The sequence below is a fragment of the Passer montanus genome, unplaced genomic scaffold (assembly GCF_014805655.1).
Source record: "Passer montanus isolate IOZ18808 unplaced genomic scaffold, ASM1480565v1 scaffold173, whole genome shotgun sequence".
Classification (NCBI taxonomy): Eukaryota; Metazoa; Chordata; class Aves; order Passeriformes; family Passeridae; genus Passer; species Passer montanus.
In genome coordinates, this window is record NW_024364604.1 from 209,632 (window position 1) to 496,426 (window position 286,795).

At 45.7% G+C, this 286,795-nt stretch overlaps 2 protein-coding genes across 10 annotated transcripts; one reads left to right on the plus strand and one right to left on the minus strand.

Annotated features, from left to right (window-relative positions):
- The first annotated feature begins 60,767 nt into the window (after positions 1-60,767).
- MKLN1 (muskelin 1) lies at positions 60,768-163,468 on the plus strand. 5 transcript variants are annotated; one of them, XM_039704373.1, is made up of 18 exons: positions 60,768-60,892; positions 74,899-74,968; positions 82,582-82,724; positions 84,131-84,219; positions 90,089-90,198; positions 93,971-94,163; positions 101,314-101,391; positions 102,544-102,609; positions 110,553-110,665; positions 126,597-126,809; positions 128,658-128,879; positions 130,430-130,559; positions 138,540-138,687; positions 139,677-139,791; positions 141,403-141,542; positions 143,776-143,878; positions 152,503-152,557; positions 154,449-163,468. In XM_039704373.1, exons 1-18 carry the CDS (start codon positions 60,798-60,800, stop codon positions 154,568-154,570), a joined length of 2,205 nt encoding a protein of 734 aa, XP_039560307.1. In that variant the 5' UTR covers positions 60,768-60,797; the 3' UTR covers positions 154,571-163,468. The 5 variants fall into 5 exon arrangements, with proteins under 5 accessions (XP_039560307.1, XP_039560308.1, XP_039560309.1 ...); XM_039704374.1 differs by lacking the exon at positions 74,899-74,968 and having other exon boundaries at positions 60,797-60,892; XM_039704375.1 differs by lacking the exons at positions 60,768-60,892; positions 74,899-74,968 and adding an exon at positions 80,371-80,386.
- Positions 163,469-164,371: 903 nt separating this feature from the next.
- On the minus strand, positions 164,372-209,193 carry PODXL (podocalyxin like). Of its 5 annotated transcripts, XM_039704378.1 has the most exons (10): positions 209,178-209,193; positions 204,537-204,629; positions 179,513-180,340; positions 177,277-177,434; positions 176,727-176,792; positions 171,522-171,678; positions 170,678-170,733; positions 170,433-170,597; positions 169,075-169,131; positions 164,372-167,897 (listed from the first exon to the last, which is right to left on the minus strand). In XM_039704378.1, exons 2-10 carry the CDS (start codon positions 204,607-204,609, stop codon positions 167,703-167,705), a joined length of 1,755 nt encoding a protein of 584 aa, XP_039560312.1. In that variant the 5' UTR covers positions 204,610-204,629; positions 209,178-209,193; the 3' UTR covers positions 164,372-167,702. The 5 variants fall into 5 exon arrangements, with proteins under 5 accessions (XP_039560312.1, XP_039560314.1, XP_039560315.1 ...); XM_039704380.1 differs by lacking the exon at positions 209,178-209,193 and having other exon boundaries at positions 164,372-167,894; positions 204,537-204,624; XM_039704381.1 differs by lacking the exons at positions 204,537-204,629; positions 209,178-209,193 and adding an exon at positions 183,380-183,413.
- Positions 209,194-286,795: the final 77,602 nt, after the last annotated feature.

Below are 286,795 nucleotides of genomic sequence, written 5' to 3' on the forward strand. Positions count from 1 at the left end.
AATAATAGAGGAATTTAAGGGGTATCACTGTAAGCAACGGGAAAGTTAATACCTGGGAATGGCTGTACATTGTTTGTGGGAATGATTTAGCTTTTGTGTCTGTCCCAAAACAAACCATGGCAGAGGAGCAGGTCGGGCTGTTCCTAGAGCCAGCACAGCTGTCAGTCTGGTGCCGTGTTGCTCTTGGCACTAAAGCTAAAGGCCAAGATCCCCCACCTGCACCTTTTCCAGACGTGGATGCGTTTCCTCTGCAATGCCGGCATCAGGTGAAGAGCAGCCTCAACCACAGGCTTTAGGCTACTGCATCTGACAGCCCCACTCTCCCATCTTCCTTTCTGGCATAGCCTGGCTGCAGCTGAGGCTCAGAATTGGTTTATGTTTGAGAAGATCCGAGCCTGGGGTGTCTCCTCATGGGTGGTGCTGGGTCTCTACCTTGGCTGGAGCCCTCCCAGCTGCCTAACAGAGATGGGAGAGCTCCAGCCCTGTATCCCTGCCTCAGGGAATGCTGGTCAGGTTAGGACCAGGATCAGGTCCATTCCCACCTGAGAGCAAAGGATTAATTTATGTGTCCTTTCTCCACCAGCTGATCTCGCTGGGAGCAGCCACCGGAGTGGGGACACCGCGACGCTGCACGTACCAAACGCGCTCATCTCCATTGCAATTAGTTTGATGCAACAAACAGCTCCAGCATGACAAACTCCAGGCTAAAAAAAGCCAGGACTTCATCTGCATAAACTGGATGCACCAAGTATGTATTGTGTGTCACCTCCCTTATGTCCCACATTTGTTCCTGCAGCAAATGGCATATGCTCCAGCAATACCACGTGGTCCAACCGGACTCCTGGAAATACAGCAGGGATCTGATGCTGGTAGTCTTTGAAATTAAGACATTAGTTGTCATCATGCTTATGGACCTCTTACGGAAGGAAGGTTTTTGCATTTAAATTAAGATTCATTATCCTCTGATGAATAATCTATAAAATTGGAGCCAGCCTCCGCATCGATGACCAAGTTGTTATTTTTGGTTTAGCTCTTAGACACCAGCTGAGACCAGGGGCCTCGTTCTCCTGGCCACTGTGTAGTCACACCCAAGGAGATAACTTCTGCCTCGAAGAGCTTACAAAGCAGAACAACAAAAGAGTGAGCAATATAACACTCAGGCAGAGCAAACACGGTGACCTTTTGCAAATGTCAAGTTAATACCATGATCTGGAAGTGGAAGGGGCTTATCAGAGGGTGGGTGGGTCAATGAGGATGGGACACACTTCAGGGGGGTGGGAATGAGATGAAGGAAAAGACACAGCAGAAGCTGTGTAGTGTGAGATGCAGAGGAAGCACATGCAGAGCATTCTGTGGTCAATTGGCACATCCAGGGTAAAAACAGGGGGGAAGAGTCTGATGAGCCTGGCCACAGCTCACAGAATAACCAGCTCCCCAAAGTCTCACATCCTGGAGAGGGGAGGTGGAGAGGGCAGGGGTGGACAGAGCAGTTCCTCCTACGCGCCAGTTCCGCACAGGCAGCTGGAGGTGTGATAACCCTGTTTTGGGGCTGTTTCTCTCCGTGGCTCAGCCTCCTGCAGCTGTATTTGCTGCAGCTGAGCCTCGGGGCTGGAGTGAGACATGGTTCAGCTCTAAGCTGCTCTAAGTCCAGGGCAGCACATAATTGAATATTAACAGGAACAGCTCTAGGAGCTGCTGGGGCTCAGGAAGTCACAATTCCTTCTCCGCTGCTCCTTCGCCTTCGTGGGAGGTGATTGCTGGAGGCCTTAATGGATGTGAGATATGTTTCCCTCACATTAGCCCCAGTTAGCAAACTGAGGCTTTAACCACATCCTACCCTCTCTGATCATTTCCTCATCCACCTCTTCAGCAGCATGAGAAGTACAGTAGCTGAGCCACCCCAGCGACCGAGCAGAGAGGTGCAGAGACTGTAGGAACATTGATTTCACGCCTCGTCTGCCCAGTGAAGGAAAGGGTCCCACCTTTAAGGAGCATCGAATTTGCCAAGTATACATTATTGAATTCTTGGTCTCTGTATCATCCTCCTGGAAACAGGAATTATTTAGTTGCTGGATAGGGATCAGCATACAATCATGGCCTTGAGCATCACACAAGATCCATGAAGTGATATTTAAGTTGAAAACCTTTGGTACCATGCCTTTGTTAAATATTCAATATAAAATACAGCAGCAAATTCATAGGCACGAGGGTCTCTCCATACTGCCTGACCAGCTGAACTGACTAGTTGCCCTCTCTAAAAATATGGATGGATATCTTTCCCTCCTCAAATTCATGCTGCACATCTATACTGAGAAGTTCAGTCCAGTCATGCTACTTTTATGGAGGAAGTAAGTGCTTTGCAAGAAGAAAGATGCCCACAGAAACCCATCCCTGCCATCTGATCATTCAGAACTTGGTGCTAGTCTAAGAAGGAAGAAGGCAACATGTTCAGAGTTCCAGAAAATTCCCTAAGACCCTGAGGGCTATGCTGCACGTCAGTCAAAATCTAAAGTCCCTCCTCTTGTCTTTCTAGTCTCTTTTCTTTTTTTCCCCCCTCTCTTTTTTCTCACTTTAAAATTCACAATATCCTTGATGTATTATTTTCCTTCAGGTCTACCAGCACTTGTTCATTACATAATTGCTTTCTTAAAAAAAATGTTCCTATATCTCCTTTTTTTTTTTCATTAGTTGAAGTACAATGGACTCTACCATGAGACTGCTCCTGGTTTTGTTTGATTTCTCTTTCCCTTTATCACTACCCAGAGACATCCAGCAGATTGTTTCATAATCTTCTTAGAGTTCAGAGAAAGTATATTTCTTCCAGATAGGAATATAGCCTGCGAACGTCCTCCTCCTTTTTCCTCACCACCTGCTCCTCTTGAACAACACTTCTGGCAAACTTTATCCATGTATTATTCCCTTTATTCACAAATTTGATGTTCCTTTTTAGGGAAAAGTGAGGAGCACACTGTTTCCCTGACATGCAATGTGTGTTTTTGCACGGCTGCTTTGCCTTCCAGCACGCTCCCGAATTTTTGGAGCCCTCGGGAGCGAGGACCTCAACACCACATTCATCCCTGGCAGCCACACGCTGTCTGTGGGAGGTCTGCAGAAAAGGAGGCTCTTCATTCTGCTTGTGGTGCATTAGGGAAGAGAATTGGTGGAGCTCTGCAGTGCACAGGAGGAAGGATTGCTTTTGTTATTGGTCAGGGAAGCTCTGTGCTGCCTTTGGTATCGCTGGCTTCCTGCTGACGTTGGATAATTAATTAACACCAACGGAGTGTTTGAAGCTCTGCTAAAGTGCAAACACAGGATTTGCGTCGATATTTCACATTCTGGCCAGGCATGGGGAAGATGGAAGCACTGTTATGCCTTGAGGAGACAGTCATGGAACAGGGGAGATGGAGAAAGATCACGAATTCTCCTCGGTGCCTTGAGCAGCATCCAAACATCCCTGAGAGAAGCTACTCAACATCCAGGGAGGAATTCTTACAAACCGATTTAGAAATTTTAATTCATATAAATTTGCTTTGAATTAGAAAGCTTTTGGGTTTAATTTGTGGGGTTTTCTTCTTTCCCAGAAATCCAGTAATAACAATCTTTGCCAATTTATTTCTGTGGGACCCAGAACAACTGTCAATAACCTTTTTATAAGTGTCTGCTGCCTTAGAAGGCAGTTTTCATGTTCTCACACGTTTTCTTCCCTTCTCGAAAAAGCAAAGAAGATCCTCCAATTTTTTTGAACCACGTATAATTCTCACTGCTTTCTCCAGCCCCTGTATAATTTGTCTATGACATTTTTCTACCTTCTCCTAGCACAGCATCCAAACCCACACCTGGTATTTCCTTGTTAGAGTGGAATCATTGCTTCTGATGTTTTGCTCTTGTTCATATGCCCCAGAATAAGATTTGCCTTATTTTGCAACAGCTGTGTCCTCTCCAGTGCCTCTTTCACAGCTCTTTTTTCCATTGAATGCCTGCTTGACCAGAGTTTTGCCACTTTGCATTAACAAATTTCGTTGCTTTTTACTTTACTGAACAAAATCTGGTTGATTTTATACTGTTACTCTGATTTCCCAGCCACATTTTGGAACACATCCTCTGGAGTATTTATATAATCTTTATTTTGTCATCCAAATAACTAATGAAAATATTAGAATCAGGTCCAGGAGCAAACCCTGAGGGAGCCCTTTTGGAAAACCTTCTAAATCCAAAGGAAAGGAATTAGTGATTCTTGTGTGAATACATTTATTTTCTGTTAAGTATGTCTTAAGATGATTTGACAGAGATCATAGTTCCTGGTCAGCTTATGGAAATGTCATGTGAAATGGTGTTAAAAACCCTGCTTCTTTCAAAATACGTGATATATGCTCCATCTTCCTTATTCTACAACACAATTGTTGGGTTCAAAGATGGAATCTGGATGGTTTTAGCATCACTCCTCTATGACAAATCCAGTCTGACTGACTGTATGTTTTTCTTTTGTCAGTCAAATGCTCACAAAGAGATCGTTGCACAGTTTATTGTATTACAGTTTTTGCATTACACGCTGAACTGGCTGCTGTGTAATCCCCCAAGTCCTGCTTCCCCTTCTTTAAAGGCAGGCACTGTGTTTGCCCTTCTCCCCTCCTCTGGGATCTCCTCCCTTCTCTCCTGGATAATTGCTAATGAGTCAGATTGCTCTGGCCAGTGCCTGAAGTGCTCTAGGGAGAACTTCATCCAGTCCTGCTGACTTGAATTTGCCTAACTTCTCTGAATGATTTTAGTGGTGTTTATTTGCTCGTTTGGATTGTCCTACTCTCTGCAGTAAAAGTGGTCCTGATAAATACCAGCTCATAGTCTTTTTTTAAAATATTTTATTTCTCTCCATAGCTAAAGCATAAAAACTAATGAATGCTCCAGTCTTTTCTCTATTGTTATTTCTGTTCTCTCATTTTCCATTAATTCAGTTATGTATAATTTCCATTGCCTTCCTGCTATTTCAATACCTTTGCAGAGCACCCTTTTATCACCCTCTATATCCCTTCCTAATTGAAACTCATTTTGCCCCTGGTCTTTCTCATTTTAGTCCTCCACAGTCACACTATTCTTTTACAGACAAAATTTTCCTGGTCTTGTTTCCCACCTTTGTACAGCTTGATGTTCATCCTCCCTTTTCTGCTTCCCTCACTCCTTCCTTTCCTTGGAGGAAGATGTTCCATCATTTTCTTATCTCTCTCAACTTAATTAATCCCCACCTTCCTGTCCTCAGCAATCTCCTCCCTGTTTGTCAGTCCAGTCCCAGAGAGCTCCAATGTCCCACAGGAACTTTGCTCCATCCTTTGCACTTCTGTTGCCTCCAAACACAGTTTCACACCCTCCTGCTGGGCTTGCAAGGCAGTTTTTGTACAGAACTTTGCAGAGCACCCTTGGCTCGTTTGCCACATAGGACACCATTATTCATTTCTCTCCATTATTGCAGATCTAATTAATAATGAGTTTGTCTCTTAGACCCATGCTCACCTCTGCAATATGCCAGTCTTTGCCCTGTCTTTTTTCTCCATCCAGAAGGACTGGAAAAAGACATTTCCCATCCCCTCATCTCTTTCCCTCTTCTTCCCAGGGCATGCATTTAGAGCTAGGAGGCTTCATTAAAACCCTTTTTAGGGTGGTGGATGAGGATGATACTCCTGCAAGCCCTACAGACATCACCTGCCTGCTGAAGCTCCCCTCTCCAGCTCGGTGTGAGACCAAGCTGGCTTTTAGGAAAGGCAATTAAGGGGTCTGAGTGTACCATTCATTGAAGCATCCCTTTACCCTTTCAGATTTTATAGTGTCCAACACAGAGATGGCTTTTTTTTCCCCCACCAAAAATTGTGCTGCTATCTTTTAATAAATCAGACAACAAACCCAGGCCTATATGAGATGTATTAAATTAAATCCCCAGCTCTCTGGGTCACTCTTCTTCATAAAATGATTATATCTCTCAACAAGGAAGAACACAAACCTGCAAGGTCACAGAGACCTGCAGTTCCACGTAGATCCACCTGCCCCTTCTTTCTCATTAACTGCACACAGCTGACTCTTGCTCAAGGCTTTCCTTAGGCTCTCCAGGCTCATGGGCACTCTCCACCGAGCAGGTCCAAGGGCTGAGGCAGCATTTAGGCTGGGTGAATATATCTTCCCCCTTCTATTTTGGCTGAGAGCACTAAACAAACAGCTCTCAGAGGGGTACTGGTGAAGCTGGGCATTTCTCCACACTGGAGGCAGCCCCGGGCTCACAGAGAGCACTTGGTGGGACCCAGAAGAGTAGAGGTTATTGAGATAAAAAGGCTTATTGCTGTCATTACCTGTCTATGAGAGATTATTGAAAAGACAACACCAGATTTTGTTTGAAGTTGCACAGTGATAGGACGAGAGAAAATCAACCTAAGTGGCAGAAAATTATGTTAAAACTAGATATTAGGAGGGGGGAAAAAATGCAACTAAAGTAGTTAACAACTAGAACAGGAGTCCAGAGAGCTTTTAGGATCTCAATCCTCCCCTTTCCCAGGGAAAGGCTCTGGGAAATCTGATGGAAGGGTGTGAGAGAGGAGCCTGGAGATGCCTGAAGGTCTTTCCCTCCCCAAATCTCTGTGATGCTGAAATCCTGTATGGGTGGGTCTGGGGCAGTCCTATTGCTGTCCTGCTCATTCCAGCTGATTGCCAACAAAATTACTGTCCCAGTGTGTTGGTTCTGTTTTGCATAAATTTGTAAGGATAGTCTGTGCAGTATCCAAAGACTGTATAATAGGAAAATCCCAGGTAATTACAAATTCATTGGTTTAAACCTGATCCCAAACAGCATCAAAGAAAATCTGATATAGGCTGTGATTAGTAATGAATTAAAGGATGCTAACCTGATTGATATGCCTGAGCAGTTTTATGGAAAGTCTGTCATGTCAAACAAATGAATGTTTTTTTAATGAGAATGTAAGTTTGGTTAATAAAGATAAGCCTGTTATAAATTACTTAGATTTCTGCAAGTTATTGAACAGTTCCTGAACACAGTCCCAATTAAAGGAAAATGGTACAAAACCTAATCTGGGATACTAAATGGATTAAAAACTATTTCAGCAAGAGATCTTATAATGCAATTTGAAATTCAATTAGACTAGAGATATTGAAGTCTTCCATTTATTTATTTTGGACCCTGGGTTGTTCAGAGTCTTTGGGATTGACCCAGAGGAAATTATAATAATCATCACTGATAAACTTGAAGATGACGTGGAAGTTCCAGACTCACGGCTGGAGAAAGCCAAGGAAATAAGGTGAATTTAAATACAACAGAGTGCAGTGTCACTGTTGTTAAATGTGTGGATTGTGTTGGCAAGAAGACAACAGCCCAGAGTGTGGGAACAACGAAACAGCCCAAATAATCCACTAAATGGGAGCATGCTGAGAAAATTTTGCAGTACCCCAACTCAACTAACAGCAACCAAAGTTTTTTTTTCTTCCAAACAAAAGACTCCAGGATGTTCTTGAAGATGAAGAAGAGATTGATTTGCCACCCAGGATAGCATTCAAAGAGCTGTTGCCAGGAGGTCCATTCACCACCATGCAGGGATTTATATCAAGGCAGGGGGAGGATATTGCTGCCACCCACCTCCTTTGCACCTTGCAGGCTCTTGGGACACCATGACCCTGGTCCAGGGTGCCAGCCAGCAGCTCCAGAAGGGAGCAAACCTCCACAGCATGCTCCAGATTTCTCCTCATCCTCCCCCTTCCTCACTCACCAGCACTGGGCACCAACTGGTTTGTTGGTACAAGAGAGGCTGCAGCCTCCTTCAGCTGTCACATCCTGAACCCCTGCCAGGTTTGTGTTGCAAGAACTGATGCCAGTGTTTTTAACCCAGAGTGTATTTGGCCCCTAGTGTTCTCCATGACATAGAATAAACATTAGGGAGGAGATTCAGGCTTCAATGAGAAATGCTTTCCCATGATACGTTTTCATTTTGGCATGCACATTGCTTATGATGAAAGGATCCTAAAATAATTGTATTAGATGAACCGTCTGTTCTTCTTGCTTTGAGGCCAGTACAGCATGACATTTCAGAGATAAAATGTTGTGGAACAGCCTCTGACTTGCAGCCCAATGGAACTTTTCCGAAGCCATCCTTCTCTCTCTTTTTATTTGCTTGAGGTTTATAACCTGAAAACGTCAAGCTTGCATCACACTGTTGCCAAAAGATCGTCCTGTGCATTAGCTAAATCTTAAATTATCACCAAATTAAATTTTTTTCTTCAGAAGTCTGATTCACAAGCAGTCAGCTCCCCTGTGGAAAAAACTCCACCCTTCCAATTCAAAGGAATTCCAGGATTCACAAGAAGTACTAGGTTTCCAAGAGGAGACTATCTGTCCTCAGAAGAACTTATTTCTGCCTGCAAGTTCAAGTGAGTCTACGGGACCTTAAATCAAAGGAGCCCAGTGCCAGGTCAGTTGCTGAGTAACTGATCCTGATCGTCACATTTTGACCAGCTGGATGAATGACAGCAACAATTTCTTGGGATTGCGTCTGGACTCTTCTGCATTTTCTTTCCTGCAATTAACTCATGACTGCAGCCTTAACGAGGGGAAATTATTTTGAGTTGCAGATAGGCGGGTTTGTGCCACGTCCTTTGCACAAAGGTATGTAATGATAAAACCTCTGACTCATTATGTGCATTGCTGAGATTATTGCAATTACAGGAAAGTGAGGGGAGCCCCTTGCCAAATGCTTTGAGAGCCACAGGTGAAAAGCACTAGATGAAAGCCACATCATTCATGCTGGGACAGATCCTGCCTGGCTCCTTTGGGAAGTGCTCTGCACCTGGAAAACCTGGAAACCAAAGGGAGAAAGGTTCAGCAGGTGCTTGCTGCCCTTTTATAGAATAGTTTGGATTGGAAGGAACCATAAAGATCACCCAGTTCCAACCCCCTGCCATGGGCAGGGACGCTTTCCACTATGCCAGGTTGCTCCAAGCCCTGTCCAGCCTGACCTTGAACATTTCCAGGGATGGGGCAGCCCCAACCTGTTACAAACTCTACTTTGTGGAGAGAGGTGGGATCCCATCATGCTGTTCTTGCTGGATGGACATGGTGCTCCTTGAAGTAATTCAAGGCTGTCTCTCTACCCTCACCAGGCCACTCAACAGCAGCCCTGGGGGACACAAGCTGTTCCCAACACGTGCTGTGGCCTTTGATGCACCTGAGAGAAGTCTCCCCTGCATGTCTGCAGCTCTTTGGCTGTAGACAGTGACCACACAGGGCACAAGCTGAGCCTTCACCAGCACAAATATTTCTGTCACATTCACTTGGGATAGTTGCTTCATAGCTGAGATTTTTGAAAATTACTGAGGACAGTGATAAATGGAGGATGCTGGAAGGCCCAGCCTAAAACATGACAACTCCTGGCTCTAGGAGCTTGGGACTGACACTCCTGCCTGCACCTTAGAGAGAAAATGGGACAAGCCGAGCAAGGCATTTTTGTTGGATCATTTATTTATTGTTCTGTGCAAAGCACAGGGTGTAACTATCACCAGTCATTTTTGGCTATTGAGCTAGCACCAGACATCACTATGTTACTATTAGAGCAAAACATATTAGCTCATCATGAATTTACTTTTAGCCACGGTGACTGCACGGCTTTCCTGTTTTTGCGCAATGCTGCAGGACGTGAGACAGATCCCACAGTCACAAATTCCTCCTGGGTGGAGACTTGCTTGTTGCAAACAGCCCCGTGGGTGTGGGGGCATCGCAGGAGCTTGTCTGTGGGACTGCTTGGAGCTTGGTCTGATCCAACAGTGACATCTACACCAGGATCAGGGCACAGGGACAAGCGTTGCCCACGTTGTTAATTTTTTTGTGTGGTCCCTGGTCTAGTTTTGGCCAAGGCTCTCCCAGATCAAGAGTCTGAGCTCTTCTGCTGGGCAGTTGGAGTATGAGGTCCCTGTTCTGGAGGGTGAAAGAGCTTATCCTGGTGGTCAGATAAGTCCACTGCCAGGTGGACTCAGGGCCAGAGAAGACAGCCAGTATTGCTGATATTCCTCTGCTCTTTCATAGCAGAGTACACCATGACCCAGATGTGCTCCAGGCCTTTGGTTTGTCACAGACTTTTAATGCAATTAACACATGTATTTCCTAATGGCTTTAATACTTCCTAGCTCATTTTCCCCAGAATATGTGGAAGTGCATGAAATAATCCTAAAAAGCCCTTGCTCTTCAGTTCATCCTATTTTACCAGCATCTCTTTCTGCCCTCATATGACTTCTCCAGATAAACACTTCAGAGAGAGGTGCTAGGAAATACTCAATAATTGGGGTTGTCCCAAAGCAGAGCACTTGGCAGCACAGCCAGCACATACAAACCATGGCTGGGACATTGCCCTGGGCACTTGCCTGCTCGTTCTTGGGGATTGTTGATGCAGTTTGCATGAGAACATCCAAAAATGTCCTCTAAGGACCAGGAACAGGCACTACAGGTGTATATTCTGAACTGGTCTTTATATCTCTCAATCTGCTGTAGGGGATGAGGCTTGGCCTGGGATGTTCTAAAAGGGACAATAGCAGTGCCCATACTGAGAAAACAGCTCTGTGGTTCCTGGGCCTTCTTTGTGTGTCCAGAGCAGGGTGACAGAGCTGGGGAAGGGTCTGGAGCCCCGGGAGCAGCGGAGGGAGCTGGGAAGGGGCTCAGCCTGGAGAAGAGGAGGCTCAGGGGGGACCTTGTGGCTTTGCACAGGTCCCTGACAGGAGGGGACAGCTGGGGGGGTCGGGCTGTGCTCCCAGGGAACATGGACAGAACAAGGAAATAGCATCAAGTTGTACCATGGGAAATTTAGGTTGAATATTAGGAAAAATTTGTTCATGAACAGGGTGGTCAATCATTGGAACAATCTGCTCAGTGAAGTGGTGAAGTCACCATCCCTGAAGGGATTTAGAAGAGGTATGGATGTGGCAGCTGGGGACATGGATTACTGATGGGTTTGGCAGGGCTGGGTTACTGCTTGGACTGGATGACCTCAAAGGTGTTTTCCAACCTCAATGATTCTGTGATTCTATGCCCATGTCCTGAGTCTGTATCCAAGAAAGACCAATGTGCACCAGCCTCTCCTGTGTGCCAAGGACATCCAAGCCCCCAGGAGAGCACCAGGTCCATGCCACAAACCCTGGAGCAAGAGGACCAGGGCAGCACAGGGAGCCCCCTGAGGCAGCACCCATGGGACCCTACCCATGCTCTCCCACCTGGCTCTCCCTGGGATGGCTCCTTGCTCTTTAAGCCACCAATCACAGAATCCCAGAAGGGTTTTCAGTGGGAAGGGACATTCCAGACCATCCAGTTCCACCCCCTGCCATGGGCAGGGACACTTCCACTGTCCCAGGTTGCTCCAAACCCCATCCAGCCTGGCCTTGGACCCTTCTGTGGGGAAGGAGCTACTCAACCCTGCAGGTCTTTCCTGACCCATCCTGGAAGTGATGGCGCTGTGCAGCCTCACTGGGGATATTACACACACTTATCTTCTGTTGACACTTCAGTTTTTGTTAATTTTGGGTAAACAGGCTCCCTCCAGCAGAATAAGCTGTCTTTTGCATTATGCTGACTTTCTGCTGCTATAATATAAAAAGCACATGGGCTTCTGCTGACGCAGTTATTTCAGCAAAATGTTTAAGTATGAGTTTAGCCTAATTCTTTGACAATATTCCCAGATTTATTACATGCAATGAGCAAGCACAGAACAAGTATTTCACTGACAACCTCTGAATTGGAAACAGACACAGAGAAATCATTTCTCTTCTCTGCAACATCCTAATTGCCCCTTTTACTCTCTGATGGTCTGAAAGATTGCCAGTTTCCTTCCAGGTTTCCTTGCTCTGTCTCATGCATTAAAAAAATCTGATTTTTTTCCTAATGCCCTTCCTTGTTTGCAGTTTGATTCTCCCTTAGTCTTTTCAGTATCTAGATGGTACCAGACTTTCCAAGGTTTAAAGCTCACAATTTCAATATATTTTAAGTGATTTTAACATCACATTTCTTTCCATATGTATCTGTGGATATTTAATGTGATTTTTGTGCCATGCTACTGATTTTTTAGTACTATCAAGTTGTACATTTTAATAAATACTAAAATAGCTGAAAGACAGTCCACTTGCAGGATGAAAATCAACTGCAATTTTAATGTTACGTAATATAGCTTTATGGGGAAAAAATCTCGTAGAACTGGGTAAGGAAAGAAAGCAGTGGGAGTCAATAGAAATGTAACTCAGTTTTATAGAAGTTATTTTAAAATCTGCAGAGTTAAACAGAGAATAATTTAATTTTTACAGAGTTTTTAATAACCTCTAAAATTCTATTGCACTGATTTAATATCAGCTAAGAGCTCGACAGAAACGTGTAATTTCCTGCTAAATTCTATAGGATCTTAACATAGGTTTGTAACCTAAAAATAATGTTATGCCCAAGAGAGCATCGTCTCTAGCAGGAGACTGCCTCCCCCCAGCTGAATCTCTCTAAGATGTTTTAGCTCCAGAACCCTTTGCTTGCATTTTTTTTTTCTGATATTTCATCTCTACACTGTTGGGAGGAAAAGAAGAAAGAGGTTGCCTATTTCTTGTCTGCTTAATAAACTCAACATCTTCCCCTGTTTGCCCAAATCTCTGCTTTTGGAAGCTCCATATCATGTCATAAATGCTAAACTTGTTTGAACAAACAGGGATTTATTTACGGTGCTGAAAGAACTTTTTGTGCTCCCTGCCTCATTTGCAACATTATTCCCGATTGATTTCTGCCGTACCTATTATTGACTTGCCAGCAATATTCCAGAGTAAGGTTGGGTCTATGTCAGAAAAATTTGTTGCCTCACACTGAGCCTTTTTCAGCATCGTTTACTCAATATTGTTCCTCTACCCAGCTGCTGCTCCAATAAACCAAAACAGCTCGCTGTTGTCTGAAATGAAGAATAATTGGAAACACCATGCCTGCTTCTTTCAGCACAAGTAACAATTCGGCCATTTAGGGCTCCTCTAACTCTCCTGAGCACCAAACAACTCAAACCTTGGCTTCCTGCTAGCCAGGAGTGTTTAAACTCACAAACTCCTGGCAGTGTTTGCCTCCGCGCTGCGCGAGGACGGAGCGGTCGGGGTAAAGCCACACAAGGGATCTGAATCACCACATGAAAAAGCTGATGGGCAGAGCTGCAGCAACTTACCTGAGCTGCAGCAACTTACCTGAGCACTTCCCAGCCCAGGGCTCCCCTGGCATGTGGAAAGTAAGGAAGCCTTGAAGATGTTCTCCAGGAAAAAGCTGCAGTAGGTCTGCTGGCGAGCTCTTTGGGGTTCCCTTTGGTTCCTTGGGTTCATACAGATCCCTTGTGATTCTCCTGGGCTCGCAGTCTGAGAATGCAGAAAACCACCCATGTTTCAGCTGGGATGCTGAAGCTCTCAGAGGATTGGATGTGGGACCTTGGAGGACACACAGGATACCAGAGGTGAGGCTGGGACAGATCCCACCAGGGCTGGATGGCAGCTCCAGGTACTCGAGTCCATCCCCCAGAGGGAAAACTCCAGGACCTCACTGGGTGATTACACTGAGCTATAGGCAGTCCTCTGCCTGAGACAGCAGAGGGGATGTAGAGCCAGCACAAAGCACACCAGTGTTGTCTCCTTCCCAGCAGCTGGCTCTGACTCATCCTTGGCTTCCCATCCTACCCATGACTTGTATCTGCAGGGTGATGCACCTGTGATGTCACCTTCTTCCTGGCTTTGACCCCCCCATGACACATCCAGTGGCAAAAGTGTCTCCCACACTTCTGCCTCTTTGAACTTCCAGCCCTCTCCCGTTGTCTTGGGATCACAGGGTTGCTGTATCAGGAGCTCTTTTGCTTAGGAAAACAAATTTCAGTTTTTAAACAAAAATATCTCCTGGCTTTTCAGGAAGACGTGGGCATGACACACTGAGGAGGAACTGGCTCACCCTTGCTCATCCAATGGAGAAGACGTAGGACACCCCACCATCCTTTGATCTTTTCAGTCAAAGGTTGGACTTGATGGTCTTGGAGGTCTTGTCCAACCTTATGATTCCATGATTTTGTGTCTTGAAGGGATTTTCAACCACCACAAGTTTCACAGGGGAACCAAACCATCTGGGAATGATTCTTTCCTACAGAGTCCATCTCAGCCCTTTGGCAATGAAGATCTGTGAATCTTTCCCAGAGGAAACCACCCCCAGCACAGTCTGAGCCCTGGTTTTGTTGCTTTTTTTGAAGGATATAAACCCGAAGTCCAGGATGAACATAGAACGATAGTGACTGGCATGATGAAAGTCTCTAAAAAAAAATACATGTAGCTTGTACTTTACTTTTGGACCAGAAAATGTAGAGCAGGAGAACCTGTGAGTTGTTCAGAGGATGGATGGATGGATGGATCCTTATGTGAAAATGGCATAATGTTGGTCCAGCCCAGGCATCCCACTTGGCTGGATTTCACCTGTGCCTCAGGCAGCAGAGAGAAAACACCAGGAAAAGAAAACCCACATCTGATCCCATTATTCATATTAATTGGCCACAGTTTAAAGCCTCTAATGACAAAGGATGGGGAGAGGGAGCAGAACTCCATCAACAAACCTCAGATCTGGAGGCACAGCATGGCCTGGGAACATGAATCTGCTCCTACCCTTCAGCACAGGCAGAAATTCAGGCAATAAAGAGAATAATGAGGTCATTTTGACCCTTCAAAAAGGTAATTCCCTCCCACCATGTCAGAATGGGTGAGTTAAATTTCCCAACACCCCTATGAGTAAAATGGGCTCCTGTGTCCTTTGTATTGGTAACAGAAGAAAAAAAAAAAAAAGAAAAAAAAAAAGCTGGACATGGACACACAGCCCAGTAGAGCCAGCAGGAATTCTCAGGGGAGATGTCCTGGCTCTACTGAAATGGATGGAAATCCTGCCACCAGATTTTCTGGGATTTCAGCCCAGGACTTTTGGATACTTTCTGCACACTCCTCTTGCTGTCTCTGTATGATATAGTGAAGCTGCAAGAAGCATTAGATTGCATCATTGCTTGGGCATCCCATGAAAAAAGCCTTGGCAACGCATTTTTTTGGGCTACTGGAGTAATTTTTGCCAACTCATGTGGCAAATCTCTGACTCTGTTTTAAAACAAGTATAAATGGCTGGCACAAAGGCATCCTATGTTATATCACATTTATTTATTAGTCCCTGGAAGTCCACAGTGGTATGAGGAGAGCAGCAGGGCCCATCTGGAAAATGTGTTGCAGTCCATAAAACACTGCTTTTTGAGTGTGAAAGGTTAGGCTGAATTATTCAGTGATCTTTTCATTATTTGGAGGGGTTAATTATGGGATTAAAGTGGTGCCCCATCCTCCACAGTGCTGGGTGTCTGCAGTGAGACAACACACAACCTGTCTGAATGGGGCAGGGGGAAAATCCCCTCACCTTCACTGTGGAGGATGAGGAGAAATTCCACCTGGCTGGCCAAGTATCCAAAGGATGCCTGAAGAAATCTCAGAACGGTTTGGGCTGAAAGGGACCTTAAAGCTCATCCAGTTTCAACCCCCTGCCATGGGCAGGGTCACGTTCCACTGTCCCAGGGTTCTCCAAGCCCTGTCCCACCTGGCCTTGGACACTCCCAGGGATCCAGGGGCAGCCACAGCTTCTCTGGGCACCCTGTGCCAGGGCCTCCCTCCCTTCACAGGGAACAATTTTTAAGAAAATGAGCAGGTTCAGCCAAGAAGAAGATTGGGAAGAACAAGAACTTCTGTGGTCCACGGCCAGGACATTTCTTTCCCACCTCATATGTAGGATGCAGCTGGGGATCATTGTATTGCTCAGGTTATGGAATTGAGTTTTATAAACAGGGAAACTGAGGCACGTGCAGGAAAATGAGTGCACAGATTTGCTATCACCAAACAGGTTGGACATAGAATGGGGTGTGTTTCCTCCACATGGCCAGGGTCGTGTTCATCCTCTGCTCCATAAGGTCCCACTCACACAGGCAAGGAGCATCACTGCTAGCTCACACACAGCATTTCCTGGAGCACCTCCCTTTTCCTTGCAAGTCTCCTTCCCAAGCTGTGAGGAGGACAAATCCCACTTTGTAAGATGCACCTGGTGAAGACACCATCTTCTAGCTGTCTTGCTCTCCACGTGGTGGGGGACTCCTGGTGGAGAAGGTGTTTTTGAGGCAGATCCCTGTGTAGAACAGGTCCCTCCCCAGCCTGTGCTCAGGCCGTGGGTGGCACGGCTCATCCCTGCTGAGCTGAGCAGTCACGGGGAATGGCCTGGCTGGCAACGACACCCCTGGGGTGTCACCACCCCTGCCACAGGCTGCAGACCCCAAAATTCACTGCTGCTGTAGTCACTGTCCTCCATCCCAACCGCAGCAGCACAAAACGCTGCCAAGCAGCTGCCGGTGCTGAAGCGTCTGCAGGAAAAGCATTCAGGGAAATACTGTGGCTGAAGTCATCCGAGCTGGTGCAAGGAAAACGTCCAGACCCTGAAATCACCACTGGGCACACGAGCAGCGGGTCAGGGAGGCAGAGGGAGTCATGCACACACGGCACATCCCGCCTGAGTCAGGGCCGTGTCACCGCCGTGTGACCGGCAGCGGGGACGTGATCAAACCCCAGGGGCTGGAGCAAATCCCAGCAGTGAGTGGTGCACAGTTGGCTCGGAGGAGGCACTGCTGGCTCTGCAGGGCTCCTCTGTTGTGGTGCTCCAGTCTTAGTTGTTCTCTCGCACTGGGTGATTGGGAATTTGCACAGAGTAGTTTCGTATTGCACTGTATCGCTCATGTGGTTTGTTATCCCTTTCCCCCATCTCATGGCCTTTCCCTCACCCACCCCAGTACCCCCTGGTGGTCTCCCCTGGGTTACCCCTCCTCTCACACTCGTCACTGGCATCCATTGGCTGTGGATCTCTCCCTCTGTCCCCATCCTGGGGTATAAAAGTCCCCTGCCACCAGGGAACGCCCTCTTTCTCCCATGGTTTTCTCCACCTAGTGTGTCTCTTGGAGTAAAGGAGAACGTTTCCCACGTGGAGAAGAGCACTTCTCAATCTTTTACCTTCATCTATGAAATATCATGTGGGCAAGGGCCCATAGCTAGCCGGAGTGGACCCCAACAGCCCGGCAGAAATCTCAATATTTCACTCCTCCTTCTGATGCAGAGCTCCCCTTCGAGGGGAGATGGGCTTGACGAGTGCCCTGGCCTGGGAAAAAGTGGGGAGCTCAAATCAGAGTCATGAGTGGTGTGAGATCGTCTGGTTGGGCCTTTCTGAGGTGATGAGCTGATGCATTTCCCCCAGCGTGGGGGTCCCTGCACATGCCCATGTGCTCCAGAAAAGCATCACGCAGGGAAGGAGCCACCACTCACTTCACCACTCATTCAGTGGTAGATCAAGTTTCCTGCTGTGGTTTTGAAGCTCTTCTCTTCTTTGAGCTTGTCTGGCTTCCCCTTGGAGTCATTGGGTCTTGCTGTGATAAGATTGTTGTTTGATGTTTAAAGAGTCCATGAGAGCCTACTCCCTCACATCCTGTGGAAGGGCAAACTTCTGCCCTGCTTATTAGTAGTTAAAAGCCAGAATTTCCTGACCAATCCCTCCAAACTTTGCCTCCAGTCCCCAAGGCATTGATCAGGGAATCATGAGAGCTGGAAAAGCCCTCTAAGACCATCAAATACAACCATTAACCCAGCACTGCCAAATTCCCCACTAAACCCCATCCCCAGCTCATGTATTCACATGCCTTTTGAACACTTCCAGGGATGGAGACTCCAGCACTTCCCTGGGAAGCCTGTGCCAGTGCTTGACAATATTTTCAGTAAAGAAATTTTCCCTAATATCCAATCTAAACATCCTCTGGTGCAACTTGATGTTGTTTCCTCTCATCCTATTGCTGGTTCCCAGAGAGCAGAGCCTGATCCCCCTGGCTGTCCCCTCCTGTCAGGGACTTGTGCAGAGCCACAGGGTCCCCCCTGAGCCTCCTTTTCTCCAGGCTGAGCCCCTTTCCCAGCTCCCTCAGCCCCTCCTGGTGCTCCAGACTCTTCCCCAGCTCCGTTCCTTATTCTGGGTGTGATATTTTTCTCCTGATCCTTTTACATCCTCTCACAACCACGAGCAGGGCAGAGCTTCCCACCATGCACAGAAAGGAGGATGTGCTTCTTACAGAGGGTTTACATCAACCATTTCAACCAGTCTCACACTGGGAGACCCTATTGAGTTCTTTCTCTCCTGAATGATTCCATCTTTCAGAGTATAATCCTTCAGCAGACAGGGATGACCAGCCATCCTTCTCCCTGGGTGGAGAATTTGCCATTAGCAAGTATTTAAATGAGCAGGGTTTGCTTGGGGAGCCTGAGTCAATCTATTAATCCCACCACGTGTGGTCAGAGAGAGGCACATCAGCAGCAGTGACTGTGTTTAGCACCAGACTCCTCATCCCTGTGACACCTCACCTTCCAAATTTCATTTGGTGCTAATTCCCAGCCAAAGCTGGAATTTGAGGTCTGCCAGGCAGACGCTTTTTAATCCATTTTGCAAATAATAATTTGTGCTCGTTTTCAGTGCCAGTTTTTTAATGGAAATATATCCCAAACGAGGGAGTATGGGGTGCAAGGACAAAGGTCTGGGCATTTTGTACTGTCATCATTGCCTCTATCAAACAAACCTGTAATTTCACTCAAGAATGCTACGCCAAACTCAATTAAAAATGTTGGTTTTCTATCAAAACCAACTTGATTGATGCTGATTATATTCTTGTCATTTCATACCATATGGACTGAATTGTATGTCCACTGTTTTTCATGGGGCTGTTGTCATGTCTATAATTACTTGTGCTGTCCTGCTTGCCTTGTCAACAATCAGCACTGGATGGGGCTTGGAGCAACCTGGTGCAGGGGAAGGTGTCCCTGCCCATGGCAGAGGGGTTGGAATAAATGATCTTTAAGGTCCCTTTCCAGCCCAAACCATTCTAGGATCTCATGATTCTATGATTATCCTTCTCCTGGCCTTCAGGAGCTCCTCCATGTGCCAGAAATATTAACACAAGCAATCCAGAGGCCTATGGAGGCAGCTCCTGAGGACCACTTGATGCAAATTTCCTCAATGGCTAATCTAAAAATATTTGTCTGTAGTAGATATCCAATATCCTCCTTGGTTCTACCAACAGATGAGGCTCATCTCACCTAATTTTAGCTGCCAAAACGTCAGGTGTTCGGTGTGAGCCAAGTCTGGCCTCCCCCTCTCTAGTCAATGGAGGGAAGCAGTTTTAGAAAGCAGCTCATCCCACCCATCCCTGGAGTGACTGAATCACTCTCCAGGAGAGGTGTCTCTCTCCATCAGCTGCTTAGAAAGGCAAAAAGCAGGCGGCTGCATCAGGCACTGAGGCTTGGTAGCCCTCTTCCCTTTTGGCAGTGATTTAACATCTCCTAATCCTCCTTGTGCCCCTCAGCCCAACCATTCCTGTGTTGCCTCTTGCAGTTACAGTTCCCCTAATTAATTGGTGCATGACACTTTCTGTCCAGTGTCCATATCCCCTTCTTCCCCTGATTTTTGGTGATTGTATTCTGCTTTTTATTTCTTCTTGCTGTTTTCATCTTGCTATTCACCCAAGATGAGCACCACGCTGAACACTTGAGTTTTTTGCCCATCCTAAAAAATTCTCTTCCTCTCAACCTTGCCTTTTCCACTCAAGGGGTTCTATCTCAATGTTTTATCCCGTTTCTCTCCACAGCTTTGGGAAACCTACTGTGCCACCAGCTGCTGTGTCTCTCTTTGGGTCTGTTCTCTCTTAGTTCATACCAAATGCTGTTGCAGGTGATGTTCACGAGGCTGTGAACAGCCACCAGCTTCCAGCCCTGTGATAAATATAATTTTATCTGTCATAATGAGGCTTGAACCAGTTAGCTCACATTTGGTACAAGACCATTTGTGTCAGAAATGATCTCCTTTAATTTTGAGAAGGTTTGGTGATGTTTTTTCCTGCTGGCTGCAGGAAACTTGTCTTACACCTGACTCATGCTGACGTTCCTCTTAACAACAGTTGCATTTTCTGTAATGTGTTATGAAGATGAACTCGTAAAAAAGTTCATTTGACTTTGTTCTTCAACTGTGTGACCCATGTTGATTCTCAGATGCTATAAATGCTGCTCTTGAGCTTGACTACAATCAGCCTGACTTGATTTTAAAACTGAGAGGATGGAGAAGTTATATGAGCCAATAAGACCAAGCTTCTAATCATGTTTTACCAATAAATCAGAAAGAAACATTGAGACAAGCCCCTTTTTCTCTCAATTTCTCTGTCACCGTAAGGGAAACAACATCAACTCTGCTTTGTAAAGGGTCCTGAATTTCTTGGATGGGAGAGGTTGCAGAAGTTCAGGCAGTTACTACTGCAGACTCATGCTCGTAAAAGGTGTTCTGGGTTTGGAGAACATTCAGATCTAGCTTCCCTCTTAAATAAAGAGGCTCACATGATTACCTCTGTAATGAGCTGGGACCTACAAAAAACACGCTCTAAGTACCAGAGTTCAGAAGAAGCATTAGTGCAAAAGAGCTCCTTTAAATGCCCCGGAGCCAGATTTACAAAGACAGATAAGACACGGCCTGTGAAAAATCAGACACCGAGTTCAAATCTCAATTCTCCTAGGACTCATATGTATTCATTTCTCCTCCCTGCCTCCCTTTCCTCCTTCTCTGCTGCTTTTGCCAAAGGAGATGAGCTGGTTGCTGTTAATGGCATCATCCCGAGCGCTTCTCACGTTGCAGCGCTGAGACTTGTTAAGGAAAATCCCCGTGTAATGGCATTACTTGGCACTTTTGTACAGGACCTGCAGCTGGGAGCTCGACACCATCCACGAGCACAAACTGATTAAAGCCCACCGTGCATCACCCCCTTTGCCAAACACCACGCCAGGGCTTGCTGGGCTTTGCTGGTCCCGTGGTGGAGCGGGAGAAGAAAGCAGGGGCTGGTTCTGCTGCCTTTCTGACTCCCTCCATCCACACCCTGGCTGGGGGTGGCCAGTGAAGCTTTTTTTGCAGCCTGTGCTGGTGGGGCACAGCTGCCAAATGGGGGGTTTTTATGATCCCTTCTTGATCTGGCATATTCCCCCCTACTCCCAGTTCAGTGCTCTGAGAGGAAAAAGAAGTGATGATCCTTTGGTAGAGAGAAGTTTTCTGCCTGTGCATCCCAGTGGTGGGAATTCAACTGTGCAACAGGTTAAGGGCTGGACAGCTCCAGTCAAGGAAAGGCGACCAGAATCCCCTGGTCCCACCTCTGCACACCAGGTCTGCCAGCGTGAGGGAGAAGCATCTCCCAAAATCCTGACCCTGAGGTGCTTCTCAGCCACCGAGGTCCTTCCCTTCCACCAAGCAGCAGAGGAAATGCTCATGCCTCGTGCAGGAAATGGTGCAGCTGAGCAAATCCTCCCTGTCCCTCCCTTAAATTATTTAATGTCCTACAGGAGCAGAGGATGACCCCTGCTAAGCAGACTGTCAGGAGAGCAGCAGCCTTTGATGCAGTAATTGGAAATTTCCATTCTTTGCTTGCAGCCCTGAAAAACAGAAGAGTCTAATATACTGGGAAATCTCCATGCTGAGCTAGGAAATTTCCATGATGGAAATTTTTAATGTATTCTCTGGCTTTAAACTACACAGGTTGATGAGGCTTGGGGTGTTTGTTTTGTGTTTTGTATTGTATTTGGGCGTTGTGGTTTGGTTTGTTTCTCTTTCTTTCTTTGCTTTGCAATTTGCTTGAAAGAATCAATGAGTGGCTGTGGGAAGGGCTGGAAAAATCAGCCTGACCAGAGGAAAAGTGATGCATTTGCAGGGGAAACACGTGCAGGACTGGCAAGGCACCTGTAACACTCCTGGCCGAGTCAGAGATAATGGGAACCTGTATTTTAACGAGACAGTCACTGCCAGAGGACAGAGATGACTCCGCAAGAAGCTCTGCAGCACAGCTTGGGAAGGTTTTGATGCTCTTTCCACAAAAAAAGCCCAGCAGCCCAGAGGGTGAATATGTCTTTCCCTTAAATACTTTGCAGACTGCACACAGAAAAAGCAGGTAAATAGTGGAGAAACAGCTCTTAGGGGGAACCTGTGTGAGCCCTCGGTCTAAATACCTGGCAGTTCTTGCTGGTGCTTTGAACAGAGAGATCTCAGGGACAGAATACAAGGGAGGGAATTGTCAGCTGTGCTGTAAAAATGATGATGAGGAGCTCGTAGGAGCTCGGGTGGGAGGACAGCAGAGGAAACACATTGGAAGCAGAGCTGCTGCCTTTCCTGACTGTAGCACTGGGACTCTGCACGGGCTCCCTGTTGGCTTCTGCAAATCCCTCCCAGGCTGAGGGCTGAGCCCAGCTCCCTGTTCCCTGTCCTGTCCCATGTGGGTGGTGAGGTAGCTCCTGTTGATGTCCAGCAGAAAAATGCAAAGTGGCCCTGACGTTTCAAAATAAGAACATGAAAACAAAATCCTACCAAGCCCCAAGATCCCTCAGCAAGTGAAGCCCCCTCCATCCAGTGGGCCAAACCAGTAGAAGTGGTTGGTTTTATTACTCACTGGACTATTTAATAAGCAGAAATTAGGGATTCAAGGAGGTGGAGACATTGCAGCTTCATTTTGTCGGGCAGGTCCTTGTGAGCAGCACGGGTGGGGAGGAAGGGAGGGAGCCAGCCCCTCACCAGGGGCTCTGGGTTTAGTCCAGAGGAGCCTTGTGGGGCCAGTGCAGACACAAAAACCTGCACAAAGCCAGCCTAATCCAAAGACAATGGGAGTTCTTGGCTGGTTTCTTTCTAATGCCCCCAAAGATGTTTACTCCCTTCAGCCCCGTGCACTCAAGGTGTTCCTGCCAGTTCCCAGTGTGCAGGATCTCAAAGGAAACACTGAACTGGGATGAATGGCTGGGTGAGCAGTCAGTTCTTCACATCCAAGCACACAAAACCAAAAAGCAAACTCGTGGCACAGCAGGGAACTCTGTGCCTCTCTTCACCTCTTCCAGCTGGAACAGATCATTGCACCAAAATATCAAAGGCTTTATTTCACAGTGCTCCTGCAGGGCCCTTTGAGTACAGAATCACAGAATCACTGAGGTTGGAAAAGACCTCTAAGACCATCAAGTCCATCCATTAACCCAGCACTACCAAGGCCAACACTAAACCACTCCTCCAAGTGCCATATCTACATATAGTTTAAATTCCCTTGGGGATTGGGATTCTACCACTGCCCTGAGCAGGCTTTTCCAGTGCTTCACAGCCCTTTTGGTGGAGAATTTCTTCCTAAATTTTTCCTAGTCTGGGAGAAGATGTGTTCAGGTGTCAGTGAATGAGAAGAGGTGGAAAAGGTCCTTCTGAGCACAAATCCTGTTGCCATTGGGTTGAGTAATCAGAGTATCCTGAAGTTCTTTGCTTGTCCATCACTCAAGCCCTAAATACCAAGACACTAAAACAAGTTATCTCTAATTGGGCAGGAGCTGAACTGTTGAGTGCCTGCCTGGGATGTGTTGACTACAGATGACAAAACAACAACTAAATCCTGCTCTGAGTTTGCAGTAAATGCAGAGAAGTACAAACCCTTAGGGTACAATCCATCTCCTCGTAAATGAGACACCACACTCCACCATAAGCAGAATTACTGAGCTCAGAGTCTGGCTCCACAACACAGGTGGGTGTATCCAAGCCTCACAGACTACAAAAGTGGGTGACTTTGGCTAGACAGATGGCTTTGTCATTGAGATCTCATATTCATTTATGTGTCCTTCAATCTGAGTCCATCTGCTGTCTCCTGTGCCAAACACAGGAGGTGGAAGCCATCACTGGGGTGAGGTGAGTCCTTTGCTCTGGCTTTGTACTCCTTGCACAGCCCATCCTGGTCCATACATACAGCCCCCGGAAGAATCTGAACCATGTGCTGCTTCCCTCTGAGTTTAGTTGTTCACCTGGGGAAAAAAAACCATAAAAACTCTGGACTTTCACTGTCCTTTGCTAATGATGGTATATTTTTATTTTCAAGGATTTCTTTATTATTTCCTCTTCACCGCTGCTGCTAAAGAGTCACTTGAGTCATTTCCTCCATGCTGGAGCTGAGCCAAGCTCAGGATCAGGTCTCCACAATCAGGACCATGTCTCTAAGTGGGAGATGAGCCAAAGCCCAGGACCTGGTGTCCTGAGCCTGGCACACAGCTGGGCCACTGCTCTGGGATGGGGGCACTCGGGGTGTCATTTCAGGCTGCTGCTTGCTGGGTTTTTCAACACTTTGCAAACTCAGCTTGACCTTAGAGCTCAATTTACCGCTGGCTGCCTGAACCCAAGCCAGGTTTGCCACCAAACAGGGTCACACCTGAACTTTTTGGGCTCAGGGAGTCATTCAGCCCAAGCAGGGAACACACCCCCAGGCTGGCTAATTGCTGCTTCTCGCTCCCTGCAGATGGAGAGGGCAGGAGGAGGGCTGATTGCTGCTGTCCGTGATGGCATAGCAAGCAGTCTGACTTTTGGACCTCTCCTCAGGGGCTTTACTCCTGAAAATGATTTATTAGGATGGTCTGTTTGATTTAATACGATATGGATGTGCTTTATGGGTCACAGAACTGAAATCTGACAAAGAATCTTCAGCAAATGCTGCCAACAGTATTTTGCCTCTCAGAACTTTCAGCAAATTCTGCCAGTAGTGTTTTGCCTCTACTCCCTTCCATATTCCAGAAGATTTACTAGATTTGTGTTTTGAGTGGGTGGGGTCTTTTAGCTCAATAACAGTTTTGCCAGTCTAGGTGAACTTTTCCCAGCTTACAGAAACTGTACATCAAATTTACAACTAAATATTCACAGCTGAGAGATTTACATCGAGGCTGAAGCTGTTGGAATAATCAGCCAGGAGCAGCCATGCTTTCTGGCCAGAATGATCCCATCCAAATGGAATCAGCTCCAGAGCGGCGCCGGTGCCTGGTCCATGCAGGGGCACACGGCTGAACCCAGCAACTGAAGCACCAAACACCTCCAGGAGCTGTGATTCCTCCATGGATAATTCATGAGCACAATAAGGAGCCACATTTGTGGCTCTGCTCTGGTTCTCTTAGCGCTTCTCCCAGATGCTGGAACATTATCCACATTATACATTCAACAGGATTTGTTCCAGCCGTTTCCCAAGGAGAATTTTTACTGTTCCCTGTTAGCTTGGGTTCCCAAGGAAGCAAGGCTGATGAGTTTGAGCACTGTTTATTTGGAGCCACACTTCCATACCTGCCTCTCCAGCACCTCTCAGAGCTGCTGCTGAACTTGGTGGGCATCTTCACATGAATTTAATAAAGGGAGAAGTGGAAATTGCCCAGAGAAGCTGTGGCTGCCCCATCCCTGGAAGTGTCCACGGCCAGGCTGGATGGAGCTCTGATCACCATGCCCTGGTGGGAGGTGTCCCTGTCCATGGCACTGTGGATGATCTTTATGGTCCCTTCTAACCCAAACCATTCTGTGATTCTATGAGCATTTTTGGAAGTTTAATGGAAGCAAGCAAAGAGGACCAGCAAGGAAAAGAAGGATTACAGGCTGACTGCAACTCCCCTGTGAACCCAGAGAGAAATGAACTCTTGCAAGACCTTTGCCTGCAAGCAAGTTGAGCCTCAACCTATGAGGCACAATGGAATTCACACTCAAGAGGCATCCCTATCATGAACCTTATCTGTTGCTACCATACCTACCTTAGGGAGTTTTAAAATTTATTTAAAGTTTTTGTTTTAAAGGAATAAGTACCTTGTGGTGCAGCATTAGAAAAAAAACACAGTGAGAGGCACCATTAGCAGGTGGAGCAGAGCAGAAAGCTCTGCCTCCCATTGTGATGCTGTGAGGGGCTGAGCAACCCAGAAAGAAAATATTAAACAGAAACGGGCTGTGATATTGGCTGACAGCCTCAGCACAGGCCCAGGGGTTTGGAAATCCAGGATCAAATCCTGTCTGCTATAACAACTCCTTTTATTGCCCACACGGACTTGGGGGTTTGGCTACCTTAGTTAAAAGGAGTGGGGATGATGGAAGCTGTCTCACAGGATCGTTCCTGTCCAGCAATATGAAATCACTTGATGTGCTCAGAGGTTGAAAGCACCCCGCAGTGCCAAATAAAAGGCACCAGCCATCACTCCTGTAGGCATTCTACGCTTCTCCCTACCTCTGACAGCTGCCACGCTACGGCAGAGATTGTTCTGCTCAGCCCCAGCTTCAGAATCCAAATTTAGAACGTGTCCTATGACAGGAATCATTTACATGACAAAATCTGCCTTTCTCCAGATTCCTCTAATTAAGTCCTGCCTCCCTCGCAGCTCTCACGCTGGTGGAGCGTTGCAGGGAAGGCGCCGTGGGAAAAGCAGCGTGTCTGTCTGCAGGATGCTCTCCTGAGCCCACCAGGGCGTAGCTGCTGCTGCACATCCATCTGTGGGATGCTCTCCTGAGCCCGGCAGGGTCTAGTTCAGTGCTGAGTGTCTCAGGGTCAGTCCACACAGCCAGAAAAAGGGGTGAGGGCTCCTCATCCTCCTGCGCCGGCTGCAATCCCACCATGAGCTGCAGATGTGGCAGGAGAAGACTTCCCTTGGAACAATTTTTAGGGCAGTTTTGGATGTTTCTGTAAAGCCTGCTGTGTTTGCCTGATTAAGAAGGGATGTTGGCAAATTTTTGGCATCACCTGGGTCTCCACTGAGTACCTGTGGTGGAAAGATCCACCGTGGTCAACAGCAGTTTCTGTCCTCCAAAGGATGTGCTGAGCTGCTAACGTGCCTGGCAGCTTGGAATCAAAGCTACATGGCCACACAAATAGGAGGACTTTAGGAAATCCCACATATCCTTCAACATATTCTAGGGAAAAAAAAGGTCCTTTCTTACTCATCCTGGGGTCACTGAGGATGTCTGAGCTACTTGCAGCAGAGTAGAGTTTCAAAGACTTCCTCCTTGAATAACTGCTGCCTTCCCTACTGGGATGAGATGATCTCACACATACCTGGCAGAGGAGCTTCTTCCTCCCATGGGACGGATGTGCGTGGATCCTTCATGGCACTCGCCACCTCTGCAGCACCCAGGAGGGTCAAACCTCCCTTCAGATCTGCTGAGATCCCTCAGCTGAGGCACCCAGTGCCCTCCCAAAGCTAGCTGGGCATTTCTCAGTGTCAGCATGACACTGCTGAGTTCGTGGCACAGATCAGAGGGTTCAAGGTGCCACCCAGGCTCGGGGCACGGGGACAGGGTGGCCACAGTCAGTGAAACACAAAGGAAGGAAGGGCGGCACTGGGCTCCAAGTGCTGCAGCTCATCTGGCTCCCAAAAGCCTCCCTGGGATGGGTCAGTGTTTGTTCTCCACTGGTGGCACTCGGCCATCCCTGCGAGGTCTGGGCGGGATTTGGTTGATATTTCTCCAGACAAGGGCACGTAAGCAGCTGGAGCAAGAGCAGCAGGAAGCTCCAGGAGCCACAAGGGCATTTGCCAGTGATGCCAATGGAGAAGCTCTCCCCATGGAGCAGCTCTTGCTCCTGCCTCCACATGCCAGGATGGATCATTTCAGAGGAGTCACAGGCCATGCCCTCAAACCCAGCACCAGCTCCAGCAGTGATGCTCTCATGCTCCTCATGAGGACAGTGTGCTCCTCCCTGCCACCCAGCCAGGTGATGGCCTGAGTCCTTTGCCCACCCTTTCATCCCTCCCTCCCTCCATCAAATTCCTGCTGAGACCCATGCAGTGCTGCCATGGGAGAGAACACACAGGATGTGCTGGACACCAGCAGCACCTGGGACTCAGCCATTACTGGGAAAAACCCTTGAATCTCCTTTCCATGAACCTGCAAACCCCCAGCAGCACCTTCTGATGCTGCCAGCAGGTCCTCCCTGCCTTTCCTCCACAGTTCAGCACTTGGGGCAGGTGCCTGAGCCTCCATGGATGCAAAATTCCTGCCACAGGCAACCTGTTATCCCAAAGAGGAGCACGTCAATTCCACACCCTGACCCTGTGTGCAGGAGAAGGGATCATTTCATTCAGTTATTCCGGCCAGATTCCACCAAAGCAACCACAATTCAGGGTCTGTTTCTGTGTACAATGCCAGCCACATAATGCTCCTAATCTTGGTGATTGTAGTTTATTAAGGACATTAGAAACTGGGAAAATGGATTTCAGAGGAATAAAAAAAAAAATTAAAAAAAATCCCAAATTCCAAATCAGGGAGGAAATTCCCTCAGAGGATCATGGCTGAAAACAAACATGTTTTTGTGCTTCCAGAAAATCAGCAAGACTAACAGTGCCATTGTTTGTGTAAGGGGGATTTCCACATTTCAGGGAACAGCTTGGAAGCCAGCACAGCAGCTGCTCTCAGGAGAGCAGGAATTGTGAACCAGCACCAGGAAAAACCACAGCAGGTTAAAAATCATGGCATTTTTTAAAATGACCATCCAGATTTAGGCTGTATTTTAGTTTTTCTTTCCTTTCTGTGCCTGCTTTCCAAACCTTTAGGGGGCATATTTTCCTGCTTCCCTCATAGCATGAGAAGCACAAATACATCAGACTATTTTTGCCCCTCATAAAAGCTCCTTGTCACAGAACCATGTGACTCTGGCCACCCTTGCGTCACTGATGGCATGAAATATCACAAGATTTATAATAAAATTACATGAGTCAGCAACGCTGAAACCTACCATGAGAAACAAGAATGCCATCCAGAGGGGGAAAAAGTGGATTTCTAAAATCCACCCTGGGCTGCGCATGAGGATAACCCACACTTGGTACCTAGGATTCCTTTCCAGAGGAAGAACCCCGTGGAGATCCCCTCTGTATCACCCTGGAAGGGCCAGGAGGCAGCACCAGGATGATTCCTTTTGCACAGGTGGGACCAAAAAGGGACAGAGCATGGTGGGAAATGAGAGAGCCATGACAAGAGCAGGAAGGGAATGACGGGAGGTGAGGGAGAGAGCCTGAGGGAGCCAGAAATCTTTGTCTTGTCTTGATGGCCCTGATGATGACAAAGACACTGAAGGGCTGGAGCGTGTCCAGAGAAGGGAACAGAGCTGGGGAAGGGGCTGGAGCACCAGGAGGAGATGAGGGAGCTGGGAAGGGGCTCAGCCTGGAGAAAAGGAGGCTCAGGGGGGACCTTGTGGCTCTGCACAAGTCCCTGGCAGGAGGGGACAGCCAGGGGGGGGTCTTTGCTTCCAGGGAACAGGGACAGGAGGAGAGGGAACAGCCTCAAATTACACCAGGAGAGATGTAGGTTGGATATTATTAAAAATGTCTTCACTGAAACAGCTGTCCCACACTGGAGCAGGGATGTGGTGGAATCACCATTTCTGGAAGTGTTCAAAAGACTGTTTGCACTTGAGGACAAGGTTTAGTGGTAAACACAGCAGTGCTGGGTTCATGATTGGGTTTCATTATCCAAGAGGTCTTTTCCAGCCTGGATGATTGCATGATTTGATGATCCTCAGGACGTTTTCCAGCCCAAATGACACTTTGATTCCATGGGGATGGATGCTATCACCACAAACACTGCAGGGAGATATCCCAGGCTCAGCTGATTGCCCTGATAGCGTTTGGAGATTACCATATCCCTTGGCTGGGCTGCCTGCCAGGAAAACATGACTGAGAAGGCGATAAGAAGGGTGCTTTACGGGGAAGGCGATGGCGTCATGCTGACAGGGGTGTTACCTCATCCCCTCTGAGTAAGCACCGTGTGACCACCCTGAAACTGGAGCAGGGGAGGTGACACAGGGGCCCTGCAGAGCGAGGGCAGGGTCACCCTATTCCTGTCACCACGGATGGACCTGTGACAAATATCTGGTGGGACGGGGCAGGCGCTTGGGATGTGCTTCTGGAGCATTTGTTCTGCCTTGGTGCCCACTGGGAGTAATGGGAGTGGTTGCTCCTGTGGGTAAAGGAGTGTGGCTCTTCTTGGGTCTGCCCTACAAGGGGATGAAACGTCCTTTTGGGGCGTGGGAAAGAAGAAGGCACTGCTCAATTTCAATACTTTTTGTCACAGATGAAAATCTCAGCAGAAAAGGCTCCAGTCATGTCTGTGGTGAGACACCCTCACCAAGCAAAGATGAGCAAATGAAAGTTGGGAAGACCCTGGCTTAAAAATATCCCTGCAACCTGCAATGATCCCCCTTGTGTGGGTGAGTCCTGATGGCCCTTAATTGAGCTATTTTTTGCACTGAGCTGCTGCTTCATTTAGTGCTCAGGATGTGCTGTGCTCAGTTAATGAGCAGCTAATCAGTGTTGTTCTTTGGCTGCTCCAGGCTGAACCCCGCAGAGCTGATGGACCTGGCAGCCCTGGTGGAACAGGGATACTCCTGCTCTTTCTCCAGGTATCTGGTGGGCTTTGAGTGCACTGGGATTTCAGTGGCTGTCATTGAAGACTCATCTGAACACTGGCCAATGGCTGTTTTTGAAGATGATGGAATCCAGAGAACAATCAATCCCACTCCACAGCTGAAATCCACAAATATTTTCTTAAAAGGGAGAAACATCCTGCTCTTCCCTACTCCTGGTCTTAGAAATGGCTGCCTGGCTTTGGCTGAAGGCTGAGCATTAGTACAAAAACATTCAGCACAGAAAACTTCTGCCCAAATGCTCCAGAGTTCACAGTGTTAAAAGCAAGGTAATACATCTTCTAGTGGGAAGCTCTGGGTGATTTACTAACTCATCCTGGAGTGCTACCTAGAAGTTAAAAATCATATGTCTCCATCACTCAGTGGAATTAACTGCTCCAGAGAGCAGCTTAGCTCAGCTGAGTGCCGGGCAGGAAGGGGAACACTTTGAAAGATCCAATTTCCAGATTAGACTCAGCCATGTTTCGCTTGCTGTTCCCCAAAAAATCTTTTAAACAAACAAGCCATCAAAGATACCAGAAAATCATGGCACTTTTAGTTTCCTTTGGGTATCTGAAGAGTTCAGGAGACAAAAATAATTATGGAACTAACAACAAATTATAATCTCAGCCTGATGAGATGAAGGACAATGAGGAAATACTGAATATAGAAATATCCATGATAAGCACAGAAACAAACACCTTGTGTCTTTCCACACCTCTTGCAATCCCACCAATGCAGGGTCTCTGTTTGGAGGGAGAAACTTTCATAAATATATTAATTAAGGAAAAACAAAACTAAACAAAATGGACACCTGATGTGTTACAGATTGCCTGAATAAAGCCATTTTAGAGGGTACCAGAGCTCTAAAACATGATAATAAAACCCATCATCTTTGTGTACTTCCCAGCATGTTGGATGTGGCTCCTGAGAGTCCTGCAAGGTCCACAATCCCTGTCCTCCCCATGTGATGTGGAAATGCAGGACCAACATCACTGCGACAGAGAGGATGCCTTGGCCAAACTGAGAGCTGGCAGCAGAACATCTGCCAGCAAAGCCATTCTCTGGGTGACTCCCCACTGCCCAGGGTCCCACAGTGCCAGAGGCACAAAACAAAGCCCTGAAGGATATTCAAGATCTATAAGAAGTATTTGGAGCAAAATACTGAGAATGAGACCTTGAGATTTGGCTTGCACAGAGCTCTCTGGTGAGCCAGGGCAGGACTGCTCATGGATTCCTGATTTATACTCCATATCCACAGATTTTGAGCTGACCATTGTCATAATAAATGAGAGAAGGTACTTCCCCAGGGAATGAAAAGCTTTTGTAGGGATTAACTTTGTACTATCCTGTGAACTCAACAGGCATGTGGTACCCCTTAAATGGATGCCAGGCTTTGATACGTTAAAAGACCTGGACATGTTTGTAGGACAAACAGAACCATTTATATGAAAGGTCAGGTTTCATGGGAGGGCTGTGGAGTGTCTCACTGAAGCACCTTTATAACTTAAGAAACAAAGATCATAACATTTCAAATGCCAATCACAGCAGCAGGGGCTGATTTGCTTCATTTTGAGGTTGGCATCAAAAGTGACAGATCAGCCTCCAGGTGCAGCTGTGTCTCTTTAGTGGGCGATTGAAGGGAGTCAAGGCTGATGAGAGCAGCAGAAGGCTCCTGTTTGCCCCCAAAGTCAGGGAAGATGAGTGCTGTTCCTTTCCCTGGAGTCTGGCACAGTGCTGCTGGGACAAGGAAGGACAATCCTTCCTCACTGGGCAAAGGAAAAGGTCCAACCTTGGGCTGCAGCCGATGGCGCCCAACCGTGTCACCGCCGGCTCCCGCGCCAGGCTTGGTCCCCGCTGTCCCTGCCAAACCCAGCCACTGCTGACTTGCAAAGACTGCCCAGAACCATCCTGTTTTGTTGCCAGTCACTCATGTCTAGACACTGAACCTTGTCCTGGACTAGCTGCAAAGACAGGGCAGGAGCAAAGTCCTCCCCTGCTCAGTGTGACTCCATCACTTTGGGGTCTCACCAAGGAATCTTCTTCATGTGTCCGTAAAGGAAGAGACCATGAGGGACAAGGGGCAGTGACTCCACAGTGGAGCAGGAGCCTGGAAAACTGGGATCCCCCTCTGCTGTGCCATTGGCTGGAGAGGAGCTGATACATCACTCTGGAGTTGTTACCAATGACGGAGTCACCTTTGGCCACCCTTGGGTCCCGTTGGTTCATCAGCTCAACACCCAGAACTTGTGCCTGGACACTTTGAGGCAAAAGCTGATGAATTTGGTATCTGCTTCTCCTGGATGAAGACCAAAGCTCAAAGCCTGGCAGTGGATCAAGTCACGCAGAACATCCAAGTGAAGAGCTGCTCTGCTGATGGAAGGAGGAAGGATGTCTTTATCTCTGGGCAGGTGTTTGCTGGAGGTGCTGGAGAACAATGCCCCTGATGGCTGTGCTGAGGGGGGAATGGGCTCACACCAGCTGTAAACTGGCATCAAATCCAGCAGTTGTAGGCCTGCTATACATCACTAAGAGGGAGATGCTTCCCAAGTGACTCCAGGAGATCCAGGTATTTCATGTAAGTTGTCAGCAGTATTTTTCTGCAGTACTGGAGTGTGGTTGGTTCATTGTGTGGAGTGGAGCACATTTCAGGATTTTGGAATATGGCAGGGTTGTGTAGGTGTTGGAGAGAGGATTCACACTCTAGCCCATGTGGTATCTGTGGGTGAACTCACACTGCAGACAGCACCTGAAAATCCTCCACTGAAATCTGGCCAGGACAGATGAAGCTTAGTCAAGAATGGTGCTCTACACACTGGTCCAGCATCTCTCTCAAGCTGGCCACAGTCAGTATCCTAAGGGATGTGCTATGCTTTTGGCATTTCTTGGGAAAGGATGATGTATCCCACCCAGTGGTGAAGCCATCCCACCCTGCAAGCTGTGGTTAAGGCTTGTGGTCTCTCTTTGCCTCAGTTTTCCATGTACAAAACAGGTCTGGGTATTTTCCTATCCCTGCAGAGCTGCATGAGGATGAGTATATTAAAAACTTGGCTGTTGTTCAGGTTCTGGAGCACTGGGAGTGACTTAGATGGATGGTTTAAAGCCAATTAAAGCAAAATCTTTCCTCTGACCATAGAGAGAAGGAAGATATGTCAGGTCACCCAGCCCTCATCCCTGCCAGTGTAGAGTTGTTCTATTTATTTTCTGATCTTCAGCCTTGTCCAAGAGTACATGCTGGAGGCAACTTACTGTATTTCCACCAGGAGAAAATTCAGCATTTAACCTAAACACTCCCTCTGTTAATTTCACTCCTGTATTCCCATTTATCCCCTTGGCAATCCATCGTAAAGCTTGTTTCCAAGCTAATAACAGGAGTCACAGCAGCAAGGAGATAATGTCACGTTAAAGGGATGAGTCTGTTTGGCCTGGGAGCATCATCTGGGTGAATTAAATACTCCCAGGTGCCTGAGATGATGCAGAATGGATTCCCTGCATCAGGTCCCCTCCTTGTTCACGTCTCTCTGGCACAAATGTAGGGTTTTCATCCATCATCAGAAAGGCCAGCCTCCTCCAGATCGTGCTTGAAGGTGGAAAAAAGTGGGATAAACGCATGCAAAAGGTAAATGTTTGTTGAAACACTCACTGCCCTGAAGCCCATGGCAAAAACACAGTGCTGACTTCTCAAAGTCCAGCCCTCACCTCATCCCTTGGGCATAAATCGCTCTCAACCCCGATCTGTTTATTTTCATTTGCCTCCTTGTCTCATTTTTACTCTGGCTGTACAGACACAAACCCATTTGTATTTCACGTCCTTACAAGTGGTGTTTTATTCAAAGCTTTCAGAAGGTGTTTTTTGTCTGTGATGTTCCCAGGGGGGCAGCTGGGATGACTCTGTTCCAGCACCATGAGCTGCTGAGGGCTTGGCTGCATCACTTTTGTGCAGAAGATCCTGCACTTCCACTTTAATTACGGGCATTTCAGACCAATGGTTGAAAACAAATAGGGTATTTTGTTAGGTTTTCACTCTTATAAAATTAATAAGCTCCTCAGCACCACCCTGGGAAAGGATTAGCTCCAGATGCACAAGAAAACATGCACAGGCAAAACTTTTTGTTGCAAGGAAACTTCTCTCCAAGCCCCCTGTGCACGTTCATGGAATCCCTGAATTCCAGAATGGTTTGGGTTGGAAGAGACTTTAAAGACCCTCAAGTTCCAATCCACTGCCATGAGCAGGGACAGCTTCCACTATCCCAGGTTGCTCCAAACCCCATCCAGCCTGGCCTTGGACACTTCCAGGGATCCAGGGGCAGCCACAGCTTCTCTGAGCAATTACTCAGTTACTACTTTATTTAAGCCCTGGGTAGGAATGTGACCAAAATAACCAAATCATTGCAGTCTCCAGCTGTTGGAGGTCTTTGATCACAGCACAGGGGCACAGGAGCAGAGGTGGGGGCAGGATTTGAGCCTGTGGGATATGGCTGCTCCATGCTGTAGGCTGGATTCCACTGTGTACCACTGATGAAGTTGAGGAGGTGAATGTGCTCTGAGGATTCTTGGTGTGAGAAGCCTTATTCTGTCCACACAGATACCTTTTAACCACGTTTTTATTTGTAAATATCAATCAGTCATGGGATTGTTTTATTTTAATCGAAATCTTTTCATGCCCTCTTTGTGCAGCCTGAGGAATGCCAACACTCTGATTACCAGAAGGCATTATTTTGAGTCACTCTCCATCAGTAGGGCTTTTGAGAGAAATCCATGGCAGCCTTCAACCACTAGAGTGGAAATAATTTTTAAAAACAATTTGACTTGTCACCATTTTCTTTGAACTCCCCGATGACTCCATCCATTTGTCTCTATCCAACCCACCCAATTCCTCACAGCTTGCGAGGTGCTTCCATCAGCTCTGGTGACAGCAGCAGGTCCAGCTCCTGGCAGTGACAGCACCTGGGGCTGCAGGAGAACCTCTTTGGGTTGGCTTCTCTAACACTGCCAATGCAGGTGATGCATTTGGGGCAGCCCAGCTCAGACATTCATTCCCAGGTGGCACATTTAGCTCTGAAATCAAAGAGGGTGGTTGAACACTGGTACAGACTGCCCAGAGAGGTGACTCCACCTCTGGAAATACTCAAGGCCAGGCTGGGTGAGGCTCTGAACTTTGATCTAATTGAAGATGCTCCTGTTCATTCAACCTGACCTTGGATGCTTCCAGGGATTCCACAACCTCTCCGGGCAACCTGTGCCAATATTTCACCATTCTCATTGTAAAAAAATTCTTCCTAATGACTTATCTGAATCAACCCTCCTCCAGTTTAAAACCATCAGTCCTCATGCCAGGAATTTTTATGTGTATCCTACTGTTTCTAGCCTGTCCCACAGGTTTTGGTAGGCACAGGGACAATGGCCTGGCAAAGCAGAGCCAGCTTGAGTGTGCAAAACTAGTTTGTGATTAATTAAGGCTTGCAAAGCATGTTAAGGACCATAAAAATAAATCAACCAAAAATGCAGTCAATTTAATATTTGCATGACATCCTTTCCCATTTCTCTTTTTCTCACTTTCTCAGGAGGAGGGGAATGTTTTTTCAGTGTAGCAGTTCAGGTGGCAACTCAGCTGGCCCGGGATGAACCCGGTTGGGAAGGAAATAAAAGCCCATCCGAAAATCTCTAGGAAAGTCCCTCAGCACTACACCTGCCCCATGCCACATGTACCCCTTCTGTGCTGTCTATAAGCTGCAGCTTTTTGGTTTCTGGACTGTAAAAGACCATGGGGAGAGAGGAACTTTTCCTCTGTTTTGCTCAGCATTGACACAGGGGTGCTCTAACAGGATTTTGGGTACCCCCAGACCAGCACCTTCAAGGAGCAGGAAGGTGATGGTTTTCCTGTCCTCATTTTCGGGATGGTTTGGAGCAGGACCCACACTTACCACAGTATTTCTCCTCTTTGGGCACAGTGGTAACAACGAGAGCATTGGAAGTAGGCTGATGCTTCCCAGTGATTAATTAGTGTTTTTTGAGGTCTGACCATCCCCTGTCCCTTCTCATCAGCACTGGGTGGTGAAGGAAGGGCTGCTGTGTTTCATTTGCAAACAACTTGGGCCCCCAAACAGCTGTGCTTCACCCCAGAGAGGGGCTGGAAGGGCTGCTGGAGGGAGCTGCCATGTGCCTGAATATCCACGGCCACCATCCCAGCTTCCCTGCACTCATCCTGGGCCAAATCTGGGGCAAACGCGAGGTCACAACCGAGCCACAGCCGCTGCTTTGCCCCTCTGCCCCTGTCAGCACTTTGTGCTTTTAGCTGCGCCCCATCCTCTGCCTTCTGCATCCCCACCAGCGCCGCTCCTTGCAGCGAGGGCTTTTATTTTCCAGCCTAACCTTTGTCTCGTTGAGCCAGTGACTCATCTCACTCATTAGCTGAACTTTGAATATCTCTTTATCCGCTGGATCCCTTTCAAGCTCGTTCCCTGGCAGCGGAAGCGCCTGCTCGCCTTCGCTCCGCTCTGGATTGCAGGGGAGCCGCCTGCCTCGCTCTTGCAGCGGCATCTGCCTCCCCGGCAAGGCAGGAGAACAAACCCAGGCTGGAGCAGGGATGCACTCCAGCCCTTCCCACGTCCTGGGGGTTAATGGCAAGGACACAGCCCTCAGCGTTTAGGAAGCCAGCCCGGTTTTTGGCTGGCACCCCCCGTTCCTCCCCCCGCGGTGTTGCTGCTGCAGTTTGTGTTTGCAGAGCGCCAGGGATGCTCTGCAGCCGCTCCCGAGGCCGGCTGTGCCCAGCGCCAGAGCCAGCAGAGCCGACCGGAGCTGCACTCCTTGTGATCCCCCCCAGAAGGTCCAAACCCTTCCTCAGTGCCCCATCTTGCTCCGTGCACAGTCAGAGCAAAGGTGGCCACGGGGCAAGCAGAGGAAATTTCGGCTCTTGCGACTGAGCGATCTCTTGGGAAGAGCAGGGGAGGGGATGGGTCAGGTGGGATAGGGCGTGGATGACTCAAAGGGCTTTAGAGCAGGTTGGAGAGATGTAGGTGACCTCAAATCACTGCTCCCGACGTGCTCCCGCTGCTTCAGACTTGAGGAGCCTCTCACCTGATTAAACAGGAGTGCTTGATCAAAGGGAGAAACCCCTTCCCTGCTGCACCCTGGAAAGTGAACAGGAGGTGACTTTCCCTCGTGGAGAAGACCAGCAGCCTCCTCTGCGTGCCTGCTACCTTTCACCCGCCTCATTTTCCCACTGAAAATTCAATTTCTTTTTTTTAAATTTCTTTTTCTTTTCTTTTTTTTTTTTCCTGGTTAGCAGCTCTAATCGCCTTCCCAAATTGCCGGGCACATGACCCAGAGCATCTCCGTCGGCATCTCCTCTCTCCCGCTCCTGTTTACGTGCTGCTCCCTGGTAATTTGTGTCTCTCCGAGCCGGGGAGCTGGAGAGCCCTTCCCCGCGAGGAGCTGATGATTCACAGAAAAGGGAATCAATAAAGGATGACTAAGGCAGCCCTACATCAGGATAGTGATTAGAGGCTGCCTCCGCAGCTTGGTCCAGAGTGGCAATTTGCAGATTGTCTTTACAATTTTTGTCTTGCGGGGTCTCCATCAGGCTCCCAGCAGCACTTTTTATTTATTCACTTATTTTTGACTCTGGTGTTTCACAAGGATTTGCTGCTTTGAGCTTTCTGGGGGTGAGAAATTGTGCCAACCTACGAATTTCTCAGTGAGAACAGTAAACTCAGGCTGCCCTAAACCAGCCCAAACAGAGAGATGGGTGCTATTAATCACTGCTCTGGGGCCTCTTGGGGATTGCTTGCCCACGAAAGCACTTTGGGACAGAAGAGTTCTTGAGAGCTTTTGATTTATGACCTCTCCACCCAATGCGGAGAACACACAGATAAGTGCACACTGGACAGGAAACTAATTATGTGCTATCAGCTGCTCAACATCCACGAGAAGGTAAAATAATGCTCAGCCATGAGACAGAGGGTATTTTACACCTTTGCAGCCCAGCTCCCAAGAGTACACACAGGTACTCCAGGGCCTGGAGGTCAGCTCTTGTTCCATGGTATTCCTCCAATTCACTGTGTGCTGAAGCCTTCTAGAAGTAGCACAGGGCTGCTTCTCATGGATGGTGTCCCTGCCCGTGGCAGAGGGGGTGGGAGTAGGTGATCTTTAAGGTGCTTTCAAACTCAAACCATTCTGTGGATGCAGGGATATGACAGCCCTCACTCTTAAATTACCCAGGAACATTTCCCCAGCAGCCGTGCTGTCCAAGCAGGGCCTGGGGAGGGTTTTTAGTTGCAAGGTTATTCTGTGCTGGATCAGTTCCCCAGCTGAGCTCATTGAGCCCCATGGCAGGGAGGAGAGGGATTTGGGGGCTGTGGGGCTGTTAAATAGAGAATGGCAGCCTTGGTGACAGGTAATGTGAGGATGCTGAGGAGAACAGGGAAAAGTCTTCTTGTGAGGAGCCCTTCTTGGAGGGCTGCTTAGAAGACCCTCCAAAAGGCAAACTCCTGGAAAGGGGGATGGAGAGATGGCACGCATTGCCTGATGGCATTTCATTGGCATCCAGCCTCCAGAAATGATACAGGGAGCAGAGACCCTCGGTTGGAGCAGTCTTCAAAGCCTGCTGAGGTGATGACAGGGAAGAGGAAGGCCAGGAAGGAAGAGGAATTTCCCCACGCCCATGCCAGGAGGATGCAGCACATAATTCCTGGCACAGGGATGGCAGTTTCCACAGCAGTCCCCAAGGCTCAGCCTGACCTCCCTCAGCACAGGGAGTTAAACCACTTCTCTGACCTTCCTGCTCAAAATTCCCATTAACTTTGAGGTGCTCAATGGGAGAAAGTGCTCTGGGATGGATAAGTATCCGTCCTGGGACACGCCTCCTCTTAGACACTGGATTTAAGTTCTGGCTCATCCCATCCCCAGTCCAGCATGGTCCCATCTATCCAAAAGAGCTGCTTCAACATCCCAAAAGTGCATATTTCTCCTCACAGACCTTCAAAAGTGCTCAAACTTCTCCATCAGCTCATCCTCATACTCATCGCTGCCAGCATCGTTTTGATTGCCTCCATCCAAGTGCTTGGGGCTGCCTCCAGGGGGCAAGCCAGGATGCCCAAATTGGCTATGGGGAATCTGTGGAGGTGACTTTGGTCTGTCCTGGAGCAATGAGGTGTCCACCAGGCAGAACCTGGGTCTCCCTGCTCTGCTCAGCCCACTGGAGCCCCTGGCTCTTTGGGATGCCCTGGGTGAAAGCATCTCTCTCCCTGGGCAGCTCCCTCTGGGTGAATGAGGGAGCAAAGGAGGTACCAACAGTGCTGAAGAACACGGCTGATGGAGATCTGCTTACTCCATGGCCTCAATCCCCCCACTCCCTCCTGTCCTCATTCTAGTTTCTATGTTCCAAGAAAAAGGAAAATAAAAGCCAAATCCCAGAGAGGTGTCACAGGTGTGGGAGCACAGCCATGCCCAGTGTTCCACTTCCCGAGTGGGGAAACACTTTGGGTTTGACCCCCTGGTCCTGGCTCTGCATTCTGCTGGGGATTTTGATGCCATGGATCCCACCAGGAATGGTGGTGCCATGGATTAGGGTCTCACTGGGGACAGTGAGAGTTCCACAGTGGAGGGGACAGTGATGCCAGAACTGAGGGTCCTGCTGGGGACCCCCAGACCTGCTTGGGTGCAGGTCCTTCTCTCCGCCTGCCGGCCAGGCTCCTGCTCCTGGTCAGTTCCCAAAAGCCAGTCAGATGACAGGGTTATTTACTAAGGCTGGCAGGAAGGAAAAGCCATAAATTCCCCAGATATAAGGGCTGAGTCAGAGAACGAGGTGCCTGCGGCCAATTCCAGCATGACCCAGGAGAGCAGCGTGGAGGGAGGGGACAGGCTCAGCTGTGCTTTGTGCTGTCCCTGCTGAGCCAGGAGGTCCCTTGGAGGCTGGGAGGGACAAGGAGGTACCAGACAGCAGGCCCCACCAGCTTCTGGTCATCCTGGAGCTGCTTTCCCTAGGAAGGCCACACTGCTTCCCTTGCTTGGAAGCAGAATTTTTCTTTGGTCCCCTGCCCTGCTCAAGGATCACGGCTTGGTTGGAGGGCCTTGCTGACAGCCTGCCCTCCCACCCTAGGGATTGCTGCTTCTCTGGCAGGAAAGCCAAAAGTTCAGCCTTTGGGGATGAAGATCATGTATTATCTTTTGCAACCCCACCCCCCAGCTGTTTTTTTAAAAGAAAATAATTCCTAAAATTAGCCCTGACATGCTGCAAATGTCAAATCCACAAATTTCATTAAGAAAAAAAAAAGAAGGGAAGAAACCCCACACCATAAGGAGACATTTGGATCCATTCACATGCATTTCTTTTTCCTCTGTTTGTTTGGTTGTTTGGGAGCAAATTATCCAGCGGCTTCAAACAGTCTCAAACCAAACTGGATAAATATTGTCTCTCCAGAAAGTTTTACCCCACGCCGCCTGCTCCTGCCTTGTTCAGGGTACAGCCTCCACAGCTGACCCAACCAGACCCCAGCCCTGGTAATTTTGCTCATGGTCCCCTCATCAGTCACTGTATCCATTATTTCTGCTCTCTTCAAGCTTCTTCCTCCTCCACCTCAAGGGCACTCAAGAATTCCAGTGGGTGATGATAGAGTTGGAAACCCCTACTTCCTGTCCAAAGCTTTTTTAAAGCTCTGGAATTGCAAAATGCACCTCGTGAGGATCAGATCCCACCACTCCTGCAGACCTGAGGGTGTCAATGTTTTGTGTCCCTCCCTTCTTCAGGCCTTCTGCTCCTTTGTGCTGCTGGTGTCTGCACAGTGCTGCAGCCCCAAGGACAACTGGTCATGCTCTGTCACAGGCAGACACAGCCAGGAGAGAGAATGAGGTTTTGGGACTGTAGAAAATGTAGGTGAAACCCACTTCTTCTGCAATCCTCACCTCTTTCCTCTCTCCCTCCCCAGCAGGTCCTGAGAAGATTGACAGATGAAGGAGCCCCCTTCCCACAGTGACTCCTGGTTCCCTTACTGAGGGTAACACTTTCTCGGATTCCCTTCCACCACTGAGCTTGTTCTGTGAGAAAAGACAAAAAGCTATGAAATCCTCCCCAGAAACATCCTGTGTCCTTCTAGCCTGCTTAGAGAGCACACAGATGCTCCCAGGTCCCTGTCCCTGCTGCTCCCTGTCTCCTGACGGCCCAGAGAGCTCAGCTCAGTGCTCCAGGGACCTGGATCAGGCCACTCCAGCAACTCATGGCTGTTGCTCAAGCCCTCACGGATGGAAAGGTCTTGAGCAACAGCCGTGAATCACCCAAATAGTGCAAAGAGGAGGCGGCCAGAGGAACATGAGGCCAGCACGGACCTTGAGGCAGCTGGGGGGACCAGTTAAAGCCACGCTGTGTTGGAGCACTGGAGGAGAAGTAGGGTGGGACACACGTTTGAAGGCACAGTGCTCATCATCATCATCCTTTCCAGCAGCGTTCATTCCAGGTGGGGAAAGGAGAATGAACATGGAGAAGGTGTCTGCGTGTGCTGGGCTGCTTTGTTTGCTCCAGAAATGTCTCTCTAAATATCAACCCAGGGCTGGGTCTGCAGCAAGACCTGGGAAATATGCCCATAAGTAAATTGGGAGGGTTAAAAAGAGACACTGAGTGGGCTAAGTGGTGAGTAATGGAGATGTCACTCAGCGAGAGGAGATGTTTCAGCGTGCTCAACACCGCTTGATATTGGATGGAAATTTCCAGGTGTTCGCAAGAAAACCAGAGACAACTCCTTATTATTTACCAAACTGCTTCAAATTGACCATCCTCTGTGTATCTCATTTTATGCATTGCCCTTCCAGATCATTAGCAAAGATGTTAATGAAGCTTGACCTTTAGCCCTGACTGTTGTTCTGCCCTGGTAACTGGGCCTTGCTCCATGTAGCCCACTCCTGTTTAGGATTACTGACTGCATCCCAATGTGTTTTCAGTTTGTACAAACCACATTTCAGACCAAGGCTTTTTTCCCCTAATTTTTGTATTTCCTAAGACAAAGAAGCAAAATACATTAGTCAAAATAAAAACACATGTTCATAAAAGGCTGCACTGCTTTCATCCTTTGGCCATGCCGTTCTCTAACGGCATTTCTCTTTGCACCAAAAAAAAGTTGGAAAAGAAGAAAACTGGCAGTTTTCTGTGCCCGTCATCCCTTGAGTCTGACTGTTGTCTCATGGTAATTTTATTCAGCATCTGGCTTCTGCAAATTTTCTCTCCATTGACACTATTGTGTGGACAGAACCAAGCTCTAAATATTTCATCATGATTTTTTAGAGAATATTTGTTCTGCTACTTTTATAGGCTGGTGATTGCCAGAATTATATTCTCCCCTTCTTTGTTTTAAATCACCACCTCATTTCCCTTCTTCTGCCTCTCAGGATCACATTGGCCAAGGATTTTAAAGTGCAACACCCAAGGATCAATATGTTCATTAAAGAAACCTGTTGTTAGCAACTGAGAATGAATACTGAATGTCTGCAACCCACACAGATTGGTTTCTTAAATATAAAGTGTCTCAAGAATGCCTTTTTCCTCTTTCTCCCTGCATTTGGAGAAGAGGGTTTTAAGGATCATTCAGAATATTGGCCCTTGGGGCTTCTCAATAGTGTCTTTTTCTTCCTCACTTACCTTCCCACTTCCTTTTTGGGTGTAAATCCCCTCTTAATCCTTCAGTGAAGACCAACCTGTTTTGCTGCCTGTCTGACTGTCCTCCTCCCAGCAATTCTTAGCTGTCTCAAAAGGCTTCCACGTGGTTGCCTCCCTATATTTTCCATCCACGGGCAGATGTCCACCCTGCAGAGGGCTGTGCCAGCTGGAAATGCCACTGTGCCCCGGCTAATTGTCACCATCCCCAGCAGCACAGGACAGTCTGCGTCACAGTGTCTGTGGAAGTATCATTCTGACCCCAAATCTGCTCCAATGAGCGATGCTGCTCTGTGTTGAAAGGGCTGGAGCAGCTGGGGGATGGGGAGGAGAGGCTGGAGGAGGAGCATGTCCAGTGACACAGCTGGATCCGGGAGTGCACATCTGTCCAGGGCTCCCCATCCCTGAGGAGCCTCTTGAGACTCAGCCTTGAACAACGTTTATGTTTGACAAACTCTTGGACTTCAGCCCTAAGTAGAACCTTCCTTGGGATTTTCCAGCCTTCTCCCTCACCTCTGGTTTTTACTGTCCCTTCAAGCAGAGACTTAAAACCCCCCCCAAATCCCTGTTTTTATTTTCTTTCTTTATGCAATCCTCACTGTGCCCCAGCTGAACTCCTTCCACAAGCTGCATGTCCAAGGTTTCCCATCCATTTCCAGTCTGGAAGAAGCAGGGTTAGGAAGGTTTTCCAAAGTGTAGCTCATCACATGAGTGCATGCTTTGGATCCTTGCATTGGATCCTTACTTTGGGGTGAGCAGCTGAGTTGGAGAGAAGCAGGGACTGGGTGGAGGATTGGCTGGAAAAATGTAAAAGCAAAGTGCAGCCTCGAAGCAGCAAGACAGAGCAACCTGTCTTGCTGCAAAAACCTTTGCTTTTACAAAAATGTAAAAGCAAAGTGCAGCCTGGAAGCAGACAGACAGTTTTTGGGAGGTTGGGATGGTCCTTCAGACTTACAATAGGAGCCAGTGAGCCACAGGTTCTTTTTCAAAGCATCCAAGGGAGATTCAAAGCAACTCAAGCTCAGGGCAGGCAGCTGTAACCAGCTGTGACAGCTCTGGTTTCTCCTGCACTTGTCGTGCTTCCTCCAGGCTCTGCCCCATCATGCCAGGAATTGGTCCTTGCTGGCAGCTTCCTCACCTTGGGCTGCCAGGAGCATGGGGCCCTGAGGAGAGACACTGGCAAGGGTTGCTCCCAAAATAGCAGTGAGGCTCCTGGCTTTGGGTAAAACATCCCTGTGCTGGCCTTGGTGGGGGGACAGGTTTTGTGCCGGTGTTTCTACACTCACCACCCAGGGCTTCTGTGGAAGGGGAAGGGATGAGAGTTCCAAATGCAGAAGCATTTTGAGGGATGCCCATCTCTGCCTGAAATACCACCCTTGCTACACAGAAAGCACAAAAAATGGGAAAAAAATATCCCACTCGAATCACTATGATGATTAAACTGAGATTTCAGTATCAGATTTCAGCCCTGGGGAATAATTGCTAAATCACACGGACTCGGTGGTCATCGCCTCACTGGGCAAACAGGAGCAGTGATGTCAGCCTGCAAACTGCATTTCCCTGCAGACTGGCTCTCTCCAGGTTGTTCTCCTTCCCCAGAGCCTGGCTGTTGATGGATTTCTCTGAAAGTGACTCAGTACCTGGATGTGATTCTGGCTGTGTGCTCCCAGTAGTTCCTAGCCCACGGTGTCCACGAGTTAACAGAAAGCCCTTGAAGGTCTCAGTAATTTATCTGCTTATGGTGAGGCTGGAGGAGACCGAGCAGTGAGGGAAGGTCTCAGGTTTATGGGATCCTCGGGCTGGCAGGGTCCAGCCTGGAGGTTCACTCACCAGAATCCACCCCCACAAGGAAACACCAGAAATTGCCCAGTTGTTCTCTACAGCATTTTTCTCTTGAACAGAGGAGTCATTTCCCCATGGGAATACCCCAGACACCCCCAAATACCTCATTCCTTCTCCTTACACACTCAGCCATGGCAGGGATGCTCTAGTATCTTTCAAATCACAGGGACTTGTCTTTTCTCTCCCAACTCCATGACAGTGGTTGCTCTTTACAGGGCATTTTCCCTACATTAACTCCATGCCAAGGAGTGCTGTTTGTAGAAGAACACTGAAGCAGAAACAAAGAAAATGTATTTTTGAGAGCTAGACGTCTCAGGAGCTGCAGTGCCTCTTGAACTTCTCCCTTACCAGTTTGTCAGGGCTGAAATCACTGGGAAACAGGGAATTTTGGGCAGAATTTAAGATGAAGGAGGGTACATTTAGAATACAAACTCAGAAGAAATTTTTTACTATGAGGCTGGTGAGGCCCTGGCACAACTGCCTGGAGAAGGTGTGGATGCCCCATCTCTGGAAGTGTTCAAGGCCAGCTTGGACAGAGCTTGGAGAAACGTGGGATAGTGGAAGGTGTCCCTGACCTCCCTGACCATAGCAGGGTTATGGAACAAGATGATCTTTAAAGTCCCTATGATTCTAGGAGAGCTTTCCCCAAAAGAGTATTAAATCCTCATCCTACCTCCACAGTGCTTCCTGCTGCCCTGTGCAAGCTGGAGTCTCTTTGTGAGTCAGAAATGCTGACACCTTGTCACTGAGCAGCGTGAGGGTGCAGGAAGGAGAATATTGCTTAGCAGCATCAAATCCAACCCCACTCCTATTATTGCTGGATTTCTGAACCTGCTTCTCCTTTGCCCACTTTGTCAACTTATTCACGGTTGCTGTTTATGCTGGAATTATTTAGCAGCAAAAGCTTTTCTAGTGGTATTTTGACATCCACCTCTTCTCCAAGAGGTTTGCATCTGAGATGCAGATGTGCCGGCTCCAACTGGCTGCCTGCTGCCCTGGAATTGTTGGAGGAGGTTCAGATGGAGTAGCGTTGATCTGTAGAGCCCTAGGGCCCAGTGTACCCCACCTGTATTACCCAGGCTGGAACAAAACAATTATTTCTACTGAAATCAGCAGTAAAGTTTTCATCCACTCTCACTACGCTGAATCAAGACCCTTGGATGGCGCTGAGCCGAAACATGATTAATGGTTTTCCAAGTGCAAGCCAAAGGTGGGTGGAAAATACATCTTGGAAACCAGCTTGGTAGCACTTTGATGCCTTCTGAAGTCTTACCAGGATGTGAAAATGTACCTGGCATTTTGCAGCTGTAAATATGGGCTTCACAGCCACATACGGCACTTCCAGCTGCACAGATGCTACTTATTTTTGTGTTCTCCTGGAACAAAACCTTGCTTTATTTTTCTCACTTCCAAAACAAACTTCCTTTTGTGCACTCCCACAGAGAATCGCCACCAGGAAGAAAAGCTGTGCAGAGTTCTCTATCCAGCAGATTGCCTCTCTGTTCCCTCCGCCCCGAGAACCTGAAAGCAGAGCTGGGCTACTGTTTACAGAAATCTGAAGCGAATTCAAAGATGTCTTGTTTCTAAATCCATCCATTTCTGATTGAAAGAAGCTGAGCTAGTCACATTCGAGGAGCTCATTAAAATGTAAACAGCGTTGCTTTTAATTGCCAGCGCTAAAAATTGTCATTATTTATTTTAAATGTCGAGGTGCATAAGAATATGTGTTTAATTGCAAAAAGAAGGAGGAGGTGAATTTCAAATGCACTTTGGAGATGCTGCAGCTTGAGCTCTGGCTGGGTGTTTCCATGAGGAATTGCAGTCAGCCGTTTCACCCTGCAATTCCTTCCATGCAGACACACTTTTTGTACAATTTTTTTTTCTCTTTTAATACATCTGTTTGTTTGGCCTTTCTGCTTCAAAACTCTATTTCCCACCTTCTGCAAATTCTCAGTTCTGAAGAAAACTGGAAATCAGTCCAATGTTTCTAGATCAGTCATTATTGGATGTTTTTCTGTTCACACTGGTAAATGGTTTGAATGTGTGTAATTAGTTAAAGATATGAAGTGCCAACTGAGTGCTAAGAAATGTTATATAAGTGCAATGTATGGCAGACATAGTGTGCCATGAAAGCCATGGAACTATTCTGCACTGAACCAGCACCTTTCCCCCAGGCTGGCAGAGCTCCTTGCTTTGCTGCCGGAGGTTGTCAGCACCAGCACAAATTAGCAAATTGTTTTAATACACATTTACAGCTGACAAAACTGAGGCACAGAACAATGAAGTGCCTTTTCCCCTGGGGACTCAGCAGCAAAGCTGGGCATCCCAAATTCCACTGCTAGTTCCAGTTAGGGGTCACACTCCATAACCTCTGGCTGCATGGACACTGCCACACAGTGTTGGCAGAACCCTGGGGTCACAGCCCAGGGATTGGCTGGGAGCAGAGGAGAAGGATGTTTTGCATGGGATCTGGAGATGCTGCAGCCCACCAGAGTTTGGGGAAAGGTCCACAGAGTTGGTGCACAGTCACAAGGACTGGTTTTAGGTGTGCTGACACGAAAAGTTTTTGTGCTCAGAAAGGCTCCCATCCTAGTGAAGGATGGAGACACCATCTCTTGCCTTTCCACAGTCAAGCTCTTCTGAAAAAGATCAATTTCCTTGGAAAGTGGCAGGGTTCTGCTTCCCACAGTGCATTTTTGTAAGGCTTGCTATACTGAGAAGGGAGAGGAAGAGCAGCTTCATCTCCTCCTCCCCAGCTCATGTAATTTCCCATCTCCTGCCCATCCCATGGATACCTGCTGCACTCACTGACTCAAGGACTTTCCCTGTGACACCCAAGCAGCCGTGTAGTGAGTATGGACAGCTGGGACATAGCTGAGCCACAGCAGGCTACTGCTCTGTGCCTAAAGTCACCAGCCAGGAGCTGGGACATGCCACATCCACAGGATGCAAACCCAGACAGATTGTTTCTGGAGGGCCTTGGACAGGATATGCATCATCCTTGCTGCCTGGCACCTCAGCTCTGTCCTCCTTCAGCAGCATCACTTTGTTCCCCCCACTTCCTCCTTCTTGCAGACTCTCCCTCCCTCTCCAAACTGTTTTTCTTCAATTGCTTTTATAACTGTGCTCTCTTTGGATTTGCAATGTCCTCTGGAAAATCTGATTTCACACCATATTTGTATGTTTAACAAAAATAATTCCAAACACCAAAAACAAGCCGTGCCCTGACTGGCGTTACGTAGTGTTTGTGATAATTGGATTCTCAGAAAGCCAAGCACTTTCTGGGTTTTAATGAGATTCAGACTTTAATTACTGCGGCCCTTTCCCAGGCATGCAGTGGAAGCAGGGAGGAAAATGACCATAATCAGGACTTGGGCATGTTGCAAGAGACAGCCTTGATGGATCGTGTTTTGGTTCCTTAATGAGGGACCATTCTTGCCACACAGTTGGAAAGCCACTTTCTCTTGCAGTGTGGCCTATATTTACACCCCGTAGGATTTTGGCCACAAACCACTGCTGCAGCCTCTCTGAAGACACTTCCCGGATGGAAAACCAGAAGAGATGGTTTCTGGTCCTGCAGGAGAAGAGAGGGAGACAAGGACATGGTGGTGACTGGGACATGGTTTTGCTGGGTTCTGCATGAGTAAGGACATGGACTTGTTGGAGCAAGTCCAGAGGAGGGACACTAAGCTGATTAGAGGGATGAAGGCCTTCTCCCATGAGGAAAGGCTGAGAGGGTTGGGATTGTTCAGCCTGGAAAAGAGAAGGCTTTGGGATCACCTAATTGTGTCCTTCCAATACCTGAAGGAGCCAACGAGAAAGATGGAGAGAGACGGTTTACAACAACCTGGAGTGACAGGAGAAGAGGGAGTGGATTCAAATTCAGGGAGTGGGTGTAAATTCGACATGAGGAATACATTCTTCCCTGTGAGGGTGGGGAGGCTCCAGCCAAGGTTGCCCAGAGAAGCTGTGGCCACCCAGTCCCTGGAAGTGTTCAAGGCCAGGTTGGATGGAGTTGTGAGCAACTATCCTGGGATAGTGGAAGATGCCCCTGTCCACAACAGCATGGTTGGAACTATATGATCTTTAAGGTCCCTTCCAACCCAGGCCATTCTGTGATTCTATGATTAATTCTATAATTTTTGTTGATGATGATGATGATGATGATGATAGCACAGGGTGATCCTTGGGAAGAGTCCAGGATTCCTGCAGGACCAGCACCAGCCTCCTGCAAGCCCCTAGCACAGCTCTTCGCCTCCTGCACAGTGCAGATCCCAGGCAACTCCTGCCCGTAAGGCTGGGATGAGTCACTCGCTGGCTTTCTCGCTTCCCGCCTCCATCCTGCAGGATGCGGTGTTTTGTCGAGTCTTATCTGCTCTGAGCTTGGAGGAAGCAGATGAATGCAGTGGTTTCATGTCTGCAGAGCGCCAGCCTCAGCAGAGGGGTGGGGTCCTTAACAGAAACACGCAAACTTTATCTGGGAGGAATCAAGATTCCGTGTGGCCATCCAAGAGGACCTTTAGTTCAGCCTGCATGACGATGTTCAGATCCAAGCCAAGAGAAATTAATTAAAAAAAAAAATAAAAAGGCTTTGTTAGACACTACATCAAACTCTTCAGTGATGAGTTGATTTATTGCCCTACGGTGCTCCCAATCTACTCATTTTACAAAATGATAAGAAATCTCTCAATTTCTGTGTTCTTGATAGCCCTACTCCTCAACTTTTGTTATCCCATCATCCTTTCGCCGGTCAGAGATTGATGTCACTCCCTGCCTTCCCCCTTGCTGCATTCAGGACTGAAGTCAGAATTGCCAGGTAAAAATTTCCAAGATTGCTCTTCTTTCCGTTTCCTTTTCCAAGTTCCCAGCTATCTGCCTGGTTTTCCATCACTTCTAAAAGGTCACTCTCTCAGCAGTCTGGAGTACACATTGTCCATGCTTACCACACACCAGCATATTCTTGGAATTACCTTCTTTTTAACCACTCACTGCTTCCTCATTCAGCCACACACGCTGGATGCCCACGCAGCTGTGACTGCTGCTCGCTGGCAGCAGAGGAAGCCGAGGTCTAAGCGGGCAGCAGCAGTGGGTGGCTAGAATGACTCTTGACATGAGGTGCTTCAGCACCCACCATGGGCAGGTTTGGCACCTCCATTCTGCCCAGTGCTGGGATCTTCATCATTTCAAGGGACGGGGAAGCACTGAAGGACACATGGAGGAGCTGCATAGGAGCACGGTGGGGCTGGTGCTGTGAGGGGAAAGCCTTGCACAGGGCTCAGAGCATGCCTGGGAATGTGGTTTTTGTGGCCATCCCCTCCAGCACTGCTCAGGCAATTTGACAGAGCAGGCACACATCTGCCAGTCCTTGTCCTCCAGAGGCAGAACCATGTATCTGCTAATTCTTGAGCCTCAACATCCCCTAACTGCTCTGTAGGATCAACCCCCAGGGAGGAGCACGGTGGGGATGGTGCTGTGAGGGGAAAGGTTTGCACAAGGCTCAGAGCATGCCTGTGTCTCTGTACTTGTGTCTCTGGTACTTCTTGAACCTCAATGCCCCCTAACTGCTCTGTAGGATCAACCCCCAGCTCCAAATTGTCTTGCTGCTCATCCCCACACCTTCCCCTTTCTCCAGAAAACCTGTTTGCTTTGCCCTTTTCCATTTCCAGACCTGTTATTTTTACTCTCGGAGCTGTGTATTCCCGGGGGAGCCATGTCTGCTGCTGCTGCTGTCCTGCTGGAAGAGGCAGGGCTGTTCTGCCTCTGAGCTGTGTATTCCCAGGGGAGCCATGTCTGCTGCTGCTGTCCTGCTGGAAGAGGCAGGGCTGTTCTGCCTCCCCAGGGCTCATTTTTAGGGCTCTGTAGATCTCATGGGTGGCAGGTGCTCCCCAGAGAACCAGGACAAACAGCGAGCTGGGAATCACAAATCTGTAGCTTGGGAGTATATGTAGGTACATGCTCCATGAGGTTACAACACACTCTTGAGCTTCCTTCAGTTTTGAATGCAGCCAAATTTCTTATCCTTGCCAAAGGTGACTGGATTCAAGGCCAAGGGCAGATCTAAGGGTCTCAGGGAAGATAAAGAGGGTGAACTGGAGGGTTCCCATGGGATCAGGGCCTCACCTTGCAGAAGGACACAGCCAGACTTAGGCCCCATTGAGACAAATCCCAGGAACAAGGTGTCTGCACAAAGGCTCTTAACCTGGGGCTTATGCAGAGCACACTCCTTCACCCCCTGCAGTGACCAAGGAGCTTGAATTTCCACACCTGAGTCTGGGCAAACAGGAATACACCAGCAGGAAGGACCTGTGCTGGAAGAGAAGTCTCTTGCTAAGTGCCAATACTGTAGAAGGGAAAGCTGCCTTTTGGTGTCCCTCCTGTTACACCAGAACCAGGAGAAACTGGGATTTGCCTGGCTTGCAGCATGCAGCACCACTTCAGGACACAACTCAAATGTTCTTCTGTGTCCCAGTCTAAACCAGCAAGGGAAAACCTGTGCTGGATGGGGTTAGGAGGGAGCTTGTTTTATTCCAGTACATGTTGGGGCTGATACTCCCTGGACTGCGCTTTTCCAGATGCTCATGTTGAAGGATGTGGTGATTTGGGTCATATTCCTGTCTCTCTTCTCTGGCTTTGTGTTGTGTATTCTTCTCTTCTGGCATTTTTGTAGAGGGAGTCCTTCTTCTCAGTAATGTGGGGAGGCCCCTGAGCCCCACAGTCAATCCATGGATCTGGAGACAGGTCAGGAAAGTAGCAGGGATGACTCTCCCACATCCCACAAACCTCTGAGCTCTACCTGCTAAGCCCACACTGATGATGCCTGTAAGCACGAGTCCATCCCAAGCCTCCAGCAGTCACAGGAGGCCTCCCTCCTTTTTCCAGGAAGCAGACTGAAAACCCATATAACCACAGGGACCAGCAGAGCATGGAGGGCTCAGGCGTCAGTCCACGCCTGTCTGTGGCTCCTGGGAAATTGCTTCTGATGAGGCAGGAGAAGCTGAGCCTGGAAAAAACGAGCCTCCTGCTGGCTATGTGGCTCTCCTCTCTTCTGAAAAAAGTGGAAGCACTGTCCTGCAATGGACTGAGAACTTCTGGATCTGTTGATAAAAACAGCCCTGGACCATGTGTCACCCCAGCCCCTCCCAAAACGCCTTTTGGTGGGGGTGGGGTTGGGCCCTGGACAGAACAGAGGAGTCTGGGTGGGTGGATTTGCTGCTGGGGCAACAGTAAAATGCAGCTTGAGATCCCTGAATGACCTGTACTGAGTGAAAATGCTTATTCCTCCATAGAATATTATTTCTATCTTAAATGGAAGAAAAATTCATCTCTCTTCATGGGAGCAGTGTGTTCCCCTTATTTCCCATTTGTGCCCGAGTGCTAAAGAGGGTCTTAAGTGGAGCATCTATGGCCATGGAGGGTGACCTCGGTGAACAGGCATGTCCTTCCCCAAGCCCTGCCCTTCCCAGAACTCCTGCCAGTATTTCCACCTATAAAACTAGGAACAGACACAACAGGAAGCAATGCTCTGGAATAAACAGCTTTTCAGAGACTGGAGACTGGGCACAACCTCTTCTCAGGAAGTGCTGGGATGGGTTGGTGGGTTTGGCATGTGGATGTTTCATGTGCGTGGCCATATAATTGCATTTCATCAGGCCTGGGAAGTGAAAGGATGCTTTCCTTTTCCAGAGGTCAGGCATTACTGCTCCTTATGGATCTCTGCGCGAAAGATCAGAGAACACAGGGGGTGGAGAGGATCAGTTCCAGGTTATCCGTGGTTTTTCCTCTCCCTGTTCCTGGCTGTGGAGAGTCCAAGTGAGAAGTCTGTACAGGATGCAGAGCAGTTGGCAGAAGCTGCTGAGATGGTCTGCAGCTGGCTAAGCCACTCCAGGGAAAAAGGATGGGAGCTGGCATCATCTCCGTGTGGCCTGTGGCACTCCACAGGAAACAGGGAGAGCCCAACAGCCTCACTGGAAAAGTAATCTTCTGCACAGATCAAAGCATGGGACTGTCCTCAAGAGGAGAAAATAACTAAAGAGAGTGAGAAACTTTGGGCTGTTTAGAAGAGAGGCAGAGGGAGAATGTGCCTCTCTAGATCAGCCTGGCAAAAGTCAGGCTTGCAGAGGTGGGACAGAACATCCTAGGAGAGCACCAGGAGAGCACAAAATTTTATAATTTTCATATGAAATCAGAACAGGTTAAAAACCTTTATTTGCAAATCCAGAGCATAATTAGCAGTGAGTCAGGAAAAGTGTTGTTCCAGCTACTGTAAAAAAACAAGCTGGCACTGAAGGGTTGCTGGTCATTTGAAAGCACCAAGAGCTACAGCCCAAGATTCCTCCTTCTTTAATTGCACCACTCTTGGCCACTCGCTCTAAATTAAGCAGACACAAGCACAAGAGAACTAACGCACTGCTCTGAAAGGCAAACTATTAACCAAAGTGTCTCTCAGATGTTTAACTTCAAGGAGGTGCGATTGAAATCGCATCAGTTATGATCAGTGGACATGAGGAGGGCTTGAAGTTCATCCATAACGTAATTTGCAGAGTAATAAAAATTAAAGATGTGAAATCTCTGCCGGGCTGAGTCTGCTTCAATCCCCAGGGTGAGTTAGATGGGTCTTTGTACCATAATTCCCAATGTGTTTTCTGTGTGCAATAAGTGCAGTGCAAGAAAAGTTTCTCTGATGCACTTTTGTTACTCAGAGGATGTTGCTGTTGAATATTTACACCACGCTTACAAATGTAAGGATTTTCTGTGCAGTCTCAGGCATATTTCCTGCTTTTGGCTTCATTAGCAGTTTTCTCTTTCCAAAATTCAACCAGTTTTTCTGACTGTTCTTCTGGACCACAAACAGCTCTCTGCTGTCCCCTCGCATCCTCTTCCTATAAACACTTTGCCCAAGTTCCCTGCCCTCAGCAAACCACTCAACAGGAACAATGGACTTAGGGGAGATCGTGACATTCCCAGCTGAAAAACAAGATTGAGTCCTTCACTTTCCCACTGTGCTGCTGACAGAACACTACTTAGCACTCCTACCCTATGACACATTACCCAAACATTAGTTAATTATCCTGCCTGAGTCCTTAGAAAGTAAGCAATTAAGTACTTAGCTTCCTTCTCCTTGTGAAGAAAACCAGGCACAAAAAGAGGTTAATAAGGGACAGACCAATCCTGTCCTATATAGTGGAGAACATCCCAGAGAATGGTTTGGGTTGGAAGAGCTCCTGAAGATCATCTCATTCCAACTCCCCTGCCATGGGCAGGGGCACCTTCCACTGGGCTGCTCCAAGACCCTTCCAGCCTCTTCTTGAACATTTATAGGGATGGGGCAGCCACAGCTTCTCTGAGCAACCTGTGCCAGGGCCTCCCCACCCTCAAAAGGAAGATTTTATTCCTAATATCCCATGTAACCCTGCCCTCTGGCAGTGGGAGCCATTCTCCCTTGTCCTGTCACCCCACTCTTCTGTGCCAAGTCCTTCTCCAGCTCTCCTGGAGCCCCTTTTTGCACTGGAAGGAGATCTGATGTCTTCCCAGAGCCTTGTCCTCTTCAGATGAACACTGCCAGCTCTCCCAGTCTAGCTCCAGAGCAGAGTTGTTCCAGCCCTTGGAGCATCTTTATGGACTCCTCTGGACCTGCTCCAACAGCTCCATGTTCTTTTGTTGGGGGCTCCAGACATGAACAGAGTACCTTAGGTGGGGTGTGACCTTCCAGTCAATTCCAATTGAATTCCTCCAGTTTAGAGGAGGAATGCAGAGCATGGGACTTGTCTTATCCATCTCAGCCATCTGCAATAAAGATGAGCCTTTCTAGAATGTGCTTAAACAGACCAGCACCTCAGGAGAGTGATTCGGCTTCACGCAAGATGTGTCTGACTATGGTGGGCTGAATCATCCTCTGGGAAGAGCACCCAAGGAGTCCACCTTCTCTGTAGCCCCCAGGGGAAGGTGTGGATGTCCCAAGCAGACAATGTGATTTGTCTCCAAACCACAGACTGCAGTGTTGCCAGGCCCACTGCTCAAGAGTTCCTGGATCCTGGGAATTGTTTTGCTGCTGTCATTTGAGCCGACTTTGGTGAGCATTGTGGAGCACCACAGAAAGAGGACTGCAAGATCACTACTATCAATTTGATGACCAGTGCTCCATGAATTTGGGATATTTTTCGAGGGAGAAAATGCTGCAATACACTATTTCTAATGCAGAGAGAAAACATTTAGCAAAAAGAGGAGCTTTATAGCAACAGAAGGAGCTCAAGTCTAGTAACAAGAGCTCAAGCCATTGTGACTAAGTACGCCATAAAATGTGTAATTAGGCACTATAGCAACTATTGAATTCCAAGGCACATTTTGCATCTGAAACACAGGACAGAGCTCTCTTTGGGTGATTCAGAGGAATCATCACAACACCCCAGCGCTCTGCAGTGTACAATGAGCAGCGAGTGCTTGCCGTGGAAGAGCATCCCTGTGGGAGCAGTCCTGCCTGGGATGAACACACCTGCCTGGGGGAGAAGAGATGAGTAAATATTTTTAGCCTGAGGCACAGCTGGGAGTGTCTAGTCTGCTTCCTACGAGTGCTGAAATGTGGAGTGGAGCTGAGCGTGGTGGCGCGTCACACAGGTGGGCACAGAGGGAGTGGCAGGGGGGTGACATCAGAAAACTGCATTTTCCAAAAAAAGAAGGACATGGTATTGTTTGAGCGAAGACCAGAGGAGGGCCATAAAGTTGGCAAGACAACAGGAACATCTCCCTCAGCAGGACAGGCTGAGGAAGTTGGGGCTGTTCAGCCTGGAGAAGAGAAGGTTGTGTGGAGATCTCAAAGCAATCTTTCAGTATCTGAACGGGGCCTACAGGGAAGTCAGAGAGGGATTCTTCATCAGGAACTGCAGTGATAGGACAAGCAGTAATGGGTACAAAGTGAAAGAGGGGAAATTAGGGCTGGGTACTAGGAAAAAATTATTTACTGTGAGGGTGGTGAGGCACTGGAGCACCAGTGGGAGGATGTGGATGACCCAACCCTGGCAGTGTCCAGGCCAGGCTGGATAAGGCCTTGAGCAATGTGATCTAGTGGAAGGTATCCCTGTTCATGGCGGGTGAGGTTGGGACTAGATGATTTTAAGGTTCCTTCCAACCCAAACCACTCTGTGATTTTACCAAAGCATGGCGAGTGTGAGTGTGATTTGTGCCACCATTCCCATTTCACTGGCTTTCCCTGCCCTCGGGTGCCCTATTCAGTTCAGACAGGGCTGATTTACCAGGGTACCAAGGAGATCTTCTTTCCCCAGTGTGGCTCAGAGCCACTTGCATCCCTTAAAAGGCATCTTCTGACTCAAATACACTTTCCTCCATTGTCTGGGGCATGTTGTTTTGCAGCTGGAGACTAGTGAATGAAGCTGAGTTACTGACCTTGATTCAAAAAAAATGTGCACTTGTGCTTTGCAAAACAAGCCTTTTAAAGCTGGCTTTTATGCAGAGAATTATGCCAATGTGTGCATGGAGGCGCTGGCATTTCGGGCCCTTTTCAATCTTCTGGATTGTCAGTGAGGTCTTTCACTGATTTAAGCCTTCAACCAAAGGACGGATGCTGCAAGAGGCAGTGAAGAGGACTCAAGCAGGTATTGGAGTGTTTAGCCCAGGAGCAGATGCTTGGATCAGGGCCTAGATCAGGAGACGTATTTTATTATGCTGAAGGAGGTATTGTTTTACTGCATTGTAAGGAGGCACAGATGATCCCTCTCTCTAAGGGGAGAAATAAAACATCATCTGGTTTTAAGGCTTGTTCTCATCCCTTTTCGGCGTGGATGTGCATGGCAGCCCCACAGGAAATGGGTCTCAACAAGCTTTGCCACGTTTTTCCATCATGTCATCAAAATGAAAGATGAAGATGAGTGAGGCCAGTTTGAGGAGTTTTTGGAATTCCCTCTGGTCCTGTTCCAGCCTTGCCCACTGGTTAGAAACATTTTTCTTTGAGGGTGCTATGGGAGGCAGCAGGGGTTTGCCTTGGGAGGAAGCTCTTAGCCTGGGTCTGGTGCAGGCAGGAGGTTTTACTCCCTTTGCACCATGTCTGAGTTAAACGAGGCCCTGGCCTTGCAGGAGGAGCTCGGTTAGGTGAGCACCGCCAAAATCTGGTAGGACAATACCCCGCCGGGCCAGCGCTCCGCTTCCGCTCCCTAAACAATAGGAGTTTACACAACTGCAGCCCACTTGAGGTTTCTGCCTTGCTTCATGGCTGAGCAACGAGACCCCAAATGTTACAGCTCTGCCTAATGTCCTTGGCTCTGTCCTGCTTTGGAAGGAAACATGCAGCGGCCTGTGCTGCCAATGCTATTTCCTCTCTTGCTTGTCTTTAAAGGTCTCTTTTTCCAACAGCTGATCGGCTCCGCAGCTCCGGGGAGGACGTGAGATCCGGCTGGCCCACGAGCTGGCTGGTATGGCTGCGTGCCATGTTGTTGTTTGTATTGCTTTCATTTTTCTGGCGTTACTTGGCTCTTCCACGAAACTTGTTTTCATCCTGAACTATGTGCTCATTACATATCCAAACGCCCACGCGAGGTTTTGCATGAGGAAACTCGAAACACACGCGCAGTAGAGAAGCAAGTTTCTGATGGGGGGGGATGAGATATTTGTCTCGAGGCTGACAAACAATTGTAAAATCCCCAAGTTTCCTGCAGTTGGGGTTCCAGCTCGTTGATGGCAAGCATGTGAACGCTGTGTGTGCATCCTCCTGGCAAAGAGACATGGGGAACATCTCTTGTGGTCACCTTGGCCTTTCCCAGCAGCTCCAGCTACTGTCCAAGGCACACGTCCAGGGACCTCCGAGCTCTCTGGCAGGCTGGTCCCTGAACGCCAAAGGGACCTTCTGCTGCTAGGAAAGCTCTCGCTTCCCCTCGGCGGCCCCATCCTCAGAGAGCAGCCAGCCACAGGCAGCACAGATCCACCCAGGCAGCTCTGGGCTGGGAGGCACCAAAACGTGCCGGAGGGTTTCAGTGAGGTCCCAAGTGAGGGGGGCAGAAGCAGGAAAACTCTGCACAGGGTTTGCTTCATAAGGAGAAAGAAGCTTGTGAAGGGCCTGGAGCACAAGTCTGATGAGGAGCAGCTGGGGGGAGCTGGAGGGAATCAGCCTGGAGAAAAGGGGACTCAGGGGGGAACTTCTCACTCTCCACAGCTCCCTGACAGGAGGGTGCAGCGAGGTGAGGGTTGGTGTCTGCTCCCAGCAATGGGATGAGAGGAAACGTCCTCAAGTTGTCCCAGGGGAGCTTTAGACTGGACATTACGGAAAATTTCTTCACTGAAAGTTTTGTCAAGCACTGAAACAGGCTGTTCTGGGTAGTGGTGGAATCACCATCCCTATAAGTGTTCAAAAATCATGGAGATGTGGCACTCGGGGACTTAGTTTAGTGGTGGGTTTGGCACTGCTGGGTTAATGGTTGGACTTAATTTTAAAAGTCTTTTCCAACCTTAATGATTCTGTGATTCTATGTGAAAGTGCCCTCTTTCCAGTACTTCCCTGGAGCAATGGGTCTCAGTCACTGCTGGAGGTAGGATGAGGCACGTTGGTGCCATTGGGCTCCCCACATTCCTCAGATCCAGCGCTACATCAGCAGAGCAAGCACAGCACAGGCCTGGACCTGCACAGTGGGGTTCAGATATTCGTGTTTTCTGAGTTTTCTCCCCCTCTTCTCTGGCCCTGTCACCAGCTGGGCTCCAGCAGCTGCCCTGGTTGGGATACAGAGAGCTCATCTGGAGGCTGCAGGCTGTCCAAATCTGCAGCACAACACAGCCCTGCACACCACGCTCCTCCCCACAGTGCTCTGTCCACTCAGAGTGTGCAAAAATCCTCTTCTCCAGCAGCCACGGGTAACTGCACAGGACTGGGCAGGCTGTGCTGGAGGGACCAGAGGGCTCGGTTTGCAGCTTTGGATTGCTCTGCTTCCTCACAGCCTTCCCTGCTGCCTGTGCTGCAGATGAATAAAGATTTTCCAGGGCTGTCAGTACTGTGTATTTCACCAGCATTCCCTTCACTTTAAGTCCAAAATGTGCTAAAAATACGCTGGCTTGGCATCCAGGTCTTGATTCAAGTGGTAACAGGATATTGGGCAGAGAAATCCTGGGGTGGTTTCACTGTGCAGCAGCGAGCTGTTGGCTCTTCCTCCTTTTCCTCCTCCTCCTGGCTGCTGCAGGGCTCTTACCCCCACTCTCAATCCCCTAAATTTCACATTCAGAGGTTTCACATGGCATTGCTCCTCTTGGGGTGGCTGTTAGCAAGGCTCCAAACACTGAGGTGGCATCTCGTCCTCAGGGTTGGAGAATATTATCAGCAAAGTATTTGTTTTATTACTCCCGTGGCAATTTTGGGAGGGGGATGCCTGCAGGCTGGAGCTGGGATAAAGTGAAGTCTGAAATGCCACAAATTTCAAACGGCCTCGTTAGTGAAGCAGCAGAAGGAGATGTGGATGTTTGTGCCTCACCCGTGGGTTTTGTTGTGTTGTTGCTGAGCCGTGTGGCTTTGATACCAGTGAAAACACAGTGAACTCCCTCTGGGAAGGGGTCTTGAGATGAAGTGCTTTCTGCTCCCCCTCACTTCTGAAACACCCAGTTGATGTTCAGCCTTCAAGGCTGCTGAGAGAGTTTTTCATCCGCAGGCAGATTTTGCTGCCACATTCTCACTCGCTTTCCTAAAATAAAGGGGAAAAAAAATAAAAGAATCCTTGTGCTAATTTAATCTAGCCAGGCATCCTGCTGTCCTGCCTCATAATATCTCTCCAATCTGTCATTTCCAACAGACAGTGGTTTATTGGTTTGGCTTTTTTTTTTCCTCCCCCTGGTCTTGAAATATCTCCCCTTTTTCTCAGGTAGCCCAGAGCTCCCCTTGGGTGTCCCAAGTTTCCCCCTTGCTTTGGTGGGAGCTCTGGGTGAAAACATCTCCCTCCTCCAAGAAAAACCCTACAACAACCTCAGACAGAGAAAAGTTTGTTAAAGAATGCCCAGCTTACGTGCTGGTCCTGTCGGTGCTGCATTCATGGTGGGACTCAATGGTCTTAAAGGTCTTTTCCAACCTCAACAAATTTATAATTCCAGGAGCCGGTGCAGGATCAAACCTCACTGGGTTTCTCTTGATCCCTTTCCCAATCACCCACATGCAAGGGGCCAGGGAAGGAGCATTTCCCTCAGTAATTAACAGAGAATGGTAATTCTCCTCAGCCCCCTGAGCCCGTCAGGGCATCCCTCTGGAACTCCATGGGGCACACCCTGAGCCCCTCATCCGCACAGTGCATGCCCCAACCTTCTCAGCTCACCTCAAACCCTTGAGGCATCCCTTGAGCGCCTCAGGGCATCCCCTAAGACCCTCTCAGCCCCTCAGGCCATCTCAGATCCATGGGGCATTCTGTGTCCCTCAGAGCATCCCATCAGACCCTCTGAGCCCCTCAGATCCATGGGGCACTCTCTATGTCCCTCAGAGCATCCCCTCAGACTCTCTGAGCCCCTCAGCTCCTTGGGACATCCTCTGAATCCCTCAGGACATCCCCTCAGACCCACAGCCTCTATGAACCCCTCAAGCCACCTCAGCTACCCTCAGACTCTCTGAGCCCCTCAGGCCACCTCAGCTCCTTGGGACATCCTCTGAGTCCCTCAGAGCATCCCCTCAGACCCACAGCCTCTATGAACCCCTCAAGCCACCTCAGCTCCAAGGGGCACCCTCTGAGTCCCTCAGAGCATCCCCTCAGACCCACAGCCCCTCTGAGCCCCTCAGCTCCTCGGGACAGCCTCTGAGTCCCTCAGGGCATCCCCTCAGCCCCTCTGAGCCCCAAGGGGCACCCCCTGAACGCCTCACGGCCGCTCAGCCCCGAGGGGCAGCGTCTGAACCCCTCAGCCCCACAGAGCAGCCCCACAGCCCCCTCACACCGTCCCCACCCCCGCCGGCGCGGCCCCTTTAAGAGCGCGGCCCCTTTAAGAGCTTGGCCCCGCCCCCCGCGGTCGCTGCCGGGGCCGCTGCTGACAACAAGATGGCGGCGGCGGCGGGTCCGGCGGGCGCTGAGAGTCGCGTGTTGGGCTACAGCCTGCACCGCTGGAGCAGCTTCTCCTCCACCTACCTGCCCGAGTGAGTGCCGAGCCCGGCACCGCGCCTGGAACGCGCTCCGGGCTCGGGTCTGGGGGTGGCCGGGCGGCTGGGCCTGTGTGCGGCCTGCGCCGAGGCCCGCGCGGGGAGGCCGCGGCGGGGGGAGCGGGAGCGGGGCTGTGTGTGAGCGGCGTTCTGTGTGGGAGAGGGCTCTGTGCGGCTGATTTTGGGAGGGCCGTGTCTGAGCAGGGCCTCTACAGGAGAGTTTGGGGTGGCTGGGTATGCCAGGGTTCTCCGCAGCAGGGTTTGGGGGCTGCGTTTGACGGAGATCTGTGCTGCGGGACTTGGGGGTGTTAATGGGGCTGGAGGTGCTCAGCGGGGCTGGGGGTTCAGGGACGGGGTAGCATCGCTTGGCGCTGTGTTTGGGGAAGTGGTTCATGAAGGGATTTGGGAGGAGTTGCCTGGGGCAGAGGATCTGGGCTTGCAGGTTTGGAGTGGTGAGTTAAACGGGGAGAGTCCGGTTTGGTGATAGCTTTATCACGAGATATGGGCAAAAGAAAGTTGCATCTAAAGAGGAGAAGCTGACTCCACATTTGGGGGGAAGAACAGGTACCGGTGTGGGAGAGGCTGATCAGGTGCTGGGTGAAATGAGGAGAGGGGTCAGTGCCCCTCCTGCCCTGCCCTGCCTCTGTCAGGTGCTTGTGGGCTCTGTGTTTTTTGGCAGCTGGGCGTCCTGTCCTGCCCCTGACCTGTGGAATGCTGGGCTGTGTCCCCTGCTGTGTGTGTCCTTAGGGGAAAGGGGTCACCTGCTGCCCTCATCGCCTGCCTCTGGGAGTTTGGGGGTTGGCAGGAGCTGTTACAGCCATCGGTTTGTGCTGCTGTGCCAGGTGGTCCCATCCTCTGCTGGCCATATGGCATCCAGCTGCAGCCTGGGGAATGCCTCTGGTCGCTGACAGCCAAGTTTGGAGTGGCCACAGCCCGGTTTGGGTGTGATGTTTTTGGTACAACTTTTGGATAAGCCATCCTTGGTGCTGGAATTTGGGAGGGCTGCTGGGGCCACAGCACAACGAGCTCGTGGTGGAATGTCGAGGCTCATCCCAGCATCGATTGTGCTGCATTTGCTGACCTTTGATTGATGTATCCTCAACTCACCCGCTCTCAACAAGTGACAGAGTTGCCTTAGTTGTTAATTATTAATATCCTCAATTATCTCCACTTTGCAAATGAAGTAAACCTCTAAAACCGGGTTTTTAACTGAACTCTGAATTGTTTTGTTTTTCTGTATATTTTCTGTGTTAGATGTGAAAAAGAACTGGTTTCTTTGCTAATTGGTAATCTTTGGTGCTAATGAAGCCATCCCTTTACCTTCTCTGTTAAAACAGCTCGTCCTTAGGGTGCCTCTTTCAGGTCTCTGATGTCCTTGTAGTTATTTCTACTGGCATTTCTGGCTTTTAAAATCTTGTTAAAGTCTTGGTCCCTGAGGAGAGGGTGACAGTCCATTATTGATCTCAGTGATGCCATATAAACACAGAGTATTGTCTTTGTCCTTGATACTCCTTTCCAAGGCTCCCGTTAGTCCCTTTTGCTACTGACTCGTGTCAGGAATTAAGTTTCACGTGGCTCTGCAGTGCTGCCCAAAGTCCTTAATGCCTTCCCTGATACAAATTCCCATTCCTGTAGCTGGGATAGTATTTTACAAACGTGTGACCTTGCATTTGGCTGGTTTTAAGATGTTTAAAAGTGCTTGTCATCAGTGAAAACAACTTTATCTGCTTTTAAGCGCTGTAATCCCAGCAATGGGCTTGTTCTCCGGTGTGCTGACCTTGGTCTGAGGGATTCTGGTCTTGTTATGGAAGTTTTGGTTTTTGCTTGTTAACTTTTCATTCCCATGATGTGGGAGAGAGCTGGAATACAGTCTGATTTGGAAGAGAGAGGCTTTGACCTGTGATTTAAGATCACCCTCTCAAAAAGAGAAAGTTTAATAAGAAATGCATGGGAGGGTGGGATTTTGGGGATGGGCTGAAGATGGAAATCTTGAAAATTGCTGGGACAAGACCATAACACCCTGTGGGATCAACATGCACATAGAGCTAAAGGTTCTCTTAGTATTTAATATTTAGAACAAAATCATGCTTGTCTGGAAGAACTTGATCTTGGAGGATGTTTTCCAACCTGCATGATTCTATGACGTTGGGAGTTCTGGTTATGCTGTAGTTTAAATAAATTTGCTGGCATAGCTAGAAAGAAACCACTTTAAGGAGAAAAGGGGCTCTGCCCTCATGTATGTAGGGGTGAATACACAACTTATTAAATATTATTGATTGTTGTTGGGAGTTGTGGTATTGCAGGCAAAGTGCTTGGGGAGGAGCAGCAGAGGAGTTAAGCATGATTTAAACACATGCCTTAAGTTGTATGGTTTTAAATGTAAAGCAAAGTTCTGGAATGTAAAACTTTCATCACTGCTGATGAGGGAAGAAATTACAAGTCTAGTGACATCTCACCTGCTTATGTGATGCTCAGCTGACATTGAAGCTTTTCAGAACACTGAAATCATCTGATAACCTCTCTTTTAATTAAACAACCTAAACAAAGCAAAACAAAAAGTGTTTTTCAAAGGCCTTTCTGGTCATGCTCTAGTTGAGGATCTGTAGTCTGTTAAAAAACACTCATTTTCTTTCAGTGACAGAGAAGCTTCCTCTGCTGAATGCCAGTGTCTTTCCTCGTGCATTTGGTGGTGGTACTGGAGGATTAGTTAATGCTGCATCCAGTTTCTGGCAGTTTCACCAGGGCTGCAGCTACCTGCATGTTTGCAAGGACTCTTCCAGACATTAATGAAAATAAATAGTTCTCCTGTTTTGCAAATTACTGGAGTTGTCTATTGGTTTGTACCAGCAAGAAGACTTACTTGGATATTTATTTTAGAAACTGGGTGGAAATCAAAAAATTGGTAGGGTAATAGTGGCTGGCTCAGCCTGTGTTGTAGGGGATGTTGTGCCTTTGGGAAGAGAATTGATCCAAGAGGAAATTTGGTGCTGAAACCTCTGGTGTTTCCAGAGGTGCTCTGCCTGTGCAGAGGCACTGGTGCATTCAGAGGCTTCAGGTTATCCAACAAGGAAAACGATCAGCCCATTGCCTGGGACTGCTGTGTCAGATCCATTCCTTGCCTCTCCAAGGTTCCTCCCTGGAGGAATGGAGCCTCAGGGGAAGCTGCTCCCTGATGCCTCACACGGGGCTGGCCGGGGATTGCTCCAGCAGTGACAGTGGCTTCTCTCCAGTGACACAAACCAGTGCTGGTGTCTTTAGACATGCACAGAGACAGGGAGATGGACTCAGTCCTCTTCCTTCTCTGCCCTCCTGCAGGAAGAGAGTTACAGAAGGTAATGCAGGCCTTGCTGCAATTCTTTTTTTTTTTTTTTTTTTTTTTTTTTTTGGTAAGGAATAGAACCAAAAGCTCTTGCTCTACACTGAGAAAAGCACTTCATATCCTGACTTTTATAGTGGCTTGTTTTTGTACCTGCTCCAGCTTGAACTTCCTCCTGAGGTGAATGAGAGGTGCTGTACTCTGTGTGATGGCAGCTTTGTACCCTTTTTTATTGCCAGATTGCTGCATCCTGGGGCTGTGGGTTCTAGTGGCTGCATCAGCCTCATGACTGATGGCATTCTGTGTTTGGTAGTGCACTCAGGTCCTTCTGTCACTGTTTTATATGGCTGAAATCCCACTTCAGAGACCAACAAGAGCTTTTTGCTGTGTTCCTCTATTCACATACTTTAGTGAGGAACATTCATCCTGTTTCTGTTGCTCAAATTTTCAGTTCTTCAAGAGTTTCTGTATGGAATCTCTGTAGAGGAAGATCAGTATATTTCCTGTGTTTGACTCCAGGATTTTTAATTAGTGTTTTGTTTATATCTTGTGCTGAGGTTGTTATTAAGAATATAAATTAAGATTGGTTTCTTAGCTGATAATTAAATACCATTAACAACCTCTTAGTTGGTGTCACTTTTTCACTGCAACTCACTTTTATCTATTTAATGGTCAACTTCAGTTGTTCAGAGAATTCCAGTCTTTTCCAGTTTGGTGCCTTGAGTGGTGTCATATGCTGAAGGCTGAATAACTCTGTTGTCCCCTTCCTAGGAAGGATCTAATTGATTTGTTCAGATATACTCAATTTTATTTTTTCATCACTTTTCAGTATTTCCATCAAACTAGGGGAAGAAAACTTAGTGAAAGATACTTTGTAAGTAAAATATGAGTGACTCATAGGCTTTTAAAGTGAGAATGCAAATCTTATGTTTTCTTTCTAGTCATGAGGATGTAACAGCAAGTTCCTGGCCAGACTAAAACGTACTGGTGTAGTGTTCAGCACTGAAATGTAGTGCTGTAGACTAAAATGTACATTCTGAAAGAAGTGTACTCTAATGTTTTCAAATCTTGCAAAACTTTATCAAGAAGGTGAAGAGAACACATGCAGCAGACTTTTTGGGGTAAAGTCCATAAGGATTAAAAAACAACAGACCTAAACAAACAAACAAAAAGCCCCAAGGGAAAAATAACCTGAATTCCAGCTCCTGTGCTTGCTAGATTTTTGTAACAGGAAAAAACATATGTTTGTGGCCAGTGAAATGTGGTTCTCAGTTTCTCCTCCAACCACATGAAAGTGATGACTCAGATCTGTACCATAGAGGTTCATAAATCTCCTTGTAGATGCATCCAGCTCTTGAAGAATCTCCTGTTCAAGCTGAGAGTATTCATGACTAATGAAAAGATTTATTTTTAATATTGTGTTCCCTGAGCCCAAGCTCTGTTCCCTTTACAAGGCGAGGATGCCTTCTGCTGAGGTCTAAGCACTTTAAAGCCATCTAAACCAGGTCCAAATGGTGGAAGAGTTGTGGAACTGTGACTTTGGAGGTTTTTTCACTAATAATAACCATTAATGTACTTTTTTTCAGCTTAAGTTGTCAGCATTCATAGCTTTACTTCAGTATTTTGATGTAGCCAGTTCGCTTTCCTTGTAGTTGCTTTGCCTTTAGATAGGGGAAGGTGAGCAGGCACAGGGGCTGGCTCTGTAACTGCTGATGACTTTCAATATTGATCAACACTTCCAATATTTCTTAAAATGAGCAGGGGATGCAAACCCTGGCTAACCAGTGAGCTGCCCCACTCCTTTCATCTCAGCTGAGCCCTGTGTGCAGAAATGCTCTCAGTTCTGCTTTTCGTCCTTTTCAGTGGCCAGTGGAAAATATTTTTTCCCCTCTGCTTGTTTGTGTGGACTTTCTGGATGTTTCTACACGACCTCATGTTCTGACAGGCATTTTTCCTCTCATCTACATCACTTCTGTAGCCTAGGTTTCTTCTGTGAGTGCTGAAATTCAGTACTTTAGAGAGCAAAATATTTCTGTAGAAAATAATAAAGTTGCCTACAGATTGAATACATAACTATAAAATACTTCTTTGGTGTCTGATAAAGTTAATTAGTGAGAAAGAAAAATGTCAGAGGTGGAAGGAGTGAAAAAAACCCACAAAATTATGAAGTTATGAGGGATTTTGAGTTATGATATCTCTTGTTGCCCAGGTAAATGCACAAGTGCTGTAGTATCAGGAGAAACCTTTTCAGGCTCCAGTTAAAATATAGACATTATTTGAGAGATTAGACAGGTTTATTCACTGGCAGAAGGAGGAAGGTGAAATGCTAATTGCTCAGGTTCCCTGGTGTGCCCAACCTGGCAGAACCTGCAGTGCTCTGATGTTCAGCCTATTCTGGGATGGCATTTTACAGAATATTAAGAATGTAAAATTTTCATGGGAGGTGTTAACATCATCAGATTCTGGGTAATTTGCTGTATATGTGGCTGTATAGCTTGTGAGTTTAATAAAAGTTTTCCAACCTTTAATTACTAATTACTGGTTTAAAGACTAACTAGTTATTAAAACAGAGTTTTCCTTGGGATAAATGTTATTGCTCAGGCATCATGTACAGTCTGCTTGATCTTTTTTTTTTTTTTTCATGGCAAAGAATATGGTTTTTAATTCTGTATGTTCATTATGTTTTTATCAGATTGCTGGTAGAATGGTCAGGTTTATCACCCCCACTGATTTTGTGATCTGACCCTGATTTTTTTTCTGAGATTAAGCTGTGTGGGTAGCATGGATTCCATCACTTACATAGATGGTGACTTTTGTTCCAAAGCAAGCCAGTGTTTGACTTTATTGCATGTTAATATAAACTTGTAAACCCAGATGTAATTTTGCTTTTTTTGCCTGTTGAATTTTGTGGGAAGAGTGAGCTTTAAGTTCACTGGGTTTGAATTCCATAATACACCAGTTACTGGAAGGGGAAGAGGAACCCTGAAGGTGTAGAATGATTTGTTGCTTTAGGTAGTTGCTATTTCAGTCATTACTTCCAACTCACTGTGCATAATCCTTGAGAAATTATTTCCTGAATCAATTTAAATCAAGAAGCACAACCATCTATTTAAGTTGAGGACAGCAGTCTGCACGTCTGAATTTGAACTGCAGGAGCAGACTGCACTTGCTCTTCCTTTGCTGGCACCTTCTGCTGTTCCTGGAAAAGGACAGGATCTTCATCATGGAGAAAAAGTGCTCTGGTCAGTTTGAATTTGGTGGTGTTTTCCTTGGTCTTCCCTGCCTTTCCTCCTGAGACTGGCTGTGTGCATAATGTCATGCTCAGGCTCTGGGAAGGTGCCTGAAAAAACATTGAAACTCTCTTTAGGACATGACCTGTGTTTTTCTGGAATCCTTTTCTGTTGGTACATGGTTTAAACAGCATTTGGCTGGTATGGTAATTATATTTAAACAGCAATTTCCCAGCCTGTTCTGCACTTTAAAGTTTTATTAGTAAAGAGATGCTCTTAACACAGAGTGTTAAATTGGAGGTAAAAATTTGGGTTAGGTAAATTGACCCATGAATAAGGAATTGATGAATGGCTTCCCACTCCACTCTGATGTGACAGTGCACTATTGCTAAGTTTCAATTTTGTCTTCTAAAAATCCTCGTTTCTGCTACAGGATTTGGAAACTGCCAAATATGAAAGTAATTTTGGCCTGGGAACTTCTGTATCCTTTAGCATGAATTATGTATATTGATCCAAAATAAGGAATTATTCCCTAGTGCAATCCAGGGTTAAATGTTTGACCTGTACTGCATTTCTCCACATAACCAACACTTAACAGGCTGATACTTCCTTATCTTCCCAGATCACTATTTTGTCTTCTGCATTCCCTGAGTTGTACTGTCAGTGAGAAAAGCTTAATTTTGAAAGGAAAGCTGTGAAAGTTTTCCCACCTGGAACCAGGATGCATTTTCCATAGAGTTTTGGTGGAAAAATTTCCAAACCTGACATCACTTTGGGCATGAGGGCGCTTCAGTCTGTTTTGTTGAACATAGTCTGCTTTAAATTCTTTTACAGGCATCAGTTTTTTGGGTGAACTTTTACTGGGTGTGAGGTTACAGTGCTGATGAGTATTAAAGATGTGTTTATGGCTTACATTAGCAATGTATATCTTTATATATCATCACTCAGTCTGGTTTTGTGGCTTCCCCTGAGTGGAATTATTACAGATATTGTGGAATATAAGAGCATCCTCGCACTGTTGTGAAATCGTGGAAGGCCTTGATCTGCTTCCTGGCCTTTGCTAAGATTTTCCATATGTGCATTAGTTAAGCAGAAATACTCTACTGGGGTTGTGATGCTTCCAAAATATAGCACAGGGAATTTACATAGATGTGTGCTAGACATGCTTTCCTCTAATCTACTTTAGAAGGGTCTGTCCTGTCCCAAAAAAATGCTTTTGGAAATGAGAAGTGAGCAGTGCTGAAGTGGGCTGCTGCAGCAGAACTGTGGAAGATTTGGAAAGTCCAAGTTTGTGTGCTGATTGCTGGCTGTAGAAATCCCTATGTTCACACATGATCCAAACAATTTTCAAGCTGGACAGGAGATTTTCTCAAAATGAAAACTTGCTGTCCAGTGGTTGTGGGTGGTGATGTTTTAAACTCTGGAGGATTTTACTTCAGTATTTTATCTATTGGCTACAAATTCAGTCAACTGAAGAGTGTAATCTCTTCATCTTTATCCTTGAGTCTTGGAGGGTAGAATTCATGCTATTCTTGGTCTTTTTATTAAACCAGGGATTTATTTCTACTCAGGGAGTCTTCTGGTATCTTACCTAAGCTTGGTTAAAAGGCAGGAATTCAGATATCCTTGTGTGCTCAAATGTCCTTATTGAGGATAATGATATGTACAAGTGGACATGTATAATACATGTACAGGTAATAATATGTACCAGTGAACACAGGGTATGAAATGAGTAAAAGAAACTGCATCAGATGATTTTATAATCACTGAGGTCACTAATATCACTGGCTTCTTACTCTTTTTCTTATAAAAAACCAGACATTAATCAAACTACATAGAAAAGATCTGTTTTAGTGATCTAACAATTCTTAAATTTAAACCCAAAGGTAGTGCAGAGAGGGAATGAACCTTGGTAATTTTTCAAGCGTAGAAGATTCTCAGCATCACTTAGCAGTGAAATTGCATCTAAACTATAATCCCTGAATGTTGGGACAATTAGGCTGGTAATCATCTGTGATGCGTGAAGTTACTGTGGGTACCAGCTTAAGTAAATAAGCCTGACTTTATTTTTTCTCCTGTTTGTTTTTCCTCTGTGCTAATACTGATATTCCCAGCCTGGAGCTGGGAGCTCTTGCCACCAAGGATTTGAATCTCTCGGTGATACAGTCAAAAGTTTAATCCGTGATTTAGGGTTGTTGAGTGTCACTGGAATAGAAGTTATTTATCGGGCTCTGATAACTTGGAAATGACCTAGGGGATGGTTAGATGGGATATCAGGAAGGGAATCTTTACCAAAAGGGTTGTCCAGCCCTGGCTCAGCTGCCCAGAGCTGTGGTGGAGTCACTGTTCCTGGAGGGATTTTAAAGACACGAGGATGTGGCACCTGGGACGTGGTTTAGTGGTGGCCTTGGCAGTGCTGGTTTAATGGTTGTGCTTGGTGATCTTAGGGCTTTCCCAACCCCAAGTGATTCTGTAACATCCTGCACTACACTGCTGCAGTTTTAGTCACTCTTGTTACTATTTAATTCCTTTCATGTCTCCAGGAAGAACTGATGAATCAAAAAAGTCTTGTTTTAAAGTCTTAACTAGATGGGGGGAGTGATAAAAAATACTTCCTATCTTGCTTTACTGGAAATGTCTGTGACAGAGTCATTTAGCATTTAAGAAGAAGTTAGGTTGGTCTGACAGTGATGATAGGCACCTTAAAAAACAAAGGCAAACTTTTCATTGAAAAAATTGAGAACATGATTTTAACTGGGCTGTTTCTGGGCCAGAGCTAAGTAATGCCAGATTTGTTGACCAGTATAGTCAGCTGTGATCTGATGAATATATTTCTGTAAGATTTCTAAATTCTTCAGTTTATTTTTGCAATGCTGTATTAACTAAGCTATTTTATTTTTATAGGAATAGGTTTATAATATACTGGATGACAGTGTGAGCACTTGAAGCAGAATTGAGCAGAAAGTTGGCCAATATCGTGACATTGTAATATTGAAAACTGTGCTCCTGTGCATGTTCTATTCAAACATAGTTTTGCTATGCAAGAGGTTAAGAAGTTCTGTATTGTAAAAAAGCAACCCCAAAACGCCCCATTTTTTCCTCAATGGATCTGCATAATAACTTCCCATTTTTACTGTTTTTCAATCAAGGAATTTCTATGTCTTTACATCCTTCTGCCCCTCTGAGCAGAGAACTTTTCCAGTGAGAAGGAGAGAAACTGTAGCAGAACCTAAAAAGTGTTTTTGGACTTGTTTTATGGGGGCAGCTGTAGGTTCATGCAGATTTTCAAACATTGCAGCCAGGTAGTTTGAAACCAGCATGGCTTGTAGTGAGTTATGGGAGTTGCAGGATTAAAAAAACCCACTACATTTCTTTGTGTATTTCTTTCCAGATCCATTGGGTTGTTAGGTGGTAAGTAGGTTTTTTTTCCCCCTGTTTTTCTTGGTTAAGGCTGTGTGTACATTCCAGTGTCTAGGCTGGGCAGGATTATCTCCATGGATGCTGTCTGCTGGCTGCTGTGAGGGTTCTGCATGTTTGGAATAGTTTGGTCCACCACGTCTTACAGTGGAAATTCTAGTCCGTGTATTCCAGTTGCTGTATTCTTCCCAATCTCTTTTGGGATGGTTGTAGGAAAAACTGAAAGAATCATCACGTGGACAAACCTGGAGCAAGTATTTAGTCCATTTCTAGGCAGTCTGTGTTTTCCTAGCACTCCAAGTGCCTTTTTGCAGTGTAATGGCATGGTAGCTCTGTGGTTTAGAAGAGAGTCTGAATTCCAAGTCCTCTTAGTAAAGCCTGTGCCCTTTCCTGCACAGCTGCTCTCTGAAGAGCCATATGAATGTGCCAAGCAAAGAGAGTGTTTGGGATTTGTTTATTCTTAAAGACTTGTTCCTAAACTCATGGATTTCCCTAATAGCAGCTCCATGAAAATATTTAGGTTAGATGCAAATTATAGCAGCCTTAAACCTAATTTGCAGCATATTCTGCAAAGTCATCTTATTTCTCCCTTTCCCACTGGAGCAAAGGAAAGCTCTCCCTTAGTGGCTGTCGTGCCTGAACCCACAGAGCTCTTTGCACAGAGAAGTTCCCAGGCATGGGGACGTCTCTGTCATTCCAGCAGAGATCAGCCAACAGTTGGCACAAAGGATATGACAGTTTCTGGGTCGGTAAAAGGAAAAATTATCTCCTTCCAGCAGTTGTGAGACCAGTGTCTGCCTGGGTAATGAAAAGAAACTTGCTCCGTGCTCTGCCAAGAGCTTTCTGCATGGAACCATCCACTCTTTAGTGATGGGAATGCTCACAGTGAGGCTTAGCTGCTGGGAGCTGTGCAGGCAGCCAGGTTAGGAAATAAGGCACACCAGGGCTGCCTCTGCAATTGCTTGTGATGTTAATAAAATGGCCCTTCCTGCTTTGCTTTTCATAGCAGAGGTGCTAAAATTCTAAAAGCAGGGTTCGAAAGTTCTAAAAGAGGGTGTAAAGTTCTCAGCATCCAGAGTTCCAACATCACGTAATCTCATTTTTTAGTAGATTCTTTCCAGTGGGAATGGGGGATTGGGAGTTCACTCCAGTGAGAATCCCTTGTCCCAATCCAGCTGCTCATCTTTTAGTCCCAGTTTGTGCTGGTGCTGGTAGGAGCTGAGCTGGAGAACTGATCTGCCAAAATAAGTTATTTATGCAAATCTTTATTATAGCTGCTGGTGTAGGGAGGGGGAGGATCCTTTGCGAGTGGGTGGGGTGGTCCTTTTGGCAGTGTTGTAGATTCGTGCTAGACTTGATCTTGTACCCACAGCTGATGAGAAGTTATCTCAAACCACGTTTAATTGGTTGCTTTTTTTCACAGGAAAAGCTTGCGTAAAACCATTGGTACTTGTGGTAGCTCGAGGGCTTACAAATACCTTTTTTAATGTCTTGTGAAAATTACATGGAAAGTCGTTGTGTTAATGGAATTTTCACTTCTAAAGTTTCTCAGATTTTAATCTAGGTGTCATATCTGCAAAGCCTCCCTCCGGGTACTGTGTAGGAGTTTTGTGATGTCCAGAAAAAGGGCTTTACATGGAAAAAGGCATCTGCTGTTAGGACATGCATTTGTTTGTTTCTTATTGCCTCACGGCTGCTGCAGTGCTTGAATTCCTCCAAGTCCATAAATTTTCCTAAGCTGTTATGGTATGGTTTTGTACACATGGACTTCTGTCTTCAACGTTTGTTTAATCTTAATTAATTAATAACCCACATATTTTAAACATTTCTAACTCCATTGATGCCGCTATCTTTATCTTTCACATTTCTTTTTAGCCTTTATTTTGTGTGAGCTGCCTGTCCCTTTTCTCTCTGTGGAAGGTTTTTATCTCGTCTAGCTGAGTGATTGAGATCTTCCTTGGTTGTGGCAAAACTGATCTTTGACCTGGAGAAGCAAACAAATCTGCTTCTAAAAATATGATATTTGGGATCTGTCCCAGGTACAAAATGCCTCTTTCCAGCTGGGCATTATCTGACCATGCAGCAGTGCCAATTCCTGCGAGTGTTGCTCAGTGTATGAAGAGTTTATTGTCTAATGTTTAAACAAATGTAATGGAATCATAAATAAAATTTATTCCGTAGGGTAACTTGTCTTCTTGTGTTCCAGGATTAGGATAAAGTTCCATAAAGGAGAAAAGCCATACGGCATTATCTGGTTTTATCTGCCTTTGTATCCCTAAAGTATTTAATATAAGATACATATCTTTAAATTCAGCATTTTTTTTCTCTCCAGATTCTAAGACCTGTCAAGAATTTATTAAATACCATGTCTTGCCTGTGGCATGGTACAGGAGACTGCAGGTGATTCTTCTCAAAAGAAGTGTCTTGTGGTTTCTAATGGGGACTTAGCTTTCAGACTAACAGCTTTTATTAGAAATTTGTGTCTCAGTTCCCAAATTCTTCCCTTTGCTTAGATCAGTTTGTTTTGTCCCAGTTGTTATTAAAGCCAGGGCCAGGTTCTCTCTTGTAATTGAGCCTCTTTGCAGTGCAGATGATGTTGTTAGCTGGATGTTGAATTATGTAGAGCCATGTTTTTATGTTTGATGGGGTTGGAGCAGAGGGCAGTGCTGTTCCATTGCATTTTCCCAAGTGGGGATGGCTGAATAAAGCAGCCACAGACCTGGGTTGGCGCTGTGTTAATAAATGCTGTGCTATGATGGGAATCAGCTAAAGGGAGGGAGAACTTCAGTTTTATTCCTGCACTGTGTGAAAATCCAGAGGTGTTCTCCAAGCCTGTGGATAGACACAGCCACTTGGCCAGCTCTCAAAAGTGTTCAGATTTAAGAGGCCACCCTGGTGTGGCTCCTGGCTGTCCCTTGTCCCATCATGGGACTGCCTGGATACCGTTGCTACTGCAGTGATTTTGGGCTGCCCAGTGTGGAAAGAGCCAGCTGATTTCTGTCTGGTAATGCTCAACCTCTGCCTTAACCTCTTTCCCTTTGGAGCTTTCATTGGAGTGCTTTTTCCTCCAGCCCTTTGTAGTAATCCAGATGCTCATGTTCTTTTCCTCCTACACAGCAGATGGAGATGGCAGAAGCCTTTTGATGACTGTTTCCTTCTTTTTACATAAGTTTTATGAGCTGACGAGTTCATTTGTTGGAAGTGGTGGAGCTCACAAGCCCTGTCCAGCAGGTGGTGTATTGTCACCTTGCCAATAATTATATATATTTTAGGGATTTTTAGGTTTGTTTTTTTTTTAGTTTAATCTGGGATGTGAGCTTTATTGCATGGTTATAGAAGAGAAAGCAGATGTGTCATGTCACTGTCATGATGAATCTCTTTTCATTTTAGCCAAAAAATAACTATTTTGAATTTATTAAATACCTAAGTATTGTACTGTTTCAAAGTGAAGAAAGCAAGTAAATTTTGCTGGTTGAAGCGTTGAACTTCTACTTTTTTGTATGTTGTTCTGGGCTTGTAGCTCGTGAAAAATACTTGTTAAAATTTGGCATGGCTCTGGTGGTCATCTTTCTGTGCTCCAGGAAAGCTTAAGTGGGTTAGCAGCCCTTTCTCTCCCTTCCAGTATTGCCTATCTACTAAAGGAGGGTTTTTGGCTCACTAACCCTCCAACTGCTCAGCATTTTGACCTTACTGAAAAGTTCTTACCCTACTGAGGTGTATAAGCCCATTTTTTTCCACTTCATTACAGACTTAAGCCTATGTAAATTCATCTGTTTTACATTTATGTCACAATTTATTTTTTTTTTTATTTCGCAACTTAGAGCTCTGTTTCACAACCACAAAGCTGGAAGGCGTATTTTGATGGGTCCTGTAAAATAGCAATTTAGAAAATCTTTAATAAAAAAGGAGGAGAACCTGAGTCTGTACCTAATGATTTAGGTAGTTGCATGAGAATGCTACTGGTCTGAATGTACAACAATTTATTGGAGATGAAAATATGCAGCTGTTACTTAAATTACTTTTGGCTTCTTGTTTCTTAGGAATATCTTGGTGGATAGACCAAATGATCAGTCCTCAAGATGGTCTTCAGAAAGCAATTATCCTCCCCAGGTAAGCTCCTGAATCTGTGCTGCTCTATGTAATGTAGGCTGGGTTTTTATTTTAAATGTGGGCTGCTGCTATTGACATCAACATATTTATAGGCTTCCTTCTCTGAGTAAAATGCAGGTTGTTGGTACATGAGATATTTACATTTCCAGCAATTTGTGATCCTTCTAGAAGTGCTTCATTGCGGGGGAAGTTTCAGGTTTCCTCCTTGGCAGTCATGGTCGTGCTGGAAATAATCAAACCTTATGGTGAGATTAAGCTGCTAATGAGGCGTGCAGGTCCCCCTTTGTCAGCACTACTGGAGGCTGTTGTAGGTTCTTGGCCTTGAATCCCAGATCTGAGGAGCTGGTATTTGTTTCTCCTTATAGCACGTTCAGAAATGTGGCCTCTGGTTAGAGACACAAATGTCACCTCTTCTGCTGCTTAAGCACCTTATTAAAATAAGATTTGTATTGATTTTAGCATCTAATTTGCTTTCTCGCTATTATTAAGGTTGTTAGATTATCCAGAATATTCTTTTCCACTTTTTTTTTCTCCAGTGAAGTTATCCTTCTCTCTGTGTTAGAGCTGTACCTTATTACTCTGGCATGTGTGATCAGCTTCTGTGTCTCTTATGCTGCTTGTTTTCAATTCTTTGTTTAAAGCACTGATACACAGCAGAGTGACTTGCACTGTGTCCCTCTCATGCAAAGTTCTGCTTATCTATTTATTTAATCCAAGTATTCCTCATGAGTGAAATCTCACAGGATCTTTCTCCAGGTAAATCTTGCTGCTTTGTCTTGGAGTTGTGTTAAAGGTCCAGAGTCTGCAGTTGTGGCTCCCTAGAGCAGCAGGTCATCTGCTGCCACTGAAGAGCTTTCACCTGGATTTTCTGATCAATCCTCTTGTGTCATTGTGTCTGTAAAATTAGGTTTTTGGGACTTTTAGAGGAGAAGGAAAGGTATCCTTTGTATTCCTTAAATCTAATTGTGAAGACTGATATTGATCCTCTTGATGCCTCTGTGCATCTACTGCTCTTTGAATTTGATTATTTTACTTATTTATATTTTGATAAACAATGTAGGATTTTAATCCATAGCCTGAAGCAGTTTAGTCTATCTAGGAACAATGGATTGCAGGGTAATGAGTATTGAGCATGGATTGTATCCCAGCCTGTGCCATCCTTTACCTTCTTTTATGCAGGAAGCACATGTTTTTCTTGGGGTGCTTTTGTTCCCAAGGCAAAGTTGGTTCATGGTGTGTCTTTGGACTGGGTTTTTCATCTGAGATGTGTTCTTATTTGTCGCTTAAATTCACTCTTGCAGTTTCTGAGCCATCCTGAATATTCAGTCCTTTTAAAAATCTGATTCTGGAATGGAAACACACCTCCTGGAAGTGGATGCTTTAGAATATTCCCAGTTTATACTTAAGGCTGACAAGGAGTGATGCAGGTTATACTCAGACATGTAGATGAAGCAGGGATTAATTAGAGTGGCAGACTTCTGTACAAACCACATGAGCTTGTTAAAGAGATGTCTTCCAAAAATTTCATGTGTGCGAGTCGTGACCTGAATGGAGATACTATTGCAGAATGACTTGACTCCAAACGTGGGGAGTTGGGCACTGCTCTGCATGCTAAGCAAGGCATTTAGCCCAAACTTCTTGGTAGGAGAGAGATGAATTAACACTGGCATTGTCTACCTCTGTGTCACATACCAAGACATATATTAGGTATCCAGAATTAAGGCCTGGCTTGCAAAAAAAAAAAAAAAAAGTCCTCATGTGGCAACTGAGATTGGCAAGACAGTATTGGAGTTTTATTCTCTTACTTAAAGACAAAACTAACAGAAAATGTAGCTGCCTGGCTGGAAAAGACCATGTTGCTGTATCCTGTTGCTTGAATCTTTGTATCTAATAATAAGAATATAAAGTACTGTGTAGTTGCTCATGTGTTCAGCAAATCCAATCCTGAGCACTGAGTAAGAGAGATGATGTATTTGCAGCGCCTTTATGCTATATAAAGTACTATATACTGCAGCTAATTCTCATGTTTCTAATCTGAGTGTTTAATTATTCATGTTAAGCATTTTTTATGATTTAATTTCTCTGTTGAAAAATCAGCTGGAAAGAGGAAGTGGGGAAAATCTGCAGAAGAGTCCTGTGTGCAAAGAGTGAAGTTTTTGTTACTTCTGTGCATACAGAAGCAGTTCCCATTTGTGTTGTCTCATATTTGACAGATGAAAGAACTCCAGATTTGGTTGCATTTTGATTGAAATAGTTCTTGCACCTTGTCCATTGAAAGACTGCCAAATTAAATGCAGGAAAAACATTTATATAGGTGTTCTGCTTCCTTGTTCTTTTCCCAGTGGCTGAAGTTGTTACAGCAGAATCTTAGCTTGGAAAACTTGAGTTGAAACAGTGGATGACTGAATTATAAGTGTGGTGAGGAGAGAATTTGGGAAAAAATCAAGTTGAATAGTTCATATTCCAAATAAATGTTGATTTATGCAAATGACTTTTAATCTCTGGAGTAAACATCATGGATCCTATTGGAAATAAAGCTGGAAAGCATTTCATAGGTGCTGTGTTGGCAGCTCTCCATTTAAAAACTGGTCACTCGTGCAGTGACGCACTTGCTTGAGCGTGTGGGTGGCCGTTATGGTCTGGACAGGAAGCAAACTAAAACTCAGGGAAATAAAGCTCTCCTTGTTCCAGCTTTATTAGCTGAAACCAGGGCTTAGGCACAGCACAAGAACTGATGTCCAGCGTGCTCAATGTGAGATATTTTAATAAGCTCTGCAGCTCTGATCGCTCATGTTTGTCTTCTCAGTGCCTCACCTTAATGCCAGGCTTTAGCAATTCCCTGCTGAGGTGATGATGCTGTGCTGGCTTAAGGGTAAAAATATGAGTGAGTCCCTAAACATTGGTTTATTCCCTTCCCTCGTTGACTGAAACAAAACCTTTCCAGGCACCTTTTCTTTCAGAGCACGAATCAGAGGAACATAGGCAAAACCATCAAGATGTGTTCAGAAACTCAATGAAAATGCAATAAATGTGCTAAAGTCCATAGCAAACCTTTTTAAAAGGAGAAAGAAAATGAAAGTGGAAGTGTAGGCACTTGAAGTGCTGCCACGTGACTATATTTAGTAAAGGGTTTGCCTGGCTTCATGGGTATGGTAGAGTTAAATAATTCCCGTGGCCACGAAAGCCACCAGTTGGTTATGAATGAGTGCCAGTGAAAGGAAATACATCTGACAGCTGTTTTTCTGTTTATTAAAGTAGATATCTTTCTTGAGTCTTGAAATAGATGACCCAGAAATTGTATATTTAATAACAAACCTGTTATGTAGTAACCTATTCAGGCAGGAGAGGGCTGATGGTTCTATTTTTATTGCTGTTCTCGGCTTACATTGGAAGTGTGAAGCAATGAGGCTGGTGATGCTGAAGACCATGGCCCTGTCAGAAAGGCTCATTCTGATGATTCCAGTGATGGTCTAATGTGGAAGACTGTGCAGAGCACTTAATTCCCATGAGTGGCTTGATTAATAACATGTAGAACAAGAGCATAGATTTTTATTTAGCCACCAACTTAATTGCAAGAGCAGTCAAGATGTTTGTGTTGTGGACAAGGGGATCCCTTGTTATTTTGTTATTGTGTGGGTTTTATTTTTACATGCAATGCAAGTTTCACTGTTCCCCTAATCAAAACATACGCTTGAACAGAACTGGTTGAAGAGAAAGAAATTGGTAAAAGATTGTGTGACTCCAATTGTACAGGCAACTTGTGTAGTGCAGTCTGGAATCTATTTCAGCATATTTGGTCACAGAATCAATTAGGTTGGAGTAGACCTCTGTGATTGGAGTCCAACCCTTTACCAATCATCACCTGTTAAATGCCACATCCACTTCTTTCTTAGACACCTTCAGGAATGGTGACTGTCACCTGCTCCCTGTACAGGTAATTCCAGTCTTGTGGAATTGTGGATTTTGAACAGTTGAAGATCATATGCATAAAGTTAGTGGCATTGTCCAGACAATTGGTTTCAGTTTTGCATCTGAAGACCAGTTTTCCTCTGATTTCCATGCTGCTGTGTAGATTGTATCAGGAATTAATTTAAAGTACATTAATAAAATTTACACTCTGTTGTGTGATGCAGCAGCCTGCATATGGTTGTCATTAAATAGTAGCACAGACCAGAGCTTTGAAAAAGTTTGGAATTTGCTGCAGCTCCAAGTGTGACAAGGCTGGACTTGCTTTTTTTGGGGGTGCACTGTAAGCAGCTGTTGGGATGCTGAAGTGCCATGTGTGACTTACTCTGCTCTTTGTGCATGTTTGCTTACAGATGTGTTGGATAATCAGAAGACAGTTTTCCTCCTTTAGTGCTTTATAGCATTTTTTTTGTTAGTGTTGTGATCTGACGCCTAACAACTGGGCTGAGGTTTCTGCTCAGTCATGCCAGTTAGTATTTGTGTGCCATGTTCTAATGGACAAACACTTCAGTTATAATTTGGATTTTTGGAATACTGCATGAATACGTGGACATTAAATGTACTGATGTTACTCACAGCAATAAAATGGAAAAAGTGTCAAATATCTTGATGTATTTGCCTGAAATCTCATAGACTTGTTCTCTTTCCAGGTTGAATAAATCACTTGATCCTACAGACACTTCTGTCACATCTTTTAGAGCTACAGAGAATAGTCTGTCACAGCTAAAATCCTGGTAGCAGTCCAAAAATATCCATGCAGCCAGCTGTTAGCAGCTCTTGAGGCAGTGTGTTTTTTCAGGATCAGTGAGGTTCATAGCTGGTACCCACACAGTGGCAGTGGTGTGTATTTGTATAGAAACCCAAAAAGTACATCTCTGTGTTTTTACATATATCATGGAATTACAGAATAGTTTGTGTTAGAAGGGTCCTTAAACAACTCATTCCAAGCCCCCCGCCATGGGCAGGGATACCTTCCACTAGACCAGGTTGCTCCAAGTCCTGTCCAATCTGGCCTTGGACCTTCCTGGGATGGGGAATTCACAGGGTCTCATCACCCTGACAGTAAAGAATTTATTCCTAATAGCTAATCTAAATATATCTTTTAGTTTCAAAGTCTTTCAGTTTGATGTGTGTGTATATACATTATAAACAAGAAAAACACATATCTAGGTACAGGATTTTATAGCAGATCTGTCCTTTGTTTCCGTGTCAATCAGCAGATAATTCACAAAAAAAGGTGGAGTTTAGCTTTTGTGCTTCTATTTTCTATAAGTCTGCATGACTCAGCAGGTGGTGGGATGTGTGGACGTGGGAAGGAGGGCGGCAGAGTTCCCTCCCTATCTGTAGGGTTAAGAAATCACTGCTGGCCATGTGGAGTAATTGCTGTGCCTTGTTCCCTTCCAGGCATAAAGGATTTAACTGCAGTCCTGGTTTTCTCTCCTTTAATTTAGGGTAAGAATTGAATAATGCAGGATGACGTTTGTGCCAAGTTTTTGCAAATCTTGTGTGGTGCTTGAGAAAGTATGTGTTCATGGCCCAGGCATTAGGTGTGGGATTCCAGCAGGATTAAGAATTGCAATTGCTGGTAGTGCTGGCTTCGCTTTTCCAGCTTTGGGAGAAATCTGCAGCGAAGATATGATGGTGTAGGAGGAGTTCTTAGACATTGTGTACTGTCTGTTCTGTATGGGAATTTTGGCAGCGGGCTGTGCCATGTATCAAGTGCTGCCTTGCTCATTAAAGGACCGTCCTTTTGCTCATCCTTTCCTTTCTTCTCTTTAGAAAATCAGTTTTCTCTATAGAATTTTAGTGGGGTTTTTTCCTTGAAGTTTGGGAAGTACTTTGAGACAACAGCATGGCTTCCATAAACGGCAGATTCTGACATTTAGATGGATGGTGTTCTTCACAAAAGTGTTTAAAAGTTTTTGGAAGAGCGCTGAAGTGTTCTTCTGTTGTACCCTCACAGTTGCTGCTACTGGTTTATTTTCTTAATTTTGAAAAAACTTGAGATGCTGGAAGCATCTTTGACATTAAGTCTGCTATTAGTACCTATCCAGTCTGCATCCTTATCTGTAACTGCTCTATGTACAAGTATTTCTGTGAATCTAAGCTTTTTGTAAGTGTAGTAGGAACCAGCCATTGAGGTCAAACCTTTGTCCTGGTGCTCTCCAGAGCAATATCAGTACTGCTCCTAGATTGAGAATTATTTGCTTTATAGTGCTGAGAGGAAAAAAAAAAAGACTGAGAACTAAATGTTTGAGCAAGTTTTTTCTGCTGCTCTCTGAAAAGTTACCTTTGTAGGGTAAGATTGCCCTGCTGATGGAGTCTAGGATAGTAGATACTCTCCGACTGAGAGAAAAAGAAAAAAAAAAGATTGAGAACTAAATGGATGAGCAAGTTTTTTCTGCTGCTCTCTCAAAAGTTACCTTTGTAGGGTAAGATTGCCCTGCTGATGGTGTCTAGGATAGTAGATACTCTCCTAAGATATTTAGCATAGGAGATACTACTCAGGATCTGCAGAAAGCAGCCACACTGATGCAAACATCTCTGCTTGATGCTGATGAAAGACCAAAAGTCAGGCATCAAGCCTGGCTTGGCAGTGCTGCTGCTTGGAGGACAGGGCCACCAGCAGAGCCTGCGGTGGGAGGTGTCCTACAACGTGCTGATCTGCTTGAGCTGGAGTCCTGATGACAGGGCTTTGTAACAAAATCCAGCACGATGAGTAATTGTCATTCTGTGCTTTGCCTCTGTGGTGCACTGCTTATTTCTGAGAAATCAGGGAAAAGAGTGAAATACATTGTTTTCAGATACAAAACTTCATGTATTCTTCAAGGTGAAAAAAACCAAGGTGTCTCCAGATTCTCCCAAGAGCTGTTTGGTAGGGGAAGGTACTTGGTGGTGTCTGATGAATGGTGCAAGTGCTTCCCTGCTCCTGCTTTTCCCTGGGAACAGATCTCTTCCTCCAGCAGTGCTGGTGAAGCTGGTAGTTGTGGCCTGAGTATAAATAATCTGACTACTCATACACAGATTGTGTCCACCCAGTGTGAGAGGAAAGCAAATGTTCACAAGGGAGAACATTTTCATCATTTTCCATGTAAAGCTCCTTTTCTGTAATTAAGTGGCTCAGTTTTATTTGGGATGGTTAATAAGCAGTTGGTTCCTGTGTTTGCCACACACCAAACTTTGTGTTCAGTGGTTGAACAGCATCAGCCCAGAGAGGAAAAGTAATTTGATGTTCTCTTAGCATGTGGAACATACTGTATTTATCTAATTGTGTATTCAGTTTAGGTTTCATTTCAAGCTGTAGTGGGCGTTTGAATCTTCACTCTCTGTAGTTTGATCCTATTTGCCAGATTTCAGGAAGTCTTGAGTCCAACTTAAAGAAATGTATGTGAGCTCTGAATAGAATTGCTTGGCATAAGTAGTTCAACCAAATTTTTTTCCTAGGTAAACTGATTTTAAAATAGTATTTTTAAAAAACCTTTCCTTCATTCCAGGACCAATGAAAAAGTACCATAATGGGGAGGTTTCAGCTTCACTTTCATTCTCTGGCTTTGTAAACTGAGTATTTGGAGGCTGTAATGTTTTTCCCTTAGTGTGTTTTGCAGCCTTGGCTTTAATATTCAAACTCACTGTTTTCTCTTCCACAGTATTTGATTCTGAAGCTTGAAAGACCTGCCATAGTCCAGAGCATCACATTTGGCAAATATGAAAAAACACATGTCTGCAATTTAAAGAAGTTTAAAGTCTTTGGTGGGATGAATGAGGAGAATATGACAGACCTCTTATCCAGGTAAGACGTGATTCCATCAGCTCTGGGAATCATAAAGGCTGGACCAAAATTTACTTCCCCCTTGGTTCCCCAGCAGACACGTGGCCAGCAGTGGGGCAGAGCTGTGGCTGTGACCCTGCCATTGGCTGCCCTTGTGTTTGTGATCAGGTCAGAGAGCAGCAATCCCAACGCTCGCTCCAGGAGCCTTCCTTATCCTGCTCTAACCACAGAGGGTGTGTGGAGAGCGAGCTCTTGGGGATTTGGAAGAGCTGAGTGCTGGGTGCAGCGTTGCTGGATTGCAGTTCCTTCCTTCCATGTGCTTGAGGCGTGGAAGAAACGATTCCCCAGGTGTAGGGGACTTTGAAGTAACTTTTAAAAGCCCAAGTAACCTCCCCATGCCAAAACCCTTATTGAAGCCTTAAGATCTGAACTAGTCAGCTGATCTGCCTTTTCCAGATGGGTAAATAAATCAATCAGGCAAATGGAAACCTGCATTTTCCTTTGTTTAGCTGGATTTCATAGAGTTGTACTCATAGGGACTAAAAAAAGAGCCTTTTGGCTGTTCAGGTTATCCAGAACTTCTGAGTAGTTGCTAATGTAAATTTGTGAGAGCCTTTTAAGGAGTGTGCTGTTTGAGAAAGGGAAATGAGAGTTAAAATCCAGGAGTACAAGAAAAAAGAGTAGTAAGAACTGGTGTATTTTGGGGGGCCTACAGAAGAGAAGTCCGTCTCCAGGGGTACATCATCTGTAGTCAAGCAGAGTAGCCGCAGACAAACATGGGAAATTCTATGTTGCAGGTATCATTCAAGACCATATAGAATCTATTCACAGCCCTTCCCACACTTTTGCCCTCTTTAGATAGATCTGTCTTGAAATTTGCCTTTATTGCTGTTACAACTGTGGGGGGAAAAGTCTTTTAATATCACAGTAATTATTGGCATTTAATGTTGTTTCACTTCTGCTGAAGTTTAATGAAAATCCTCATTTTGGGACCTGCACTTGTATTTTCAGTAGAAATGAAAGTAAGATTTCTGATAAATTATACTAAATATTTGATATTTTTAGAAAGCAATGCCCATAAATGAATCACAAAGCACTTTGTCAGGGTGATAATTTTGAGATCTGATCCATCTCCCTCTTGAGAATGGAAGAGTGCAGTTCAGCACATCAGGAGCTGAAGTCTCAGGGTTCCAGGTGCAGAGGAGCAGCACTCATCCAAAGCCAATTCCCTCCCAAAATCCCAGTGCTGCCTCCTAGGGAGGCACAGGTAGGTGGAGAGCAGCCCAGGCCTCGGTCCAGCACGTGTACTGATGATTCAGAGTGGTGTGAAACAAGCTGCGTGTTTCAGGCGTGACCTAGATTGCATTTATTAGCTAGTCCTTAAATATAAGGTAAGATTTAGTAACCTTATTTATTTTTTCCCACAGTGGCTTAAAGAATGATTATAACAAAGAAACATTCACCTTGAAGCATAAAATTGATGAACAGATGTTCCCCTGTCGATTCATTAAGATAGGTAAATGCATTTTTTCAGCATTCTGAGTAGAAAATAATCTCTTCTGATACTTGTGCCTGTCTTGGCACTTGTGACTTCATTGTACTCAGGCACAGTATCCACAATAGCTGTTCCATTTCATCATCTTTTAGGCTGGTTAGATTGGAACACAGTGAAGTCCTGTTAATAAGAAATAGTAGCTTCATAATTTAGATCCTGGGGAGTGAAAGCAAAATAGAGCAATTTTCAGAAATACAGCTGTTGACTCAACTAATTGCGGGAGAAGCTGCTTACTGTCCTCCTATGAATTGCTGTATAGAGCTTTAAATAAATAACTAAGCTAAAAAGCAGTAAAAGTTTCCATATTGACAGCCCTCAAGTCTGCAAAAGCTTGAAAAGTTTCGTTCTCAAACATGGTTGCAACACGTAAAGCAACAGCAGAAGCCTCCCTTGTTCTCTCCCTGCTGCTCTTATCACAGTGTCTCACTCACCTCTGGCTAAGGATGACACCCAGGGGCAGGGAAGGGGTTGTGCCCCTGGTGTCTGCTTTGGCTGGGGCAGGGTTGAGGGGGTGCTCCCCAAGGCCAGGTACTGGCACGTGTGGTGGGAGCAGGTAAGGATATCTCTTCCTTGCTTTCTGCAGGCCCGAGAGAACAAGAGCCTTACAGTTGTTGGATTTAATCCAAGGATTTGGAGCCTTTCAGCTTGCTCAGTAAATTTATCTTTCCCTTCCTACCTACTGAGATAGTACAAGAATGACTGGGATTAAACTAGCTGTTTAAGGTTAAAAATAGAGCAAGGAGGTAGTTGCTGAAAAATGAGATGAGATCCTGTTGGCTAATTTACATGAATTTAGGAGTGTTTTGATGTGTTGGGTAATTCCTTTGCCAAGACTCTGATGATAGTGGCTGTGCAGGGGCTCCCCTCTGAGCCCTTTGCCCAGTGTGTTCTTTCTGAATCTCCTCATGTTTGTCAGGAACTGAAAGCTTCAGGCTGGGAATCCAGTAATCATTTGTGGGGTTTCCTGTTCTTAGAGAAGCAGAGGATTTGGTTGTTCACTGGGCTGGTTTCTGGCTGCTACTTTTGGAAGCAACTGTAGGGCTTGGCTTTAGGAAACCTCAAGAGTAGCAGAGGAATCAAGTTAAAGGTTGACTACATCAAGGAAGTTAAATGAATTTTTAAAAGCTTTATTTTTTATTTTTATTCAGAAGCTTCCAACATTAAGTTTTTGGAAAATGTTATTTTTCAGTGGCTAAAAACTAGCAAGTAGTTCCTGGAGGGCTAAAGGGGCCAATGGAAAGATTTCTGGCTGCTTCTTTGGATGTGTAAATTGTATTCCAGGAAAGTGTGTTTTGATGAAATGAAGTGTAGCCGTGAGTTGAAACTTGTTATGAAAGTGAAATGCTGATTAGTTCCCATTACCAGGACGTTTTCCTCTGAAATTACATCAGTACTTTGTTTTCTTGGGATGGGATCTTCATGTAACACTTTTCTCAAGGGCATGTAGTGATAGGGCAAGAGGAAACACCCTTATCTGAAGGAGGGTAGATTTAGATTAGATATTATGAGGAAATTCCTGATTGTGAGGATGGAGAGGCCCTGGCACAGGGTGCCCAGAGGAGCTGTGGCTGTTCCTGGATCCCTGGAAGTGTCCAAGGCCAGGTTGAACAGGGCTTGGAGCAACCTGGGATAGTAGAAGGTGTCCTTGCCCACGTCAGGGGGATGAAGTTGGATGCTCTTTCAGTTGCCTTGCAACCCAAACCATTCCATGAATAAACATTATTATCTGCATTAATATTAGGTTTGCATTGAGCTGCCACTTCCACTGGTTACGGTTTGAGATGAGATTTCCTTTATCGTAGCTTTTCATTTCCTGAAGCTGTCTGTCATGAAAAAATTCCTATGCTAAGACAGAACTGGAAATGGTCTTTTCACCTAAAGCCATGAAAGCCTCTGGTTGATGGCTGGTGTCATTTTGTTGATGAAGTTGTGAGAGCATTTTTTGCTGCGAAACAACTGCAAAACACTGTTACGAAATTCTGTTATTTTTCGGATTCACAGCTTGAAAATGTTTTGAGTTTGTTAAAATTTCCAAGATGCTAGCCAAAGTAACTCAAAATTTCAAGCACCATGCTGTGTTCCTTGTAACAGTGCCAGGAAACAAGGCCAAAATCTGCCCTTTTGGACTCTCGGGGACTGACACGGCGAAATCCCGCTATCAGTGAGGTTTGGGGGTTCACAGCACTTGCATCAGGAATGGGCTTTAGGGTTCCACAGGTCAGCACAGGGACCTACAACAGCACTGTCAGCAGCACAGCAGTGGGGTGTATATGGGGGCATGGGGCAGGAGAAGCCATGGGCAGATCCAGGAGAGGGGAAAGTTCCTGCTCCAGCCTCCATTGCTCACATAGCAGAGGAATTTTCAGGCTCATAAAACGCAGAAAGAATAACCTCTCTCCTTTGGTCAAGAAAAGCCTTACACTTCTGTTAGTGTAATTACTTCAACTGCAGTTCCTGAGCACTGAAATGCTCAGTTGTGCAGGCTTTTTAACTTACTTGACAGGTAATTTTTACATTTCATGTAGTACCTCATTAAAGAACTGGAGAGAGAGAAGAAGGTATTTATCAGGACAAAATATCGAAGAATAATCTTTTTCATGTCTGTGAGCTTTGTTTCTGGCTCTGTTCTCATGATTCCTCCAAGCAGAGATTTTTCTGTGCTGTGTCCTTGAAAGCAGAAGGTGTAAAGACTGTTTGCCATGAAAGAACTTGAAAAATGCCAGGTGTAATTCTCATTGCAGTTTGTTGCTAGTATGGGATTTGGTAACTAGACTTCAAGATTTTTAGGCTTTGATAGAACAAAAATGAGGGATACTTTTTTAATGGATATTTTCTTAATTTTGCAAGTGTACCTGTTTGTGTGTCTGCCTGTAGATGAGGGACACAGAAATTAGCTTGAGAGAGGTATTTAAAATTATGTGTTTAATGCCTTTGCTATTAGCTTCTCTTCTATAGAGTTGCAGTCCTTGTCTAGGCATAGCTATTATTGAGAAGTATTCCCTAAAATTATCCATGTGTGGATTAAGAAGTGTTTAAGTGATTCAAATACCTTCTGTTTCTCAGAAGAATATTGATTTTTTTTTTCTTAATTATTTTTCCTCTGCTGAGCTCCTCTCACTGTGGAGTGACAATTCAACTGTTCTGAACAGTTGCACCTTTCAGGATAGATTGCTGTTGTGCCTGCAGGAAAAACATAGGGAGGTGTTTTTTTGATAAAAAGTGGAGGAATTATATATCTTTAGGCCTTCAGCATCTTTGATTGTAGTACATTTCCATCTCAAAGGTGTGCAGAAAAAAATGCTTCTGTGCTGCACTTAGTGCCTCCTCTTTCCAGGTATAAGTCAGATTGTGGGTGCTCTAAAAGGAGATTTTTCTGAAGATCTGAGCACTCCTATGGAGGCCTCAAAAAGAGAGGGCAGAAGAAAGGGTGAGAGGTGTCTCCTGGGAGTCAGGAAAGAAGTTCAAAAATGTGGAGATGATCCAGCAGAACACTTCAACTTGCCTAACTGGAACAGAAATTAGATTTCAGTCTCAAACTTCAGCTTTGTTTCTTTTCTTGTTCCTGTGGAGTCAGGTTCAGTTTTCTCTGCCTGTACAGTTCTGGGAAAGTGTTTTCCTTCCCTTCTCTGTACACCTTAATGTGCTTTCCTTAGAAAAGATGATTGCACCATGAAAATCTTGCTGTTAAAAATCACCATTTCTGGTGTTTTGTTTTTTCCTTTTGGTAAAAAAGGCTGTTGGAAGCTCTGAGTTAACTGTGGGGAGGACAAATGTCAGTAATTTGATAGCTTTGCTTTTTCTTGTGGTGGGAGCTGCCCCAGATTCTTGTGTACATCCCAATAACTTCTTAGGGGTTGTAGTTAGCATCAAAGAGAGGAGAGTTAATTGTTATTTTGTTTCCTGAACTCATAGAAGTTTTGAGAGTTGCTGAAAAGAAATAGAGGTGGATAGAGAAGTTTGGAAGTAGCCCTCAGGTTTACCATCAGGAAATGTACGGTCTTGGCCCATTTCAGGTGGTCTGTGGTTTAGTTGAACGTTTCAGTTCAGTGAGCTGTTGGATAGACTTTGATGTTTATAGCTGACCAAATACCAAATTTAACCTCAAGTTTGGTCTGGTCTGTGTGTTCAGGTCTGAGGACAGACCAAAGCTGCTACCCTTAGATGTGGTATTTTGCCAGACTGCTGCAGTAATGGGTAGGATATCCGGGACCCAACTTGAATTCAGCAGCAGTCATGTTTTATGGTGTTAAGTTACTGTATTGGCAGCACTCAGCTTGTGCAGGGGATGAAGGTCAGCAAGAGGGAAATTTCCTGGGCAGAGAATGTGAAATGTGGATGGGAGACAGGTGACTCTTGGTTTTTCTGACCACCTCACTTCTCTCTTGTCTCCACAAACATATACCTACAAGGAACTGCTCTGAAAGCATCATGCTGTGTGCTTAATAATCCAGTTAAAAAAAACTGTTTGAAAAGATGCTTTGAGAGCTGTAAAATAGAAAGTGCCTTCTTAGGGATATTAAAATAATTTAAGAGTCATATACAAAGTCTCTTTGGATCTTGACTGTTCCCAGAAGTTACTGTGCATCTTTAGCAATAGGTTTGTAAATACACCCTCTAAAACTTAGAAAATCATGTGTTTGAACATGTGCCTTTTGCCCAAACACATTGCAGATAATCGTTTTAGATCATGTGTTTGAATGTTTTAAATCATGTGTTTGAACATGTGCCTTTTGCCCAAACACATTGCAGATAATCATAGATGTGGCTTGTTTGAGTTATATATACTTTATAACCTGTAAGAGCTCAAGAGCAGCTTTATGATGAGTTTGGGGTTTTTATTTCCTCAAGGAGTAGGTCAGAAAAACATGAGTTCAGCAGGTTAACCTCAGTGGTATTTCATGGTGCCTGTTTCAACAGGCAATTTCTTAGTAGCAAAAATAATGGAAGGGAGGAGGTGGTGGACTCCTTGCTGTTGCTGGTAACTGCTCATTCAACTTCAATACTGTCTTTTCCTGTTTATCAGTTACAGTCAAATAAAAAGGAAACAAAAGTATTTGAAATGAAACCACTCAATTTCACTGCAGTTTTAATGAGTCAGAGTTCACACACAAGTTTTCTGGGGCTTGGAGTTGCTTCAAAAAGCAGAACCAGGTCTTAACCTGCAGAGTAACCACAAAATCAGTGCAAGGCCACAGATATTAACCCAGAGTGGTAGAGAAGCCATAGGTGAGAGGCTGTACTGTGTTTCATGGGTCTTTTAGTATTTCAAGTCCATTTGTTCCAATAGTCAGATAAAATAGTATCAGCAAAAAACCTGCACAGATTAAATAAAGCTTTTAAAAAATAGAGTTTTTAAGTTAGAAACTGACAGTTATCCCTCCCTCGCTCCTCCACAACTTGCAGATGTTACTAATTTTGTAAAATTTAAAATACCCAAGCTTCTTGTCTTCACCATTAGGGAAAATAATTGTTGCTGACAAATGGGGAAATAAATGTACTATGAGGAGCAAATACTGTCGCTAGTATGCTCGTGATTCCCATCCTTGTCAAAGCTTGTTGCCTCTTGGAGCTGTTTTTAATGATAGTGTTTTTGCTCTTCTGCTTAAAGCAAGCTTCTGCTTTGTAATGATCTGCTGTGTTAATGTTGCTCAGCACAGGTTGCTTTAAATGACAGTTTTGAACATGATGTATTTGGTAATTTTCCTAAGCTAAGTTAAATGAGCTAGAACTTAAGTCAGAAACACTGAATTTTGTGTAAACTTTAATTCTGTTGCAGTAGTGATTGTTTGATGTTTATGCATAGTTTTTCTCCTTTTCCTTTCTTCTCCAGTTCCACTCTTATCGTGGGGACCTAGCTTCAATTTTAGTATCTGGTATGTTGAACTAAATGGCATTGATGATCCAGATGTGGTCCAGCCGTGCCTCAACTGGTACAGCAAGGTAGGCCTGCATTTTAGATGCCTGTTTGTTTGAAGATTCCTAGTTTCAGAATCTTGTGAAACTTCTCTTACTGGAGTGATGTGACCTTTTCATTCCTTGAACATCAGCTATTAAAACAGCAAACATGCATAGTTGGAACCACGTGGCTGACTTTGACCCTAAGGGAAACTCTGAATTTTATCTGTTTGTTCTCTTTGAAAAACCAACAAAACAACCCCAAGAAACCCCATAACCACCAGCAGCACCCAAAAAACCTGACAGGTAGACATCACAAGAAGGGAACACTGAGCCAAAGGGGACAATATTAGTAAGGTATTAGTATTTGTACTGGAAGGGAAATTAATCTTAACAAAACCAGATTCCGTTTCTCCCTCTTCTTTCCTTTTTATTCTTTTAACTCCAGTCCATGGAGTCCAGAACCTTTTGAGTTACAGATGCATCTTTTGTTACAGGGTATAAAAATGACATTTTTTTAAACAGAATCCTTGTTGGTATCTTGCACTTTAGGTATTTCCCTCTTACTGTCTTTTTGCTGAATATCCTGGAACCAAGTGGGGCTGGTGCCACTGGACTGTGAGATGAGATGATTTATGTCACTTGTCATTTCATAAACAGAAAGTTCAAGGGGTTCCAAACTTTATAAGTTGTATTTAATTGAGTATTAAAGATGCCTCTCCTGTGGGAGGGAAGTGCACACTGACAACCAGAACACATTTTATTGGTACATTTTGTGCTTTGGATCCTCTGGAACAATTAATGAAACTCATATTGTGTTGCAGAGAAGACATCCTTCCCAGCAGAGTAGGACTGAGTAGTGGAGCAGTGTATCTCTGCTTCCAGAAGGAAGAACTTAGCAGGGGATAGAGATTGTGTGTGATCAGTTCATGGTGCTGCCAGAGTGGTGAAGAAGATGTGTGTGACTGTGGTGTCTGGCTCGTGCCCATTTACACCAACATCATGAGCTGCTTTGTGGAGGATTTAAATAACCAGCACAGTGGAAGTTGTCTGGAGCTGCTTTATGGTCCAAGTGGTGTTGTGGTCATGAGTCAGCTGATGATGGATGTCCAGTTCTGAAAAGTCCAGTTGACAGAAGCTGCTGGTGGTTTTCCTTTTGCTGGCTCTGCACGTGGTGGTGTGTCTGGCAGTTTGGACCACTTGCTGCCAGCAGGAAGCTCTGATTTTTATTTTCTTTTTTGGTCAGGAGTCATGCAGTGATGATGTCTGCATCTGTTTTGTTCCATCTTATCCCATGGAATCGGCGCTTTTCCTGGTCAGCATTGTGTGTAGGGACAGCTTCTTCAAGGGGTGCCAGCATTGTTCTCCTAAAGCTTGGAGCCCCAAAAGAAGCAGTGTAGAGACTGAGTCATGGTGGTGTGAGCTCTGCTAGGATCCACTGCCAAGTTTTTGGTGATGAGTGCATGTGTCAGTGATGTTCTCCTCTCTCACAGAGAGGCCACTGTTGCTGGATCCACGGAGAGGGATGTGCTGTCCCATATTTAGGGAAAGGCAGAAAGGTTGACCTGTTTCTTCCAGTTCTTTGAGAGGGTGGGAATATTTTCACGTGTGTTTTTGGAAATCTCAGAGTCTTTGAAGTGTAATAATTCTACACTGCCTGCGACATCAGATGAAAGGAAGGTTCTATACCATGTTGCCCTTCCTTTTTGTTTTGTGCCAACAAAACCTCCCTCTCCTGTGGGGAGTGGAGCTGGGGATAATGGATAAGGACTGAAACATTCCTCAGGGCTTTCTCCTTGCTGTCCAGCTCAGCCTACTGCCTCCAAACAGCCTTACCTCTTTTTCCTGAGGAGGGTAAAAAGCACCTAAGAAGGGATACCTTATCACTGGATACCACTTCTGATAATGAGCACATAAGTATTTTTAATTCTATGAATGTATTTGACAGGGTTGATGTCTTAGTCTCATGCTCTTGTTACGTTTTTAACCATAGGAATTATTTACAGCTTCAGATCAAAGCTATTATTTGGGTTGTCTCTTTAAACCTGGATGACAGCATTTAAAAAGGAGCCTTTTATATACTTTTTATACACATTTTTTGCTTAAAGCAGGTTTTTACATTTAACTTCTGAAGTACTACTATGGTGTCACTTGAATATAAACTTCTATATTGCATCAAGTGGCCAGACTCCATCCAGGTAATTCCTGGCTATCTAAGCCAGGTCTATCAGTCATGAGAGGCTCAGTGAAAGGGAGGAGGTACCCTCTGTCTCAAGTCTGCATTTTGTCTGATTTCTAAACTGGAGGATCTAAAAATGCAGAAGCTGGTAATTACTGGTGTGCAGCTCTACTTTTGCTTGCTATCCCTTTGAACAAAAAATTCTAATTTGGTTTTGGCCTTGACTCATGCAAGTGAGTATTTGCTTAGAGAGTGTCTTAGGCATCTCTTGGAAAGAAAAAAAAGGAGTTGTTTTTTGCCAGTTGTGCTGTAAAACTGTTTTAGCTTTAATAATTCTTTGCTGCAGACTTGCATTCTTATCGGTACATGTCCTTGGCCTTTATGTGGGCTGGGAACTGGTTTTCTAAAAATGCATAGTTCTGGCTATTTGCAGCTGTGAAATACTGATGGATTAAGAACTAAAAATACAGCACATGGCCGTGTTTCTTTTTAGCCGCTTGAGTTTGAGATTCTTGCTATCGAGCCATTCTTTCGAGAGCATTAAATTTTGTCGAATGTCAGTGTTAGTTCCAGGTTTTCAGAAAGATTCTGTTCATTTAAATACTATAAACTTCACTTTTAGCAGTAGTGTCCATTTAGGAGTAACATCTTTTGTCTGTAATTTAATCAGTCTATAAGCATCTATAGATGCTTAAAGTTACATTTGCTTTTTACCACAGTAGTTGTGTGTTAAAGATGGAAATGGAGATTTTTTTTTCTTTAATGCCTTAGAATTTAGGATTGAAAAGTCTATTTAAAATAAGTGTTTCTTCTACTTATCAACCTAAAAATCTGTGTTTCTTACACATCTTGTTAGCAGCTTTGAAAATTGTAGCTCTTACTCAGAGTTTACTACGCCCTTGTGTGTCTGTGCCAGGATGTTTGGCCCAGCGTGGGTTTTCTTTCACCTTTCTCACCCCTTCCCACAGCTGAGTGGGAGATGGGCAGCTGTGGCTCCATCCGTGGTGTGAAAGCAGAGGTTCTGCTTCAAGATGCAGGAGAATATTTAGAAGTTAGAACTTTGGTGTGCACAGAAATCCTTGGTGCTGCTGATCCCAAACCCTCATGAACGTGCAGGATTTGGGGTCAGCCTTCTGCCTTTCCGTGGCAGGAGTGTTGGTCATTGCAAGTATTCCCATTCTCACAGCTTTTTTTTTTTTCCCCTTCTGCTTCTAGAAAAGCTGTGACCTACTTACTCTTCTAAATTATTTTGTTATGTAAGAGTCATACAATCAAATTATGTAACGCTGATAGCGAAGGCTTTTTCCTGCTCTGTGCTTCGTGTAGGCCTCGAACAGCAGGGCCAAGCAGATGGGGGGGAAATAATGGTCACCCCAGAGATCTGGGACACCATGCACTCTCTTTCTTGTATGCTTATTAAATTGGATGATACCAAATTCTATAATTTCTATACTGTTGGAAAGTAAATGCCTGCACAGCTTGTAATGTCTCTCACACAGCCTTCCTCCATGAGCTCGCGAGCGGTTTGTGCAGCGTGGATAACAGATCCTGTCTCTGGGCAGGTTCACAGATAGCTGCCAGCAGTGCTGGTCAGAGGAAAAATCTCCATGTCTCAGAGGTTTTCTTGTGTTCCAGTAGTACCGTGAACAGGAAGCCATTCGCCTTTGCCTAAAGCATTTTCGGCAGCACAACTACACCGAGGCTTTCGAGTCGCTGCAGAAGAAAACCAAGATTGCTCTGGAGCACCCCATGCTGACAGACCTGCACGACAAACTGGTGTTGAAGGGGGACTTCGATGCTTGTGAAGAACTGATAGAAAAAGCTGTGAATGGTAAGAGAATCAGAGGAAGTGATTCATTAGTTTGAAAAAAAGTGCATTGAAATATTACCTTCTTTTGAATGTTAGTGTGCTTAGTAGTAGACTTGGCAGGTCCGTGTGTTGTTTCATTTCTAGTGTGCTGTCAGCTTTTGGACTTGTGAGTGTGTGTGTGATGAAGGATAAAAATTCATGAAATCTGTTATCACTGCTACTTTTGGAGTCACTTTCCCCAGAGATGACAAGGCAGTGCACTTGAGTGGGTAAAGAGAAGTTCTTCATGTAAGTGTTGGCAAGCCGAGGGTGGGCTTAAACTGTCAGGAAAGTCACTGGAATGGTGAGCAGGGAAGCAGAAGACTGGAGTTCTCAGTGGTGATCTGGATCCTGGTTGGAGCTCACCACTGAGTTGGTGTTCAGGCAGAAGTTTTCAGCTGTGTTTGGATGAGGATGCTCTCTTTGCTTATGGGGAAGATAATCCTTGGACAATTGTGTGGAAGTCAGTGACTGGAGGCAGAGCTTGTTTTCCTTTGCAGAGTGGGACCTTGGCAGGGCAGTCAGTTTCATTGGAACTGCTATTAATTTTTTACTTGAAAGCTTTCTACTTAAAAACACAGTGTATAAACAGCTCTCAACTCCTAAAAGGAGGGAGATGTACTTTCTGTTGATTGAATGGGATACAGAAAGAGTGAGGCTGTTGCACTGAAGTGACTCTCAAGACCTGTGCAGCAGTTTTGGATTGCAGTCTGTTAAAACAGAGGTGCTCTTGGCTGTGGGTGTAGAGCTTTTTGACTTTGTGCAGTCACTCATCATGGGAGACTTGTACTGGTGTAAGAGGAAAACTTTGTGTCTGATGCCAGTAGAGTTAGGGACTTAATGAACCAATTTCATGGATAGCTGGCGCCAGAGATGTTATTCTTTAATTCTGGGCTAATCAGTCATTTTGTAATGCTTTGGAAAGATGCCGGTGTACCTGCTTGACTCCCATCAGTGTGGTTTGTACCACAAACAAGCTGGAAGTGGTTCTCAGAATGTGATAGAAATGATAACTTGGAAATCAAGGGTTGTCTTCCATGAAAACCCACCATCTTTTTGTGACTAAGATGTTCAACTGAGCACAGTTTTAAGGAGCTTATTGCAACAGGTCTTCTGAAACTGCAGTAAGTAGTTTTCTATGGCTTTTGCTCAAGGTTTGTCTTCAGACAGAGCAGTGGAGACCTGCCCTGTGCTGAGCTCCCTGAACAACTACAAGTGTTGAGACTGAAAATTGCCATGTTCATCCTCACCCTCCCAAGACAGTGGAGTGTTGGCTGGGCTGGGAGTGTGAAGAGCTTCCTGCAATGCAGGGGCATTTTGCATCTGGCAGCTTCCTCCTGAATTATAAGGGCAAGGGAGGATTGCAGGCTGGAAAAGCAGCAGGGAGCTGTTTCTGTCTGTGTCTCAAAGACACGAGTGCCTGGAGGGAGGTGATGAGCCCACCATGATGCTGCAGCAGCCAGAGGAGTGCTGTGTGCTGATGGTGATGATTTTATCATTGCCTCGCTCTGCTGCCTTGGCCATAGCTTAATCTCAGTGCCTGGAGGCTGTCCTCTTTCCACTTCATTGGAGGCTGGAGTGGAAATGATTTCTTGAATGGAATTTCTAAGACTCAAAGTCTTAGAATGTGCTGAAAAAGTACTCTCAAAAATGGAAGTTTTTCTTGGGCGCTAATGAAGTGAATGTTTGTAGCCTCATTTTTTTTGAGCTCTTATATCTTAATTTCTTTTACTACTTAATGTTTGCTGAGAGTGGAGCTGCTGTCAGCAGTGCTCTGCTTTTCCAGGTGTGGAAATACTGGCAAAGGACTGGTGTGGAAGGAAACTGTAGGTCTTGAATTGTTCTGTCTGACAGACACTTGTTTCTTGTCAGATTTGATGTGGATAATCCTCCTTCCCTGGTTTTTGTAATCACATCCCTTTTTGGAGGCTGAGGAGCTCGGCATCACTTAGGTGAGCTGAAGGAATATGCTGCAGCTTGTTTTATCAGCCTTTTTTTGTTCCAGCAAGTATTAAAAGCAAGTCTTGGTAGTAACAGACGGTGGATAATTTAGCAGGAGAGTCTTCAAGAGCATCATTAGGTTTTGTCACTGCTTCTGAGGGACAGAAAAATATGCATGGGGATGTTTATTTTGCTTCATTTTAATCCAGCACCTGGCTAGCTGAAGTTAAATGTCAGTGTGCGCATCTCCCATCGCTCTGTTGGTCATCCTTAATGATTTTGCTTGTCTTGGAATACATTAACCTTCCTTCCCCCATCCTCCTGCCATTCTTTATGCTGTCTTCAGCTTTAAATGTACCCATTTAAAGCTCTATCGCCTCCCAGCACTCTTTGGAGAGAAGTGCTATCTATCCCGAGACACCGAGGCTGCATCCCATATTTGCTTTAAGCTGACACGACTGCGGGTTTTCACTAACTGGGTCAATCCTGCCCTTGCTCAGGACACTGTGTCCCTGGCACTGGTGCTCGTGCTGCCACATGGCCAACCCAGACAGGGAGCTGATCAGGCTGGGGTGGGGGAGAGGGCAGGACAAACCTCTTCTGCCACAAAACCACCCAAAACTGCACCTGGAACAATTTGTCTGAAGTTGTGGCAGTCAAGATGCTGAATATTAATGGTGCTTAACAGCTGGATTCTTCTTGGTAGGATGGGAATAGAGGTTTTCAGCCTTCAGCATGTTCCCCTACAGTATTTCTACTCCTGCTCCCTGTGATCTTCCACAGTTACAGTCCTTACTCTGTTCTGCATCTGTCAAGCTCCCCAGCATTTTCTGAGCAGCCTGCTCTGCTGAAAGGTGTCCCTGTCCACGGCATGGGGGTTAAAACTAAATTATTACTGAGGTCCCTTCCAACTCAGGCCATTCTGTGATGATTTTTTTTATCATTTTACTTTCCTAGCAGCTCTGTTGTGAAGTCTCAGTTGCTTGCTGCTTAGTCTCTAAGGTGTGGGTGTTCTTACCACTGAACTCCTGTCTGATGTGTTGTTTTTCCAAATAAAAGAGGATTAACTTTAGTCCTGTGTCTGTGTAGTGTAGCTGAAGTGTAGAGTTAATTGAGACATACAGATCCTTAAATTATCCCTGAAATCGTTCAAAGAGCAACTGTTCTATTGCAGACTGGGCATGAATATGTGAACTCCTGACCGCTTGCTGATCTGGGAGTTCATTGCCTTAAAGGCACAAACAGAAGTGCAGTGAAGTTGACAGAGATACTGCACACTCAGTTCAGCCTAAAATGTCTTCTGGAGAGGCTGATATTTGCAGTGGTGGGTATTGACAAAGTGCAACGCTCTGCATCTCTCGCGGGCTATTTCCATAGGCTTAGTCATGTAGAAAAAGAGTAGGTGGTCAAGAATTAGTGCTGGCAGAACTAACTCTTGTTCTTTTGCATTGCTAATGATGAACGCTGTCTTCCACCTCACATCACCAGATGATTTCTTTTGAGAGCTCTGTGGCAGGCAGCCACACTTTTCCCACTGATTCTTTTGACTTGTGCGTTACACTTAGAAAATGGGCAAATGGAAACTCTGGCAGCTGCCTGACTTCGTCTCAAAAAGAAAAGGTTCCCTAAATCTCAGCTGGTTCACAGACTCGGTTCAAATGCTTCACATTTGGATCCATTCCTGTAGCTTTCGGGCCTATATTATTGAAGGAAAAATATCTGCTTAATATTCCTACAGAGAGTATGTGGAGTGCAAATTGCTTGGTTGAACTGCTTGCAGCTCCCGTAGACATGGAGAGCTGCTTGGAATGGGTGGAAGAGCTGCTTGTTTCCCATTAGTATTCCAGGGACTGAGGTGTTCCTTCTGGCACCGCTCCTGTCAGAATGTGACATGTGTTTATCTGGTGACAAGTCCGTCCTGTGCGACAAACAAGAAGTTGTGATGCACAGCCTGCAGGCTCCAGTGTCTCCCAGAACTCATGATTCACAGGAACAGGAGGCACAGGAACAATTGTATCCCCCTGGAAACTCTAGACACACACGTATTCCTGAATTTTACCGTTTAATATTGTTTGGATTTAGTTCTGAGAAAACTGTTCTGTGTACTGGGATATATGGAGGGCAGAGGCTGGCTAGGGATCCAAAGCCTCTGGGAAGTAAATGGTTGGGGCTTGTGTAGAAGAAAGATAACTTACATGGATTTGAGAGCAAGCCTTGTTTCATTTTTATGAAGAACAAAGTGCAAGAAACTATTACAGCTCTGAGGCTGGAAAAAAATTATGTTTCCTTGTTTCTCCCAAGTCTCGAGGAAATTGTCAAGTAGTGGCTGAATTTTTATCTGGTAGAACCTTTCTCTCCTTCAGCTTTTCTTTAGAAGGTAGTTCGTGACTCAGAAAGCCTCAAACTATTTTAAGTATTTTGGCTGCTTTTCTTTGGTTTGATAAAAATCTAAAACCTCAACCTCAGCTCCCAGAAATTATGGTCTAATTGTCACTCGGAAGATTTTTGAGCCATTGGCAGTGAAAGGAACAGATTTCAGCAACCCTACCTGGAGACATGTGTTGTCTAAAAACCCCCAAACTTTGTACAACTCGCTCCTGATTGGCTTCTGCAAGTTAAATATTTTTGTCCACAACGTTTGTCGTAATCGTTTTGGGTGACCTGCAGTTGGTGGCAAAATAAAGACTTGGGTTATCAGGGAGGCAGAATTTACCAAGCTTTAATCACGGTGAACTTCGTGTTGTTACATCCAAAATGCGTCATGGCTTACTGCAAAGAGCTTGAAAATAGTACAAAGTCGTTTTTTTGGCTGTAATTTTAGTAAACATGGACATTGAAGTGAGAGGTCTCTGGAGCAAAAGAAAACACTTCATTTAAAAACTTCCACTCAGCTTTTTTTTTTTTTTTTTGACAAGAGTCTTGAAATTTATTTTAAACTCCTGTTTCATTGGGAACAGCTGACAGACCTGAGCAGGCCTAGATGTGAGGCTCAGCTCCTCACAGGAGCTTTGGAGACCTTTTGGTCAGCAGTGCTCTCCTGACAAGGAACAGAAGGAGTGCGCTGGCGTAGGTCTGGCGTCGGGTACAGAATCCACCTAGAAATCCTCCTTTTTTTTCCCTGGTGGTGTCAGACAGGTGGTGATTCAGCTTCCAAAACAAGCTGCTGCTGGTTTGCAATGTAAGTAGAGTGAATGTGGAACTGATTCCAGCAGAAGGAAACATTTCTGGGAAGCAAGCTGGAGTATTTCCAAACCGATGTCCCATGGAAGACAAGAAGCATTATTAAAAGAGGCCGAAGGCACAGTAGGGGAGAAGTGTCATATCTTGACAAGTGCAGCCTGTGGGTGTAGAGCATGGGAGAGAGGTTAAATCACCCTTTCAGATCCTATGTGGTGTAATTCATCCTTTTGAGCTATTTATGTCCAATTATCTATTGGCTGCCATAGGGATAAATACAGTTTTGGTTTCTGTCTTGCAGACCCAAGGCTGTATAACGATAACCAAAAAGCTGCATTTCTGTCTGGGTTTGTGGCTGAGTCACTGTGGGATTTCTTACAGCACATGCATTTGTTCTATTAGGCCTGGCTTTTCTGAATCACAATTTATGAGATCTCAAGCTTCAAGCCTCTAGTGTGTTGTCCCAGCTTCATAAATGCTGAAGAAGTGGGAGTTAAGAACCCTGCTATTAAACCCAAAATAAACCACTTTTCCTTCTACATACGTTGAGCAAACTTCTGGCTTTCCTCGATTACCTAATGTGGGGGAAAGAGTGCTGCTGGTTTCGGTGCTGAGGTGAAAGTAAAATCTGCCCTGTTTTCAGAGTATGTATTTGGAAAAACTTGCACAGCTGAGTTTATGGACATTTTATATTTTCAGACCAAACTCATCACTTTTCAGGAGCTCTTGAGTGCCCTTGTTTTCCTGTTAGATGGTCTCTAAATAGAGCTTTCATCTTCTCCCAGGAAATACTTGCTGGCTTGGGTTTTAATTAAAACCTGGATTTCAGTCACGACAAACTACAGGATGCCAGAAAACACTTGGAAATTTTCTCTGAGCCTTGTGTCATGCTTAACAAAGATTTTTTACCTTTTTCTAAATAAATAGTGATGCATTCATAAGGATCATTCTTTTTTGCCTATATACCTACAAAGGGCCTTTGTATAAATAAGCAGAGGCGTTCATCATTTATTGAATTCCTATTGTTTTTTTTTTTTTCAGGTAGTGCATTAATAGAGCAGAAACATTTGTCAGGAGGAGCTTGTGTGTTGAGATGGTGGGTGATGGGTGGGATGTAGCCAGGCAAACAGTGCTCAGGTGCTCTCATGGTTTGTTGTGCTGCAGAAGGTTAGGTAGGTGTTTCAGAGGAGACATTTGACGAACAAAAGCACCAAGTTCCCCACGTGCCAAGCCCTTCCCAGACTGGAGAGCAGTCCCAGGGAGTGTGGGTGTTACAAGTCTCCTTTACAGAAAATTGGTGTTTATGTGATGGACTGCTAACATCTGAACAGGATTAGGAGCTGGCCTCTGGATTGAGAAGAGGTGGAGTGCACAAGGGCAGTGTGGATAAAGTGCTGGAGCTGTGCTGCTCACAGAAATGCTGCACTTGGCACATCTGGCCCAGGATCTAACGCCTCCTCTGTTGCTCTTCTTGCTTAACTCTCTGAAGAGAATGTAAACTCTTGTTTTGTTTTTCATCCAGCGCTCGGTTGTCCCGTATCACAGCATTTAAACAATCTGCTCTGCTTCCCTCCTCAGATGAAGCTCCAGAGATGCTGTCTGACCTAGTTTTAACTTAACGTGCACTAAAATGGTTGAATTTTATATGCACTGGCAACTTTCCTTTTGCTTAAATAAGGGGGAGGGATTCTATTCTTAATTAAATACACCACACTGGAGATTTATAGACACTTGGCACGACCTGGCAGGCAAACTGGATAATTCCTGATTGATCTAGTAGCAAGTATTCTTTTTATTTTAGTGCTTGCACATTTAGTTCATTAACAAACTAACAAAAGTTTAACAAACTAACAAAAGTTTAACAAACTAACTGACACATAATAGAGAACTCACTGAAAATGGAGGCTTTGGAGTGGCATACTGGATTGAGTTAGGGTGAAGTTACCCACATTAATAGTGATTCTGCTAAAATGGGAGGATAAATGTTTTATCCAGCAAAATTTTTGTTTTGCAGATGGCTTGTTCAATCAGTATATCAGTCAGCAAGAGTACAAACCTCGCTGGGGGCAGATTATCCCCAAAAGCACCAAAGGTAAGAGCATTTCTTAAGATAGAACTCATGTACTGCCAGTTCTGTCTTGTTCCTTTGAGAATATGGAGCAAGAGAATGATGCAAGAAAGTCTCCTCTAGGAGAGTTCTAGGGAATGGTTTCTTCTCTGAAAAAGTTGCATTTGTCTGCAAATTCAGTGAAATTCAGCCTGCTCTCTGGTTGAGTAAGGAACACTGTAGGAATACTCGTTGTGACTTTAAGGATAGATCATCAGTTTAGTAACAAATCCCAGAATATTGGTTAAACATGAGAACAGCTATCTGTGTTACTGGATTTAGCACATGGAATTGATGTAACTTCAACTTAAACTGAGGAATTGGCAAATAAATACATTATCTCAACAGGGAGTATTTTAAATGAGGTGGATCTTTTGAAGTCCTGATCTGTTACAGAGATCCAAATCCAAACTGCAGAATCTTTTCCATTCCTGTCTGCCTTGAGAGGAGACTTGTAGCAGCATCCTTAACTGCAGAGTGCAAAAATCACTGTCACAGAGCAAATGTAGGATCCAAGGTGACAATTGCTAAGTGTGGAGCACTGTCCCCAAGCCCCTTGGGAAGGGTTATCTGTGTCACCTGTCCTGAAAGCTTAAGATACTAAAGTGGTTGGAAAGCTGCTTTAATTGGACAGTTGGAATTCCTTTATGTGTGAGAATAGCTGGTGCAAAGCTGGCTGTGTTCTGTGGTTTGCATCACCTCCTGCTCCCATCCCAGGGGTTCATTTCCCTGTCATTTGGGTATCTGTTCTCACAGCTCAGCCCTCAGGCAGCTCTCAGGTGTGGAGAGATGGAAGGGGAGCTAAAGGGTGGCTGTGTCATCCCTTCTGGAGAGCTCCAAGGACAGCTCAGAGCTCTTTTCTGTGCACCGAGTGTGTCAGGAGCATTGGAGCTCCTTTGCAAGGCACTGGGAGTTGCAGTATTCACTTCTGCTCTCTGTACTGTCAGTCACCAGATAGTTCAGTATAAAACTCTGTACAGTTTCATAATACACAAAAAAATTACCTGGAAAAAGTGACATGTGAGTGTTTAAGGAAGGGTGCGTTACTCAGTTCCTCTGCTTCCATGTTGAGGCTGTATCTTTTGTTGGTTTAAAAATCTTAAAATGGAAAATTCTCCCTTCCCTCTTTTTCTGCAGGTGACGGGGAAGACAGTCGGCCAGGAATGAGAGGGGGCCATCAGATGGTGATAGATGTGCAGACAGGTGAGTAGTTGTTACATTTCTTAACTAAATTTTTTTATCAGTTATTTTCCATATTAATGTGCAGAGGTGTTTTTCTTCGAGCACTGTGTTAGTTTCAGCTTTTCAGGAAGAAAAATAGCACTTTCTAATAGTTGGCTATAATGTTCTGCTTCCTCTCTGGGTCTATATTCCAGCTGAATTTCTCCTTCTTCCCTAATAGTTCTGTGTTATGCCTTAGCCATTGTCTTGTCTTAACTAAGAAACCAAGAGCAATTGGTTATAATTTTTTGTTCCTCCTGCCATCTTAGAGCAGGAGTTCAAACAAGAGAAGAGAAATTATGAAAAATAATTTCCCTTATCTGCTACAGGCTGTGCTCAAGCAATAGATCTGATGTGTTGAAACATTCCTTGTATTTTGGTTGGAGTGGCTTCTAATTCCCAGAGCATGCAAGAAACTCCTGTTAAATATAATTCTTTAGACATCTTTTGCAAAAATGTTTCCTGTAGCAGTTTAAGGAATAGCCCAGCCTCTGTTTCAGAGAACATACAGAGAAAAGAAAGTGGGGTGGTGTATCAGGAACAGTTCCAGTGATTGTTGTTCTGCATAATTTTCTATATCTTTGTCTGTTACTTAATCAGATTTCTGTGCTACGTCAGTCCTTACTAAAATAAGGAAAGCATCTGCCCGAGTCTTTGCTGTGTGAGTGAAAGGATTGTTCTTGGGAAGGGAGAAAAAATCAGGGCGTGGGTATTGGACAGCAATATAGGGTGGCAGTGAAGGAGCTGGCAAAAAAATGCCCATGACCATATCTGTTGTGGTCACAGGACGGGGACAGAGCATGTGACAGGATAGGACCTTCCAGAGTAATCTGCTAAGTCATGGTGAACAAGCAAAAATCCAGCAGTAGCTGCAGCCTCTGGCTTTTGCTCAGAGTAGTTACTGCACTGGAGGAAGCACTCGAGTTATTTGGTGTAGGAGAGTAAACTTCTTTCATTTGGTGGGAGAGGTTTGAGATTGATTGGAAGAAAACACTGCTGGAGGATTTGCTGGTGTTTGTCTATGCAGAGGCTGGGGACGCTCCCTAGTGGCCTCAGGAATTAGTAGTGAGTGTTTCACAAGAGTGTGGAAGAAACATGATCCTTGTCAACTTGGAAATGATAGTCCTGCACACCTCCTGAAAATAAAATATCCATGGTAGTGTCAGCCTTCCTTTGCATTGCTCTTGATTTTCTCAAGTCCCAGTAAATTTGTCAGTTCTGCCTTTGACTTCAGTTTCACTCTGCTTTAACAAGGCAGTGAAACTCATCCATATATTTTTAAATACTTCTTGATATATATTTTATGTATTATATATACTTTGGATATATGTGTCTATTTAATATATTATATTATTTATGGAAATATATGTATAGTGTATTATATACATTATATTATAAATGTATATATGTATATTATACGTTATAATATAAATGTATCAAATACATACAATTTTTAAATTTTATTTTAATTGTTTTACTTGCACAAAAGTGCTGGACAGTACCCAGAGGTGGGAGTCCTGGATCTCCCCCCTCATGGTGGTCCTTTCTTGCTGTAGCTCTATTTACAGGGAGTGGGGATACCTTCCCAAAGTTTCCCTGTGAGCCGTTTGGGAACTTGCTCTCAGTTTTGCATCCAGGTCCACTGAGGCTTGTAAAAGCTGAAATGTTTTTGAGATGATCAGTTTTGCCATTTAATTTAGCTCGTGACAGGCCAGGGGAAGTTCTTGGGGCTGTTTCACATTGCTGATTGCTGGAGTTTTCCTTTTGAATATAGGTGGAGTTTAATGAGCTGGTGGGAATGTAGCCAGTTATGTCAGGATGTGTTTTACAGACTGGAGCTGGAAAGCTCCCTGGCTAACCTTGGACAGATCCAGTGCTAATGGAAAAGCGAGCACTGGTGTACTCTTCCCTTCAAAGACATCCTCCCTCCTTACTCACACATTTGCTGAGTGGGTTTTTTTCAGAAGACTTTGGCAACTGAAGAAAAATCATCTCACTTTGCACTCCTTGTTAGAGGAGTTAGGTCCTTCTCAAAAATCAGTATTTTCTTCAACTTGAATCTTTTGGAAGTGAAGTGAAACAGCAAAATCATACTTACAAGGAGATTCTGAAGTTTTCTATCATGTAGAATTAAGTATTGGAAGCAAATTTTCATTTCTGATGTCCACACCTGCTGTAGCTATAAATGAACTATAAATGGTTCTGTATTTTGATTAACCTCAAAGGGATTTTAACCACTTGTTGTTGACTAGAAAAATAATTCTAATTTAGTAGTACTGAGCCTGCTGGATGCAGGTGCTGGTGTTAAGATAGAGGATATGGGGTGATGAGTAGCTGAACTGGATCTTAAGTTTCTGCTAGTGCATGGAGTCACTGAGACTTTATCAGGTTTAGGTAGAACATGAATTAACTTGGTCTGAACTACCTTTTAGTATGGTGTATCTTTCACTTAGAGTAGGCTGCAAGTAACTGAAGGAGAATTTAGCATCTCTGCTGGCAGTCAGTAACTTGTGCTGGAGCTCATTTCCATCTGGTACTTCTGTTCTTAATACCTGCCACAGCTGACTGAGTAAGTGCAGTGTTCCTGATGCTTTAGAAATCTCTTAAAGCAGTGTGGAATGGAACTGTAGGCATTGTGGGATGCAGAACTGAGAATGCAACTTGATGTCCTCCTATATAAAAAAAATGAAATTAAAAATGGGTAATTAGTGATTCCCACAATATCCTCCATCATTTTAATCACATTAACACTGAGACTGGAATGACTCTGGATGGGAGTACATGTGCAGAAACATAAACTAAGAGAAATTCATAGTTATAGCTGGAAGCACTGTTAGGTACTTTAAAGCTTTAGGCTGCAAATGAAAACAGAAAGCTCCTGTTGTTCCTGCTTTTCCCTGCAAGGTGCATTTTTCATGCAGCTCTCTGTATGGGAGGCTGGAGAGTTCTCTCTGCTTTTCTATGAGGTGGGGGAAGTATTTGAGTAGTTGCAACCCAGGTACATAGATTAAAACAAAATTGTCCTCCAAACAACCCCAAAAGCACACAAGAACACAGTGTTGTGTGCTGCATGTCAGGCATGAGAAGCTGTTTGTGTAGGCCCTGGGGAAATACTGGTGCAGAAACACTCAGGCTCGTGTGCAGAGCTGTGTTCCCAGGGAATTGAACCCTAATGCAGTTTTGGATGAGGGTGTCAGCATCTGGCACTGATTCCTTATTAACAGCTCTTTGAGTCTGCCCTCCCTGGCCTCCTTATGGGTCAGATATGCCACATGTGTCAAAATCCCAGTGCTCATTCTGGAAGAAGGAATGGGTAAGTGAATTTCCAAAAGCAAGTTTTAAGGAGTAATGTTGGTACTTAGGAACAGCATGTGTGTTGTTTTGGAGATGTGGTTTATAATTCCATAGGCAAGGTGGAATTGATCTCTTCTGCTCTTACAGGGCAGACAGTGAATGACAGTGCAGTCCATAAAGCCATGTAATTGTTTTGGTAACAATAGAAATAGGGACCATGTAGAAATCATTCTATTAAACAAAAAGATATTTAGTGTTATATCAGGCTTTCTTAAATGTTAAAGTTTTCTCATGAGCCTGCTTTAGAAATAACAGCAAAGCAACCAGGATGATTTTTCTTCTGTCTCCATTTGTCTTCTCTTTGGCAAGTGAAACAATTTTTTGAGGGAAAATGTTAGTGAAATGGTCTTTATTGATGTGGTACCTCTGTTCTCTCGCTGAAGTGCAACTGCTGTGTAATTTTGGTTGTACATCATTTTGCTTTTCCTTTCGTCCGAAGGAATTCTGTTTGCTTCCTTCCATTAGATAAATGAGGACAAATCTGTAGGTTGGGAACAGAGGGAGATTCAGAGCACTGGGCCCAGCGTGCCCATTGTATACGTGGGCAGCACAGCAGAAATGACAAGGCTCGTTCAAAAGCAGCATGGAAAGATGAAAAAGATGAAGAGAGAGCAGCAGACATGAAGGATGCTGTTTTGCCTGAGGAAAACACTGCTATCCGTAAGATATTTAAAGACAAGACTTGTGTACAGGATGAAGGGATCTCAGAAACAAAACACAGATGGCTTCTAAGCTCTGAAACACAAACAGCTGCTGAATCCTGGAGGTTACTCAACTTCATGGGGCTTTCACATTTGAGACTGTATGCCTAGCCTTAAAAAAACCCCTTGTATTCAGCCAACTTGTATCCAGCTGAACTGTGGCTCAGAAACCAAGGAGTGTGGTACTGCAAGAAGATTTAAGGCTGGTTTTATATTTGTGCTCTTAAATGCTCCTCACAAAGTGGGCAGCGCTGCTGGCACGTAACTAAAGGTGTGGGTGCTACTTGGGGAAGTGACATCCTTTTGTGGAAGGCTTTTGAGAGTTCTTACACCTTGTTTGGTTTGTTATTTCTGAGAGGAATCCTTCATAGCTGTAATGCTCCAGCAAGTCTGTGCTGGCAGCTGACTGGGAGAGCAGTGGCTGATGAAATGGGGAGCTGGGCCATGAGTCCAGGTGACCCTGAGGGGCTGCAGGAGAGCACTGTGGGGTTCTGATCCTGCCCCTGGGATGTGACAGCTGTGCAGGAGGACAGGCTGGGACTGACTGCATGGAAGGATTTGCAAGGCACTGGAAGCGGAATGTGCGTCAGCAGCGTGTCCTTGTGGCATTGAAGGCTTGCCTCTCCTGCTGGGCTGTACCAGCACAAGCTCAGCCAGCAGGGAGAGGGGAGGGTGATGCTCCTCTTCTGGATACTCAGGGACACATCTGGAGTGCTGTGCCTGGTTTGGGCTTTCTGGGGCAATAAGGATCGTGTCAAACTGAACTGACCAAGGTGGTCGGGGCTGGAGCGTGTGATGTGTGAGGAGATGCTCAGGGAGCCAGTTTTGTTCATCTGGTAGAAAAAGGGTTCATGGGAGGATCCCAGAGCTGTCTTCAGACAGAGCATGGAGATGGCCGGGCTCATTCTTGGGGGAGCAGAGGGGTAGGATAAAGGACAGGAAGAGAAAATCCTGTTAGATATTAGAGGGAAAAAATTGTAATGAAGTTAATTAGCCATTGCAGCAGGGATCCCATCTGAAATGTCCATCCTTGGACAAAGTATAACTGAATAATTCCCTGGGCAACATGGTCTCTGCTGAAGTTAGTCCTCCTGTGAGGGTTTTGGGGGATGACTGATGAACCTTGCAGAAGTGCTGTGGATCCACAATTCTCTTCTATTCCGCGGAGAACTGTTCTAGCAGAGACATGGAAATACTACTTAACCAAAGAATGTAGTTAAATATGTCACCAGGACTGGAATGTACTCATTGAAGAAGATCTCTTGTAGCAGAATACCACCAAGGATTTCACCACATGGAGAAAATGGAGATAAAAGGAGTTAGAGAAATGTCCCTGAGAATGTGTGTGAACCTGGACTGAAAACCACCCCAGGAATTTTCATATTGAATGGGTTGGAGAAGGCTGCTTTGCTGCTTTTCTGAGAAATAGAAATTAAGGAGAGATTGACAGGAAATATGTAGATTGTTGGGAATGTATGTCCTCTAATTTGAGGACTTCTCTGGCACCTTTTAATCATTTAGAGAGTAAGGGAAGAAAAGAACTCAGACATTACAGAAAAATTTTTGACTGAGCAAGCAGTTTAGAAATACTCAAAGAACATATTTAATTCAAAGTGTTGAATTTGTATTCAGAAAAAAATGTAGAGGAAATAAGCTGAGGATGCTGGAGGAGAAATTTGACTTCCTAAACGTAGCTGGTAAAAGCTTTGGGTAAATATAATTGCTTTCATGTTTTTTTCTTGTTGCCTTGCAGCTAGGTTTGAAAATTCTCCTGCTCTGCTCCTAAAGCTGAATAGAGACTTGCTTTAATAAAGCAGCATCAATTTGCTGTGTTCCATATTGCTTGGATGCAGAGAGAGGATCCTTTCCTCCTTGAGTTCCCCAGTGCTACCAGAGTTAAATTGGTGTGAGACTGCTGGGCTCCCCTTGAGCTGCTCCACTGCTGCTGCCTGGGGTTTGTGGCCTCTGTCCTCTTCTCTGAATATTGCCCTTTGATATCTGTCCTGGTTGGGTCTCTGCATGCAGGGTGAAACTAACCCCTCCCATAAAATCTGAATTAACAGCTAGAATACAAGCAGTGATACTGGTTGGGAAATAGAGTGAAGTTTCACTTTAAAAAATCCTTTAAATTCCCCAAAAAACTCAAACCCAACCAAACCAAAACAATCAAACCCAACCCCAACCAAACAAGAACAATCCCACAAACCACCAAACAACTATTTTTTTTTGCTTTGTACCATGGGAAAACAATTACAAATTTTAGGAGAACTATAAAAAATTATTTACTTGACATTACCAGCAACAGATGCATTTGTGCATTAAGAAATACTCCTTTTAAAACATGGAACCTTCCTCTAAAATATGTATATACTTCTGCAACAAGGCAGTGAACAAAAAATTGTTTTCATTGGGTCTAGATAGTGATGGAGCCTTTCTTTTATGTGAGCTACAGTTTTACTTCATGATGAAAAATGGGTCTGGCACAGAGTTCATGTCCAGTTGTGTTCAGGGTGTTGCTCTGGGGATGTTCAGCACCAGCTGGGTGCTCTTCTCTCAGTGCTCACATTGAATTCTGTTAGCCTGGGTTAGGTAACTTCCAAAATCTGAGTTTTCATCAGAGTCATTCAGGTTTGCTATTAAATTTCATGTGAGCCAACAAAGCCTTTCCAGGCAGGCCTGACATTTTGGCAAGGCCCCAGTAGGATTTTTAGCTGGTGCCAAATCTTTTATTTTTCTCGGCTATCAATGAAGCTGTTGTGGTAATGTGGGTTTTGTGAGCTGTGAGAATTTATGTGCACAAAGGGACCTGCTCTTTGCAGCGAACACTGGGAGCCCTGAGTCCAGGAGGAAGGGTAATTAAAGTTAATGAACCAGGGTAACCTTTCCATGGTGATGACCACTATCCTGATGGTAGGTAAGGGTCAGGGACTAGTCCCATTTTATAATCGCACTCTAACTCCGCACTTTAATTGGTGTTGGATTAAAAATTGGCCATTACCTCCATAATAGAAGTGGTTTGTGGATTTTAAAGGAGTTTTTCAAAGCTCTGCAAGTCTTGAGGAGCTTGTTCTTCTTGGGCTTGGCTTTGTGTTCTGTTTTAATGCAGTCTAAAAATGAAGTATTTTTAGAATTTGAGACCAGATAGTGCTGTTTCCATAATGGGAGCAGTTTGGTTATCTCTCCATGGCAGAACAGAAACTCCTTTCTTAAATGCTTCCCCTTTTCAAAGGCTTCATCTGGCTTTATCAGTGAGTCTGGGAAGCCTTAGAACTTGCTGTACACAGAGCAGTTGTGGGTTTGAGGTGACAGCCCTGAAACACTGACTTAAATTTGTGACTTGTACTCATTGGCTTTTGTGGCATTGGGTAAGTTACTTTATGCAAGACATTTCCCTTGAAGAGGATTTTGTACTTGATTTTTCTATGTAAGGGATGGACTAAACAGAAAAACTTTGCTGTTCCTATCTCTGAAATCTTGTTGATGTATAAATCCTGCACCAAACAGGGCACAGGCTGAGATGTCATTGATAGACTACATGCACAGGATCCAAAATGTTAAATATTGTTCATTTGTCTGTCTGGAATTTTAATCAGAAGGCTGTGGGTTTGATTGCCTCTTATGTAAATGTGGAAATAGAAAATGACTCTGAGAATTGGCTGTCTATCAATCCTAAAATCTTCCATTACTAAACCAAACCACATTTTTTTCTTGATGACTAGTTCCATTCAAAGAGCAGTGGTGTTTTAAGTAAAAAAAAAGAGTTTAAATTTATGTTCGGATAGTTTGTCTTTGTCACAGATGTTTTGTAGGCATTAGCCTGTTTAAACACATTCTCATTTTAAAATAAAATTAACTTTTTTTTTTTAATAGAAACTGTTTATTTGTTTGGTGGCTGGGATGGAACTCAGGATCTGGCTGACTTCTGGGCATATAGTGTGAAGGAAAACCAGTGGACTTGTATATCCAGGGATACCGAGAAAGAGGTAAGTTCTGCAAACATCCATATTTTTAAAAATACATCAATGGTTGCCCTCAAAAATGCCCCTCTTAAAGTACTTGTGTTGAAGTGCAGTATAAGGGTGAGAGCCACAGAGTTCAGACCTTCAAGTTCTGAAGACTTTTGAAATGCTTACGTGGGGAAAATATGAGCTGGAGGTGGCTTTGAAGTGCTAAGATTCCTGGAGGGGAAAGGTTTATTTCTCAAAAGCAGAAATGATTGGCCAAAAAATCAGCTCAGCAAGTAGAGCATGAGTTAAATAATTTTGTGTGGCTGAACAATCAGACTTATCGCAGAATCACAGAATGTTTTGGGTTGGAAGGGACCTTAAAGATCATCCAGTTCCAGCCCTGCTGCCATGGGCAGGGACACCTCCCACTGGAAGGTTCCAAGAACTTGCTAATGAACATTTCAGACCTGATCCTGGTGTTTGAGCTTCAGAAACCAATTGTTTATTTTTTTAGCTTCTGTCAAAAATGAATAGAAATGGACAACTACCAGATGGAAATCTGGAGGACAGGGGTTACTGCCAAAGGCTACACAACCCCGAGAGCTTTCGTGGAATTCATTTGAACCATTTTCCTTGGCCTGTTTTGCTCAGTATTTGACGTATGAAACCTGAAATGAATGTAGCTTGGGTTATAGGACCAGACAAAAAAAGTCCAAGACTTTGACTTCTGTAATTCATTTCAGTGTACACTGAAATCTTCAAATTTTGTGTGGTTATTGTATTTTGTGTTCATTACTTCTTTGTCAAAGGAAAATTCATGCTGCCTCTTCTTGGAGGTATGAAAAGTTTGAGATCCCACCACTTTTTGACAAATTCAGGAGTTGATTTCCTCGGCTATTTGAAAACATAAAAACATCTTGTTTCTCATTTGTATTTCTCAGTTTCTTGTCACAGCTAATTTTGTGAGCTTCCTTACCAGATTAAATAACATTTAATATTTTCCTTTTTTTTTCCATAGCAAAGGTTTTTTAGCGGTTGTGATCAAGTAGGACAAATAGCCTGAGCTGAAAAAAAAATAATAAAATCTCACAGGCATTTCCTGTAGCCCTCGAATCTCTGTGTCATGTACTTACTGATTGGAACATCCTTTACAAAATGAGCAATAACAAAACTGAACGTGATACTCTGGTTTCTGTCAGAGCTGTGGAGAGGTAAAATTCTTGTATTTATGTACTGTTTAGTCAAAAAGGGGTTGCTGTGTTTTCTTCCTGCATAAACCAGTTGGGTCAGTCTGGTGTTTATGGGATGCATTTCCTTCTTGCTGGGGTCGTGCCACATCCAGTTGAGTTTCTCTAAAGCTTGGGAGGACTGGCTGGGATGGGAGAAAGGTTGAATGCACAAAAGGAGAGCTGTGGAGGAGACACAGTAGAAGGGTTGTGAGTTGATGTGATTGAATGATTATAAAGGGATTTTGGAAGGTAGAATGTTAGCAGAGTGTTATGGAAGTTCAGGAAATTCAGATGAAAGATGGGAATGGTCTAGCGAGGAGAAGAAGAAAGAGGAGTTTTTAAAAAGTGAGACTTGCTGAATGTGTGAGGAGTTTTGAAGAAGAGATGTACTTAATAGAGAGAAGTATGGAGAAACGTGGCTTTGGAAAGGGAGTTCTGGAAGAACTCTCCATGACAAACTTGTGAGATGGGGTCCCTGTGAGCCCTGTGGAGTTCAACAAGGCCACGTGCAAGGTCCATTGCATGGACTGGGGCAATTCCAAGAACAGATAAAGGCCAAGCAGAGAATGGATCCAAAGCAGCCCCGAGGAGGAGGAGGAGGAGAAGGACGTGGGGTATTGGTGGATGAGAAGCTCAGAGGCCAAGCAGAGAATGGATCCAAAGCAGTCCCGAGGAGGAGGAGGAGGAGGAGGAGGAGGAGGAGAAGGACGTGGGGTATTGGTGGATGAGAAGCTCAACAGTTCTCAATGATGTGGACTTGAGCTCTTCTGCTCTGGAGCCAGGCTGGCAGAGCTGGGGGTGCTCACCTGGAGAAGAGAACGTTCCAGGGAGAGCTCAGAGCCTCTTACTGGGCCTTAAAGGATTTCAGGAGAGCTGGAGAGGGGCTTGGGACAAAAGCATGGTGTACCAGGACAAGGGGGAATTGCTTCCCAGTGCCAGAGGGCAGGGTTAGATGGGATATTGGGAAGGAATTCCTGGCTGGGAGGGTGGTGAGGCCCTAGCACAGGATACCCAGAGAAGCTGTGGCTGTCCCTGGATCCCTGGAAGTGTCCAAGGCCAGGTTGGATGGGGCTTGGAGCAACCTGGGATAGTGGAAGGTGTCCCTACTCACAGCAGGGGGTGGCACTGGATGGGCTTCAAAGTCCCTTCCCACCCAAAGCATTCTGTGATTCTGTGACACATTCAGCAGTGTTCAGGAGGCCCCCTGAACTGTAGTTCAGGGGTTTTCAGAAGGTACAGTGAGCTGGCAGCTGCTGTATTTGGAAACCAGCAATGGCTTTTGGTTTGTTTTTTTTTTTTTTTCCCAAAGAGATCTGGATGAAACCTGATTTAGAAATGAAAAGGTCAATCTCAAATGTTGAGAAGTATATTCAAAAACAAAGACTCCAGATGTTTCTCTAATAGGGACATAACTGCTCACAAACAATTTGCAAAAAGGAAATGTCTGTTGACATGGAATTTTAAAAAATATTCAGAGTAGATTCCAGTGGAGCTTAATCTTGTTTTGTTGTATTATGCTAGTTCTGCTTCTGGCTTTTTTATTCTAATTAATCAGTGACAGTGGTTAAATTAGCCACTCAGTAATTACACTTGGATAAGAGTGAAATATGGTGGAAGTTGCATCCTGTCCAGTGTTATTGTAGGGATAATGCAGAGTAATGTTTTTGGGATAAGGATACTGGGAGCTTCTGTTGCAGTGCATTACAAAAATGTTGTGTGGCCTTTTAAAAAAATGTTTTTGCTGCTGTTTTTCAGTGTTTTCCAGTGAGGTGTCTCTTTGTCACCCAAAACTGCATTTGGCTTTTTTAACAATTAGATACCAAAGCTGATTTTTCATAGCTCTTTTCCACAGACTCGTTGAATAGTTCAGTTGGAGAAGCCCTCTCAGATCAATTCCAACTGGTTCTCCCAGCACTTCCAAGGCCACTACTAAACCATGTCCCCAAGTCTCACATCCACATGGCCTTTGAATGCCTCCAGGGATGGGTGCTCCACCACTGCCTTGGGCAGGCGGTTCCAGGGATTGAAAACTCTTTCAGTGAAGAAAATTTTCCAAATATCCAAGCTCAACCTCCCCTGGTATAACTTGAGGCCATTTCCTCTCCTCCTGTCCCTGTTCCCTGGAGCAGAACTTGAGCCCCCCCCTGGCTGTCCCCTCCGGTCAGGGACTTGTGCAGAGCCACAAAGTCCCCCCTGAGCCCCCTTTGCTCCAGGCTCAGCCCCTTCCCAGCTCCCTCAGCTGCTCCTGAGGCTGCAGACCCTTCCCCAGCTCTGTTCTCTTGTCTGGATATACTCAAGCTCCTTGTGTCTGTCGTGTGTGTCTGGACAAAATGCTCAGGGCACTGCTGGAGTAGCTGATCACCTACAGCATGAAAACAGGGTCTGCAGGACCTGCTGGTGAGCACACCACCACTGCTGATGGCCAGAGAGACCCCACCATCCCTTCAGAGTATGGATCCAGCAGGATTCCCGCTGTGCTTGTCAAATCCTTGTCCTCAAGCCTGAATCCTTGCAGGGAGATGATCCATGGAGCAGCTCAGGACCTCTCAGCTTAGCCACAGCTTCTGTCTCTGGAGTGTGTGACAGCCCTGTGAATCAGCTGGCACGAGGCACAGCCAAAATGGGTTTCATTTAAGAGCCTTTAAGAGTTTCTACCCTGAATCAAGTGGAATGTTCTGACAAATGCTGTTGTCTTCAGGGTTTTTTAGTGGCTGTGAATCAACAGACCTCTTCAGGATTAAGGAGTAAATAGTTTTAAAAAAACAAACCTTGTCATTCTTTGGACATTTTTACTCTAGGCCAATGTCAGTTAACAGGAAAATTTCATGTGTGTGTTTTGATGTCTATTTCTAGTTTCCAAGCAGCAGCTTTTTCTTTTGAAGGGTAATTTAGTTAAAATCAGTGCAGGAGGACAGTTTTAAATGTAGGAGAGACATTTCATTTGGTGTAAATTGATAGTCAGGGGATTTTGAAATAGGATCAAAATGCTGAGGGGTGTTGATGCCTCTGGAGATCAGATAAATTAGGCTAAAGCAGTGTGATAGTTGGCATATTTTGTGTGTCTCTGGTGTTCCTCTACCTTGTTCTAGTATTTCCTAGAGACAAGAGATGGGGGGATCTCCCTTCAAGCAGTGTCACTGCACTGATTGGTACCTTCTGTGCTGCTTCTTGGAAAATACATTGACTCATCCTCATTCTGGCTTCTTCAGAGGAAAACCCTGCTCACAAATCAGCTCTGTGAAGGATGTGGAAATTGTGTAAATGGGTTAGGTTTAGGTGACACTGTGTTTCTCTCAAAAATAGTTGAAGTGTTTCCTTACCAAAGGTAGAAGTGAAGGTCTTGTCATGGTTTAACTGCTTGAGAGGATAAATCTTTGCTCACAATGAAGGAAAGTGTAGGTCAACAAGTGCCTCCTGTTCAGTAGGTTCAAAATGATGTAGAAAATGGGTATAGTGTGAGGTGACAGTTTGCTGTGAACAGAAAGTGCTTTTCCAGGATGCTGAAAGTAAAACTGACAAGTGTAGAAAGATTTCCTAATGGTGAGAGCCAGGGGGAATTTCAGCTGCTATTGTATTTCCAGTCAAATTTTCTCCAGTCTCTGCATGCATTTCTTTGCATTTGTTGACATGGATGAATTTACCCAAAGCTTTCAGTGTCATATTACCACAGAAGCATTTTTTGTAGGAGTTTGTGACACCTCTGACTCTTTTTTGGGTGTGATGCAAAAGTACATGAGCTCATCAATGTAAAGCTTTTACCCTGTGCTGTTTGAAGAATAGGAACTGAACTAGTCTCAAATATTGACTTCTTCCCACAGATGGTGATACAGTTTGGAAGACACATCAAGTGACTTGAGGGGCTTTTTCTTGAAAATATTGTGATGTTTACGTAGTTGAGATCTAATACAGCGAGTGTGCCATGTCCTACTGCTGAGCAGTTCCAGCGGTACAGATGCTCAGTTGTAGGAGATTCCTGGTGCTGCAAAAGCACATAGGGAGAAGGCAGCTGTCCCTGAAAGAAACTTGGATCCTGCAGACGTACCTCGGAGCCAACTCCCTAAATAGTGCAAATGCCTACAAAAGTAGGGACAAAGACAGCAGATGCTGGAGTGAACCAAATGAAAAGTATCCTGGGCTGATCCTAAATATCACAGGCTAATGGTTTATTTTCCTCCCTATTTAGTAGCATAATGGTTTGAAATGTTCTAAGCCAGTATTCTTTTACCAGAATGTTTGAGAGAGACTTTCACATATGCCTAACTGACATCCCCAGTGATTTCCACTTAGGCAGCCTAAAGCAAAAAAACCCTGTTAAGGGAGTAGCACCTCAGGTTTTTAAAATAATTTATTTTTAAATAAACTTTTTGGAAAAGGTTTTCAGCTTTTAAAGCTATTCTGTTTGCCTCAAGAGTTCTGTCCTCTTAATCCTTTTTTTTTTTAACTCTGACATTTTTTTAAGGAAAAGATCATCCATATTTGAAAACAGCTTCAGGTCTTAAGTTATTCAGTTCCTTCACTAGGTGCCTGTATTTCTTGCTTCCAGCGTGAAAAAAACCTCAGAAAACCAGCCAAACTTCAGTTATTCCTCACACCAGGTGTTTGAATGTGTGGAGGTCCTTTTCCTCCACACTCTGCTGTTCAAGTCTTTTGGAGAAAGGAACATTAAATAAATGCCTTGTGCCCAGAGTTCTGGAGGCTGCACAGTTCTGGCAGCCCTGGAGCTTGTGCGTGCCAGTCTTCAGGTTATGCTGAATTTCCAAGTCATCATAAAGCTTTCAGTTGCAAAGTAAAACTACTTTTAGTCCTTGAAGTAATGCATCAGGCAGAGTTGATTTGTGGCGTTTATGTTCCGATAAAAATCACCACTTCAACTGCAGCTTATGATGAGTTTAATGCTCTGATCTCTGGTCTGGAATGGAACTTTATTTTACTTACATGGCTTTATTAGGACATTATTGCATCATCCTAAATGCATTTTGCAATTCCCTGTAAATTGTAGATGAGGCAGCGTAGAGTCATTCTTGGGTGGCTGTGGATGCATCCTGGGGGGAAAATGGCATTACAGGATTTTCAGGTAAAGATTTAGTGAAGAGATTGCTGTTGGTACAAGGAATTCTGATTTATATCCTTTTGGCTTTTAAAGACACAGAAATATGCACCTGTGAGATGAGCCAGCTGGAATGCCAGGACCCCAGCATTTCACACTGAAGGGATTAAAAGAAAAGGAGTTTAAAGAAATAGGAGAATATGTAGAGGTGGAAGGAAAACTTAACTCTTTTGCCGGTGAGTGAAAATAGCTTCACACACCAGTCAACTTGCCTTGGGAGTAATGTCTTATTACAGCTACACTGTTACATTTATGTTACATTAACATTGCTCAGTCTGTACAAATACAGAAATCCCTGAAGAAATATCAGTTATCCCAAGGTGGTAACATAGAGAAAAGCAGTCTCAAGTAGTATCACAGACAAATCTGTAGCTAAATTGTCTGTATAATTACGTGCTTGAAAATGTAGTAAGTTTTTGTGGACCTTGCTACTGAGATATTTCAGCAACTGGGTTTTGGAGGTAATTGGGAATTGAACTTTCTGGAGTGTCTCAAGAGAACTTATTGGCACAGTGGCTGGTGCAGTGATGTGTTGAATTCAGATCTGTCTGAAAGAGCTTACGGTGTTTAATAGGACTTAATCCTTGAATTTTCCAGGGCTTGCGTGTGATGGAGATGTTACTGATACTGGGCTCCAGGAAATTAAAGAGCCACTTTTACAACTTCCCAACAACACCTTCAGGTGCAAACTACTGTTTTGTCACAGCTCAAAACTGTCTTCACTTTCTCAGAAACATCTGAGAGCCTGTGGCTGGACTTAGAATTTCATGTTTGTCTATCACCGGCGTCTCAAGGACAATTAATTACAAAAAAAGAACAACTTCGAAGGATTTGGACTTAGAATATTTCATGTTTGTCTATCACCGGCGTCTCAAGGACAATTAATTACAAAAAAAGAACAACTTCCAAAAGTGTAGCTTTGCTTGTAACCTTTGTGGCTAAACAGTTCATAAGCAACCAGTTAAATTTTTTCAGCCTTCTGGTCTGCAAGTGGGGCTGTAGCTCAGCTGAGTAGTTTGTGTCTATGGAAAAATCTCTCTTGGCTGGACCTTCACTGGCCATTGTTACTGGTAATGAGAGGACAGCGTGAACTTGTGATGCATGCAAAAATGACCTCATTCAACATCCTGCAATTGTTAATGGGGTTAGTTAAATTCAACACACGAGGGACGTTGTCCTGAGGGCCCATCTCGGAGCTGGTGAAAGCTCTGGTTCTCTGGTGAGTTGTCTGTTACATTTCATCAGTGTTGCTGAAAGCAAAGCAGTGGATGTGGAACAAACTGACAATTTACTTGGTAAAATTTAAGAAGTTGAAACTTTTTTCACATTTCTCCAGTGTAAGCAGTGCTTTGTTTGCAGGTGAATTGTGCCTTTTGTTAGAAATAGCACAGAACTGATGTCCTTTTGCTGCAAGGTCGCCATGTACTGAGGTATTCCTTCAGTACTTCTCTTGTTTGCATTTGTAAGCTGAATCACAAAGGTTGGATGACTTTTATTTTTGACTGTAAACTAAAGCCTGCACAAGACCTTCATACACATTCCTGCAACCTTCTTCAAATAAATTAAAGAATTGCAGAATGGTTTGGGTTGGAAGGGACCTTAAAGATCAACTCCCACCCCCTACCATCCACTGGGACACCTTCCACTATCCCAGGTTGCTCCAAACCCCATCTGACCTGGCCTTGGGCTCTTCCAGGGATGGGGCAGCAACAGCTTCTCTGGGTACCCTGTGCCAGGCCCTCACCACCCTCCTGAGCAGAGAATTTCCTTCTAACAGCTGATCTAAATGTCTTCTTGTTCAATTTAAAAATATTCCACCTTGTCCTGTTACTATCTGCCTGTGTAAAAAGTCCCCCTTCATCTATTTTTATAACCCTATTTTAAATACTGAGTGGCCACAGATTATTTCCCACTATTTGCATGCTTGAAGATGTGGGAGCTTTTTCCCCTTCTCACTGGCTTTTAAGATGTTTTACTGCAGCATAAGATCCATGGTGTTATGCATTGCTGGAAGGCCTTGATGATACCCTGGTGTGAGAGCAGAGAGCTCAGGAGATCCAGGAATGTGGCTCCTGCACTGGTAATTCTCTGGCAGTGGCTGCCAGAGCTGTTTCTGCACTGTAGGAAATCTCAGGCAGCACAGCTGTCAAAGCACAGTGTTGGTGCTTTGGAAAGTTCAGCTGTGTGGACACACTTGGTCTTTAGAGGTGCCTTGATCGGGGCACATCAGAAGCCAGAAAATCATGTATTAATTCATTCCTTTATGAAAATACTCTCAAATGAGTTATTTCTACAGGCAGGTGGCACAGAGGCTAATATATAATAATTTCATGAGAACAGAACATTATCTATTTGTTTTCATAGCAATGCTCATGGGCTGTGCTGTGATAAACCTGTGCTGATCCCTGAAGGATGGAGCAAAGACTCAGAGTCAAGTTCGTGTCAGACTGGAAGGGTTGGGCTGTCAAGGGTCATCAAATCCAGCCCACTGCTGTCATAAGGATTGTGTTGTATGATCTCTGAGCCTGATCATTTGACTTATAAGCTCATTGAACCGTCTTTCAAAAATAGAACATCAGGCCATTTATTTTTTTAATTCTAATTTAAGCAGGGAAAGTATCTTTGTGGCAGTCTCAGCTCAAGGCCACGCAGCATCAACAGTGGGAAATTAGGACTGTCCCAAATGTAAGGATGCTTTGGGAAGGGGAAAAAGAAAACTTCATCCTGTTAAATTTTATTGTTTGCCCACCTTGAAGAGATGTGCACACAAAACTGTGTGCTAAAAGCTGCCTCTGACTTTAATCTGCTCCATCATGTCTGAGTCAGATGCCCAGAAAGGACTTTACTGGTAAATCTATCCCGTGGCATCGCTGTAGGAGGGCACCAGTAAGCAGATTAGCCATAGCTCAGATTCTGTGTCAGCTGCCTGACCGAGGGTGTCTTCCTGTCTTGGCTGTGCCTGGACTTATTAATAGTTAATTATAACTTTTTAATATCCAAACCTAATATTTATCATAAGGAATTTAACTATCTTTTATGAAAAATTGTGTCAATTCCTGCTTTTCCAGTACTGGTCTTGAGGAGTTTTCAGCATGATGGCTCTTAGGTAGATTCTTTTATATTTCTTAGGCTTCACAAAATATTTTTGACAGAACATATTTAATTTATGTGTAACAGTTTTCTAGAGAAGCTGTGGCTGCCCCATCCCTGGAAGTTTCCAGTCTCAGGGGCTTGGAGCAGCCTGGGATAGTGGAAGGCAGGGGAGCGGGACTGGATGAGCTTTAATGTCCCTTCCAACCCAAACCATTCAGTGGCTGATGAACTTGCATGTTCTCAAAAATATTCTTTATAACTGGTAAAGCACCCTTAAAATCTAGTTGGAATATCTGTTACTTTTATGAATAGTGACAAGAATTGTGGAATGTTAAAGGTTGGAAGGGACCTTAGAGATCATCTAGTCCCAGACCCCTGCCATGGTTAGGGACACCTTCCACTAGACCAGATTGCTCCAAGCCCCATCCAACCTGGCTTGGACACTTCCAGGGAATTTTTGCAGAGTAATTTAAAGAATGGAGTGTACATTGAGTATCCAAAAATGTTTCTTGGAGCTAAACTCTCTTCTTAGGATCCTAGAAACATTCGGTCCTTTGCTGCATTTACCCTGTGTGACATCCAAAGGTTTTTAATCCTTGTGTTGTAACTGTCTAGTCTTGGACATCAAATGACACAGGTGGCACTGATGTCTGCCATCATACAGAGTAAGAAGTTGGGATGTGCTGTTTGAGGGAGGGTCTTTCACACTGAAGAAATCCTTACAGAGTGCTCTGAGCCCCTGCAATGTGCCTGTGCTGGGCTGCTCTGGCCTTGTGATGCTCCTGTTGTGTGACTGGACGTGCAGGACCCTCCCTCTGGTGGTTTGGTGCTCCTGGCACATCATCAGTGATTTCGTAGGTGATAGGAATGATACATCAGCACCTAGCTCCTGTTTTGTGTTTTGTGTTGAGGGACCATACAAATCCTCTATGCTACCATAAAAAAAAGATAATAGATTAAATTATTTCCTTATGTTTCTGGCACCTTTCGATTATGGAAAACTTAAAATGCCTTCTGTGAATAGCCTGTATGGGATGAAAGTACTTTATTTTGTTGTATGGCTGCAGTTGTTTCTCTTGCTGAATTTAGTGCTCATCTAGAGCAAAGCAAATCTTTGCTGCGGCTCAGATTAAACATTTTGGGAGCGCATTAGCTGTAGACTGGCATTGATAAAGCACTAACAAGCTCTAATCTTAAAGCACATGGACTTGAATTAATGCCAGGAATAATATGCATTTCCTTTCATTTTCAAGTTTGTGGAGAACTTTCCTCTTTTTTTTGGGGGGGGGGGGGGGGGGGAGGAGGAAACGAATTATAGTCCAAAACTGGGAAATGAGAGCAATTAATCTCTGCAGTTGTGTGTAGGCAGGAGGGACTATTTGTTGCCTGACAGGGTGCTCTCAGGACTGGAAACAAAGTAGGTTGTTTGTGTCTTTTTATGTCCTCGTCCTAGTTTGCTTTAGGACAAGAGCATTTACCTCATGACGCTTATTTTTGAACTTCATACTGGAGGCAGTGTTCACATTCCACTCAGTCTTTTACAGGACCAAGAACGGAGAATTAGTCAGCTGTTCTTTGTTTTTATTTCCCTGACTCTTGAACAGGATCCAGGCTTGCTCCTGAGGTTTTTCATCTGGATTGGTCTGAATAAAACAGATTTTTCTTGCAACTGAAACCCCTTTATTTGCAAAAGGTTATGATAACCAGAAGAAGCCAAGCTCCCCCAGTTTTTGTTTGGGATGGGCAGTGGAACTGGCTTCCTGCGGTCATGTTCTCATTAAAGAAGGTTCATAGGACATTTATTTAAAAACAAACCAAAAAATGAAAGCTATCATGTTTGTGCCTTAATGTAGCATTCCAGGATGCTGTTGCTAAGATGATGCCTGCTGATTCTGGCATAAACAGTGATTTGAGCAGACCCTACCCTAAGGAGTTGAGTCCCAGTCCTTTCTCCCCTGTATAGGAACAAATCAATTATTCTAAGGAGGCGGTGTTGTCTCTCGGTGCTGTTGTGTTGCTTTTTGAAAACGTTTTGTAAGTTAGTCCTTAAGTGGGATAATTGCTTTCAGCATTTGCAAGTTAAATGAAGAAAGCTCTAATTAGATTTTATAAAGTGGCTTAGCATGTTGAGAAGGCTTTTCATAAAGTATACTGTGTATTCACTTGGCATTGCACAATTGAATTTCGTGTAGCACTGACGAAACCTAAAAATCCTATTTGGCCCTGGGTGCTTAAAGGATTGAAAGCCTTTCTTAAGTGTTCCTGGCCATACAGCCTCTCTTCCTTTCCCCACCATCCCACCCTCACCAGGGCGTTTATCTGTGCTGCAGAGACTGGAGGAGTTGCGTCAACACCAACCTGTTTAAAGAAGAGCCTTGGAGCTGGGCATAAAGCTTGGTATTTTGTAGCACTTGCAAACAGGACCCTACACATGCTGTTTAATCTGTTTTAGCTGTTATTGTGCTGTGCTGATTGTATGGTGGGGCTGGGTGGCACAGAGCCACTTTGTTCAGGTCAGTCCTGGCTCTGTGTGGGCACTTATTGAGTCCCACACAAACCCAACAGTGCCTGTGCTTAGTAGTTTTTGGTATTGTTTGGTGTCCTGTAGGTTAGAAATGTGATATGCTAATGCTTTCCTCTTGCCATCACAGCCTTGGCAGCAGCTGAGGTACTGGCCAAAGCAGCCTGACACACTTACTGCCGTCTGAATAAGGACTTAGCCCAGTCACAAGCTCCTTTCACGTGTGGTTTCTGCAGTGTGTGTGCCAGGAGCTTTCTGATGAGAATTGGAAGGAGTCCCCAGAGCCAGTGTTTGTTCAGGTCGTTTGGGTGCTGTTGATGGATGTGACTTTCAGAGTCTCATGGAAGATGGGCTCTGTTTGGGAAGTGACACCTCTACTACCTCAGTGAGTCAGGTCGTGAAGCTTCATCTGCAAAAATGTGGATTCCACATGTACAGATCTAAAGTAAAGTACTTAATTATAAAATCACAGAATGGTTTGGGTTGGGATGGACCTTAAAGACCCTCTAGTTTCATCCCCCTGCCATGGGCAAGGACACCTTCCACTAGGTCAGGCTGCTGAGGGTCCCATCCACTGGCCTTGAACACTTCCAGAGATGAGGAATTTTGCACAGGTTTGTTACGAATTCAGACACTCACAGAAGCAACTTGTCCAAACTGTGACATGGTGATAAGGCCTGAATTTGAAGAAGGGCATGGAGATCTCTAGTAAGAGCCACTGAGCCTGGGACATTAATTAATGGATCATGACCAGCCTACATCCTGGCAGGGAGACAGAAGGTTGCTCTTTTGCCCTCTAGCCATGCTTGATCTCTTCAACCTTGGGTTGGAGAGTCATCTCTGTTTTTCTCACTTACTGCTTTTAAAGGGTCAGATTCTTTGAACACTTGTGGAATCAACAAACTTTCCTGTTTGAATTTACTGGATTGCTGTGTCCGTGACAAGCTGTGGCACAGTGTTCCTCGTGTGAACAACAGGCTGCTGTTGTAACCACACGGAGCACACGGCTTTGGATGAACACTCGCAGCCACCCACAGGCACTTGATTCATCACATGTGCCTTGAAGCGTTTTACTCCTTTGTAGTGTCTTTGTAAATGGACTTTGTGTCCCTGTTTGAAGTACATTTGAGCTACAAGGGCTGCCATGGTCAAGCTGAACTCAGAAGTGAACACAGATTTAGACCTTTTCTGCCTTAAATGTCAAACCAGCATGTGTCACTGTTAATGGAGTTATTTACTCATTTTGGTAAACATGTAGGCTAAGGAGGAACCTTTGGCAGGTTCCTTGTGATCTTGTGAGTGGTGTGCAGGCAGAACTCCAGTTTTCTTGGACAACACGTTTCAAATTGGATGAAGTTTCCTGTATGACAAGAGATGGTTCATGCTATGGCAGGCTCTGCAGTTTGGTAGAGCTGAAGTTCTTGCATGAACTTGAGGTGATGAAGATTCTGTGTCTGTAGAGATGAAATGCTAACCTTAAGAGCTCTTTAAGAAAGCAGATAATACTGTGTGAGATGTGGCCAGGACATAATTAAAGAAAAAAAGTATTTTTCCTGAATTCTGTTCTCATTTTAAAATAGCATTAGGAAATCTGTATGTTGCATATTTAGTGTAACAACTGTGATTTTGATGTCATTGCCTTGAAATAGGTATTGCGTTGTGAAGTGTCTCAGTGTTGTGTCTGTGCTCAGACCAATTTTGGTTGATGATGTAGCTTTTTGTGGCAAGGCAGATCTGGAAATTGCTAAATTGGAGATTTACTCCTGAAAGTGCCAAAGACATTATTTGAACAAGTTTGGGAGGATTTAATTTAGTCCGCATAGAGGCGAGAGAGTGAGGGGATGATTCTTAACTTGTCCAATTCCATTAAAAAACTGCAGTGGCCTGCCAGAGGGGAGGGTCAGAAAGCACAGGTGGCTCCTCACATCTCACCCACAAGGCAGCTGTGCCAAGGCAAATAGGTGCTCATGGGCAGGGGACTGGAGCCATATCCCTGAGGGTGCCAGCTCCATGGCTGGGGATGGACTTTGCACACTGGGGTGATTTATTTGTGAACCAAGGGCTGCCCTTGTGAGTGCGCAGATTGGTGCTTCTCATGCAAAGGAACTCCCCCGTGTGTTTGGAACAGGGTCCTCTGCAAGATAATGTTTTTGTATTTTCTAGGAACAAAGACAATTGTATTGTTGCCTTGTGTGTCGTCTTCCTTCGTGACCAAAGGCAATCACTGAGTTTTTGCTGCATTTCAGGATTTTATGCCAATATTTCACTGCTATCAGTACTTTTATTTTCAGAAAATAAAATTATCCTAATTACCATGAAGTAACTAATCCTCAAAGCTGTAATCATTGCCGCCATAATGCTTCATATTTACAAAATGTGAACAATTCAGTTCACCTCTTCACATGGTCTTTTGAGTTACTGTAAACAGTTTCCTGGAACCATTGCTTAATCAAGAAATTGAATTCTGTAACATGAATAGTAAAGGCTTTTGGCAACAAAGATGTAATGCTTCCTTTCTTGTTTTATCCAATTTAGTGATGTGCATTCCATTAGTGTACTTTACATTTCAATAGAATTTAAGTAAAAGGGTACAATTATGAAGATCTTTTCATGAGGCATTGCACATAAGGTAGTTCAGAGAGCAACTATTGTGTTGATTATTTAGTGTGATATGGCTGCTCTTCTTTCAGTATAAGTCTTCAATCATGATTTCAAAGATTTGCTATATTCTAGCCTAGTTGCCTAATCTTTACTTTTCAATAATTTTAAATAGATTTCTTTGTATAGAATCCCATAATGGTTTGGGATCATCCCATTAAAGATGAAAGATGTTACAGATCTTTCTTTTAAGATCATCCCATTCCAATGCCCTGCCATAGGCAGGGACACCTTCCACTATCCCAGGTTGCTCGTGACCATTTCCAGCCTGGTCTTGGACACTTCCAGGGATCCAGGGGCAGCCACAGCTTCTCTTGCCAACCTGTGCCAAGGCCTCACCACCCTCACAGGGAAGAATTTCTTCCCCATATCTAATTTAAACCTGCCCGCTGTCAGTGGGAAGCCATTCTTTGTGTCCTGTCACTCAACTGTATCAAAATAAACTACAGAATTGATCTATACTTATGTTATGATGGTTTTCATCTGATATTTTGCACATAAGGCTTTGAAAATCTTGATTTCTAATGTTTTGGTGTACTAGAACATCACTCTCATGCTTCAAGAAGAAGTGTATGAAGGCCCTTAAAAAGAGATTTGGGAAGCAGAAAGGAAACTGCCCAGGTCTGCATAATCATCATCATAATGTCATTAAATAAATTACTCCATGATTTAATTTGAGCACTCCTGGATGGATTAAGCCTGTAATAATTTGACATGGAGCACTCTGTGTGTTTCTCTTGAAGATCATAACTCAGGGCAGTTTTGCTTACCGTGGGAAACTTTCTTTCAGCTGGAGGCTGGGAGGGCCATATCTATTTGTGAAGGACAGGGAGTGCTTTTGTTACCTTCCCAGAGCCATTACGGGATATGATTGCTTGGGGGAGTGTCTGCTTATGATCTGTTAGAAAACAGCCTATTAATAAAACAGAGCTCTTGTAATAGAGCACTTCTTAATCTTCTTCCTGTGTAGTTATTTATAGGCTGTGACATCTTAATTTGCCTCTCATGTGCATCGACTTCTGTTATTTTAAAAGATCAAGTAGTTTTCACACGCCTCTGAGAATCACTTCTGGGAGAAACTGTCTGTTTTCTAAGGAATCTGACAGAAAAGGTTCAAATCATAAGTTTGTTGTGACAAATGCATTAAGGTTTTTGCTGGTGTCTTTTTAAAGGACAGAAGTTACGGGATGTGCTCTTGTAGTTAGTTATATATTAATCCTGTATTTGATTACAAGCAGATTTTCCTGAATTCCCCAAGGATTTCTAGCTGCTGCTAATACTTATTTCCCCTTAGTGACCTGCCTGGAGCAATATTAAACCCATTATTCTCTACATTTTTGTGGTCCTTTGCTTTCTCAGAGCGGTCCCAGTGCCAGGTCCTGTCACAAGATGTGCATTGACATCCAGCGGCGGCAGATCTACACCCTGGGGCGGTACCTGGATTCCTCCGTGAGGAACAGCAAGTCCCTGAAAAGCGACTTCTACCGCTACGACATCGACACCAACACCTGGATGCTGCTGAGCGAGGACACTGCAGCAGATGGAGGCCCAAAGCTGGTGTTTGATCATCAGGTCAGCCACGCTCATCCTCCTGCTGCAAGTTCTCAGTGTTTGAAAATCAGTTTTGATCGTAGTCTTTGTGATTTCCAGGCACTGTAGCAGGTAACAGAGCAGGGATGAAGAGGGTGTGATCTGCACTCCATTAAATCCTAATGGCATTGCTGCTCAACACCACTGGCTGCTGGTGTTCTAATCAAACTGAGTCAGAAGAATCATAAAAGCCTTTGCAAACAAATGCATTTTATTAAGACACGTTTTATTGAAGCCCAAAGCACAGTTCATCTGGTTTTAATCAGTCTCCTTGAGCTGGGTTTGCAGATATGCCTTGCCTGGAGGGCCTTGGGGAGCAACTTGTAAAACTGTGTATGGTACCTTTGGAAGAATACTCCAAGCAAGCTGCTGGACTGAGGCCAACACAGGAGCAGGATTCTTTCCAAATTGGTTACCTTTAAAAATTGTAGAATGTGCTTTCTTTATAGAGCTTAAAGCACCTTAGAGGAATGGCTACTAATCCTTTAAAAAGTCACATCTGTCCATGTGTTCAAATTGAAAACTTCGTTACTTATGTCATGTTCAGTGGCTTTTGTCTACTTGAAAAAGGTATTTTGTTCTCAATTGATTTTTTTTTTTTTTATGAAGCATCGCCAAGAAACAGCACATCAGGACTCATTTTTAAAGATCAGCTTTATTGGTACTGGCTGTTTTGTAACCAAAGCTGTTGTTTGCCAGCACAATGTGCCTTTCTGCTGACACCGAAAATTAAAGATACGCCATGTCTGCAGAACAAAAGCCAATCAGTCTTTCTGTTCTATTAATAACCAGTGCCAGTCTCCCAGGTGTTGGGGAAGAGGCACAAGGAAATTGTCAGCTGGCAAGGCTACTCTGGGTACTTTGCTTGCCTCTTGAAATGATTCCTTTTTTCCCTGTTCTGTCTCTCAGGGAAGAAGGGCCTCACTGACTTCTGTCAGTCTGCAGCTCTCCTTCTTCTCTCCCTCAACACCTACTGCAATAGCAGTTTTTATTTAACCTTCAGAAATGTGCTGCACTGGAAGTGTTTTGTGTAGGCTTTGCTGAGTAGCATCTCTATCTTACTGTAATCTTGTCTGTTTGCTGGTTTGCTTTTTTTTTTTTTCTCCTCTGGTATTTTGTAACTCTCTGCTTTGCACTTTGTCTGAAAACATCACCTGGAGTCAGGGGGTTTGGTTTGATTTATGTTGCAGTGCTTCTCGAACCTAAACCTCAGTTTAGGTTTGGAGATTAAACATATTTCTGCTGCACTCCCATGAGGAATCTTTGGCCGGGTTAAGCCCCCACTTTGTGTTCCAGTAATGGGGATAAATGTGTGCTGGGGATGGAATCTCAGTAACAAATCACAGGCTGATTTTTGCATCGGTTAATTAGTGGGCAGTGAATTTTGGATTTCTCCCTTGCACAACCATTGCCAAAGGTGATACTCTGTTAACTCTGGCTATAAGAATGTAGCTTGAAAAGGTCCCCATGGATCTTTTCTGTGGAATCTGTGGGTCTATGGAAAAGAACCCTGTGAATCCTTGTGAAAGACCCTCAAGTACTTTTCCCTGAAATCAGCAGGTTTTTAAGGTGATGAAGGGTACATTTAGTCTTTTCTTTTGCATATTAAATGGCATATAGAAATTAGACTTGTGTTTTAAATTTCTTTTATGAGATTAAGACCTGACAACCATGAATATGTGTGTCTTTTTCTGTTTGTTGGAGTCGCAGGAGATGTGCAGGGCACTGTCTTAGCTTAGTAGGCATTGCTTGCAGGAGAGGGGTGTTTAGTATTAGATCTCGGAGTGTTCAGGTCTCACCTGCTTAAAACTGCTTCCCTGCTTCTTGCAGATGTGCATGGATTCTGAGAAACACATGATCTACACCTTCGGAGGCCGAATCCTGACCTGCAATGGCAGTGTGGACGACAGCAGAGCCAGTGAGCCCCAGTTCAGTGGCTTGTTTGCTTTTGACTGTCAGTGCCAGACGTGGAAACTTCTGAGGGAGGATTCCTGCAACGCCGGACCCGAGGATATCCAGTCCCGGATAGGACACTGCATGTTGTTCCATTCTGTGAGTATCCACACCCTGCTTTGATTTATGATGTCTGACTTTAAGCAGAACATCTGGTTTTGGTTTTTCTTGCAAATTTTGAGCTCCTTAATCTCCTCAGTGATGTGTTGTCTCAGTTAATTCAATGTTTGCTGACATTCTGATGCTGCTTTGGTAAGTGCAGGAGGTGCTAATTCAAGTTTCATAGCTTTCATGACTCCCAACTGAATAAAGTTTCATGCAAAAATCAAGGAGAATTTAAATGGGTTGATTTTAATATTATAATAGTAAATAGAAACAAAGGCTCTGGTTCATTTTGACATAAAATATATTCTTTTTAAGTTAGTAGAGCAATTTAGAAGCGTCTGGTCTGGTAGATACTCTGTGTTGTTACTGGAATGGGACTTAATGGGTGTACATTGAGTTGCATCGGCCTCAGAGCATTTGGTGCTGGAGCATCCAGCTGCTCTTTGTTGTCCTGAGCAGCTGCAAACAGCTGTAAACAGCTGGGATTATGGACACCTCATCCAGAGCCTCATGGAGAAGCAGAATGGTGGGGGAAAGGTGTATATAGCATTTTACCCTATGCTGGGTGTTAAAAACCACCTTCCATTGCCTTTCCAGATGTGTTCATCAACCATGTGTCTATTTAAGAGAAGAGAACTAAAGAGAATTAAAATTAATGTTACGACATTTAAATATTTACTGATACCATAAGCTCAACCCACCAATTCGAAGGAATTACTGATTTTATTTCTCTTTCCCTTTCAAGTGAAAGATCAGAATTTTTACAGCGAATACTGGGCTTTCTGAGCTTTCCATTTTATTTTTGTTTTGAATGGTTCTTTAAAATCTGGTGGAAAAACATATTGCCCCACAAAATTCTGTACAAGGACTTGAGGATCTTTCAAATAGGTGTCCGTGGTAAATGTAAGAATACTGGTTTCTGTAAGCACAGGTCATGGAAGTTTAAGTCCTTTTCTGTTTTCTCAACCATTTGAAAGAAAAATAATCTGCCACTTACGGACTTTCCACTTGGCAGACTTGAAAGAAGCAATAAACCTGTTATTCTTGGCTTGCTCCTTGCCATTTGCCTGTACTGAATTTAGTAATGTGCTGGTACTTGGATGGTTTCTCCTGCAGTCTGTCTTTTGTTCCTGTTGTGTTTTTAACAATGATTTTGTGACGGACTTTAGAAATGGGGCCTGTTAATTCTTTAATAATAAACTTGAAAGATGAGCTGCTGCTTTAATGTTCCGAAGTCAAAGCTGGATGAGGCAGGGCTGCATCAGTTACCTGAGCACAATGATGTTAAACTTAGAAGACACATCTCTGTTCCTCTTTGATTCATTAATGGCTGCCCCTGGATCCCTGGAAGTGTTCCAGGCCAGGCTGGATGGGACTCGGAACAACCTGGGATAGTGGAAGGGGATTGGAACTGGATGGGTTTGTATGTCCCTTCCAACCCAAACCATTTGTGATTTTATGATAAATATTGCTGTTAATGAGCACAGTTGACCAACATACTGTCTTGAACTCTTCAAGATTTCTTTTTCCCCTCCCTTTTCCAGAAAAATCGCTGTTTATATGTATTTGGTGGCCAGAGATCAAAGACTTACTTGAACGACTTCTTCAGTTACGATGTGGACAGCGACCACGTGGACATTATCTCAGATGGCACAAAGAAAGATTCAGGGATGGGTAAGAGGATAACTGCATAATCATTTCATTCCCTTGGTACAAATGAGAAATATTCTGTAAAAGATGAAATATTGTAAAAGGAGAAATATGGAGGTGAAAGGCCGGGTTCAGCCTGTGGGATCGTGTTGGCATCCTTAACTAACCTTCCATAGCCAGGTAAATTCCAAACTATACAGGTTAAACTTATGCCAGCTGTTCTGTTCTTTCTGTCATTTGACACTCTGTCTTGAGCACAATACAAATAATTGATGCATGAAACCACATAGCACCTCAAAAGAAAAAATATCCTCAGCAAAATAAGAACAAAGAGTACCTCTTCTGGAAACTCTAACAAAGACTAAACAAAAAAAAAAGCTGAAAAAATATCTGTAAGCCTGGAAAGGAAAAAGTAAATTCTGACATTTCTAGTTTTCACTAAGTGTAAATTGCCATAAGATAAAGATAAGGCAGGTAGGGTGCTCAGAGGCAGAGAATTGGAGTAGAGGGACAGAAGTTATTTTCACCAGAAAGATGAGACCAAGCTGTTGTCCTGTTATTTTTGTAATAAATATCAGAAAAAAGGTGAAAAAAAGGAATAGGAGGGAGAGGGGCTTTAGTTCTGTGTGATTCATAGCACTGGAGCTACATAGCCTGTGTGTAGTTCTGTATGACAGAAGCCTTTAAAAACACCCAGAAGGCCTGTAACATAACCACGAAGAACTGATTTCATGCCTTTTCTCCTCAAATGACAGAGAAAAATGTTCCTTTCTTCCCGAAAAGCCTCTCTGCATGTATAAGCACATCATTTTCCTGTTACAAATACCCTGATCTTCATTCTGCCAGTCAGAATTTGTAATTTGAGTTGCACTGTGTACCACTATGGGACAGAAGTTATGAGTGTTTCTCATGTTTTGTATATTCAGTCCCAGTCTTTTCTTCAAGTTACTAAAAATGCCAGGAAGGTAATTAGTCTTCAATTTAGGCTGCCCTCCTCCTTTTGATCAGGCCTAACTTTTAGCAAGTAATTTTGCCGAAATTTTGAAGTCAATTATTGGTGGTGACGAGTTATTGTTTGCTCATTAATTTAGTTATGCCAATAAGGGAGAAAAGTACCCAAGCTCTAATTCTCTGGAGTCATTTATTGACTCAAGTGCTTCCAAGAAAGAACCAGCTCATATTGTTGACAGTCTCCTTTATTCAGGTGCACGTTGCCTGATGCTGCTCTGTACACACCCACGCTCCCTTTGTTGTCCTTAGAGCTTTTAAAGAATAGATTTTTTTTTTCTCCAGGAAATTAGTAACATTCTGCCATTTTGATCTTTTCAAGCTACATGTCTTCATAGCCAGAAGCTTGAAAATACGTGGCTTCAAGCTGACACCTTTGTTTGCTTCAGATTTAAAGATACTGAGTTTGTCAGGACACTGAGCTCTGCTTTTCATACATGAACTTCAAAGTTCAGTAAAGTAAATGAGAAATTAAGTAAAGTTTTAGCCCTTCTCCCCATTCCCACAGGCCCTGAAGTGATGAATAGAAGATTTTGTATTTTTTTAAATAAGAAAATGACTCACTGGAAATAATTCACAAGTAGATTTTTTTGGTTTACTGTTCTCCTGTGTGTGGAAAGTAAACAAAGAGATTTGAACGTTTCCATTGCTTTTGAAAGAAAACGCTGGGATAATTTGCATTTTAACAGGAAGAGAACAAAATGCTGATTACATTCAGACAGCAAATGTTGACAGCACTATTTTCACCCCAAAAAAGCAAGTCTTTATTGTGCTCTTGTTAGGTAGTGATACACCATTTTGATGTGTCTGAACAAAGTGATTGCCTGCCTGGTCGCTGTGAAGTTTTAAGCTGCTCAGTGTGATGAGTCAAGTTGAGGATGCCTGACCTAGATGTTCCTATAAAGTCCCATGATTACATTTTGTTCCTGGCTCGCATGTGGCATTCAGTGCTATTCTTAGTTGAGCTATTTTGATTTTTACCCTTTCTAAAAGAACTTAATTGTGCATTTGTTTCAATATCTCATGGAGTAGGGAATTTTTTTAAAAGTAATGAAATGGATAATAAGGATTATCAGTAACACAGAGTTGTTGCAATGCTATAAAACCATGGTAATGATATGTTGGTTTTGCTGCTTTCATCTTCTGAGATATTTGTGCTGTTCAGCATTTCTTTGCTTTCGTTTGTGCATCTGATGTTGATCCTTGGACCAGCTCCTTGGATGGCTGATGTGTTTGGGAAGGATGGGTGATAAGTATCACTTAAATTTTCTTAATTTGAAGCAAAATAGATAATTCTAACAAATTTAGACATGCAGCTGTGGTGATGTGTTGGATATGAAGGAAGACAATAGAGGTGCAAATTAGAGGTGTTTTAGTATGACTGAATAGAGTTTGCATTTGGAGGAGAGACAGAAATGTTTATGTTGATGGACACGCTTTTAGAGCAGTTTTGTATTTTAATTGCTTTAAAAAGCACATAAACAACACTCAAGCAACAAAATCCCCCCTCAACAAATAAAAATGGTGTATACTGAAGCATGCAGGTGGTCTGGAGATGCCACCAGTCCTGCATGTCCCTGAGGGCTGCACTGGGAGCTTCCCTGGGTCCCTTAGTCCCATGACTGCTCATGGGCAATCATTTCAGCTCTGAGGGAGCTCATGGCAGCACTCGTGGTTGAGGTTGCTGTGATAATCCCCTCTGGCCCTGACTCAGGTGTGGGAGAATTCCTTCTGCAAGAGGATGTGCAGAGCATCTTACCTCCCTTGGCATCAAGTAACTTGCAAAGTCAAATGTGAGCAAGCCTTAAAAGTTCTTGTGGCTCATTATGGTGGTGAAGTGGTTCTTAAGGGCAGCCTACAGATTTTAAAGGTAAGCTTTGTTTTTAAGCTACCAGGGAAGCTCCCAGGGCTCTTGTTGGGCAGGTGCTCATTTCACATACACAGCTGTGCACCTGATGCATGGGGGATTTCATGGTTAAGTACCACGGACAGAGGCGACACAGCCCAGCCCAGGACACAAGGCAAAGTAAGAAAAACATGAATCAAAATAGATGATACAGCAGGCTCAGCATGGCTGGGATCCAGCTCAGACAGGCAGCCTCAGTGAGTCATTTTCATCACCTCTTAGTGACACCTGGCATGTTGTGCCTGTGTTCAGGTAAGGTCTTGCCAGTGGCCAGCGCATCCCTTGCCATGGAAACATTTTGTTTTGTGAGGGACTTTATGTGCCTTTCATCTTGTGAGGTACTTCTCAGAACTAATCCCCAAATCCTTTCCTCTACCTGTGAAGGTGAGGAGGGGGACAGGCAGTCACCAGATCCTAGAAATGCCTTGCAGAGCTGCCATAGCTCAGAATTCCATTCAGATTTACTGATTGTTTTTTTCCAAAATCTCAGAGAGATCCAAGCATTGGACATTGGATTGTTGCTTTGTCAACATGACAACCAAACTGTTCAGATGGTCTCCTTAGCTGCTCCTTGGCAGACTGCCAGATGCAGTCTCATCAGGAACAATCCAAGAGGATAATCATTATCTTGCTGTGTCAACAGCTGGCCTGCTGCTATCACTCACCATGACTTGCTCCATTAAAGTCTGGGGGAGGTGCTGCTTCTGCTTTATAGGAACTACAAGGAGTGGCTTGGAATAATTCGCACCTACCACTTTTTAAAAATTAACCCACTGGGAGGTGCCAGGTTCTGGTGAGCAGCACTGTCCATGTGATGAAGTTTTCTCCCAATTTTGTAGTCACGAGGCATCACAAGGAGGGAGGATACTTGTGAATCGCTTGCAGTGGGACTGGCAGTCACATGTTCTGAGGGTTTCATAACTCAGGTGGCACTAAAACCCTGTCAGTGAACTTGCTTCCCTTATTTATCCTTCATTAATCCTTCAGGCATGGTCTGTAGACTATAAATTTATAGAATTGTTTTGCCATTTTTGCTTTTCAAAGTGTGTTGGAAAATTTGCCGTAGTATTCCCTCAAATGTAAGACATGAGATTTAATTTCCAAAATTCTGTCCAGTACAATGATAACCACATCTGTGTAAACATAAACTTGACTTCGGGCTGCCCATAGGGCAGGGGTTACCCCTGGACCCCTGGAAATGTCCAAGGCCAGGTTGGACAGGGTTTGGAGGAACTTGGAATAGTGGAAGGTCTCCTTACCTGTGGCAGGGGGTGGCACTGGATGATTTTAAGGTTCCTTTCAACCCAAAGCACCCTAGAATTCCATGAATTTAAATTGCCTGCTTTGCAGCTCTGTCTCTGTGTAAAAGCTGTTTTCTTGCTTCGATGCTGGCAGCAGCCAAGGTTGTGTTTGAAACAACTGTAACTGTTTGCATGCAGAAGCCAAAAAATATTCAGCTGGCTGAAATGATCACTGTGATCCCATAAACTCCTGTAAGCAGGGACTGTGGTAGTGGGAACGTGGCTGTTCCATGATTAGGTGTCACTTTCAGAGAAAAGCTTTTCCCATGTGTTGTATTGAAATGGAAATTACACTGCACAGAGCTCCGCAGCATCTCCTCGGAGCTTGCTCAGGGGTTATTGCGTGCTTATGGAACTGGCTGCAAACTCCAGGCCTGTGTGGCTGAATATTTTTAAATATTGTGGCCACAAGCTTTTAATTTTTACTGTGTAAAAATGAATAAAATTACTAAGTTCCTGAGCAAGGATTCAGACCTCTTATTTTCAGGTAGTTACTGCCTTTCACCATAGACTGGTTAATGAGAGTAAGGTGGAGGAAAACAGTAGCACAGGAAAAGCATTCACCATCTTCAAGACTTTTGAGGATTATGTGATGTTCAGTGATTTCTCTCTACAGCTTTGCCTCTTCAATAACTGGTATATTGTCATAGGAGCCAAGTTAATACTACGTAGCCACAGGCCAGTGTTCAAAACACCCAGGGCTGAGTCCTCAGTCACTGCTTTGTCCTGACCCAAGACCAGGTGCCCTGGAAGGTGTGGAAGTGGTGGGGATTTACTCCAAAGCTGATCTTACATTTCTGTGAAGAAGCACAAGTGGGGGAACTTGCATGGAGCCTTTCTTACCACTTCATTCACCCTTTGGGTCTAGTACATTGCAGATAACACATCTGGAAGTGCTCTGGTTCTCACCCCTCGTTATTTGACTTTTTTCTCCCAAGTCCTAAAATTTAAAAAGATACGGCCTAAGCAATCAGTTATTGTCACTGTTAGAGACCCATGTTTACAGGTTCAATTTTCTTGCCCGTGCACAAATAGATTTCCTTCCCAGTGCACATTTTGTTGCCTAAATGTCACAAGTATTTTTCCGACGTTTCCAGCCCGTGTCCCTCTCTAATGCTCCAACCATTCTCGTTTGAATTCTGTCCAACATTTCCTGCCAGTCTGCTGCACTTGCAGATGATGAACCTCTCTTACCCCCTAGTGGAAGTATTTCAGTCCTGAGGTCTTTATGGAGCCCTTTTGCTCTGGCAAGGATCAGACTTCTTTGAAAAACACGTTTTTGACGTTTCTGTTTGGTTTAAAACATCACAGCTTTTCCTGCCCACTGTGTAGTATCTTGTCTTACTGTCTATTTATTTTCAGGGATTTGTTTATCAAATTTGTGTTATGAGTTTTTTTTTAATGACACTGCATCCAACTTTCTCATTTTGTCCTCCTCTGCAAAAGACCAGATGTCAACTTTTTCTTGCCTAAGGCACTACTTAAATACAGTTTCTACCCAGTTGCTTAGATAGGTCACAGAGTTTATGTAAGTTGCTCCTTGTCTCTGGCCCTTAGTAAATGTGAGGATTTATATTTCTGATACTTTTCTAGGCATTCTGCATTTCAAACAGTCTCAAGAAGAGATTGATTTACAGCTGAGGGAAGCCTGAAATTACTTGACTTGAATCTTGGTTTGATTGCAGTTGCTGCAGATGAATTCTATTCTTAATATCAAGAGGAAAAAACCACCAGCACTGAACTTTGGCAGCTTTTCCCTCCTTCATTATTTAAATAATAATTTCAGCTTCGGGAAATCGAGCATAAACGAGATACAAAATTAATTTATTTAACAACATTTCAGGAGGAGGGATGGGACTTCCATAGACAAGTTTCAGATGCTTTGAGTATCAATGGTAAGAGAGCAGCTATGTTCCTCATGATTATAATAATTTTCATTTCAATGAGGTATTAGTGCTCTGAAGATTTGCACAGGGCTTTTTTTTTTTTTTTTTTTTTGTGTGTAATATTCCCGGCTTCGTCTCAAATGTTCAAAGCAGCAGATAGGGTTGCAAAGACATTTTCCATGTGCATTAGCATTGCTGATCAAATTTAGATGGCTCTCCTGCCAGAAATGTCTCAAACAGGCCTTGAATTTAATCCTTTTGGGTCAGCAACTGAGTCCCTGACTATGCAAGCAAACATATTGCACGATACTTTTCAAAAATTAGCAGTTTTTAGTCTATAGCTCTTTTGGGTCAGCAAGTTAGTCCCTGACTATGCAGCAAACATATTGCACGATACTTTTCAAAAATTAGCAGTTTTTAGTCTATAGCCATCTTTATGTTCTCAATTTCCTTATGGAATGACTTTCACAGTCCTCATTTGCCTTATTTAAAAACTAAGTTCTTTATGGTTTGCAGATAAAACAAATATAGTCATTGTTGTGTCAGTGTTGTTCTCTTATTTTTTTCTCTTTTCTGTCACCCATTTGCTTATAAACTGGATTCATTTTCCTTTAAAACTTGTTTGGCCTCCAATTTTGCCACATAGACAGTTTTATGCTGATGAGGGATCCAAAGCCTCCTGCTCCTGTAAAATCATAAGGAAGGATTTTGTCAAAGGAAGTCTCAGAATGAGTTATCCAAATATATTGGGAGTTTATATTTAAATTTACATGAGAATTAAGCATTTAATTTTTTTTTTCTTTAAGAAATGCTTAGGTTTTGTGGTGCTGTTAAATTCTTCAGTAGGGGCTAAAATTATAGCGAACGAAATTCTACTCAGAATTTTTTAATTCCTTTATTGCTTTCCTGTCGTAACAAATGAAAAGAGTGGAGCGTGAGAATGAAACCAGTTACAGAATGGGTTTCCAAAATACCATTTTGTCTATTCCCCAACGACAATATTAAATATTTTATTAACGTAGGGCTCGTTTTCCAGGCCGTGGGGGCAGTCCAATTAATTGCAAGGAAGAATTTGCAAAATACAAGAGTTCTGAGAATTTTTCATGCCAAAATCTTGACCGAAGGCCAGGAACCTTTACCAGCCTTTGTAAACTGACCCAGAAAGAGAAAGGAGACAAACAGGATCTGTAAACAAAGATCACGTGCCCTTCACAAATACATTTTGGAAGGATGGTTGCCTAGGGAAACAGGAAACGGGGAATTACACAACAAACAAAAAGGACTGCCAAACAAATTTGCTGACCTTTTATTCGGGGAATTATGGTGAAAACCTTTGGAATCTGCGGGATTTCACCATATTTCTAAATCTGAAGGTGGGACAGAAGAATAGTTTGGTAATTACGCCACGACTATTCAGAAAATACAAAAAGTTTCTTTGATATCTTTGTCCTGCAGAGTTGTGAGCTATAGAATTGAGAGGTCATCTTGAATTTTTTGGAGTTTCCCAGCTTTTGCAATTAAGCTTTCTGGAATCAATGCTTCCTTTTACAGATGAGATAATAACAAAATCACTCCATTCATGTTTGTAAGGGTCATCTGGTCATTCAGCCCTATATTAGGCAGCTAATCCTCATTTCTGAGCTGGTCATCTCCCAAATGGCTCTGTCCATCTCTTTTCCTAGGAAACAGCAGCTCTCAGAATGGTTTGTTTTTTCTTCCAAGAGTCAGAGATAGGAAGAGAAGAAAAGAATTTTCATTGGACTTGGTTTTAACAGGGAAGAAGTTGGCCTCTGGATGGTGATCTGCTGAATTGCAGGGGGAAGGAAACTCCTTTGCCTGATGTTTGGATCCCTCCTGCACCCTCTGTTATTTCCAGCGTGTAATTTTTATTTTCTTTTCTCAGTTCCAATGACAGGTTTCACTCAAAGGGCCACCATTGATCCTGAGCTGAATGAAATCCACGTCTTGTCAGGGCTCAGTAAAGACAAGGAGAAGCGGGAAGAGAACGTGAGGAATTCTTTCTGGATTTATGACATTGTGAGGAACAGCTGGTGAGTCCTAAGTTCTGACTTCCACACTGACTTTATTTAGAAAGCAATTCTGTCTCCATTAGGCAACTCTGTAACCTCTATTAACCATGGAATTGTTGAAAGTTGTGAAAGACAGCTGAGTTCCCTTTAGGCACCTCTTTTCCCATTGTCTTTAGAGGTAATAATGGCAGTGATCCAAATGAGGGAGGGAAATCATGTGAACATCTTTATTTGAGCCAGGTGCAGAGGATGAGGGGAAGTGAGCAGTTAAAAAAGGCTTTTCCTGTAGCAAGGGTTCAAGGCCAGGATTCAGGTCCAGTGCAGCAAATTCAGTCCAGTGTAAGTTGTTAATAGCAGTGTACATGGCTCTAGTTCTTAGAAACTGAGGAAACTGGTGCAAGTGAATGGTTGTGGAGAAGTCTCCGTGCCAGATGGGATATTCTGAGAAAATATCTCCTGGTTTTGTACTTAGTAGCTCGTTGCCACTGTTCCTTTCCAGAGCTGGCAGAGATTTTCAAGGCCTCTTCTAAAGTGGGGTCAATCACTTCAAAAGGTGTGAGTGTTGTTTTTTAAAAGTGAATTCTTAGTTATAATTTAAGTCTGCTTGGAAATCACTGACTGAAATACCACCTCTGCTATAAATATGTGGTCTAAAGCTCTACTGGGTCCAAGACGTTTTCTTCCATAATACAAAAAATACTTCATGCTGACAGTTCTGTAGGCAAATAAGTAACATCTGAAGAGATCCCAAAGTTCATGATAAATAATTTTCTAGAATTTTTTTCCTGTTTGGCTTGTGCTTGAGGACTGTTTTCAGCCATGATGACCTCTGATTGCTGGCTGGGTCCTTTGTAGAACTAAGGATGGGATGGGATGGGATAACAGAGGACAACAAAAGAGAAGTAAGAAAATCTTTGGTGTTTTACATCATTTGTACCTTCCAGCCTTTCAGCAACTTTTCATGCTTCCTGTAAGTACAACTAATAATTCTTTACTGCTTTGAATTTCAGGTCTTGTGTCTATAAGAATGACCAAGCAGCAAAAGAGAATCCAGGTAAAAGCCTTCAGGAAGAGGAGCCCTGCCCAAGGTTTGCCCATCAGCTGGTGTACGATGAGTTGCACAAGGTAAAAAGTGATTTTTCTTTTTAGTGTTTTTTTCTCCGAAGATGTAGCTATTTCCTTAAAGATGGTACAATAAATATACTTCTTGAATGTTTGGATTAATATGGTAAATAACTCTCACTTCCTGTATTTTGAAATAAGGTGCTAAACTACTTCTAATGTCAGTATGGAGTAAACATGAGATCTGTTCTCACACTTCAGAGCACACGAAGCTTCATTCATTATCCTCAGGGATTTAATCTCACCTGTTGGTAAATAAATGAGAGCAGATAGTTACCAGAATTTCTAGCAAAAGATGTGTTTGAATGAACTAATCACAGTTAAGAATCCTCTGAGCCAGAGGTGCCTGACTTTGCCCTGCATGTCAGAAGCAACTGTCATTCTTTAGCACTGTCAGCCTCCAGTGGACACATTCATACATAAATAGACTTAAAATTTGGTTTAGTGTATATGACAGATCAGTAAACTTAAAGCTTTGTACATATTAACCAGGAAAGCACAAACCCACAGATTAGGTTCATAAACTCATGAATTTAAATTACTGTGACACATTTACCGATCCTTTCATGGATTTTTCTGAAAATTCTCCCTAGCCTGAAACAGTCCGAGTTAAAGAAAAACGTATTTTAGTCTTGCATTCTGTGGGGTGTTAATAAAATTTGGGAAACCAAACTAGCCCAAAACTTGAGGGATTATAAGGAGGAATGGGTGCAGATTCTGTATGGGGAAATTGAATTGCTTGTTGTCTTCACTGTAGTGATACAGTAAATAAGTAAATACTGTTCTGCTTTTACTTCTAAGTGTAAGGCACCACAAGAGAGTAGTATTTTCTGAGTTACTCTGAAGGTTGCTAAATCATCACAGTTGCCCAGCTTTATCTGAGGAGCTGTTTGATGTGCTTGTTTTGAAGAGTCTTATTTTTAGAAACCTCTGTTCCAATGACCTTTCTAAACTCCTCTGATATAAATAAGGAGAGCCTTCAGCAGTGGGATGCAGAATACATTGTTTTGAGTGATTATTTTTAAAGCCATGGGGAAAGGTAGGCTGTTGGACTTGTTAAACTTCAGTATTTGAAGGTCCTTTGTAGCATGTTTAATATCAACAGTTCAGAGTCTGAAATTACCACACGATGGGAAGAAAAATTTAGCAAAGAAATAAACAGTCCTTTTGTGATACTTCCACTCTTCTGGAAATCTGCCTCTCTCTAAGTATAGATTGTGCTGGACTGGGCTTGCTCTCACTTTACTTTGGATGTCTTCAGGACTTCCAACTCACTTTGTCAGTGCTTAAGGATTTATCATTTTCATAGGCTTTTACTAAAGAAAGAGTTTGCATGAATTTTGGATGTTTATTTATAGATATCTCAGGTATCTGCTAAAGGGATGTTCTAACAGTACAACTCTTTGATTATCTTAAAATGTAAATTGTTTAGGAGAACTTTCTTCATCTCCAAAGGGACAAAGTGAGGCTGATAGTAAGATGGAGCAACTTGCTAAAAGGCATAGTTTATCCCACGAAAATAAACCTCTGCAAAGCTGCTGACATAGTAAATTGTCTTTGTTCAGTGGATTTACACAAACAATCAATTTTTTGATCTGCCTCTCATTTCCTTAGGTTCATTACTTATTTGGAGGGAATCCTGGTAAATCCTGCTCTCCAAAGATGAGATTAGATGATTTCTGGTCTCTGAAGCTCTGTCGACCTTCAAAGGAATACCTGCTAAGACACTGCAAATACCTCATCAGAAAGCACAGGTATAGAAACAAGGGTGGTTTGCAATTTCTTTTTCCAGGTGTCTTTGTTTTTTCAAGTTGCTAAGACTCATATCTCTCATAAACCATTTTGTGAAATGTCATTTTGTTGATTATATGGAACTAGATGATCTTCAAGATCCCTTCTAAACCTTCTGCGCATTTCTTGATTCAATTTTTAATTTATTTTAATAACAAGCAGTGGGCCAGGACTAAACTACAAAATTAACTTGATTCATTTTGCCCATGCTATTCTAAAACTAGAAGAATCTGGTTATTGTGTGGGGAGTCATGGGGAATTTTTAGATTCCCTTTTCACTCTGCTGCTCATCAACATGTGTTTTGGTGCTGTCACCTCCCAAGGAAATGGAGTATGTTTTGGAAACACTGTGCTTGGAGATAGTAACAGCCTGCAAGGATGCTAATGAAGTCTGGGGGCTGGATGCCTTTGCACATCTGAGACTCAACCGTGGTGAGGTCATCAGAGTTTCTCATTCAGAAACTCCTGAAAGAGCTCACTTAGGCAGAATTCAGCTACACTGCAGTGCTTCTTGCACTCTGGATGCTTCAGAGCTGCCTTATATTTGCTATTAAGGGCAACAGCTTTTCAAAATCAAGCTTATGGTGTTGCCTTAGTCAAGAAATTGCAGCAGTGAGAGAGCCTTTCAGGACCCAGCAAATCATTTGAAAGCAGTAAATAGCTCTCCCTGCATTCTGGGGGAGAATACTTTGTTATCAGGCTCTGCCAAGAGTTAGAAGGTCAGGTCAAAATACCTGATGGTATTTTATTTCTGAGGCAGCAAGCAAATTGCTGTACTCAACTCACAGCCACTGTGGTTGGGTGAGGCACTGAGATCAGCCACACAGTAGATGTGAATACCTACAAGAGTGAATAAAGGCTTTGCCCAGTTATCTGTGAGGCTTATTAAACCCAGATGTGATGGTATGGAAATGCAGCTGTGCAGCCTCCAGAGACAGCTCTGAATTATTTGTTTCTGCTTGCTTAAATTGCACTTGTAGGAAATGTTGCTGTGTGTTACCTGGCAGAAGTTTGGGGTTTATGCACCGTGCTCCTGTTTTTGGGGTGTGTGTGAGGGAGCCACACCTGAGCAGCCAGGGATGGTGGGATGGGTGCCTGGCTGGAGCTGAATTGCTGTGGAGTCACTGGCTGCCCTTTACCTGCACTCCCCAGACTCTGGGTACCAGAACAGGTACTGGCCTTGCATCCACAGCAAACCCACAGCATCAGCCTGGGTCCTGTTTCCCCTATGAACTTGTTCAGTACCCCAGGCTGGGCAGGTGGGAAAGAGCAAGGTGGCAGTGGTTCCACTCATTTAAAGCACTTCAGCTCTCTGCACCGTGGTGATGTCATCTGAGAAAATCTATGGCAGTGTTTGAAACCGTGTGTAGTGACCAAGCTGTCAGATGCATCAGGTGACAGACAAGGTCTTTGTGCTCTCTGTGCTGCTCAATCACTGACGTCTTTAGGCAGTTTCAAAATTCAGGCTACACATGTCCACTGTGGTATAAATAGCCAGGTAGATGACCCAAATAAAAAAATATCAATATGATAAGATGACAAACAGTGTGATGCTGCACTCAGGGGTGGGTGAGAGGAGGAAAAAGATGATTTTAAACCTCATCCTTCCTAGGCTTATGCAGCCAGCTCAGTGCTGCAGGGAAGCAGCTCTGCTCACTGAGTATGCTGAGCCCAGAATCATTTCCTGAGGGCTCTGTTCACTTCTTGAGGGAATTCACAGAAGTTGCAGTTCCTGTTCATTAAAAGAAAATGAGGAAATAATGGTGGTGGTGCACAGGATTTTTATGGAGCTGTGCTCTTTCCAAAGGTGAGATGTTAATATCCCAGGGACTGAAGTGCTCAAGGCTTGCCTGTGTCTGCTCTGTGAGATGCTACTCACATCTTACTTCATTTGTGGAAAACAAGCTGTACTCAAGATTTTACATTTATATATTAAGAAGTTTCTGTGCATATGCTTTTGAATATTTTTAGTAAGAATGTAATACTTTGCCCTTTTAACTCCTTTACACCCCAAAAAGCCCTCTTCCATGTTTCAGTCTGGCTTAAAATTCCAGCAAACGTGAGGCTCAGCTGCCATTAATGTGGTTTTCTTTGGAAATACTGGGTTTGTTAGATGGGTTTTGCTCTCTGTTGAACCAGTAGTACTTAGTCCTGAAGGAAATGGCTGTGCTCAAATTTTCTGTCTCTTCTCTGCAGGTTTGAAGAGAAAGCTCAGACTGACCCTCTTAGTGCACTGAAGTACCTGCAGAATGATTTATATGTAACCGTGGATCACTCAGACCCTGAGGAGACAAAGGAGGTGAGGATCAATGAGCCTTGTCCTAAAGAAATTTAGATTGCATTCTCATTTAAACTTTTGGGCCTCTTAAACCTGGGTTTTACTCAGTTTGTAAAAGCTGAGCAGGTGCCAGACACTTTTTGCTGTATCACGTATTTCTCTGCACTTAAGTCACATTGTTTTGGAAACAGTCATTTAACAACTGCAGGTCCAGATAAAATAGCTTTTGTACTCTTAGGAGTGAAGACTAAGCCTTTGTTTTAATTCCAGTGTGCTGGTGTGTATTTTGGGAACTTTAATTGAAATGTAAACTCTCTGAAATGTCACCAGTCTGTAGTTGGTTGTGCAGTAGAAGGGAGTAGGAACTTACTCATGCTCAGGCTTCTCAATAGTCAGCATCTCTGGGGAAGGAAAGCTTTTCCAAAGATGATCGATATTTCTGGAAGTAGTTTATACCTATACATTGCTTCCTACCCTTAAAATCTTATGTCCTTTGCCTTTTGAATATTATCCAATAGGCATGTTCTTTATTTATTCCAGGAATTTGTTCCCATTTCCTGTTTTGATTCCAGTACTGCAGTGCGTGTCACTTTACAAAACGGATTAAAGAAATAGTGAGAAGTGTCAGATAAGGTGATTGATTTGACTCTGGCATTAATTTCTTCTTGGAGTTTGGGGCAGCCAGCTGAGATGTGCCAGCATTCAGCTCCTGATGGGTAGATAAGGAAAAGTCTGGGGTTCTTGCTGTCTTCTTTCCTTAATGACTTGGGAAGGGATTTGACAGCTTCTTTTATAAAATCATTACAGGAGGAGGGGCAGTTCTATTCCATGCTGAGTCCCTGGATTAAATCTCTTAATCTGGTGGCTTAAACTTGCTACTTTAGTTAAAGAAAAGATTATACAGACACTGAAAGGTCTTGGTGGAGAATATAAGAATATTCTTGCGTGTGCACAGGATGGAATTGTAGGGTTAGAATTAGGAAAAAAGATTACTCTTACAAGGATCTTGGAAGTGATCACATTTGTCGTAAATTTTAATCAGCATTTATAAACATGTGATTCAACAAAATATTTAAGTGCTGTGACTCTGTGTTCTCTGTAAATGGTTTCCTGTTCAAATTGTTCCATATCAAGTAGTTTCACATCCTTTCTAGTCATTTCTAGCATAGGAAAGACAACAGATGATCCTGCTTTAATTAAGGTAGGAAAGGAGATTTTTTTTTTCCCCCAGTATGTGCCATCTTCCCAGTGTGGTAACGCTTCCAGAGTCTTTGAGGTTGGGAAAGACCTTTAAGGTTGTCAAGTGCAGCCATTGCCTCAGCACTGCCAAGGCCATCACTAAGCCATGTCCCCAGGTGCCACATTTTATGGCATTTAAATAACTTCCAGTGGTGGGGATTATACTTCCCCAGGCAGCCTGTGCCAGAGCTGGACAATCCTTCTGGTGAATTTTTTCCTGATCCCAGTCTTAATTTGAGGCCATTTCCTCTTCTGTGTTTTATTACTTGTGAGTGACTCCCCCCCTGCAGCTGTCCCCTCCTGGCAGGGACTTGTGCAGAGCCAGATATGGCTTTTAAATACATCCAGGGATGGGGATTATACTTCCCCAGGCATTCTGTGCCAGAGCTGGACAACCCTTCTGGTGAATTTTTTCCTGATCCCAATCTTAATTTGAGGCTGTTTCCTCTTTTCCTGTGTTTTATTACATGTGAGTGACTGCCCCCCAGCTGTCCCCTCCTGTCAGGGACTTGTGCAGAGCCAGAAGGTCCCCCCTTTATGGCATTTAAATAACTTCCAGTGGTGGGGATTATACTTCCCCAGGCAGCCTGTGCCAGAGCTGGACAATCCTTCTGGTGAATTTTTTCCTGATCCCAGTCTTAATTTGAGGCCATTTCCTCTTCTGTGTTTTATTACTTGTGAGTGACTCCCCCCCTGCAGCTGTCCCCTCCTGGCAGGGACTTGTGCAGAGCCAGAAGGTCCCCCCTGAGCCTCCTTTTCTCCAGGCTGAGCCCCTTTCCCAGCTCCCTCAGCCTCTCCTGGTGTCTCAGACCCTTCCCCAGCTCCATTTCCCTCCCCGGACATGCTCCATCCCCTCAGTGACTTTCTTGTTGTGAGGGGTCCAAAACTGAACCCAGAATTCAAGGTTTCTTCTTCCTGTTTTAGCCTGTACTAACCCGTACGGTACAAGCCCCCATTCTGATGCTCTCTTTTCCCTTCTGCTCTCTCCCACTCCTGTAAGATGTGTCCTGTGTTCTCTGATCTCTTTTTTTCTCCATGTCACACCTGTGTGCTGGTAGCCCGTCTCTCCTCAGCCAGTTATTCCTAAGGAGATCTTGCATCTCATGGCTGGCTGGGCCTTTTTATTATTCCCTGAACAGCAAACATCTGTGGTGTGATGAGCAAGCTCCTCTCTTAGCTCCTGCTGCCTCCTGTCGCCCACAGACCAAGGGAGCTGCTGCAGAAGCTGCATGTTGGGCACATCTGACACAGAAAACCCTTTTAATATCTTTTTCCTTTTCTCAGCTCAATGTTCAACTTGTCCACCTTGTAGGAATGGAGAATTTATATGCCTATATGGGTTCCTCTGAGATTTTGGGGGAATGTAGAAGCTGTATCATACAAGTAGAAATAGAATAAAATGTCTGAAAAAAGAATTCCCCTTTTTCAGAGAGCACACTGGTGTTCTGAACATTAATGATGCAGCGAATGAGCTTACATAGCTCAGTCCAGCTGAGTGAATATATTGTGGATTCTTTCTCTGCAGGCCTAATGTCTGATCCAAACAAAATCCAATAGCTTCTGTCTGTCGTGCTGGGCTGTCGGATCAGCACACACCATTCAGCAGAATTAAAGCTTCCATCCATTCCAGCCATCTCCAAAAATCATCTGATAATTTCTGGGACGCTTTTTTGTTTGGGTTTTGGTGTTTTTTTGGTTTTTGTTGTTTGGGGTTTTTTTTAATTATTGTTCATTGTGCTGGTGGTCATAAAGCTTTAACTTCCAAAGCTTTTTTTACACTGGGACAGATCTGCCAGGGCTGTGGCACAGAGCCAGCTGCAGGGCTGGTACTGACTGGGTGCATTTCCAGTTGACGTCAATTTACCTTCCGGTTATCACATCGAGTTGGCTTTTTGCTCTGGCATTGCATCTTCAAATAGCTCCTGTGCTTTCCAAAGGACTGACGCAGGCATTTTGGATTCCATATCGAATTTCAAGCACCAGTTTGATTGTGTCTCTCAGCCCAGACACCTCCATACCCTGCCTTTATCTGATTTGTGTCTCAATTAATAGCATAGGTGATAGATGTGATTGGCTGCAGCCATTGAATGCTGTAAGGCATCTTAGAACTTTAAGGAATCTATTCCTGCCTGCTTTCCCTCTTTCCAGAACAACTGTTAAATTTGGGAAGGATCAGGATGAATAGTTTAATCCCAAACTTTGTGCAGTAATTCTGGAGACTGGCCTGCATGGCTTCATGTTTTATGGATGGAGATCTGGGTGGTGTTCTATACCATTACAAGCAGAATTTCCCCTTGTGGTGAGGCTTGCTTGCTTTGTAGTAGAAGTAATTCCTTCTGACTTAGTTAGGCAAGTCTGTTCAGCTGTTTGCAGTTGGATGCCAAGGAAAACAAACAGACTGTTCTTGAAACTTACTTTGGCCTTAGTAACCGATTTTGTTTAAAGTAGCATGAATGATTGATAGTAGGAACATACCTCAAGATTTTCATTCTGTTGCTGTGAATTTTAGGGATGCTAAGAGGACTATTTTTTCCCCTTTTTTATTACTGTGAAATGAAGTAGATGCCTGCAAGTAACAGGTATTGCATGGGTGCTTGGTTTAGTAGCCACAGGCTGTGTGCCAGCAGCTTCTCTGCCCACAAATGCAGATCCAGTCATTAACTGTGATTCTGCTTGACATCACTTAAACCTCCTCAGTCAGTTCAGCATTCCCAAATCAGTGGATCTTTTTAGTGGCTGTGGGTTAATAGTCCTAACATTGTAGGAAAAGGGTGGTAAGTTTCTAGAAAATGGGGAATTTTGCCTGTGATTTAACATATTAAAAGCTGTATAAAAGGGTCATTTGCTGGTGTAAAATTTTCTGCTGGCGTGGCTGTTTTTCTCTGTGAATTTGGTGGAAGATTACAACAGCAGGCTTTTAAAGATAAAAGGATGGTCAAAATAAATAGCAAATTGAATTCCAGATTTTGTAGAGAAAAACAGGTGCTGTTAAATCACAGAAACATCAGTAGTTCATACATAAAAGCTAAAGATGCTCCTTGAACACTGCAGTGATCATACCCAGAACTTTGCTGCTGTTAAATGGGCTGCAGTAGAAATCAAGATGACACAAAAAAATGTCCAGTGCTTTCCAAGTATGGGAGAGCAGGATGATTTTATACATGGAGATTTAACAACTGATGAAGCTCAATCCCATGATTGTTGTAAAACAGATACAAAGCACAAGGAAAACTCACAGTATGTTTTTCTTGGAGCATGATAGGAGAAAGAGCAAGGACCTGGAGGCCAATCTGAGGCCTGACTTGCTTGTAGACTGAGGCTGGAGGCCCCTGTTCAAGGCTGCTTCATACTTTCCATTCTTAAGACCTTGTCTTTAATAAATTTGACAGATAAAGCCAGCAGGGCCCAAAAGTATTGTTTGAATCTGCATTAGACTGGTATTTCTGGGAAAATTGAAGCCCAAATGGGAAAAATAGTTCTAGGAAGGAGCTAAGAAAAGCCTGTTTCTCTTCTTTGTGTCCTGCTGTGATTCTTTGTAAAGCCTCAGAGCCTGAGTGCTGCAGGAGCAGAGGCTTTGGAGCCAAGGAGCCTTTACAAAAACAGTGTTCGGCCTTCCCAATTTCAGCAACAGCTCCATCCTCAAAGGGTTTGAGCTTCTCTTTGCCTCTTTGAGCCTGTGCTGGGAGTCACCAGCCCCAGAGAGCTGGTCAAAGCTGAGGAACTGGTTTGTGCTGTGATCTGAGCACTAACACGCAAGCATTACAGAGGAGAAGGAGGAATTGTGTCTGATTCATACAACCAGCCAGGTATCCCAAACCAGAATTACTCATTCCCCCTTAATCATTTTGTTTGTGCAAAGGCAGAGGTGTGCAGCAAATATATAAAAATAGACATAGTATACAACTTTCTGTTAGTTAACCAGATCTGTTTATCTCCAAGGAACCCCTGCCTCTATTCAGGAGGTTGGTTGGATCTCCGAGAGAGAAGTTAATTGTGTAACAAAGGGAACTGCTGTCTTTTGAGTGGAGGCTTAATTTGGAATGGGTGAAGCCAGTGAGCCAGAGGGATTGTCAGAAGAAAATGGGTGGTGGTGTGATTAAAGCAGTTGGATGCTTCTGCTGGATAATTGAATTCTGCTCTTGTCTCCATAACAGAGTTGCTGTGTGATATTAAGCAAATTGTTTTTCCTAGATGGTCATTAATTGGGTGTTTCATTCTGGTGCCTGATGGGAGAGATATGAGGTGTGATTTGCTTGAGGGCCATGCTTTTCTGTGAATTCAGAAGCTGTTGCATAACACTACATATTTTGAAAAATCAGATACTGTTAGTTTCAAATAGACCCAAAATTAATCAGAGTTTGAAGTGCCATCTGTTAGAATAACAATTAATATAAGAAAGTTGATGAAGAAATTAATTCCTAGAGCGGAGCTTGTACTTTGCGAAGAAAACAGTACATTGGATATCTGCTGGGAATGATATGTAGGAGACCTGGTATTGAGTGAGCAGTAACTGTCCTACACTTTGGAAAAAAATGGTAGGATTTGGGATTGTAATACAAATGCAGAGTGAACCAGCTTAGGCTCAGCAGTGTCCTTAACTGATGTTCTTAACTCACATGCTTGACTTTTCCATCAGAAAGTGCTTTTCAAGTGTGAGCTGATACACAAATTAAATTTCAAACCAAACAAACAACAGCCCTCAAGGTTAACTCAAGTGTGGTGCCATCAGTGGAGAAGGGAACAAGATCCTCCTTCCCCACAAAGCTGCAAAGAAACTCATAGCCGTGCAAATCCATCATGCCTGGTGCAGATGAGGCTGGAAACTTGGCAGAGGCCATTTTCAGCGGGGTTTTGGTCTCACTTCAGCGAGTTCTTGGCTGAACCCTGCTCATCTGGCCTCTTAGTTGGGCACCTGAGCCCCAGTGTGGCTTTGTGCTCCCAGCAGGGCGTTGCTGCAGGGGCATGGGAGCCCCTGGGAGCACGTGGCACCCGCTTTATCCCAGCTGGGTGTGCCACCAGGCAGCTGGCAGCGGGCCCTGAGGCCATCGTGTGGGAGGGAGGCATGGCCAGAGCGTGGCATTTGCTCTCAGAAGCTGCAGGGATTTAGCCGCGGGTTTTATTGGAACTTTTGGAGCTATTTATGCTGGGCAGCTGTTTAAGTACGGTGCTGCTGGGAAGCCAAGCTGCTCTCACAAATGAGGCTCACGGTGGAATCCACGTGTGGCATTGCAGTGATTTACTGTGACCAGGCCTTGCACTCAGGAGGGCACTTTACCCCCCCTTCCCCCTCATCTCCAGTTTCTCAATGCTGTGTCTTTCTCACCATACCCTCCCTAAAGATTGCAGACTTAGCCCAGACACTACAGTCCTTATTTTAGCCTCATTTTCCCCTTGATATCACTTTGAAACTGATCTTACGGAAGTGTTTTTGTAGCTTCTTGCACTTGGTTGTAGATATACTTTCTGTAGCACTTTTTCTACTTCTTTCTGTTCTACTTTTTTCTACTTTTTGCCTCTTTGACTGGCAGTTTTGTGCATGGCCATCATTCTCTGCAGCCCTCACTCCTTTGAGCTTTCTTCCTAGAACTTGCTTTTCAGAACACTTAATTTTTTTTTAGTGCTTTCCTCATATGTTGCTAGCTGATACAGGGCATCCCAAAATGGGTTCCTTATTGTAGAGGAGACTTTAAAACCTTGATAACAGCAAGAGTATTTATTTAAAGATTCTGCTCCTTTTCATGCATTTGTCAGTTTTATAATAAAGTGATACTGATCTCTTGTAGTGCCTAAGTGCATTTTCACAGAGCCTCTGCACCTGTTCTGTATTGCTGATTTTTCGTGTTTATGTTGATTTGCACTTGGCCCTGGTGAAATGCACCTCCATCCATCATTATAATTTGGATTAAGTGGAAAAACAGTTGGAAGGCTGTCTGTTCCATGCTGGCAGTCAGTCTGAGTGTGGTGTAAGGTCTGGTGATCCTGCCCTGTTCTGCCAAGCAGGTTATCACTGAAAACCCAGGGTGATGCTGACCCTGGAGCACAAATGAATCACTCTTGATTCAAGGCTCCATTTTGATGTCAAACCATTGATGGCCACCCACAGAAAAGTTATTTGACCTATTTGCCTTTCCCTGTTGGCTTAATCTAAGTGATGCCTCGACAGTGTGCCTTAAATATCATATAAAAGTGTTAGAATTCCTATGAAAGTCAGAACGGACAAGGTCTATTGCCAAGTCCCATCCCTAGGGCCTTCTGCCTCATAGGAGAAATCAGATTGATGTGCTACAACTTGTTGTTGCCAAATTCACGTTGGCTGCTACTCATCACCTTCTCCACTCCTACATGCCTACAAATTGTCTGTGTTCCCATTTTTTTATTGAAATTGAAATTAAACTGATGGATATGTAATGCCTGGCTGTTCTTTCCACTCCTTCCCTGAACATATTTGCTTCTCTTCTGTTTTTCTTTTCTCCCTTCTTTTCCTTCAGGCTGTGTGCTGAAAAGACACACAGGCAGGAGACACGAGATTCCAAGCCTTTAAGGAATCAACTCTTTCTTTGCAGGAGCATGACAAAGCACTAAGCTTTTCTGTTCCTTGGATTCCTGGAAACAGCAGTCAGGGGCAGAGGAAGACACTGTGGTCACAGTCTATCAGTGAGACATGAAGGGAGAATAAAACCATGAATGTGTTAAGTAAAATGTTTTTATTCATGGTCTTGATGTTCCCAAACAAAGAATTTTTATTTTTAGTTAAGAAGATACTGCCTTAAATTTGTGATGTGAGATCTCTGGCAGTGAGGAAGGGTTGTTATTAGAATCACAGAATGGTTTAGGTTGGATGGGACTTAAGGATCATTGAGTTCCAAACCCCCTGCCATGGGCAGGGATGCCACTCATTAGATCAGGTTGCTCAGTCCCATCTGGCCTTGAACACTGCCAGGGTTGGGGCATCCACAGCTTCTCTGGGAAGAGCTTTCCCTGTGTTCAAGAAGTTCATGCTCACTCCAGCAGTTACCATCTAAACCCTGGCTGCTGAGCCTGTACCATGTTAATCCCTGGGAATGTTACTGTGTGGAAAGGACTCTACCTTCTGCCAAAGAGGCAAAAAATTATATGTAAAAAAATGAGATTTTTAGAGCTCTCAGTCAAATACCTTTCATTGCATCAACACTGCTCTAATTCTAGGAAAAAACATCTAACTTGTGCCAAGGTGACAAATTGTAGTGCTCATGTGAAAGTGCCTGCTGCTGTTATTCATGTGTATGGCACAGGAGTTGCGAGGATTGTGTAGAGAAAACACAGCAACTCTAAAGCTACTTGTACTTCTATGAATCCCTTAGGGGTTTTGCCTTTGTGGTTAATAACACTTTTTTTCATTCTTTGTCTCTTTACCTCTTCTTCTGCAGTTTCAGCTTCTTGCCTCAGCATTATTTAAGTCTGGCTCGGATTTCACGACTCTCGGTGAGTATTGTGTGTCAGAGGAATTACATTATGTTCTCTTTGATAATTACTCTTAGTTTCTGCTGGTTTTTATATCAAATGTTATAGTTCCTATCAACATTGCAGGCTCTTTTCAATATGCAGTGCCACTACCCAGACATTTGAGAGGTTATTTATAATGACCAGTGTCCAATACCTCAAGCCCATATTTAAAACATCTGTCAACATCAGTGGTTTTAAACCAATGCCTCCCGGGATCATTTTGTGTCTCTTATTACATCTGATCCTTCACTGTTACCCAAGTAAACAGAAGCTTTGGTCAGAATAAAGCACCTCCTGTCATGTCACTTTGGAATCTCACAGCATGGCTACGGCTCTGTTTGCTGTGATAACTGCAATTCCTGGAGTAGTTTGGTTCGCTCTGTTCTCTGCAGAACGAGTTCTTTGGGCAGGGTGTCAAGAGTGGAGAAAACAGTGGCGTGAAGGGCTGGAAACAGGAGGGCTGAGCCAAAGCCATGATTTGTCTCACTGCTCTGTCCAGTTAACTCTTTGAGAGATCTCAGAGACTCATTCTGGGCAAGCTGTAGGAAAGGTACAGGCAGAAATTACATCCTTCTGCTGCTGGGGTGTCCTCAAGTCACTGAACTCTCTCTAAGAGAATGGATGACTTCAGTTTTTGATGGAGGTGCAATTCCCAATCTGAGAAACTGAGGGAAGGTTAAAGCCCACAGCAGTTCTGTCCTGCTGGATGAGGAAGCTCTGCTGAGTTCCTGTGGTTTGAAGAAATCAAATTGACCCCATAGGATCAACTTTTTTTTAAAGAAAGAAAACCCAAGTTTCAAAAAAGTTGGATTTTTTATGGACTCATGGTTTGGGCTAGAAGGGACCTTCAAAAATCATCTCGTTCCAACCCCTTCTGCCATGGGCAGGGATGCCTTCCTCTATCCCAGGTTGCTCCAAGCCCCATCCAACCTGGCCTTGAACACTTCAGGTATGGGACATCCACAGCTTCCCTGGGCAACCTGTGCCAGTGCTTTACCACCTTCAAAACTTTTCCCTAGTTTTAAGCGTTTAAAAAGATGAATTAGTTCTTGACTTGGTACAATGCTTTATCCAGATTTTGGATTTACAGATAGGAGAATATGTACATCAAGAGGTGCTTTGAAAACAAAAACCCCAGGCCTCCTTGATTTGATTAACTTGGTTGACTTTGATTAACTGTAGAATGAGTTCACTGAATTAAAAAGCATTCCTTTGAGATAGCAGCAATGGAAGTAATCCAAAGTGGAGGAGATCATTGTGTGCCTGCCCTATTGTTCTTGCTGATGGTTTTAGTGTAGGATTTGGATAAACAATGCAAACCAAACCCTGCCGTGTTGGAGGCAGCACTCCAGAAACCAGTTTGCAAAGCTCCTGTGTGCCAAGATGCAGCCAGGTGCAAGCCCAGTGAGCAAATACCAACTCTGAGTTGGGACTCCTGCTGTCAGCACAGCTTATCTCAAGGAAAACTCCAAGCAATCCAAGGAGCAGTTCTGGTTATGGCAGTGAAGATAATGAAGAAAGCCCGAGGACAGAAGAAATGAGGCACCAAATAAAAATAGCTGCATGGATTTTGTTTTCTGGGACATCAGAGCAGTCCCCTGAGAACTCCTGCTTCCCCCGTTTCTTCAGGGCTGTCAGTGAGCTTGACAGGCATTTGTTTATTACTTTTTATGGCATCTTGATGGCAGTGCTGGCTTGGGGTGACATAATCTCTATATGTGCTCACAGCAGTGGGATGGAGAGCTGGCAGCCTTATTAGTGGAGGAAGAGGGAGCTGTTAACATTTATCCCAAATGGACAATTCCACAGCTAAACAGAGTCTTTAGGATTAGGAGGAGTGACTTACTTTCCCCTTTCCTTCTTCCCCCAGGATTTTCAGACGTTGACCACACGTATGCCCAGAGAACTCAGCTGTTTGACACGTTAGTCAACTTCTTCCCAGACAACATGACCCCTCCTAAAGGCAACCTGGTGGACCTCATCACGCTGTAACGGAGCAATCACTGGACACATGGAAGAGGGGAAAAGCATCCATTTTCAGTATTTTAATTTTTTTACTGCATTGATTGACTGCTGGGATGAAGTTAATATAGTGACCCCTAGGTGTTTGAAAGGGGTTTTATACTTGTATGGTGAATCCCTGGAGCTTTTCCCTTGGAGTAGGTTAATAAAATGTAACTGACGTACTTCTGACTAAATATATATATTTTTTCTGACTTTGGATTTTGAGTTAGCAAATGTAAGATGAAAAGGTGGGGGAAAAAGAAGAAGAAATAATAAAACCCAGTCATGCAGTGATCTTTTTGCCTATGGGGGAAAATTTGAGATTTGTGAGTTGTCTGGGATTAAAGATGATGGGTTTTATTTTGCATTTCCTGAGGAAGAGGGGGAAGAGGGTTTTCTTTCCTCATTTGTAACTAGTCATGATATATTGCTTTATCCTACAACTTTATTCTCAGCAGCTGAATAACTTGTTGGCTGGACACTGGCAGGTGTTGAGATGATGTAATTTATGTCCTGAGTCTTGTACTCACGCTGTGTCGCGGGAAGGCGAGCGTGCGTTCCGAACCGTCTGTCTCCCCTTCCCAGAGTTGTGCTGAGAGTCATGTCTAATTGCTTCTGAGACTCCAACTAAACTGATGACCTACATCCCTGTCTCCTGTTCTCTGGAGCCTTCCACTTAAACCTGGCAGGCAAGAGGGAACCTGAGATACAGCTGGAAAACAGGAGTGTGGTCACCGCCCACATGGGCCCCTTTTCAGGGACTGATCTCTTTGCTGCTGTGCTCATCCACTGAGAAGCCCTGTGGGTCCTCAGACAGCCTGGCAGAACTGGGTCTTCCACCACACACATCCCCAACCTCTGCAAACCTGACCCCAGTTTGGGTGTAGGATTTCTGAAGCAGATTCTCTTCGTTTCTGTGTGCATTTGTCCATGTGTACATGTACAGGGTGCTGCTCCCAACAGCTTGTCTCCTTCCTGTGCAAGTGCAGCTCCCTTGTCAATGCATTTTAGACCTAGATCTGAATGTGAGGGAGGCCTTCCTAGCATAAATCTCTGAAAATGAGCTGATGCATATGTATAGAAAATGTATTCTTCCTTTTGCTGAAAGCCTTCTTTATAAACACTGTAAGGGCTTGGTGCTGCACTGTGAGGTTGAATGAAGGACATGCATAGCCAGCATTAGAAACTCTGCATTCAGTGTCCGTCAGCATTCAGTACACACTGGCAGATGTAAATATTTATATGAAACTGCAAAACTTTCTGTCCAGCAGTGTTCATGCCAGTCAGGTATCGTTGCTGCACCCACTGTGGCTCCTGTTGAACTTGGTGGAAGTCCTGTGTGTGCAAAGATGATTTGGACTCTTGAAATAAAGAGTTAGTCAAGTGTCTTTTTCAGAGCTCGAGTGTCTGCTTGCTTTGATTGTATTGCCTCTTTATCATGTTCTTTGTGTAACTTTTGTAGTCCTGGTGCATTAGAAATAAATTTCAAAACCTCATACTAGTGTTTAATCACTTAGAAAGGAACAGTATGTCAGAGGCCAGGCTTGTCTTCAGGGAGGACTGTACAAATGAAGTGTTTTTAACCTGTCACTTGAGACTGTTCAGACACTGTGCACTTCAGTGGATGGCAAATCAGATGTCTGCAGAAGAATCCACTCGGTGTGGGAAATGAAATCTGATGAAATTGTTCCTTTGGAACGTGGCAGGTTTTTTTCCTGTTGACACAAAGTTTTACATCACTGCTGGGCTTTGTGGTTTGCTACCTGTGCTGACTTTGTTAACTAACGTAGAGTTTATGCAGTGCAAATGTAGATACTGGGGGAATATTCCAGCTGAGCTGTTGCTTCCATTGAGATTGAAATGAGCACTTTTAATGCAACCAGCCAGAATTCTGCAACATTTTAGTACTTAAATTTAGTGCTGCTGTGCTCCTTTACCACTTATCTCATTGCTTGTGTATCCTCAGCTTCAGTCAGATGATTAAATACTCTTTATGACAGTTCTCTAATTAACCAAGCTCTTCATAAACTGTTGTGTGTCCGCCTTGGATGGCTGAAAGAACCCAAAAGGTACACCAGGAGAAGCCCTGGTGAGCAGGCAGGGGAAGTTCAGGAACGGCCAGAGCTGTGAGTGGCGTTGCTGGTGAGCAGTGCATCGTGTCAGGTCTGATTTGTGTGACAGGAATTCGATCCAAACTCGTTGTCCTCTGCGCCGGGGGTGCGCGCGGAGCCCGGCAGCCTCGGCTGTGTGTTCTGTAGCATCGTGCAAATCAATGATTCCTTTGAGCCAGGGGAACGTGGCTTCTGCAGGACTGACAGTCCCAGCTAACGAGAGCACTTCAGGATGATCAAATATTGACCTGCCTTTGTCCCGAGCGGATCGATGCCGCTCGCACCAGCACAGTTCATGGATTACAGCTGGTGATTAACCAGCAGAAACTTCCCTCAGCTCTGTGGTATTTGTTGTGCAGCAGAGGCACCGTGTGGCCAGAGAGGTTAATCCAAAGGGAAGGCTTCTTGTGGCTTTGCCAAGGATCTTTCCTTCTTTTTGTCCTTAAAGCTAGGAGTCAAATGATCTCTTTGCATTGATGTATGCTACATTACCTGCTTTAAATTCTAACCAAAAGTTCTGAGCAGTGAAGTATAAATTTCCTTTTAAAATCAGCCACTTGTTGTCAGGCAGTGAAACAAGTAGTCTGAATTTCATTGCATGCTGATCTTTAAAGACACTGATGATATTCCAGGGAAGCATCTGATGTGCTCATTACAGAAAACCTAAAATACAAACAGTAAAGAAACCCACTGGATCAGAAAACAGCCACCTGAAAACGTTTCACAGCCCAGTGCATGCGAGGTTATAAATATCCAAGCTGTGCGTGAGAAGTCTTCAAACCTCACCATCATTGCTTGTAGGCTGTGTCTGAGGCTGCTTTTTAGCTTAGACAAGACAAACATACTCTATTTGCCTTTACTTTAGATTATAAGGTGACTTCGTGTATGAACTTGACACCACATAATCTTTGCACTACAGTCAGTAGTTCTATCTGTAAATTCTGTGTTAACCTGTAAATAAGGTATTGCAAAGGAAAGCATCGTTCCTTGTCAGAGAGGGACTCATTATCATGTTTTGGGTCTTTAAAGCCAAAGTTACAAGGTTCTGGTATGTCTTTTAAAGCTAGAGGAAGTCAGGGTGGGGTAAACTTGACACAGACATCCAGACTTCACTCTTGATTTAGCTTTTTACAAAATATCCTTTGAAATCCCTATGTTTGATTCTTCACTGACTCTGACCCTTAAAATACCCTTTAGTGGATCATCTCCTTGGAAAATGAAATTATTCTTTATGTTTTTCCTATCAAGTGATGCATTTTCTTCGAGAAATAGAGCCCTTCAGAATTAATTTCTTTGGTCACTTGGATTAGGTAGAATTAAGTGAGTTTGTTAATGTTCGTCTTACACAACCCCTCATAGTAGGCATGAGGTAGAACTTGTTAAGAGTTCTCCCAAAATTACTTCTCCAAGCATGTTCTGCTCTTGCAGTGTGACCCAAAATGTTGTCATGTGGCAGAAGGACTTTGTTACATGTTGTTAAATGAGATTGTAACCACTTTAGCCACCTTTTTGCCTCTTTTCTTTTGAGGATCCCATTAGTTAGTATTGGTCCTGGGAAGGCCTCAAGGGTGATGCAAAATGTTCATTGAAATTAATTGTAGTTGTTATCTTCTGACTCTTTATATTTGTGATGTGTTTATTCTTATAATCTCTTCCTTTTGCTGAGCATAATGAGGAAGGAGAACTTTGTCTTGGAAAAGTTCAGTTTGCCTTTTCCCTGGGTGGCATCTTGCATGGGTAGTTAAGGTGGTTGTACCCAGTTGTGTAAATAAATCTCTGGAATTTGGATTTTGTTTGCCTGGGCACCTGGCTCTGGGTGTACACGCTGGCTCAGGGATCATGCTGGAGCTTCCTACCAGAACTTCTGTTAGCAGAGTTTTATTTTGGAAAATCAGTCTGGGAACGCTCAGTAGGAAAAGCTTTTCTAAGGCATTGTCTTGTGTAGTGGCAACTGGAGTGAAATTAGAAATTTTCCTAAAGAGCATAGAAAAGCTTCCCTTTGTGGAGTAACAAAGTTAAATGAAATAGCTGAAACATTTTGGTCATTGATTATAATTACCCAGCCTGAAAATGGAATGATTAATGATTACAGTTTAAAGATTGAGGAGGCAGTAATCAAATTAACTGGACCCACCTATTTGCAGGAGGGTGGCAGAGATGTAAGGCTGGTGGGCAGGGATTGCCATGGCTCATCTGTGTGTTTCTTTAATTGGCAGCCACAAGTGTCCAGGGCTCCGTGAGCTATTCCTTCTTCCAGAAGAAACTCCTTCCAAAGCCGAGTAATGACTCTGGAAGAGTGTTTTCCACAGGGCTTTGTGGAACAGCTGTTGGCAGAACCATTTCCCTGATGTGTGCAGATTTTTTGAAGGGAGTTTTCTCTGTCCCAGAGTTTTGTGCTGACCTGGCCGTGCTGTGCCAGCCTGTGCTGGTGAGTGATGGGTTCAGAGCAGAGTCCTGAGGAATGCTTCAAACTTGTTTGCTGCTCTTACTGTGAGGAAGATGAGCATTAATGCTGCTTGTGTCAAATGCAGGAGGGTGTTAGGTACCTGCAACACAAATACTATCAGCTCTCTTGCTGCCTCCTGCATTTCAGAATCAAGAAATAAATACTTTTGTAGAGCTTATTGAGTGAACTTTAAGTTTGAATGACTTGTGTACAACCTCCATCTCTGTACAGGCAGTCATTCTGCTGATGTAATGCTGTGCCACTTCTGGGGAAAATGGCAAAAATTGGTAGATACGTTTCCATTTGGTCCCTTTGTTTTTAAAAGTGGAAAAATGTCTTGTGAAACTTTGACGTCCCCGTGTATGCTTTGAATTTTAGCTTATTAGTTGGCTCAGAGTTAAGGAATGTTTGGCTATTGTCAAGTGATGTCCTGCTAGTAAAAGCAGTTCATGTATGTCTCTGGAAGTGCGTGTGTTGTTTTATAGCTGTATTTATTTCAGAAACAGAGGTGGGCCCAGTTGAAAAATTAAAATTATTGGTGTTTTCATTTAGGGGGAAGATTATAGAAACTCTGAGCTTGGCCTATTTTAATAAGTACATGTGTTAATTTGCAGATGGGTCTTATTTTGTGAGAGGAGAATTTAAGAACAGCTATATGACTTGTTCTTGCTATAGATTGCTAGTGGTATATAAGCTGTAAATATTGTTGAAATGTAAATGTGCTGTCAGAAGCTTGTTAGTGTATCTAAATGCCTGTGGGAATGGGAGACCCAATCATATCCTGTCATGGAAAAGGTTATTTTGGAGATTATTCAAGTTGTGGTAATGACTTAGGCAAAATCCCTCTTTTACTGAAAGTTTCTAGTATAATGAAAAGTTGGAGTGGAGAATGTAGGTTAATTGTACTGTACTGGAACCAGGATAAGAGTCCATGGCTCAGCACTTGGATAAATTGACTCCAGATGTTTTTGTCCATAGGCGATGGATCCAAACACGATTTTGGAGTGGAAGCCAGTTAATGACCTGCTTATTGCTGCTGGAGAGTCCTACAGGAGAGCCTCATGGGGATGCCAGCAGGAATCCCTTTGGCATTCAGGGCAGAGGTCACAGAGCTGGCTGGAGTTTGGGATTGTCCATGTGTGCTTTGGTTGTATCCTAAACCTCTGAGGAGGGTTTGTGGGCTGTGTCTAATTCCAGCTGTGTGGGTTGTGTGTAATTCCAGCTGTGTGGCTGAGGTGTGGAGCTCTGCAGAGCAGCACCTTCCCCAAGCACAGATTCTGAGGATAACACATTGCTGCTGTCTGCTTTGCTTTCATGGGCTTGGTTTGATAAGGGTGAACTCCAGATATTGCTGTGACCCAAATTCAGCACTCTGCTTCCAGTGGAGCTGCTGTCAGTGCATCACCTTGGTACCCTGAAATCTTAATTTATACTTGGTGCAGACACAGCTCCACGTTGCCTTGGCTTCCAGCTGTTTGCTGTAAGTCAGCACAGCTTTTACTGATGACCTGGAGAGTGTGAGGGCTGTCAGAACTCACTCCAGCTCCAGTGTGGAATCACAGTTCATTCCTGGAAACAGGGATGTGAGTGAACAGCTTAAAACTGGCTCTGGCAGGTTGGATTTTTGGGTTTGCTACTAATTTTGAAAGGAAAGTCTTATCACTAGCAGGTGTGATGGTTAAAGCATGACCCCTTGGTTATTCCCCCATTTATTCTGAATTTTCTTTCTCTGTGTGGCTATTCATTCCTATTAAAATGCTTCAGACTTCCCTGAGTTTAATGGGTACCTATGGAGGAATTAAAGGTTACAGCTGTGTAGTGGGTATTGAGGCATCAGTTTCTCCACATCATACTCCATTTGTTTCCTTTGCAAAACTCCTGCTACCTCTGGAAGAGTCAGGAAGGATCCTTGTGATTTATATTGTTCTTTCCAGGGCTGTTTCTCATCCTGAGTGAGGACAGGGAAGCCTGGAAGATGATTTCCCACTGCAGCACACACTTAGTTACTTGTGCCCTTCCATGGCCTCACATTCACTGCTGTGATGCTCCTTCCCTCCCATCTCAGGGTTTATCTTGTGTGGTCCCAAGAAGAAAAAGGTGATGTTAAGTTGTCCTTAAGTTGTCCTATGTTCCTTTACCTGCTCTACTCATCCCAAAACTTTCATGGGTGTTTGGTTTATTTCTGCAGCGTAGCAGGGCAGAGGGAAATGAGAAGAGAAATAATCTTGGGGTTAATACAGGGGTGCTGATGTGAGTAGGTGTGTAAGGTGTGGTCTGTCTTTGTGGAAGGGCTTTGAAAGACTTTCCTAGCAGTAGCTTTGCTATTTAGAGCTGATTTTATAATGTGAGCTGGATCTCTGGCTCTTTTTCAGAGAGAAGTGATGCAATATCAGGAACTTCTAGTCCTGGAGCTTCACCTGAAGCTTCTGCCCCTTTCCACCCCAGACACCAGAGAGAATAATACAAATTCTATTCTCTCCACAGCAGTTGTGAGGAAGCCAGTTGTGCTTAACCCTGCTCAAACAGACCTGAGGTGGTGCAGCCCCATTGGCTTTTGGATCAGGTCTGAATGCCCTAAGGGATTGTTAAAACCTAAAAATGTTTTGAGTTTTCTGATGAAATCTGCCAGTTCGATTAAAGGAAATCAGGTGCTTTTTAATTAATATGATGGTGGGGAGGCTAGACCATAACAGTGGCTCTAGTGGTTGCAGTTATCTCCACATCCCAAATAGCAATGGATAGGTTTTACTCCCCAGTGATAGGAAAATATACTTTAAATATCCTGACTTAGTAACCAAGGGATTCAATCAATTACTCAGTGTTTCACTAAATAGAGAAGTGCTGCGGTGTGTGAATAGGGTCTGTTCATTAAAAAAGCCACTTCAAGGCTGAAAAGTGATTTTTTTTGTTTTTGAGGTTTTGACAAAAACTCAGCTCTTAAAAGGGGAAAATGGAGGAGAACTACTGTGCTGCTGACTTGTTTTCCCCTCCTGTCTGCTGTGGTCATCGGGAATGCAAACTAGCAGTGGAGGGTGAATATTGCCTTCATCTCTCCCTCCTCATTCCTGTCCCGCCTGTTGATGTTTTGATGTGCAAAACACTCTTCACTTCAGAAGCTGCTGTGCAGGGTAGTGGAAAGGAAAACAAACCCCTCGTTATTAGTAGCTGTTGCCATTTGCTAAAGCTGTATTTTCTGCTGCCTTCCAGCACTCCCTCCTCCACAGCAGGAAATGAGGGGGTGCTGGGGAGACCATGAGCCAGAAAAAAAGGCTTAATTACACAAACAAATGTGTTCATGGGAGTCTTGCAAGTTGGAGGCCCCGAACCACGCAGACCACTTTGCCGAGGGACAGAAATTGAAAGTCTGTGGGCTCATTCCCAGTTAATTGGAGGTGACATTCCCGTCCTTGTGGGCTGGTGGTGTTGTACATGTCGTGCATTCAGATGCTGAGGTGCAGCGTGTCTCATTTTGGGAGTATTGAGCCTCGTTAAATGTTTGCCCTTTGAAACTGCTGCAGTTGCCCCTCTTAGGGGAGTTGGTGGCGTGGACAGGACCTTGGTGGCTTGGGGTCAAACACCAGTGAGCTGGCTGGGCACCATCACCTGATTGGGGTGGGGTTTTGAGCTGTTTGTTGAGCTGTTGCCTCTGCTCTGATGGTATCACTGTAGTGTGTGATGGTTTGTTTGTCTGGACCTTCAGTGTTCATTATCTTGTCTTCTACACCGCAGTGTGGTCTCCAAAAGCTGGTTTTCCTTTCTTAGTGCTGGACGTGTGAGTGTCCACCCCCTGTCCACAGTTTGGCCTCTCTGTTCTGTTTTGGCACTCAGCTTGAATCGTTTGCACCTCCCCAGCAATCCTGCAGGCTCTGGTGTCCGTCTGGATTCCCTTTGGTGTCTGTCCTGCAGTTGTTGTCTGGGACACCTGAGCACAGGAGAGCTGAGCTGAGAGGTGTGGACAGCCCTGGGCTGGAAAGAAGCATCTGTGGGGTGATGAAAGCTGTGAACTGCTCATGTGTTTTATTAGGCAGGTCAGATATTGACTGCTCCTGTGCTGAGCCCATGGTGGTTACAGGCATCTTCCCTGGACTCTGGTGATTCCCCTTCCCACCCTTTTCTTTACGGATGATCTTTGTTCAGCCTGGAGTGTTAATTTTCTTCCTTGGCATAAATCATCTTTGATGATTTCTGGGTTGGTGTGTGAGCCCCATGCTGTACATAAATGAATGAGTGACACGAGGAATATCTACAAATGTAGTTATGTTGTATGTAATGTACATAAGGAGAGAATGTATTTTGTTCATTTTTTTCTTAATAAAAATGTATATGCTAGCAAGGGTGTTGCTTTAAGATCTGTTTGTTCTCACATCACTTCAGAGAGCAGAAAAATGCCTGTGAAGGTCTTTTAGTGGTGGAGAAATTGTGAAACTAGTGGCACATTACATCTGGCCCTGTTGCCTGACCTCACTGATGAGCTCAGTCAGTATCCCATAAATCCAGCACATATTCCACACATTCACAGGAACTTTTTCTGGGGAGGAGCATGGAGTTAGGACATAGGCTGCCGCAAACCACTGATTTTTAATATCTGACTTCAACCAAATTACTTTTTTTTTTTCCTTTACATAAGCAGAAACTTAACCTGGAGCAAAATGTTTTATTTTGAGTGCTTGAAGGCCAGTGGAGTTGCTGAACTGCCCACGCTGCTGCTGCCCCTCTGCTGCCCTTGGGTGATGCCTCTCCTGCTTTATGTGTAAGGTTTGATTCCCTCCTCCACAGCCTGACCTGAGTGCGAGGAGGGGCTGCAGACCAGAGTGAGTTAGGATGAAATGCAGAAGTGAATAAGGCTGAAATGCAGAAATAGGAGTGAAATGCAGAGATAAGGGTGAAATGCAGAAATAAGGATGAGTTGCCTTCCCCTCTGACAGCCTGAAGGCACCAAGAGCTCAGGCAAGTGCTCAGGCTGTGGTGGGGGTGCCCTCGTATCACCCCAGCTTCCCACCCCTCTGAGTCCCCTGGTTTTTAAATTTCATAGATTTTCCACCACTGTAATACTTCCTTCTGCACAGGAAAAATACAAGCTTTTCCATGGCTGGCTACCTTGAAGGTCTGGGTTGGTTTTGTTCCAGCTGGTCCAGTGTTTTCCCATGGAGCCTCTCCAGAGCAGGAAATTGTGGCCCTTGAACTTGTCCTCTCCCCTGCCCACCCCTCCTCACTCATCCAAAGACACAAGCCTTTTACATAAGAATATTTATTGACAGAAATACATGATGCTCTCAAAATATATTTGTAGGAAAATGCAAGAATAATCTCTTACAATCCAGTTCCTCAGTAAATTCCAGTGTAAATCAGACTCCTGTCCCCGTGAGAGGTGCTGCTACACACAGTATGTAAGAGCTCTGCTATATGTGCAAGGTTCAACAGGTAACCACCTGGGGAATTAAGTTTTCCTTCACCAGTCCCTCATGGATTATGACTTCTGTGTGTCTTCTGTAGGCAGCAGTCACAGCATCAACCTCATCAGTTGGGTCACGGCACTGTGAGCGGGAGATAAAATGCTCCTAAAGTATTTACATGTTTCCTCTTGAATCTGAAAATAGAAAAGTCTCTTGCAAGGGCATCTGAGCTGCTTGTAAAGCTCTCGCTGAAAGGTAAGAGCAGGAATCTCTTTGTACAATGTGTGGGATGTTAAAGCTGTTTTGGGGCAGAGAAGAGGAGCGCAGGGAGGGAGGAAGGAAATGCCTCAGTAAATCTTTTATTTTTATTTATTATTTTTGGTCTAACAATTATGGCTACAGTCTACAAAGGGAAGGGTTAAGGCCAAAGATGCTCATTGCTGCATTTCCTACCTGATTTTTTTTTTTCCAAAAAAAGAATGTTCTCAACATTAAAAAAAAACCAAAAAGTACTGTTTTCTTTTCCTGTGGAAATAGTTCTTTTAAATAGGGGAAGGAAAATCTACTATAAAATATTAGTGGTTTAAAAATATGGTGTCTGGAAAAATAAATAAATGTACAATTCCTATTCAAATATAAATCACTATAAGCACTTGCTGAGCAGTTAATATCCTCACTGGTCTCTGCTCGGAAAGATTTAAGGTTACTTGATCTCAAGCCTCTGTAGGATTCTCTTGGAAAGTCTTTGGACCTGACTCATTAAAGCACTTTGGCATCTCTTTGCTGGGAAGGGGGAATCTTTAGGCACATGCCAAAGCCTGGAGATGCCCTGCCAGGGGTGTCCTTGTGACAACTCCAGCCCTGGTCACAGCATTGCTGCTGCCCTGTGTTTTCCCTGTGTTTGTTTTCTGGGATGGACAGAAATGTGAGGTCATGGACCTGCTGCTTGTCTGTCAGGGCAGCTGGGAGGCCACACTGCTCACAAGAGCAGTTGTGGATGTTGAGTCCCATTCTCTGAGACTTGTGGCTGTGTTAAAGAGCTGAACTTGATGCTGCCAGAACACGGACAAAGCTGTGGCACAAAGTTACCTGGGCAAGAGGTGTTTTTCTGCTTCATGTCAAATTTTATTCTCCTACCAGGCTGGCCTTTAGCTTTTTCTTTTTTTTTTATTTTTAAGATTTAAATTTTTTTTTTAAATTTATTTTAGTTGTTATTTCCCCTCCCCTCCAAAATTACTTCCCCATAGTGCAGTGCACAGGTAAGTGAAGTGTGCGGAATACATTGCTAATGAATAGCAGGAATATTTACATACAAAAATAGAAAGGTTTGAACACTTCAGACTCTCCCCTTCAGTGCAGGACAGAAGGAGGAAGAGCCACTTGTATCTTCTGCCAGTGCCTGTCCTGTGGCTGAATGAAACACCCCAATCCCCTCCTTCCTGAGTACTCCCAGCTCCTCCACCAGGGTTTCTCCAAACTTCCCATTGCTTGGCTCTGCTTTTCCCCTCATTCAGGGCAGCCACGGGAGCAGATCCCAGTCGGGTTGACTTGGTGGCAGAGCCCAGAGGAAATCTCCCCACTGTGCCTTGGTTTATGGAGAGGAGAAGGGCCTTGCTCTTGTCTGCAGCTCCTCTGGCTTGCAGAGGGTTTGGGACAAGCACCATCCTCACGCTGGGAGAGGGACTCAGCCAAGTGACCTTCTGGTCCTCGTGTGCTGGAGGATGATCCCTGCCTCTGCCAGGGCTGAGCTGCTTCACCAGAGCAAAGGCATGAACCTCTCCCCAGCTTTTTAGAGCCATTTAGGAGCTGTGGTGAGGAGTCAAAATCCAGAAATGGCCTCAGTCCAGCCATGTTTTTCTTCTCTCCTTTAAAGGCTTCAGCAAAGGGAGACCTGGCTGACAGACCAAGGGCTGCAGGACAAAGCTCAGTCCCAGCTTTGCTGCTGAGCTGGAAGTTGCTTTGCAGGTCTCTGTTATTTTAGTGGCTTGTGAAGAAGAGCTGGAGGCTGAGCTTTTAAACCTTGAGGGTGTGAAACACCAAGGCCACCTGAATACCACTGAGCTCCCTGGCTCACGTTCTGCTGCTCCTCTACCTCTTCTGCTGCTCATGCAGGAAAATGTGCCCTCAAAAATCACAAACCATCGTGGTGCGTGTGTCCCACAGTCTCGTGGAGGATGGATGAGCACTGTGAGATGCTGCTGTGTAATTCCTGGAAGGCAAGTGATCCTTCCAGAGGGAAATGCAGCACCAGAGCTGGGCTCCTGCACCACAAAACCCCCAGCACCACACCTGGGCTAGAGACCAGGCATCGCTCTTGCTCTCCACACCCTTCCTGAAGAGGGATGAACTCAAGGAGTTCCTCCTTTTCCTCTCTCTCCATCTCATCCTTTCACAACAAGAAGCTGCTGCACCTCTCTTGGTCTCCAGGTGGGTGCAGGATCTGTTCCTCAGCCCTTGGCACGGGGGCTGAGCATCCCTTGGCACTGCTGCATCCCTGCCATCCCTGGGTCTGGATGCATCCATTTGCCTATGGAACAACGAGGGCTCTTGTGCGTTTCAGCTCTGAGGAGAGGCTGGAAACTGGATTAAAAAGGAACAGGCTGTTCCAGCTTTTTTTTCATTCACTACCTAGGTGTCAGGGAGGGCAGGGTGATGACTAAACAGCGTGGGCCAGAGGATTTGTCGAGCTGTAATTGCCAGGTGCTGCTTTGCTATCAGATGCACTCCATCTCCCATCCTATTTATTTTATTTCTCTTGATTTTTGAGTCACTCGGTAGCTGGAGGATGTGGCTGACGTGGTCAGATGTGGGATGGGAGGGGACATGCTTGGAGGAGACACCAGCAGCTCTTCAGGAGCAAAGCCACCCTGTTTGCCCATGGCTGGTCAGGTCTGGCGTGGGAGGTGGATGGGGGTGGGAGGATGCTTGGCCAGATGTAGCCACCAAAGTGGCTTGTGTTGTTGTGCCCCAGAGGTGTCTTCTCATGTCCTTTTCTTTTCCATCCTGCACCCCATGTGGTGGCACGAGGGGCCACGATTAGTTCATTAAGGGATTTTTTGCTTTTTGGGGGGAATTTTGCCTTATTTTGGAGCTCTGTGTGCGTGTGTGTAGGGTTTATGGGTTTTTTTTTGGGGGGGGTGGTTGTTTTTCTCTTGATCAAGTTCTGCATCCTATAAATGCGTGTCCTCCTCTTCCTCCAGGTCCTCCTTCATGAGGGTGTCCAGAGGAACGATCCAGCTGTCCCCCAGCTCCCCGTTGAGGTTCACCTTCTTCTCCTGCATTTCAGAGGAGGTCTCCATCACCTCCAGCGTAGGGTTGTCGTGGTAGCCATTCTCCATGGTCTGCATCTCCTCAGTCAGGCGCTGCTATGAGGAAAGAAAACCATAAACCCCACTGGACAACACCTTGGCCATGCTGCAAGTGTCACCTCAGGGCTCAGCCAGCTGTGACAGCTGCCCCATATAGATTTATATGGCTACATATAGAGACTTTCATGGTGAGGTTGAGGCAGGGGGCAGCGAGGGGATAGCATGGAGCTGGCAAGAGGAAGACTCTGCTGATGATGGGAAGGAGGAAAGAGCAGCCAGACATGTGGAAAACCTCCAGGAGCAGCTGCCAGCTTCAGTTTGTTCCATCCAGGACCTTGGGAAGAGGTTGAGCAACACTGCATCCCAACTCCTGCCTCCCTACCTCAAATCTTCTCTTCCCCTCCCCTTTCTATCCACCCCTGTCCTTTTTCTAATTGCTTTATTATTCTTCTTCTTTACTGAGGGGCAGCTCCCATCTGCCAGGTCTTGAGCATTATCCTTCCTCATTCTGGAACTCTCAGTGGGAAGCAGACAGGGAAAGATGGAATCACACACTTTCACCACCCTGGTCCTTTGGTGTGATGTGCTTCAGGCTCCAGCTCAGCCCTTCATTCCTTGGCAGAACCCCAGCCCATCCTAATTTTGCATTCACTTGGGCTTCTGCATCCCCATCCTTCCCTAGAGGGATTCAGTGGGGAGCTGCAGTCCTTGCTCAGTCCTTTTTGGGAAGCACAGGGCTCTTGGTGGGTCCTTCATCCCTGTCCTTCCCTAGAAGGATTCAGTGGGGAGCTGCAATCCTTGCTCAGCCCTTTTTGGGGAGCCCTGTTAAAATCTGCCTGGATTCACAGCTTGCTCTGTTACAGTGCTCTCATAAATGTCAGGAGACAGGCGTGGGAGGGAATCCATGGAGAAGGAGAGGGATGGAGAAGCAAAACTGCAGGGCTTGGTGCTGGCAGAGAGGCTGCAGAGGCGCTGCTGGGAGTCCCCTGTGTCACTCGTGGGATGCTCGAAAGCAGAGGACACACCTGGGCTCTCCCAAGGGCTGCTTCCCTGTGGGATTACTGGTCTCCCACCATGGCAAGGCACCTTCCAGCCATGCAGCGAGGGGAAAGGGGCTGTAAAGCTGGGCTTTAGTCCTGTTAAAAGCTCCTGGGCCCTACCAAGCGCCGGAGGTGAGAGCTGGGGGTGTTACGGATGCGGCGCCCGCCCCTCCGATCCCTGTGTTGGAACTCACATTAAAGATCAGGGCCACATGTCCATCATCAAACCCGGGGACATCAGGGTGGATGTTCTGAGTATTTCCAAGATAAAACAACAGGGAGGGAGGTGGGGGGCGAGGAGGGTTGGAGAAAAAAAAAATAAAATAGAAAAAAAAAAAACTTTCAAGTCATTTTTGGAAACGAAACAGAAGGAGAACAAAAGAAACCACCCAAAAACAAAGCCAGGAAGGAGGAATGTGTTTGATTTTCGGAAATGGCATCCCTTGCTTTGGTTTTGCTATTTTACCCTGTGTCTGGTGGGAATTTACCTCTGGAACATCCAAATTGGACTGGTACCTATTCCTCTGCACCAGGTTATTTTAGGAACACGTGTTCCCATCACTAAAAATACCTTATTTCTACCCATTTTCTGAACAACATGGGGCATGTTATGCTGTTATTTGTCCCTGGTGGGATGTTTTTCATGCCAGCCATGGAGGTTTCCTGCAAGGGATGATGAAACCCTGGAAGCTCCAAGGGGACACAGTGCAGGTCAAATGTTTATTGAGGTGTTGCCTCTTCCCTAAAAATCAAGCCTGGTAAGTACAAACAAGTCTGACAGGAGCATTAATTTGCTCTTGCCTCCCTCCTGTGTTCACCTACCTTGCACTGTAAATATTTAAAGCTTTATCCCTTGTTTTCCCGTGGGGCAGAGGTTGGGATTGCTGAGAAAGGATGAGCTGGTCCAGAGGAAAGTGATTTGAAGTAGGTTTGCCTCTCCATCGGGAGGGTGGTTTACCCTGATTGCATAATCTGATTTCATAATTATTTTCCTTTTCTGTTTCTGCCTGCCCTAGAGCTAAATCCTCAGGAACAGCTGGGACCAGTGCAAACCTCGGTGCCCCAGGGTGTGGGAATGGCCAGTCCTTGCAGGTGGATGCTACACTAAAATCAACTAGGATTGCTTCCTGAGATAAAAATCACATTATTTTCTCTTTCTGTGTTGGTTCTTCCTTAAATCCTGCTGCTGCTGCTGCTCTGAAATTTGGCCCTGGCCCAGCTCTTGCAAAGGCTGAGCCCTGCAGTGTTGATGCCCCTCCTGCTGACACCCTCCTTCTTTCCTGCACACAGCCTGGGGCTCCCTGGCACCCAACCCAGCTCTACTGCTTGTAAAAGTATTTCAAGAAATTTTTTGAGAGGTACAGCTTGGTTTTGGAATGGGGTTTAGGATTGAGAAAGCCTTGTCAAAATTACAACCCAAGGTTGTGCCCACTGGGCAAACCAGGATGTCTCCACCATGAGAGACAGCAACACTGATGATCCTCATCTCCTGAAGATGCTTCTGGGATGGAAAAGGTCTTGGCATACCTGTCCCACCCTCCTGCCACCCTACCTGGTCCTTCTTTTGGGAGAAGCGCTGGTGGCAGCCGTAGATGGCCGCGACGAGCAGCAGGGACCCGGCCAGGGTGATGATGGTGATGATCAGGGGCGTGCTGAACTCGTCGTTGATGGTCGTGTCCTCCACCATCTTGTCAGAGGTGATGTTGACGATGCCAAGCTGCCACAGAAGGGACAGGTCAGGCTCCTGTGCCAGGGACACCCCTGGGGCAGCTGTGCCGTGACCAGGGACCCACTTACCTCCTCTAACTTGTCCTCCTTCAGCTTTTTGAGGAATTCTTCAGAGTCCAGAGGAACTGGGGGAAGAAAAAGGCTTCAGTGAGCACAAGGTGTGGGCAAGGACAGGTTGTGCCACCATCCCCTCATCAGAGGGGTGACCCAGTTTCTGGAGGAGGTAGCTGAAGATGTGTGGGGATGAAGCCAACCCTTGTAGGTACTTCACAGCCTGACCAGGAACCAGGATCTCTTCTGGAAGGGGGAGAGCCCCAGAGCCTCCAGGCTCCACCACCATCTTCAGTGGGTGATTTATGAGCAAGGCCAGTGAGGGGCTGTACTTGTCTCCTCAAGGATTAGTCTGCCGTGCCTGGGTGCCTTCCCTGAGGTTGGATGTGGAGTCTGGATCACCCACCCAACTCCTGCTCTGATGATGAGTAAGAGCAGGATGGAGTTCAGGCCTTCCTCCCCCTCATGCTAGGGCAGCAGGATGTCTCCATCTCCCAGGCACTCTGTTCCTAAAGCAATGTTTGGGCACACCCAGGCTGAGCTGGGTATTCCAACAGAGCTCTGACATGGGTGAGAACCTCTGTGTGGTCTTTGGGGAAGGATTTGAACTGGGCACCCAATTTTAACCACCTGGGAGGAATTCTTCCTCCTGGAGACTGCTCAGTGGCTTGACTCAACATGGCAGAAGGGTCTGGTGCATTCCTTGGGGCGCAGAGGATTTCTGGGATCGTTCCTCTCCCAGACCACTGGGATGGGACAGAACAGAGCCCTTTAGCCCTTTGGTCAAGCTCTAGAAGCCTCCAGCTCTGGGGTCCCCAGTGCCTCTCTGTCCCCCTGCAGCAGGAGGGGGGATCATACTCACGGTGCAGGACCACCCGCACGTCCCAGTGCCTGGAGGGGCTCTTGCAGGCTGTCAGTGTCACCGTGCAGTTGTCCCTGCTGGCATCAAACACGTGCTGGGCCGTGGAGCAGAAGGTCTCATAGAAGGAGGTGTTGTTGCTGGCAGCCTTCCACTCATCCTGCAGTGACAGCGAGGGTCAGCACTGCTCCCCCACCCAGGGACTGCCCAGGATCATCCCTCCCCATCACCAGGGGTGCAGGACGTCCCATCCTTACAGAATGACCCCTTTAAGACTGGATGTGCCCCTCTGTGCCGTGGTTTGGTGGACAAGGCGGTGTTGGGTCATAGGTTGGACTCGGTGACCTCAGAGGTCTTTCCCAACCAAACGGATTCTGTGATCTTCCCTCCTCCCTGTGCACTGCCCGGCTGCCGCCGGCCCTCCCGAGGAACAGGAAAAGTTCAAAAGTAGTTTCTTTGCAAGGAGCCGAGCTCTTGGCTGCCGTTCCTCACCGGGGCCCTGCACCAGCCTTATCTGTGAGCCGCAGCTTTCGGTGTTCCAGGAATAGCAGGTCCCTGAGGGAAGCGGGGCGGGGGAGCTGGGGAGGCCAGGGGGCCACAGCGGGACCAGGGCTGGGCTGTGCAGCCCCGCAGTTCCCCCACAGGCATCTCCAGCCTTTCTACCCTCTGTCCCCAACAACACAGGTCCCTGTCCTGCCTAAAACTTTGCAGGGAAGAGCAAGAAAGCAGCTCTGCAGGGAGGAGCAAGAGAATGGGTCTTGCTTTTGGATAGAATCACAGAATGAATCACGGAGTGTTTTGGGTTAGAAGGGACCCAAAACATCATCTAGTTCCACTTCCTGCCATGGGCAGGGACACCTTCCATAGACCAGATTGCTCTAAGTGCCTCCAACCTGGCCTTCAACACGTCCAGGGATGGGAAACCACAGTTTCTCTGGGCAAACCAAAGCATCCCTGGAGAGATGGGAGAGGGGTGGATGGAGCCCACTCTCTCTCTGGGGTGTTCCTGAGGTTTTTTGCTCGATGCTTTGTAGCAGCTGAGAGCTTACTAAGGTGATCACCCTCCTGCCTGCACAGATCCTGACGTGTGGGTGTGGCACTTGGGGACACGGGTTAATGGTTGAAATTTATGATATTAGTGGGCTTTTCCAACCTAAATCCTTCCATGATTCTGTGCACAGACCTGCCCTCACAGGTGCTATATGAGAGGTGCTGTATTTACAGCTCCTGTGTGCACAAGTCTTTCATGTGCAGGTGATCCTGTGTGTAAAAGTCTTTAATCCCTGCTGAAATGAGGTGCCTGGCTGGGAAGGGCTCTGCTGCTGCCTGCTCCATCACCCCAAACCTTCCCCTCCCATCCCAACACCACCGTGGCTGGCAGCACCCCGCTTGCTGCACCGCAGGGATGGGAGCTGCGCGCCCAGGGACGCGCCTAATCTCACCCCATCTTATCTAAATATTTGGGAAGCAGCAGTGGAGACAGGATGCACTTGCCGGGGCGGAAGGCTGGCCCCGGGTACAGAGCTCAGCATCGGGAGGCTTGGCTGTCCCTGGGAACGGCCACTGTCCCTTGCCTGTCCTTTCGCTTTGCACCGGGACAGCTTCCCCGGGGCCCCTCTGTGGGGTTGTACCATCCCTGGGAAAAGAGCTGGGTGGGAAATCTGCCCCAGCCCGAGGGCAGCGTTGCCTGCAAAGCTGGTTCCCAGCAGGACAGGGAGGAGGGGGCTGCAGCTTGGTGGTTTTATCGCGTCTGGACGCTGGGTTGTGCTCCTACGCTTGGAATGTCCTGTGATTTACCAGTCCCTGTCTGTGCAGCACTTTCTGCTTGGCAGAGGAAGGGAAGGCCTCTGCTGCCTCCCTGCATCCTCCTTCCCCTGGTTTTGCCGCAGCTCTGCTTTCTCCGAGCCCTCAATAACCTGTTTCTTCCCCTACCACCCCGTGGCAGGGAAAAGACTCTTTTTTAGGATAGGGAGGAAAATGGGATGCGAGGCTAAAACCTCGCTGAGAGCACTCCAGTGGCAGCTGGCGAGCAGTGCCTGAAGCCCTTCAGAGGGTGAACTGGAGGGATCAGCCCGTTCCAGGGCTGGAGAGGGGCAGGGTGAGGCCGCTGGCCGGCAGGGATGCCCCCGGCAGCTCCCCCTCGCCGCCGGAGCCGCTCGCATTCCTTGGCCGGAGTTGACAGGCGCTGCCGAGCGGCTCGGATCCGGTTCCCACACTGGCGGGGACCTAAAACCAACATCCCCGAATGAGGTAACAGCACTTGAGTCAACAATCCACCCCCGCCAGCTGCGCGGGGTGAGGGGGGACCGCGACCCTGCTCGGTGAGGGACTCCCTCCACTGCTCCGGGGACTGTCCTGTGTCCCCAGACCAGTGGGTGGCACTCAGCAATTCCAGTGGGCTCGAGGGGTCCTGCTGTGTTTTTTGCATCCCCTCCTGCAGCAGGTTCTGGTGCTCCCCAGAATCCACTGACTCCTTGGACACATCTGTGTCCAGGTGGGGGACACGATGGAGGAGGAACACCTGGGAGATGGGCACGGGGTTGTGTGGCTGAACCACAGCTCAGGCTACACCAGTCACCTCTGTCATCGTCACTGCTTGCTTCACCTAACTCATTTTGGGGTTAGGGTGAGGAGCATCCATCCATCCATCCATCCATCCATCCACCCACCCACCCATCCATTCATCCATCCCTCCATCCCTCCATCCATCCCTCCCTTCCAAAGCAGGGGAAACCCAACTGAAAATATGTTGGTGAGCCAGACCTTAGAAGTCATCCTCTAGAATGTAAAGTATTGAGCTAATAAGTCTTACTAAAAAACTCATTAAGATCCTGCTGTAATTAAAGGAATGAGAAGGAGAATGTCCCCCACCACTGGTGCCCCCACACTGCCCTGGCTTCTTGCTGGATCTGAATTTTTAGTACAATGCCACCCCGACTCTGGCTTGTTCCCGGAGCAGGATTGGAGCTGTTTCTGGAACACTTCTCCTTGTAGCACACACTTTCCTGTTTTCCCACGGGCTGTGAAATGCAGAGGATTTTTTCACTTTGCTGTCAGGATTTGGCTACAGACGTGTTTACCAGGCCTACAAAGCAGGGAAACCAGATAGTGCCATTTCTCTGTTATCTGCTCGGCTTGGGAGGCACAAAGTGGGCTGGAATTTTCAGGAATACAAGGAGTGGAAAGTTAAGGGCGAGCTGGGGGGAGGTGCTTTGGCAGCCAAGGAGGGCGATGGGATGGAAGGATGCACCCTTGAAGCCCTGAACCTTTCTGTGGCTGTTTTGGGCCTGAATTGGCATTTTGTGCTAACAATGCTCTGGCTCGTTATTACACCCAGAAGAATCAAAAGGAAGCAGGGTGGGAGACTCCCTGGCTCACCAGCTCCAGTGTTCCATGGCCCTGGAGCAGGCCATGATGCCAAGATGTGATCCCTCAGCTCACTGATGCTTTCCAGCCTCACCATCCCTGCTTCCAAAAGCCTCCCAGAACAGCTCCATGGGAAGGACAGCAGCTCTGGAACATCACTGTGCCCAGAAGGAGGGGGGAAACTTTAAACACCAGCCCAGTCCTAAGTCCATTTAGGCTCCAAAATTGGATTTTGGCAATCTGATTGAATTTTTTTTATATATTCAGTAAAAAAAATTGATGAGAAGGTTTTCCAGCATGAACCTGCAGCCGTGTGCAGACAACACATGGGGAAAGGGATGGTCTCAGGAGAGACCATCCTGCTGGGGCGTCATGGAAATAAGGCCCCTGCTTGGAATCATCCTCAGCATTCAGAGCATGACTAAGGACATCAGCACTGCTGCAGGTGTGAGGGCAAGGAGCATTTACACCCAGCAGCAGCCAGAGTAGGAAGGTGACCACAGACAGCAGGCAGGTGCTTTCCCTCCTCCAGGAGCACAGTGGATGATGCTGGGAGGTCCAAGCCTTGTCCAGGGCTGCCAGGCAGGGCCATCACCCAGGAACAGGGAATTTCAAGAGCTGCTGTGGTCAGTAATGTGTCTGGAGGGGTTTTGTGAACACACTGTGGCTTCACTTGGAGAGTCCCTTCCAACTTGGCTGTTCTGATTCACTTAGGACAGGAGTGACAAAAGAAAGCAGTTTTAAGTTAAAAGAGGAGAGATTTAGATTAGATATTAGGAAGAAATTCTTTACTGTGAGGATGGTGAGACACTGGAGCAGGTTGTCCAGAGAAGCTGAAGCTGCCCCATCCCTGGAAGTGTCCAAGGCCAGGCTGGGCAGAGCTTGGAGCAATCTGGTCTGGTGGAAGGTGTTCCTGCCCATGGCACAGGCTGTGAGAAGGTCCCTGAAGTGCCAATTTTCCACTGCTTACACTGCCAGAAACCAGAGCATTATCATGCCAAACTCCTGAGCCCTACCCTGTCATTCTGCCAGGGCCTCACCAGCCATTGACTGGTGTCTCATCTTCTTTATCACCAACTTAACACTTATTCCTATTTGGAATTTATCAGTATAGTGCGTCTTCCCTGTTCCAGGAAGCTCACAGTTTCCACCAGAACCATTCTGAAGGTGGATATCCCTCAGGAACACCAGCAGACAGTGCCCACCCACCAGAAAGGGTCCTCGTGTGTGGTCCTGAGTTGGGCTTGCCTGCCCCCAGCCTTCCCATTCACATTTTATTGCTCCCAGGTCTTGTAAAAGGTCTGAAACCAGTGAAATGGAGTTTTTCCTTCTCACTTAAGGGTTCTATGAGGGCATTGAGGAGCAGTGAGTCCCAGACTCCAGGCTCCTTTTCTTCCCAGTTGCTCTGCAGTTGGATGCCACCCTAGCCCAGAGTGAGGTACAAGATCTCACAAGTGCACAATAACTGTAGAGGAACACTAATTTTTTTCTTGGGTTTTGGGACAAAATATCAGCCCCTCAATTTAGGCAAAAAGCTTTCCTGCTGTCATAGGGAAAGATTTCCCCTTTAAAATTTTCCATTGGACTTTCTGTAAGACCTGGGTGACCTCAGCTGGTCCTTCCACTTGGAGAAGACAACAGTGGCCTCTTGCCCTCCTGCCACATCCCCCTCTGGTGACACTGCTGAGCATGGGTTTGCATTCACCATTTTATATTGGTTGCATCTTTGATGAAATTCCCTCATTTCTGAGCATTTTCTCACATCCTCAGAGCACCACAGGTTAAAATCTGAACCTCCACCATCTGCTAATTCTCCATGGAAGTTAAAAAGATGGTACTTACACAGGTTCTGGGTTCTTTCAGGTAGATGGTGGGCCTGGTATGTTGCATCTGTACTTTACAGATGAGCTGGAAAGGCAGAAGAAAAGCAGCTCTCAGTGGTGGACAAAGGTTGGAAGGACAGTTGGTCACCAATCCAACAACCCATCAATTTTTTTCCTGCGAAAAGAGCCTGACCCCTTCCTTGCTGCACCCTCCTGGGAGTTGCAGAGAACCAGAAGGTTCTCCCTGAGCCTCCTTTTCCCCAGGCTGAGCCCTCCCAGCTCCCTCAGTTGCTGCTGGTGCTCCAGACCCCTCCCTGGACACGCTCCCCTTCACCTCCATCCTCATTGTCTCATCTGGAAAGCTCCAGGAGAAAGGGATGGGAGTAAATGACCTCCAAAGGTCCTTTCCACCCCAAACAGTTCTGGGATTCTACAGCCTGGAATTGCTTTGCTGGCAGATTTTTACTCTCTCTGACACAGGAGCAGCAAGAAGAGCTGCAGACTGCACGTGGGACGGAGCTGAATCAACCCCTCTGAGAGGTGCCCACCTTCCCTTTTGGTGCCATTACCTCGCTTGAGGAAGAAATGTTGGGTTGTGGGTGGCCAGAACTGCAGCCCTCTGCCTGGTCTGTCTGGTCTCCCGGGGCTGGATGCTGGGCACTGTCAGGGCTCTGGGGGGCACTGGTGGGTTTGGCTGTTGCAGGTCCAGTGTCCTGGGTACTCTTGTCTGGCTCCACAGTGTGCACCAAAAAACAAGCAGACAGAACACTGACACAGTATAGAGGATACAGCTGGCACAGCCCTGTTAGGCATCACCTCAAAATCACTTCTCGTCTCTAGTTCTGCCTTGAAGCTCATTCTTCTGGAGAGGCTTTAGATTGCTTCTTTAATTTTATATATATTTTAAATTTAGCTTTGATATGGAAAGAATCTGATTACTGATTTTATTTTCTGCTGCTGAAACTCATCAGAGAGGAACCAAAGGCCATGGGATGGCTGTGTGTGGGTAGCTGGGTAATCACTGAGAAGTGTGGGGTGACTGACCCTCCTTTCACTTTTTCTGGGGTGTCTTCCATGGAGATTTCCTCAACAGACGCAGACCTGGATCTGCCTCTGTTGGGAGGGGCTGTAATGCCATAACCTCTGCTGACTGCACTTCCATGGAAAAATTCCAGGGTGACAAGCTTAGAAGTAGTGCCTGGTTCTACAGGAGACAGCCTGGGGTGTCCTGCCTGGTATTCCAGGAGGGCACAAGTCCCAAATCTACCGGCCCCATTCAGGTGTCTCTGATACCTGAGGTCACCTCTGAGGACTTGGTTAAGCTCTGTGTCATCTTAGAATTGTTTGTGCAGTGGGAGTAGGGCAAGGAGCACAGCAGCCTCCTGCCTCCCCAGACCCCTTTGAAGACATGGATCTTCATCCCTGGCTTCCTAATTGATCCTTAAGTGGTGACAAAGAGAATTAAAATGCCACAGGATGCTCACAGCCTGTTTGCTCTTGGGACTTCTACCTCTTCCACAGAAAAGATGAGGGATATTTCTCTCCCAGACACATTCTGAAGGCTCCAGGAGAGAATTAATTCCAAAGCCATCTGTTTCTCGTGAATTTTGCCAGCTATTTATTAAATATAAAGGGTTTTTTAGACCTCTTCAGGCTTAATGCTTGAGGCCCAATTTGAATTAACATAATTTTATATATGATCCTTCAGTGGAGAACAGTCCTGTGGAGCAGGAGAGGAAAGAAAGGAAACATCCTTCATAGATATTTTCACCTCATTCCTGCCCACACATGAAAACATGACTTGGGGGAAGACAGTGAAGATGGCCTTGCAATGAAACCTTGGCCCACTCAGTGATGCCAGCAGCTGAGAGGCTGAGGGGGATGGAGATGGTTTTCGAGTGGCTTCTGTATTCCAGATAACTGGAAATTGGGTCAAGAAGAGCATTTTCCAGGGGAAGATAATGAAGGGCTCCGGTGTGATCACAGCTTTTATTCAGAGCCAGATGTGAGCTGAGCCTACAATCCCAGCCGAGTCTGGAAGGCTCCATGGAGCCCTCACAGTCCCACAGGGTCTGTGAATTCCCTGTGAATGCCACCAGACAAAATCCCAGTTTGGGAGGCTGAACTGTGCCTCGCTAGGACACCCAGGAGCTAGCATGACTGTAAAACTCCAGAGGTCACAGAAAACACCTTACTGGTGTTCAGCAAGGTCCTGAACATCACGTGGACACTCCTAATGCTGCCTAGACAGCAGGCAGCAGCCAAAGCCCTCCCTGCAGCACTGATGGATGTCCTACCAAAGTCAGACTCCTCAGGGGTTGTAAACTCAGAGTTTAGCCACAAAATCTCCTTAGTCATCTAAAGCTCATTTTCTGTGCATGCCCAGACAGCCTTCCCTAAGCTGTCAGCTGCACCAGGGATCTCCCACGGGCAGCATTCCGACAGCTTCCCCAATTCTCCTGCCTCAGTTCCCAACCCATCACTGCTGCTCCTGTTTGCCATCACTGAAGATGGAGCCACTGCAGTTGATGGTGCTTCAGGCACCATTTGGTCCATCCAAAAGCCAGTGCCTGCGCTTTGCCACTTGATTCATTCCTTGAATTTCACTGACTGCATTGACTCGACCTCCACCGAGGACAACAGGGACTTTAACACGCGCTTGTCACACAGACAACTGCGCTGGAAAGTCCTAACATGAGACAAGGTGGTGACAGCCCGTAATGGCAGGAGGTGCTCAGGTAGCCAAAGAGAAAACACAAAAAGACCTCCCCAGCAGAAGAAACCAAGGTTCCTGTCTCCTGTTACCTGCCCCAGGAGCTGTCATGGTGGCTGCCTCTGGGACCGTGTCTTTGCTGCCAGGTTGTGGTGTCGGAGTGGAGGGAAGGGATGAGGATCCAGTCAGAGGGGTAACAAAAGTTTTGGTGCTTCCAGGACTGGTGGAAGGGATTGGTCCCTGGGCTGGAGAACTGGAAGAAGAAGGCGGCTGCTTGGTGGGACATTGTGGACGAGGGACAACACACTCCTTGGAGCTTTGGGAAGGGTCAGTCCTCGGCACGGGGCTGCTCACAGTGGTGTTAGGCAAATTATCCAAAGGCTGCTTTCCCTGAGACGCTGTGGTGGGAGAGGGTGTGTCAACAGCCCCTGCAGCTCCTGGAGGAGTGGCTGCATCAGTGATGACGGATTTTGCAGCAGTGGTGGGGCCTGAGCTTCCGGAGCTGGCTGTAGTACCAGGCTGCTGTAAAGTAGCGGGGCTTGCAGCAGTGGTGGTTTTGGGGTTAGCGGTGCTGTGTGAGGAGCTGTGCTGCCCAGATGTGCGGGATGGGGTGTTGGTGGCAGTCAATGTGCCCTGAAATGTTGTGGGGGCGACTGCTGTCCCTGTGGTAGGTGATGGGGTAGTGGGGGACGGAGACGTTCCCGGTTTGGCTGTGGTGGTGATGCTTTGAGCAGGGGTGGTTGCTACCACAATGGGCTGCGCCGTGGTGGTGGTGGTGGTGGCTTGGAGTGTGGTAGGTGGTGGTGCAAAGGTGGTTGGTGAGGTCTCTCTAGTGTCTGAAGACTTGGTCGTCGTGGGGATTTCTGTGGTTCTGGCGGTCGGGGCTTGTGTTGGGCCTGTAACATCCTGAGAGCTGACACCTGGGGAAAAGTGAAAACACAAAAGTAAATGCTGAACTATGGAAACTGTCCTTGGTGTCCCCTCAGAACATGTATTTGTAGAAGTAAACACTGGTATAAGCTACAAGTCATTCACTCAGGGCTTGCCTTGTGCTCTCCAAAGTCATATCAAATTCCATGTTCTGGTATCACTGTGTCCAGCAGGAAGATCAGCAGAGGAGGAAAAGAGGAACCTCCAAACACAGTCAAACTAACAGGAATTTAGAGCAAGAGCAGAAGGACAAGGCCTGCTGGGCTCAGGACACAGGGCTCCCTCAGATGGGAGGTCCACCAGATTCCATGAAAAGCCCTGTAAGTGGTTCCCAAAATAAAGCAGATCCAGCCCTTGTAAGGGGACAAACAAGGGATGCACTGACTGCAAGTGTCCATCCTCCTGTGAGGGCCTCCCACATCCCTGAAGTGAGAAGGTGACACAAAATCACAGAATCATTAAGGCTGGAAAAGACCTCCAAGATCATTAAGCCCAAACAATTACCTCACATTATCACATGCAAAGAGATCTGTGTTTGGTTTCGGAAGAATACTTGAAACTTTCAAATGATGAAACTGTTCCTCAGTGGGGGATGCAGCTGAAGGACAACTCACCTGACAAGAGAGAACTCTCCCACTGCAGAGAGCTCTGCAATGTGCTGCAATGCCAAAATGGGGTATTTTCACTGCTAAACCAGTATAAAAATCTAGGTCTATCTTTCTGTTTGTAATCACTACAAGAGCTCCATCAATGGCCACAGAGAATTTCCCTACATGGCAATCACCAGTTCTGGGCTCTTGCTCAAATTCACCCCTGGAAAAGTTTGACCAATTTTTCACCTTTCAGGAAATGTGGGCTGAGCCACTTTATCCATGGATCCCTCTGGAATGAAAGCAATTACCTGATTTGGGGAGAAGGTTCTTCTATCTGGGGATGGTGCAGAAGAACTGCTATAATGTTTTGGGGTTTTTTTTTTCCCATGAAGCATTCATATATTATTTCCAACCCTCCAAAGCAGGAGTCACAGTACCAAGGACTGATTTTTAGCCTAATGCTGCTCTCCAGAGACCTGCTTTGTTTCTCCATGCTGGCAGGCAGGCAAAGTATCCTCTCTTATAGAGCCTGTCTGTTGACACTGATTGTGCATCAAAGATCTGATGAAGCTCAAGTTTCTGGTGGGAAAATTTAACTCTGCCATGTCAGGATCTGGCTTGAGAGGGACCTGGGGGGGTGGGATTTGGGATGGGGAGGCTTCAAGAAGTTTGGGGTCCTGTGGGAACTGCCTGGGGACATGGTGGGTTTGGAGGAGGCAGAGGAGCTACAGCTGGGCCTTGCACAGGCATCCAAACAGGGAATGGAAAGGAAAGGAATGGAATATAGAATATTTCAGTTGGAATGGACCTACACTGAACAGCTCATACAACGGCCTGACAGTTTCAGGGGGATTACAGTACCACAGACTGATTTGGGTTGGAAGGGACCTCAAAGCTCATCTCATTCCAACCCCTCCTGCCATGGGCAGGGACACCTTCCACTATCCCAAGCTGCTCCAAGCCCCATCCAGCCTTGAATGTTTCCAGGGATGGGGCAACCACAGCTTCTCTGGGCAACCTGTGCCAGGGCCTCACCACCCTTCCAGACAAGAATTTTTTCCCATTTTTCCCATCTAACCCTGCCCTCTGTCACTTCAAAGCCATCACCCCTTGCCATGTCACTCCGTGCCTTTGTAAAAGTTCAGATCTCCTCCCAAAACATGGTTTCCTCACCAGCCACCAAGAGCAGCCCCTCCTGCAAACACAATCAAGATGTGAGTGTAACTGAAAGTAGCGGCATGAATTATTTTAGGAAACACTTGGCTTGTGAGAAAACATTTCCATTACATCTGCAGGAAAAGGGCTTTAGTGGAGATAAGTCATATTTCCTATAGGCTGACCCCTCTCTGCAGGAGAAGAAGAGGTAAAGAAGTAAAACAACATCACAGGGTCCTGAGAGATGAACCCCAGGTGCTGAAGATAGGAGGGAGTTTTGATCTACCACCTCCTTAGTTGTGTTATCAGTTTGTGTGGCTTGAATTGTCAGTGATGGTTGCACCAAGCTGGAGAGAGACCAGGCATCCAGTGAGCCACGAGACAGGTCTGTCCCATAAATAGGGTGTAAAAGTTTGACAGGGGGTCTGACAACAAAAAAGGTACAAAAAATCCCCTAAAGGTAGAGACAATACAAAAGAGATGTAAAGAAAGAAAGGGCTGGAAGGAAGGAAGGAAGGAGGAAACCCCCCACTGCTCTCATTTCCTCTTCATGCCCCAGGCTCATCCCAGAGGGGCAGAAATTAAAGGCTCCCAACAGAGGTCAAAAAGACAATTCAATTCAATTCAACTCAGTCCAAGAGAAGGAGACAGGACCATGCTTTGGCTCTAGGCCAGACCTGGTGGCCAGCTGGGACCTCCCTGTGATCCAAGGAACCAGGATCCCTGCCCCAGCACGTTCCTGTCCCACCCTGGGGAGATACAGATAGGATTTTACCACTTTTAGCAAAAAACTGAGAGCAAAAGCCCAAATCAAGGGGTTGTTCTGCTAATGGAGAGGTCTGGTGAGATCCTGCAGGCTAGTCCTGGCTGGGGTGGTAGAAGGGTCTTTTTTGGGGCACACAGAGTGGCACAGCACCACCCCCCCCCCCAAAAAAAAAAAAAAAAAAACCAACCAAAAACTGGGAAAATAATCAAGACTCAAGTTGGTGCCCAAAAATCTCATTAGTATCCTATCTTTCTGTATCTCTGCATCCACTTCTAGTGTTCCTCCTCACTAAGGTCAAGAGACATTAAAAATCCATTTATTTTTCCTCGTTAAGCCAGGACCAGTGATTTAAGTGGGACCAAGTATCATGGGCTGGACCTACAACACACCAGTGGAGAGGGGCTGTGGCCACAGCTGGGTGAGATTCTCTTCCACAGAGGAGCAGCAACATCCATCCATCAATCTCCAAACCCCTCCTGCAGGTTTTGGGACACCTTTCTGTCAGCAAAATTTACCTTTTCTATCCTGCTGCATTAAATTAAAATGTTTTCTCACTGCTGCTGCACCAGGTGCTGCTGCAGTCACGGGGCTCAATACCTTCCTGCAGCTTTATTGCTCTGAGCTTAATGTTGTTTCTTGTCCAGGGACTCTGTATCACTGCAGCTTTGGGGAAAAAATGCATTTCATTTAGAAAAATTGCTTTTTTTTGGGTGTCTTGCAGAATCACCACCCACAGAAGACCTGACTTAGGCAAACCCATTGCAAACTTAATTCCAAAGCACAAACAACTACAGAACAAGCACCACAGTCCCAGGAGTCACTGTTTTCCTTCCACGCATACTGTATCTCTTTAAAATGCCAGAAAATGGTTGTTTTATAATCTCTTCCCCCCTCTCTAGCCACCTGTGCCAAATTTCAGTGGTGGACTCAAGGGTAATAACTGGTAACGAGCTCCTGTTTGCCTGGGCTGGTGGCCAGTATGGCCTGACAACTGTCCCCAACAGAAGAAATGAAAAGGATCTGGTTGAAGGAGGAGAAAACCCCTGGTAAGAACAGCCAGACAGGACAGGATTATGTCTGGGGCCCCTTCAGCATGAAAATCACTCACAAAAGATACAGTAAGTCCTTTTGCAGGGGACAAGTGATCCCTTCATGCCGTGAGCCCGGAGATAAAAGGATTTAAGGCATCTATGAGAGAGGAGGAGGAGGAGGATGGAGCATGGAGATCCTCCAAGTTATCACTCCCCTCACCCAGAGGAGACCCTTCCCAAAAGAAAATCCACTTGAATTTCAGCCAGAGTCCCTCACCCTGTTTTCCAGAAGGCAGAAAAAAACCACCTGCCCCTGACCTTCCTGGCTGCATTTTGGCACGCCAAGGCCGCTTTTTTGATTTCACTTTTCTGGACCGCCACCAATTCCCCATTTTAGGGAAGATGAGAGCAAGTTAGCAGCTACTGGGCGTATTTTGACTTGGCTGCAGTGAGTTTAAAGGTTGGTCTGTGCTTCTCTTTTTTGTCCCTCAGAAAACCCAAACCTGCGGGGCTGGGTGTGGGGTAGGTCTGTGGGAGGAGGGCGCGAGCCCTGCACGCATCCGCGGGCTCGGCGGCCGAACGGGAGGAAATGAGAGCGCTGCAAAAACATGATTTCATGTCCGGATACGTGTATCCCATGGCCGGGCCTGCGATACGGTGTGTCTGGGATGGGCACAGCCGGCAGGGGAGACGACTTTCCCTTATTGCTAATTACCCAGACGGGCTTGCTCGGCTCATTTTGGGAGGCTGGAAGGGTGTGGATGGGGATGGTGTGGGAGTTCTCTGGTCAGGGGCTGGTGGGATGTGAAAAGTCAGCCAAAATGTGAAAGGAAAGGTGAGCTGCTTTGTGCCAGCACAGCTCCTTGCAATAGCAGTTACAGACACAACTTTGAGCTGCTGTGCACCACCTCTAACTCATGGAATCACAGAATTATTTGGGTTTAATGGGACCTTGAAGACTCTCTAGTCCAACTTTCTGCCATGGGCAGGAACACCTTGCACTATCCAGGATGCTCCAAGCCTTGGCCTTGAACATTTTCAGGAGTGGAGCAGACACGGCTTCTCTGAAGTCATCATCACCCTCACAGGAAGAAATTTCCTACTGATTTCCAACTAATATCTCATCTGAAGTGTCTCTCTTCCAGTTTAACCTTGCCATGGAGTGATGCTCTGGTTGTAACCTCAGTGCAGTGAGTACGTGGAATTTTGCAGGCTGGGGAAGGCACTCGGGGGAGAAGCTTTTTTGGAAAGGTCAAGGTTTGGAGCGCAAAAAGAGAATCAAACTGGCTGAAAATACAAAGTGAAAGGACACGTCCCGTCCATCCTCCCAGAGCCCACCCAAAGCCAGTGATTATTCCCTCTCCCTGCAGCTCCTCTGATTAACTCCCTCCCCAACAGCTTCCCGCTTCCTATTTTGGTAACGCCTCCCCCTGTCTCCCCCCCATCCACCTTGTTGAAACAGCTCAGATATTGGCTGAAATTCTATTAATAGTGAGAAAAGGAAACTCAAAAGAATAACTTAGGAAATGGTGGGTGACACACCCCAGGCCGGCGGGCTGAGCCCGGCTCGGAGCCTTACGCCAGCCAGCTCCTGCTCCTCCCAAGGTGGGATGAGAAAGCCACGGAGCCTGAGCAAGCCAGGGAAGGGGAAGGGATGTAAGCCAGGCCCTGAGGAAGTTCCTATTTTCCTCCCCTTTTGTGCAGCCTTTCCTGATTGAACAGGGGCAGCGGGTTGAGTTCATCAAAGGCAAAGCAGGGGCTGAGGCTCAGGGGGTGGCCTTTCCTAGGGGACAGCATTTGCCAAAGTGAGTGAGGAAGCTCCTGGACTTTTCTTTGCGTTGCAAGAAGCTCCTGGGAGCAAGGAGGGTTTTATCCACCAGCTGCAAAGCAGCCGTATCTGAGGTGCAGCAGAGCCCAGTCACTGCAGAGGACAGGAAATCTGTCACCTCCTTTTGAAACTGTGAGAGGGATCAGATTGGCAGAATATCACAGAGCAGTGTTATTTATCCTGGAATTAAGCTGGGCTACCAGAGCAAGTGGTTACTTCACAGGACTTTTTAATTTTGCCTGTGCAGAGGCTCTTTCCCTTCCACTGGCTTAGGGATAGATGAGTTCCAAACAGGGTCTTCCTGAGCTGCCTGTGAAGATTTTAGTGAGGCATGTGGCACAAGGACATTTTACACATCACCCTGGCACTCTCCATGTCTTAAGATGCTTTCCTAATGAGCATCACCCACCCCCTTTGCTGCCAGCCTCACCATCAGCTTTATGAAATGGCTTCACCCAGGCCAAAGATGAACTTGGCTTCCTGGGTTAGAGAATGGGGAAAGGTCCAACAGCAGCTGCCAGAGCATTCACCTCTAATCCATCAGTCCAATCATCCACTGCAACATATCCTCTCCAAACCCCTGCCAGAATAAAAACTGCTGCAGAACAGTTTTGAAAGAATTGCTCTGCAAAATGTTAAAGATGAGACCTAATGGCTGGGTCTAATTAGTGCTGCAGTAACACTTGGGGAGGGGCTGCCTCAAAGAGGTGTGGGCAGCAGATCAGGGGAGGGGATTTTGGGGGTGAGACCCTGGGACAGGGTGCCCAGAGAAGCTGTGGCTGCCCCTGGATCCCTGGAAGTGTCCCAGGCCAGGTTGCGTGGGGCTTAAAGCAATCTGGGATGATGGAAGTTGTCCCTGTCCATAGCAGGGGGGTTAGAATGAGATGATCTTTAAGGTCCTTTCTAAACCAAACCATTCTATGGTTTCATGAAATCAGTGTGCCTGGACCCTGGTTTAAAGCCACTGGGTTTATTGTCAGCAGGGAACCTCCTTTGCCCTGCTGTGAAAAGACTCTTTAAAAAACTCTTCAAATTGCTGTGCTGCTGTTTAGATTGTGCATGGAAGTGACAGTGAGATTGAGGCAATAATGTTGAAAATACCCTTTTGTCCACTGTCAAATTGAAGTAATCTGCAGCCACTGCCTCTGCCCTGAAAACCCTTCCCAATAGACCCTTACTGTCTGGACTTAGAGTAGGGCAGGGGGAAGAAATAGATGTGCTTCAAACCCCAAGCAGTTTTGCCTCATCTCCAGATGGAGAGCAGCATCCAGGGCTTCCTACTCCACTGCCAGCCTGGAGATACTCCTAAGCAGGAGATCTGGGCATGTCCTCGCAGCATTCTAGCATCATCTTGAGGACTCTAAGTCTGCAGCATTTTGCAGTGAATCACATCCCTGCAGTAGCCAGAAGGCCACCCTGTGTGGTAATCACATATCTTCTGAAAAGAGAGAGACATAATTCTCTCCCAGCATTTTCCTGGGAGCTGTGAGAAAAATCAGAGAAAAAAAAATTATTTCTACTTGCTTCACCTGTTGTTGTGCACATGTAGAATGTGTTGTGGAGATTTGTTTACCAAAGAGTGATTGCTTAATTGGACTCTGGTGATAATGTTTTGATTGATTGACCAATTAGGTCAAAGCTGTATCAGACTGTCTGGCAAGGGCAATGGGTTTTTGTTAGTAGCAGCAGTATAGTATAATATAGAATAGTGTAGCAACAATAAAGCAATTGATCAACCTTCTGCAATCATTAAATCAATGCTTGTTATTCCCCATTCAGAAGATCGCCGCTACCATAACCCTGTTTCCAGAAATGGGAAAAATTCAAGTTTTCTCTGTTTTTACCAAGTAACCCTGAAGCCCAAAGAGCAGGACTTGAAGCAAACCTCACGTGAGCTTTGGCTGCTTCATCCTCTTTATTTTACTCACGGAACAGCCTTTAAACCTCCTTGGTTTCAACCAAGAAACCCACCCGCAGGCTGATACACTTTTCCTGCCAGGACTGCAACACTTGTCCCCAGAACCCAGGTTTTGATGAACCAGCATTTTCTGATGACAAACTTGCTTCATTAACAAATTCCCCATCAGCTCTTTCTGCAAGTGTTTGAGCCAGCTCAGCTCGTCTGCTGTTTCGTTTGGAAGTGTGACAAATATTCAAAATAATCATCCCAAGGCACACCTCCCCATACTCCTCTTTTCCTGCAGCCCTGACTCGTCTCCTTTTCACTCCCTTGATCACTCTAAACACCACATTTGGGGAGGTAGAAATGGGTTCATTTGCTGCACTAATTAATGACCAGACAGTGGGTTTGAGAGAGCAGGAATATCTCAGTGTTCCTCACTCCCACCTTCTCAAAAACATTGTTGTTGAATTGTCCTTCATGCCACGCTTGGAACTCTTCTGAATTTCTCCTCAGAGTCTGGGGTTTCTCAGGAATTTGTGATCAGTGGCATTTTGCACTCAAGTGGACCCAGCTGGTCCATCCCAGGCTGTTCTGCATCCCATGGCCAGTTCCAGCCAGAGGTGAGGAATGCCAACAGTGGGAAGTCCAGCCTCTCTTATGGGTAAACATAGGACATCCTATTTAGGATTGTGTCTCTACCACTTGTCTCATGGAAAATCTGTGGCTCTCTAAAAAGTGAAGGGGAAAGACAAAAAAACATCAGAAAGAGACAGGAAGACCACTGTGAAAAATGAAAGCTCAGAAATCCTTCACAGGAGGTTGTCAACAAAGCAAACCAACACAAACACATGTGCCCACCTCTAATCACACAACCCACAGGAATTTTTTCACCACTAAGCCTGGAAATAATCCTCTTTCCTATACCTTGTTGTGTAGAAAATAACACCAGAGCTGCTGGAGCAGAAACGTGGGGAGCACAAGCCAAAAATGCCTCATGTCCCAGGCTGACCAGGCCCTCCAAAACACAGAGAATGGCCACACTCCTGTCCTCTCCTGAATCATTTGTACCATTGGAATGGAGCTATCCCATGATGACCTTGCTGCTTTGAAGGAGAATTTGTGGCCTGTATCAAGAGAGCATCAATCACCCATTACTGAAGGACACGGTGTCTGGTACATTTAGCCCTGAGGCCCCTCTATTTCTGCAGAAGTCACACAGGACTTTGGAAGAAACTCAAGGTTTACACCGAGTAATGGGCCAGAAAGTCTCTCTGGATCAAGGTAAAGCACAGGTGCTTCTGTCCCAAAGCAGTGGTCGTAAGTCAACACAACACTGAAAACCTCAGGAAAGCTGTAAGAGTACACAACTTTGTTATACACTGAATTTCTGGGGTTTTTCTTCAATGTTGTAAGTCTTTAAGATGGTCTTTCAGGATTTTGTCTGTGGACATGAGCACTAAAAAAGCCTTTTAAAAAAAAAAAAAAGAAAAGGCAAATAGCTTAAAAGTCTAGATTTTTCTGAATTTGGACAGGAATCTCAGGTCCATGAGAAGAACCTAAAGACTGGGGCTGCCAGACTGGGAATTCTACCTCAACCACATGAGGATCCCACCCAGCTTTGCCATCTCTCTCCAGGGTGGAAGAAGGGTTGGAGGAACTTCACCACCTCTCCCCAGGGTTGAGGGCTGGGCCCAGGAGTTGATTCCAGCACTGAGGAGCTGTCAAGGTGGTGGGAAGGAGCCCTTTGGAGAAGCCAACACTGTGAACTGCTTGGCCAAAGCATCAGCTTTGCTCTCGAGGGCTGAGCTGTCACATCCCTGCAGCCCTTCCTGGGGACCTGACCTCCTTTCTCCAGCCCTGCTGCTCACCCATGAGGGTGTCTGGGGACTCAGATTTATTCATTCTGACAGAGAAAAAGTTCCTCCCTCTGCTTTTCACCCCAGAAAGATGAATCATCCCTTGCTGGCTTTTCCTGGAGGACTTCACTCCAGACAGCTTGGGAAGGAGTGAAGACATGAGCCAGTGAGACAGGAACTGATCTTTATACAGCCTGATGGCTTGTCTACGCAGGGGTACTCAGAAAAAAATAATCTAAAATTAATCTAAAATTAAAAGGAGGTATGATTTCAGAGTGGATTAGTCAAAGTGCACACAACCCACCAGGTGGCCACTCTTGTTCAGCTTTAAATCAGTCTTTATTTAATTTAACCCAAATGAAGTAAGTTAAATCAAACTCTCCTCAGCTCTTAAACATGATGAGGGGGAGCTGATGCACTTTAGGAAAGTTAATTCAGGAAAAATTTGGTGATGGTCCTCAGAAAACAAGTTCCTAAATGTTGCACTGACCAAACATCAGGGATGGGGCACACCTTCCTCCTCAGCTGAGGTTGGCCCTTCCTAAATCCTGGGCATGGAAAGCTTTGTTTGATGTCAGATTTGATGTCACATCATAGAATCATCGATTGGTTTGTGTTGGAACAGATGTTTAAAATCTTGTCCAATTCCCTTGCAATCAGCAGGGACATCTTCAACTAGATCAGGTTGCTCAGAGTCCTGTCTTGAACACTTCCAGGGATGGGGCATCCACAGCTTCACAAAATGTGCCAGCATCTCAGCACCCTTATCATCAAAAATCTCTGCCTTGTATCTAATCTAAATGGAGCCTTGTTCGGTTTAAAACCATCATCCCTGTCCTACTGCAACAGACCCTGTTAAAAAGTTTATGCCCATCTTTCTTATAAGCCCCTTAACTGCAGAAAGGCCATGATCGGGTCCTCCTGGAGCTGTTTTTCTCGGTTTTTGCCACAGAGAAAGGCAGGACCAAAGAAGGCAGTGGAGACAGCACCCTACAAGTTGTTGGGTGGCATGGGGAGATGAAATTCTTCCCCTTGCCCTCCTTTCCAGCTGGCTGGGTCCATATTTGGGTTCATGCTGAGCAAGGCAGGGATGGAGCTGGCCCTGAGCTACTCCTCCTGCCAGCTGGCCAGCACCGGGGAAGGGTTGTCACATCCAATGTCACTCAAGTTGGGTGCCGTGCACCAGCGATGTGTCTAGACTTTATCCGTGGGCAATGAGGGCCACAAGGCTCTCGTGGAGCAAGCTTCGTGTGGGTTGGTTGTGCAGCCAAAACTCCCCTCATTTTTTGTGAGTGTCACTCTAATTTTTGCAGTGAAGAAGAGGAAGGGAGGGAATATTCCCTTTCTTGTGGTGGGGGCTCTTCCTAAAGGAAAAGGATCAACCCCAAGCCCAAGGACAGGTTTCTCTGGAGCCTCACAGCCTGACAATGTGAGACCACAGAGAGGCTTTAAAGCTGGTGTTAGCAGCAGGGATCTAATGCCCAAACTTGTGCCATCAAAACCGAGGATGCCATCCTCAGCTAGAAGCTGAACCTGCATGCCCAGCACCCAGAAGGTCCGAGCCACAGCCCAAAGGGGCAGAAAACAAGAGGAGAGACCCTAAACCCAAAAGAATAAGGAGACCTCAGCCTGGTCACTGGCTGTCCTTGTACAAGGGCAAAAATGGAGACGGGTGAGTGGGAGGTGAGTTTGTGCTGGCACACAGCTGCCGTGGCACTGCAACACGTTGTCCCCTGCTGCTTGCACCTCCCTTTCCTCTCCACCTCCCCGAAGATTTACAGCAGGAATCGCCCGCAGGCCACAGCTCTGCCTGCTCCTGCCACCACTGTGGGTTGTGGGGAGGTGGCCAGTCCCCCGGGGTCATGCTCAGGGCAGGACTGGGACATGCCTGCCTGCCCCGAGGACAGAACGGACCAGCGGAAAAGAGATGGTGGGGACAGGATAAGGCCCAGAGCCTCACCCTCCTTTGTGCGCCCAGCACCTCTCATGAGTCACAAATCAGCCCAAATTTACGCCCTCCAGCCAGCAAATTTACTTTTCTGGGTGGCAAGTCACGTTGCCTCACTGGCCCATCTCACACACCATCCACCACCAGGCCAGGATGAACCCAAAGAGGATGACCTGAAATATCTTGAATTGGCAATCCTTGTCATCCCTTCCAGCTGGAGATACTCTGTGATTCTGCAATCTTTGGTTTATTGACACTCTAAGACGATGTGAAAGACACAAGTGATGCCAAGTGACATAGAAGCCACCTCCAAGAGGCACTGGTGATGCCCTCACAAGCATCCCAGCCTCTCTAAGTAAAATTTTGGGTGATGTCACCGTCACATTTTCTGAAAAATCCCTTTGCCAGGATTTCTTCTCCTGGGAAGTTGAGAAGCCTCAGAGAAAAATATAAATAATAATTATCTGATTCTCTTCTCCTGTGTTTGCTGCTTTGGAGTGTGGTCTGGAGGTTGTTTGCCAACAGGTGCATGTTTGATTGGTTCCATGTGAATTGATTTTACTTAATGACCAATCACAGCCAGCTCTGTTGGACTCTGAGGAGTCAGTCACAAGTTTTTATTATTCATTCTTGTTAAGCCTTCTGATGTATTCCTTGCTCTATAGTGTAGTATAGTTTTAGTTAAGCATAGTATAATATAATATAATATAATATAATATAATATAATATAATATAATATAATATAATATAATATAACATAAAATAATATAATATAATATAATATAATATAATATAATATAATATAATATAATATAATATAATATAATATAATATAATATAATATAATATAATATAATATAATATAATATAATATAATATAATATAATATAATATAATATAACATAAATCATATCAGCCTTCTGACAACACAGAGTCAGATTCATCTCTTCCCTTGTCCAGGAGACCCTCACAAAGACCACAGGGTGATTCCTGCTTAAATATCCTCCCCAGTTCTGTCTACTTTGCTTCTCTTTCCGGCTATGCTGGAGACAGATTCCTCTGCAGGCACATCTGGGACACCTGCAAATCACCACTGACACAAAAGCTTCCCCCTCACACCCCAGGATTTTTGCAGGAGATGGATGTCAGGATCCATCCCTCCACCACAATCAGTCCCCCATGACCTTGGCTAGCCGGGGTTACTGAGCCAGCAGCCCAGAGATTTCCTGCCAATGCCGTGAGGAGAGCTCCACATTTCCTTGGGATCCTTTGTGTGTCGCTGCTATTTTGGGTCCCTCCTTTATTTTTATTTTTTTTTCCTCCAGTTCCACACCCACACCTCCCTCAGGGTGGGGTCTTCCCAGATGATTGGGAAGATCTATATATACACATTGCATGCATGAGCACCTACATATATTTATATACTGGGCCTGTGAGTGGAGCCTTTGGGCATGCACTGGACACGCTGGACTTGGCAGCAGGCTCGGTGCTATTCTTTAGGTGGGGAGAGCCTCGGAAGGGAAGGACACAGCCAGCCCTCCCTCTTATTCAAAACTATTTAAAGACTGTCTGGCACTGAGTTTCTTTCCCACCAAATGGCTCCAGTGACGATCTGGCTTTACAGGCCCCTGGTTTTACAGGCCTGTGTAATCTGATCAGCTTCTATTGTCGGCAGATTTGTAATTGCCTCGTTATTTAACTCTCCTGAAACTTTACAGAAAGAGAAATCCATTTCAGCTTTTTGTTTGTTTGTTTCTTTGTTTTGTTGTTTGTTTTTTCAGGAGAAGCGGGACTCAGTTTCCATTTGAAGCACTTGTACTCTTGATAGCTCCTGCTCCTCCCCTCCTTTAAATAATACACACGATCAGAGAAATCACATATTAAAGGCACAAACAGTGAGAAACTACCTTTTGCATTGTTGTCCCAGGGCAGGACCCTCCAGCACAGCATATTTGTTACCCAATGGCCTCTGAGGTAGAACTGGAAGCAACACAAGTAAAGAAAGTGTCCAAGGCCAGGTTGGATGGGATTTGAGCAACCTGGTCCAGAGGAAGGTTGCTCATAGCAGGGGGTGGAACAAGATGGTCTTTAAAGTCCCTTCCTACCCAAACCATTTTGCAGTTCCATGTTCTAGGATTTACCCTCAGAGAGGAAGGATGCTCCTGTAAGCCCTGTGTGCTGGCTCACCTCCTTGCTGAGCCACAACTTCCTAAAACAACCCTCGTTACACTTGTCAACCTCTCCCTGCCTCAGTTTCCCCATCTCTACCTGCAATAATGGCCAGATTTTGGACAGAGGAGCTGTCTTCATTTACAGGCTGATCCAGCACCTTTCTAACCGGGGCCCCAACCTTGGTTAGGTGCCAGAGCAATACAAATAATTACTAATAGTAAATCCCATGGGAGTCTATTACATTCTGGTTCAACTTCCTCCCAAACAATTGCTCCTCTTCCTTGCTTTGTGTGTTCTTCAAAAGAAGCGGCTGCTGTGCTTTAGGGCTGGGACACCGGCCCTGGTAAACACACACCCAGCGTTCCTGCTCAGCAGGGCCTGGGCAGCAAAAAGGAGATAAATCTGATTTGAGACAATCACACTGCAGGCTGAAAAAACCCTGGGGGTTGAATGGAAACTGCAAGGTGGCTGCACGAAACAGCGTTTGTCCTGTGGAGTCCCTCGGGGCACATTTATTCTCTGGTTTCGGGAGGGTATTACTCAGAGTGGCAATGAGAACAAGAGATGCAAAGAGCAGAAGTGGCCACTGGTCTCAGGGCTCAAAGCATCTTCGTTCAGAGAGTGGTGAGGGTCTTGGCAGTGCAGGAGCACTCAGCTGAGGGAAGCAAGGATTTACTGTGGGCGCACCTCTTGTCAGTGCTTGGACGTGCCCCTGCTTTCCACCTGCACTGCACCACCCCAAAAAAGTACATAAAGAGAAAAAGGATCCAGAAATGGGAATAAAAATGCCACTGGCCCACAGCCTGTGGATCAAATTGCCCTTGTAAGGCCTATAGGGTATGGGAGCACCCCAGTGCCATAGGTTTAGGTGCAATATCAAACTCCTGCAAGGAGCTGGGAACACAAAATATCAAGTGTCCAACAAAAGGTGTGATGGAAACACAGAGAGGCCATCCCAAAGTGGCTTGAGTGGGCTTTGGGTGAGTTTTTTGAGGTCCTTGGGGCCTCATTCAAAGAGCTTGCTCTGCAGCACATGGTGGGATATTTCTAAGGAGGTTTTCCCATTGCCAGGACCAGGAATTAAGGCCTGCACAGCAAGTGGCAAAGTGGAGAAGGAAGAAAGGTCTTGCTTCTTAATCAGCCAACTGGCCTGACTTAATGCTGACAAAGAACAATGTCTATTTTGGTCATCCTTCCAAGATGGAGCCTGCAAAAGCTTTAATTAGTCAATTAAAAGTGGCTTTGTCATAGGAGATGAGACACAACCGGGATCAGCCAGCTGGGTTCTTGGCTGCTGAATGACATTGTCTTTCCAGCCCAATGACCTCATTGTTAATGACTCAATAGGGGAACAATGTTGTCCACCCAGCAGCCCAGCAAGGAGTGAGATTCCTGCGTGGTTACAGCTGAGCAGAAGAGCATGGGAAGTTGTGGGATGTCACCGGGTTGGGGACGCAGTGCTTTGCACTCAGTAGGTTTCAATGGCGCGGTTGCGTGCTGAGAAACTCCAGCCAAAAAAATGTAATATATGAAAAAAATACAGCACACAACAAGGGTCATACTCAGGTCCCCAAATCTCCCATGACAGTAGTGAGTTTGAGCACAAAGATATTTGACAGACAGGGAGGAAAAACCTAAAGAGTGTCCAGAGGAAAGCAAAGCTTACAGCACCTACACCCAGGGTGGCTGGATGGAACAGACCCTCTCCATGTCACCTTTTGAGCTCAGGGCTTTGCTGATGTCTCCCTGCCACCAAAACATCTCCCTGCCATCAAATCCTTCTCTCCAGGGCAGTGCCTGGAGGCTGTGCCACAGGGAAGGCTGTGGCAGGGCAAGGGAAGGGAGCAAAGGAAGCAGGAAGGAAGAAGGAGCTGCATCCCCTCCCTGCTGCTAATCATCCTCCTCTTCCTCCTAAGAGAGGCCATCAGGTCTGCAAATACCAGCTTGAGTTCTCACCTTGGAGGGGATCCACAGCTCTGGGTACAGGAGGGAGCTGTGGGGCTGGGCTTGATGATAATATCTCAATTCTTCTGTTCCTGGGGTGGGAGACACCAGGGAGCTCTGACATGTCAGCTTGGGCATTTCCTTTAGGAAACTGAGCTGGACTCCTGGTGGGGTTGGAGATGGGAGGAGAGGGCAGGGACATGATGGGAAAGCCACAGCAGAGCAGAGGAGAGAGGGGGTGCTGAACTGGGATTCAGTGGGTGCTGCTGGCTGTAATCCTGGAGCTGGGCACTGGAGGTGGAGCCCCTGCTCTGGTGAAGGCTGCAGCTGCATGAACATTCCTGGCATGTTTGCAAGTGATCCCTGGCCAAATCAAAGCATGGCTTTGCTGCCAAAACTACCTGAAAACAGCATCCCTGATTACAGCTAGGCAGAATGGAGCTGAAAAATCCCCACACACATTTAGAATGCACATTTGGAGAAGCACAATCAGCTGTGCAAAAATACCCTCTCACTGCCCTGAGCCCCATCTCCTCCTGACATCTCTGGAAATTATAATTGGATAAAATGCTGCTGGACACTACTTCAGAAATCAAGGCCTGGGCCTGCTGACCATGGAGGCAAGAAAGAGCTGAGCCATCAAAAGGAAATGACAACTTCCAGCAATGCTCATTGGTAATTCTCAGTAATTGATTGTTGTTTGCTTTAAATTCTTAGCAACCAATTGCTATAAATAATTAATAACTCGCAAGCCCATGTACTGCAGACTCTGCTCTGTGGTGCAGGCACGCTCCTGGTCCTGGTGGCTGGCACAGAATCACAGAATGGTTTGGGTTGGGAGGGACCTTGAAGATCATCTCGTTCCAGCCCTGCTGCCATGGGCAGGGACACCTCCCACCAGACCAGCCTGGCCTGGAATTGCTCTGCTTCTCCATCACCAGTCCCTCCCAGTACCCAGACCTCTCAATGAGAGTCACAGAGTCACTGATGAGAGGCTGAAATGCTCAAATGATGCAAACCAACAGCACCAGGTCCTTTGCCCAGGAAGTTTCTGCACAGCAGAGCAGCCAAATAAATAGAATATGTACTGGAATCCAGGCACTGCATTTTGGGACTAAGGGTGGTGCAGCAGATGACCAAGTCCTGTGCTGCTGCAGGATTCAAATCAGCTCTCCCAAACAGGAGCAGAAACAGTGTTGGAGGAAAGCAAGGTGTGGAGCAAATGTGCTTCTTGCAAACCCTAACCCTGATGCTTGGAGGGCAGCTCAAATGTGTGATGGAGATGAGTTACAGCATCAGGATGTTTGGATGCTGGGCCCTCACCCCTGGGAAGATGGCTCAAATCCAGATCCAAGCAGATCCAAAAGCTGATCCTTATTACTACAGAACAAATTCCTTATTCCTAATCTAGATTATCGAGCAGAGGGCTCCTTCTTTCCCTGCTCTTGGCAGTTTCATGGCAACAGCCACAGCTTGAACAGACTGGGAAAATTTGCAGCTCTTTGGTTTTGGGGAGTCCTGAGAGATGAAGGTGGCACCAAGTTCCTGTAACAAGCCATTTCTTGCCTTTTGTGAGGAGAAAAATGGAAAATCTGCCCACAGGCACAACTGTCCATCTCAACAAGGAATAGTCTTGGTGCTTAAAATGGGCTGAGAGATCCAAAGGTCTCAGAAAAAAAGATTTCCTCCAGTATTTCCTCTATTTCCTTTCTAAAAAAATTCCTCTAAGAAATAAATTCCTGAGGCAGGAATGCTTCTAATTTCTTCAGACATAGGCTGTGAGCATCTGCTCTTGTCAGATTTGAGCAGGGACAAAATCTTAGCACCCCTTCTCTCCTTCTGTGGAGTGAATGCCTCTACTCAGACTGAGTGGAAATCCTTGCAGGAACAGCTCATGGGCTGCACTTTTCTTACCCTCCCCCTCACTGGGATGAGTGTCAGCCTTCAGGACAGGAGTAAATAAATAAATGAGTGAAGTGGGATCCCAAAATCCAGCCTCAAAGGCAGTTCCCCTACAGAGGTTTCCCTGTGCTGCTCCTCCTCACCCATCCACTTTATCAACACTCCTCTTCCAGCACCTCAGGGTACCAATCCGACCAGCCAAGACGGAGATAAACCCCTGCCTCAAAACTGCTTCTGAGCTGGATTAGAAGGGAACCCTCCCTAAAAGGCCAGCTGGGCTCAGGGCATCCCCTGGCTGCTGCTCCCAGGGAAAGCAGCTTCACATCATCCCCCCTCCCTGCTGCTGCCCCCACACAGAGCCCCCTCCTAATCGAGCCTCCTCCTAATCAGATTGGAGCCATCCTGCCAGACATGCAAAAGGCTCTCACGGCAGAAAAAGTGTGGAGTTGCAACCCTCCTCCTCCTCCTGCTCCTGCCTCTCAAAAACAAACACAGCCCAAAATAGCCGGCATTCCTTCGGCGTGGCTGTCCCCCCAGTGCTCCTCATCAAACCCCCAAGGCACACGAAGCTTCTTTTGGTGGTTTCCTGACTTCTTGATTATTTTTTTTCCTCTTTGCAGTATTTTATCAGGATTGACAGTGGGATTTTTCTGTGTGAGAACACAGAGGAGATAACGGAGAGCTGTGCACAGTGGGACCACTCCAGAGCTTGGCTTTGGGTTTGGGCCAAAATAACCCACTCTCCACAGTACCCCCATGAATGTCTCATCGTGCTGGGGCTCTGCACCCATCCAGAGCCTCTCCAATTGTCCATGGCATGTTCTGCAATGCTGGAAGCCTCTGTGCTGGCCAGGGATTAAGTGCAGAGACTCCTGCAGGAGCAGGAGCTGCTGCTGGGGCCAGGTCACTTTGCTTCCATCAAGGATGCTGACAAAATGCTGGAATTTTCATTTCTAACATGATCAGGGAGGAAGAGCACTGCTCCCTTGGGGTTTTCCTGTCACACCCAAGCTCCTTTAAATGCCCAAAATTTTACCAGGTGCAGCTATCAGCACCAGGTGCAGTAATAGGAACACACAAAAAGATGGAATTTTTTTAAGCAGAAAATCATTTTTGCTTTCTCAACCCATCAGTTTGGACTCCTGCATTTCCCTCCCCAAGCCTCTGTAAAGGACATTCATAAATGCACACACTGATCATGACATCCCCTGCTTCTCTTGCCACCAACCCAACCCCACATTTTTCACCACTCTCCCACCACTCCACCCTGCTTGAACCACTTCCTTTGCCAAAATAAAAACTTTTTTTTTTTTTTTTCCCTCCCAAACTGGCTGCCCTAAGTCACCCCCAGCAACTGAAGCTGTGATATGGGGAAATCTGGGAATGTGGACAGTGATGGGTGACAGGTTTTGTCCTTCACTGGGCAGCCAGCAGTGGGGGTTGTACTGCCCATCCTTGTCTTCATTAGGAATTCCTTAACACCATCCCCTCCACTACTGACCTTCTCCTGGCTGGAAAAATCCCCAGAAAATAATGTTTGGGGGTGAGATGGTGAATTACAGGGCAGGTTTTGATAAGCACTCACCATGGAAGAGCTTCTCAGGAGCATGGCCATTGTGGGTTGCTGTTCCTTCCAAGAGTCTGGAAGGGGTTTGGACCAAGGAAATGCAGAGTGAGAGCTGCAGGAACCTGCCCAGGGTCTGTTAGTGCATCCTCCACCTTGAGCTGGGTCAAACTGCAGCTTTTCAGAGACCTTTATCAGCCTAAACTGATGTGTTGCAGCAGAAGGAGATGTGTCCTCTCACTGGAATGGCTTTGTGCAAAGAGTGATGGCAGGAGTGTCAATCACAATCACCTCAGGATTATTTTATTTTCCCAGCAAAATTTTATTTGCCAAGCTTGCTGGGGAAAATGCTCTCATGTTGGATCAGCAAGGAGACACATCAGGACATGGTGGATGAGGGGAACGGGCCACAATCCATCGAGGCCAAATCTCTTCCTAATTTTTGGGAGACCTGATTTTATCGTCTAGCACCAAAAATAACATTAAATATATTGCAGTGAGACCAGACCCAGCCAGGACACCCATGGCACTTGAGGAACTCAGCTTTCCCAACACAAAGTGGGGCTGGATTTGGATGTGAGACAAAAACAGGGTGGTCAGTTAAAGGAGGTATTGCTAATTTTTGCTTCTCTTTAATTGCTCTCTGCCTGCACTATGGGCAGATGTCCAGGGTATCCAGACATGGGACAGTCAGTTAGACAGTCAAAAGTTATTTGCATAAACCTCAGCTATCCACTGAAATTCTCTCTCCAAGTCAAGGAGAAACACATTCAGCTGCTCCACCAACAGTTAATTCCAAGCTGCAAAAACAACTGGAAAATGGCAGCTGAAAAATAAAATTGTTTCCTCTCCCATTTTAAACAGTAAAAGTGAATTTTAAGAGAATGACTCCTGTTTATTTGAAACCCTCGAGGGACACAGAACAATTCATTTCAGTCACTAACTCCATCACAGATTGACGCTGGAGATTTGCTTAGTGAATTTCTTGGCACTAAACTGAAAAGTTTGCTGAAAAGTTTATTGCATAAGGTACCCAGGTCCTTGGTTATTTGATGTATCTTAAAGGAATTGTAAATGCTCTTTTGCATTTGTCAGTTTAACAGAAATTTCCTCTGCAAGCAAAGAGTGATTTCCACCAATAAACCCTAAATTAGTTTTATTCATCATTACCAAGGACGACTCCAGAGATGCATAAATTAGAGCTCAAAATAGAGAGGTCTCAGGCTATAAAATTCCTTCCACAAATATGTTCAGAGTGTGCCAGCCTGGTTAGAAAACACAGTTGAAAGGCAAGAGTGGGCTGTAAATCTCCAAGTTTTACAATGAGGAGAATCAGCCCTGCTTAAGGGATATAGCTATGAATTGTAAATGAAAAACATGATAAAAATCAAATCATTCAAATTATGACTTTCGCCTTCTGTATTTTAAGTCATGATTAAAATTCATAATTTAAGCCACATCAATTTAAATCAAAGCACCCTGCCATAAAATGAGGTTTTGAACCCTTTGTGAAGCTCTAATGAGAAAAAAAAAAGATCATTCTCCTGTTGAATGTGGTTAATTGGGATTTATTGGTGCCATTTGTGGGCAGGAACTGTCTTAGAAGCCCACAGAATCACATGGACTGAGAGCCTTGAGGGCTTTTTTTAGCCAGCTGGGGAAATTTTAAGGAAACAAAATAATTGTCTATAACAGGGTGTTGCATTAATCTCTAAACTTTCATTTTCCACAGCATTCCATGTACAGGACAGGACAATTCATTCTTTATGTCAAAGAGATCAGCATCTCTCCTTGAGTTTTGGTATGGGAATGACCCTGAGTCTTGGGAAAGTGGAGGTGATGAGGAGATTAACTCCTGCAAACTTGAAATTTGGGTTCAAGGCTGTGAATTTTGCTCTCTGGCTTCACAGCTGACACAACGCCCTGTTCCATTTCGCTTATCTTTTGTCCTGGCTGTCTCTCAGCTGGATCAGGACTTCTGGGAGCCCCAGAATTGTTGGTTCCTCCCATTTGCAGCACAGGTATCACAGCTTTTTTTGACACACAGGATTTTGGGGTGTTTATGGCAATGCTGTGATTTGGTATAAATTTATGTGCCCTTAGAATGAGGCAGTGGAGAGCCCAAACATTTCTTAGCATTTGTCAAACCAGATCAGGGTGCTGATCCATCTGAAAAATGAGACCAATGTTAATAGGGAAAAGCCAACAAAAAAGAAAATAAAACAGGAGGAGGCTGTTTTCTGCTTTTACTGCATGTTGCTACTTTCTCTGCTTTGCCAAGAGAAACCCACAGGAACAAATTCTTGTTTGTTTATTTGTTGTTTTTACTCCTCCAGGCTCCAAAACCAAACCAGGTTGCCAGCAGAGAGTGATGGCTGCAAAAAATTCATGATGAGAATACTGATTTGGAGTTCTGCAATCACAATCTGCTTTGAGGCTGCTCCTTATCAACTGACTCAGTACGTGGTGGAAAACTTGCTTCCCTTACCTGTGCTTTAAACATTTCTTCTGTTGCTTGATTAATTAGAAATGTTCAATGAGGACAATGTTATTGCTTATTTAATGTGGATATAGATACATATAGATATAAATTAGATACAGATATTAGATATATCTCGAGGACCTTGGTTACTTGATGTTGTTCCAGTACAACCTCTGCTAAGCAGATCCGTGCTGGCACAGAGCATCTCTTAAATTACTTTATTGCTTATTTAATGTGGATATAGCTACATATAGATATAGATTAGATATATCTCCAGGACCTTGGTTACTTGATGTTTGTTCCAGTACAACCTCTGCTAAGCAGATCCGTGCTGGCACAGAGCATCTCTTAAATTACTCTGCTTTTTCTCACAGTCAGGGCTCACAGTATTTTGATAAGCAGCACATAATAGTCACCCTGAGAGCTCTCCACTTTCCACAGCCTGCAGCACTATCATTTAAACTTTTCTCTTTTTTTTTTTTTCCCCATTTGCCTACGTGGTGGAATGTCTTATCTTGCCCTCCTGCCTTTAGACTCCAGGGAGGAGGGGGGGGAAAAAAAGTGGTCTTTGCTATTAGGTTTCAAAGAAGCACTTTCTCAAACAGAGTTTCTCCAAGCCTTTCTGAAGAGCCTTTCAAGTCCCCTTTGTCCCAGTTAGAAACTGGGTATTTTTCTCTTTGCCTGTATCCAGCAGAAGCCACTTAGAATAAAAGTCTAACAAGGCTGTCTCCTCATTTCTCTACAATAGATCTAATATATATTTAAGTATTAGGGCTTAATTTCTAAGCCAATTTCTACCTCCTCCTCCAGTTAAATTTGCCAAAATCAATTAAGGCTGAGAGAGAAAATCTCAGCCTTTGCCATTAATAACTGAGGCCTTATTCTTCCACTGCAAAATGACCTTCCTTCCCCTTTCACCACCCTCATCAGCCATGTGGCCTAAGACCAAAGCTCTCTGCACACAGAGCCTGTGAAATGGAGAAAAACCCACTGGATTAATCCAATTTTTATTCAGGATGATAAGGATATGAACCAGACCTCAAAGCAGCATCTAAAATGGCACTGACTCAGAAAGAAAAAAATTACCTTTTCAGTTTTGGAGGAGCTTTTAACGCAGATCCCATTTCTGCCTCTTTCTAAGGATCTGTCCTGCACCTGACAACAGGCACAGATTTGGTTTCTAAACCCAAGGACCATGCTCTTCTTATTTGTCTGTTCATTTTGCAGCCTTTAGGGTGCACTCCTGACCCACCAGCAAAAAGTTCATCCAAATCCAAAACCAATTTTTTAAGTTTCTGAGCATATACAGAGAGTGTTACACAACACAAGTGTTTCTGGGGCATGTCCTGGATATTTTTGGTGCAGCATCAGACCATGTTGGGGAGCATTTATGGAAAAAAGCATCTTTAGTGGACAAATCATGACAAGACACATCTGAATTGCCTTCAGAAGGCACAGCTGGATTCAAGGATAACTCAGCTTCAACCTTCAACACCTTAGTTAAACATCTGAACCTCCATGGCCTTACTTTTAAGTCTCTCAGTGTGAGGAAAAAGCAGAAGAGCCACACTGTGACTCCCAGTTTTCTCTTCCTCCTCAAGCCCAGTCATCCCAGTTTGTCCAGACTGGAACCCATCCCCTTCCTGCTGCCACTCAGCCCCAAGACACAGAGCCTTGGATGTTATTCCCAAGTGGAGCCCTGCTGAAAGCCAAATCTCAGCCTGTCCTGCTCCCTTCCTTCCCTCTGCTGCTCATTTTGGATGCACATCCAATACCAGATGTTCCAGCAGCGCTGGAATTCCCATTGCCCAAAATAAAGGTTCACTCCTATTCCTTCCCCCTCCCGCTCTCTGCTGGGTGCTGTGGCATTGCACTGAGTTGATTTTAATAAGTTGTTTGAATTCTCCTCGTGTCCTTGCAATGCTTTGTCACCAAAGTGTCACCGGTGTCTGCTGAGAGCGCCTGGCCCGCGGCCAAGCGAGGCGTGAGACACGGGCTGTTTACGGGCAGGAAAGGTGCCTGCAACATGCAGAGCTGCAGGGATGCAAGGATTTGCTAAACAGGCACATCTGGTGGTGAGAAAACTTCCATCAGCAAGACCTGGGAGCCAACAGGCAGATGAGAAATGAAGGATGTTGGTGCTTTTGGAGTTTGAGCAGCTTCGCCTTGATGCCTCAGGTTTTACTTTCAGGGGGGAAATGATGCCTCAGGTTTAGCTTTTATATTTTTCACATTCTGTGCTGCTTTAGTGTGTGTGTCTGGGCTTCATATTAGGGAATGGTGAGCTCTCTGCCCCAAGGTGCATCCATGGAGGAGATCCTTTCCATCAATCCCTGATTTATTCTGTAACTCTGCCCAGCCTCTGTTCTAGCTTAGCCTTCTCAAGGCATGAGTTTTGCCTCTTCAAGAAGAGAGGGGTTTTTTTTCTCTTTAGGGTATCCTGGCATTTTCTGATTCCCAATGGATTTCAGCAATATTCAGTGCCAAAGGCTTGCTCTAAGACACACAACAGCTCAAATTAAGTGTACACGGGCATGTAACCCTCAAAAAAGTCACCCTAAATAACCCACCACAGAGCTCTACACTCCCTAAAGTCATGAAAGACACTATTGGCATTTTCCAAGATTTCCACCAATTATCATTGTTTCCAGCATTATTTGCAATTCAAAGCCAGCAGGTAACTTGAAACAGGTTTAGTCATCTTTGAAGGAATCTCAGCTTTACTGTGAGGGTGGTGAGGCACTGGCACAGGGTGCCCAGAGCAGCTGTGGCTGCCCCTGGATCCCTGTGAGTGTCCAAGGCCAGGCTGGATGGGGCTTGGAGCAACCTGGGACAGTGGAATGTGTCCCTGCCCATGGAATCATGGAATCATTAGTAGGAAAAGACCTATAGGAACAGTAAGTCCAGCCATGAAGCTAACATGCCAGGTCTCCCACTAAATCATGTCCCTAAGCACCACATCTACATTTTTGAACACATCTTATTGCTATTTGTGCCACAGCAGCCCCAGCTGGGAGAGTCCCCCCACCCCTGAGCACTCACTGCACAGTTCTGCCACCAAGCACTTGAAAAACAGAGAGAGGAACTCCACCACAGCCAGTTCTTTAAACAGCATTTTACCTCTTCAGGTTATAGCTGAAAAAAAAAAAATCTTATATGATTTTTTGTACGGTAACAAGGAAGATTATCTGTTTCTCCCCAGCTATCTACCTTCCCAGACAGGGATTTTTAGCATAAAAATCAGCATCTTTTTGGATAGCCCCAATGGCTGAGCACCTCTGCAGCTGTGATATGAGCAGAGAACATCCCCCCTCCTGCTTGCAGTGGATCTGTGTATTCCTCAAGGATCCCCAGAGCAAAACACTGCAAGGCTTCAGCCCAGCACAACAACCAATATATAATTAGAGCACTTAAAACCCAATGAAGCTCAGAAAAACTGTCCCCAAACCTCCCAAATGACAAAGCACTGGAGGAAATATCCTCATTCTGGGGTGTGAGACACCATCCCACCAGGCATTCAGGGAAAAAAATCAGGATTTTTTTCTTTTTATTAAGCCCAATGCCAACTGAGAGGTTTTTGGGGGAGATGGGTGGCACATACCCAAAGGAGCTGCACCCAAATGGAGAATCAAGGTGGCTTCACAAACTTCAGGTGAAAGACTTCATGGATTTGTTTGGCAATTCCAAGCCTAAAGGAACTGCTCTCTGCAACGTGGAGTATTTGGCAGAGCCCTGGGGGTGGCAGTGGACTGAGCACAGGTAGCTGGAGAACAAGAAATGCCAGATGACTGCGTGCCTTGCTTAGAGAGTGGGAAAAGAGAAGAAAAAAGAAAAAAAGAAAGAAAAAAAAAAAGCAGCAAGGTTTGCTCCTGATCTCTGAGAAGGAAAGGGCAGGCATTGCAAGAATTCAGAAACAACATCCTTAGGTGGAGATGGGCCAGTAGTGGAAGGGGCTGAGCACGTAAACAGGCTGAGGAGCAGGAAGCTGGCAGGAGCGTGTGAAAGCTCTGGAGAGGCTGCTGAGATTTTGAGATTTCACATGCCTGCACACGGGGAACGGACCCAACCGGGCCACCCGGATTCCTGCAGGGTTCAAACCCTCTGCTGCTGCTCTGGGCAGAGCTGCGGGTGGGTCCTGGTCCTGCAGGGATGGTGTCAGGCTGGGAACAGCGCTGGAGATCAGGTGGAGGCTCAGGCCCACAGCTTGCACGTTTCTGAGTGTCACTGTCCCCATCAGCTCAGCAGTGGGGAGGGAGGAATTCCTGCACATCCATAAATGAGTTTGCTACAGGCATCATCCTGCCTGGACCAGCTGGGGATGGAGCTGCTGAAGGCACCTGAGCTTGGGGTTTGAGCCCCTGTAGCACAGGCAGAAGTTACAGCAGGACCTCAGCTCCACGGAGGATAAAACCCTGTAAGGATAAAACCATAAAACCCCACTCACCCCATCCCCAGCTCTGCAGAGCTTCAGGGGGCTCTGGGCGGAATTTAAAGGTTTTTTTTGCCTCATTTGCTGCATCTCTTGTACACACTGGCTGTTCTAATACCCGGGGAGCAACATAAAAGCATCTCTAAGGAGCTTATTTCAAAATTTAAGAGCAGCAATGAGTGGCAGAAAACACTGTTTTGAAGGATTTAATAAATTAATTTTTGTAAAATGTGTAATAGGGTCACTTCAGAGTGTTATACAAACAGATCCACACACTGTCCCCACTACAAGCCTGTTTCGTCCCAGTCCCAGTGTATTTATCACCTCCTTTTGGAAAACAGGACAAAACCTTCTGAGAAGGCAAAGTCAGCTAAACTCAGCTACATTCTGGCCAGCGCAAGAAAAACTGCATGAACAGCTCCTGATTTATGCCAGTATTAATGATGCTCAGGGCATCCTGAGTCCTAATGGGAAGAAAAAATTCTTTTAAAGCCCATGTTGGCATCAGGGAGAGAAGGGGGTTTGCACCTGCCTGCCCACCAAACCCTGTGAGTGCCAAGAGGAGCAGGATAAAACAAGGAGCAGGCAGAGATTTGAGCCAGACCTCTGGGAATTCACCCCAGAGTGAAATCCCCAGGGCCCTGCTCCCTTATTTACCTCTGGTGTGGTGGGTCCTTGGGGACACAGCAAAGGGGACACCCAGAGCAGCATCAAGGATAAACGGGCAAAATTTAGGGTACCTAAACCCCAACAGCTCCTCTGTGCTCTCACAGAGTGATGAAAGCCCCAGGGGGAGGGATCCTCACTGGCTGTGAATTACCTCCCCCAGTCCCAAAAAGCATCCCAGAACTCGTGCTAAGGTGGGCTTAGACCTTTTAGAAGTGCAGATGGGGAGAGAAAATGCATGGTTTATAGGGAAAACAATAACCAAATGCTACCCCAGCCTCCCTGCCAATGCCGAGAGCAGATATTTCCAGCCATCAGCATCATGAATGATCACCCTCCTCACAAGGCTTTGGAGCGACTCCCTGGAATTAAATCAGTATATTGCACGCTTCCAGTTCCTTTCATCCAGGAATCTTCGAGTGATTTACAAACAGTCCTTTAATTAAGCCTCCCAAACAGCCCCCGGGGTTGTGTTACTGTGTCCGTGCTGGGAATCGAAGGCTTTGCAGGGCTAAAATAGCAAAAAGGTTGCAAAAGTCTTATCAAAGTTCCTCCGAGACAAAATATCTTAGAAGAGCCTCTCTGCTTTGATGCTGATTCTAAAACCCTCCGGTTAAATTTTTTTTTGTTCTCCTCCTGGGGACATGGCCCCAGTTGCCTCCTCCTGCCCTGTCAGGATTAGTATTCCATGGATAAAATGTTTGTTTTTTAAATGCACACCTCTGACAGCTCATCCACAAACACGAACTCCCAGTACCAGGGAACTCTCAGTACTGGGGAGGGAGCCTGGGAATTCAGTTTTGGGAATGAAAAGCGGTGTTTTGGCAACAAGGGTTTCAAACCCATCAATCTGTGGTTTGCTTTGAGCCCGGTGCTTGATCTCTGCTAAAAACCCTTCCTGCCCTTTTTTGCCCCCAGGACAGGTTTGAGCTGTGGCTCTTTTGAATCCCCTAAGAATAAAAAATGTTTTTTGTCTCTTCCTGATGTAATTTTGCTATCAGACCACCAGTGGGAATACAAGATGCAATGTGGAGAAAAAATAAAATAAAATAAAATAAAATAAAATAAAATAAAATAAAATAAAATAAAATAAAATAAAATAAAATAAAATAAAATAAAATAAATATCCCATGAAGATGCTGTAATGGGTAACTCTGAGCCCTCTCTGGCTGGTGGAATTTAAAGATGTTTTTTGCCTAATGTTATATTTGTTGCATCTCTTGTACACACTGGCTGTGCCTTGTCTAAAGCTGATTTTCTTCTGATTTAAGCAAGGATATAAAGAGGAATCTCTGCAAAATCAGGGGATTGGGATGTACAAGCCTGGAAGTCAGTATTCCCAAGGAAATTGTTGTACCCCAGAGTGCTGCTTTTAAAAACTTCATCAGCCTCAGGCTGGTTTTGCTCTGCCCCACACAGAGAAGTTGTCACCTTCCAAAACCCAGCTCTGAAATCCCCAACTCTCATGTCACATCCAAGTTAAACACAGCAAATCATTCAGGGTCCATCACAGTCGTTATTTCTTAGAGATACCCAAAATACTACAGCATCAATTACAAACCCAACTTCTTCCCATTTAAGGAGGAAGGGGAAACAAAGATGAATTTTAGGCTTTGAGGAACTCAGACGACCACAGCTGATTCCAGTTTTGGTGTTAAGCACTGCTGGGACTCTGAGCCCAAACACTCAGCCAACAGGAATGACCATCTTGGCCCCTAAGGAAGAAATCCTGGTTCCAATACCCAGGGAGCAACATAAAAGCATCTCTAAGGAGCTTATTTCAAAATTTAAGAGCAGCAATGAGTGGCAGAAAACACTGTTTTGAAGGATTTAATCAATTAATCTTTGAAAAAGATGTATTAGGGTCATTTCAGAGTGTTATACACAGGTGCATACATACAAGCCTGTTTAGTCCCAGTCCCAGTGTATTTATCACCTCCTTTTGGAAAACAGGACAAAACCTTCTGAGAAGGCAAAGTCAGCTAAACTCAGCTACATTCTGGCCAGCACAAGAAAAATTGCAACAAACCTCCCCGAGAACCTCCAGTTTCACCTTTTCCCAATTCCACCATGGACTTCCACTGCCAAACCTCCCCGAGAACCTCCAGTTCCACCTTTTCCCAACTCCACCACCAACTTCCACCCGGGAGCCGCTGTCTCCCGCAGCATTCCCCGCTCCTCTCCCGCGCCATCTCTGGCTCACGTTCCGCGGGCGCAGCACCTGGACCACTGCAAGAACAGCCCAAAATCCCCACCCCGGCTCCGCGGGACTCCCAAAAAAACGGGGTGGGAAGCTCGGAGCCCGGCACATCGCCCTCCGCAGAGGGGCTTGGGCAGCGGGATGCGGGAGGGCAGAGCCGGAGGCTCCGCAGAACCGAGCGGCACTGCGGCTCCCGCGGAGGGCTGGATGCGCCCCGAATACCCAAAAAAATCCGCGATAAATCCGCGACCAGGCTCCGGGTGGGCGCCCGGCGTCCCCCGGCCGCTTTTCCCACAAACTCGCCGATAGTCAGGGGAAAAGCGGAGCGCGGGCAGAAGGCGAGGGATGCTCGGAGCGCGGTGCGAGGCAAGCGGAGGGCGGCACTCACCGAGCAGCAGCAGCAGCAGCAGCGGCGGCAATGGGAATGGGGATGGGTGGGGATGGATGGGAATGGGGATGGAGATGAATGGGGATGGGAATAGGAATAGATGGGGAGGGGGATGGGGAGTGGGCAGCAAGGAGCGGGGGATGCGCCTGTGGAGGGGATAGGGGAGACTTCACTGGGATGGGAGGTTGGGGGAGATTTGGGCTTCTCAACTTCATGGAGGGATTTGGGAGGTTTCATTGGAGGTGGGAGGTTGGAGAAGGTTTAAGGGGTTGTTAGCATGGAGATATGGAAGGGGGGTTTGGTGTTCTCAGCTTCATGAAGGGATTTGTGGGGTTTCATTGGAGATGGGAGATTGGAGAGGGTTTAAGGGGTTTGTTAGGGTGGCTGTATGGAAGATAGGGTTTGGGGCTTTCAACTTCATGGGGGGATTTGGGTGTTTTGTTGGAGTTGGGAAGTTGAGATGGAGGTATGGGAGGGGAGGTTTGGGATTCTCAAATTCGTGGAGGGTTTTGGGGGATTTCATTGGATTTGGGAGGTTGGAAAGGGTTTAAGGGGTTTGTTAGGGTGGCTATATGGAAGATAGGGTTTGGGGCTTTCAGCTTCATGGGGGGATTTGGGTGTTTTGTTGGAGTTGGGAAGTTGGAGAGAATTTAGGGGTTTCATTGGAACTGGGAGGTTGGAGAGGGCTTGGGGTTCTTTGGGATAGGGGCATGGTGGATTTGGGGTTCTCAGCTGCATGGAGGGATTTCAGAGTTTTGTTGGGGTTGGAAGTTTGGAGAAGGTTTAGGGGTTTTATTGGTGTTTGGGATTCTCAACTGCATGGAGGGATTTGGGGGTTTTGTTTGAGTTGGGAGGTTGGAAAGGGTTTAAGGGTTTAGTTAGAGAGGGGCTTTAGGGGGATTTGGGTGTTTCTTTGGAGTTAGGAGTTGGAGAGGGTTTAGGGGTTTTGCTTGGATTGGGATTTGGGGTTGTCAACTGAATGGAGAAGGAGAATTTCACTGGGACAGGGATGTGGGGGTTGGGATTTGGGGTTCTCAATTTCATGGGGGTATTCAGGGGTTTTGTTAGAGTTGGAGGGTTGGGGACGATTTTGGGGTTTCATTAAGATGGGGATTTGTGGAAATCTGGAGAGGAGATTTGGGTTTCTCAATTACATGGGGAGATTTGGGGGTTACATTCAATTTAGGAGTGGATTTGGGATTTCCGTTGGGATGGGGGCTTGGGGGGTGGTGGGATTCCTGCCTGCATGGAGGGAGTTTGAAATATTCATCAGGATGAAGACTTTGGAAAGATTTGGGTTTTTGTGCAGGGAGAGCCATTTGAGGGGAGATTTGTCATTCCCATCTGTGTGGGGGAGTTTGGGTTTTCATTGGATTTGGGATGTTGGGGAGGATTTGGGGTTTTTATCGGAATGAGAGGAGTGAGGATGATTTAGTATTTCAACCTACATAGGAATGATTTGGGGGGTTTCACTGAAGCCAAGGGTGGACTTGGGGATTTTATTATGGTGAAAACTTGTGGGAGATTGGGAGTGATGGTGGTTTGTGAATTGATTTTGGATTCCCACCCACATGAACAAGGATTTAGGATTTTTGTTTGGATGCTGACCTGGGGATCTCTTTGGGATTCCTACCTGCATGGCAAAAATGTGTGGGTTTTATCAGGAGGAGCATATGGGGGTGGATTTGGAATTTTCATCTGGATGAGGATTTGGGGTTTGATTTCAGATTCACATCCAGGTGTGGGTTACTTGAGGATTTTCATCCATACTGGGTCATTTTCACAGGATGTTTCCTGGTAAGATTTCCACCTGTCTGAGAATCTCTCAAAAGAAACCATGCACCCAAAGCATGAAGGACAAAATTATGATCAAATCTTGGCATTGTTTTGTGTTGAAGCACTGAAAATTGTTCTGTGGTGTTCAGGCAAGGAGTGCTCACTGCAGCTGGGAGGAGACTGAAAATAAACTCAGGGCTTTGCACTGAATCCTCCTCTTGGCTCTGCTGGATCCAGCTAAACCAGGAACCTTCCCAGCCTGGACCCAGAGGTGGCAAAGACAGCCTTCACTCCAAAAAAGACTTTTCAAATGTTTTTCTATTGATCTCTTCAGTTAAAGGTGGACTTTATTCTTGTTGCAAGGTCACCTTCAGAAGATGAGGACACGCTTGGCTCAGCCCTCCCTGCTTTGCATTTTATCCCCAGAAAAGGTTTCTTGTCCTGATTTAACTTCTGGGTCAGTTAATAAAAATTTTTAATACAAAAAGAGAAAAGAAATATAAAAATAATTTTTAAAAATCTTCACAAACTCAAAAAAAAGTAATTTACAACTTAAAAAAATTTTAAAAAATCTAAATTCATATAAAAACAAAACACACAAACATGAAACAAAAAACCAGTAAATTTCTATTTATGATTATGAGAGACTTTCCAGGTGCCTCAGCCCAGCCTCACCTCTTCTTGCTACAACTGTGCACTATACAGCACCCAAAACTGAAACTCGAGTTGCAATAAATGAATGAAAGTGTTGGTACACATTATTAATCCTTCCAGTATCAGACAGGCAGTTCCTTCTCCCCCTGAGGAGTATTTTTAATAACAGATCCCATTCACACACACACACAAACTCCCAATTTTTGGTGGTAACTACCAAGCCAAGGCAGCCCAGGGAAAAACCTAGGTTGGTTCAGTAGAACAGATTTGGGGACAGAGAGGAGGGAGGTGATGCTGAGCTCCTCAAACTCTCTGTTTATAGCACCAGTGCCCATAAAACACTGCAAAAATATCCTGTGGCTCATTGCCTGGGAGATGGGGTTCCCCCAAGTGTGCTGGGTCTCCTCTCCAACTGAGGGCTGTGGGAATAACAGATAAGAACAGAGCTCCCTTGGCAGCAACCTAAGGAAAACAGAACAGAACAGTCTGAAATCACTTAAAAGTGAGGCTGGATTTGGTTTTGTTGTATGATGTTTGTAGCTAATGAGAGTTAGGAGAAGAATTCTGTCTGGTTGGTCCCATCAGCAGATCTGGGCTGTGCTGGTCCTTTGGCCTTGGGCAAAGAGGATGGAGCCTCACCCCCTGAGCATCTGAGTCCTTCTAGATTGCTCATTTGGGATGTAGTTTTTCTCTTAATCATCACAAAAGGCACCCTGGCACTCACACAAGGAGTTTTTGTGAGTTCTCAGCAGACTTGTTGGACCTAATTCTCTTTTGTTCCCCCAAACCTTGGCTGCTGGCAATTGCCACAGTGGCTGAAACAACAGCATGGCCTCCACTTCTTGGAAAGAGGGATTCATCCAGAGACATGGAGCTGAGCCTCCTCTTGCAGGAGGGCAGCAGGAAGGTCTCCCATTATTCCTGCTGCTTTGCAGGGTACAGGCACCTCCCCACTCGTGGCAGCTCCGAATCTGCCTCTGCTGGGAAGGGGATAATTACTGAGGGTGTCAGATCAAGGCTGTGAATCATGAGCAGCTGATGGCAAAAAAGAAAGGGATATTTAGCATGACTGCTTCAAAAGCTGGGTGGCTGATAAACTGCATCCCAACCATCAGCTGGGGGAAAGGTCTGGAAAAAACCCTAATTTGGGGAACTGGGCACTTTCTGGGAATGTCAAAAGGCATTGCTGTTTGCCAGAAAGATGGAAACAGCCTTTGATACCCCAAGACATGCAGCATTGCTAACTTGGAGCTTTTTCATCAGTAGCCCAGCTCTGGAGGTTTTCCTACATACCAAAACCACAGGGCCAGGAAATTATGTAGAGGATTTTGCTTTCAACTCCAAACATGAATGTCTCCGAGGTGAAGGGAAACCCTTTGGAGAATGGCCCACACATCTGTCTGAGAAGTGGGAGCCAAAAATAAGAATTTACTTTAAAATGTATTATTGACATTATGATTATTTAAAATCTCATGGGCTCAAGTGATTCAAGTGTGTTTTTTAATTCTGACATTGATGTGGCTGCACACAGGTTCACATTTACCTGGGTCTGTGTGTTCCAGCCAAATATTTATGTAAGGCTGTGAAAGAAGAGCACAGGGAGTCAGTGGTTTCAAGGTATGCAAGTCAGCTGGGCTGAAACCCTCTCAGGAGGAGGAAGACTCCACATGACACAAGATTTCCTTGCTGGGGAAATCTCAAAATGTTTTTGTGATTCCCCAAAGGGTACAAACACCCCATTTCTTCTGCAGGTTAGATGTAAAGTGGACAAAGGAGAGGAAAACATAAAAAGGAGAGGAAAACATAAAGTAGGAGTTGTTCTTGTGATTCACAGTGCTGGGATTAATTCCCCAAGACAGTTTTATCTTTTCTGCACCTTGTAATTCCTTCTTGGCTGCATTCAGATTTGTCACAATGTTTGACTGACGTCTCCAGGCAGCCTGGCAATATTTACCCTGGTAATATTTACCTCTTCTCACAGAAAATGACGGAGGGAAGCCTGCACAGCTTGATAATCCTTGGGCAGAGATCCAGCTTGGGATCATTTAACTTGCCAGTAATCCGATTTTATGAATGTCGTCACCTATCTCCTTGTGCGACTGGGCACCAAGTAATAACGTTTGGAATTCAGATTTGGGGTTGAGATGGGGAAGAGGAAGGGCTGATACCTCTGATGTGAGTAACAGTGTGAGCAACAGCCTGTGGACTCCTGGGCTGAAGACCACCAGAGGCTGTTTCAGGAAGGAAAGTAAAAAAAAAACAACCAAAAAACAAACCACCAAAGCCAAACTACCCTCCTTTCATCAAGAGACAAAAATACCTGTGGTCTGATATTTGTATTTGTATTTCAGAAGCTGGGGAGTCAGAAGTATCATGTGGGAGCCTGTTCCTTAGCCTGGACCTGACCCAGAAGAAGGAAACAAAATGCAGCTTGCCTCAGGAGCAGGAATTGTCTTGAGAAAGCCAAGAACAGCCCAGGATGTTGCTCACGATGCCAGCTGTCTTTTCCTGAACTTCTGTGAGTGAAGAGGGAAAAATCCTATTGGTATTAGACAAAGATTTGTGAAATCCAGGTTCAGCCCTCAGTTCTGAAATAATCTCCCGATCTCAGCTGTGATTTATTTTGAAGACTTCTGTTCTTCCACTTTTCTCTGCACTTGATCATTCAAACAGGTGCAATTTCTGTTTCTCTTGGGTTCAACTTCCCAAGAGAAAAAGCAAGGAATCATTTTCAGCAAGCTGCCAACATTTCTGCTAGGGTATCTCCTGCAGTGTTTAACTGCCCTCTGGGTAAAGAAATGCTTCCTCATGTCCAGTTCTGAACCTCTCCTGGCACAGTTTTGAACCATTCCAATACATCCTGTCACTGGATATCAGGGAGTAGAGCTCAGCACCTCCCTCCCCACTTTCCCTCCTCAGGAAGGTGCAGGGAGCAATTCAGACAGATCTTTTTCCAAGGCCACAGCGAGTGGATGACTCCTGCCCCAAAATCCCTCATGTTCATCCTCCCCCAAACTCCTGCAGAGGAGTGTGGGCTGTGAAGGAGCAGTGGAAGACCTCTGAAAGAAATCTGGGATGGGTTGCACCATTTTGCTGGACAAGGGATCAGCAATGCTTCCTTCTAGATGGAGCAGGGAAGCTCCTTCAAGTCCCAGTCTGGATTCAGTGGGAATTTCCCAAGATGACCCTTGGGTGCAGCACACCCCTACAACCTAAATATCTTCTGCCACTTGGGCACACACTGCTCTCCAAACTCCAGCTCCACATCTCTTTGGAGTGGCCTTGCCACCACCTCTTCCCTTTGACAAGGATCTGCCCCCCAAAAAAGCCTGGAAGTTACCAGGGCAACCTGCAAAGGTCCGGCAGCTTGGACCATTGTTTGGGGCTGCAGCAGCCCTGAGGAATTCACTATTTGTTTTAGAGATAAAAGCTGCAACTTCCACACATTCTTCTTCAATTTCACTCTCCATTAAGTGCATTGCCCTGTCATAACAAAGCTCGTTGAATTATTAGAGATGAGGGGAATTTTTTGGAGCCTGGACTGGGGAAGGGGATGGGAGGGAGCTTGTGGTTTGTCTTTGTGGATCCCCTTCATGGAGCATTTAGGATGTGGCTGGGGCCTGGGGGACAGTGAGGGCTGGGAGTGAGGGTTGGGTTGGGTCAGGGAGCCTTGTGCAAACCCTGTTTGTTTGTCTCTCTGTCCCTGTCCTGTGTTTCAGTTGATGTCCTCTTGGTTTTCCTGGTGCTTTTTTGGACATGGATAAAAATTAAAGAGGAAAGAATGGGTCAAATGAAAGCCTCATGTCCCAGAGTAGTGGCTGACCCCTCCAGTTCTTCCAGCACTATCAAAAATCTTATTTCCTCTTCCCCACTCCAATGTCCACTGGTGCTCCCAGCTGCCTTGTGAGCAGTTTCCTCCCTGCCTGGTGCAAGCCAAGGGTTGCTGAGACATTAATCACCTTAGATGGCTTCCTTCCACCCCCAAAACCCCTCTGCCTCCATGGCAGAGCTGTGAATCCTGTGTCACCCCAGCACCCTCAATCCTTATGCTGGTGTGTGTTTGTGGTAAATTAAGGTGAGAAAGGTGCTTTTGGAAAGGGGAATTCACTCCTGTAGTGGGAATTCAAGCTAGGCCAGATGAGTCACTTCTTGCAGTCAGATGAGGTGAACCCCACTCCTGAGTCTCATTTCTAAAGCTCAGGTTGGTTTAGTTTTTAAAATGCCATTTTCCCTTCCAATTACTCAGTTTTTCAACACAAGCTCCAAGTAACATCCTGCATCTCAACAAGATTAACAAGATGGTCATGGGCTGCGTCTATGAAAGGTTTTGACATTTACAGACAGAACATGCAGTGGAAATAATGAATGTTATTATTTCCATGAACTCAAGCTTTGTGCAGATAAACAAATTTTCTCTTTTTCTTCCTCAGCTGTGAGGGGTTTTTAAACGCTTCATGTGGAGATCTCCTATTTAAAGACAAGGCTGAAAACAAACTGTGAGCTAATTGAAACACTGCTTCCCTTTCATTTCCCTGCTTCCATGTTTCAGGGAAGATTAATTTAAGGGACATTCACCCAGTTAGTGGAAATGCGTCATTCCCATCAGCACTAATGGGAATTACAGAAGCACATTGGTTCCAAGGTTGACAAGGATGGAGCTAAATTTCCCTGCTGGAGAATTCCTGCTTGCACCAAAACCTGTGGACAAAGTACTCTTCAGGAGAGGTCAGCTGCAGCTCTCTCCCCCTCCAGCTGCAAAAGAATAGCAACAAATAGCCAGGGGAAAAGAGGAAATGTGGTGAGGTAGCAGGGGAAATCTCCATCCAGCCAGTTCCTCACCACCCCTGCAGTTCTGTGCAGGTGCCCACACCAGCAGCACACCCAGCATGACAATTTTTGAGTGGTGTTTGAAAAGAAAAGACAGCTCAGAGCTTTCCAAGCAGCAGGGAAAGGAAGGACTACGAAGGAGTGAGATCCTTTCATCATCTCCCCTCTGCTGGTGCTGGGACTCCCAGAAAATGCTGACCTTGGGGAGGGTTTGTGGTGGTTTCCCTGCTGCAGCTGGGTGCTGGTGACCTGTGGTGGCTTTAGCTTCTTCTCTGGCACTCAGATGTAGGATAAGTTAGTCAGGAATTATTAAGCCAAATCATCCCAAATGTGGAGTCACTGTTGATTTGGCTTAAGCCAAACCTACTGCTCAGGCACTGGGAAATTGTAGCCAGGAGACCTCGTGCAAACACTTCACCTCCCTGAGATCCAGCCAGCCTGGAGGCAGAATGCCTCTAGCAGTAAAAAGCAATTCTCCTTTCAGCTGGGACATTGGCAGTGAGATGGGGTTTATCAGAGCTAAGGAATATTACTGCTCATTCTTGTGGTTCAGATTGATCTAAGAAAGCTCAAATGGATTCAAGAGCTGCCTTTTGCTCAGTGCTGTGCAAACAGGCATGGAGAGCATCCCTGCCCCAGCACAGCATAAAGCCACATCCTCTTGGCTGTGTTAAGGATGTTAATGAGGTACCTGGGGAGCTGACATTTAGTGAAGGACAATTAGCAGCATTCACAGCCCTCCACCTTGGTATTTTACATCAGATGCAGCCCTGCTTCATGCCTCAGCTCTCTGCTACCTGCAAGGGGAGGGGTTCAGCTCACAGATGCAGGAGGAGATGCCAGGGGAGTTGCTTTGTCCTAAAAATGTCAATTTTGGCTCTCAGGTTGAGCATCCTGAAGGAGGGAGATCTGCAAGGGCACTCTGGCACTCTGCAGTGTGATGGGCTGCAACTCTACCAAGATACTAAAAAGAGAAGAGATTAAAAGCCAGAGTGGAGAGAAAAAAGAAGAAAATTAATAAATAAATCCTCAGCAATCTGGTTTGTGGCCTGGTCTCCTCTCTCTGGGGTGGCTGGTGGGAAAGTTGAGTGTCCAGGAGAAGACTCCAGATGTGGTCTGTGTTTCACTCTGCTGAGATTAACAATAAAAGGAAACTCTGGGAAGAACAGGGGGCTGGGCTGGACCTGCTCCTGTAAGGAATGTGGTGGGAAGGCCCCCATTTTGGGGAGAGCTTTGCTGAATTTCTGGGACTGAAGGAAGTTGTCATTATGTTGTGCATCCTGTGTGTGAGGGAGAACTGAGGAGAACATCTGCAAAAGATACAACAGGATCATACAAGGCTTTGACCTCTCTCTCCAGGTTGAACCTGATTGGTTTTCCTGCTAGCAAATGGCAAATCCACTCAGAGAAAACCTGCAATTCCTTCCCCAACAGGCTTGCAAACAGCTAGACCTCAGCACACCACCAGGAGTGACCACGCTGGAGTGGTCCCATGGCTCTGATGGTGGTTTTTGGATTTGGGTTTGGCAAATCAGGCAGCAGAGGATGAAGAGGGTGTGCTTTCCATGATTTGATGGACCTGCTTCAGGATCAGACCTGGATCCCAAAGCTGCCAAGAGCAGGGTGGAACTGGAATCCATCCTATTGATCTCTACCTGTCCTCTTGGTCTCTATCTAATGTATCTGGGTTTGAACCAGAGGGAAGGCTTAGTCCCAGTCCACACCCAACCAGTAAATGCTCCATATCCACTGTAAAGCTCCTATGGCTCCTGGGTCACCAGCAGCTGGGCTTTTTCAAGGGTGTCTCTCCATTTAGGGTCTCTCCAGTCACTGGAGAGGATGGAGATGTTTTCCCCCATTGCTCTGGGTGGGATGAACAGAGAAAGATTAACATGGATATTCACAGAGAAAGATTAACATGGATGTTCACATTTTTCTCTGGGAGATGTGAGATGAGGCACAGCCATAATAACTTCCTTCATACTTGGAAATATTTAGGATCCTGACTCAACAAGGGAAACGTGAAATCTGTAATATTTCTGTATTTATAAGCCTCTGGACAGTGGGGTCCAGCATTGAGATGAGCAGGGAAGGCAGGGTTGCCCATCCATGTGCAGCAGCCACACTGATGACACCTGGAGCACCCAGGTGGAAGGAGCAGTGTGGGCTCACAAGGGTGATAAGGGAGCTGCAGCACTGGGGAGAGTCAGGTAACCTTGCAAGAACTCCCAGCCCTTTCGTCTCCAAGATCCTGACAAAAATAAAATAAAATTAATATATACTCAGACTTTAAGAACATGGTTATTTAATGATTCATCTGGATCAATGCAAACTCCCTGCTTCAGAAGGTGGAAAAACCTCTGTGGAACAAGGGCTGTGAGCACAACTGCTGTCCCGTGAGAATCTCCCCTGCAGGAAGAGCCTCACCTCCTCCAAGGCTACTGAATTCACAGGGTAGATGACAAACCCAGATGTTGACTCCTAATGCTGCTTTTCAGGATGCTGGATTAAAGCACAGGTTGATGTAACATTGTAGTTCACACAATAAATTACTAAAAACCCCATTTTCTCCAAAAAGTTTCTGTCCTCCTCAAACTGTTTTCTCTTTCAGGTCTCTGCATGTGATGGCATTACAGAACAGCATTTAGTCCTGCACACAGGAGGGCAAAACATGGAAAACAGGAAATATTATGGCCATTTTCTACAGATAACAACCCCAAATATGGCAGGCCTGACCTCACCCTCAAAACCCTCCCAAATTAGTTGTCCTTTTTGATGACTGAACCTCAGATGAGTGAGAACCAGAGAGCCAAACTGCAGTGACCAGCCCAGGCTGGGATCTCTTTTCCTATTTTCATGTGACATCACTGAGTTTTCCTGATGTGCTTTCCTGGCTCCTATGGCACCAGGCAGGGTTGGACTGCTCATTCTTCATTAAAAAGCACAGGATAATCACAGGAAATAATGAGAAACAAAATGGAAGCCTGGAACCTCCTCTGGTGTATGAGTCACAGAGAGTTTCCTCTCCAGCATGCAGTGGGTTCGATATGAGACATTCATTTGTCAATGAATGAGAGAGAATCTCACCACAGGGTGCTTGTGCATGTTCTGAGAATGGTAAACAGAGAAATCCAAAGCAGAAAGAGGAGTAGGGAAGGAGGGGAGCAGGAGGTGGAGAAGAACTCCCTGTTTCCCTGAGGTCACTCCTGGCAGGACACAGAGGCACAAGACAGCACGTATGCAGGAATAAATGAAGTTCTTCCTCCTTGACTGTTGTCATCTCTTATTTACTGGCCAAAGGCCGCTCTCCTGGTGTGGCACACATCCCACCATGCCTCCCTGTGCTAAAGAACAGCTCTCCCTATATTTAGCATTCCCCATCTCCCATTGTGCAGCTGCAAACACATCCCACCCGTGCTCCATGGGCACACCGAGGTGGGGCTTGGTGATTCCTGGGGGACACTCCCTATTTTTAGCTATCAGATGATGTATGGATGTTTGTCAGCTCCTCGCAATTCTTTCCAGGAAACAGATCTGGACACAGTTTATAGCTGCCCATGATGTAAAATCCTGCACATTTTCTCCTCCTGGAGCCAGAGGGATGGAGGAGGACAGAAGGGCTGGAGATGTGTCCTGCAGGTGGGCTAGGTGGGATAAGGTGAGATGATTCCTCCAGGGAAAATTAATCCAGGCAGAGCTCTGGGAACTCAGTGAGAAGAGAAGGCTTTGGGGAGACTTTTCACAATCTTCTGTTTGTCCTTTCAATACTGAAAAAAGATGGAGACAAACTTTTCATCAGGGCCTGTTTTGATAAGACAAGGGGTGATGTTTTTAAACAAAAAGGGTCAGTTTAGATTAGCTCTACGGAATAAATTTTCACAAAAAGGGTGAAAAAATACGGGCACAGGTTGCCCAGAGGGGTCGTACATGCCCCATCCCTGGAAACATTCAAGGTCAGGCTTGGAGGAACCTAGTCTAGTGGAAGGTGTCCCTGCTCATTGCAGAGGGCTTTAAAGATCCCTTCCAACCCAAAGCATTCTTTGATTTAATGCCTGAACCTCTTACTATTAGGCACATTCTCTTCTCACGGGATGATATGGACTACAGGAAAGCCTCTTGTGGGAATTCTTCCTGACAGCAACAAAAAAGCAGCAGTTTGAACCTCAGGAGTGAGGCCATCCTGCCAATGGGCACTTTCTTTTGCTGGACCCTGTCAAAAACATGGGTGAGTTGGCACATGGGCAGAATCTGATCTGATGGGACTGATCCAATTCCTGGAGTGACTCTCCTACTGTCCTTATTCAGAGGCTGCAGTGATTAATTAAATGTTTAAAGCTGGGGAACAAAGGACAGGAATGCGTGGCTGATTTTCCCAGAAGAGTCGTGATGCTGGTCCTGTCCTGCTCAGGATGATCTGGCAAAGGGGGTGAGAAACCAGCAGAGATTTATGCTACTGAAAACTCACCAGGAAAACCTGCTGAAGGATATTCTTCCTAGCCTGCAGGAAGTGGGCAGGAAAAGGGACAGGCCTATATTTGAAAAGTGAAAAAGATTGCACATAAAAAAAAAAAATAATGCAGCCTGAGAATACAGAGGCTCCAAATTAACCATTCCCAGAGTATCATCCTTGGAAAGAGTGAAATGTCATCACTGCACTCAGCCAGAGTCAAAAAGGTCAAATGGAGTTTAGAGTTTGTAGGAGTTTTATTATTTAAAACCCCCACCTGGGCTCTGACCCCTTGTGTGGTGGGGACAATGCTGATCCCCACCTCAGGAGGATACAATGGTGCTGGGAAAGGTAAAAGCACCAGGAACAATTGGCTCCTGTGTAAGAATAGACTGGGTGCCCATTGTCTGCAGCAGGGAAAGCTGAGCAGGAGAGCAGCCCCTGGGTCACAGCATCCTGGGCAAGGGGGAGGAGGCAGGAGCATTTGCTCCTTCCCCCAACTTCCCTCAGCCAAGCAACAGCCAGGAAGAGCTCAGGTGTGGCTCTTGCTGCCTCAGCATGCTGTGGAGACCAGAAACATGAAAAAAGCTGAAAAAAATTCATGGAGGCCATGAAAATCTTGTGGCATGAATGCTGGTGGCTGATGAACGTGATGCTCTGGGCCATCACCCTCATACTGGAGTTCCTGGGGAGATCTCCTGTTGCTGCAATTCTCATTCTGCTCTCCAGGAATACTCCTCCATTCCCATTCTCCCCCTTCATCCACCCCTGGTTATTTTGGGGACCTGGTGGTGGCTCAGACCAGGCTTTGCTGAGCTCCAGGGTGGTGGCTGTTATTCCCCAAGGAATGTGGGCAGCTGGGATCTGACAGTGAAAAGAAGCACAGCAGAATCGTGTCAAAAGAAGAGCTAAGGGAGCCCCATCAAACAGCAATTATAAAGAGAAGCCGGCCCAAAAAATGAAGGGCTTGAGCCCGCAGGGATGTACAGAGAAGATCTGCTTTCCTGCGGGGATCAAAAGGAGTCAGGGATACCCAGTGAGACGGAGGGAGAACCCAGAGTTCCCTTGAGAGCGATTTCTCCCTCAAAACCCCAACGAATTTGTAGGGTTGTTTTTCTTGGAAGCCTTCTAAGGAAGGGGATAAAGAGGCTCAGTTCTGGGAGCGCAATCCCTTCTCTGCTGGAGGGGGCAGGAGGCTTAATGCAGCCCGGCATCCCTCCCTTTCAGTTCAGCCCCCAGACACAAAGGCAGAAAAATGCCAGGAATTTCCCAGCGCCCTCCCCAGACCTGCTCCCATCTCCCTTTCCCCCCCTCGCCACCTCCTCCGGCTGGGAGGGAGGAATACTAATAACAAAATAGGGATCTTTAATAGGCCCCTTGCCTGCTCACTTTGGGATTGAATGCTGAAAGGGATGGACGTGACCAACCATAAGGAATGAAGCTTCTTCGATTCCCATTTCTCGATTTTGCTGCCTTTTTTTTTTTTCCCAGTTTCTCCCCCCTTTCTACTCCCCCTGTCTACTTTTTTCAGCGCTGAAAAAATTCCCCTCGGCCCCTCGCCTCTGTTCCTTTCCCTTGGAGTCAGGCTGCAGCTCTAATCACTGCTGGGTGATTAGCATGTGAAGGGAGAGAGGAAAACAAAATCTTTGTTGCTGGCTGGTGGAGCCGGAGCAGCTGTCTGGATGGATGCTGGCTCCTGTGTGATCCTCTGATCCCTTCCATTGTGGATGCTTTCCTCTAAGAACAGGCAGCACACCAAGGAAGGGCAGAAAAAGGGATGGGGACCAAAGTCAGAGCAGGTGGGCTGTGTTTTGTGGGGGAAAAACCAGAATGTAATTTTTGTTTTCAGCTTTGAACTTGGGAAGGGTAGTGGGGGGACAGGGACTTGAGTGCTGTGCAGAATGAAAGGATAATTTGTAGTGCCGACCTCAGTGGGAGCGGGAGGCACAACACAGAGCCCTTTGATGAGCCCAGGCCAGGGATGGAGGAGGTGGATGGAGCTGGAGGCTGGGAAGGGACAAAAGGCAAATGCCACGAGTTAGGCGGTGCTGGGGACAGTGGGATGAGCATCCAACCTGTGCAAGACATCCCTGTGCCCTGTGAGGGAAATGCTGGCCAGCAGAAGATGATGAAGGGCTGGCAGGTGGTCAGGATGTTTTTTGCTCATCCTCCTCAATGCCTTGATGAGCAATGTATCCGTGAGGAGCCTGCAGCAGTCTGGAGCAGAAATTGCAGCCTGGAGCAGAAATTGCAGCGCGAGGTTGGACAGTGGCTCCGAAGGGACGTGTTAGTGGAGTGGAAAACAGTATCTGGAATTTGTTAGGAGGCTGTGATGGGAACGCCGCTCCCTCTGGGGCCGGTATTCCCTGCAAGCTCCAGAGCTGGCTGTGCTCAGCCCCTCCTCCCCTCGCTCCAGGTGTTTCCTCTTCTGAGCTCGATAATGAAATCTGTGAGCCCCAGCCAGTTTATATTTAGTTTCCACCATCGCTGGCAAGGGTGCCTAACAAACAGCAGCAAAACACCTCTGGTGGGTTTCCAGCCCCTGAGGCTGAGGAGCTGCCTCTGTGGGGGCAGGAGATGGGATTTGAGGGATGGGAACAGGGACACAGCTGGTTGTGCCACCAGCCACTGCTTTGGACCAGCCCTCTCCAGAGCCATGAGATCCAGAGCAGTTTTGTTTTGGGAACTGTCTCTGGCTATGCAAACTAATCCCATATAATGTCTGGTATTCCTGACCTGTCTCTGCTCCCTTAGGGAAGAAGCTCTTAGCAAATGCAGGTGTCCTCCACCTTCCACGTCACTTGTTCCTCAAGCTCAGCTTTTCTTTGGTCTCCTGACCATGCCTGCACAGCAGGTGGGATTCAGCTGCCTGATCATGGGTTTATTGGATCATCTGGGCTGTCTTGTGAGGAGTCTGATTCATCTGTAAGCTTTCTATACTCCAAAGAAAGGACTCAGGCACAAGGTGGGGTTCCTGGGGTGTCCTTTGGAGGGCCAGGAGTTGGAATTGGATGATCCTAGGGGATCCCTTCCATCTCAGGGTATTCTGTGACATCCTAGAGCACCTCAGCTGGAGTCAGAGCTCAGCTGAGCTCAGCCCTCAGTCTCTGTTGGCTTCCATGGGAGTTTAAACACCCAGCTCAAAAGGATGGAATCACAGAGGGGTTTGGGACATGGGCAAGGGACAACTTCCACTGTCCCAGGGTGCTCCAAACTCCACCCAACCTGTTCTTGGGCACTTCCAGGGATGGGGCAGCCACAGCTTCTCTGGGCACCCTGTGCCAGGGCCTCACCATCCTCACAGGGAAGAATTTCTTCCTAATATCCAATCTAAACCTGTCCTCTGCCAGTTTAAAGACATCAACCAAAACTTATTTTGTGCCATGGACAGATTTTAGGGCATATTTTGATTCCAGTCACAGGAAGCACTTATCTACTGGCATCCTGCAGGATATCTTGAACTCACCAGCCAGGCAGACAGAGAGGAAACTTTTGACAACTAGATCGTTGTATCTGCTCTTAAATCATCTCCTTGTGGTTGGATAACTCACTGTCATTGAGGACTCTCTCTAGGCTTAAATTAGAAACATGACTGAAATTAATGGACACCAGACAAGGAAATCTTGATATTCCCAGAGTATTTGTGGCACTGAAAGTCATCTTGAGTGATGGAGATGAACTGTGGCAAATAAGGTTAATTTTCAAACCCTCCTGCTGAGGAGAGTTAATGCCTCACAGAGTTTTGTCACTGTGGATCCTAAACCAAAAGGCTGTTGTGTCAGGAAGTTGGTCGCTGCTGATTAGATCAGAGCTGCAATGTGCTTCAAAATTCATTCAGTGGGTGTTTGGTGTAATGAGGGCGTGATACCTGTTATTGATGTGATGCCTGTTTATTCACAGAAAGAAAATTCCAGTCATGGGGGTGAAAATTCCATGTTTTGCCATGTGTATCTACATAACTGTGCACTTGCACTGGGCAGTTATTTTAATAGCATCACAAAATCATGGAATGGTTTGAGTTGGAAAGATCACCCAGCTCCACTCCGTGCCATGGGCAGGGACATCTTCCACTGGATCAGGCTGCTCCAACCCATCCAACCTGGCCTTGGACACTTCCAGGGATGGGGCATCCAAAATTTCCCTGGACAGCCTGTTCTAGTGTTTCACCACCCTCACAATAAAGATTTTTTCATAATTTATAATCTGAACTCACTCTCTTTCTGTTGGAAGCCATTCCCCCTTGTCCTGTTGCTCCATGCTTTTGTGAGTCCCTTTCCATGACTGGAATTTTCTTTCTGTGAATAAATCTTTTTTTTCTAGGCTGCCTTCAGCTACTTAAGAGTCACATTCCAGTCCATCTGGAATTACACCTAAATTACACCATGTTTGCTTTTCAGGGCCAATCAGAACATTGCATTTTGGATTCTGAGCTGCTTGCAAGCAAAACTACCACCCCCAAAATTTCAAACCTGTCAAAACTCATCCAACCGACCTTGGGAATCATAAACCAAGGGGTTTGGGTAGTAAATTCCATATTTCTGGCTAGGAAGAACTGCCCAGGTTAGGGCTGAGGCGGCACTATTTGTGCAGTGGGACTGCAGAGGTCACTGGGGACACCTCCCTGAGCATTCATCCCCAAAATGTTTGCTGTGCATACAAAAGTTAATGCAAAATGTCACAGCAGGCAGCCCCCTGAACCTGCAGTGGGGAGAGAGTCCAGGCATAATTCTGAAATAGCACCGGAATTGAGATATTTTATCTCCTAACAAGTTCCAGCATGTCAATTACCTCAAGTTCTCAGGACCTTCAATTTTTTCCTTCAGCCACAGCTAACAGCTCCTGTGTCACCATGTGTCCTGCAGCCTGGAAGTGCAGTGGAGTGCATTGTTTATCCTCAAGGAGCTTTCCGTGGGTTTGAGGCCATCATACAATGCCAGCTGAGATGTATTTTTGGCAGGAGCTGTGACGTTTGACGGAACATCCTTCTTGACAATTTCTATAGATATTTCCATTTAAAATAAACTTCTGTTTAGCCAGGATTTTGATTATATGCTCCCATGCTCTGGAGAGTTAAAGAATATAAGGAAATGCATTGTTAAGTGAAACCTTTGTTTTAGTGGAGCTACTTGAAAGAAGTTTTAAGCTCAGAGGTAGTTGCTGGAGTTTTTGAATAAATTGAAAAATTGTCTTTCTTAGGACAAGAATATGTGAAAATTAAAGGGACACGCTGATCACTGAGACCTGGTCTACACTTCCACAAATTCCTATTCAAGAAATCAAAGAAAATTCACTTTGTGAGAAGGAAACTACTGAGTTATCTAAAGCCCTTTTTTCAAGGAAAACCTCCTGAGAGGTTCAGAAGCAAGGACACAAAGCCAGAATGAACTTTGCACAGTAAATGTGGCTAAAAGGTGGGTGTCAAAAGAGGAGTTTTGGGGTAGGCTGATGAAATAATAATCACAGCAGCATGGCAAATAAAGCCAAGCGAGTTCAAAATTCAGAGGAATTGAAGCATAATGTATTCCACACATTCCCATGGTTCCACACCGTGCATTGATGGTTGAGGGAAAGATCCAGAGGGATCCACAAAGACTTCTTTATGCCAAAAGGTGCTGGTGGGAAGTCTTGCAAGGAGTATTGTTGGTTGATGTGGAGCTGAGGAGGTCGATGAGCTCAGCTCTCCTGCTGTGGTGGGAGTGGGGTAGGGCAGGTGCCCACCCCAGCCCTCCTTTTCCTGTAAGCTTGCAATGGTGACATTTTGTCTTCAGGAGACCAAAATCCTTCCCAGTTTGCTAAACTGGAGCTGGAGAAGCACAGCAAAACTGCCAGAGTGTCCCTGCCCATTGCAGGGGGCTTGAAACCAGAGAGTTTTTGATTTCCCTTCCAGCCCAAATCAGTCCATGGCTCTAAGTGAAGGAAACTGAGGGTTTGAGGGCAAAAATTCGAGCCTGGCTGAAGGAGCTGCTGTGCTGCCCTGGCACAGGGAAATTGACTTTGTGCCAGCAGCTGCAGGAAGCTCTGAGGGTGTGATCAGCACCACATTCCTGTGCCAAGCATTGTTGGCAAGCACTGCAGTGACCTGGCTGTTTGCTGGAATGGACTGAGAGCCCTCAGATGGAGAAAGCTGAGCCCAAGGGCCTTGGGTACTTCTTTGTGACCATCCTAAAGCATGTCCCACCTTGTTACCTCTGTGCTAAAGCATGAGGCAGGGACTGGGTCTGCACTGTGTGCAAGGTGGGTGCAAAGAAGTGAACGAGAATCAGCTTCAGAGCAAGAATCTACATTTTTGTTTGCAAAAAGGTAAGGCAAATAGTCACTGGTGTTGTGCTTCCTCCAGGCAAATAGCACGACGTGCCTCTCCTCTGCACCAGTCTAGGGAGTAAAAGCGAGAGCAGGCACCATCTTTTCATAGAACCAGAGAATGTTTTGGGTTGGAACGGACCCCAAAAATCATCTTGTAGACCTTTAAGATCACCTAATAATCTTTTCCAAAATATCTGATTGTATCATCCCCCTGTAGTGCTGCAGGCTGTTTTTCCTCCACAAGGGGTGAATATTTTAAAGTATTAATTCAGACTATTCTGTTTTCAAAAGGCACTGAGGGAGACTTGACCATGATCTATTACCATTCAGGGACTGGGGACACCACCATGACATTCCTGCTCTTCAGAGAGATTGGCAATGGAAAATTTAAACAGATTCCTAATTTTACCCCAGAGTTCTGGCTCAACTGCTTAAAAAATGTGTGTGGAGGTAACCAGCCCAGGCACAAACTTATTTTGGTGAACCTGGTTTTCTTTCTGAGGCATTGCCTGAAAATCACTTCACCTTTGCAGCTGAGTTGGGATGTGAGAATTGGTCCAACTTTCCTCCCAGAGTGCAGAGCAGACATGGAAAACAGCTTTTAAGCACTTGCGCAATTCTCAGTGCATCTTCAGGGCAGGAAGGGAGTCAGCTTAGGAGTTTGGTGGTTAGAAAGAAATAAGTAAAGTCAGATGGGAAATAAATTTGAAAGAAAGGAAGATATCTGCTCTTTGAGTGTTCAGTCAGGCTCTTTAGTTGGGTCCAAGGCTCATCTTCATTTTCAAGGTCCTTCCCTAGGTGCAGGTGTGTCCAAAGAGGGTCATTTAGCAGCAGACTGAGCAGAGGGGGATGTTCCAGGAACTTAGGAGGGATTTCTGATTTTGCTCTCGACACAGGGAATTGAAGTTTCCTGTTTTCACATATATTTTCCAGAAATACCTACCTAAATGTAGGTGACCTCCATAAGAACACAGAATGTATCTGGTGGGTATCAGCTGCTTCACAGAGTCAGGACGAGTGTTACATCTTCATCTGGGAAATTTTTTTTGGCTCAGAAGCTCTTCTCAGAAAACATAGCCAGTCAAAAATCAAAATATGGATATTGGTTGAACCAAAATGATTTTTTTTCCTTCACAAAAATAGAAAACCAGGCAAAAATCATATCAGGTTGAGTCATCACTTTGGGTTTGTCTTAAAATGAAACATTTCAAATCAGGTGGCTTTTTCTGCTTATCCCTGCAAGCTCTTGAGAAAGGTCAACTTAAATCACAGCAAAGTTTGCAATTTAGCACTTCAACCTTTCAGTTTGAAAGCAAGTAAAAAAGTGGTTTTTTCAACATCTCTGAATTATTTATTTATTAATTTATATTTTTTTCCCTATTTGACTAGTTTCTCTGGGCAGTTCACAGGCAGACCTGTGGTACACTCCAGCAGGACCCTCGTCTGGAGGAGGATGTTTCTCCTTGATTAGATTGGACCATCTTGACCCGCCAGCCCTTGAGAAAAACCTACAATAAGCACATTTTTCACCTCTCTAAGGCTTGCTTGGGAAACTGGAAAAAAGGAATCTGTCAGTACTCAAAGCTCAAGGAAAAAAAAAAAAGTGGGGGAAAAAAGATGATACACTTTTGGACATTGCAGTAGCAGAATAAACAAGGTGAAGGAAAACAGACAAATCTGTCACTTGTGGGTGAACCCCAAAATATTGATTTTGGAAGCAAAAAAGGGTTAATTTACCCAATGGGGTATTATGGGGAGGCAGAAGTGCCCAGCTGAGAAATGCAAAGCAGAAGCAAACCAGGGAAGGGGATCACACCTCAGAGGCGTGACCTGGCTCGGAGAGGTGCTGGTGAGGCACAAAGCCCCCGTCCAGCTGATAAGGCTCACACCCTTTGCCAGGCAGAGGACAGAGCACTAAATGTTCTTATTCCTTTTGCCCTGGCAGCCTGCTGGGCTGGGAGGAATGTGATTCGCCTCCCTCTTTCCTTTTATCAGTGCACTATTACTCTGTGGATTTGTAACTGTCTTGGATTTTGCCTTCGTAATCCTGACGCAAACCCATCGGATCCGCGGAGTGAATTATTACTTATTTTGGGACACTTCTCCTGGCTCTCCAACAAGCTGATTCCAGTTATGGCAACAAGAGGAACATATGTTTGGAGGGGGATAAAAAGCTGCAGCTCTCTCTGTGGTGATGTCTATCTGTGTTGGCAGGGTCCCTCACGGTGTTGTTCCGACCCGTCTCAACCACTCACTTGAGCGATGAGGCAGCTCAAAAACAGTCACAGAGAAAAATCTGCAACATTCATCAGCAAAAATGTATGTGTGGTTCTGGGGCAGAGAGGATGGAACGGCCTCAAGTTGCACCAGGGAAAGTTCAGGTTGGATATTATGAAAAGTTTTGTCACTGGAAGATTGATTAAGCATTGTGACAAGGGATGTGGAAGAATAATTTTTCAAAAAACAAGACTTGGCACTTTGTGATATGTAGTCATAGATGAGGGGGTATGGTTTTAAGCAGAAAGAGGAGAGATCTAGGTGGGATATTAGGAATAAATTCTTCCCTGGGAGAGTGGTGAAATACTGGAAGTGGTTGCCCAGAGAAGTTATGGTTGCCCCATCCCTGGAATGTTCAACACTTTTTCTCCTAATGAGCACAATTCAGGGTTTTCAAGACAGAGCTGCTTTGAAGACTTCTATTAAATCTGTGCATCACATCTTTGTGCACTGCAAACAGGTCATCCAGTCACCTGAGGCACACGCAGACATCCAGAATGTGAGAATCTCTCACAGGCAGGCACCAGGGAGGAATGCCATGAGAGGGAGCTGGAGAAATTACCTGCGTGCCACGGGGCTGAGTCACTCTGGGACTGAGTCTACTTATCAGGGGGAAATGGTACACAGTGGAACATTGTTTAAATGTGAAATCCCATCTGTGTCAGTGAAGGGGCAGAAATAAATTACAGGCAGCAGAGGGAGGCTGGCATGTGGGAAAGGCAGAGAAATGAAAGGCAAGTTTTAGTGTGAATTCAGAGCAGAGACACAACAAGAGAGGGCTGGATTTAAGGAACAGTGGGGCAGGGGGAAAGGAAAGAGCTTGGCAGTGTGAAAAGAGGAACAGATTAAAAATGTACCCCTGTTCTAATTAGTAGTGGAGCCCAGGAGCTCCAGACATGGTTCTCTGAGCAAGGAGGTGTCAGCCCAACCTCTCCCAACTCACCCTGTGCAAACTCAGAGCTGGACTCTGCTTTGGGCCACAAGACAAATCAGGACCAAGGACTGAGCTTGGAATGCAAGCCTCTCTGAGCTCTTCAGAGAGACAGAGATGAATGCAGGGGTTGAACTAAAGCCTTTAGAGAAATTAAGATATATTGAGCCACACAGATATGAAGTAGAAGTGTAGGTTTAAGTTTTTAAGTAAGTGGGAGTGTAAGTTATAGTTTTAAGTTAGTAGAAATATATTTTAAGTCCCTTAAGAAACTGTGTTAGCTAGTAAAGGCCCTAAAGCCTAGTTTAAAAAAATCAGTTACTTAGCTCCAAACATAACGAAAATAGCAGAACCTTGCTTGCATCTCTAAAACAGAGAGAACTAAATAGAACTATTCATGTAAATAGATAAACTTATATACATAAAATTTAAGTAAGAAAACAGTATATTTGCATAAATTGATGATAATATTATATGTGTAGTTTTTTAGGTAAGAACTGACACTACTTTCATACTACTTTGCACATTAGAGTCAAGTTTAGAAATAATGTTTTAGGATTGTGTTTTTCACTGATTGGATGTTTTATGAATAAAATCCCTGTAATGAGGTGCAAGAAACAGCAACCACAACTAGAAGAGAAGGAAGGAAGAAGAACAAAAAGAAGAAAGAAGAAAAAAGGGCTGTGGTCCCTGCTGCTGCTGCTGGGGACATTGGACTCTGCTCCAGGGAACAATTGTGGCCACTGCTGCCACTGCTCCTGCACGGAACCTGGCACTCCACACCACAGAGCAGCCTTGTAGCTCCTGCTCCAGCTGGGACTCTGTGCCAGAAAGCTTTAGCAGGGACTTTAACACCTTGAACTCCTTGCCTTCAAGACTGATGCCTTCATGCAATAAACAACTTTATAGCAACCAACAACTGCTCGTGTCCCTTTGAAGTCCCGAGGCCCAACTAAAGCTCGACACACACCAAAGGCAGAACCTGATCCTGCAAAAACAACAAACAGGATGGGCTGCAGCAATGCTCCTTCCTCCTCTCCTGCAGCCCAGCTTTGCAGGCAGCGTGTGGTTGCTGTATGTTTGGATTTTAATCCTGAGCTGGGGGTTAGTGGTGACTGGTGGTCCTTGTCCTGCAGCAGTGATGAAGAGGATCCTCTTCTTCCTGCCCCCTGTCAGATCTGTTGGGAGGGCTCTCTAATCACAACCCAGCATCTGTGGGAAGGGTTAGCATTTACTGAGCCTTGTACAGCACGTGGAGGAAAACAGCTTTAGCTCCAAAACAAGCAGCTGATATCATCAGCAGGTATCCCATAGCTCTGCTCTGATGATGATGACATTGCACAGAAAAGCCACCCCTAAAATCCTGCCTCTGACTGAAAGTGCTCCAGGAAAAGGCCGCAGAGGCAGCTGCTTTCTCTGCTGCAGCAAAACTGTGTAGGATGCTTTACAAGGAAATAACCAAATGCTTTCTTATCTCCAGTATTTACTGGAGACTTCTCCAAACTTCCCAGATCTGCTTGCCTTGTGGCAGGAGAAGAAAGACTCTACTCAGAGTAGAGGATTAAATAATTTGTATGCAATTACAAGTCCACAAGACAGCAGAGGACAAGGAGATTGAGGGTGCTGGCCAATGTCTGAATGACTGTGGCAACTCCTGGAGTTTCCTGATGGAAAAAGGCAGACATCCCATTCAGATTCAAAGAGGCAGGTGAAAGGATCCAAGGAACTTAAATCTGTTTGGCTTTTCTTCAGATCTTTGGAAAATAATGGGACAAGTCCCCCTGTGAGCTGTTTACAGGAACGGGAGTTTTAAAAAAAGAGGATTATGAACATGATTTACTGAGAACAGGCTGTGTTTGGACAACTTTGTTGACTCCTGGGATGAGCTGACAGGCAAGAGCAGCTGGTGTCTCCTACCTGTATTTAAGCAGCACTTCTGACATGGTCTCACAGGTCTGTGCACAGATTGGAGAGATGGGAATGGATGGGCAGAGTATGAGGCTGCACCAGGAGATGGACTTTGCTTAGTGAAGACAAAGGTGAACTGTGAGATTGCAAGAGAAAAGTAAAAAAAAAATGCAGAAAAAGAAATTCTGTCTGCTTTTAAGGTGCACTTCTTCACCATGGGTGTGACTGATCATTGAAACAGCTTCAGAATATCCTTGGAGAGGTTAAAAGTTGGACCAGATGAGATCTGGTGCAACAAAACCTAACTTTGAAATTAACTCTGATGATAATCAGGCTATGATTAAATGATGGGTCATCCTCAGAGTACTCTCAGCTCTCAGAGGCCAGCTTTTTCTGCTCTCCACCAGAGGTATAAAAGTGGTTAAAAAAATATTTAAAGAATGACATGATACAGGAGGAATCATTGGATTTTATTTCCTTGTTCCTGAAGCCTGGGAAGTCCAGCAGCTTCCAAAGCTCTGCTTTGACAGTGAACATAATGTACATAAACTCAAATATTTACAAGGGAGGAAAAGATAAAAAGGTATACTAAGGAAAATATATGCCCCAAAAGGGGTTGAACTTAATCAAAAACGGGGAAACTTTCAAAAAGAAATGGCAAAAATTGCAAAGTACTTATATATGGTAGAGTAAATACTTCGCAGGCACCAAACTGGATGCTCAGAGGATAAATACATATCATGTATTAAAAAGATCTTTAAAAAAAGACAAAATGTAGATAAATAAGTGGTTAGTAAAAGACTAAAAGTGATTGAAGCAAAACAAAATCCTTAATAAGACCTAAATGAGAAATGAGGCATAGAAGAAATTCAATATCTGGAAGTTTAACATAAAACATCAATAAATTATGGCAACAAGATTTGAAGAAACATTTTACTAAAGGAATGAAATATCAATAAAACCTCACTCCAGTTTATTGGTACAAGAATCTGCCAGGGACTCTATGGGACTTTTAAGTGGAGTAAAGGAGATGAAAGGGAGAAAGAGATGGTCACTGTGTGCAGCAGAAAGGTTTGATGAATTCTTCCAATCCTGTTAAATGTGGAGTGGATTCAGATGGTTCCTACACCAACATTGATCCTGGGGAAGAAGAGGGAGAGAGTCAATCACAAGAATGATCCCTAACAGAAGGGTCAGTAAAATAAATTATAAAAAATCAATGAAAAGAAAGGAAACATGATTCAAGAGGGAATGGAGATACAAAACTACTGTATTATTAATCGTGCTGTGAAGCTTGTCACTTCAATCAGTCTTAGCTGCAGGGGAATATAAAACAGCAATTGTGCTGGGAATTATTGAGAAGGGCACCATGAGGACCTGGGAAATTAATGCTGACATCTGAATTAAACTCACTGGTGGGGACTGCAAGGAAAAGCAGCATCCATAGTCCCAGGGCTAAATGCAACACGTTGGGGAAAAGGCAACAACTCTTTTAGAGGAATAAATCCCCAAAAATCAAACTGTTTGGAAGGAGTTTGTGAACATGTGATGAAATCACCCAGCTGTGTGAAAGTGGGGAGTTGTCAGCATGGTCTGTCAACAGAGCAGTCAAAAAATGAAGTTGTGGGATTAATTATTCTTGTAGATTATTAATTTATTAAAAGGTAAGAAACAAAGAATTGATTGGTTTTGATGATGGGAAACATTGCCAGGAGAGTCCTGCAGGGATTTCCACTGGGAACACCGGGAACTGTATTCTTGAATGCACTTGTAAATGATTTGGAAAAGGCTGACAATAAAAGAGTGATGAAATTTGCTGATGACACAGAATTATTCATGGTAATTGAAACTAATATTCCCAACAGGAGTTGTAGGATCATCTCAACACTGGGCAACAAAGAGACAGGTGACACTGAGTGTTAGTAAATGCAGAGTAATGCACATGTGGGAAATGCAGCTCTAAATATTTATACACAGTGATGGTCTCTGGGGTAGCTATTTCCACTCACAAAAGAGATCTTGGCATCAGAACCCAGAGGAACTGAATGTTAGGAATTACTGGAAGAGTGAAGAAAACCAGAGAGTAACAGAATGGAACAGAACCAGAGAGTAACAGAATGCTTAAATCTGCAGTGTAGCCTTGTCGTTTGTGTGGAATCACTCCAGTTTCTTTTCTAAAATCACATTTCAGAACTATGAAAGGTGGGGAAGAATGGAGAAGGTAAGAAGGAAGTGGTTACTCACTATTATTCATAACACAGGAACCAAGATGCATCCAGTAAAATGACCAGGAGTGAGACTGGAAGAGAAATGAAAGGAAATACTTCATCACACGTGCCTGTATGACTGCAATTCCTTCTCTCTGAGTCACCAGGGTGGGATTCATCTGACTGAGCTTGAAGAGTGGATTCACCTTGTTTGATCTGGGCATCTTTTGTGCCAGAGGCCACTCCTGAGCTGGGGACAGGCTCCACAGAGAGGCAGGATTGGTAGGAATGTGATTCACCTCACCCACTGGAGAGCTTTCTGTTAGCAGAGATTGTGTAACACCTCATTGGCCACTGACTGTATTGTCCAGCTCCCTGCACACAAAACCATGGAATCAGAGCATGATTGGCTTTGGAAGGGACCTTAAAGATCATCCAATGCCACCCTGCCATGGGCAGGGACACTTTCCACCATCCCAGGCTGCTCCAACCCTGTCCAACCTGGCCTTGGACATTTCCAGGGATCCAGGGGCAGCCACAGCTTTTCTGGGCACCCTGTGCCAGGGCCTGCCCACCCTCCTAGCCAGGAATTTCATCCTTATATTCAATCAAAATCTACACTTAGCTTAAAACTCTTGTCTCTTGTCTTTTTCATGTCATTGTAAAAAAATCTCATTCCATCTCTTAACCCCCTTCATGTATTGGAAGGCTGCAATAAGGTGTCTCCAAAGCCTTCTCTTTCCAGATTTCTTCATAGCAGAGGTGCTGCAGCCCTCTGAGCATCTTTGTGGCCTCCTCTGGGCTTGCTCTGAGCAAACGGAGCTCAAACATCAGGGGTAAGAGCTCCAAGAGGAAGAGAAAAAGCAGGCACAGGTCCCATTTCCCAGGGATTGCCACGATGACAGGCATGTCCAACACACCCGAGCTGCTAGGAAAAAAAAGAAAAAAACCTTAAAAATGCTGCTACTTCTCCTTTTTTTCCCCTTCTTTTTCAACAGGTTGACCTTAAAGGGCAACATGCTCCACACTCTGTCTGGTTTACAGGCAGATAAGAGCCACATCCTGGCTCTGGGTGGATGAAGGGGAAGATAAGTTGCTTTCATGGATGTGTCTGGGAAAGGGATAAATGATCTCCTTTCTAGGCTCTTTGTTGCTCCTTGCTGGATTTCGGGGCTGTCTCTTTGGCAGAGCAAACACATCACAGGGAGAGATGCAGTTCATCACACAGGGCCATTGCTCTGTCCCTGGGCTGCACACTCTGTGCCCACAGAAAGTGGCAGGGGAAAATGGATGGGGATGGGAAGCAGAGAAAAAGAGCACCAGTGCCTTTCTGCTGCTTCTGATACTGGTGGTAGAAGGGGACAGTGAATAATTATGCTCAGAGAACAGGAGCATCAATGAGATAAGGAAATCTGCTGCCCCTGCAAACAGGTATCCTTCCTAAAAATCACATCTGCCTGGTTTTGCCTGGTTTTGCCATGGGCCAATCCTTTCCTTCCTCCAGCTTTTGATTCTTTCAGTCAGAGGGGGCAAGAGGACAAAGCAGCAGGCTGCCAGCATACCTGGCTCATCTCCTACCCACTTCTACCTCCTGTTTACTCCTGGGTGTGTCATTGTTTACTCTTTCATCCTTCTTCTGTCTTCTCAAATATGAACAAGGTTTTTTTCTAAGTCTCTAAAGGTCTCTGGGAGCAAGCTTTGCTTTTATTATGCTTTCATATACAATGAAAACAGGCTCTCTCTCGAGCTACTACACATTCCAGCCTCATGAGCTGTGTTAGTTAGGCAAGAAATGCACAAAATGTAAATAGCAAAGCCCAGGTCAGATGGCTCCCAGAGGTATTTTTCTCAGACTTGCTCAGTCTGAAACCTAAGTCTCTTTTCCCAGAGCTCCCTTTCACCTCCTGTGTTCCTGGATGAGGCAGAGGATCACTGGTTTCTGTAAGTCAGAGCTCAGCAGCCCTTTCTCAACTCAGCAGTGACAGAAAAATTGCCAGCCTTGGACTCCTCTCTGACCCTTCTAAGCCCACAAACCCACGGTGTTGAAGGATTATTGAACAGCACACCCCAGGTGGGCTTTCCCACCTGGAGAAATGTAGGAGTGGCCTGAGCCAGCCCTTCACTTTGGCAATCCCCAAATTTTAAGATCACAAATATGAGTATTTAGCTACTGCAGATCAGATGATGGGTTAATGAAAAAGTTTTTACTCATTTATAACATCAGAGATTGTGACCCCACCCTTCCTTGTATTTTTTTTTAAATGGCTTCCTCCAAGAATAAAGCATTCCTGAACACAGGTCCTCCCAGTAGCCCTGGGAAGGATGTGTCCCTCTTAGGGCAGATGGTGATTCACCCCACTGAAGGCTTTTTGTCCTTTACAGGGTTCTTTCTGAGCCCTAAAAGTGCTTTTAACCAGCGAGATGTCAGCTGAGAGTGAGAGCGATTTATACCAATGGACTTGTGAAGTGACCTCCACAACTGCTGAAAAAAAGCACATTTGTAACAGCAATTGGCATAAAGTTGCTTGGCCTTAAAAAAAACCCAAAAAAACCCAACAAAAAACAAACCAAAAACCAAACCTGAAAAAATATTCTGACAGGTATCCTCAGGGACAAGACACTTGCATGTTTCTGGGGAGGAAAAAGAGCTTTTAGTTTTGGCAGGACAAAGGTAAAGGATTTGCTTTTACCAAATTCAGATTCCTCCACCTGACCTGCTCATTTTTGCTGCCTGGATATTTAAAGGTGAGGAACAAACACCTGTAGGGATTTGCTCACCCACACAAGCTTGGCTGTCTGATATAGAAGGAGAAGAATTGCATCCTGGAGTTGCCTGTTTTTCTCTGTGCTGGCAGCTTAGAGGATTGCCTTGTTGTCCAGGTAAAATCCCAAAAATCTTTTTAAGGGCAAATATTGGGAGAAACAGATCAGTCACAGTTTGCTCCTGGCTGGAGTTTTGGTAGGAGCCAGCTGCCAATGTCACACTAAGGGCTGAAAGGGACCCCAGGGACTCTGTCTGATCCTTGTGCCATTATCAGCTTTAGATGCTCCTTATCAAATAGAGCACTGCAAATTGGCTGAGCTTCCTGGAAAAGGAGCACCTGGAATTAGTGTGCTAAGTACAGAGACAGCAAAGATTGGCATGCAGTGCCACCACTTTATTTGAAGGTGATCCTGATGTTTATCAGTGACCAGCAAGGGAAACACTCCCATCACCAGGAGGGTCTGACTTTAGAAGAATTATAGAATTAAAAAGATTTAATAAAGCTCTAAGATCATCAAGTCCAAGTGTTAACCCAGCACCACCAACACAGGACAACACATCACCTACTCAGAAGGTAAAAAGGAGGTCCACTGCTGTGTTTTATCCAACATTTTCTGAGGAATAGTCTCACTGGAGCCAATGGGAACTAAGAGCTGATGTCCCCAGGAAGAGTTTGGAAAATTTCAATGAATTGTCTCTGAATTTCCCCAGGAACTCCTGGTTGGTTAGCCAAGCAGAGATGTTCCTCAGGAGGAGATGCTGACAGCTTTGTCTACACTTGGAGAATCAGACTTTGTGTACAAAGCAATGGAAAAAGGCTTGAACATGTGAAACTCCATGGGTCAGAGTGGAGGTCACTCAGCTCAGTCCAGGCAGGAGCACAAACCCCCTGAGGAGAGCAGTGTGCTCATTTCAGAGACTGCTGATATCTCTGCTGAGCCCCTCTGCACCTCTGTGAGCCACAGAGGGGGACTTAGGAGGGTTTCCATCCAAGCCACAAGTGATTTTATCTGCCAAGTAAAGTGGTTCTCAGGGACCTCCAGGAGGAGGAAGATGTGGAATGCTGGCAGTGACACCTGAGTCAGCACCATGTTGTGAGCAGGGGCAGAAGGAGCTGAGATATTCCAGCTGTGCCTGCTGCCCAAAGAGCTGCCCCAGGAAAAGTTGCCAAGGCAGTTTAAAAAATCTGTCCATCTGCACACATGGGTTCAGCTCGTGTGAGTCTGTTTGTGCCTGTGCAGACCACTCTGAATGACCTTAAGCTCTTCCACAGCTTGGGAACTGCTGAGCTAAGCCCTTCCAGTGGCCCCAGTCCTTGGAATATCCATACAGCTGCCAAGGAAAATCAATGGAAAGAGCTGAGTGGTGGAGCCAGGCTTCTGACTGAAAATGGTGTTTTGCCACGGGGACTTGAGGCTGACAAAAAGGCTTTAAATATTGAATGTATCGTGACAAGAATTCTGTCTTCAGGAGGGGCTACTTTCTCAGAGTCTGAGTCCATCTCCTCTGGGTATTTGTCCTTTAATGAGTCCTCCTGATCAGAGAGACTCTGTCTGGGAGCTCTCAGGCACCTTCTGATCTGCCCTGTCCCACTGGAGGACGAGCTGTGATCCACAGGATGGAGTTTGGTCTCTGTGCAGCAGGGATGGAATCCATTATTTCCTTTGAAAGTGATGACTCTGCCTTTGGGCTGGCATTGGCATTGGACTGTCCCTGACTTCAAAAGACCGAGAGGATCTCTTATCAAACATCTTCAAAAACTGTGAAAGGAAGACTGGGAAATGCCAGCCAATTTCCTCTGTTTTTGTAGGAACATGTTTATGTTTTCCAAGTTCTAACTCTGAAAAATAAGTTGGCTTGAATTAATATGCAGCATGTTTGGTTTTTGCTGTTCGTGTGTATGTGCACTTTATTTGATTCCCAGAGGTTGCCTCTGACTTGTTTTCTCAGAAAGGATTGGAATATTTCTTTTGCTGCTTTTCAACATTACTCTGTGTGTCTGGTGCAAATTCTCATTTCTTTCTTTGCTGCAAATGAGTGCTTAATAAGAAATAATTTTAAAAAAGAAAACCCACCCCTTCTATTTCCTATTTTGAAGAAAAGCTACAGAAGTGACTCAGAATTGAGGGAAAAACTGAGAATGGCTGTGATATCACAGGGCAGGGGATGGAGGAGGGGAGTTATATAGACTCAATATTTCTGTTGTGTTGCAAGGGAGGAGTTGCAGGAATATTGTCACCCCACAACCCTTTGCATCATATCAGCCTTCAGTCCAACATTTTGGGGATGAAAGAGAGGGCCCAGCCACAGAACTGAATCCCACAACTGCCCCATGGAAGTCCTCAATCCAATTTCTTCCAATTTCAAACAGGCCCGGGGGATACAGAAGGGAATCCTCCAAGAATACTCCTTGAGTTTCATTCATAGAATCACAGAATCCTAAAATGGTTTGGGTTGGAAGGGAACTTCAAAGTTTATCTCATTCCAGCTCCTGCCATTGGCAGGGACACCTTCCACTGGACCAGGCTGCTCCAAGCTCTGTCCAACCTGACCTTGGACACCTCCAGGGATGGGACATCCAAACACCTTTCTAAACAGCCAGTGTTTCTGCACTCTTACCATAAAAAATTTCTTCTTTTTGTGTAGTTTGAATCTACGCTCATTTAGTTTGAAACCATTTCTCTTTGTCCTATCACTACGGGTTCTTGTAAAAAGTCTGTCTCCATCTTTGCAGGTCAACACTTTACCACAGCTTTCTAATTTTTAACTTCTAATTTTTCAAACTCACCACCTTCCCCTCTCAAAAGAAAAAAACTCTCTAAATCTTTCTTTTTGGTGAAAACCATGTTTTGTTGGTTTGTTTTTCCCATTTTTGCGGCTTTCACAAAAGAAGCAAACAAACAAACAAACACACAGAGAAAAGCCACTATAGGAAAACACTTCCACTCACAAAAAACCCAAAAATTTGGTCACCTGAAAAAGCATCCACTCAAAACACTTGGTTTGTTTTCCACAAAATTTTAGAGGGAATTTAAAATCCAACCCCTGGCTTGTGCTAAGCTCAAAGTACAAGAGGTTGGATGCCAACAGGAAACCTTCAGAGGTAAAGGTCACCCAGACCCCCCATGCAGGGAATCACATTTCAGGTAGGGGTAAGATTTATGTTGTTCTGAAATCTTCCAAGGATTTAGTTAATGTCCTTCTCAGTTTGCTCTGTAGCTTACACACTGCTCAGACTATCCATGTTTTTATATCCTACATTCCCAACCCATTTTAAAACTCTAAACTTAAGTTGCAGTTCTTGGGATTGGTAGTGAAGGAATTATTTAATTTTCCTGATAAAAACACTTCTGTAGGAATGAGAATGGGATTTGCTCATGGACACCCCAGCACCAAGTCACACCAGTTAAACTCATGGAAAGTGTAAGGGCTGCTTAATTTGTTTTCCTTCCAGTCATTTCAAGGATGGCTTTCTGATTTCCAAGAGAGCACAGAGACTTTCTGATACCTGAGAATGAGCAATGGTGCTCCAATACACCACTTTTTTTAACACATCAGCCTTCTGGCATGCTGAAGTGTGGCATTCAGTAAGGAATGGAGAAAAATATGGGTGAGGGTAGATCCTGGGGTTCTGCTGAGGCACAAGGGTTTTGAGGAGCAAAACTGAGGACAGGGGCTGAGAAAGGGGATTGCTGTCAAAATAGAGGAAAATGATGCATCTTGCCAAAATGGTGTTGAGAGCACCCTCACAGCCAGGGAGTAAAGCCATTCCAGACTTCCAGGCTTCCAGTACTTAAAGGGGCTATAAAAAAGAGAGAGAGTGGGTTTTTACAGGGACAGAGAGTGATAGGAAGAGGGGAAACACTTTTAAACTAAAAAAAATGAGATATTCAGATGAGATATTAGGAAGGAATTCTTCCCTGTGAGAGTGGGCAGGCCCTGGCACAGGGTGCCCAGAGAAACTGTGGCTGCCCCTGGAAGTGTCCAAGGCCAGGTTGGACAGGGCTTGGAGCAGCTTGGGACTGTGGAAGGTGTCCCTGCCCATGGCAGGGGGTGGAACTAGATGAGATTTAAGGTCCCTCCCAATCCAAACCACCCCATGGTTCCATGACTGTCTGTATTAGTGACCACTGGGCTGTGTAAGTGAAGTCCCAGCTATATTCCATCACCTTTCTGCATTAACCACAGCCAGCCTAGAGAATGCTTATCTTGGGAAAAATGTTCCTGCAGGGCATGGGAGTGTTGTCCCAAGATGGTTTGCAGCACCCTCTGGCCCCTGTCCTTTCTGCAGTGCAGAAATGAGCAGCCACCCTTCCACAGCCTCTTGTTGAGGAACTGGTTGCTCTTTTCCTTCCTCTTTGTATTTATACCTTCCTCCTCCAAAGCCTCAGCAAACAACAGGATCTCCTTGGCAGGGGAGCAAACCAGGTTGGGAGAGAGGCAGCAGGGACAGTTTCTGTTCCTTTGTCCAGCCAGGATTCCTCCCAGAGCACCATTTGGCAGCCTACCAGCTCCTGGGCTCTAAACACTTTTTTCCGCCAGATTTTCCCCATCTCCCTTTAGTTTTTCCTCTTCTTAGAGAGGTGTGTTTGGCTTTGGTAGGACACGCCAACCTTGTCTGTAACAGGAAAGGCAACAGAAGTGTGGCTGCAAGCAGACCCCAGGGGAAGGTCCAAGCACATGTAATATCCCTGTTCAGATATTTTCCAGCTTCCAGTTATTTTCAGAAGTTTGTCTCGCTGGGAGCCCCCAGGGGATCTCTCTTTTCAATACTTGTCTTCTACAGCCTGAGACCAGACGTCTCAATTGGAGACACAGCCTCTTAAGCATTCATATTTAATAACACTTATTTTTTTAACTCCATTAAAACGTGCTGGGAGGTGTATTCTCTTCACCAAACAGGAGGGAAGTGTTTTTTTCAGGGCAGGCTCTGGGAGGGTGACTGCTAGGCAGAGATCTGAGCTGTGTTGACATGTGTATGTTACACCTTCATCTTTAACCTCTGTCCTCATGGAGCCAGCTGGGAGATGAGGCTGGAATTAACCTTTTCCCACTGCAGGACGCCCACAGCTCTCTGCTTACTGGAAAGTTTTCTCTTTTCCCTTTTTTAATTATAGTGATTCCGTGCAGCTGTCGGCATCTTCCTGCTCCTCCTGTTAACACCAGATTGGTAAGGAGGGTCTCTTCTCAGGAAGGCAGCTGCTTTTTGTCAGTCCTTCACTTAATTAGGATGCAAGCTTCTTCTACAATCAGAAATCACTTTGGGCTCCTTGTTGAGGACTCATCTGAGTTAGAGTTCCACAAGGGAAAGTGATGCTCAGGCCCTGCTCACGGTCAGGGTTTGCATGGTGCAGCCAGCTGATATTTGCTGGATCTGGTAGCAGTTTGCTACACACAGAGATGTGGTTTTGACAGTTTTTCTGCACTCCCAGAGCAGGCTGCCGCCTCATCTTTGACATTTACCAAATTTGGAGGGAGCACCCAAACCAAAAGCTGGATCTGGCCACCCTCATTGATGTGATCAACAGCTGAGCATGAACCAGGAGCAATGGGCAGTGAGAACAGACAAATAAAGCTATGAGATGAAATATTTTCTCCATTTTAAATTTATGTAAACCTTTATTCTTTTCTGTCTTAGGGACTGGGGTGTTGCAGCTCTCCAGAGCTTAGGGCCCTGTTTTTATGAGAGCACCAACAAGGAAAACCATCCCTTCAAGGCTGCTAATTTCACAGCTAATTGGAAAATACCAGCACAGGGCTGCTGCAGAGCCAATGTCTGGACTGTATTTTAAAATCAAAATGTACCCTGAGCTCATGAAAAACTCACCTGGTGTTGCTTATTGGGGCAAACAGACACAGAACCTGCTCCACACCACCGGATAGTTAAAGGTCAGGAACTTCAGATCATGTATCCTGAGAGCTGGGAAAAGCAGAAATGAGGTAGAAATCCCATGTTTTCAGTAAATTTTATTGTGCTTTGTTCATGTTTGTTGTTCATCCTCAGCCACTGAGACTGCTGTAACAGATTCTTGGGCTTTGTCTGTAAAGAACTGAAAATTTATAGGAAAAAAAATGAACCATTATATTATCAATAATGTTAAATTTAACATTAGATTCTAAATCGCACAGAAGTCAGTTTTCCTTACTTTATATGCTGACTATTCTGAGCATAATACAATGGTGAATTTTCAACATTCAATTGTTTCAGAAATATCTGGACTTTTCCCTGCTATAGCACAACTGTGGAAAAGGAGCTGCACTGAGCAGCTTTTCACCATGAAGACCCAGGGAGGAAGGTGAGAGGTCTTTGTACACCTCTCAATTCATCAGTGCTCCATCTCTGTTGGTGGAAAAGGCTTTGCTGGGAAGGGAAGCACATTTCCCTAAGGAACAATCTGAAAGGATGATTAGATAATGTCCAGTGATGGGCAGGCAAGCTCAGGGTCATGGTTTGTGGTCATGGTTTGTGCAGACCCAGACTGCAAACACCCTGATGGCAGAGAGTCACTCCAGTGACAGCATTCCCTGGGGAACAATGCGGAATGTCAAGCTCAGAACCTCTGCCATGGTCTACTAGATGCAAAGGCTTGGACTTGTGAGGCTTGAAGACTGTCCCTGCAAAGGCAATTAATATGGATTTTTCATTGCAGGCTCTTTTGCAGAAATGTGCTCTGATTAATGTGGATTTTTTCTTGCAGGCCATTTTGCAGAAATGTGCTCCCACACTCCTCAGGGCCCTCCAGGTCATGGAATTGTAGTCATGGAATGGTTTGGGTTACAAGGGACCCTTAAAGGTCACTTGGTCCAACCTCCTGCAATGAGAAGGGACATCTTCCACTGCATCAGGTTGTTCAGAGCCCTGTTTGACCTGCCAGGGTGCAGAAGGACAGGAGCTGAATTATCAGGGATTTCCTTGGATGTGTGTCAGAGGCCACCTCCGGGACATCTTCTGCCTCTACTTTGCTCAGCAGAAGTTTGAGGACTCCTTCCTCTCCAGGTTCCCAGAGAAACTTCCCAAACTGCCAAAATCAAGGCCCAAATGTCTTGGCTTCTAGAGGAGAACTGTGGAAATGATTCACACCATTTAATGGATGACAGGAAGGTCTCTGCCACTGTGCAATGGAGATAATGTGCCATGGAGCCGGGGCAGGACAGATCCAGATGTTTCTTTCTCTGCTTGGCTTCTGGCACCTTTATCAGGGCTGATACAAGCATGAATATCCACAGAGGATGGTTTGGAAGCTGGCACCATCCCTTTAGCACTTGCTCAAGAGGATATAACCACAAACTCCCCCAGACCTCCCTTTTCAATGCAATCAGTTTTCAAAAGCTCTCCTCCTCATCGCCCAGCCTGACGGGGTTAAACACCTTGGAGGAGGCTGGAATGTTTTTAATCCCACTGATTTATTAAAATTGTCTAAAGATAGCCAGCTGCAAGAGATAAAACTGCTGCCCTCTGCACTTCAGAAAGGTCCTCCCTGAGCCAGCTCTGCACGGAAAACATTGGCAGTGGCTGGGTGACCTCAGGAATGTGGTGGTACCTGTGCTGCCCAAATCCATCCCTGGCCACATTTCCAGCTGGGCTGCCTTCTGCCAGCTCTGGCATCTTCCCTGCTTAGAGGTTTCGTGGCCAGAGGTGGTGTGGTGGCAGTGGAGGTGGGCATCAAGCTGCTCCCAAAAGGATTTCAAATTATAGGAGCAAGAGTAGAAACCAACAAACAAAAAAAAGTTTCTGGCAAAGTGAGACAGAGGGATTTTTATTTATCCCTGTAGGGGAAATTTTGGGAATTTGCACGCACTGCTTTGGGGTCTCTACCTGATGATCTGGAAGATAAAGAGGGTGCTCACTAATGTTTTACTGCCCTTCAAATCCCTGCTATGATAAGATCTCAGTGGTGCTTTGCTCTTCCCCTCCCAGCTGCACTCCCTGGACCACCAAAAGAGCTCTGGCCAATGCAGCGCTGCAAAACCTCACCTTTCAAGATCAGTGCTTGAGGCTGGGGAAAGGAGCAAAAAAGGCATCCGAATTTCTACCCTGCACATTTTCTGCCTGTAATAAATGGTTGCACAAGGCAGAGTTCAGAGATCTTTGCACTCCAGGCCAAACCAGGGCTCTGCAGGATGTGGCAGCTTTGATTTGTGCCTGTCCAGAGCCCACCAGAGACAAAAGACAGTGTCAGGAGTAATGGAATGAGCGTGGCAGGCAGACCCAGCAGTGCTCTTATCAGCTGGGGGAGGCAGAGCAGATCCCAGGAGCAGAGCAGACCAGGTACCAGGAACCAGCTCTTAAGGTTGCATTCCTCACATACGTGGGATTGCCTGCGGTCCCCCCTCAGTTCTCTCTGCAAATTGAAAATCTAAAATCTTCAAGGGGGAAAGAAAAAGTCTTAGTGAATAAAAGGTAATTAATTTTCTGCACTGTATTAATCTATAAAGTAATACAGCACGAAGAAATCCTTAGCCCAACTTGGAGGGAGTGTATTGTTTAAACCCCAGGAGAAGAAATGTTTAATTTAATTTCACAGGTAGCTATTTTGCAAAGCCTCTGAGGGAGGAAACTGCCAATACCACCACTCCAAGACTTTGACACGATATAATTTATGTTGCCTTTGTACCGAGAGACCTCAGAATGTTGCACACACATGTGGGCACCCACACACGCCCACAGAGAAACCCTCCCGTGAACTTCCAATGCAACAACACAAAAGGAAGCGGGGGAAAAATGGAAAAGAGCAGTGGAGTTGGCCAAAGTCTCAACACAAGCCTGTGCAGAGCCCAGAGAGGGATTTCTGGTATCCCATGACCCTGTGCTGGCTCTTGCCTTGGGATCACATTGCTCTCCTGCCTGCCTTTATTTTTGCAAGGATTAGGACACAAATAATGTCGACAGGAATAATGCTTTATAGAATCACAGAATGTCCTGAGCTGGAAGGGACCCCCAAGCATCATCAGTGCAGCTCCTGGCCCTGCACAGACACCCCAACAACCCCACCCTGTCCATCCCTGGGAATGTTGTCCAAATGCTCTGGAGCTTTCACAGCCTTGGGAATGTGCCCATTCCCTGGAGAGCCACCACCCTCAGGGGAAAGAATCTCTCCTGATATCCAGCCTAACACTCCCCCAGCCCAGCTCTGTGCCATTTTTTGCCACTCCTGGTGGCCTGTCAGGATGGCACAGCCATGCCAAGGCTGCACAGCCTGTGCCCAGTGCTGATGCCAGCAGAAGTCCCTGCTCTGCAGGGTAAGAGAGGACACCTCACACGCCATCCACTCTCATTTCACTTTCCCATCCATTCCAAACCTGAGGGAATTTGCTGTGAACAGTGAGAGGTTTCAGTTTGCATGGACAGAAAGCACTAATAATGTCACAGGCAGCCTAAAACTTTAATCCAAGCCCCAAGGGCTGTGATGGTTCAGTGCTTTCTGGCAGAAGTTTTATTTCATTAACTCCTCTGGGGTTTGATTTACCCTTATCTTAAAATGGGAAGAGCCTTTTCCACATGTTATTCCCATCAGGCAATGATCAGACCTGCCAAAAGATGGGACATGTGGTGCTTAGGGATGTGGTTTAGTGGTGACCTGGCAGTGCTGTGTTAATGGTTGGACTCAGGGACCTTGGAGGTCTTTTCCAACAAAATGATTCTATGATTCTGTGATCTCTCATACCTGGGGTGGTGAAATTTCAGAGTTGATTTCCTTGATCTCTCACACATGGCTGGTGAAATTTCAGACTTGGTTTCCTCCTTCTCTACTGCTGTAACTGCTTGTCTTTTCTTCCAAAATCCCCACCAGCCAGACTCAGCTGGGGGGAGCTCTGACTTCCAGCCTGTTTGCACATTGACCTCATGGAATCATGGAACTGTTTGGGTTGGAAAAAACCTGAAGATCATCCAGCTCCAACCTGCTCTGCCATGGACAGGGACACATTCCACTATCCCAGGTTGTTACGAGCTGTGCCCAACCTGGTTTTGGACACTTCCAGGGTTCCAGGGGCAGTCACAGCTTCTCTGGGCAACCTGTGCCATGGCCTCACTACCGTCTGAGTGAAGAATCTTTTCCTAACGTCTAAATTTCTCCTCTTTTAGTTTAAAATTGTTTCCCCTCATGCTGTCACTATCTGCTCTGTAAAAGTCCCTCTCCACCTCTTTCATAAACTCCTTTCAAGTACTGGAAGACCACAATAAAATCTCCCTCTACCCTTTTCTCCCCTGGGCTAAACAACCCCAACTTCCTCATTCTGTCTCCACAGCAGAGGTGCTCCAGCCCTGGAATCATCCTGGTGTCCTCCTCTGGACCTGCTCTGACAGATCCCACATCTGACTGGGAAGAGGTGAGGCTAAAGCACCCCATGATATGCCAGGTTCAGGAAAAGGCACAGGAAAGCCTCAGGAAAAGCCACATTTCTCAGGCCTAAGCTGATCCTGCAGCCCGGGCTCTGCAGAGCAGACACTGCCCTCCCATTACAGCCCCACAATGTGATTTTCATGAAGTTTTCACAGGAGTTCCTTGCCAAGGTCCCTGCCCTGATCCTGCTGGCCAAGTTGTGTCAGGGTGGGACAGCACAGCCCACATCAGTCCCTCTGCTGGAGAAAGGACTGAAGGGACTGGGGGTTATGTCCCAGGGGCATCCACTTAGCTCCTCTAATCCCTTTTCATTCCACAGCTGTCCCATGGCACTTTGCCACCCGTGAGCTTGTTGAGTGTGAAAGTCTCTTGCTTCACAGCTAGCTTTGCAAAATCTACGCTGTCCCTGCTCCAAGATAAACAGAGAAACCCAAGCAGCCTGTGAGAGCGGTCTCCTGATGGGAGAGACCTGAGAGGGCAGATTAGAAAATAAAAGGAGCGAGAAATGTGTAAGTCCTGGCCAAATTATGACTAAGGCGAAGATAGGATAACGGCTTTCGGTTCTTTGAAGAGTGTAAACACCACGATGGGAGAGCAGATACGGCGAGGTGGAGGAGGCTGAGCAGAGAAAACATTTGCTGTGGGCTAGGAGATGATCTGAGGCCATGAAGGAGGCTCAGAGGGAGGAGAAGGAGCCCTGTGGCTGCTGCCCATCCCACGCGGACAAGCCCAGGTGTGGGGAGCACTCCTGGACGGCGTGGCAGTGCCAGGCTGACCTGGAATCAGGGAAAGGAGGGAGTTGCTCCTGTGGTTTCTGGCAGCAGGGCTGGGTTTGCTCATTCCACCCAGGGAACGCCGTGTCCAGGGCTGCATCACACCTGGCAGCAGTTCCAGGGAGGGGAATTTCCCCCTCTGCTCTGCTCAGAGCTGCCTCCAGCCCTGGGCTTCCCAACATCAGGAGGATGTGGAGGTGTTGGAGTGAGACCAAAGGAGGCCACAAAGGTGATCCCAGGGCTGGAGCCCCTCTGCTCTGGAGCCAGGCTGGAAGAGCTGGGGGTCTTCACCTGCAGAAGGGAAGGCTCCATCTAAACCCAAGAGTTCCTTCCAGAGCCTAAAGGGGCCCTATAAGAGAGAGGAGAACAGACATTTTAGCAGAACTGCACTGATTAGAAAAGGGGCGATGGTTTTAAACTAAAAGAGGTTACATTTATATAAAAATAAGACATTTTTTACAATGAAAATGGTAAAACACTAGCACAGGTTGCCCAGAAAGGTGGTGGATGCCCCATAAGTGGAAAGATTTGTGGACAGATTGGACAGGGCTTGGACCAACCTGGTCTGGTGGAAGATGTCCCTGCCCAGTAGTGGGGTTGGACTAGAGGGCTTTGGAAGGTCCCTTCCAACCCAAACTGCTCCATAATTCTCTGATTTAACTAAGCACAATTTGCAGCTTTCCTGCCACATCTGGGACCCAAACTGTGCCTTTCCTGCCACATCTGGGACACAAACTGTGCCTTTCCTGAAACATCTGGGATACAAACCATGCCACAGGGCTGAGGGATGAAGAAGTGGTATAAAATATCTTCTGTAAATTAAACACATCTACCTTTAAGAGAACCTGGCTCCAGATGCCTGAGATCCCTGAATGCCCAGGGTGTAACCCGTGCAGACAGCCCTGGCAGAGCACCAGTCCCTGCAAAACAGTGATTATGTTGCAAAATAATCCCCAAACTTTAATCAGTTCTTAATTAAGAGGTGCCTCAGAACTAAAAGAGCACATAGCATTTAAATCCCTTGGTGCATTGCACCAAGAAATCATCCTCCTGTCTGCAATCCCTGGAAGCCACAGCTTTCCAAGGGGGAAGATGAGTGAGTATTTCTCAAGCAGTTCTGAGGCCAACGTGACAGCACATTTAAATAACATTTACATAGGGCTGCTGAGAGATCTAGTTTTTTGCTTTTCAGCCTACCAAATCAAATAAAGTGAACTTGACACAGAAAAGAAAAACCCTCCAGGATTTCCAAGCTCTGTAGAAAATCACCAGGAGCATTTTGGGAAACCTGGCTTCAGAGCCAAATCTGCAGCCTAAGCTCAGGCATCTGGGAGCAGTTTCACTGGTGGGATACTGCAGTGAAAATTGTTTCAGCGAGAAAGTCAATGTAATACCAGAGGAAATAGAAGAATTGGTGTTGCTAAGCCCTTCAATTTGATCACATGTGTGTTTTGGATGTAAAGCCCCAGCTGCTGCAGTAATGCTGTGTCTTGGAGTTCCTAGAATTACACTGCAGTTGTAGCACGCTTGACTGCAGAGAAAAATGGCAAAATAGGACAACGTCCCCATCAGAAAGCAAATAAGTGTCTTGGGCAGGGTTTCAGTAGTGTCTTTAAAACAGGCAGTGACAAAACTTGAACAGGGGGAAGAGGAGATGCTGCCCTTGAGCAGCACATGGGGGTCAATGCAGAGAAACCAAAGGGTCAGCTCTAACCTTGGACAGAAGTTTCAGCACCAGCCATCAGTCTGGGCATAAATATTTGCTTTCTTCTTTCCAGCTTCTTTAATTTGGAGGAAAAATTATCCATGATGGAAGGAGAGAGGAATGGAGAACTCCAAGGTGTTTTGGAAGTGGGATCTTCCCTGTGCAAAGCCCACCTTCACCTGAGGGTTCTGCAGGAACACAGTAAAGCTGTCAGTGCCCTTTCATAAGGGCTTGCAGAGAAAGGTAGAGGCAAAACTCATGGAAACAGAAGATTTTGGGAGACCACAGTGGTTCAAAGTGTGTGGAACAAGGCACCTGAGCAAGCATCATCCCAGAACAGCCTGGGGCAGGAAAAGGAGTAACATTTTATTCTCCCTCCTTACCATCAGATTTCAGGGAATCTTCCTCTGCAAGAGCTGGAAGCACTTCTGCTGCCAGGCAGGTCCTGGCAGAGCCACATCCTCTCCCAGGTGCTGACAGGGCTGTGAGTTAGGGGCTCTGTGTTGATGTGAGGCAAAGACAGCCTGGGATGGAATTTTTTTTTTTTTTTCCCAAGCTGCAAAGGTATCAGCAAATTGTTTCTACTCGTTCAGTCTGGGAAAAGAGCTGCAGCTGAGAGCAGAGGGGCTCTCTCTAGCTTGGGGGGATGCAGAGTAATCCAGACAGCGTGGGAAAATCCTGGGAATTACCCCGGAGAGAGGAGGAGGAGGTGGCTGGGGTCAGGACGTGGCCTTCCTTTACAGGAGGGCAGGTTACACAAACATCTGCCAGGGGGGCTACAGGAGAGCTGATCCTGCCTTGGGGGATGTCATGGGCTCTGTGACCTTTCCAGGCCCCTTCCCACCCTCTGAGGCTGCGGGCAGGGGGGACTGTGTGCAATAAACCCCTTCTGGCTGTAGGGGAGGGGGTGTGTGGCTGTCCTTTCCTGGTACAGACAGCACGAGTCCTACAGCTGTCTGAGACATATTTGGGTGAAAAAATTTGGGGATTCAAATCCAAATTTGAATTTGATTTGAATCAAATTCAAATTTGGATTTGAATCCCCAAATTTGCAGCCCTGCTCAGCTGTATTTGGTGCTTCTTTGCTCACAACTGTCTGAGACCTGATTTGGGTGAAAAAAATGGGGATTCATTGGTGTCTGCAGCCCTGCTCAGCTGTATTTGGTGCTTCTTTGCTGCACTATCCGTGGATTTTGACCTGGAGAGGCTGGGCTGAGGCTTTCAAAGAGGGAGAGCTGAGGTGAGGATGTCTTCATGTGCAAACATAAAATAAACTGGAGACCACTGCGGCTTCCCTGGGGTTGTGATCTCTGCTACCTCCCAAGGATGGGCTGGGAATTGCCTCTGGATGACTCTGTGTGAACTGACAGCCAAAGCAGGACCAGGACACAAAGCAGAGCAGGAAATTGGGAGAAGTTTAGGTGCTGCCACCAAGGCTGAGCGACTTGACCAAGGTCATGCAGAGTCATGATGCAATCCTGGAAAAGCTGTGGCTGCCCCTGGATCCCTGGCAGTGCCCAAGGCCAGGCTGGATGGGGCTTGGAGCACCCTGGGATAGTGGAAGATGTCCCTGCCCATGGCAGGGGATGGGACTGGATGATCTTTAAGATCTCTTCTAACCCAAATCATTCTGTGGTTCTATAATTGCAGCCTTGTGATCAAGCATACCTTTTTTAGGAGCCCCCAAACACTACAAAAGCCATGATCAAAAATTGCCAAGGGTCTTAGGAACCCTTGGGACCTGTAGCAGCCATTAGAGAAACTTCTGCTGACTTCATAAAATGGAAATATCATTTTATTGCAGTGCTGGTTGCAAGCTGCATCATCTCCTCTACATCAGCTGGGAGCACCCCTCAAACCAGCTGAGGGTGTCCCCTTGGATGGATGACAGATCTGGGCTGTGCGTGTGCCCTGGGAGGGAAGGAACTCAGGGTGGAGCCCAGGGAAACAATCCCGACTTCGTAGTGGTGATTAAAGTGAACACTGGATTAGAGCACCGGATCAGGTCAGATTAAACAATGAGGTCAGATGACGGAAAGGAGCCATCTGTGCCTTGTGGAGGGCTGGGGTTGCTCCAGAGATGGAGTGTGACCCGACATCCCACAGCCTGTTGCTGTCACCGGGGCCACCACTCCCTCCTGGCTGCAGCTCGCAGCTCCCTCCTGCAAGGAATGCTGTGGGAAGCAGTGCTCTGCCCAAATCTTATCAGCTCCTGATAGGGAAATACCCCCACTGTGGAAGGGGAGGGCACGTCCGCAGCCCCCCTCCCTGTCTCTGCTTCATCTGTCACCTGTGGAAGTCAGGGATGTGAGGAATGGTGGAATGGAGCTTCCTCGGGCCACAGGGCTGGAGGGGTGGCAATGCCACCATGGCCAGGGCATGTAGGAATGGACAGGAGGGGCTTTGGAGGGTCCATCCCAGGTAGGAATGGACAGGAGGGTTCATCCCATGGAGGAATGGACAGGAGGGGTTTTGGAGGGTCCATCCTATGGAGGAATGGACAGGAGAGGCTTTAGAGAGTCCATCTGATGGAGGAATGGACAGGAGGGGCTTTGGAGGGTCCATCCCATGTAGGAATGGACAGGAGGGGCTTTGGAGGGTATATCCCATGTAGGAATGGACAGGAGGGGCTTTGGAGGGTCCATCCCATGGAGAAATGGACAGGAGGGTCCATCCCATGGAGGAATGGACAGGAGGGGCTTTGGAGGGTATATCCCATGTAGGAATGGACAGGAAGGGCTTTGGAGGGTATATCCCATGTAGGAATGGACAGGAGGGGCTTTGGAGGGTCCATCCCATGTAGGAATGGACAGGAGGGGCTTTGGAGGGTCCATCCCAGATAGGAATGGACAGGAGGGGCTTTGGGGGGTCCATCCCCCTGTGTTCACTGTGGGAATGGGGGGCACAAAGAATTGCAGAGGTGGGAGAAACACCTTCTTAAGGAACTTCTGCAGTTCCAGCTGCACTTCTCACCCTTGATTTACACCATGAGATGTTCCTTGGAGTCATGAGGTCTTTTCTTTTTCCTGCCTCAGCTCTGAGCTCACAGCCTGGAAAGAGATGCTTGATTTTTGACAATTTTTGCTACTTCCCCCTTGGCCTCCTGCAGCCCCAGGCTCAACCCTGGTGGACAGTGAGAAGATGCTTCATGGAGTAGGGGGATTCTTTGCTCTGGATCTCCTTCCAATTAACTCTGCTTAAATTTCCTGCTGTGTTTATCCACCAACCCTGGTTCTTTCTATTTCATAGACTAATTTAGGTTGGAAAAGATCTTTAAGGTCATCAAGTCAAACCATCAACACAGCACCACCACTGTGTTCACCACTGAACCTTGTCCTCAAGTGCCTCATCCACATGGTTTTGTAACACTTCCCAAGGTGGGGACACCACCACTTCCCTGTCAGGCTGTTCCAATCCTTTACAACCCTTTCCATGATTTTTTTCCCTCTAATATCTGACCTAAACCTTCCCTGGTGCAACCTGAGATAATTTCCTCTCATCCTATCAGTTAGTACCTGGGTGACATTTGTCGTCCCTCACTTGGTTCTCTGGTGTTTTTGTCCCAGGAAGAACTGCAGGGACTGAAGCAAGCTACCTGAACACAACTGATGTCACTGGAGATGTCCCAGAGCACCTTCAGTGTCCACAGAGGAGTGGCAGATGTGGCACAAGACCATGGGAGACCTTCATCCTTTGAGTGGCACTTTGGTTTCTGGCAGGACCCTGGGGATCTCAGAAAGTTAATAATTTAAATTATTTATTAAATTGTTCTGATATTAAAATTACTATTTTAATGATTTTTTGAAACATTTATTTTCAGGATAGATTTAGGCCATCCTGGGAGGAACTGTGGAGAGAGTGAGAAGCTGCAGATATCATACAACCGTCGTCTTCTTCCCCCATCCTTCCCATGGCCTAACGTTGATTTTTAAATGTTGGTGACAACTTAATTCCTTGTGTGTGCGCCGTTGACAGTTTTCTACTGTCATTAATCATAACGACCCTTAGCTGCTGGCAAGAGCTGATAGAGTCAGGCTGGAGTCTCCCAGGAAGCATCAGGGGGCTTCCAAAAACTCTGACTTAACAAAGACGGCAAAAACGCTTCTCCAGAGGAAGGTGCATGGAGAGGATCAGTCAGGACCTTCCCTTCCCAGCAAGGTTAACCATGAGCTGTCCCCTGTCCTGTCCCTCTGTCCCTCTGCTCTCTCCCATTTTCAGCAGGGGAACACGTCTGGCTGTTTGCAGCCTGGATCTCTGTTGCTGTGGGGATTATCGACCGCGAGGTGCGCTGGAAAAAGCCCTAATCTCCTTCCTGCCAAACTTTGTGCTTATCTGCAAACCAAAAAGGCCATGTTGGGTTCTTGCCTGTTATTTTTTTCCCTTCTCTTTTAGGGCTTTGGTGATTTACGAGTTTACAGAGTTACAGCTTTTTTCTCTCTTCATTTGCCACCTCCTTTGGCACTGAGTGTGAGCCAGCTTCTCCTAAAAGGAGGAGGTCTCTCTGGAGGCCTGTGTGGCCTCAATGTGTCTTTGAGATGGTTTGAAGGGGCTTTAGATGCTTCCTAAAGCAGTACAGCTCCAGAGGCCTTCTCCTCACAGCCTTCACCTGGCCAAGGAGCCAGTGTGGGGAAGAGAAGGATTTGGGTATGGAATCAGAAAAATGAACAACTCTCCTTTGGTGTCGGGGGATGAAGGAAAATAGAAATCTTGGCTTGCTTGCTGCTCAGAGAAGTTGTGGATTCCCATCCCTGGAAGTGTCCAAGACCAGGCTGGACAGGGCTTGGAGCAGCTTGGGGCAGTGGAAGTTGTCCCTGCACAAGGCAGGGAGTGGAACTGGATGAGCTTTAGGTCCCTTCCAACCCAAACCATTCTTGATTCTGTTAAAAACCATGGAGATGGTTGAGTCCTCATCCTTCAGCAGGCACAGGCATGAGAAGGCAGATCTAGGAATGGCTGCAGTGCACCAGAGAACAGAATGTGACCCTTCATGACCCTGTCCCACCATCAACATCAGCAGCATCCTCCAGATATCCCTCCTCAGGCAGTGGGAGTGTCTGGGGAATGCCCATGCCACACATGCCATAGAATCATTAAGGCTGGAAAAGGCCTCTGAGAGTACTGAGCCATTCCCCCTAGCCCAGTCCCTCCAGACCACTGTCCAAAATCCCTCTCCAGCTCCCCTGGAGCCCCTTCAAGCACTGGAAGGGGCTCTAAGGTCTCCCTGGAGCCTTCTCTTCTCCAGCCTGAACACTCCCAACTCTCTCAGCTTGTCTGAGAAATGTGGATAGAATTTTTTCAAGATCATAATTGAGAACTGGAAAAGCCAAAGCAGCTGCTTGCCAGTCCCCTCTGCCATGCCCTCTACTTTCCAAGGCATCACATCTCAGCAGCTGCCCTCCACCTGGCCATCCCTGCCTGTCCTTCACCTTACAAGCTCTGAATGCAGGAGAAAACCCCTGGCCAGGCAGGAGCAGCTCAGACCTCCCAGGTCACTGTGAGCTGAGGGGAAGCTCTAACTCTCAGGGCAGCTTGGTTTGAGCTTTGCTGGTGTCTCTCTTTCAAAGCACCTGGTGCTGCAGAAGCTCTGAGACCCCTTTCATCAGAGCCCTTGTGCTGCTTGCCACCCCTGCATAAAGAATATTAACCTCTAAACCAGCTTTGGGTTATTTTATTCCCTAAATTAAAAGGGTAGCACAGAGAGCTGCTATGGCAGAGTCCTGTGTCCTTTTTGTCAGAAGATACCTCTGCATTGACCCTCACAGAAATTTCCTGTCATGGCACTCTAGGTTCAAAGCAGTCCTCAGTGGGCTCTCAGACTTGAAGTAACATCATAAAAAAAAAAAAAGGGCAGAGGAATAAAGGTATCTAGCAGCTGCTGCGATGGGCAGGCTGATGAATTGTCCTCCATGTCCTTCATGATGATGATATAATAACCCATCAATTTGCTTTTTCCCCCTATCACTCCAAATTTACCTGCTCTATCCTAACTTGCAGAACCCATTCAATATCATGCAGCACCTGTGAACACAGATAGGTCTTAGGTAGAAAATATTTCTTAAGTAGAAGTGGTTTTTTTTTAGTATAAACAAAGGTGCAACGTTTATCTTGACAGGTTGAGAGAAGTGGGGCTGTTGAGCATGGAGAAGAGAGAGCTTTGAGGACACCTCAGTGTGGCCTTCCTGTACTTATAAAGGGGGGTTATGGAAAGAGAGAGAGTGATTTTGCACAGGCAGACAGTGACAGGACAACGGGAAACATTTTTAAACTAAAAGATGAGAGATTTAGATGAGATATTAGGAAGGAATTAGGACCCTGTGAGGGTGCTGAGGCCCTGGCACAGGGTGCCCAGAGAAGCTGTGGCTGCCCCTGGATCTCTGGAAGTGTCCAAGGCCAGGCTGGGCAGGGCTTGGAACAACGCACCCTGGGATAGTGGAAGGTGTCCCTGCCCATGGCAGGAGGTGGGACTGGATGATCTTTAAGGTCTCTTCCAACCCACCCCATTCTGGGATTCAGGCTGATAAATGTCCTCCCACACAGATGAAGAACAGTAAGGTGGAAATCAAGGTGTCACCTCTCTCATTTGTGGTCCCAGACTGGATCAAAGGGAATGCCAGTATTCACCTTTCCATCACTCAGCCTTTCCTCCCACCCTGGAAATCTCCCCATGCCCTGATCCCCTCTGGTTGAGCCATGAGGGTGTCAAGTAGGAGAGGTTTTCACAGCTCTCCTTTCATCCTGAGCAAACCTTTCCTGGGGTGTCCTGAGCTAACCTGCTTTTATCTCATCCCACATTTTCCCTCAGCGTGGTGTCAGGATAAGAGGACGAATTTCTCTGCAATAAACGGCCAATTCTTCTTTTACATGTTTATCTTTTTGTGCCAGTTGCCTGACAATTTATTTCTTGTTTGGATGGGTTGGCACCAGAATAAACCACACCCAGTTATCTCTGGGTTTGCAGAGAATGGATGCTCCCCTTTTCCCCCTCCTTCTTGCCAACGAATTAAAAGCACACCATCTTCTGATGCACAAATTGCTCTGTCAGATATAATGATTTTTATCCCAGCTCTTAATTTGCTTAATATGTTAAGGCTGGTGCCAAATTCACTCCTGCTCCGATAGTCAATTGCTCATGTTCAAGCAAAGTGGGTGTAAATTGATAATCTTCCTGATTAACTTGCTGGGACAGTTTGCAGAGCTGAGGCGTTGGGGAATCAAGCTCAAGGCTTGAATTTCTGCACAAATTCAGCTTGCACAGGCTGTCAAGAGATGCTGTGATCGCTCATCAGGGTGGGCTCTGGTCTTTTTGGCCAACCTGCTGTGTTTGGGTTGTGGCAGGCCCAGGAGGATGCCGAGTGCTCTGCTAGATAAAGACTCAGTCCATGGGAAAACACCATTTCTGTCTGGAGAGGGGAAGGAAGAATTCTTCCAGGATTAACCCATACACAGAATTTAAGCACGGCACGGCATAAAATTCTTTAAAGGAACCCCAGGGAGAAATCTGGGAGCAGCCCTTCAGGAGTGATCACAGAAACAAGTTCACTTCATGATGGTCACTGCTATTCCTGCTCTCCAGAGATTCTGACTGCAGGGCTGGCATCCTCACCCAGGGCTGCCATCCTGGAGACAGCAGGGTTCTAACAGTGCTGCAGCCACGGGAAGAAACTGGCTCTTCCTGCTGCTCTCTGCTCTGGGAAAGCAGGTCCTTCACCTCCACGGGGTTGTGAGTGCACAAATCAAGAAGAGGACACAACCCAGGGCAAAATATGTGTGCAATTCAACGCCTTCAGTGGGATGTTCTCTCCCCACGCAGCAGTGACTCCAGCAAACAGCAGCTGATAAATCTGCTGCTGCCTCTGGGTTGCAAAAATCAGCCTTTATTTATCTGCTGTACGTGGTGGCTCTTGATGTAAGAGCCAGAAGAATGAGGTTTGTGCCTGTTGGAGATGACTTGGCCAGGAATTCTGTGTTACTCACACAGGACTCATCAGTCATTACAGTTATTTCATTTGTTTTAACCCTGGGCTTTCAGTGGTCACAGTTTGAAGTGTGGGAGCACTTTCTACTCTGTCCTTAAGCAATGTTCCTGTAGCTCCAGGCATCCTTTTCAAAAGCCCTGTGATGATTTTTTTTAATATATAATAGAACAATATTTCATAGAATAATAGAACCATTTATGTTGGAAGGCATCCTTAAGATCATGAAGTCCAACTGTTTGTACATCTCTCATTGAAAATCATCCAGCAGCCGGTGTCACCACAGCGATACTATCATCAAGGGACTCCAAACGAACTAAAGGGCCTTTTATCCTTGATTTGGGAAGATTTTTAACACGGGAAGGTGGAAGAGGCTGCCCTCGCGTGGTAGAATTCACAAAACGTCCCTTTCTGGCATTCCCAAGTTTAGGGGAATCCCTGGGAAAGAGAAACTCTGGAGGGGCATTCCCTGGGTCACATCTGCATTCCAGCCAGAGACACTGGGGATTCAAGAGTTGAGGAGGAACAGCCCTCTCCCAAAGTCAATCTAGGAAAGAAACACCCTGAATTAGTGTTGGTCAAATTAAAACCAAAGAAAATTCCAACACAAAAAAGCCCCAAACCACGAATAAAAACATCAAAGAAGTTTCGCAAAGCAAAGCAAGATCACATCTCAGCAGGTGCTGTGATGAAGAAACAGGTTTGGGTTTTTTCCCCAAGGTATTGAAACTTCTGTGCAACCTCTGCCTTTGCTGTTACCTTGCTGTGTTCTGCTGTACCCTTGAAAAAAGACGTGGGAAAAACCTCCAAAAACCACAGAACCACAGAACAGTTTGGGTTGGATGGACCTTAAAGAATCTCATTCCAAGGGACATTTAAAACTCCATTTTGAAGCCCTCTCCAACATGGTCTTGGACATTCCCAAGGATCCAGGGGTAGCCACAGCTTCTCTGGGCATCCAGTGCCAGAGCTTCACCACCCTTACAAGGTAGAAAATGAAGCCTTTGTTTGGAGAAAATTCAGCTGTGTCCCCAGCAGGAAGATGCTCATGGCAGTTTTTTTGCTTATCAAGTTGGAGCAGCTTTTTGTTCCCCTTCTTAGCACCCCTCTTCTGCCACGCTTTCCCCAAGGACATCTTCACATTTTCTCCCTTCACTTCCAGCTGTGAGACCTCCAGAAGAGCAGGAGGTGCTGTCAGAGAGGAGCAGGGACACAGCCGTAGGAAAAGTGGTGGCAGCCACTCCTGCCTACAGCCCCTGGCTCCTTGTGTGCTGATGGACATTGTCCTCTCCTCTCCTTGGTGACAATCCTGGATTGGGAAGCTGTAGGGAGGGATTTCAGCTGCTTCTTACACAGCAGTGTTCCTGTGCAGACATGCCTGGTGGGGGTAGATGGGATAGAAAAACAGCACAGCTGAGTGCAGGAACCCTTCTGTGTCACATTCTGCTGTGGCTGATCCAGCTGAGGTCTTTGTAGGAGGAAAAGGCATCAGTTCTCCTCTGCAGAAATGAGGAATCAGTCAGGGGTGAGCCTCTATCCATTGCACATCTGCAGAAAGCATGAAAGTCCTTAGAAATGGCAGAGCCAGGCCAGGTCTCCGCTGGTTGCCCCAGTGTGCTTGTAAGAGAAGCAGAATATCTTCATTTCACAGGTGGAGGAAACTGAGGCACGGGGAAAAGGCTTGCCGCACGATCTGTGAGGAAAACAAATGAGCCCTGAGGAGCTTGTTTGAAGATGTTGTAGTTATGGATTTTTGACTCTGTTGAGTTCACTGTGTTCCTTCCACTACACAACCCACACAAAGCTTTATTGCAGAAGCACAAGTTGGCAAGTTTCCTAAACAACCCAACACGGCAAAACCCACCTGAAAGACATTTCCATTTTCCTGGGAATCTGCTCTAAAAAACTTTAAGACACTTTTCAATCATAAAACTAATTTACATGTGGACCCACAAGCAGCCAGCAGGGTACACCACGTCCTCTCAGTCCCATGACATCATGGTGACATTAAATAAGAGCATTGCTGCTAATTCAGTCACGGTCTGAGTGATGCTGCCTGAGGCAATGGCTGGAGCTGGGCCAGAGGAGGTTCAGGTTGGATATCAGACAGTTTCTTCATCCAGAGGGTGGTGGGGCACTGGCTAGACATTCCAGGGAACAGGCACAGCCCCAAGGCTGCCAGAGCCCCAGGATGTTTGGAAAACATTCCCAGGGATGCATTGCTGGGGTGTCTGTGCAGGAGCTGGACAGGATGATGTTTGTAGGGCTCCAATTCAGGATATTCTGTGATTTTATGCTTTCAATGCCAGAGTAACTGACCTCATTAAACATCCTGTTTTGTGGAAGGAATTTTTTCCCTTTCCTCTTGCCCAGGAGCTGATCCCACCCAGTTTAGCGCCCCGTGTTCTGGCAGCCCACACTACTCACCCCCTTATCAAGGGTAAAATCCCTGCTTCCCTGTCTTGATTTTACAAATCAGACCTCTGTTTTCTAAGTTCTTCCAGCATTCCCAGTGCTCTCTCTGCTAGCTGACACAGGAATTCCGAGAGTTAACACAGCCCATCATGGAAAGCTCAGCTTTTCTCTGCTCTGATGCTCCCAGCTCTGGTTGTGTCTCTCCATTTAGAGAGAGGGGAAGCATCAAACGGTGCTTAAATGATGCTGACGTGAATTCTCCTCTTCTTCCCGACCTTTAGGTGGCTGTGATTTTGGAAACCGAGCACTCTGCACTGCGGAGAGCAGCCAGCTGAGGGCAGGAGAAGCCCGTGCATCGGTGCTGGGTGTTCACACAGTCTGACTGAGGAGGAGATGGGGGAAGGAATAAAGCAGCGCTGCCTTCAGCGTGCCTCCTGCACTGGTTGCCCCTATTTTATGTCTCCACAACTCAGGGTGATCCCAAAAGAGGGCCTGGAGGGAGGCTGGGGTGAGACATGGTGATATTGAACACCACAGAGCTGGAACGATGGAAGGGAAGGAGCACTGGGGCTTTGCACTGCCCAGTCATCATGGAAAAATGGAATGGTTTGGGTTGGAAATGACCTTAAAAATCATCTCGTTCCACCCCCTGCCATGGGCAGGGACACCTTCCACTGTCCCAGGCTGCTCCAAGCCCTGTCCAACGGGGTCTTGGACACTCCAGGGATCCAGGGACAGCTTCTCTGGGCACCCTGTGCCAGGGCCTCCCCACCCTCAAGCACCAAGAGAAGTCCCCAAGAGCCTCAGGGGTCATTCTCCAAAGACCCTGGAAGGGATCAGCCCTGCCTGGGGTCTCAGGCTGGTGCTGGGACTATCCCACCCCAGCAACTGGTGGATAATGAGCTCCAGGCAGGCATTTGGAGCATGATACCCTTGCATCTCATGTCCCTGAGGAAGGATGCTGGCCAGGCAATGAATAAATTCTTGTGATGGGAACAGCTGTGAGTAGTGGTCCTTCTGCATTCCTTTCCTGTCCCAAGATGATGTGCAAGAAAGGTGCTTAAAATTTGCTTTGTACCTTTAATTTTAAGCCTGACTCTTAAAGTGTGTGTTTTTATCAGTATGTTCATCTCAGATTAATCTTTGGTCTTCAAAATTGCTTTGACAATCCACATTTTCCTTCAGCTTTGTTCCAGAAAGTTTGCAGGATTCTCATAGCTACTTTCTGTGAGTATTTTCACCTTAGCAGGAAGGAAGAGAATTTTGAATCTCTGGCAAAAATTGGTCTTTCTCCCAAATCTGATGCTGGGATCTATGCTAATTAAGAAATCAATCCAAAATGAAAGCAGTTTAAATTGTTTGGCCTCTTTTTGCAATGACTGTTCACGATTCACCTTCTGTACTCTTGCAAAAATGTGTTCTCTTGGAAATATCATATTTTCAGTGCTTCAACCAGCATCCATCTTCTCTAATTTTACTCATCTAAAAGTTAAGCAGCCAAATTTTAACTGATTACAAAATTTCCTTCTGAGGGTAGATTGAATTTTGCATTGACTGGGGCACATCAGCCTTTCCATTACATTGAAATATTGAAATGATGTTTGATATTGGGTAGGAAAAAAAACACAACAAAAAACAACCTTACAATTGTGATATCTCTATATTAGAAAACTGGTTATGTAGGAAGAACTCATTTCGGGTTTGAATCAAATACAAAGGGAAACTGCAATCCTAATATAACCATAGCAACGCAATAATATGTGCTTGAAATGATCCGTGTGGTCAAAAAGAGCAGAATATCTGAATGCCTCAGCTAGGAGGGCTAGGAAACCAGTATGGAAAAATAAGATTTGAAGAAGCCTGTTTAAAGAGAGGTGGCTGTTGGGAACTTTTTGGGGTGAACGTTTCTGAATGCCCCCGAGGATAAAACCTTGATGGGAAATAACTCCATGCATTCTAAACCTGGATTTCAACAGAGGTTTTCTGTGGTGAATTGAAGCCTGATTGACACGAGTTGGAAGATGTGCTGATCAGATCCTTTTAATGTTTCCTTGTGTGTGATGGCCATCAACCTTTGGGCTTTCCTCAGCACTCAGACTGGAAAACCTCCCCACATTCTACAACAGAAGGGTTTTCCCCCAAACCATAGAAACAGAATGGTTTGGGTTGGAAGGCAACTGAAAGCCACCCAGTGCCACCCCCTGCCATGGCAGGGACACCTTCCACTGTCCCAGGCTGCTCCAATCCCCATCCAGCCTGGCCTTGGACACTGCCAGGGATCCAGGGGCAGCCACAGCTTCTCTGGGCACCCTGTGCCAGGACCTCCCCACCCTCACAGGGAAGAATTTCTTCCTGATATCCAATCTAAATCTACCCTTTACATCTCTAAAATATCCTTGGTTTTGCTCACCAATACCAGAGTTTCAAGGTATACCCCACCAGGGTTCTCAAATGATCTCAGGATAGCACGTGGAAGTAACACAGACCCAAATATCTATGAAAAATACCCAAAACAGAGCTGTTTGCCATCACTTCAAGCATGTCTTGCACCCAGCCTGCATCCCTGGGGATGCACAGACAGAGGAAAGGACATCTGTACCTTCTGACTGTGCTTGGTTAGTTAAATCACCTCTAGGAAATAATTTGCCTTCTCTGTTAGTACAACACAGCCAATTTTCTTCTCCTTGCCCCAGGGAGGCAGCAGCAGTGTCTGTCAGTGCTACAAGGCTGGTGGGCAGACCTGGAAATCCTGTGCTTCAGTAAAGGATTCAGCCTAATCACTGCTGAATGGTGTAAAAAGCCACTGCATTCCTCTCTGTAAGTCCCTTTGAGGGTGCAGGGGGTGATTTCTTAGAGCAGAGAGCTTGACCATTCAGCAAGTAAAAGATCCATGCAGCTGGCATCCATCACTAGGGGAAAATCTCATTTGTGAGTGTTTAGAACTGGGGAAATTGCACTTTCAAAACATTGTACTGATGGAGGGCAGAGGAGAAAAAGATAATAGGGACCAGGTGGATTGTCCTCTAAGGAAAGAAAACCTGGATATCTCATTTTCACAGACCCTCTTGTCCCAGCCCAGGCTCTGGATTTAACACCAGGATGCTCAAGGCAAAGCCACGGGGATGGTTTTGGGTGGGGAGTTTTCCCAGTGGGAGGTCAGGGAGCAAGGTCAGAATATGGGCTGGGGTTTGAGGGCAGAGCCTGCAGGCAAAGGGCAAACTGCTCAGGTTAGAAACAAAGGCAGCATTTTTTTTGCTCCTTAGGATTCACTTAAAAAAATTGAATTAAAAAGAGAAATAGAAGAACAAAAGAGCGAGGAAAGAACGCCTGAAATACAACATGCAAGTCTGCCTCTGTTTAGGGCCTGGCTGGAGATGAAACCCGAATGTTTCTGAATTAGAATAAAAACAACAAAGTGAAGGACATTGTGTTTTGATGGGTTTCATTTTATCCTTTGATAATTTTTCATTTGTATCCCGCAATGGCATTTCATTTGGGTCTCTGCCTGACTGCACATTTTATTCTGGAGCTTGATTTCACTCTATTACTGCATACATCAGTAGCTCCCCAGATTCAGTAACTTGGTCCTGCTCCTTAGCAAATAGACATGTCTGTGCTGTGCTTTGCTGTAGATACTTTTACAAGCCATTTCCCCATTGTGCAGGCTCATAAATATTCCTCTGGCATGGCCTTTTCTTCTGTAGGAAAAAAACCCAGCCCACGGCAGTGAAACTGAGAGCTAGTAAAAACTAACCAATTTGTCAGTGGCATCTTTGGACAATTAAGAAACCTTGTGTCTCTCCTTCATTTTTTTCTATCTTTCAGAAGAATAGAGAAATACAGAAGTGAGAGGAATGCACCTGCTGCTCATTTAACTTAATTAAAATCCAGGAATAAGGGGGAAATGCAGATGAATTGGACACTTAATACTGGATCTTCTAAAAACAATAAACGACTGATATTAGGAATAGCTGGGAATAATAGAGGGAATAAGGGGAAAATGCAGATGAATTGGACACTTTTAATACTGGATCTTCTAAAAACAATAAATGACTGATATTAGGAATAGCTGGGAATAATAGAGGCATAGAGGGTCCTGGCTTTGAGCAGAGGGGAGGGTTTAGAAATCTCCAAGTCCCTTTAAGCTCTGGTTGCTGATCCCATTTGATGCTGAGATTTGGAGAGAAGCAGTGTCAGAACACGAGTTCAGTGCTCTGTGTCTCAGTCAACCCACCAGAAAAATAAAAGTAACTAACAGCCTCCTTCTTTGTGACACAGGCAGTTAGTCAGGGTTCAGAACCCTGCGCCCTCCTCCTGAGAGGAGATGCTGAAGTGGTCTGCACTGGTTGTGCAGTCAGTGTGCATAAGAAGAGGTGAAGATTTGCATATGTTTTCTATTTTCCCAGGCTTCTCTTTCTCTCTGACATTGCCATCAGGATTCAGAGGTGTCTCTGCATCCAGCTCTTGGGCCTCAGTACAAGAAGGACTTGGACCTGTTGGAACAACTCTGGAGGAAACCACTAAATTGATCACAGGGTTGGAGAACCTTTGTTATAAAACAGGCTGAGAGACGTGGAGATTTCATCAGGGAGGAGAGAAGGCTCCAGGGAGAACTTAGAGCCTCTTCCAGCACTTAAAGAGGCTCCAGAAGAGCTGAAGACAGACTTTGGACAAGGGCCTGGAGGGACAGGACAAATGGGAATGGCTTCAAGCTGACAGATGGTACGTTTGGGTTAGATATTGGGTAGAAATTCTTCCCTGTGAGGGAGGTGAGGCCCTTGCACAGAGAAGCTGTGGCTGCCCCTGGATCCTTGGAAGTGTCTAAGGCCAGGATGGATGGGACTTGGAGCAACTTGGAATAGTGGAAGGTGTCCCTGCCCATGGCAGGGGCCTGGAACTGGATGGGCTTTAAGGTCTTTCCAACCCAAACCATCTGTGGTTTTTGGTATTCAACTTCTCTGGCCTTTCCTACATTACAGAGACAGAGGTTGTGGGTCCATCAACAACCTCCAAGGCCCAGCCCAAGAGAGATGCCATCCTGAGGCCCGGCATGCTTCAAATTCCCCTTCTGAGGGATGTAGAGGGTTGTGAATCTCCCTAGGGACATCTCTCTGCACAGTGGGGTGTCTGCTGTGTCACAGCATTCAAAGCCAAGGAGAGACAAAATGTTACTGGGGAGGGAGAAGAGCAGGTAAATAACACTTGGAAAAGAGCTGAACCTCACAGCTAATGCAAATATTCCCTTCACCATGTCCTACAGCATTTGGCCTCCCCAAAGTTGAAAAAATATCTCCAGGAGCAGCTGCTTCCAGCATTTCCCTTTGAAAACAGTCAAATATCCAAAAGACTGTTTAGGGAGCTTTTCCCAGCCATCTAATATTTTAACTCCACAGTCCTGCCCATTAACCTGTTAATGCCTTTCATGTTTTCCTAAGTAACCCTACTTCCTCTGTCCAACCCACACCCATCTCATGCTCAGCTTGGTTCCCTTGGTCGTTTCCATTTGGCCAAAACTGTTTGGTTCTGCAGGGATGGAAAGCTGAATTGAAATTAGGATTTTAGCTTCAAACTCTCTCCCTTTTCTACCAAAAATGGATCCCTACTGAATCTTTCCTTGAGCTTTGGAACTCCAAACAGAGTTTGTGTTCCAAATCCTTTAGATACCAGGATTGTGCTCCCTCAGAACAGACCCCTTCCTACAAACAGTTCAGCCACCCCAGTTACAAACAGTGCGATTACAGTGCCAAAAAGTGAAATTTCTTTTGGCTGAAATGATAAAGAATGGTGGGTTTGGGGCTAGGGAATGGTGTTTTATGCTGTTGTAGCTCATGCTGTTCATTGTGGCTGTGATTTACAGCCTGTTGATTGGTACCTGGGGTTGTACTCTCCCCAAAAATGGCAATCTGAGCCCCAAAGATGTGGCCTTCTAAATTGAGCAGCCAGACTGGAAAAAGGGGAAGTATTCACCCATTTTGTATAAATGAATCCTCTGGAGTTCTGTAATTAATAGATGCAAAATACACTGTGAGCCTGTAGCCAGGTGAGGCTGTGAGCACAGATCTCTGCCCAGCAATCACAAACCCTTCTCCATTCAGAGTGCATTAAGAAAAGGTCTCTGTGACCTAGAAAGATCATTCAGTGACTCACTCTTCAATCTTTCAGCGTCCTCTTGGAAGGGAGGAGGGATGGGGAGAGAGGCAGAGCTTTGGTTATTGTTGTTTTCCATCTTTTTAATTTGCAGCTACATTGCTTGTTAGTCTAAAAGCAAATTGAGACAAGGCTGAAGTAACCATCTCAGCAATAAAAGCTCTCTGCCGAGACAGACCAAACATTCCAGGAAAGTGCAAGCAAGAGGGAAAAATTGGCTGCTGGAGCTAAACAGCTGCTCAGGTTGACTTTCAAAGGCAGTTGAGTCTCATGCCCTGCAGGGGACACCCCCTGATGTCCCCTCCCACTCTTCCCACCTACATTTAGAGCCCCTTTTCTGCTCTGGGACTGTGTGGGACACAGCTGGGGCAGCAGATCCGTGTTGTACTCACAGGGATATTTTGCCAGGTGTTTGTAAGGTGGGAGAAGGTTGCTGGGCTGCCCTGATTAAAGAAGTCCTAATGCTTTCAGGCAGGCAAATTCCATGTAATTCTTTGTCATTCCTTGAGGGAATGTCTTGGCCAGGAATCCCTTTTTGGCAGGGAACCTCAAGTCTCAGGTGTGGGAGGGAAGGAACCAAGTGTCACACTGGGAATTTGGTGGGAGCAGCCACTCAGCAGGATTTCTGGATTAAAGAGATCAACATCCTCTCCTCTGGAAACCAAAAACTATCAATTCTCAATAACTTCACCTTTGCCTACATAAATATTGAAATTCCCAGCCTGTCACCCTAGCTTGAAGGGGTCTGTGGAATGGAGGAAGAGGGAATTTATATGATGGGCAGACAGTGATAGAACAAGGGGCAAAGGTATCAAAATGAAGGAACGCAGGTTTAAATTATGTATTAGGAACAAATTCTTTATTCAGAGGGTGGTGAAGCTTCACCCTAGCTTGAAGGGGTCTATGGATGGAGGGAGAGGGAGTTTGTATGATGGGCAGACAGTGATAGGACAAGGGGCAATGTTTTCAAAATGAAGGAACGCAGGATTAAATTATGTATTAGGAACAAATTCTTTATTCAGAGGGTGGTGAAGCATTCTCACAGATTGCCCAGAGAAGCTGTGGCTGCCCCATCTCTAGAAGTGTCCAAGACCAGGTTGGACAGGGCTTGGAGCAACCTGGGATAGTGGAAGGTGTCCCAGCCCATGGCAGGGTGTTGGAACAAGACTGTCTTTAAGATCTCTTCCAACCCAACCCATTCTGGGATTCTATAACCACAAGAGAAAAAACTTGAAGAGAAATTAAAACAAACAAAAAAAAAAGTCTGAAAATATTCACATAACTCCAGAAGCAGAGGCTTCCAGAAAGCAACAAGAGTCATCAGCCATCACACTGGTGGCTTTGTCTTTAAGCTCAAGTGCCTCAGGAAATGTGATCCCAGACATGATTCTTGTAGGAGCCAGAGTGGTGCTTTACTTGGAGATTTCCATGGGTAAATACAGAGTATTCAAGTAAGAGTGTGAAAAAAAGACCTCCTGAATCCTTTCACAGCTCAGCAGGGAATGTTCACTTCCCTACAGAGCCAGGGGATGCTACCAGCCCCACTTCTGGGCTGGGACCAGGATCTGCTCTTTGGTTTGAGGCTTTTCCTCAGCAGCTGCCTCCTGAACAGGGGTTGCATGTCATTAATGCATGTGAGCTTTCCCAGACTTATCTGTACTGAACCTCTCAAGGCTCCCTCACTAAACCCCTTCTGTCTAATGAAGTAATTGGATTAATAGGCAAACAGCAAATCAGTGTGCTTAATTGATGTTCCCAGGTAAATCAGCACAGGTAGTGCTTGTGTTTAAGGGCTGTTCCTGAAGGAAAAGCAGAACTGAATGAAACCCTTTTTTGCTGCTTTCTTGTGATGTCTGAGACTGATGTGAAAGGTTATGATTTTCTCCCCATTTGATTTTTGCATTAGGAATAATTTTGGTCTCTCCTGTCCTGTTTGTATGTGCCTCAGACTCCTGAAAAATACCACGGGTGACTGGAAAACTGATGGGGCTGCAATATTGAACACTGAGAAGTGTGATGGGACTAATATTTAGGGATGGAGAATTTTTTTCCTAGCCCTGGTTTAATTTGCACTCTTCATTTACCCGCATGTAGCTGAAATGGCTGTGGGATGCTTGAGAGGAAAAGCACTTTTGCTAAAAACCAAACACCCTGGCTCCTAGTTAGGGGTTGTGCAGGAATCAGAAGTTTCTGCCTTTGACCTGCCAAAGGAACATTCCCCCAAAGATGGAAAATCTTCATGCCACCCTGCTCTTCCTCAGGATTGAAAAAACAAGGAGAAGCATTCACCTATTTTGAAATACTGCTGTTAAAAGTAGAAACAAATATTCCAGGCTTTTCAGATTCCATTTTCAGCTCCCTGTCACAGACAGAGCACTGCTGTTGCTGTTTCAAAGGCCTTTTAAATCAGGAGAATTCAGGATGTAATATAATATATCCTAAATTAACTATACAATACTTATATCCCAAATCATCTGTTCTATTTATGCTAAATAACAAGTTTTACACCTTTAAGACTAGTTCCAAGAACAAAGAGGAGGAGAGAAGAAGCACAGAGTTTTTTTCAGAAACTACACTCACTCCTCCACATTCCAACTCCTTAATTTGGTTTTTCAGAGACTGGAGAGTCACCACAGTAGCTGGACCTCTTTGCCCCACCACAGAGTCTGTCCCCAGAGAGAGGGACAGTGACGAACAGGAGAAGAGAATGGACTGGAGGAACAGGTTTAGGAGCTGAAATCAGAGAGAGCACAGCAAGGACAGGAAGGTCTGAGGCAGCTCTTCCTCACAGGGATTTCTTCCTGCCCCAGAACAGGGCAAAACTGTTTGGAGAAACTCTGGGATACCAGAAATGTCTCCCTGGAGGTTTGTTCTGGTTGGTGGGACAGCCTCTGTTGCACCTTGGGGCATTTAAACCAGCTCAGGGTGGCTCAGAGCCTGCGTTAGCTGATGCACAGGCCAAAACCTTCCTGCATCCTTTGGATTTAGAGCAAGGCTTTTCTTGCAGCTCTTCACCTCAGGAGTGAGGTGAAAGGAGTGCCTGCTCCGGGGAGTTATTTTGAAGTTCTCACAGCTGTCCTGGTGCCTCTGTTCCCTGTGAACAGTCCATGGCTCTGGGCTCACGATGGCAGCAACGCGCTGTGGCCGAGCACAGCCAGGCACCAGCTGCTGGCTTCCCCCTCCCAGAAATTCAGCCTCCTCCTGATACAGCCTGGCCCTTCCCTAGGGCTGGAAACACTCAAAGGGCAGCTGAACCTGTCCCTGTGCCCTGGGGTGAGGAGAAGCCAGGCTGGACAGAAGTTGGGACCTTGCTTCCTTGCCGCAAGCAAAGTCTCCATCAAAAGGAGCTTTTTGCAGCCGAATTCTCCCCTTTTTCAGGATGGACCCAAGGGGTTGCTGGCCCCTGCTTTTTCCCAGCTGCTAAACTAAGGCAGTGGTGGCTTTGTGTGGAGCAGACCGTGGAGAAATGTCACTTTTGGGAAATTCAGAGTGAAGGGATGTGAGTGTCTGTGACCGAGACCCTGCTCCACCCTGGCTTTGGTGAGGATGAATGTGGCTGCTTGGTCCAGCAGGAGAGGGCAGCAACACCCTCTGTGCTTGGTGTGACTGCATTTTGTCCCCAGTTTGGCACAGGTGCCTCAAGGTTTGTGCCTTGCAGAGCCTGGGGGCCACTCACTGCTCTCTCTCGGGCAGCAGCTCCAGGCCAGACCTCACAGAGCATCTCCTGCCACCACTGAACACCTTCCTCCTGCACCTTCCTCCACCTCCTCCTGGCCTTGGGAGGAGAACAAGGATGGCGGGGCACAGGAGATTTATTTTCTGGTCCTGCATTTACCATTAGCTTTCAACCTGGCCATGCAAGGGCTGTAAAACCTTTCCCTCTGGGAGCTGGGATTGGAGTTTGGGAAGTGCTCAGGCAGGATTTTGCACAAGGCAGGAGGGGCTGTATGAGGAGTCCAGTCAGCACTGGGACAGAACAACAATAAATAATTTTTTTTAAAGGGTCCACAGATTTACTTCCTTCTGATCTGGTGTAGATGCTTACCTGGACCTGTGCTGGAGCAATTCACGACATTAATCTGCCAGAAACTCAGTTTTTTTCAATTGGGTTTATTTCATTCCTCTTTAGAGAGGCTGGACTGTCACACAGGTGTTGTGCAAGAGCCAGAGTGTCACCAAGGATGGTCTCAGTGAGGAAGGGGCAAGCTCAGAGGATTTTTAGACCAGTCCTGCTGGTGTAGTGAAGCCACACTTTCACAGGGTCAGGATGCTGCTGCCTGGGGTCAGATCCAAGGATTTGCTCGTCCCTGGATGCTCAAGTGCAAAGACAACCCCACAAGTGAGCTGCCTAGTGGAAAGCCAGCCCTTCCCCTAGAAATAATGGTGTCACAAGCCATCAGTGACCTCCCGTGAACCAGACCTCTCCCCCAAAAGTCATGCAGAGGTTTCCCAACTCCTTCTTGTGAAGGAGCCTCAAATCACAGCCAGCAGTTCTCACAAACTTCCCATTGATTTCTGGCAGCTCGCGAATACAGCAAGTGGCACGGAGTTGATACTGCAGATCCATAATTAATGCTTTGTGATCCCAGATCTGAAGGCCCTTTCACAGACAGAGGGACTGTTAAACTGCCCCTGAAGATGAGGGATAGAGTCGTGGAAGGGATTAACAGCCAAGCCAGTAATGAGCTCAGAAAAAAACCCACAAGCATGGGAGATGAAAAAAAAAAAATCTGTGAGTGAAAAACATCCATTTATGAAGTGCTCTTTTGCAGAAGGCGAGTGCTGCTGAAGCCACCTAAAGTGCAGATATTCTCGTTGCCTCTGGAAGCCTGATTCAGACAGTTTGGAGCCTAGAATTCCCAGGATGTGGTTCAGGCAGACCTAGCTGGGAGGAGGTTTGGGGGCTGATGTGCTCAGTGCAGAGGGCAGAGCAGTGACACAGCTCTCCAGGCTGGTGGATCCATCCCTGGGATTCTCTTTTTAAGAATGTCCCAGTGCTTTTTCTTATGGTTTTTTCACAGTTGCATGGGTGGCTTTGGCAGGACAGTGGGGGAAGAGAGTAAAAGGGACTGGTGCAAGGAAATGAGTGAGGACCCAGCACCTGGAGTAGCAGGAAGGGCCCTCATCCAACCCCTTCATCCCAAAAAATCCATGTCCAGCAGAGAACCTGTTTATTTGGAATGTCTGTGTAGAAGAGCTTTTCCTTGCTTCATCCTGCTCTGTTGTAAAATGCTGCACCCAGAGCCCACCCTGCAGTGTCGGCACCCACTCTGAGCTCACCCACTGTGGGGCTGGTGACATTCAAGTGGCAGATGGGCCATTTGAGGTGTCCTCTCCTCAACAAAAAGCACAGAGACTGGTCTTGTCAGGCTTGGTGATGGATATTCACTAAAACTTAAACAAAAAAATTAGATATATAAATAAATAAACACATACATAGAATAATCATAATTCTATAAAAATTATTTACAAGCAACAATTCCAATATTTTCATATGGGTTGTGGAAAAAAAGAAAGAAAAACAGACAGTGGAGAGGTTTTGAGGACAGATGCAGGCAGTCTCCCTCTTAGGAATATTGTCTACACATCTTGAAAAAGGAGGGATTTATATCAGCTGGAACCAATAGGTAGATAAAGAGCCCACTTCAACAGGAGAAAGAAGCCATTATCCATTGCATAGTTAGCTTATGGGAATGAAAAAAGAGCATTTGGAGAAAATATCTGCCCATTAAATATGGAGTTAAGAGCTTGGCTTAGGCTCAGAAGAGGAAAAAAAGGCTTTTGATTAACCAATAAAGGCAATGGTGATGTTGAGATTATTCAGCGTTTATTGCTTTTATGAAAAGGGGAAAAAAACAGGAAAAAAAAAAGAAAAATAAAATAAAAGTAAAATTAAAAAAATAAAGAAGGAAAAGCCAGTCTGTTTTACATTTGTTGGGACTGCAGTGGATTGCTCTTGCCAGGGTAATAAACAGTAGCTTGGATGCATCGTGCAAGGCTGGTTATGAAGATGAAAACATGCAGCTCTTTGGGTTTTAAAATGCTTGGAGGCATTTCAGCTGACAGTTCCCCCTGCTGATGCCTCTGTGGAGGGAAGATTGACTGCAATGGCCTTGCTTGTGGTTACTTAAACTCGGTGCAATTCTCCTGCTTGATGGATCAATGCGAGGCCTTCAGCTCGGTTATGACATTTAGATGGACCCATTAGAAAAAATCAAGAGGAGAGTGATCCCAGGGCTCCCTGTCCATGGGGACAGGTGGGAGGATGAGGAATGTGTCATCCACTGAGGTGGGGGCATGGGAGGCACCACCTCTCAATCTGCAGAAGACCAGCACAGAGGGAAAGGAACTTGCTTTTCTCCATGGGATAAATCAATGTCTTGGTTTGAAAAGTCAGGTGTCTGCTAAGGAAGGCAGGAGACCCCGATCCACATTTTGTAACCTAAGACAGTCAGGAAACTCTAGAGTTCTACAACAAAATCAGGGAAGTCTCAAATAATGACCTGTGAGTCATTTCCTTAGGGGACACTGGAGATGGCCTGGGAGGGACTGGAGGAATCTCACAGCAGATTAGAGCTGGAATCAGCCTGGAAGTGCCCAGGCTTGGCACTGCATGGTAACGAGGCTCAAGGTTCCTCCAATATTTCACTATTAAAATCAAAGCTGTGGATGGCATAAAACATGGAAAATCTTGACTTTAAATGGACTGATGAACAGGATACAACACTTCTCAGGCCTCTGTCAGGCAAAGCAAAGTTGCTGCTACCTGGAAAATGAACATAGACAAATACAAGTGATAAATAGACGTAAATTATCTTAAAAACTCATTTTGACATTAATTGTTGGAATAACCTGCCAAAGGAGCCACTCCATTCCTCTCCATAAAGGGAGAGTGGATTGTCCCCTAGTCAAAATTGGAAGCAAATTTTGGACAGGTCAACATGATTTATGCAACAAGCCCTGGCTGATTTCCTGCTATGGGCATTGTAGGAGCTCAGAGTTCTCTGAGAGGTCCTTTTTAGCCTGGAGCTATCCCCTGTTCCAGTGAGTCTATCAGCTCTTGTGTCCCCTCAGCCCGGGGCTCTCCTCATTTTGGAGACATCAGTCACAGAGAACTGGACTCTGGCCATGCCCTCTTTGTAGGCAGGACTTGACACCCACAATGGTCAGAATCTCTTTACAAAGAAGGATTCGCTGCTCTGGTCCTGACAGCTGAAATCCCATCAGGTTTCAGCCCAAGTTCCCTCATTTCAGCACTTTTTCTGGTCTGAGTCTGGAAAGGCATTAGGACTCTTCTGAAGTAACTGTGAGCATCCTATGAGGCCCCAGTAGGGTCTTAATTAAAGCTTTAGGAACCAGGACAGATTAAAGGAGAAACAATCACTGCAGAAATCCAGTTCGGCTTTGCTGAGTAACAGGAAAGAAAAGAGGGAAGAAAGTGGCCCCCCTTTTTTTTTTCTTTTCTTTTTTTTTCTTTTCACCTGTCAGAAGACAATTGCCCAAGAGAAGATCCTGGCTGTTTCTCCCAGTGCTCCACATTATGTGTGCCCCTGGGTGTTTTGGAGGTCCATGTTGCTCCTGAAAACAGACACATTATTTCCATAGGAAAGTTCTCACAGGAGACCATAAAAAATGGTCTCCCATTGCTCAGCTCAGTCCTCCTGGCTCCCCATAGAATCATAGGGACATTTGAGTTGGAAAAGACTTCTGAGGTCATCAAGCCCAACCCAGCATTGCCAAGGTCACCAGTGAGCCATGTCCCCAAGTGCCACATCCACATGGATTTAAATCCCTCCAGGGATGGGGACTCCAACACTGCCTTGGGCAGCTGTGTCAGCTGGACAACCCTTCTGTTGGATAAAGTTTTCTGAATATTCCATCTAAACCTCCTCACAACTTGAGGCCATTTTCTCAATTATGGTTGATCTTAGAAGGCGTTTCCAACCTTAATGATTATATTCCTCTCATCCTGTCTCTTTTTCCCTGGGAGCAGAGCCCAAACTCCCCTGGATGCAAAGCCACAAGGTTCCCCCTGAGCCTCCTTTTCTCCAGGCTGACTCCCCTGGATGCGCTCTCCTGTCAGGGACTTGTGCAAAGCCACAAGGTTCCCCCTGAGCCTCCTTTTCTCCAGGCTGAGCCCCTTTCCAGCTCCCTCAGCCACTCCTGCTGCTCCAGACCCTTCCTCTGCTCCCTTCCCTTCCCTGGACAAGCACCAGCCCCTCAATCTTGCTATGAGGACTGAACTCAAAATTTGAGGTGGGGCCACAATACTCCCAGTCTTGAGCATTCGAGAGCCTCCATTTAGTGGTGAATGACCAGTGGGATGTGGGACTGATCCACAATCCTGCAGGCACCATCAAATCCTCATCCAGCACCCTGTGGGAGGAACTCACCACCCTTTAGAGAGCAATCAGCACCTCCAGGCAGATTTTAGCAGACCCGGGGCATCCCTGCTGTTCCCATCATGGCTCCAGTTCCAGCCCTCCTCTCAGGGTGCAGGGATTTCAGGCTTGACCTCCTGGGCTGGGTCCTGCATCCCACTCCCTCTGCCCACAGTGTCTCTCTAATCTCTGCCTGCCTTCCCAGTGGTTCCCTGCAGCCATCAGCAGAAGCAGGGGCTGTGTGTGCTGCCAGGATAATTAGAGTGCTGCAGGGTGCTTAGTATGCAGGCAACGGCTGTGCTATTGCTGAGGAAAAAAAAAAATAAAAAAAGAAAAGAAAAAAGAAAAAGAAAAGGGGGAAAAAAAGCAACTGAAAAAAAAGTCCAATTGCCCAAGCTAAAGAAAAACCCTTTTTACCACTTGTTTCTCTGGTTCCTCAGGAAAGCCAAAGCTCTGTACAAAGGCACTTCTGGCTGCCATGGGAGGGTGTCTGTGCAGGGATTACCAGGCATTTTTTTGCCCCAAAACACGGCGATGCTTTCTGCTGATGGCTGAACAGGGAATGGCTCTGTCCTTCCCTTTCTGCTAGGAGAGGCCTGAGATGGAGCAGGAGGGGCAGGTTCTGTGCTCCCTTGAATAGCAAGGGCTGTACTGGGGTCTGATGGAGCTGAGACATTCCAGGTTTTTGTGTTTAGGGCCAGATGTGCAATGCAGACATGATGCCCTCTTGGTGTCCTTCGTCCTACACATGATGAGAACCAGCTTGGATGTCCCTGGTGTGGGAGAAGAGCTGGAGCAGAATCCAGACACAGCCCCAGGGGTGAGTTAGGGGGCATCTTCTACCCAGGGCCTTGTTCTTCTTCAGCAATTAACAAGGGAAATCACCTCTGGTTCAGTCTGCTCCATGGTGAGAGGGGAGAAAGCAGGAGAGGCCACTCATCCAGGAGCATTTCCACAGCAGATGGTAAGCAGGAGGCTGGAAGCTGTCTGGTTGCTGTGTTTGGGAAGGGAATGAAACAGAGACCTGATGCTTGGCCAGCACAAAGCAATTACCACCTGCCTGCCAACAACCTTCAGTTTGCAATGCCCAAGGTCCTCCCCTGTTCCCATCAGGCACTCCACCACAAACCCTGACACTTTCCACTAGAACTGATGGCTTTTCAGGTGAAGGTGGAAGGGTTAAACTTCCTCCTTCATCTAAACCACATGCAAAGGCAGAGATTGTAACAGCAGAGATTGCAGCAACACCTCAGAGTCTCAGGCACCTGGCACACAAAGGCAGCAGGAAGCATCACCCACCTGTAAATTCCAGGTGGGAACAAGGGAGGAGAATGAAAAAGGGACATTCTCCTTTCTGTTCCCCATGGAAGGAGCTGAGGTCAGAGGGGATCAGTGCCATGAGCTGGCTGTGGGATTCCAGGGTTCCTTGTTATTGTCAAGAAACCAGAGCTTCCAGATAACACAGGCTGGGAAAAGACCTAATCCCCCTCCCTGTACCCTGCACCCACCAGAGTTGTACCCAAACCACCTCCTGTCCCTGTTCCTGTGGTGAAAACCTTACTTTTCAGGATCTTTTGCTATTTTGGGTAGCTCCACATTCTTGTGGCCATCCACCTGACCAGGCAGAGCAGCTGGCCCGTGTCCAGCAATCCCAAGGAATGTCACTGTCACTCCATGGGATTGCCTGTACCTGTGAGATCCATGGAATTGCTGTCTGTGCAGATGTGAGCAGGCAGAATAACCTGTCCCAGCACAAAAGATGTTGCTGCTTTCCCTCCCCAGGAGCCTCCTCCAGTGTTTCACAGCCTGGGTGTGAAGACAGTTTTCCTCATGTCAGCAACCCTTGGAAATTAAGCAAACTAAGCAACTTGGCTTTCTTGGAGAGCTCCAGGGACAAATGAAAGGAATTGTCCTCCTATCTGCATGAAGTACAGAAATACTCAGTGTTCTCCTTTGTACCTCCCAAAATGAATTTGCTTTCAACCTCCAAGTGTTCTCCATTCATGTCCCTAATTCTCTGTTCCAAATTTCTGCCTATCCCATCATTTCCCTTTTTTCAGTCATATCCAATTCTCTTTGATAAGTTCAGCCACTTGCACTAGCAACAAGGGGCAAAAATTCAGTTTTCCTGGATGAGGAAAGGACACACTCAGGACCATTCCTGTACTGCTGGTGCTTTTTGCCTCTTATTTTCAGTCTTTATCTCACTGGCCAGAATTCAAAGCAGGTAAGTGTGCGGGAGGGGAAATGCCTTTTCCCAAATAAACTGTATTTTCTTCAACCAAACATCATCAAGTGTCTGGAAATGCTGACTCAGAATCCAGCTAGATTCTCCTGACTGGAGATGGAGCAGTGTTTCAGAATTACAGAGGGATGATGCAAACAGCTCTCTCTCTTGCACATTTACTGATACCTGATATCCTGAGGCAAAAAGTTCTTCTGATGGACTGGGAACTTTGTGAAAAAAGACTCCCTTGGCTTCAGTTGTGATGGTCTGACTTTTTCACTGGGAACCTCTCAGCCCTTGCATGGTGGGGTCAAATTAATTTCAGTCCACCCCAGCAGAGAAGCCTTTAGAAATGCTCAGGTGTTTCTTTCCTCCACTGGAGAGCCCTGTGATGCGCAAACCAAACCAATTGAACTCCCCCAGACCTTGTCTCTGTGCAGCTGAGTCAATTTTTAACCTGTTTCCAGCAGTTTGTCTCAGTTTTGTTTTTCTCACAACAACGTAGACTTGCTGTCCAGGCGTCCTTGATCTTGGGGCAGGAGAAACCTTCCCAACGTAGCAACACCTCCAGACCCCTCATAAATGCTCCCTTAACAGCAACCAGCTTTTCCTAGGCTTTGATGCAGAAATTGGCTTAATTCACATCGGCTGCTGAGGGATTGATTTTGGGTGTCTGGCTGTGTCCCAGAGAGGGGCAGGTTAAGCCCTTCTCTGTGGAGAGGCCCAAGCCCTCTGCCACAGGCCTGGTGGGAGGCATTGGAAGGGTGAGGGGCTGTTTGCCATGGCAAGGGAGTACTGCTGCCTTAAATTATAGCTTTTCTATTTTCCAGCTCCTGTACTGCATCAGTGTGCAGCTCTGAACTCCGTGCAGTGTTTGTGAGCTCTCTTCACAGTTTGGACAGACAGGACAATCCTTCGGGCCTGAGAACCAAGGACACCTCACAGCCTCAAGCCCAGAAAAGTACAAACAAAAGTGAACTAGAAGGAACAAACTGGGGAAATGTGACTTCATCACCTGAAGCTGTAATTGGACAATTAACTCCTGTTATGCAAATAAACCAAACTTATATCTGCCAAAAAAACTCCTGACCATCGTGAACCTTGGGTGTAGTCTCTGCCAGGCTCTTGCACTGCCCAGGGTGTATCCTTTGAAGGCCTTTAATAAATCCCCACTTTTTTCTCTACCTCTGTCCAGCCTCTGTTCTAGGTAGCCAGTCCAAGGCGTTAGTAAAGGCTGCTGAAGAGGATGGGCTGGCAAAGCCAACCTGGATTGCAGTTGTGGATAATCTGAGGAGTGCCTTGGCCTCCTCCTCAAGATCCACATGGACAAAAGGGAAAAATGAACCACAAGGTCCCTGTTGTGCCCAAGCCAGCCAGGATGGCTATGGGGACTAGCAGCCAGCTACCCTGGAGGGACACCAGGAGATTTTTCTGCACATTGGTTACAGCTGGATGGTGAGTTCCTTGGCGCATCTCCTGATATTGGTGTGGGGCTGGGCAGGAGGGGATGCACCAGCACATATATTGTGTATTAGGAAAAAGTTCTTCACCCAGCAGGTGGCTGGGCACTGGGACACCTTCCCCCCCAGCAAAGTGGAAATGGCACTAAGTCTTAGACAATTCAAGGAACAATTTGGAAAATGCTCTCAGGCACATGGTGGGATTTTGGGGATGTCCAGCTGGACTCAGGCTGGTTCAGATCCCACTGTTTCTTATGTAAGCAACCTCTGGGCTCTCTCAAGAAGAATCTGGGGCTCTTTTATCTGTAGCCCATAACAAATCACTGCAAGATGCCTTGGAGAGGGCTTCCTGCCAATCCTCAAATGTGTGGGACCAGGGAGCATCCACAGGTTCAAAATTCCCTTGAAAGCTCCATCACCCCCTGGAAGCTGGATGTCCCCAGAGTTTCCAGAGGAAACTCATGCAGGAGAGTTTGTTGTCACGCCCTGCACAGCCCCAGCCCATGAGGTGTGCAGACACCAGGGCTTGTGCTGGTTTGGTACTGGGGGCTTTGGAGAAGCCTGATGGAGAGGAAATCCTGAGGGACTCCAGGGAGGAATACAAAATTCCTGCTCTAGGAGCCCAGGACATCTGGGCCAGCAGCTCCTGTGCTACGGTGATTCCCAAGCACATCCTTGCTCAGGCAAGGGGAGCACTGGCAGACTGATCCTACCCTGCAGCTGACTGGGAAGAGTGATTGCCAAACTTTCCCCATCAAGTTTTCCTTCTTCTCCTTCTCTGCACCAAGTACTGAGTCATGGTGAATCATTTAGCACTCCGTGGTGTTGAAGTCACTCAGCACATTTTCAATGGGTTTTCCTCCAGCTGAAGGCTTGGTGGGAGGTGCGAATCATTTAGCACCCCGTGGTGTTGAACTCAGCACATTTTCAATGGGTTTTCCTCCAGCTGAAGGCTTGGTGGGAGGTGTGGTACAACAGATAAGGCTGTGAATGGGGATGTAGGGGAGCTTGGGAATTCTTTTCCTTGTGCCTCTGTTCCTGCCTTAACTCGAGATGATTCCACATCTGAGGGACCCCGTGAGTCATGATATCTTTGATGAGGGTTTGGGCTCTGGCCCTGCTCCAGTCCTGGAATCAGCCTGTGTGTGGGTGTGAGTCCCTGTGTCCCTGCTGCCCTCATCCAGGGAATGAGGTGATCCAGGTGGAAACTGGTGCTGAGAGCTCTGTCACAGGGTGGGGGGTTGATGGAAAGGCAGGGAGTGATTCTTCTGTTGAAAGCAGGATTTGGGAGTGCAGAATATGGGCAGTTCTCAAAGGGAGAGGCCCTCCTCAGCTGTTGAAAAGTGAAATTTCTTGTAAAAGCAAGTTGTCTAAACTTCTTGGAGGAGGTGGCAGAGAGACAAATGCATTTTCAGGGAAAGCTTTTGTCCTGCCTCTCTCCAGCTGGGCTAACGACTTTCTGGAAATGTCTGTCTCTATCGTCTGCTATCAAAGAGGCTGCTCAGCCTGGGCACTTACCTTGCTAAATTCTAGAATTATGTGGATCCTAAGAGAAAGGAAATGCCTCCAGTGAGTTGTTTCAGTGCTGGAGACGTGCAAGACAGTGTGGAACATTTTTGGGTATTACCTGTGGAACCCTCTAAGGAAGAAGACAGCCATCCAGTTGGTCAGAATATGGGATTCTGAGAAAATTTCCTTCCTATCTTTCCTTTTCAATCTTATTCCTATCAGGGTGCACAGCAAAACTCAGAGTAGCTGGTTGCCCTTCCTGAGAATGGCTGGTGTGACTGAAATGAGAACAGAGACGGCTTTAGGGCTTCACATTCTTCTTTCTCTCTGCTCCTCCCCATTCCTCCAGCAGCTGGGAGTTGTTTGAAATCCGTGCTGAATCTCTTTCAACACCTTCACCCACCTCAGCATCTCTAACAGGCGCATGCACACGCAGGCACAAAAGCTACCATGCTCTTTGTTGCTGTTGCTGTTGTTTTGATGCTGAACAAAAGTCCTGGCTCCAGCCCCCCTCCTTACTGGATCACCTTCAGGAATCAATACTGCAGATGTTGACTTAAGCCATGGTGCTAGCAGGAGACTTTTAATACATTTCAGATACAACAACAAAGAGCAGATGCCAGTTCATAGGGAGGGAAGGGAGATGTTTTGATCTGGGGTTTTTTGGAAATGAATTTTCATGCAGCCTTTATTTCAAATTTTATAGTTTTTTTCTTTTCCCTGGAATGCATATTAAATGCTGATAGCCTGTTATCCTTGACCTTTAGAGCCTGTGAATTTGAAAATCCAATTCCCTGTGAAAAGCAATGCATACAATATGGACTTTGAAGAAAATGCCAGTAAGTGAGTTATTTTCTTTATGGCCCTGCAAGTCTCCTACTGACAGAAAAAAGGCAGGAGCACAACTGGGGTGTGATAGAGGCAACAAGGAGAGAGGTTTCCATGCTTTGCAGGCTGTGGGTTTTGTTCACCCAATGGGTAGGAAGGAAGATTAAGTTGTTAGGAGAGATAATTCACATTCCTGTTTCTCAGCACTCCAGTTCTTGTGCTTTTTAACTCCTCTAGTGCTGCCAGATGGGCTTGGAGCATTGTGGTAGAACGTGGCACCAGATGTGCCACTGTGTCCTGGTGGGATTGTCTTCAAACACTGATAGGTTTTGCTGGGAATATCACAATCACCTTTTCTTTCTTGTGTGCTGATAGAGTTCTGGTGACCTCCAGACCTGTTGGTGACAACCCTTGGAAGCTCTTTTCTGGATGTGCTGGAGGTACCCCAAGGGAATTTTCTTCCAGCAGTGCTGGGAACATCCCTGGGGAGTTTTTTTTCCCAGGTGGAGATAGGTCAGGACACTACTTGTCTAACAATCTTGTAAACCCAGTGCAGTGCTCAGTTTGCCAAATATTTCCCTTCTCTTGTCTTCAACCTATTACAACTTTTTTAGAAAATGGTTTTGTATGGGCAGAGTTGCCCTGGCACTTACACACTCTGCTTACTACAGCAGAATTCCCCCACTCTCCAGCTTCTGACCAGAAATGATAGTTACCTTATTCTTGCTTTAAAAAATATCCCATGGAAAAAAATATCCCATGGAAAAAGACTGTGAAGGGTGTTCAAGGACTGTGTTAAACCCATAAATGTATTTACCAATGACAGTCATAGAGCTGTGTGGTGGGTAAGATGGGAAATCCAGATGTTTTAAGAACAAAATAAGACATTTCACAAATAAAGACATAATTCTTCAGTGGCAGTCCCCACAGACCCGCTGTCTCCTCTGGGCATTAGAACATTAAAACCAAGGAGCAGGAATTGGAATTTACAGAAGAAATTCTTCCCTGTAGGGGTGGTGGGGCCCTCGCACAGGGTGCCCAGAGCAGCTGTGGCTGCCCCTGGATCCCTGGCAATGTCCAAGGCCAGGTTGGACAGCGCCCTGAGCAACCTGGGATAGTAGAAGATGTCCCTACCCATGGTAGGGGGTGGGAGCTGGATGGGCTTTAAGGTCCCTCCCAACCCAAACCATTCTTTGATTCCATGAGGATCCACTCCTGAAGAATCCAGGCATGATCCCATTGCTTTTCAACCTGTAGGATCTTAGCAGATACACAGGACTTCTGCAGGAGGAATTGGAATTACCCCTGTGTGCAGGAACTGCAGTTCAGGACCAGCACAAAACACAAATTATTTGGGATTATGTTCTCTGACTTTTATAAGGAAGCCAAACGTAGCATGAAATCCAAAGGCTGGAAAGCCACGTGGACCAAAACTCCCCAAAGCCAGGAGCTTTCAGAACCGTTTTGCTGGCAGCTAAGCACTGTCTCAAATAAGACACAGCTCCTAAGCCCCTTTGTGCATCTGGACCTTTTTCCCTCACCCAGGCTCAGGCAGGGAACCAGGTCTGTCAGACTCCAGGATGGGTCTGTGATGGGTGGACACCTTGCCTCTGGCTGTGCTGCCTGTGAGTGGCATGAAATGAATCTTCAAAGGGCTCTGTGGATCCCCTGCCCTCTCTCATCTCAGTGGGGGCAGCTCCTCAGGTCTTTGCTCTCAGACAATGACACCACGGGGTGGTTGGCACACACAGATATTCTCTGCCATGCTTGGCTTTTCTGATTTTTTTTTTAACTCCCCTTCTTATTTTCTCCCCACTCTTTTCCTTCTAATTTAGAGCTCTAGATTAAATTCAACTTAATTAGAAGGATTATACATCTTATAAATTTAATATTTAATATGCAAGCATAGGCTTTTATTAAAGGTGTCCTAGGAGGAATGGTAATGAGTTATTGCACAATAAATAGTTGGGCGGAAATGAGTGTGATAAAGGACTGGAACTTCTGGAGAAAGGGAGGGGGAAAGGGGATGGGAATGCTTAGGGAATATCTCTGGTGACTGCTCAGAGTGCTGCTGTCATCTCTCTGCTGCTCACTCAGTGACCCTTCCAAAAGCAAAAGGAATTTTCCTTCAGCACTGGCAGGAGAAAAGATTTGAGAGGCCAGGGAGGGAAGGAGGTGGGGAAGGTCAGGAATTAAAGATTCGTGCAAAAAGAAACTGGAATGTAGGATCCTGTCTGAAAGCCACGAGTAGGAGCTGTGAACTCATTGTCTCCAGGGCAGATAGAGGTCACAATTTGGGCCTGGTTGGGGCTTTTTTTTTTGCCTATCAAAATCTCCTTCTGCCCTCAGAAGCAAGAGCCAGCTGTGACGTGTCAGGGAGAGCTTGTTGGGGAGCTGGAACATCCCATTAGGCCGGTCCTGTTGTCCTTCACATCTGCTTTTTTCAGAGCTCATCCACTCACTGTGCCAAGAACGGGAGCTGGCTGATGGACGGATGGATTCTGTTGGATCTCCTTGAACCCTGGTGCAGAACTGGTCCCCTCTGAGCTCAGAGCTCAGGTGGGATTCCCCTCTTGGAGAGCCTCAAAGGTGGGTGGCTTGTGAGCTGTGCTCCCACTGTAGACAAGAGGGATCTAATTAACACCATCATCAGACTGGGCTGTGAGTCACGGGGCCAGGAGTGGGCGTTTGTTTTAAGATGACACAACTTGCACTCTGAGTTCTGCAGAGGAGGCTCCTCCAGGGACTCTGAGGGATCAAAGGTTTTGTTTGTGCTGGCAAATAAAACGGGCCAGGGATTTGCCCTCTTCAGCCTTGATGGCAAACTGAGCAGTCTGACTCACACTTGGCATTGTCTGTGAGAGCTCCAGCAGGTCCCTTCACCTGTGGCAGGATGTTCAACAACAAAATAAAGTGGATGCTGTGGCTGGTGCGTGGTACCACACCCAGTCCCTTTTTGGTTTCTAGGGCAGAGATGATATTTCATGTTCAGACTTAGGTGTTTATTATTTTTTACTTATATTACAGTCTGTGAGTTTTGTAGCATTTTATTAACAAGGTACAAAATGGCTCACTATCTTTTTCTATAAGGCCTTTTAAGGCTAAACTCTTTAATTAAGAAATGATACTTAAATTATTTTTACTTTTAACCTAATAACTAATCACTCAAAGTGTGCATTGTGGGCTTTTCTGTCTAATTTTAAAATACTACTCAAACTTATGAAGAAGAAGGAAAAAGAAGGTGAAGAAGAAGGAAAAAGAAGGTAAAGAACAAGAACTAGCTTCTGTTATAAAACTTTCATCTTGCTTTATGTTAGTAACTTTATGCTTTATATATAGTATCTTTATGCTTTATGTATAGTAACTTTATGCTTTATGTATAGTAACTTTATGTTACTATATTCTAAAACTTTAAACCCTAAGTTTTCTACCCTGTGATATTATGCACTTTTATTCAAACTACACACTCGTAGCTCTAGTGTAATTAATCAATTTTGGAAGCTTTCTCTACAGCTTCAGGTCAAATGTAGTATTTTCTTGTGGGTCTGTGCCTTTTAGCAAAGAAAGTTTAAAAATTCTCAGCTTTCAGGGTTCCAACAAGAAACCACTGCCCAAACACTGTTTCCTCACAATGAAGGCACTCAGGTGAATTTTTCCCCTTGTGTCAAATAATTTTCACCACCACGGTTATCCAGCAGTGGCACAGCTCCTCAGGGCATTGGCGAGTTCCCATCACTGGAGGGATTTAAAAGACATGTAAATGTAGCACGTGGGGACATGGTGACCTTGGCAGTCCTGGGTTAAAGGTTGGACTTGATGATCTTGGAGAACTTTTCCAAGCTAAATGATCCCATGATTCTGTCTGGGTGCCAAGGCAGAGCTAAGTGAAGGCACATCTGGGACAGCAGGGTTGGGAAGGTGCTGTGGTCCATCAGTGAAACACCTCAAGGGGTGTCTGGTGCTGGGGGCTCAGGGTGAGGGTGTGGGGAGTACTGGGAAGGGCTGGGACTATGGAGGTGTGTGATGGCAGGATGGGTTCTGGTGTATCTCCATGAAAACTGGCAAAAAAAAAATGGGCCCATTGTGGTCTGTGAGGGTGACTGGGATGGGAAACATGCTGGCTGGTGGATTTGTGAGTGGAAGAACCTCTGTGGCCAAACCTGCCTTGATTTTATAAAGCCAGCCAGGGGAGAAGGCACTTCTTCCTGGAGGTGAATTCTAGCCAAGGATTTGGGGAGTTGGAGCATCTCATGGGAGTGGTTGTGCCTCACTTCATATCCATACTTTCAGGGACCAACCTCTTATTGTGCCAAAGCCTTTCCCTCCCACTCACCCAGGATTTTCTCAGCCAGATGAAATCTCCTCCAGCATTTCCCCTCTGTTTCTGTGTGGGAAACTGCTCTGTGGAGGGTGTACCTCAATCCTGGTCTCCTTGCCCACACTCAGGATTCATCTCCATGTATCTTAGTCTGGCTCTAAGGGATGAGCAGGATGTAGACAAATCTGCCACCCATGTGACAGGCAAGCCAGGCTTCAGGGCTTGTGCAAACAAACACCTTTTTATTTCCATCTGGGGTGGGAAGGCTGCCCTTGACAAGAAGGGAGTTAAGGAGCCATGTAAACACACAATTTCAGACCCTTTGGATTTATGGCAAGTAGCTGGAGCCATCTCTGGTTGCTCTGGTCAGCAAACAGGGCAGTTGTTATCTCCCCACATGGCTCCCCCGGCCCCCCACGCCTGATATTTGTAATTACAAGCAGGGATTATGCAGGAAGGAGATGGAATCAAGTATGAAAACCCAGCAGGCAGCAGGGGAGCTTAGACACCGGCTGGTTCCTCCTGATGGAGGCAGAGATAGCACCAAGCCTTGTGAGCAGGCTTGGGGTGCATATGTCAAACCTTTAGGGATCCTGATAGAGGGATTAAAGGAGGAGGGAGGGGGGAAACTCTGATTAACATTTCTGATGCATGCCCAGGGCTAACATGGTGTGCTAATGAATCCTGGTGTAGTAGCAAAGCTTTCTTAGTGCCCTCTGCCCCTGAACAGCCTCACAGGGAAGCTGGACATGGACAGGATTTAATTCCTGCCTTTTTAAGTACAGCTTTGGACCCTTTGACAGGGACCTTGTGGTGACACAGCCTACAACCTCTCCATGTCCTTGGGAAGTGGGATGGTGGAGTCAGCAAAGAATCCTCCCAGGGACCAACACAAGGCACCAGCTTCAGGAAAAACTTTATGTCTTTCTTTCTCTAAAGGAATGCAGTGGGGATGTCAATCCTCACTCCTGCCCTGAGGGTAAAACAAGCACAATTTCCTAGGGAAGCTGTAAGGTGTTCCTGCAAATATCCAGGAGTGTTTAACTACCTCAGGATTATAGGGCTGTAGGAAAAAGGGCATCCAGGCCTTTCCATGGGATATCTGCTGTGGTTGAGGAGTTAATTCTGATCACCTCAAAGATCAGGATAACATGAGACCAGGATAACATGGGAGCCACTGCCCAAAGCCAAGGCAGGAAGATCCCTTTGGGCTGGAAACCCAAAGCTCCCTTGTCTTTTGCAAGAAGACATTCCCTTGGCATGAAGAGACCTGGGGAATGTCAGCTTTGGCAGGGGATGAGGAGATCATCCCATCATGGAGATCTGCAGCAGGCAGTGCTCCCTTTTTGGGCTCCAACACACCCCACTGGTACACACTGCCCTACAGACTGCAGCAAATTCCTCTTTTCCTTCCTTCTCTCTATTCCCTCTGCCAAGGATTAGGA

Excerpts from the sequence above, each read along its gene's own strand:
- MKLN1 (XM_039704373.1), top strand. The coding sequence starts at position 60,798 with ATGGCGGCGGCGGCGGGTCCGGCGGGCGCTGAGAGTCGCGTGTTGGGC. Across the intron at positions 126,810-128,657 it reads AGCTGGTGTTTGATCATCAG|ATGTGCATGGATTCTGAGAA; the intron begins GTCAGCCACGCT and ends TGCTTCTTGCAG. Across the intron at positions 130,560-138,539 it reads AAAGAAAGATTCAGGGATGG|TTCCAATGACAGGTTTCACT; the intron begins GTAAGAGGATAA and ends TTCTTTTCTCAG.
- PODXL (XM_039704378.1), bottom strand. The coding sequence starts at position 204,609 with ATGCTGTTTAAAGAACTGGCTGTGGTGGAGTTCCTCTCTCTGTTTTTC. Across the intron at positions 176,793-177,276 it reads ACATTTCTTCCTCAAGCGAG|CTCATCTGTAAAGTACAGAT; the intron begins GTAATGGCACCA and ends CTGCCTTTCCAG. Across the intron at positions 167,898-169,074 it reads ATGTGGCCCTGATCTTTAAT|CAGCGCCTGACTGAGGAGAT; the intron begins GTGAGTTCCAAC and ends CTTTCCTCATAG.